General features: G+C 40.2%; 1 protein-coding gene and 1 long non-coding RNA gene across 4 annotated transcripts; one reads left to right on the top strand and one right to left on the bottom strand.

The window, feature by feature from the left end:
- Positions 1-34562: 34562 nt before the first annotated feature.
- On the bottom strand, positions 34563-39465 carry LOC140707379 (uncharacterized). The gene is made up of 2 exons (XR_012087402.2): positions 39287-39465; positions 34563-35293 (listed from the first exon to the last, which is right to left on the bottom strand). It is a non-coding gene; the product is annotated as an uncharacterized LOC140707379 (long non-coding RNA).
- A 3505-nt stretch (positions 39466-42970) lies between these two features.
- On the top strand, positions 42971-124307 carry ADAMTS20 (ADAM metallopeptidase with thrombospondin type 1 motif 20). 3 transcript variants are annotated; one of them, XM_020799464.3, is made up of 39 exons: positions 42971-43193; positions 44191-44537; positions 58147-58312; positions 63929-64188; positions 65793-65876; positions 66716-66840; positions 67425-67465; positions 67745-67850; positions 68968-69114; positions 69472-69613; positions 69806-69910; positions 73593-73738; positions 75135-75316; positions 75418-75554; positions 77881-77998; positions 80485-80580; positions 81035-81201; positions 81303-81432; positions 82100-82226; positions 82612-82822; positions 84217-84381; positions 85633-85797; positions 86930-87052; positions 87163-87270; positions 89325-89489; positions 89728-90018; positions 90123-90284; positions 91211-91387; positions 104140-104307; positions 110049-110222; positions 110796-110966; positions 112693-112893; positions 116580-116709; positions 116795-116889; positions 116987-117081; positions 118846-118979; positions 119939-120030; positions 120946-121050; positions 123504-124307. In XM_020799464.3, the coding sequence occupies exons 1-39, from the start codon at positions 43103-43105 to the stop codon at positions 123591-123593; spliced, it is 5739 nt and encodes a 1912-aa protein (XP_020655123.3). In that variant the 5' UTR covers positions 42971-43102; the 3' UTR covers positions 123594-124307. The 3 variants fall into 3 exon arrangements, with proteins under 3 accessions (XP_020655123.3, XP_072856556.2, XP_072856557.2); XM_073000455.2 differs by having other exon boundaries at positions 43066-43188; XM_073000456.2 differs by having other exon boundaries at positions 43134-43193; positions 67430-67465.
- Positions 124308-256239: the final 131932 nt, after the last annotated feature.

Here is a 256239-nt window from a genome sequence, read left to right as displayed (position 1 = left end):
CCTCGCTTACCGGGCAGCGAAAATGGCTGCCCTATGGAGGATTTTCATTTAAAGGTGAGTCTGAAGCCCACAGGAACACATTGAAGGGGTTTCAGTGCATTCCTATGGGCTTTTTAAAATCGCATAGCGACGAAATCGCTTTGCAGCGATTTTTGCTGCACCAATTATCGTCGCTATGCGAGGCATCACTGTAATATCAGACTTTGAAAAGCATTTTGCCAGGCAGCATGCAAGGCTTAGGCTATAATTTATGAAATACAAGTCTCAAGTACCCCTTGGATATAAAGAACTAGTTTCATAAGGAACTGTGCCCTCAGTAAATAGTGCCCTGAAAATGAGGAAGTGGCCAATCAGACAATCCTGCAGTTTAGTATGGATTGGGAATGGACTGGTTTGCTCCTTTTCCTGGTGCCCACACAATGTACTTGCCATCACAAACCAGCCAACCCCTAATCAGTGTTGCCTACCCACATCTTTTTGGGTCCCTGTCAGGAGCTGCTGTCTTTTTGGTTTGGGTAAGATTGGTTTGGTTCCAGTGTGTGAGATTGCTAAAATCAAACCAAAGCAGGTGGCTGGCTGGCTCCTTGACAAAGCTACCTAATGATCTTGAGAAATGAAAAGTTTCCTGTCAGCTCACCTTTGGTGAACAAAAAAGAGGAAGTTTTGCATTTCTTCTTAGTTGTTGCTAATACATCAGTGATGCTTTGAAAGATGTTTTTTGTTTTTGTTTTTTAAAAAGCTCTGTCAAAATCTCTGTCAAAGCATTGCTGATATGCTGCATTAGCAACAGTTAAAAAGACATGGAGAGGTTTGTCTCCCTTTCCTTCCAAAGGCAAGCAGAATGGAAGCTTCCCATTTCTCAAGTTCATTAAGTGGCTTAAGCAAAGCACAGAGAAGGAGATGTTTTGGTTGCTTTTATTTTTGTTTTCTTTCCCTTTCATGGGAGCATGTTAACAAGGAAACTTGAGGTGTGGTGTAGTCAATCCTTGCTGTGGATGCAAGGATCAGCTCTAATACCATACCACACCTTGAACTGATTATGTTTAGCATGATCAAGGACAAACCTGGCTGAGACAGTTTGAATGCGTTCCAATGGGGAAATACCTCATCATCCAGCAAAGATTGCCCATAGAGAACCGCTGATCAGCTGTTAAAAATCGCTGTCTTCTGGAGCAGGGATCCAGAAAGCACCCATTTTGCAAAGGGAGGGAAGCCATTTTGCAGAACTGGAAAAGTCGTCGTATAGCGAACAAACAGTTCACGAAGCAGGCTCTTAATCAATGTAATGCGGATTTCCTCCATTGGAACCCTCATTTTGCGATCGCAATAGCGATTGCAAAAAAGTCATCGTTTAGCAATTTTGACATCATGCGGGATAAGCGTCTAGCAGGGCACCACTGTAAATAGCTTTTTCTTTTACAGATTGTATCCACCCCAATCACTTGATTCCTGATATCCTTTAAATACCTTTTGATGATAAGTGAAATGGAGACACTTCATATTTCTCTTTCAGAAGAAATTGAATGTTTAGGAACTAAAAAGAACATATTGTCCAGTTCACTCTGTGAAGTGGTGGAGGGCTCAGAAAGGACCCAGTGTTAAGGCTAAACTACACTGATCTCAAAATTAGAAAGTTATAATACTAAAGGCATGCTTTCAGAGTTCTGCGCCTGAGCAATCAGACTTGAGAATGAAGTCCTTGTTTATTCCCATGTGACCAATAACGTAACAAAGCAAGTTTAATAGCAAAAATGCATTTTAGAACAATCAGATGTCTTTTATCACATCAGAGAGCACCACTTCAGAATGTGAGGCTGATCATCTTGTCTAACTCAAATCTTTAGCTGTCTCATGCGGCAAATGGAGATCACACTATGTACAATGTAATGTTGACACTCACATGTTTCCCTGATTTTCAGTTGGTTCATATATGCACATGTATTATTTCAACACCACACCATCAAATCTTTGTGTATGTATACCTCTGCAAATAATGCATGGAATTTCCAGTTGATGTTAAGCAGCAGTCAGCCTTCACACTTAAAAGTCACTCTAGTTGTAGTCAAGCAACTAAAGATTGTTTTTACCAATCAAAGTGTGGCAAAGAACATTTTACCTCATGAAAATGCCTCTATCTAGGAGGCATCCTTAAATTGCATATTTACTGGAAGTAGAGTTTTGACCAACCTGGCCGGGAAATTCTGGGAATTACAGTCCAATAACATCACATTTCCAAGCTGAGAAGAGGCTTTGTAAATAAATACATCTATACAGTGGTACCTCGACTTACGAACATCTCCACTCACAATCATTTCAAGTTATGAACAGCTCTGTTCGCAAAATTTTGCTTTGGCTTGCGAACGGAGCTTCGACTTACGAACAAAAAAACTTTCTTGCCCTTTTTTTGACCTAAGTTCATCTTAGGTCAAAAGAAGACAAAAGAAAATAAATTCTCCCCCTAGTGGTATACAGATTAACTGGCTTTGCATTAGTTCCTATGGGAACTAATGCCTCTACTTGCAAACAGCGCCTCGACATAAGAACGAAAAACAGCCGGTATGGATTAAATGGTTTTCAATGCATTCCTATGGGAAATTTTGCCTCGACTTACAAACTTTTCGATGTATGAACGCCGTTCCAATACAGATTAAGTTTGTAAGTCGAGGTACCACTGTGTATGCACAACTGTGTTGCTTTGCCCTGGGATTCTTGCACAGTCTACTGCCTGCGAAACTATGCATTCCTTCATGATCCACATCTGGTACTATTCCTACTTTGGGTCTGAAAAACATGCTTTCCAGGCCTCTTACCCATTTTACACTGATGCCTTATTTGTCCAGATACAGCTTCAGTCCTTATGAAACCTCCATGGTAGTATTTAGGTTTCAATTTCTGTGGTGTTTCTCATCCACTCTAGAAAATTGGCTACCTCTCCGAAGTGCTTAGCATGGCTTCCATTCATCCCCATAATGTAAACTGGAAATTACATGGGCAGACATAAATAGCAAAACTCTAGCCGCCTAGAGTGGTCGCAAGACCAGATGGGCGGGGTATAAATAAAATAAAATAGTAAAGGTTGCTGACTTTAAGCTGACGGGGTTACCCTTCCTGTAACCAAGCTAATAATATTTGCTTTTTTGCTTTTTACTGGGTCATAAGCCAGACTTCTCCTGCTGCCTCCATAGCTGATTAATACCCTTCAGCCCAGTCAGCTGCAGGGATGAGCAAACAATGAGGAGAGGATATGCATACCTTTTTTTCCTTATCTCTGTTTTTCTGGGGTATTTCACTACTAATTTTATTAGTATCCTATCATTGGAGATTTGAAGGCTATGTGAGCACAATAACTGCTGTATTAGCAAGGATACAGATGCCATCTGTCATCTCTAGAGAAGGGGATATTTGTATTCATGAATAAATATGAACATCCCTGTGCCAGTTGCACCTAATGTGGGTCTAGAGCCTGGGAACTGGCCTGAACCTGTCCAGGTGCCACAAAAGGTCCCGCTTTTCCGGCCAGTGGCAGCAGCAGTTCCACTGTCTCCCTACTCAGCTGGCTACTCAGCAGCATGTGGAGAGACTTGTCCTCCCGCCCCCTCCCTGGAGCAAAGCATGGCGACAGTGCAGCTACTGCCACCATTGGTGGGAAGGGCAAGACCTTTGTGGTGCCAGGACCACCCCATCTCTAGTCATCTCCTTCAGAGTTACCTGTTTCCTCTGAACTTAGGTGTAATCCTTGTAGCAGATGGAGGAAGAGAGTAATTGTTGTTGTAGGTTAGATGGAGGAAGAGAGTAATTGTTGTAGTAGGTTTTTCGGGCTCTTTGGCTGTGTTCTGATGGTTGTTCTTCCTAATGTTTCGCCAGTCTCTGTGGCCGGCATCTTCAGAGGACAGTAGTCAGAACTCTGTCTGTGCTCCCATCAATCACAGTGACAGATCATCTGTCCCCCTTATCACAACAATACACTCACAACAAAAAACACGCTGATCACCATATTCACCCAATCTCCTGAAAAGGACAAAAGCTGATCTCACAGATATAAATACTCAATTATCCTACAAAACTGCACCAGAGCACAGACAGAGTTCTGACTCCTGTCCTCTGAAGATGCCGGCCACAGAGACTGGTGATACGTTAGGAAGAACAACCTTCAGAACATGTCAAACAGCCTGAAAAATCTACGACAACAATTGGATCCCGGCTGTGAAAGCCTTCGATAATACATTGAAGAGAGTAATTATTTCCCCACCAAAACCAATATTTTTTGTGAGCTATGACTGTTTCAATGGAAAGTATTTTGGGGTAGCCGGGTCTGGAACCTCAAAACCCATTAGCTCTACAAAAGACCTGTTCCTGTTGAAGATTAAAACTGCTAAAACTTTTGTTGATGTGAATCAACACAATTGCCTGCATTTTCAGACTGTCTTTGATGATGTGGCTGTAGGGACTGTCATAATGGAGACTGTAATTATTATTTAATATATTTATATTATTTAATATGTGTTTTCATGTTTTTATCCACTACACAATCCAGGTAAAAAATATTTTGTAGCCTTGGGCAAGCTGAACAGTCCCAGGGTACCCCCAGAAAAATGGAATGGTTTATTTCCAAGTTCTCTATACTTAGGAAACCATGGCCCTAAACTGGAATCATCCTGACAGCATGTGATCATTATCATTATATGCAGTGTATCAATCTAAAACAATATTTCAAAGTGAAACTGCCTCTTAACCCAGATACTATAGGCTGAATATGACATTCTTGGCCATATCCACAATTTCTCGGTTGTTATTTCCACTTGCTTATGGAAATGTATCTTGAAAGGATTGCCAGGATGCATTGCCTGTACAGAAATAATGAACATACAAATTAGCCTTAGGATGAAGCAGATGGTGTAAACAGAGAGGGAAAAAACATACCTCTCTCTCAAAGGTCATCATTTTAATAATGCAGCAGTATAATACAGTTTATTTAAATATGCAGCACGGCATACATTGTTGCTATATGCATAACTTGAGTTAAGGAAAAGCATGGCAAATGTTGCAAACATCTTTATCTCCGGTGCTATTATTAGTGAGCAGCTATTTTAAACTGATTTTGTTCCAATGGGTTTCATTTCCAAGTACCACTGTTGATGTATGTTCTGGAGCACGAGTTTCATTCACATTCACATGCACAAACCTCCCCATTTCCTAAAATGTTACCAGCACAAAAATAGGGGGGAAACACACCAAAAAGTATCTCTTGCATGTTTTTTTTTTTATTTCCCTGTAGAAAAATGTTCTTGATTAGATAAGATGCAGGTGTCCCAAAAAGTTTTGAAACTTAATTCCTGAAGCCTAAATCTTTTAGATATTATCTTTTGAAGTAGAGATAATGTACTTTCTCTGGGTTGCTTATATAGATTAAAAATATTTTGAACTAGGCATTTTTGTTCTTAGAACTGTGAAAAGCTTTACTTATCAGGATGCATGAACGTTTCAAAGAACTCTTGCTTCATGTGGCAAACGTATGTTTTTGTTCTAGCTAAAAATAGTAAGAGTGTCCAAGACTTTCATATATGGAAAGAATTCAGCAAATTCTTATGATGCCTGAAAGACTTCCAGGTTTGTTGTGATATAATTTTAATGGATTAGATCTGTTAAAATGCTGAAGTAATTAATCATAATCTAGGAGCAAACAAATCAACATGTAAACCATATTTTGCTTATAGTCAGTTATGAGTCCTTTCTATCCAATTTTGGCAAAATCATCCCTATTTTTAAAAAATGCACGACAATTCAAATTTATTTCTCTCACACAGGCATTCTTGTGTGCATCTTTCACTAATTATGTATTTTTGAATTCTTTAAAAAAAATTAATATATGTATCTCTATGTTTCTTTGTAGGGCAAAAACTGTATCTGGGAATTTAGAGAAAAGAACAAACCAGCTGTGCCCTGATCTGAGTATTATCTAGGAGGTGTAGATGTGGAGGGTTCATTCAAAAACATGGATCACATTGCAATGTATGGCTTTTATTAAAATATATTGTACAGTGCAATATAAGCAAGTGATGCTGATGCACTAAGGGAAGAAATCCTACTTTCACATGTACACTGAGGATCTGAACTAGCATTAAAGAAATCTTGTGCTCATGGTAGAAAGTTCAGTGCAAATTCATTTTGCAGCTCATTGTTGTTATGTGCTGTCAAATCACCTCTGACTTACGGTGTCCCTATGAATCAGTGATCTCTAGAATGTCCTGTCTTCAACAGCCCTGCTCAGCTCTTACAAACTCAAGCCTGTGGTTTAATTTAGGGCAATGTTTCCCAACCTAGGGGTCGTGACTCCTAAGAGGGTTGTAAAGTGTTTTTGGGGTGGGTGGGTGGTGTCGCAGGTCACCTTATATATATTGTAGCCCTTGTCAAATAACTTCTTCCTTGACCCTTCAGAGCAGGATATTGATGTGTGTGTGTGTGTGTGTGTGTGTGTGTGTGTGTGTGTGTGTGTGTGTGTGTGTGTGTGTGTGTGTGTGTGTGTGTGTGTGTGTGTGTGTGTGTGTGTGTGTGTGTGTGTGTGTGTGTGTGTGTGTGTGTGTGTGTGTATTCAGGAAAAACAGGCTCATTGGGGGAGAAAGAAGCCACTACTTTCAGAGAAGGGATGGCAGGGAATATATTTTACAAAAATAAAGAAAAGAAAGGAAAAAAAAGAAATGCCAGCATAAAGATATAATTGTTGCTGTTTCCACAAGGAAAGGATTTCAGTGACGATGTGTCACTTCTGGAGAGCCTAAACAAGGAGAGGAAAATGAAAAAGGACAACAACAACAAACCCAGACATATAACAAACCTCAAGGAGGGGGACAAAAAAATAAACCTCTTCTGCAGCAGGTGCAGGGAAAGTTTCGTGCTGGTTTCTAAGGGGGATCTTTTCTGCATTAAGGTTTGTCCCCTTCTGGGGTACGGCAATGTCCTCCTGCCCCCTGGCCCATCTTTAAAGTCCTTTGCCTTCTCTTCTCCCTATCGTTAACTTCCCTCAGCCTGTTCTCTCCTCAGTTTTGAAGTCATGGCAGTGGAGGCAGTGGCAGGAGCAGCATCGATGGTGCCACCATGTTGGGGAATGATGATGGCCTATTGATGCAAATGGGGCAGGATGTTTTCTCATGGTACAGTGGTTAAACTTGCAGCCAGAACTCTGCTCATAGGCAGCATTCAATGCCAACAGATCTGACAGGTGGCTGGAACTTGACTCAGCTTTTCATCCTTCCAAAGTCGTTAAATTAATACCCAGCTCACCGGGGTGGGGGGCAGTGTGTAGCCTGTATACATTTTTTTAAATGTAAACCACTCAGAGAGTGTTTCAGTCACCATGGGGCTGTATATAAGCAGCAAACCTATTTATTTATTTATTTATTTATTTATTTATTTATTTATTTATTTATTTATTTATTGTTAGTTGGCTGGCTGGCTGGCTGGCTGGCTGACTGACTGGCTGGTTGGTTGGTTTTAAATGGGGGAACCTCTGCTTTAGGGAGTCAATTCATCTCGTATTTGGCCTTCCTTTTTGTGGCAGTACAAAGTATTGTGTATCTGTACAGAAAGCTTTCTTTTTTTTTCATCCATTATTTCTTTTTCTTAAGTTGCATTCTAATTTATCTGTTTTTCCCAAAAACTGAAAGACAACTTTTTGGAGCAGGAAAGACCACAAAATCAGACAAGTAAATGTGGCGTTGAAGCCACAGTAGGCATCAGCATTCCAGAGGTCTGATCCAGAGAAACTCAGCTTCTCTTCTCTCCCCCTTTAATTGTTCTTGTGCTGGCATACCTTATCCAACGGAGTAGTTCAGCTGGCACATTGCCCTGCTGGTTAGTATTTGGCAGAAGTGGCTTACGATGAGTCTTAGTGTTCAACTACATTGGAAAATACTTTGTAACTTGTTCCAGAATTGGCGTGGGTAAATTTGAAGTTTTTTTATGGTCACACAATGTAAAGATCAACACAAATCAAACCATATTTTTTCCTTCCAATCCAGACCCCCCCCCCCAATGCTTTGGGCTTCTTCTTTTCCCCCCCTAACTATTGAGTTTAGCACTAGATCGCCTGATCACTGCTAGATCACCTCCTCACAGACAAAAACAGAGACAAAAGATAAAAATCGATTCAAAATCAAAACAGCTCTGATGAACTTCAACAGACTACAATATTTCCATGGTACGTGTGTGTGTTTGTCCATATATGGAGAACTTCGGAAGGCTGTTCCTTTTCTCTTACTGCTATGCAACCTTTTAAACAGTTCCAGCAACTTGACAGCCATAGATCGGCAGGCCAGTGGTATTAAAGAAGTGAGGGCTGTGGGTTTGGATTGAACTGCATTGGATTGGACTGAGGGGCCCACGTGGACACAGGCACAAAAACAACCCAGGGGCTTTGTGTGGTCACTTAAACTAAATGCAATCGCAAAACAAATTGCACATCAAGTCAATGGAAAACTGGATCACTTCAATTTGGTTTGCCAATGTAGTCACATCCATATTTTCATAAGGCCAATAAAATGTTTGAGTGATAATTGGGCTATTAATTACTTCGTTGGTTAATCTGAAATATGAATGAATCACTTCCCACACCGAAAAGGGCCTCCAAACTTATTTACAAAAGAATAGAACCACAAGGGATGATGAATAAGACATTTGTTAAAACCATTCAAATTGCAAACATATACATCTTGGAACAATGAAACAAATCGATACATGAAATGCAGTCCTGTGTGTTCCCTCTCCCATTGAATGGAGATGGAATTTCCAAGGGCATCCATAGCAATAGAAGTGGCCACATCTTTCAGAAATATGGCAAGAATGTTGGAAGGATGAAATGTGCTTTGTAAGAGCAGGGAAATGGTGCAACAAAAGCCTGAGGTTGTAAGCAACCAAGACTGACCTTTATGCATGCTTTCTCTCCATCTGTAGGGCTAAATCCTGGAGACGTGAACGGGCACACTGTGCTTCATGAACCCTTCCACAAAGCTGTTTATGTTTTAATTGTGCTATTCTACATGTACTGCCAAAGCAGGTAACAATATGTAAATTGTCATTATAATCTCCATTGTCCTCCTCCTCCTCCATACATCTATCAGAAAAGGTAAGAAGAAACTGCGATATAATAAGGACTAGTTAAAACCATTGTATATATACAAAATGATTTCAGTATTTCAGGAAACAAAGTTTTATTAATCTGAAGCCTTAAATATACTTTTTAAAAGTCTTTTATATCCTTGCACATTATACTCTGGCCTTTCCCAACTTGGAATACAACTCCCATCATTCTTGAGCAGTGATCATGCTGCCAGGGGGGTCTTTGGTGGCCTCTGGGGTTAACCTAAAGGTTTTTCTGTTTGGTTTAGTAGTGCAGCACTGAAAAACGCCATCACTGCTGCTATCATACACTTCTGCTGGTCTGTTTGTTCTGTGACACACTATACTCACAGAAGAAAGCAAGAAGCGTATTTACTTACTACTACTATTACTACTACATCAGGTGCTTCCCCCTTCTGGTTTCCTCCTCATGTTCCATGTGAAGTAGAAGGTTTTAATTGGCTTTAAACTGCCAGATTCCCCCCACCCCACCCTGAAATTGAAAAGCACCATAGGTGCAGTGAAACGACAACACATTAACTAGGACTAGTAGTGTGTGGCTTAGATACTGGGGTGTATGTGAAAAGGAATATGGATAAGGACATCCTTAGAGAGTAACATATTTTCTATCTGGAAGAGCCCTGAATGCCACCAGGTTGAGGAAACTAATGTATTAATTTTCATGTTCACATAGAGCATATATTTTAATGTTTATACCGAGAAAGATTCTGCTTGTACTAACACAGAGAGAAAGAATATGGGTGTTCGTTTGTATGTATCTATGTATGGGAAAAATCCTGTTGTATAAAGTTAGGCCAGTGTAAACTGGATCTAATGCTGGAAATAATTAATTAAACCCAATCCAAGGGCAGTGATCCAGTAGCTTCTCTACTGTGATGATGGCGAGAATGTGACAGTGGAGAAGGAAGGGACTAAACGGGAGCTCAGTCCAAATGTTACTGAAAACCGGGTACCTAAAGACAGAACAGGGCTTAAAAAAGCAATAAAACCCAGTTAGTGATTCAGATTTTCCATACAAAGTGTAGCTTGCTTATCTGTTTAACTGTGACTGTAGAATGGAAAGGAAAGTTACATTTTAGGTTAGTACATAAATAGAAGCAAACCTGTTTCTGTTATAGTGAGAATATGCTTAAATGTTCAAGAATAGATTCCTTGACTTTAAAATCTGGGCGGAAAGGCTTCCTTGCCTTTTCCTGTATGATATATAAAAATTCAAATACTGTACAAGTAACAACAAAATTGATATTTTAATATGTTCTACAGTAGCCACTTTTCTATGGCCACCATAGTGGAATCTGTGCATATTCCAAGGTGAGTTCATACTTGACATTGAATCGTAAGTGATGCCTATGATATGGCAAAAGGGGATCTTTTCATCATATTTATGAACTTTTCTTATCAGTTATATTGGGTCCATTTTTATCAATACATTGTTATGGTAGTTAGCAGGGAGTATTCCATTGTGGGAGAATTTCTAAGAAACAGCTATCCCATTATCTGTTTATTTTATTTTTAGGATAAACCTATAAGTGACTTCAAGTCAGACATCTCCCTCCTAAAACTGTACGTCCTTCAGTTATGTTCTTTAAAATGCAGTGCTAATCTCAAGAAAATATCACCATCATGAAACACTCCTCACTCGGCTCATGAAGCACAGATTAGAATGTAGCCATATAAAACTCATCATGTTGCTCCACAATCTTTCTTGCTCTTATTTGAAAAGATCACGTCTAGCGCGAACAAACGCGGGCTTCGGTCTCCTGCTCATTCAGGCCTTGGCCTTTCTCAGGAGACTGCCAAAAAGTTGCCAATTAGTGCTAATTGTAGGGGAGAAGTTTGGGAATTGGATTAAGACCATCAGACTCATTTCCTATCCTGCTGATATGTGGAAATCACTGAAGCTTTTATTCAGGTCACTACCACATTTATAGTACTGCCTCTTTCAAAAATATTGCCTAGTTGTTTAACAGGGCAGTGAAGTCCTCTTACAGTTCAGCTCATTCATTCTAAAGGTCTAAAACATTTTATGAATACCAGTAGTTTCTGTTGGCTGATCTATTTTCTCTTCAACCATGTGCTAGAGGATGTATTTAATATATATCAATAAGTTTTGCTCTTATAGGTATACTTTAATGTGGATTCTTCCCCACCCCCATTAGATGTCTAAGTCTTTAGTGTTTGGGTCAAGTTTCCTTCGTTAGGCTCCATTATAATGTTCCCCTTTGATCTGGAAGATTCCTTGTCTGTGATCAAATATACAATGAGCTGAGAATCATCCTCTTTCATCTCTTGTGAGCAAGATGTGTGAACCATTTATTTAGTTCAACTCTGCTTTGGGGATGAGTATTGTCTTTCCCATTTCATCCTGCTGGGGAGGTTTTTTAGACAAACTAATGCTTTTATATATGTCTACAAAAGATGTTGGTAAAATGTCAGTTCACATTTGTCAACAGCATGCGGGCCAAACTTTCCATCAAGTGACCATTTAAAAATGTCCAGTGGGAGAATGTTGGTAGCTTCTGTTAATTAGCCTAGCAGAAGGTATATGCAATTAAGCTACCCAAAACTACTTTCAGCTCATCTGAAGGTTCTCATTAAACTAAGCCTTACATAAGCAGATAACAAAGATAGCTGAAACTGCACGACACCTTCTGGCTTCATGGCACCATTTGATATGGAACCTATGTCCCAAGTCTTATTTCAGCTGAAAAGTTTCCTAAGCTTAAGTCTTAGCACATTACTAACCCCAAAGCTTGGAAGAGATGGATCTACAACTACAAAATCCCTTAGCCAGCCTAGCCAGCAATGGCAGAGGGATCCTGGGACTTGTAATCCAAACAAGTAATTGCTCAAACTCTTCTAAAATTACAATTTAATACATTACAAAGTGGATTAAAGCCCAAATTGCTATTGTTTAGTTTAGCTTTTACGCATCCAAAGTGCCAGATGCTGGACCCAATCCAGCTCTGATTTCAGGAATCTAATCACTGAACACTTGGTTAAGCCAGATGCATCAAAGGACACAACCAGACACTTCAGTAAGGTAAGGTCTGATAGATGAATTCGCCCTTGAGAAAGGCACTGTGAAACTCAGTCCAGAATTGTTATTCCTTACTAGAGTTGAGGAACTGAATCAGCAGAACTAACATTCTGCAGTCGATTTAATGGATGCATTCCAGCTGGGATTAGCGATTTGATTTAGGCCGAAGTCTATATAAATTGAATATTTCGTCCTTTTTGTAGGTGAAATATTGTTGGATTGGTTTGATTGCCAGAATGCTAGGTTTCAACAGCAAGGGTTTACTTAATGCAAAATGAAGAAGCGGGGCTGCTGGGGGGGGGGAACAAAACAAAATGAAACACACACACACACACACACACACACACACACACACACCATAGTCGGACTGTGTGTCGTGGCAAGACAGTTGTGGCTGCATTGGTTATTACTGCTGCAAGTTGACATTTTTAAAATGGCTACAGAAAGAATGTGTCTGCTTGAATTGGTCAAGGACCAACAAATTTATGGGAACTACCATTTCCCCCTGAAAATAAGACAGGGTCTTATATTAATTTTTGCTCCAAAACTGCATTAGGGCTTATTTTCAGGGGATGTTTTATTTTTTTCATGTACAACAATCTACATTTATTCAAATACAGTCATGTCATCATCTTCTGGTTGCTGCACAATGGTGGAGGGCAGGGTTTCACTTAACTGGGGTTTATTTTGGGGGTAGGGCTTACGAGCATCCTGAAAATTAATATTTGGGCTTATTTTCAGGTTAGGTCTTATTTTCGGGAAAACAGGGTAAGGATGTATAGAAAGAATATGATTGGTCAGGAGATTTGAATCAAATAATTGCAAGACCGTTGGTAACTGTTGGTGGTTGGAAGAGATCTGGTACCTAAAGACAGAGAGCTCAGAACTGGGGCAGAAGAAAACCAAGTCTAAGAGAACTATATTAGAATGTCTGGATTCTGGAGTTGGTAGCTAAATAGAAGACAATGTTTCGAGATCAAAGTGAAGCTTTAAGCCAGGGGTGTCCAACCTTTCACCTTCCCTGGGTCACATTAGAAGATGAAAATTTGGTTTTGGACGCACATAAATTTGGTTTGGGCCGCATGGGGGGGCAGCCCTAGCCATCCTTCACAGCCCTGCTCCAAGCGCGCTTACCAGCAGCTGCGATCTCAGATAACAGAGGCTGCCAGCTTCAACTCTGGTGGCATTATGGGGCCTGGAGGGGGTCCACCTATTGACAGGGATGGCACAATGCAGTCACATAGCCCCCCTTTCCCCTCCCCTCCTGCTCCTTCCTTCCCTCCCCCCCCCCCACCGTTGTGACGTGCCCCAGCTGCATTCTGGCCGCAAGTGCCGGCAGTGTAACTTGAAACTTTGGAATTTCTTTAAAAATAAAAAATTGCACTGGGCCGCATTATGAGCTGACCTGGGCCGCATGCGGCCCTCGGGCCGCAGATTGGACAAGCCTGCTTTAAGCAGTCTTCCAAGACCCACAAAAGGAGATCCAGGTAGGCATCTGACCATCTGGAACTTCAGCAAGTATTCCTTGAAACAGAAGCAGCCAAAAGGCCAGAAGAAACAAAAACTACCACAGGCTGCCAACCACTGGCAGAATGAAAACTGAAACTAAATCAAAGATGCTCCTTTCTTTCCACAACAATTTATGCAGCTTCTCACAGAAGGGAAAGCATGAGTATTGGCCTAAGACCTGTCTACTGAAACATTGGTTGAAATCCCATTGCATAACCTTATGTCCATGCAAGCGGATGACAGCATCAGCCATGGGCTTTTATTGCTCATTTGAAGTTCTCTTTTTCACACCTGCACCTCAGGTTTCAAATCTTTTCAACATCCTCTCTGCCCCGAGGAATAGTTTGGGAGCCTTGGGACGGAGGCAGAGAAGGATTTAATGCCCACAAATTGCTGCTGTTGGTTCTGCAACTGGGATCAAGACTATTGTTGGTGATTTGGGGGCATTAAAATTCTCTCCCATGTCCCGAGGCTCCCAAGATTTCCCTGAGTCAAAAGAGATTCTGGGGGAGTCTCAAAATTTGGGGGCATAGAATAGGAAACTTTTAATGAGTGGTGAAAGCCCATGGCTGATGATACTGTATCATCAGTTTTCACAGGCTTAAATTTATACAATAGTATTTTTGCCATTACATAAGATCTTGTACCATTACGTGTGCAAGCATTTGTGGAAAACACTCCTGGTTGGTTTTCTTTCTTTTTTTTTTGGACTTATATACCGCCCCATAGCGCTACAAGCACTCTCCGGGCGGTTTACAATTTAATTATACAGGCTACACATTGCCCCCCCAGCAAGCTGGGTACTCATTTTACCGACCTCGGAAGGATGGAAGGCTGCCCTGATTCCTACCCTGTTTCCCCAAAAATAAGACCTAACCTGAAAATAAGCCTTAGTATGATTTTTCAGGATGCTCGTAATATAAGCCCTATGTAGCATTCACCCTTATTATGGTAAGTAGTCATGCATATTCATGTTGCAGGCTAATGTTGCTAAGAGGCGGAGCTGAGAGATATGTAATAAAGAGGCGGAGTGAGAATCAGTCAGTCAGTGAGTCAGGAGGGAGATCAGAGTGGAGAGAAAGAGTGTGGTATATGGGAGATCTGAGGTGTGATTAGAGTGAGGAGTGAATAAGAACTGTTCTATCAAATAGAAGGTTGAGATTGATGATAAATAAACCTGTAGCAGTTACCTATGATTAATAATAATCAAATATCTGTAATCAATAAACAAGATTTATTTAAAAGACAGTGGAGTTTGGACCTTTACCTTCATCCTTCCATAATTAATGTTGATTCAGTGATCAACTGGTGGCAACGGGGTAAAAGGAGTATTAGTTTGTCTTCGTGTGCTCTGTGTTTGGAGAGTCAGGCAGGGGCACGAGGGGTGAATGTCACACCCTACTGCCAAAATAAGCCCCAGTGAAGTGAAACCGTGCCCTCCACCATTGTGCAGCAACCGGAAGAAGATGACATGATTGTACAGTATTTGAATAAATGTACATTGTAGTACATGAAAAAAAATATAAAACATTTCCTGAAAATAAGCCCTACTGCGTTTTTGGAGCAAAAATTATTATAAGGCCCTGTCTTATTTTCGTGGAAACACGGTAGAAGCCAGCACCATGCTGTACAATTGTTCCACATAACAATGTTCTAACCATTCAAACTTCAGACATAAAGATGGAAAAGATCTAAAATGTACTCTGCTTCATGTGGCTGCTTAGTGAGGAGGGATGCAACATCTTTAACCATTTGCTATGAGTTCTATGTTTCTGATAAAATGATTCTGATGACAGATAACTCATGACCTTATAGACCTTATATAATTTATATAATTTATTATATAATTAATAGATTAAATTATTCTATCATTCTATAACAATGTTTGAAGGCTTGTGTCTGCTCCTTTCTTTATCGCTTCAATAAGGAAGCATGATAGCTTTTCTGCTGAACATATTAAGATGTTACTATTGCTGCTTTTTCCTTCAGTGCAAAGACAGAAGAAAAGAGAGAAAGCCTTAGCACAAAGGGGATCTGTGTGTGGTTGTGTAGCACACATTGCATCAGACACTTTTGAATTTTCAAATGTTAAGGGTTCTTTGATAATAGTGTACCAGTAAATATCAACCATCAGCTGTAGCATTCCAGTCCTCCACAAACATTTATGAGCACCATTTTTTCCCCTTAACAAATCATGATCTTCTTGGCACTTGAGCAGTTGTACTGTTCTGGGCAAAATAAATATATGCAATAAATGAAATTGCATACACAAAACCTGAAACACAGTGCTCATAAATATTTTACTAACATTTCTTTCTTTCTTTCTTTGTTTATTTCTTATCCTTAAAAAGTTTCAATATTCTACCGACAAGAGATGTAGAACACATTCATCAAAATGGAAATGAAGCCTGCATTTTGATTAACAGAAGAAATGAATACACAAAGGCTTGTTTGCAGCTGTGGAAAAGATGGCTAACAGGTTTGTTCCTGCCAATATCTTTCCATTAGAAAATTACACCACATTCTTTAGCATAATCCCAGTTATATTAGTGCCTACACAACATGGAAATGTTACGGTCTGTCAAACGTTCATCTGAAATAGCAAAGGGTATATAATTCCATTGCATAAAGGGGATAAGAAAGAACCGTGATCTGAAAATATTGGAATTCCATACACAGCTTCTTGAAAAAATGTTGTGACTGTAGATCTGCGGTTTGGATGCATTGGTATGGCAAATGCAGGACCATCTATAAAGTGTTCTCTTTATCAGAGGTACGAGGGTGGCAAAAAGAGCATTTAAAAGGTTCAAAATGTGACAAGGGGCCAGAGATGTTGAGAAAAGGTATGAGTTAGTCCAAAAAAATAACTTTTTTCAAGCTCTGGTTGCACCTAGCAGAGCTCTTGTAAGATTCAAAATGTGCATCAGATAGGCCTAGAGTAAAGGATGTCCTATAATTTGCAAATTTAAAATGTTTTGCACACACAGGCAAGGAGATGACAGAACCATTAATGCCATGCAAAATAACTGGTCACATTCTTTGGAACCTACTGAAGATGCACTGATTCTATTAATGTACACAAGGCACAGAGAAAACAACCCTAAGCAGATGGAATGTCATGAAAGGACACTTTTGCACAATGAGACAAATACTCTAAACCTCAATGAACTTATTGATTTAAATATATGTGATTCTATTGTAATTCTATCAGGTTGTTGGTTAGATGTTAAGGTTTTGTTGTTAACACAAAATGGTTAAGTTTTGTGCTTTATTTTCTTACTGTCTATAACATGAAATTTATGACATTTTAATTATTTTCTTTTCAAATACTTATTGGAATTCATAGGTTTTTTTTAAAAAAAATGCCACAGCTATTTCTTCTTGAAAATAAACTGGCAGGCGTACCTAATGCAATAGATAATAAGGGAATGGTTGTTGTGGGATTTTCGGGCTTCTTGGCCGTGTTCTGAAGGTGGTTCTTCCTAACGTTTCGCCAGTCTCTGTGGCCGGCATCTTCAGAGGACAGCAAACTGTGCTCTGGGTAAGGCTTGAGAGTGGAGTATTTATGGCTGTGAGAAGGCTTGTTTGTGAGAAGGCTATTGTCCTATCAGGAGATGGTTAATTAGTATGTTTTGTTGTGGCTGTGTTGTTTTGATAAGGAGGGGAGATTATCTGTCCCTGCGGTTGATGGGTGTCATTAGCTGGTCTTTTGTGTGTAGTAATCCCCTGACCTTGTGGCTGGGTGGAGTTCGTTGACCTTTTGCACTCTGTGTTTTTGAGAGCTGGGAGCCAGGTTTTGTTGAGTTTCAGACTTTCCTCCTTCCGGTTGAAGTTTTGTTGATGCTTGTGGATTTCAATGGCTTCCCTGTGCAGTCTGACGTAATGATTGCTGGTGTTGTCCAGTCTTTCAGTATTTTGAAATAGAATTTCATGTCCAGTTTGTTTTAGGGCATGTTCAGCTACTGCAGATTTTTCTGGTTGTTTTAGTCTGCAGTGTCTCTCATGTTCTTTGATTCTGGTGTGGATGCTTCATTTTGTGGTTCCAATGTATACCTGGCCACAACTGCAAGGTATCCGGTATACTCCTGCAGTGGTGAGGGGGTCCCTTCTGTCCTTTGCTGACTGTAACATTTGTTGTATTTTTGTGGTGGGCTTGAATACTGTTTGTAAATAGTGTTTTTCCAGAAGTTTCCCCATGCGGTCTGTGACCCCTTGGTCACATTCTCTTTCTCTCCTACATAACATGAGGGGGCTGAGGGTTCAAGAGAAGGAGGTGGGGCCTAAAATCCTATTCAGGAAAGGGCACAAGCAAGGACTCATCCGGCTGGGGATAGCTTGCGGTGGGTCACTGCCTGTTTGCCTACTGGACCATTCTGTGCTGTCCAAAACAGTAAATACCAAACAAAATGTATGAACCTTCAAGGTATCACAAAACTCTCTGCGGCCCCTCCACAACTGTAACAGACTAATATGATTAACCTCCATACCCCCATGTTATTAATACAGTAAACATTCTCTTTAAAAATATATAGGAATATTTGCTCGTTTTCTCCTCTTGCTATATATGCCCCATCTCAGACCTTTAGCCCTAGAAGGTGAATATTTCCATGCCAGATTGGTTCTGTAATACGTTAAAACAAAGTTTGGTTCTGGAATAAGTTAAAACAAAGCAAATGCTTCAGCTGGTGAAATCTGATACAAGACTTGGTTGTGACATGGAGGTTACTTCTAAACCAAAGCCAGTGAACTGACAGTGAATTCAGAAAATAGAAACTGGATTGCAGCAGCTACTACAGACCTATCTAGCCATGTCTGGATTGTGTCTCAAATAACAATTTTGTGTAAACATGATTGTGGGACTGCTATTTCTAGAGTATGGCAACATCTTCTCTTTTTAAAAAAGAGTTATTTTAATGTGTTTCAGTCATACTCTGTTGCAGTCTAAATTGAGTGATGCAGCTGTTGTTTGATTTATCTGTGGAACTATGAACTTTGCTCAGTAAAGAAACCCCCCAAATTGTTAAACAAGTAGAGAGATGCCCATAGGTGCCAAGTGAACTGCTTCTGGCAACCATGTGAATTTCCCTTCCACAGTAAGCAGCAGATGCAAGAATCTTGGTCCAGATGAGGAGAACAATCAAAACAAAGGTGTAAAAGTCCCTTTCCACCATGCCATGGCCCTGTACTAGCTAATTATCAAAACCCCTTTTTCCTCTTTTGTCTTGTTCATCTCCTACTGTAGACTGGATGTCATTATGGGCATCTTGAGTTTGGATAATGACACTAAACAATTGAGGAAGGAGGAGGGCTGCAACAAGATTTACAATGGAATCTTGCTGCAGCTGCCTACATTCTGGGTGTAGAAGAAAGGAACAGGTCATCTGAATGTGTATAAGACCAACAGTGGAGATGGTCTGTCTTTTCTCCATAGCCCCCACTTAGCTATGACACACCCACCACTGCACCTTTGGACTGAAATAGCCAATCATACATGCCAGAAAACTGAAACAAAGTTATGAGAAGCTAATTAGTCTGACCCTAACTTGTCATTTAGCTTTTTAAAACACCGACTGTCCATTTCATCATGGACCCTCCTAAAATTCAAAAGATGGAGGTGTGGTGCCAGTTAGGGAAGCGGTGATCAATCTGTTACAGCATTTGGTTCACCCAGAGTGTTGAAACATTACTTTTTACAACCTCAGAATACTGGGATATTCTTGGAACTGCAGCCCAGAAAGTAACTTTTTCAAGTACTGGCAAGAAGACAGGGACATTCATTAATGATAGCAACTTGTTATATACATCTCACTTCTCCAACAGTGTTTTTTTTACACAACATAAATTTAGTTTGATTTGGGATTGTTTTTAAAATGTTCTCATTTTTATAAAAAGTTTAAAATGATTCCCCAGTCGACCACATGTTATTTTTAAAAAATTCCAAATCAGATATAGATTTATGTTTCTGTACATATGTATATCTCCTTCATGGATTGCTGCCTTGTCGTGGCGAAGGGGCTTGAGTAACTCAGAGAAGCTATGGGCTATGCCGTGCAGGGACACCCAAGATGGACAGGACATAGTGGAGAGTTCCGACTAAACGCAATCCACCTGGAGTAGGAAATGGCAAGCCACTCCAGTATCTTTGCCAAGAACGCCCCATGATCAGAAACAAAAGGCTAAAAGATATGACGCTGGAAGATGGGCCCCTCAGGTCGGAAGGCGTCCAACATGCTACTGAGGAAGAGCGGAGGACAAGTACAAGTAGCTCCAGAGCTAATGAAGTGGTTGGGCCAAAGCCGAAAGGACGCTCAGCTGTGGACGTGCCTGGAAGTGAAAGGAAAATCCAATGCTGCAAAGAAAAATACTGCATAGGAACCTGGAATGTAAGATCTATGAACGTTGGGAAGCTGGAGGTGGTCAAACAGGAGATGGCAAGAATAAACATCGACATCCTGGGCATCAGTGAACTAAAATGGACAGGAATGGGCGAATTCAGCTCAGATGATTATCATATCTACTATTGTGGGCAAGAATCCCGTAGAAGGAATGGAGTAGCCCTCATAGTCAACAAAAGAGTGGGAAAAGCTGTAATGGGATACAATCTCAAAAATGATAGAATGATGTCAATACGAATCCAAGGCAGACCATTCAACATCACAATAATCCAAGTTTATGCACCAACCAGCATTGCTGAGGAGACTGAAATTGAACAATTCTATGAAGATTTACAACACCTTCTAGAACTGACACCAAAGAAAGATGTTCTTCTCATTCTAGGGGACTGGAATGCTAAAGTAGGGAGCCAAGAGATAAAAGGAACAACAGGGAAGTTTGGCCTTGGAGTTCAGAACGAAGCAGGACAAAGGCTAATAGAGTTTTGTCAAGAGAATAAGCTGGTCATCACAAACACTCTTTTCCAACAACACAAGAGGCGACTCTATACATGGAAATCACCAGATGGGCAATATCGAAATCAGATTGATTATATTCTCTGCAGCCAAAGATGGAGAAGCTCTATACAGTCAGCAAAAACAAGACCTGGAGCTGACTGCGGTTCTGATCAGCTTCTCATAGCAAAATTCAAGCTTAAACTGAAGAGATTAGGAAAAACCACTGGGCCACTCAGGTATAATCTAAACCAAATCCCTTATGAATACACAGTGGAAGTAAAGAACAGATTTAAGGAACTAGATTTGGTGGACAGAGTGCCTGAAGAACTTTGGATAGAGGCTCGTAACATTGTCCAGGAGGCAGCAACGAAAACCATCCCAAAGAAAAGGAAATGCAAGAAAGCAAAGTGGCTGTCCAACGAGGCCTTAGAAATAGCAGAGAGGAGAAGGGAAGCAAAATGCAAGGGAGATAGGGAAAGTTACAGAAACTTGAATGCAGACTTCCAAAGAATAGCAAGGAGAGACAAGAGGGCCTTCTTAAATGAACAATGCAAAGAAATAGAGGAAGATAACAGAAAAGGAAAGACCAGAGATCTGTTCAGGAAAATTGGACATATTAGAGGAACATTTTGCGCAAAGATGAACATGATAAAAGACAAAAATGGGAGGGACCTAACAGAAGCAGAAGACGTCAAGAAGAGGTGGCAAGAATACACAGAGGAATTATACCAGAAAGAATTGGATATCCCGGACAACCCAGACAATGTAGTTGCTGACCTTGAGCCAGACATCCTGGAGAGCGAAGTCAAGTGGGCCTTAGAAAGCCTGGCTAACAACAAGGCCAGTGGAGGTGATGGCATTCCAGTTGAACTATTTAAAATCTTGAAAGATGATGCTGTTAAGGTGCTACATTCAATATGCCAGCAAGTTTGGAAAACTCAACAGTGGCCAGAGGACTGGAAAAGATCAGTCTACATCCCAATCCCAAAGAAAGGCAGTGCCAAAGAATGCTCCAACTACCGTACAATTGCACTCATTTCGCACGCTAGCAAGGTTATGCTCAAAATCCTACAAGGTAGGCTTCAGCAGTATGTGGACCGAGAACTCCCAGAAGTACAAGCTGGATTCCAAAGAGGCAGAGGAACTCGAGACCAAATTGCTAACTTGCGCTGGATTATGGAGAAAGCCAGAGAGTTCCAGAAAAATATCTACTTCTGCTTCATTGACTATGCGAAAGCCTTTGACTGTGTGGACCACAGCAAACTATGGCAAGTCCTTAAAGAAATGGGAGTGCCTGACCACTTTATCTGTCTCCTGAGAAACCTATATGTGGGACAGGAAGCAACAGTTAGAACTGGTCATGGAACAACTGAGTGGTTCAAAATTGGGAAAGGAGTACGGCAAGGCTGTATATTGTCCCCCAGCTTATTTAACTTATATGCAGAATACATCATGCGGAAGGCTGGACTGGAAGAAACCCAAGCTGGAATTAAGATTGCCGGAAGAAATATCAACAACCTCCGATATGCAGATGATACCACTCTGATGGCAGAAAGTGAGGAGGAATTAAAGAACCTTGTAATGAGAGTGAAAGAGGAGAGTGCAAAAAACGGTCTGAAACTCAACATCAAAAAAACTAAGATCATGGCCACTGGTCCCATCACCTCCTGGGAAATAGAAGGGGAAGATATGGAGGCAGTGTCAAATTTTATCTTCCTGGGCTCCATGATCACTGCAGATGGAGACAGCAGCCCTGAAATTAAAAGACGCCTTCTTCTTGGGAGGAAAGCGATGACAAATCTTGACAGCATCTTGAAAAGCAGAGACATCACCTTGCCAACAAAAGTCCGAATAGTCAAAGCTATGGTTTTTCCTGTCATGATGTATGGAAGTGAGAGCTGGACCATAAAGAAAGCAGACCGCCAAAGAATTGATGCCTTTGAGTTGTGGTGCTGGAGGAGGCTCTTGAGAGTCCCCTGGACTGCAAGGAGAACAAACCTATCAGTTCTAAAGGAAATCAACCCTGAATGCTCACTTGAGGGACAGATCCTGAAGCTGAGGCTCCAGTACTTTGGCCATCTCATGAGAAGAAAAGAATCCTTGGAAAAAACCTTGATGTTAGGAAGGTGTGATGGCAAGAGGAGAAGGGGACGACCGAGGATGAGATGGCTGGACAGCGTCTGCGAAGCAACCAACATGAACCTGACCCAACTCCGGGAGGCAGTGGAAGACAGGAAGGCCTGGCGTGCTCTGGTCCATGGGGTCACGAAGAGTCGGACACGACTAAACGACTAAACACACATATGTATATATCATTGGGGAAGTGGAATTTATGCAACTAGTTTCTCCCATTTTAGCGGAAGTGTTACCACATATAGAATTACAGCCATCTAATTATCCCATCTCAAATATTGTTGGTATATATTCTGGTCCTTGCTGCATTGCTGGCATACTGTAGTTGTTGATACCTCTGAAGAGTGGCAGAAAAATTCGCTATCAGATCCGGATGCACAAAAACTTACACAAACCTCTGAAGAATGTGGGTTGGCATCCTTAACTCTCTCCTCACTTTCACACCACCTCGGAGTCCTATGAGACATGCCTGGTGCAGTAAGTGTGTGTCACTGTAAGAAAAGATTGAAAATAATGGGCTGACAGTTGACAGGAACTCGGGCAAGGAAGAAATTAATCCTCATGACATGTGCCTCAATCCTTAGGAAGCTGCAGGGAATTGAGGTCTCTTTATTAATCAATGCTGCTTTCCCAAGTACCAATAACACTGGCAGTGCCATATAAAGACTTTGAGCATTCATGTAAATGCTGACTTATTTAGAGACAACAACTGTTGCTATAGGAATCAGCGTTACATTTACCTCACTTTCTTTCAGGTTATTGGTAGAGGAGAAATCTATGCAGGTCAGCTTGCCTAAGGCCAAACCATATGTAAACTTTGGCAAGACGTTTAATTAAAAAAAAAAACCACACAGATGTTACAGGTCCCTTTGAACTGGATCAGATCAATAGTGTGGAACAGGACACTTTTACCTTTCCCCTTCTATCATAAATTCAGCCTCCCTTGCCCAATATTTTCAACGAAAGATGGGTTTACCTTGTCTGCAGAGAGGGATTTCCTCTAATTTTCAGTAACAGTACTGAGGTGAAGTGAGAGTTGATATGATCTGGACTGCAAGGGGGAAGTGTTAAAGAACCCTAGCCCATCCTATGGACCCAATCCGAATAAAACTTCCTTCCGCGTTGGCAATTCATTGCACAGGGTCAAGACAGCTATGGAAGGCTAATGTACATGGCTGATACCATGTCTAGTTTGGGCTAACACTTCTTTTCATATTGTACACTTCACACCTATTTCCATCTGTGGCAGATTGCCCTGCTGCATCCCTATCTTGATGGCGGGTCCCTCACCACTCTTGTCCATGCACTTGTAATCTCAAGATTAGACCACTGTAATGCGCTCTACATGGGGCTACCTTTGAGATTGATGTGGAAGCTTCCGATGGTGCAGAATGCGGCGGCCAGATTTCTCAGTGGGATGAGAAGACATCAGCATATTTCTCCCACTCTGGCTGCCTTGCATTGGCTGCCCATTCATTTCCGCATTGGTTTCAAAGTGTTAATGTTGACATATAAAGCCCTAAACGGTTTAGGACCTTGATACCTAGCGGAACGCCTTCTCCCACCTAAATCTACTCGAATCACTTGATACAGCCAAGAAAGGCAGCTGAGGGGCCTAACGCCGAGGGAGGCCCGGAAAGAAAGAACAAGAAACCGGGCCTTCTCAGCAGTGGCCCCTCAACTTTGGAATAAACTTCCGTCAGAAATTTGCCTGGCACCCTCGCTGGGTGTTTTTAAAAGCCAACTTAAGACCTGGCTCTTTAGGCAGGCCTTTCCTCCAGTCACTACTTGATTTTCTTTTCTATCTTAACTTCCATTTTGCTTTTCCATCTTGAATGCCACTAATATTATTGATTTGAATTGTTGTTTTAATTGTTTGTATGTTGTTTTTCATGTTTTTACTGTAAGCCGCCCAGAGTAGACATAGTCTAGATGGGTGGGATACAAATCAATCAATCAATCAATCAATCAATCAATCAATCAATCAATCAATCAATCAATCAATCAATCAATCAATCAATCAATCAATCAATCAATCAATCAAATAAATAAATAAATAAATAAATAAATAAATAAATAAATAAATGATCATGAGCTTTCCTAATTTTTTTTAAATACACTACTTTTTTGAAGATAATATTAAAATGAACCATTTAAAAACGGATTTATATTGCACTGTACAGATTTTTCTTGGAAAGAGGAAAATGCTGCGAATAACTTATGGGTATTGGATGCTTCTCAGTTATAAAATATAACTTGGTAATATTTATGAGAACCGTTAAGATGAAAGGTGCTAAGAACAGTGAGAAAAACATGTATAGGACAACCCTGACAATTTCCCAGGAAATACTAATTTTCTTCATGACTACAATGAGGTGTAAAAGAAGTGTCAGATATTGTACCTGTAATAATGGTTTGTAGGTGTATGTATACACACATGTATCTGCACACATATTACTCCACCCACTTATCTGTGATGTTAAAAGCTTACAATTATTCCTGAGCACAAGTTTATACAAATACTTGGCATCATCTACATGTGATGTTAGCAAACAGCTAGAATGAAAACGTTCAGTCTCTCCCAAAATAGCTTAATTAGATGTGAGAACTAGGTTAAGCTCTTCTATTAATGCTAGCAGTCACAAAAACAGTGCCCGATTGTTTTCTGATTGAGTTGGGTCTTGCGAGGTGCTGTGCCACTCTCCAAATGTGTATCTAAGTGAACTCAGAGCCCCCAGGACATAGAAGAGTGGGATTAGCTGGATGACATTTGTGGAGGGATGAGTTATGGCTATCCCTGGTCAAAATGTGAGACATGTTGAACTTTGAGAAGGGACAACCTTCTTTCTGATCTTGCCACCATGCCTTTACAGTGCCTTCGCTGGTGAATATATGTATAATGTCTCTTTGCAATATTTTAGGGTGCAAATTTGACAGCACTATCCTATAATGTCTCATCCCATTGAGTTCTATGGGACTTATTCCAAGGAAACAAGAGTATCAGATAGCAAGTTTAATTAGTAAAGACATCAGCTAAAGCTCTAGCTAGTTCATTAGTACCAGATAATTTTAAATGATGTGAAGAAATTTAATCCACAGAGCTATAAATGAAGGTCTTATAACAATGGTATTTGGGTTATCATTTGATCCATAATAATAAAATTATTTGTGTCTCTGTAAAGGTCTCTGTCATAGTCCCAAAGCCATGAAACTGAGACACTTGACACTTGGCAATGAAACTAAGGGGTATCATTGGGTTATTTTGTTTTTCACGGATGAGTTAAATTTTAGTTAGCTGAAATCTTCCTGTAGCCTGCAGTATCATCTCCAGCCACTAGATGGGAGACTTCCCTAAATTCCACAACTGGCACAGACAAATCTGCAATCAAGTCTGGGAGGTTCATTTCTTCAAAGGGCCTCCAGATAGGTGGCAGGTAATTCCTAATATGTTAGAATTTTAAATAGGATTCTGAGAGCTGTAGTCCAGAAGTTTAGGCTTGGTAAGGTTTGTGCAGCTCTGTGTGGTGCTTCTCTGCATTGCCTGAAATTTCCAAATAACTGAAAAGAGAGGGGCAAACATCTCCCCTCTCTTCAATCGTGCGTGTGTGCAGGAGAGTTAACAATTTTGAAGGCTGAGTGAGCACATAGAGGGAAAGAAGAGCCAGTAGAAAAGAAAAGCTGGGGGGGGAGAAAAGTAATGAGGAACAGCGCTTTGATGGGGCAGAGGAATGAGGGTTTTCTAACTCTTGAGAGGTTGGTTACCATGAGTAGGAAGTTATGAAGAAAACAATATCTTCCATAACAAAAAATAAAAGATAAAACTTTTTTTTTAATTCTTGGCACTTCTTATTTCACAGATAAACCCAACATCTGCTTACTGTTAATTGCACTCACACAATCTAGACTTTCTAGAACCACATCACTTTCTTCCAGCCTGGTTCCCTTTCACTAAAATTGAAATAATCACCAGACAAAATAATGACTCCTATGAAAATGATTAATGATAAAGTCCTTGTAGTCTAAAGAAAAACTTGAAATGTACTAAAAGATCTGCGGCCAGTGCGTGATGGGACAGGTCCAATTGTGTGTGGGAGAATCTTGGGCTTATTTTGTTTATTATTTCTGTTTTAATTTATTTTTGCTATGTCTTGTTTAGTTTATATTAGTTGCTATATTATGCTGTTTTTACTCTATTTTTATTTTTGAAACAAATTATTAATTTAATTATCTGATTAATGTGATAATTGATAATTGTTTGTGTCTGTATTATTGTTTAATGTTGAATTTATTTTGTTACTCTTTTTATTATTGTTCACTGTATTAATTCAGTGTATCTTGTCTTTTCTTCTTTCTTGATATGGAGTGGAAGGCCTGTCCCCCCAGCGGGGGGGGGGGTCTAACATCAGTGTGATTACGGGTAGAGGGAGATATGGCATTGGCACAGTGCCTACTCATTTTAGAAGAACAGTGAACAGATGTTTGAAGGCTGTTCACTGTTCTGGCACTGTGACCAATTGTCAGCCTCGAGGAAGACAGATCAGTTGACCCTCCACTCTAAAGCTGATGCTGTTGAACGACAGGTCTGTGTCCAATAAGTCCCAGCTTATTCAGGATCTTATTCTGGAGGAGGACGCAGACTTGGCATGCATAACCGAGACTTGGATGGGTGGGGAAGGAGGTGTTCCTCTGACCCTTGCCTGTCCTCCAGGTTATGCAGTCCAGCACCAGGGTAGACTGGAGGGGCGGGGGTGTTGTAATATGCAACCTGTAACATGTCCTTTCTCTTTAATGAACAAGTTTGGAACGAACCTCATGTGTTCCCTATAGTCAATCACCTTTATAAATGTAGCTTTGTTTCACCCTCAACCCACACACCCTCCCTCTGACGGTGCTAAACTACATGCAAGGCATAACCTTTGAGTTTGCCTATCTTTTGGCGTTACATGGAATGCTGTTGCATATGTTGCTCAATTGTATATGGTATGTATTATAATTTTTCAGATGTTATGTTTATTTCTTAGGGATCCCCGTGTACCTTTTCCTAAGAGGCTTAGTAAAGTATATATTTACAACAACGTATCTCGGTGTCTGGCAACCTCCTTTATTAATTTCTCAACAGGGGGAGTAGCCATTGTGTACCTTAGAGGTTACAAGGCGCTCTTCAGTGGTGAAGCTGGGCTTGGAGGCCCTACACGTGGGGATTGGGGCCAGGGATGGTATTGGGATCTTGCTGGGTTACCGCGCTCTCTGCGACCCAGCCGCCTCCCTACCGGAGCTGGCGGACTTCGTCTCCACGGCACTGTTGGAGTCCCTGAAGCTTCTGGTCTTGGGTGACTTCAATATCCATGCGGAGGCAGAGGTATCCGGTCCAGCTCTTGAGTTCTTGGAAACCATGGCTTCCTTGAACATGTCCCAACATGTTAATGGTCCCACACACATGGGTGGTCATATGCTAGACCTGGGTTTCTCCACTCAGTGCAGCGAGTGTGGTCCGATGGTGACTGACCTTGTGTCAGTCTCCTTGTCATGGTTGGATCACCACCTAACAAAATGTAACCTCACAATGGCACTTCCCCCCCCCACAGGGAGCATGAGCCTATTGTAATGGTCCACCCTCGAAGGTTACTGGATCCATTGAGATTCCAGAATACAATAAGAGGGATTCCAGCTGCTCTGTCTGGCACTCCTGTCGAAGCTCTGGTGGACAGTTGGTTCGCCACTGCCACTAGGGCCGTAGACTTGATCGCTCCTAAACGCCCTCTCAGGAGCAGAGCTCGGCCAGGGTCCTGGTACAATTGGGACCTACGAGCAATGAAGTGAATTAGGAGATGTCTAGAGTGCATCTGGAGGGAGGAACCGATGGGTTATAATAAGATAGCTGTCAGGATCGCAACTAACCGTTACCTGGCTAAGGTAAGGGCTGCCAAACGATCTCACTTCGCTGACCAGATAAGCGAAGCTTCCAACCAGCAGGCAGAACTTTTCCGTATAGTTCGTTATCTATCCGGAATTGGTCTGGGTGATCGGCCTCCCACTAATATCTCACCTGTCCAATTTGCAGCATTTTTAAAATCAAAAGTGGAGACCATCTGCCGCGACCTCTCTCCTTTTTTAAATACAGTGGATCGAGCAGAGATGTCCAGCACTCTGTCTTGCCTGGTAATTCTCGACTTTTTTCAGCCTGTGATGCCAGATTTGGTGGACAAAGCACTTGACCGCTGTCGGGCCACCACCTCCTCCCTTGACCCTTGCCCAGCCTGGCTAATCAAAGCAGCCAGGGCTGTAACAACAGAATGGGCCATGGCAATAATCAATGAGTCTCTCCAGGAGGGCAAGGTTCCCCTTGCCCTCAAGGAGACACTCATTAGCCCCATTAGGAAGAAACCAAATTTGGCAGCGGATGACATTGGAAATTATAGGCCCGTTGCCAATGTTTCCTTCCTTAGCAAAGTAGTGGAGAGGGTGGTGGCAGACCAGCTTCAGACGCTTCTGGACGAAACCAATGCCCTGGATCCATTTCAGTCGGGTTTCAGGCCGCGCTATGGTACGGAAACGGCTATGGTTGCACTGTTGGATGACCTGTTGAGGGAGGCTGAGGGGGGCAATACGTCCTTGTTGGTCCTCCTCGACATCTCTGCGGCCTTTGATACCATCGACCACTGTATCCTCCTGGGGAGGCTCTCTGAGCTGGGAATCGGTGGCCTGGTGCTTGCCTGGCTCTGGTCCTTCTTGGAGGACCGTCCCCAGAGAGTACAGCTTGGCGAGAATGTTTCGGCCTCATGGAGTCTCAATTGTGGGGTTCCGCAGGGGTCGATCATCTCTCCAATGCTGTTTAATATCTATATGAGGCTGCTGGGAGGGGTCATCAGGGGGTGTGGGCCATTGTGCCATCAGTATGCTGATGACACACAGCTCTACATCTCCTTCTCACCGACTTCAGTGGATGCTGTTTTGTCGCTTCAGGGCTGCCTGGAAACTCTACTGAAATGGATGCAGATGAATGGGTTGAGGCTGAACCCGGACAAGACGGAGGTTTGAGGGTGGGTGGTCCCTCCATCGGTGGTCTGGGTGACTCCCTTTCTTTTGGGGGGATTACCCTCACCGCAAAGAAGCGAGGTTCACAGCTTGGGGATACATCTGGACCCGGCGCTTACCATGGAAACCCAGGTGGTGTCCGTGGCCCATTCCACCTATTTTCATCTATGGCGGATTACCCAGCTGCAACCATATCTTGATTGGGGGCCTCACTACTCTTGTCCACGCGCTTGTAATCTCGAGACTAGACCATTGTAATGCACTCTACATGGGGCTGCCTTTGAGATTGATGCAGAAACTTCAAATGGTGCAAAATGCAGCAGCCAGGCTTCTGAGTGGTGCGAGAAAATATCAGCATATCTCCCTCACCCTGGCTGCTTTGCACTGGTTGCCCATTCGTTTCAAAGTGCTAATGATGACGTATAAAGCCCTAAACGGTTTAGGACCTCAATATCTGGCAGATCGCCTTCTCCCACCCAGGTCTACCCAAATCACTCGACAAAGCCAGCAGGGATGGCTGAAGGGCCTAATGCCAAGAGAGGCCCGGAAGGAAAGAACAAGAAACCGGGCCTTCTCGGCAGTGGCCCCTTGGCTATGGAATAGCATCCCTACGGAAATCCATCTGGCTACGTTGCTGGGCGTTTTAAAAGCCATTTTAAAACCTGGCCCTTTAGGCAGGCCTTCCCTCCAGTCAATTAACTCTTTTTCTGTTTCTTTAATTTTCCCCATCTTGGTAATGTATATAGAAATAATTTGTAGGATTTTATTATTTATGTCTATTGTTATCTTTTATCTATGTAAGCCACCCTGAGTAGACTTTGTCTAGGGGGGCGGGGTATAAGTCTAATAAAAGTAAAATAAAGTAAAAGTACTATGATTTTTAAAAAATCAACAAATATAAATATTAAAGAATTCCCTATACTTCACATTCAGGGGAGACACTTAAGATTTTTTTTAAAGCTGTAGTACTATGAAAGCTTGCCACAGAATATGTCCCACTGAACACAGTGGAACTTACGTTTGAGTAAACATGTGGATGTTCAAGGCATTGTTTCAAACTATCCCATCTTCTAAACCTTTGACTTTGCATCATTTCACTTGAATTTCATTACTGCAAGTTTCATGTTGTAATGCAAACATCAGTAGCAAAAATTCTAGTGCCACTATTTTCAAGGAAGCCAACATTTAATTCTAGATTTACTAGTTTTATTAACTACCTGGAGCAGTAAATGTCAGTGGAGGATGCTTCAGAAATGATTTTTGCAATGGCGATTATGCTACTACTATTTGATCCTTTGGCCAATGACCAGACGAATTCTCGTTCCAATAATATATTGCTGTGGGCTAAACCGCAGAAGCCTGTGCTGCAGGGTCAGAAGACCAAGCAGTCGTAAGATCGAATCCACGCGATGGAGTGAGCGCCTGTTGCTTGTCCCAGCTCCCGCCAACCTAGCGGTTCGAAAGCATGCAAATGCAATTAGATAAATAGGGACCACCTCAGTGGGAAGGTAACAGCATTCCGTGTCTAAGTCGCACTGGCCATGTGACCACGGAAGATTGTCTTCGGACAAACGCTGGCTCTATGGCTTGGAAACGGTGATGAGCACCGCCCCCTAGAGTCGAACACGACTGGACAAAAATTGTCAAGGGGAATCTTTACCTTTATTCTGGTAAGTCACTGATTGAGGCAGGAGAGATTGAAGACACCAGATAACTTTCTAGCTTGAAAGGAATTTCGAAGCACAACCAATTACTGTGCTCATTTCATATTTGATAATGATATGGTATTTGATCTGGTAAACAAATGATGCATGTTCCTATACTCAAAATGCTAAGAATCTATTTAAGCTGAAACAAAAGCAGCACTGAAGAAGAACACAAGAAGTTGACATACTGGTCAGTCCAAGTACGGGTCGCTGTCTACTCCACTAACCACTTCTGAGTTCCATTAAAACTATGGTTTGTCTCCAGCCTGGATCATTCTGCACTACCTCTTGCTGTTGGTGCTACAGCTTACTTCTACTTACGAACATCTCCTTTGATTTCCTGTAGCAGCTACAAAATTTAAGAAATCAGATATTGAAGAAAACTTCTTCCCCACAAATATTCCCATAGTAACCAACACAGAGCATTTGCCATAGATTTTCCTGGTCTCCACCTTCTGCGTGCAGCTTCAGTTGCGCCTACATCCATTCTATAGGAAAGGAAACACATTCTTTTTCTTACCAACAATTGAATGGAAAGACTTTGTAGCATTTTCCTGAGTTTTCAATATTTCACGGTATACTGTACTTGGTTTCCTACCTTGGAAATCCATTAAAAGGGCAGGATTTATCCTTCAATCAAGCAACATAAAAATAATGGGAAGAATCCAAGGTGAGGCAAGAGTACACTCCCTCTGGCACAATGTGCAGCGAATCAACTCTCAGATTATAAATCACAAATTTGTGATTTATCTTGAGTTGGAAGGATCCCACTGAAGGGATCAGCAGGAAAGATGTGGGAGCATCATGGACCAAATCTGGGATTGTATTCCCATCCTTTGATTTTAGGGGGCCAGGTAGCGATATTCATTCCTTTTGTGTTTTCTCAGGTAGATTTATCCAACATTTGAAGTGTAACTAAAGACATCCCTTTAAAAAGTAACACTGTTGGGCCTCTTTCACGTTCCTTGGAATTCAAGTTTTTTGCAAATATTTTGCAAAGCTCTCTTAACTCTCTCTTCTTCCAACCCTCCCAAGCAGAGAGCATGCTTGGACTACTGCTGCTGACATGAACTACGAAAGCTTCCTTGCTCTTTCTTCACCTCTGGCTTGCTATCCATTCACCTTATTTGGCAGGGTAGCAGGTCAACAGGTTAAACTGTAACATAAGATGCTCAACTTGGGTCGTCCTGATGGATGGCTTTCCTGGCATGAGACTTGCTGGAAAAGAGCCATGCATTGCCCTTTTAAAAAATTTTCTCTACACACTTTCTCAGAGAGTAATACTTGTATTACTAGAGTAATAGCAATTTTTATCCCAACCTGTGGAATTCACCCCCCTCAGAGATAAACTCTTTCCACTCTCATTGCTTTGAGGTAGGGTGTGTAAAGACACGTGTTTTTCAATTGACCTATGATGCTTTTTAATTTATTGTGATAATTTAAAATGTATTTAGACTTAACTGATTTTAACTGTGTAGTTGACTTTGATTTGCCTTTAATGATACAATTCATGAACTGTCTCTTTTTTTTGTTATTCTTAATGTTTTACAATAATCATACAATGTTTTATGATTATTTACAATGCACCCGACCTTGATCACTACCTAGGAATGGAAAAGCAGGGCAGAAATGTGAACAAAAAAGTGTGTTGTATTTAAGTGTTGAGTATAACTGGTAACAGCACATACTCAAGGTTTTTTGTAACTGGCATAGCTGTCATCTGGTGTGGCAAATTGGTTAAAAAAATTGCAGCTACTGTGCAGGTTCTCATATGATGACTGAGAGCTCCGGAGCTTTATTATAAAGCCAAACAATATAGAGCACTCCCTTAAATGATGTGAATTCATAAATGACTACAGGTGCTGATGAAAAGTTTTTGGCAGGTAAACAAACAAACAAACAAACAAACAAACAGTATGGTATAGGTATTCAAAACCCCATTCTTTCCTCAATTCCTGGCATGGAACATGAGCATTGCACTCAACTTTGAATATGCAACTTCATTTGAACTGGAATTCAAGTCTGTACAAATGTTATATATGGAAACAGATTTGTGTCCACATGTAATGTGGCAGTTTGGGATTCTATAGACAGAGATTAAAGTATATACAGTACAGGTGTTATTTTTTGACACATAGAAGTCAATGTGATTTTGCTAAAACAAACACTCTGAGGACAAAGAGGAAAAGTTTCGATGGAGGATGTACAGACCTCTGCATAGGTATGCTTGATTTAGTCAGGGCTCCAATCCATATAATTGTTTCTGTCTCCTTTATCCTTTTGTTCTGTTTTCTCACTGACACATCTGGTGTTAGCTGGTCTAACCACTTTCACTTTAGTGTGCCTCTGTAAAGACATGAATCCAATGTGCTTTGAAGATACTTCGTTTATATTAACATGAAACCGATTTGATTTTGCTCTCATGCAATATATTTTGAGATGAAAGGCACAACATGCATTACCATATTTCTGATAGTATCTTTTTACTGTGGTTGGAAAATCCCTGCTACCCACCGCTGAACGTTACAAAGCCAGATTGTTCCATACAGGCAACAATGCTTGCTATGTTTTCCAGCTGAAAATTTCAGATGTGTAGTGAGTTCTGTCCTAAAAACTGCCATCTTTTAAATCACAATATTTGGTTTGATGTTAAGGAGCCTAATTTTATACTTTTGTGTACTTTGTAAAGAACTGGTAACATGCAGAAGGTGCTTCCACAATGTCATTTTGCTATACTCAAATGTCACACAGAAATCGTGGGCTAAATTAAGGTTTTCATCCCAACTACACTAGACCCTGCTAGTTGGATAGCTCAGTGGTTTAGGTACCTGGCTGTGGAGCTAGTGGTTGAGATTCAGTTCCCCATTGTGCCGCCTGGGGAAAGAGTCAGCCTGTGTGGCCCTGGACAAGCCGCATAGCCCAAGGTCACTCCCAGAAGGATGGAATGGTAAACCATTTCTGTGTATTCTCTATGTAGAAAACCCTGCAAAGGGTGCCATAAGCCAGAATTGACTTCACAACCTGTAATTATTATTATTTATTAAATTAGAGTTGTAATATCTTTGATAAATCAACAGGTACGTGTGGGTATATAAATCAACACAAGTGACTAATAAATTTTATTGGTGTAAACTTTAATGACTGCAACCTAATTCTTGAGACATACAATTGTCAATGTTGTGCACTTTCTGCTATTAGCATATTCTCCTTCCAGCAAAAGGGTTTCTTCACATCTGCATGCCTGAGCAATCAGACTTGCAAAGTAAGGCCACGTTTACTCCCCAAATGTTTTGCACCATGTCTTTTGTTATTGCCACATTAACACTGTTTTATTAATTCTGATTTTTTTTTCATTACTGTATTTTAGAACTTAAGTTGACCATTGGGTTTGAAAATGTTATTGTTAGTCACATTTAAAACTTTGCTGGACAATCAGATAGAAATCTTTTAAATATAACAAAAATGTATGTGTGCATTTGTATCTTTGGGTGAAAAAGTACTCAAACACTTCTGAGCCAATCTCTACCATCTCATTTACTGTCTGCATGCATCTCATTCATTCATTGCAAATCCAGCTTGGGAAGGACTGAGAGAACAAGTCTGGATGATGTGGTACTGATGATGAGCAAGGAGGAGGAACAAGGAAGGAACCTCCCTGAAGAATATGAGGATGTGAAAACAGTTGGACATCTCCTGGACTATGACAGCACACTCCATTGATGGATCCTTTCATTCCAGAAGCACCACTGGATTGCTTCCAACATAAACAAAGAACACCTGGAGTGTTGGTATTCACATGGCTCACAGATGCTTGTTGCCCAGTCCTTGGATATAAGAAACAGTACAGCCTGCAACACAGACAGGAGAAATTGCAGAAACATCTAAAATATCAATACAAGAACACAGGAAGGTAAGACATGTACTCAGACAGAGAGTAATAGCTGCACATTGTTGGTTCTATTCTTAGCATTCTTAAGGCTGTAAAGTGGGTGCATTACATGATGTGAAGATTTCATTTCTTCGCAAAATATAATACTGTAATTCAGTTTTAGAAAATTATATTTTATGCAGGGGACATCAGCACCAAGTTCATCACTTTAAACTGACATGTTTTATTACAATTAAAATTGTGTGCATGGAATAGCAATAGAACTGGCAAAGATTCTCTAGTTGTTTTCAAACCATCTTGTATACTAAACATACCGTACCATGTCTTTAAGAAATTTTGTTTAACAGAATCAACAGGCAATTTGTTCCACTAGTGAACTTTCATTCTTAAAATGGAATGTCTGTTTCCTTACCATACATAATTTTTTCTTCCTTAATGCAGTTTTCACATTTTATTTCCTCATAAAACATTAGTAATCTATAGACTGTTTAAAGTAAAAATAGAAACCATTACCCATATAGAAAACATGGCTGTTCCTTATAAACAGAATGGGAGAACTTTGGGGGAAAATTACTATATAGGTTAGACTCTGTAGGAATACTGCTGTTGTGAGCAGGAGTTATACTAGGATTATTTGATCCTCTGTTCCCTTCTTTGTAAGAGCTATTTCAGTTACCAAAGTAACAGCTGCAATATGCTCATGACAACTGTACAAAAAAAGAAGAGAGAAAGACTCGTACTTCATGACAGAAATTATAGTCCAAGGTTTCTGCCTCTGTAGTAATGGAATAAACTGTAACTTTTTTTCACCATACCAGTTTGGATGGAGTAAACATCAATGCTTATGCAACTTCTGTGCTTTCTACACGTCTCTGCCCCACAGAGTTTATAGTGACCTACATTTCAGTTTCTTCCTCTGCGTACTTCAAAACTCCCATTGGCAGATATAGCAACTGTACAGTGCTGAAGGAGTTCTAAAAGAGGGTGAAGTGCCATCCTCTGGTAGCTGTTTCTAGTTTGGCATGTATGAATATAGCAACCATTCATTGGCCGGCTTGTGATCCGCTAAAACATAGCCTGGTATTCACTTACATAATGATTGCATGGCATTGCATGTGTTACACTGAAAGCAGGATAGCCAAGTATATTTAAAACAAGGTTGCATACAGTGACATCAGCTTGTCCACTATTTAAGTGTGTGTGATGTTGAGCTTTGATTCTGCCTCCCGTCTCCATTACACCTTCTCTTTAGAAGCAAATGCAGATGATGAGTGCAGATATAAATGGAGACAAAATAGGACAGTTAAGAAACAAGGGCTTGGCTTGCAGCAGCTACACACACTCTTCCAAAAACACACTAAGGATGGCGCATGCTCAATAGCTGCACAATATTGACTGTCACAGAAGAAAATGGGAATCCTTGGCAGATGAAAACTCTCCCCCCCCCCTTCCCCATTACTTCTCAACTCTGAATTCCTGAAGTATCTTTGCTTTAAAGAGAGAGAAAGAAACGAGAGGGAGATAGTTCTTCGAATCCTAATATGTTCAGAAGGTGCATGCTGCTGAGACCATATTTTTATATGGTGGTGGTTGTTTTTAAATTAAACTCATTATTTTTTGAGACATCTGCAAACCTGGGAAATGTTTCAGAGTTTTGAATTTAGGTTAAATTCCTATGGTTGCACAACCAAAGTGTAGATTCACAGAGCAGAATAACTTTCCAAATTCTCCAGAGTAGTGCATCCCCCCTTTTTTTATTAAGGCACTTAGAGTTTCAGTATCTCACTCCAGAACATTTGAATTAGAAAGATTAAATGGTTTCTTTATTTACAATTAAACACATCAGATAGCAAATGGTTGCCTGCAGCAATAGGCCTCGACAGACTAACTGAGAGGGGGGAAATAGAGCAAAAGAGGCAGGGCACCCCCTGAATTCAAAGGCAGGAGGGAATAATCGGAGGGAATAATTGGTTAGGGCTGTTAGTGACTGACAGTCACTCCAGTCTAGAAAGATCCTTCCCAGCCACAGCTACTAAAGGCAGCATGCGAGCTGCAGAAACTACAACAGAAAAGAATGAAGATAGCCATCTATGGCTCTATAAAAACCCTGAATGCATGTGGGGGTGCCATCCCCAAGGTTGCTAAGTCACATGGGTGTTGTAGAGAAAACTCTCCTAGCATCCTGTGGCTGCTTCTGAGGGGAGGAGCTGCCACCATTCTTCCTCTTTCTCATTGTCATAGAGATTTTGCCATAGAGGCCTTTCCTTAGGCCAATCAGAGGGCTTGATTAATTACCTTTCCCCAGATCAACCCTAATAACATGATGTAACCATTGTCCTATCTGAACCCTGTCTACGATCTGTAATGCTGTCTCTACCTGTGACCTTGTAAGGTTAATAAAAGAGCAGTCTCCTGAGGGGCAGGAAGTCAGAAGAAGAAGAAGACTTCTCATTCTGCTTCCTTGATGAGTCGCACACCAGGAGTACTGCTGGCAGACATCCATCTGTGCGTGTGACTGACTTCTTTAATCTATTGCTAAGAGACTCTTTGCTATCGTATTACTGTATCTGGTGATCACCACAAAGCCCATCAGCCTGCTCATTGCCTGAACCCAACAAATGCATACTTTAAATGGCTTAATAACACAAGTCTGGCTTGTATGATCAGTGTCATATTCTAAGGAAAGAAAAATGAAGGCTTCTAAAAATTACAGTACTGAATATTTCTTGAAATTTTATAGCATAATTTGGTAGCATAGCTTTGAAGTATCCCCATTTGAAGGTGATGTGTATGTACGATCAGTAAGTGGAAGGACGGCAGGGAGGAGGCCGGATTAGTCTTCTATAAAAGGAAGTTCCACAACCTGGGAGCAGGTCACTGAATAAGCCACCCCTTGTGTCCTGAACTTATTGGGCCCATGAGGGTAGTGAGACCAAGAAAAGGGCCTCGCACAATGACCTAAAAAATGGGGAAACCTCGTACAGTGGTGCCTTGCTTGACGACGTTAATCTGTTCCAGCGAAATCGCTGTAGAGCGAAATCGTCATCAAGCGGGGAAAAAACCCACTGAAACGCATTAAAAACCGGTTAATGCATTCCAATGGGCTAAATACCTAATTGTCCAGCCAAGATCCTCCATACGGCAGCCATTTTTCGGTGCCTGTACAGCGAAAATTAAGTCCTGAAAACAGTGGGGAGCTATTTTGCACAGCGGGTGGCCATTTTCAAACCCGATGATCAGCTTTTTTCTGATTGTCATAAAGCGAAAAATCAGTTCCTGAAGCAGGGAACCGATCATCGTAAAGCGAATTTTTCCCATTAAAACATCATTTTGCGATTGCAAAAACCTCGTCGTCAAGCAGATTCGTTGTTTAACAACATAATCATTAAGGGGGGCACCACTGTATAGGGAGATTTTCTGATAACCTGATCCCAAGTTGCTTAGGTCACAAACAACCACTTTAAATTGTGCTTAGGGCCAGCAGGTACTGGAATTTCCATTCTGCTTTTAACAGCCTCTTTGACCCACTGAAGTTTCTGAGTCTTGTCTGGATTAAGATTCAGTTTGTTTACTCTCATACAGTTCAAGCAGTACTTCTTTTCAACAAAGTTCTCATCCCAGACTTTTTTTAGGCAGGCTGGAGCCGTGCCTTGTTCTAAGGAGGTGTTCATCCATCCTGATGCTTTTATGAGCCAGGAAGGGAAAGGATCCAGCTTATAATGTAGACCTTAGCTGGAAGTGTGTTACTATTTGAGATTTCTTTCTTATGTTTATTTCTCTTTATAGCAAAAGACTGTATAAGTGAAGAAATATTAGCACAAAACCAGAAATAAGGAGGTATGCAAGGAGGACAATCAAGGTATAGCCAGAGAGTTACAACTATTTTTATCCCAAGGACTGTTTGTTCTAATAAAATGGTATGGTGGATGTAAAGAAAATATACTGTATATACCTGAAGTTGTTAATTTTTATGATTTTTCTTTCAGATAACCATTTCCCAGTGCTATTGAGGGGACTGAGTTGTAGGCTAAGAGACTGAGCAGCAGGATACAATGGCGTCTTTGTAAGATGCAGGGGAATTTTAAGCAATAATCTTGAAGACATTCAATTCAGTATACATCACTACTGAAAAGGTCTAAAATTCTGCTGCAATGAAAGGAAAGGGGGAAGTATGAATAAGCACAGATTATTGCCTTTTCATTTATAGCCTTTTGAAGAGATTAGCACACATACATCATTCCATATATTTCAACCAAACAACATATGTAGATGGATTAATTTAACTGTTGTTTCAATCATTTTTTTCAGCAGTGATCATGCTTGTATATATTTCATGAAGCAGAAAGCATTTCATTACCGGGATTTATATTTTCAGGACATGTAACTTGAGAGATACATGTTAATTTTATCACATAATCCAGTGGTAATCCACTTCAGTATACAAAGCCATTAATGTTTTTCTCTTACTTCCTACTAGAATCATAAATGCCCAGTGGATATCTCATTCCTACAGTGAATGAGAGAATAAGGAGCAAAAATACATATGCATTTATTTTATGGTGGCAGTCAAAAGCTTTTTTCTTTTTTTACATGGAGGAGAGAGAAAAGAGTAGGCTCATTGAGAAGGCCTCATGGTCTCTCACTCCATAGCAAGATGGCAGCATATTTGAATTATTTCCTCTAGTTCTGCTCTATATTTTCTCCACTATGTGAAGAATAGTGCTCACAAATCTGTCATCAAAAGTACAGTAGCAATATGTGAAACAGAGCATCTAAGCCACCAGCACAACATTTTAAAAATCCTTCCATTAAGACTACCTAGTCCAGTGGTGGCAAACCTTTTTTGGCTCGCATGCCCAAACTGGGGGGGGGGGGGGGAACCAGGGGGTGAGGCGGAACCAGAAGTGGTGGCGGAAGGGGGAATCCCGGGCCCAGAGGTGCCTCAAGGCCCCACTCCGGATCTGCCACCAGCGACAGCTGCTCCAGAGCCTGACCAGCCGGCTGTCTGGGCACCAGGACTGCAGTTGCAGGTGCCTGCTCAGGTTTGGCTGCAGGGAGAAAGGGGGGGGGGAGTAGCAACCCAGCGACTTATGCCTTGCGTGCCAGCAGTGGCACACATGCCATTGGTTCGCCATCGCTGACCTAGTCCAATAGTTTCGGCAAACTGGTAAGACACTTTTCTATTTCAAAAGCTACTCAAAGCAGACTAGACTCCATGTGTTTGTGTGTGTATATGAAGAAGAATATTTGGAGTACCCATTTTGTGTACTGGAGATGAACATTTCTAGTATTTTATTGCTATCAGATTACATTTTACTTTTGTATATCGACTTTGTTTCCCTCTCTATACTATGCATCTTTAACTGATTTTTACATAACATACTTTGAAGCTGCTTTTGTGGTGAAAAGTGATGTAGAAATTTCACAAATGAATGACTGAATAATATCCCACTTTTGTAGGCCAGAATCCTATTAGATACTCACCCTGGCATAGCTCTAATTGTACCAATTGTGGCAGTGAATTGCTGCTAATTAATGTGTTGCCATTCATATTTGTCACGTGACATGGAATGTGAGTTACTAATTAGCAGCAATTCACTGTTGTGATTTATGTAATTACACTTACAACAAGTGGAAATCCCTACTAAAATTTTGTCTCTGGTGTTCTCTAGATTTTAATACATTTCATTGACTTAAATCCCCCATCACACAAAGATATGATTGCTGGCACAATTAGACCTTCTTCATTTTTTTTCTCCTGCATTTCAAACTTCCAAGCACTGGACATGTGCTCTGAGTTTTCCATATCTTTAGAGGAAGTTTACAGATCATAACTTGGAGGTAGAGGAGTTCTTCACTCTCAATTCTGCTGTTCAGTCAGCAGAATAACCCTGATGAATCCCCCTTGTTCATTTTATTTCTCTTTTTGATAATACTTTGGGGAATATAAATTTGTGAAAGATGGAATAGATAGAAAATAAATCATGAGCTGCATTCAATAACTATGTATAGCTACAAGACAATGTATCATTTTAAATCTCCCAACATTTTTGTCTCTTGGGTTTTTTTGTTTTAATTTTATTTTCTGTGTCTGTGTCTAATATGCTTACGCAGACTAATATGGGCTACTTCTTTGAAAGCAACAAATTATTTAAGTTAATTCAATTGAAAAGTGGCATATCTCAGCTGACACAGAATGAAACAAACGTTTTGTCTGCAGTGCCTTGTCTGTAATGGCTCGTTCATTCACATACGGCCTGGTCCAATCCCACTGTTAGAGGACCATGCATGTGTGAACAGATCCAGAGAGAAGTACAGTATGTGTAAAATACTGTACTGTTAAAATTCTAAAATACTAACAAGTGCTTCTTTTTGTTGTTTTTATTATTTATTACTGTTAGTATGACCTAACACGATAATTTAGAAGTGCTAATTGTCAGTTAGAGAAAAACCTAGCTTCCAGCCCTGAAACTCATGGTATCATCACAGTTCTGAGAATTTACTGAAGAAATAACTAGCCTTAGTGCAAGGTACCTCATGTCATTCAAAGATAAGTGATAGCTGAATGGTATTATGCAGATTAACAGTGCCAGGCATTAAAAATTAGAGAAGCCTTTAAAATAAACCAATCAGGTAACAACCCTGTGTCCTTCCCTCTGTTTGGGGGGGGGAGAACTATACCGTCCCTATTAACATCTTGCCTTAGAGACACTTGGGAGGACAACTGCTGGTTGTGAGTCAGTAAGCCATGCAGCCAGAGAGCATCTGATGCGCTTGAACTAAGGCCGCAGCACCTTGAGAGTTTAAAACCCACGGAGACATCCTGGCACACTTCTGCTCAGAAATTCCAGGGAGTCTGCGGTGCACAGAAAGTCCCTTCCTTGGGGAGTTTTAGTACCTGCCTTCCCAGATAGGGAAACGGGATTTAATTTAATTTAAGGACTGGGATTTAATTTAACTTTTCATATGCTGGATAGCTCAGTGGCTTAGGCATCGCCAGATGTTGGGAGTTCGATTCCCCACTGTGCCTCCTTGACAAGGGCTGGACTCGACCTTCGGTGGATCCCTTTCGGCTCTGCAGTTCTAGGATTATCATCAACACTCTTATTATTTTCCTCTCCAAACCTCTTTAACTCGGCATGAAAAGGGATCTGAGAACGGGTCCGTTTCCACTACGTTTGCCTTTGGGAAGAAAAAGTCGCCGGCCTCTTGCGACCCCTTCTTTTTTTCCCTCGCCTTCCCCTTCCAAGGAGTGCCGAGTGCGTGTGCGATGAGCGAGCGAGCGAGCGAGCCCGTCGCGTCCAAGGCTCCTCCAATCAGGGGTGAAGTCCCTGCCCCAAGGGGGCGGGCAGATGCTTTGATGTCGGGGGGTCCCCGCGGTGGCCGCCGAGTCCGCGAAGCTGGCACCTTTTCCTTCTCGGGCCGGCAAGAGGAGCGGCGGGGAAGGGCAGCGCGCAGACCGGGGCGCCGAGCCGGCACTTTGGGCGAACAAGTCAAGGGGGGAGCGGGGAGGAGGAGGAGGAGGAGGCGAGGAAGGAGGCGGAGGAGCTGGAGGCGGACGCCGCCGCGAGCGCAGGCAGGGGCGAACGAGGGTGGGCGCCGCAGGAACATGAACGAGCCCCACACTCCCGAGGCGGCCCAGCTGACGGGCGGCTCTCGCCGCTGAGCCGCCGCCGACAGCCGGAGCCGCGTTGGCGCTGAGAAGGGACAGTACGGCGGCGGCGGTGAAAGGGGCGCGCGTTACCCTCCCGAAGGAAGCGCCGGGACCATGTGGGTTCCCGAGCGCCTAGCGGGGCTGCTGTGTTTCCTCGTCCTGCTCGTCTCCATGACGCGGGAAGTCCGCCTGCACCCCAAGTACGGTAAGAGAGAGCCCCGAGTGGAAGTGTGCGTGTGTGTGTGGGCGCGCGCGCACACGCACGGGTGGCCGCCTCTTTCCTGGCGTAAAAAGCCGCTCCAGTCGCCTCCGCGGTTTCCCCGCGACTGCGAGCTTTTCTAAGAAGCCCGGGCATTTGGCGCGGGCAAAGAAGCCCGGCCGGAGGGGAGCGCGCGTGCGCTGTGGGCGGGAGCTCTGCACGTGCGGGAAAGAGAGAAGCGCGCCCAGGCCAGGGACGCTCTTGTCGAGCCTGTTCGGGTCTTCGACAGAGAGGGTGCCTTTGGACACTCTCGCCGCCCAGAGTGCAGCCCGGTTCTCCCAAACATGGTTATTATTAGAAGCAGCTTCCTCGTCTGAAAAGTGTGGGCCAAATAACGAAACAGCTTTATTTTTCTGGCTTTTTTTTTTTTTTTGTATTTTTAAATTGTAGGCAAATATATCCTAGGGATGGAAGATAACCCACCTTATACCAGAAGCCCAGCCAGCCCTTCCAGTAGATAGAGTGCAGAAAACTGCCTTAACAGTGCCTCTCTCAAACCTGGGCCCCCAGAAGTTCTTGGACTGCAACTCCCAGAAATCTTGGCCTGCACAGCAAGTGGTGAGAGCTTCTGGGAGTTGCAGTCCAAGAACATCTGAACACCTCAGTTTGAGAGCTATTGAGCTAGTAGATTTTGAGAGACAGGAATGATAGTGCCTCTTCCTGAGTCCCGAACTATTTCTGTACTTATTTCTGTAACTGGGTTCACGGATGAAATATATTTTGTGTCATTAATGGAATGTATATGATTATAATTATTTGGGGATGAGCATGAACAGCTGTGGTCTACGCATCTGAGTGGTGGCTGAAAGAGGCAATATGTGAGTTTATAAGTACTTTTAGATAAGCATAGTGTGGTGTTCTGGTTTTCCAGGAAAAATTGCTTAAGCTACTTTCCTTGACTTTGTTGGATGTTCATCTGTGTTCCTTTGCTGGTTTCTTGCAGAGGCTTTGATGAAGCACCTGTCGTCATATGAGATAGTGACACCTACGAGAGTGAATGAATTTGGAGAAGCTTTTCCTCACACTCACTACTTCAAAAGGAGGAAAAGGAGTATGGAAGCAGTAATGGAATCAATTCCTTTCAGGACTCATTACCGCCTCAGTGCCTACGGACAGGTTTTCCAGCTGAATTTGAGTGCTGATACAAGTTTCATTGCTCCTCACTACATCGAGGTGCATCTGGGGGCCACAGAGAAGCAGCCCACCACAGATTTGCATCACTGCTTCTATCGTGGACATGTCAATGCACAGGAGGCATATGCGGCAGTCTTCAGTCTCTGCGGTGGCCTGGTAAGCAACACTGCATTTAGGATCTGTTTTTATCCTTTCTCTGTGGTTCTGTGACACAAATTTATATAAAACAAATGCTTTGTAATCTTTTCTCCTTCAAGAGAATACAGAGAAACAGATCAGTAATATTCTGCCCATGGAAATAGAGATCACCCACTCAGTGGTCTTTCCATCTGTTCTTTCCTTCTTTTTCTTTATCTCTTTACCTCTTTTGTGTTCTGCCTCTTTAATTACCTTTCCTCTAAGCTTGAAGTTGGGAGGAACTTCCAAGCTTGAACACAAGGGACATTTTCCTCATTCGGAATGACCTCTAACTCATTGCCTTGCTTATGTTCAAAGCGTTATGAAAGTAAAGAAGCTGTGTTTGATCCCATTGAAAACCCGTGAAGTCCAGCATTGTATTCCTGTAATTATTAACAAGCTGTCTGTAGAAAGCCCGGAAAGAGGATTTGAAAGCAGTATCATCCTCAAGAAGCTAGTACTCAGAAGCAGAATTTGGAAAAATAGATTTTGCGAACTCTGTTCAGAGGCTGCCTCCTGGAGGTAATTTGTAACTGTTATGACTTGTAGCCATTGCTAATTGTATTCCCCATGGATTTGTCTAATCCTCTTTCAAAGCTGTCAGAATTGGATGCTATCACTGTATTTTGTAGTAGTGAATTTCATGTGCTGAGTGAAGTATTCTTTTCCTTTTGTCTTAATTGCTTCTTTGTCTCACAGTTCATCTTGCTCCTGACATTATAATGCTGAAGAGAGACAGGTAGAAGTGCATGAGCATTATATATGATGGGTCACTGTGTTTCAGGTTTAGTTGGTTGTGGATACTTGGAAAATATTGCTATCCATAGTGGACAAATAACAACTTAAAAAGCTGTTTCATATTTTTTTAAAGATGGACAACTGAGGCTGAAAAGTGATTCATCCAACTCCATGCAGTAAAAAAGCCTCAAGTATCATGGGCTATCTCCTGATTCAGTTATTTACTATATATAAATGGAGGTATTGGTGGACCATTTCTGAGTTCTTTATACCTCAAAAACATGGCAGGGTGTGTGTGTGTCTCCATAAGTTGGAATCAGTTTTATAGCTTAGAGTCCTATTACCTTATTATCTAGGATTGTAGTATGTGAACACATTTTACAGCCAGCCAGTGCAAATGATGACCCTCTCAAATACTGTATTTGTGAGTTTACTAACAGGGGACTGTATTAACAAAATGAATAACATCTCGTATATGTTAGGTTTTGGCCAAACATAAACTACTCAGTTCTTTTAATTTTCAGTCTTTCAATTTTCACTTTTCTAGCTAGATTTCTGTCCAGATATGCTTTTAATAATGTCAGTTAATTTAAAGTTCTGTGGAAGTAACTTTATTTGAGTAGTGTGAAACCAACAATGCTAAATTTAGAAGCCTGAAAAGAATTACGGTACTGTTAGCCTGAGAAGTCTTTCTAGAAGCCTTTAAAGGGCACACCTATTATACTGTTTAGCGATTATACACTTTACCAGGTGTTGGATAAATTGTACTGTTCGGTGGACCATTTGTGTCAGCGCATGTGTTACTAATACAGCCCAGTTTTACTGGTTGCATTGCTTGACTTAATTTCTCTGGATCTAGTATTATCTTGCTTGGATATCGTTAGTCTAGTTACTACAGCAAAAACCCACTACTTTACATTAAGAGAGTATTTATAGTTGTTGTGGGTTTTTTGGGCTCTCTGGCCTTGTTCTGAAGGTTGTTCTTCCTGACGTTTCGCCAGTCTCTGTGGCCGGCATCTTCAGAGGACTGGAGTAGGAACTCTGTCCATGCTTTGTTGGTGTTTGTTGGATAGTATTTATAGCTGTGGGAACTGCTTTTGTCTTTTTTCAGGAGATAGGGTGATCAGCATGTTTTTGTTGTGATGGGGGGGAGAGGGAGAGATTATCTGTCACTGTGATTGATGGGTGTCATTAGCTGGTCTTTTTTGTGCAATGATCTCTGGCCCTTGTGGCTGGGTAAGAGTATTTATTACATTGAAGTTTATTGAATGTTAAGGGAAGAATCAGATTTAGCAGCTTCCTTCTGTACTGTTGGACCTGTGTATCTATGTTGCAAGGCAGCCTTCGGTCACAGGAAGGTGCCTGAGAGGGGCAGGTTGGTAGCAGGAAACTACCACACATGCACCAGCATGAATGGAAAAAGGACGGGGAATATGGAACAGGTGATGTTTGGCTTGCATCTCATGTAAGTTGTTAAAATAATTGGTATTTGAATTTAAAAACTATTTTCTGAAATCCATTTGAATATTTTATTAAAGGTAACATTTTAATTTTCGTTTATATTCTGAAATCTTGTGAAGATTGTATCTCAGTGATTTATGATGCATATGCTGATAATGCATAAATGAGTAAGTATTTCTCATGTGTAGACTATTTCTGGTTCAAAAGGCATCAAGATGCACAGTCTGCAACCTTGTACAGTATATTTTGAAGGCTTCCACATCTTGAGGATATATCACTTTGGTTTGTTTTCCTGAGAATTAATGTAGTCCTCTTTCTCAAAATTAGTTAAGCATCCTAGATGCAGAGATGTAAGACTAGTCTGTTCATCATAGTTTCTGTTTCTCTGCTCCATTATAATAATGCTTGTGGTGCTACTGGATGTTTATTTCTCCTCTCTTTCTGTTGAGCAGTAGACCATAGCAAACCTGGGTTTGCTGCAGTCTACTACATGCAGCACTTGTTACAAGGGAATTGGCAGCATCTACCTATTTGTAATCTCTCTTTTGTGTCTCTGGACATGGGAGCTAAGAAATGAGAGGGAGAGGCATTTAACAGTTTTTTATGGTCTCTGTCCATGGTACCCATAGCTGTGCATTTGCCACTGCTTCACAAGACAGTGAAAACTCACTTTCATGATAAGGGTTGGGCACATACACCGCCATCAGATTCAGAATGCAAAAGTCGCCCTTGGTACCTCAAGCTTTCATTTTGGGAGACTGAGCACTGCTACTGCCTGTGCTGGTAGTCTTGAACCCATCTACAAGGATGAATACAACTTATTTTGCTTATTTTCTTCAAACAAGGACAAGCCCTTGTGAAATCTCTGCTGTCGCAGGGGAAGGGAACAGGATCACCAAACCAGTTATTTGTTTGGATAATAATACTTAGGAAATGCCCAGAAGCACATCCTGAGAGGTCTTGGGGTGCTTCACCAAACTCATCAGTGGTTTGAGGTGTGTCATATTCCAGGAAGTTGCCAGAAGTAGGGATTGGGCTTTCATGTCTGAATTTAAGACCTAAAACATGAAAGAGGCTGTCTTTCATGCAATTTGTATTCTTTTGGTGATTGCTGAAACAGGAATGAATTGTGTTTCCAGAAAAGGGTAAGCAAAGAGGGTTTTTTTTGTTTCTTTTCCATTCTTTTCTTCATGTAACGTGTTGCTGTCCCTTTGTCTGTCAAATTTCATGAGAAATTTTTCATCCAATAACATTTTAAGGGCTGTCATCAGCTCAGCGTTTGCATGGAGCAGGAATTGTGAATCTGTAAAATGGCTTCAGTTGTTCCTTGTGGGATTTCTGTGCACCGAGCTCCTGATGGCCCCCATCTTGGATTGCTGTCTTCCAGCTTGCCTCCTGTGCCTCCATACTTTGCCTTTTTCCCCACAATTTTTTGGGGGGATTCCCCCTATTATTTTGGATAATCTCAAGGAGCATCCTTCCTTGGAGTTTTTTGTTTGTTTTAATTCCTTGTTTTTATTTCCCTCAATTTCTTTGGATATACCCTCACTTGGTACTTACTTTTCTTGTATTACTTTTACTGCCTGTCTGTTGCTGCATATTGAAGTCAAAGAAGAGGAGACAGCATGTGGTAGAGGGGAGAGAAATATCCCTATATTCTAGTAGCTTTGATTTGGAAGACTTCGATTGTATTCTTTTCATTTATTTGCTTGCTTGCTTTTCTTTATTGTTGGGAGAATGGGCTGTGTGTAGTTTTTTGTTTTTGTTTTTGCTATTTTTCCCCTATGTGTTTGCTTTCCTTTACTGATTTTTAAAATTAAATTAATTTACTATGCATTCATTCTGTTATAGGCATTTATTTTGTTTTGTTTTTTGGGGGGAACTAAGATAAATAGGTACCATCTCGGTGGGAAGGTAAAATGGCATTCCCTAGTCACGCTGGCCATGTGACAATGGAAACTGTCTTTGGACAAGCGCTGGCTCTATGGCTTGAAAAACGGGATGAGCACCGCTCCCTAGAGTTGGACACGACTAGACTAAAAATGTCAAGGGGAACCTTTACCTTTATATTGTTATTTGGGGGGATGGATGCTGGGCTGTTTTGGTGGTTTGTGGACAGGAGGGCCTGGCGTGCTCTGGTCCATGGGGTCACAAAGAGTCGGACATGACTAAACGACTAACAACAACAAAAATTGTTGTTTGGGCACAGCTGTGATAATTGATGAGGAATTGATGGTGATGAATGGGATAATATGAAGTAGTTCTTTCTCATGAACTATTGCTTACTTTTGGAGTAGATTGGTTCTCTGTTGCCTTGCTTTTCCTATTTTGGAGGAAAGGGGTTTTAAGGGTTTTGTAATATCAGAAAACACAAATGGGAAAACCTGATTGGGAAACTGAAAGATCTTTCATATAAAACTAAAGGAGTGATAAACAAAAAATACAAACATGAAAGAGCTCCCCCCCCGAAAGAACCCAAATTGAAAGAAATATAGAACATTTTCACTGTGCCCATATCTAGTTGGAGATGCTTAGCACTGCATCATGAGAGATAGTAAGATGCTCTTGGGAGTGTCCTATGGCCTTTTTGCCCATCAAGTGAGGAATTTACAGACAGGGGAGGAAAGCGAAAATCCTTCTACCTTTTATCCATTGTCTCACTTCCTGTGAGTTCTTCATGAGTATCTATTTGTCTGTAACTGATTTTCACAAATCCTTTTCATTTTTGTACAGCCAGTGAGAAAGCATGTAACCTTATGTTTTCAAAGTTATCTGAATTTAGGATCAGTATTACCTTTGACTGAGAAATAATGTTGCTTCATACTGAACATGCTCTGAACATGTGCAGTCTTTCTGCTGCCTTCTTGCTCTCTGTGTATTTAGATTTTACCACCTACTTGTGATTGCCCAGTGAAATTAAAGTTAGCTGCAAATATCATTTGTGCAAAATGAGATTATGAGAGCACCAAAACAAGATTTGAATTACATTGAAATGATCTCAAAATACAGGCAGCCAAATTATCAAGTACTGTTGTCTTTAAAACAGTGCATCTAAGTTGTAAAAACACTAGGAGAAATATCAGTAGTTATATATTAAAACTTTTTGTTTGAAAAAAAAACTAATTGCAAGGGAAAAATTATGTGTCAAATGGAACTAACATTCTAATATTTTCCCCATTGCTGCTTGCACTAAACCAAAAGCAAATGAATTAGAAGAAGCTGCTTTGATCTGTTAGAACAGTGAAGTCATCTGATTTCACATATTTTGAGTTGGGCTGCAGTTGATCAGTGCTGAAAATGTCAGAGGAAATGAAAACAGATGACTTAGAAAGAAGTGTACAAGAAGATTACAAATGAAAATTTAAGATATGCTTCAGACGTGCATACATTCTGCTTTAAAATACTGTAATCAGATTTTAAAAACTAAGACTACTAGCTATTTTAGTACAGCTCATCAAAGCTCTGTATCAATTAAAGCACTCTGGAATAGTAGAGCTCATATTAGTGGCAATACTGAAAATCTTGGTACAGTATCTTGCCTGCTCAGTTAGATATCTGCATATCTGCATGTACAGTACAGTACAGCACATGGAAAACGTGGCCACACTGTTCAGGGATTTTGGGAGTTATATTGCAAAAAAAAGTTGCTTTCTATCCATTGTTGTTGTTTTTTAGTTGTTGAGTTATGTCCAACTCTTCGTGACCCCATGGACCACAGCATGCCAGGCCCTCCTGTCTTCCACTGCCTCCCCAGAGTTGGATCAAATTCATGTTGGCAACTTCAATGACACCAACAATCTTGTCCTGTCGTCTCCTTCTCCTCTTGCCTTCACATTTTCCCAACATGAGGGTGTTTTCCAGGGAGTCTTTTCTTCTCATGAGAATGCCAAAGTATTGGAACCTTAGCTTCAGGATCTATCCTTCCAGTGAGCACTCATGGTTGATTTCCTTCAGAACAGATAGGTTTGTGTGGGGGTGCCATTCCCAAGGTTGCTAAAGTGTTGGCTTAATCTGTAGTAGAGGGCAAACCCTCCTGGATGATGTCACAGCTGCTTCTGAGGGGCATGACTGCCCACCATTCTTCTTTCTCATAGGTGCTAGAGAGCTTGCTTAAGAGCCTTTCCTTAGGCCAATTATAATGGCATGATGTAACCATTGTCCTATCTGAACTCTGTAACCTATCTGTATACTGTCCACTATCTGTGAGCTTGTAAGGTTAATAAAAGCACAGTCCACCTGAGGGCAGGGCAGAATTCATTCGGAACCCATTTGGTGTTACTCTGCCTCTTCTACTAGCAGCCCACCAGGAGCACTGCTGACAGACATCCCTGTGTGTGTGGCTGACTTCTTTAACCTCTATTTCTAAGAGACTCTTTGCTATCCTAATTATCTGGTGGTCACCACAAAGCCCATAAGCCTGCTAAGTTCGTGACGCCAACAGGTTTGATCTCCTTGCAGTCCGGGGGACTCTCAAGAGTCTCCTCTAGCACCACAATTCAAAAGCACCAATTCTTTGGCAGTTAGCCTTCTTTATGGTCCAGCTCTCACTTCCATACATAGCTACTGGAAAAACCATATGACTATGCGGGCCTTTGTCGACAAAGCGATGTCTCTGCTTTTTAAGATGTTGTCTAGGTTTGTCATCGCTTTCCTCCCAAGAAGTAGGCGTCTTTTAATTTTGTGGCTCCTGTCACCATCTGCAGTGATCAGGGAGCCCAGGAAGGTAAAATCTGTCACTGCCTCCATATCTTCCCCTTCTATTTGCCAGGAGGTGATGGGACCAGTGGCCATGATCTTAGTTTTTTTTATGTTGAGCTTCAGACCATTTTTTTGCGCTCTCTTTCACCCTCGTTAAGAGGTTCTTTAATTCCTCCTCTTTCTTCCATCACAGTGGTATCATCTGCATATCTGAGGTTGTTGATATTTCTTCCAGCAATCTTAATTCCAGTTTGGGATTCCTCCAGTCCGGCCTTTCGCATGATGTATTCTGCATAAAAGTTAAATAAGCAGGGAGACAATATTCAGCGTTGTCGTACTCCTTTCCCAATTTTGAACCGATCATTTGTTCCAAATCTAGTTCTAACTGTTGCTTCCTGTCCCACATATAGATTTCTCAGGAAATAGATAAGGTGTTCAGGCACTCCCATTTCTTTAAGGACTTGCCATAGTTTACTGTGGTCCATATAGTCAAAGGCTTTTGCGTAGTCAATAAAGCAGAAGTAGATATTTTTCTGGAACTCTCTGGCTTTTTCCACAATCTAGCGCATGTTAGCAATTTGTTCTCTAGTTCCTCTGCCCCTGTGAAATCCAGTTTGTACTTCTAGGAATTCTCGGTCCACATACTGCTGAAACCTACCTTTTAGGATTTTGAGCATAACCTTGCTAGCGTGTGAAATGAGTGCAACTGTACGGTAGTTGGAGCATTCTTTGACACTGCCCTTCTTTGGGATTGGGATGTAGACCGATCTTTTCCAATCCTCTGGCCATTGCTGAGTTTTCCAAACTTGTTGGCATATTGAGTGTAGCACCTTAACAGCATCTTTTAAGATTTTAAATAGTTCAATGGAATGCCATCACCTCTACTGGCCTTGTTGTTAGCCATGCTTTCTAAGGCCCACTTGACTTTACTCTCCAGGATGTCTTGCTCAAAGTCAGCAACTACATTGTCTGGGTTGTCCGGGATATCCAATTCTTTCTGGTATAATTCCTCTGTGTATTCTTGCCACCTCTTCTTGATGTCTTCTGCTTCTATGAGGTCCCTACCATTTTTGTCCTTTATCATGTCCATCTTAGCACAAAAGGTTCTCCAATTTTCTTGAAAAGATCTCTGGTTTTTCCCTTTCTATTATTTTCCTCTATTTCTCTGTACTCTTCATTTAAGAAGGCCCTCTTGTCTCTCCTTGCTATTCTTTGGAAGTCTGCATTCAATTTTCTGTAACTTTCTCTATCTCCTTTGCATTTTGTTTCCCTTCTCTTCTCTGCTATTTGTAAGGCCTTGTTGGGAAGGCACTTTTTTCTTGCATTTCCTTTTCTTTGGGATGGTTTTTGTTGCTGCTTCCTGTACAATGTTACGAGCCTCTGTCCAAAGTTCTTCAGGCACTCTGTCCACCAAATCGAGTTCCTTAAATCTGTTCTTTACTTCCACTGTGCATTCCTAAGGGATTTGGTTTAGATTATACCTGACTAGCCCCGTGGTTTTTCCTACTCTCTTCAGTTTAAGCCTGAATTTTTTGCTGACTGTATAGAGCTTCTCCATCTTTGGCTGCAGAGAATATAATCAATATGATTTCGGTATTGCCCATCTGGTGATTTCCATGTGTAGAGTCACCTCTAGTGTTGTTGGAAAAGAGTGTTTGTGATGACCAGCTTGTTCTCTTGACAAAACTCTATTAGCCTTTGCCCTGCTTTATTTTGAACTCCCAACGGCAAACTTACTTGTTGTTCCTTTTCCTTCTCTGAATTTCTCTGAATTACTTCTATCCATTAGGGAATACTTATTCATGTGCATGAATAATATTCCTCAATATTCAGGTACTGTAAATGTGTACTAATAGGCCAGTTGTTTATGTACTAAGATTTGTTTCAGATAGGATAAAATTTCCATATGGAAAGTACTTCACCCTAAGATGTGTGGATATTCATAAGGGCAAATAGCAATTTCTTCCATCAAAGTATTTATCGTGTATGAAATTTGTTTTAGTACAAAGGAAATGTAAGAGGACTCCTTGATTAGTACAGTACTTCTAAAATGGGCTAGTAAGCGCTTCTTGAGAAAACAAAGTATGTGACACAACTAGAAGTTCTTCCTGAAGTTATGATATAGCCATGCAGTACATTGTAGTACTTTCTGAGGTAAGGATTACAGCAATCTTAAAGGAACAATGGGGAACAACTGATATTTTTACCCATAGGTTTCAAAATGCTAAACAAAAACTGGGGCTAGAAACAGTGAAATCTGAATATAAAATGTGATTATTTTCAGGCAGGTATAATTTATAAATCATTCTAGAGATGCAAACATATTTTTCTAAGGTTTTTTTTCCCTAACTTTCACTTCATTGGTCAATTTTAGCTTCCTACAGACCTGAACAACCAGGTCTACTAAGTATTTTACTGGCTGCAGATGGATCAAAGTGGACTCTCAAATATAGACCAGTCAAGAATATACAGTAAGAAGTAAAACATAGAGTGCTTGTAGCGCTATGGGGCGGTATATAAGTCCAATAAATAAATAAATAAATTATTATTTAACTCAGTTGTTAACCAAGTTGATTAAGAAATGCAGAATAGAAGACACCAGTAAGCAATGTGTAGGATTTTTTTTTCCAGTATTCTATAATGCAACTTTATTTAGACTTTGTTCCAAGGCAAGCTTTATTGGAGAAAGAGAGAGAGAAGTCCTATTCCCCAATGTAGCTGCTACAGAAGCAAAAAGCCTCTTTGGAATGTTACTCTTGACAGATTCAAGAATGCTGATACATCATCTGTCTGTAATTAGAATAATTTTGTGGCCAGATATTACCTCGTTTCTCCATAGGTCCAGATGTTATGGATGTTGTTCTGCTATGTATAGTTAAGATAGATAAAGTCCATTCCTAAGCATTTGATCTTTTTATACTGATCAGTCCTAATTCTCATTAGAATTAATTAATGATTCTCACTTGCTGAAGGAATGATTGTTCAATAGAACATTCATTATTATGGGGTCAAATGAGCTAAAATGACTGTAGGATCACCTCCATTGCCATTACTACTGTAGCTATTAATCATTTAGTACTGATTTTTTAGTAATTAAAAACTTCCTCCTCCTGTCCCATTGATGTTCTGACTGCCATGTAATCTCTTTTCATCATGTGGAAGCTATGGGAGCCACAGGAGAGAAGAAAATGTTAACTGCCACTGAATGATGTTACTGACGGAGATGATTTTTGGTAATTGAAGATTTCTGTCCTGCAGTTTCCATTGTAGAGGATTACACAGAAGTTGGCAAAACCAAGGAACAGATAGAGGAAGTTTTTGAATACTAATAATTGCACCCACATGGCAGGATGGATTTGGTTTAAATCAAATTGATTTAAAATATGATTTAAATGTTTTTTAAAAATGATTTTTCATAAATTTTTCTTATTTAAATTTTGTTTTGTTTTTGTCTGTTCTTGTTAACATTATGACTTATAGCTGCATCAGTCATCAAGGTGCCTGACTCCTGGCATTCTCCTACCATCAGATACTAGTGATGTTCATCTTTGAGAGAGAATTATACTTTACATAAGTGACCAAGTATTTATTTATGTATCAATGCATGGAAGAGGATTCTTCTAATTTTTTCTAAAATTGTGTTTAATCATTTATTATCAAAGAGGATACTGTTGATCAATGGAATCAGTAGCAATTTCAATTCAGAATCGATTTTTACCTTCCTGACTTCTTGAAACCTTTCTATGTCTGTATTCGACATTTCTGAGTCTGCAGTGGAATGTCATATTTCTGTATCTGTCAACTGGAATTGCATAATTTAGCTGCTGAAGACCTAATAATGTTGTACACGATTATAGGGAAGTGACCATGTCTGTAGATAATTTATGATGTTAATAATTGTTCGGTTGTGGCCCAGAAAGACTCAGTTACTCATGGTTATTACATGGATCCCTATGTACTATAACATGCCTTATGGCCTGTGCTTATTTTGCACCCCAGTAACTGAAAAGGTTTACTATGTATTACTGCACAGATAGTATGAATCTGGTACTTTTAAAAAAGAGTATGTGATTTATTTATTTTTTGGAGAAGTTGGCTAATGGTTGCCCTGTTCGTTTCTTGACAGTGTTTAAATTTTCAAGGACTTATGGGTAAGCTCAGTGGTTTGGATATCTGATTGCAGAGCCAGAGGTTATGAGTTTTATTCCCCACTGTGTGTCCATGACGGGCTGGACATGATGGTCCATAGAGTTCCTTCCAGCTCTGCAGTTTAAGATTGTTGTTGTTGAATCTTTGGATATTGTTTACATTTTCTAGTTATAACACTCTTGAAATACTGAAGATATTGGATGGCCAATACTAGCATATATCTCTTCAGAATGAAGCCATCTCTGTTGGTGTATTCATTTGTTTCTGAAATATCTTCTTCATGCATTCATTTTCCATTTCTTGCCTGGAGGTAAAGTAATATATTGTCACTGGCTGAATTTTTGTTTGGCTCTGTAGGTTTTCTCCTCTGCAGTCCTGATCAGAGACCACGAGACATTGTTCAAATCTCCCTTTAGCTTACTTTGGCAAAATATTTATTATTAGTCAGCCATATGACACTCTTATCTGGGGCTTGTTACACAATGGCTGATGATTCCCCAAGAACCATCTTTCAATTACCAGTACTTACATCTGCCCCTGGAGGCTGAACTCTGCCAAAATGCATAGCAGCCTACTATGGATACTTTTCTGGAGTTTGTTTCACATAAATTGCAGAATTAAAAAATGTCGCTGTTATATTCTGCAGTTTTCCAGGTTTTTGGAGAAAGTAAATCTGTAAGCAAAGTACCTACTGAAGTCACTGTAGAACTTACTTCTGAGTTAACCTGAATGGGCAGGCTGTAAAATGATAATGGGTTCTACAAAGAGGTCATGCAGAACATCAGAACGATAGGTTTGATTGAAGGTATATCAGTATGCCAAATAATACATTAATGCACAGATTTTAAAAATACTAGTACCATCACCTGAATGAGTTTATAACTACTAGGATAAGAGAAGGTGTGAAACATCATCCTTTGCTGCCTCCCAGAGAAGAAAATCTGTCCTCTAAAGCTGGTATTTACATTGCCACCAAAGATAGTACAGTGATGCCCCACAAGACGATGTTAATTCATGCTACTGAAATCACTGTCTTGTGAAAACTTCATCTTGCGAAAAGCGTTTCCCCATTGGAATGCATTGAAACCCATTTAATGTGTTCCAATGAGGAAAAATCATCATCATCCAGCGAAAATCGCCCATAGGGAAGCCGCTTTGCGAAGCGCCGATCAGCTGATTTAAATCGCTGTCTTGCGAAAAATAGGCCTGAAAACACCCGTTTTGTGAAGATCGCCCCTAGGGAAGCCATTTTGCAAAGCTGACTATCAGCTGTAAAAATTGTTGTCTTGCGAAAAAACGGTCCGCGAAGCACGGACCAAATCATCATCCAGCGAAATTCCCCCATAGGAATCACTGTTTTGCAAAGCAAAATGGCGGTCACAAAACCTCCTTGTCATGCAGATTCGTTGTTTTATATATTGTAAGGGGTGCAGGGAAATTGGTTCATATTTTCACATGTGGTGGCCATGTAGTAAATGATTTATAGAGAAACTGGTGAAATAACAATTCAGTAGATTATTTTATATCAGTCATTGGGCTTTGTCTCATTGTTTCATAATTAAAATTCAAGTTTGCTGCCTAAATGTCTTGTGATTACACATAGTCAGTTAGAATGGCAATCGCCTTGCAATTGTCTAACTGATCACTGTCAACTTAGTAGGCTAATACTGTATTTGGCAAACTGCACTAGTGGAGCAGGTGCATTCACTTAATGGAATTAAACTTCTCATTTTGATGAAATGTCAGACCCATTTATCAATTATATAAGCACTAATGCTCATGTGCCATTCCCCCTAAGTGTTCATGTAGGTTTCTTGTAAAATTTGTTCAACCTGCTTTATCTGAATTTTGATTACCTTGCTCCATTAGTGGCTTTTGTGGATGGTAGATACAACTGTTAGCCCCTTGTACATTTAGTGAAATGTTCAAGTCACATACTTAGATGTTAATGGATTGCTCGCCAGAGTGTTCTTTTAGTCCAAACCTGTGACATTTTCTGTCTTAGAGTGTGACCCACCTCTAGAGAATGAAGCAGACAAATGGGAGTTGGTAAAGTAAGTAGACTCTCAGAAGTAGGAAGTGTTGTTTTATTTGAGCTATAGCTCCCAGAATATCCTAGTCAAAATGGTCCATTGGATATTCTGGGAGCTATAATCTGAAAGAGTTAGTTTTGTATCTGATATCCCTGCACAGCTGGATTTAAGGAGGGTCTGGCCAGTAGCCCTGCAAGGAGACTTGTCCTCTCTTCCCCTGCCTGGAGTGGCTAGCTGAGCGGGAGGAGAGTGGTGTTCCGGGAGCGATTGGAAAGATGAATGAGGCTGCCGCTGGTTGCTTGAGTGGATGGTCCAGCCCCAGGGGTTGGACCTTTGTTAAGTTCAGCAGTGCAGGGATATTTGTGTACGAATATGAATACCTCCATCTCTAATCTTAATCCACCAGAATGTACTTCTTTTAATAATCTCGTTCTGGCCTAGTGTTTGGGTTCCCTTTCAATGAAGCTTCCCTCTTGCTCAGTTTTAGTGAACATCTTTCTTGCTTTCAGATGGGCACATTTAGATCCCGTGATGGTGAATATTTTTTGGAACCTTTGGTAATGGCAGATGAAGATGAATATGAAGATGATCATAACAAACCACATCTTATATACAGACATGAAGAATTTGTGAGAGATCCTGATCAGAATTCCTATAAACCTTGTGAAACTTCAGGTATGGCTACGCTTTGAACAGTTAGTGATTCATGGTACATTAATTCCTGTACTAGAAATAGAACAGTGTTAAAAATAATGTTTTAGCATTTTTCTCTGGTGATGTTAGTATTTTTTGTCGAAGTTTGCTTGTGTTTAACACAGGATGTATGTTAGTGATATGGAGCAAAATGCTACAACTGATAGTTGAAAACAGAGAGTGCTTCTTTGCTACAAAGTCTCATTGATTGTTCACATCTTTAATTAATATTCTTTTTGGCGAAGAATCTTGAATTTTGAATGTCAGTGATACACTGTGACTTCTTTGTTAAACAGTTCCACAATTTTACTCACAATCTGTATTTCCTTGGTTTACCATGGGAGAAGGAATTATAATTAAATGTCTATGTCCAAACTGTTGATATTTCCTTAGTGTCTTTTCTGATGTAAGTTGATCTGCTAGTGGTGCCATCATCTGGGAGAAGCTAATTACTAAAACACAGCTGCTTTGGTCTGATTCTTCCATAGATTTGCTAGAACAGTGTAATACAGCAGAAGTGGACAACTTTAGTAGGTCTGAGGACCAAATTTCTGCTCTAGAAAGTCTGGGGACCATCAAATAGAGTAGGAGGAAAAGCCCACCAGAATTGTCTACAATCATGATCCATTCCAGTTTCAAAAAATGAAATGTGGATGGTAGTCCAGTAAACACTGCAGCTATTCACTGCAGCCCATCTCAAAGGTGGATTTCTGCTCCTAGAGGCTTCCAGGAGTGTTGTTGTATCATTTTTTAAAAAATAGGGCAGGGAACTCTGCTGTTACCAAGGGCCACATAAACAGCACCAGAGAAGCACTTTGCTCAAAGATATTGCTGTCCAAAAACTATACCCATCAAAAAGTTGTGTTTCATGTAGATTATCAAAACAGAAAGGGTGTACCGATTTCACTGTATAAAACAATCTGAACCTTATCTTTCCATATGTCTGTAGTAATTGTTTCCAATTACCATCTGTTCTACCTGCATAGACAATAAGAGTCGCTACCAAACATTCAGAAATTTGGCAAACATCTTTCATCTGTAGGTGCTTTAAAAGTTCCTTTTGAAACGCTGCAGTATCATTGGTATGCTGTTCTTACAGTTGGAGTAGAGCTTGCTTTTTATTTTGCATTGTCCGTCATAGAACATGTATGGAGAATACCAAGCAGAGCTTGGTTGCAGAACAAGGTTGGAAAGTTAATGGTTGGCTTTTGAAATTTAATTGGAAGATGTGAGCTGGCAGTTTCTTCCTTCATTTTCATCTCATAGTGTGTGGCTTCTTTTCATTAAGAAGGCTTTGCAGTCTGGAGGTGTGTGTTGACTCTTGGCTGTTCAAGCATCAGATAAAGCCAAAATACTTTTTCCCATGTTTGTTTTGCTAGAGAACAGTGTCCATTATTTCCCAGGAATGGCACAAGCAATTCCCAGTCATTCCTGTGTTGTGGAATCTAGTGTGATTCTTAATTAGATGACCTGACACTGCATTTAAAAAATGGACATCATCTTGAGGAGCAATAATAATTGTTTATATGAGTGGTAACAGCAGAAGTGACAAACCATTTTTCTTGTTTCACATATGCTACAGTCTCTCTCTGAAAATAAGACAGGGTCTTATGTTAATTTTTGCTCCGAAAAACACATTAGGGCTTATTTTCGGGGGATGTTTTAATTTTTTCATGTACAACAATCTACATTTATTCAAATACAGTCATGCCATCTTCTTCTGGTTGCTGCACAATGGTGGAGGGCAGGGTTTCAATTAAGTGGGGCTTATTTTGGGGGTAGGGCTTATATTACGAGCATCTTGAAAAAATCATACCAGGGCTTATTTTTAGATTATTTTAGGGGAAACAGGGTAGTTGGCCACCATTTCTTTTAATTAGACTGAATATATTTTTGAGAGGGGTATTACTGCCAAGTGCGCTGCATAAGGCTTGCATACAGAATGAGAATATTCAGAAAAGTGTGAACGATGCAGAATGCAGCTAGTTGTTTCCTTGGAAGTATTTTGAGGAGAGTGTGAAGCAAGAGGGAGAGAGAGAGGAAGGCAGCTTGCTTTGGGGGGGGGGTGTTAGTCTTCGCTTTTGAATTTTCAGCCATTTTTTATGTGCAGGATTATTTCATTAAAAGGTCTCCATAAGTCTCAATTGACTTGACGACACATGATGATGATTTACCTCAAAAAGGGTAGTGCAATTTCACCATTCAGTATTCTTTTTAAAAAAATGATTTTAGTTTATATATAGTCTATATGGTTAAGAAGTGAACACACCATTGTCAAGAAGACAGTGTTTCTTGCCTAAATCAAGTTGTTAGGCCCAAATCCTGTAGATCAGTCAGTCAGAATCCAATTGAATATGTATGTTATTTCAATTTATATTGTGCTATTTCTGGGGAAAATACCCAAGTTCTACTAAATACACAAATGTATTTAAGATAAAATTGAGGCCCTTTATACAAAATTCAGAGACCTACATTAACTTTTATTTAACTGCATATTCTATTTCCAATTCAGAATGTGTGCTTCCCTAGTGGGAAGTGTTCTGGGTATTGGTAAATCAACTCCTCCATAAGATTAAATGATTCATATGGGCTTACTTTTTTACTTAGTTTAGCATAGTAACTCTCAGCTAGAGTAGGCCCATTTGAATCAATGAAACTTATGGAAGAGATGACTCACTAAATCCCAATTGATTCAGTGGGCCTACTCTAGTGTGATTTACTACACAATTTAGCCAATATCTAAATGCAGTATCGATCCAATATGATTTCTCAATATTCTTTAATGTTAGTTATTCTCAAAGTCTGACTACTGATAAGAAGAGAGGTAATTAATTTAAAAATAAAGACTTGTTTTTCATTGTGTGGGGGTGGTAGTTACAAAAGAACTTAGAAATGAATAAGTTGTTTCATTCCTTGTGTTAGAGCAGTTGTGATATGCTTGAACTCCATATTATGCATCTGAACAGACATGCTTCACTGAGTTTTTTGGAAGCTGTGACATCTTTGTGAATATTCCAGCTGACATTGCATAGAACTGATGTAATGATATATTCAATCTCATGGCTTTCTCCCACTCCCCTTGAGGTGTTACTCCTTGCTACCTCCCTTGAAAACATCTGCTTCCCTGTCCTTTACTGCCTCCTGGTGTCCACTCAGTAGTGTAACTATAATTTTGGTCAAATTGTATAAGTAGTCAAAATCCATAATGGACTTTGAGAATAAAGTTGTCCATACATTAAAAAACAAAAACCAGCATGTGTATTTCAATACATATTGAGAGAAGACTTCACTTTTATAGTTTGCGTTCTTTTAGATGATATTATTTTTGCTCTTTACAAGTTAAGGAATAAGTACAAAGTGCTAAAGCACTGGAGCACTAGAGACACGTGTGTAATGGTTTCAGGGAAGATAATGTAATACCATGTCAGGCTAAGATTATCATTGCAGGAGAGTACAGTGGTGTTCTTGTGCAGCACAGCAGATCAACATTCTATGAGGCAATTCTGAAAATGGGTGCAGCCTAAACAAAAAATTATAACTTTGAAACTGGACTTTGGATCAGCACTAAATTTGGCACAGATGTAGCAGACAGTCTTCTCTTGGTCTGTGCCAAATTTTCAGTTAATGATTTTTTTAAAAGTAAGATTGCTTCCTCCTAAAGAAACAAGGAACCTTACATGTCCCCAGATTTAAAACAGATCAAATAAATTGAAAAAGCAGATATTACATATCTTGAAAGAGAAAAGTTGATCCTATGTGCTTTTCTTTAAAATCCAGACTGTAGGGGCTGAAATTGTTGCAGCTTTGCAGCCCAGAAATCTAAATGTTTGAAGGGCAATGAAAGGTCACAGAAACAGACAGAGTTTCTTTGAGGAATCAAAATCACACACACTCAAGCTTGCTTTAAAGAAAGGAATGGAATGACAGTCCTCCAGAAAGGGGGACATTTTGCCATGTATCTCCAGAGAATTAACATACATTTTGTATTCAATACATTTGAATACATTTGTATTCAAAGTTTTGTTGCATTACAAAAACACAGAGCAGTTTCTCCCAGCCCCGGTTTCAGTAAACATTTTCTCAGGATTTCTGAGGCACAAGTCTTCAGTTAATTGACTCTCAGGAGGAGAACTTTTTAACTCCTTCCAAACCAAACAGGCATTGGTACTGGGAAAGGGGTTCTTTGTCTGGTTGTAAAAATATTTTTAAAGAATAGAGAGCCAGTATTCAGAAGCTCACTCATTTAACCTACAAAATTACTGTTATTTGCTTTGTGGCTGGGGCCTGCCCAGAGTAACCATTAGGTTAGATGGTTGGTATAAACATCAAATACATAAATGTTAGCAGAGCTTTGGTGCCTATATCCTGTCAAAGTTTTAACCGTTCTACCTATCTTGCTGCTAGACAAATCACTTCGGATGTATGACAGCTATATGAGTTAATGACTTCCAAAATGTATATCATTAACAGTTCTGCTCAGATCTTACAAACTAACAGCATCTCATGTTAGGCTGTTCTCTCTTTCTACTGCCCCCCTCCCAGCAATATCGTCTTTTCTATAATGTCTGCTCAAGTCTTGCAGTTCTGACTCCAGTCCTCTGAAGATGCTGGCCACAGAGACTGGCAAAATGCTAGGAAAAACATCCTTCAGAACACGGCCAAAGAGTCCGAAAAACCCACAACAACCATCAGATCCCTGCTGTGAAAGGCTTTGAAAAAGCTATGGCTTCATTTATTCAGAGGAGCTGCCTCATATTTTCTGCCTTTCTGTCGGCTGTGGTACCTGTAAGGCTCTCCTCCAATATGACATTTTAAAGTAGATTTTTGTCCCTGTCTTTCTTGACTGCTTTCTTTCATATAGTATGGATGATTTTGACTTTGGTTTCCAGTGCCAATCTTTGCTAATTCTAACCTCTCCCTTTTAAAATATTTTTGAAGGCAAGGATACATCTTTTGGAAAACATGTACCCAATACTTTTGAAGAGCTTTTGTTGCTTTACTGAAAATATGTCCTTGCAATCTAAGTGGCCATTTTTTTAAATAAACAAATACATAAATAGTATATGGGACTCCCCAGAGTTCTAGGCCTCCACAAAACATGGCAGAATTTCCACCCACACCTCCTAAAAGGCACACAAGGGCTGTATGTATGGCTACATGTTGCCCATCTGTGATCATTCTGTAAATTTTCTTCCAATGAGAAAATTCAATTAGAACAAGAACCACCTGATTCCTCAACAGTAGAGATGGGGATATGCCATTAACTCTACTCAACAGCACAAATCAGTTGGAGAACAAGAACTACATTTGTGCTGTGCTCATGCTTCAGTTGGCAGCAAAGATAAGAACCTCTGTTAAGAATTTTGAGTTATGCTGCTAAGGAACTTTCCCTCCTTTTCTTTAAGATAAATTATAAAGGGTACTGGGGAAGGTACTGTATTTTCTTAGAGTGCATTCAGCAACACGTGACTTCTCCAAGACAAACTGCTTCCTACACAATTCTACAAATTCTATGTTGAGTTCAAAAAAAAAAATGTGTTAAGGGTTAGGGTGTCTTGTAGTATGTATGTGTGATGTCATATTCATTCTCTTTTGCAGAAGAGCCAAAGAAAAGCACTTTATTCTTTCCATATGAAGAAAGCCTGGTGAAAAAATTAAATGTTGTTGAAGAGCATACCGTTCTAGAATATGCTTCTAAAAACCTGTCTGTAGAAAATGATGTAAACAATTCACATTCCCGAAGAAAACGTTTCCTTTCCTATCCAAGATATGTAGAGGTGATGGTGACAGCTGATGCCAGAATGGTTCAGCACCATGGACGGAACTTGCAGCATTATGTGTTAACGTTAATGTCAATAGTAAGTACACCTGCATTATAGCAGAATCCAAAATTTATTTGCATTTCAAGGGCATTAACCCTGTCAGTCTGGAACAGTCACTATGCAGCCCAAATAATTGTTCCAGGGTACCTGTTATTGTTTTAAGCAATTTTGTATCATTCAGACTGCATCTGCCAGAATTATGACCAAGATCTGAAAAACTAGTTTTGGGAGCTTGAGGGACTTCAGGCATATGTTGTTGTTTTTTTACCCTTCAAAATGGCAACTTCTACTCCTTTGTGGGCAGAGGACAGAGATGTGCATCAGAATGTTGCATTGTATCTTGAAACCTGGGAATGAGTATGAGAATTATCCACCCCACTCTTCTTCAAGCAAGGAGAAGAGTAGATAATTATTCTGATGTGGTACCTTGTGGTGGTGACCTTTGCAAGTCATAGGACTGAGTAGAAATGGAACAGAACAGAGCATGGGAAAATATTGGGGTATTCTGGGAGTTGTGGTCAAAAACAACTCTTCCAAGTGAGACTTGTGCCAGTGTTCTGTCCTTATACTGCCAGCTTTGCTTAACATTTATTCAACACCGTTCTAGTTTGGGCTGACAAGAATTTTACTAGCTTTTGAGGAATAATTCAGGGCAAATTATGTGTGTTTCTTGTGCTTTCACAGGGGAAAATGCTTTAGAAATTCAGGGAGGAGAATGCTGATCCATGTATGTTTATATATGCTATGAATGTGTGCTGTGCCAGATCTTGTCCTACAAATCTCTTAGCCACAGATTAGGCTAGTGGACAACCAGTTTGTATATTGAGCACTTGCTGAATATACAGCTCCCATGCTGGCTTTAGATACCTACCCATGTTCAAAGATTTGTTATTGATATATAAAGAGCTAAATACCTGGTAAACAGACAGATTTCCCCTCCTGTGTATTCCTGGTTTTGAAGTAATTTGTTGGATCCCACAGTTGATTCAAATCTCTTAACCTCCAGAAAGCAATATTTATTTGAGAATTTTTAGTCTTATGTTATTTGTAGTACTTAACAGCATAATGGGCAAAATCCTGTTGGTGTAGTTAAAACTGGCATAAACCAGATGTGGGCACCAGATATAATTAATTAATTTAAATTAATTGAAACCTTTCTATCTCTCCCATTGAGGTCCCAAGGCTCCATGGGACTTCCGTTTGGAGATTTGAGACCAGGGAGCAATGACAAAGCTTTAAAAGTTAAAAAAAAACAAACCCATAGAATTTCTGCCCATGGTTGCAGTTCCAGTGGTGATAATCCAGCAGTGATTTTGGTGCTTAAAGGCCCCTCCCAGCCAGACTCCCAAAGGCAAAAGGGAGCCCTGAGAAGTCCCAGAACTTCAAACGGAGGGAGGGGGTAATAATTCCTATTAATTTAAATTGATTATTTCTGACACCTACTGTGTATCTGGTTTACACTGGCATAACTATGCCAGCAAGATTTTGCTCACTATATTTATATCAGTACAGCAGGACAGCATTTGCAATGTAAGTGGATTAAAAATATAAAATTATATGAATCTGCATTATTTTATATCTTTCCATTAGGAGTAAAGGCAATATATAACAGCTTATTAACATGTTGGCTTTTTTTAAAGGTTGCTACAATTTACAAAGATGCAAGTATAGGAAATCAAATAAATATCGTGATTGTAAAATTAATTGTAGTTCACAGTGAACAGGTAAGAAATAACATACAGTTCAATGAGTAAAAATAGCTTGTTACAATATTAGGTTTTGACATGTAATTTAAAATGTTAATACTTTTGAAATCTAACAATGTTAGTTAAAAAATTTAAGCAAATATTCTTTCAGAAGTTATACACAAATGTGACCTGAGCAAGCTGCTCTCATTTAGGTTTTATACATAGTCCAGTACTGAACCACAGCTGAGTTTTTATTCCAGTAAGTATGGGCTGGATTCATAGTTTCATTTTCTGTGACAGAAGAAGCCTAGAGGTGGACTCCTGTTCATATCTGTAAGTTTATAAATAGCACTTACTAAGTAGCAAAAGCAAAAAATAGTGCTTCAAGCACTCTCTGGACAGTTTACAAGTTAATTATGCAGGCTACACATTGCCCCCCCCCCCAGCAAGCTGGGTACTCATTTTACCAACCTCAGAAGGATAGAAGGCTGAGTCATCCTTGAGCCCCAGGTCGTGAGCACAGTTTTGGCTGCAGTACAGTGGTTTAACCACTGTCCCACAAGGTCTCCTAGTACAAAGATAGGGTTACAGCTGTTTTCCTAAAATATTTTGTATATACATTTTAAGTCTAAAAGGTTGGCTTGGCTGTTTAAATTGTGATATAGCTGTTCACCCTGATTGAAGTTACTGTTTTCATTAATAGTTAATGGAGGCTGTGTTTGATTCTTATAGTCATCCAGGTTTTGTGGTAATCTACTGGCTCAGAATTCCTCAGTTATAAACTTTTCGAAAGGGTTAACCATGCTGTAGGTATAATATGTGTACAAGATTATTGCTTTTGCCTTGTCTATTTTGTCTTCACAACTTATGTACAGGATGGACCAGCTATCAGTTTTAATGCAGCTACAACTCTTCGCAATTTCTGTATATGGCAACAAACACAAAACATTCTGGATGATACTCATCCTTCACATCATGATACTGCTGTTCTTATCACTAGGTACAGTATGGGAAATAATGAAGCAGCATTTGTCCTTATTATTCAGTATTTTTGGGTATATAAAAATGCTATGGGGTTATATCCAGTTACCTGAATATTTGCATAAACTATAGTTTATGTGGCCAGACATAACAGTAAGTTAGGGTGAAGAAGAACAAGGGAATTTTTAAATGAGAGAAGGAGAGTTTGAAAGGAATACATGATTCTGTTATCACTTTGTTTTCTTGATGTTAGTTTGAAGCAATTAATATTACACCTGTATCCGGTATAGGAACATGCTAGTTTTGGTGATGGTTTTAAATAGTTTTAGTTTTAGTGATGGTTTTAAATAGATATGTTTTACGATCACAGTTCATCATCCTGATCCCAAGGCAAAGGACAACTTATGCTAAGCAAATGGGGCAACATTTTGCACTTGACTTTTAGAAAACCTGACATTTCCAAGACCTAAACAGAGTGAAGTTCAGCTGATGAAAGGATTTTGATTATGATTATGGCAGCATATTAGGCATAAGTGTCTAGAGTGTTTTTAAATCTTATTTTTAAACAGTAATATGTTGATAGAAAACTTTTGTTTCTTTAAGGGAAGATATCTGCAGAGCTAGAGAAAAATGTGATACCTTAGGTAAGTTGAAGTAGAAATATTGTGTTGCAGATTGTGTGCACATAAGAAGTGAATACTGAATTGTAATTTCACAATGAATATTTTAAGGCACAATGGGAGGAAATCATATAATTTATCTTGATTTATAAAACTTCCAGGACTAAGCTTCTGGAGATAAACATTTAGATATGTTTTATAATAAATATTTGGAGCGCATTTCTAGGCCTGTATTAGTTTGACTAGACAACATTACTGGCATATAATATTTTTCAGATTTAGATAATGAATTCAATTTTCTAGGTTTAGCTGAATTGGGTACAATGTGTGATCCACTGCGTAGCTGTTCTATTAGTGAAGAAAATGGATTAAGTGCTGCTTTTACAATAGCGCATGAACTCGGGCATGTGTAAGTATGTCTTTTCTACAACACAAATCTTCATACTTGCTTTACATAGGGTAACAACAGCAGTTTTCGCACTGCTATCCATTCTTACTTTTGGTGAAAACATGCTTTTCCAAGCAAGAGCTGTACTTCCACATTAATACCTAGCATTTATATGGCTACTTTGAATGTTCAGACTACAGTAGCATGTTGAATTCTTACAGCAGCCCTGTATTATGAAAAGTAGGTGAGAAACTAAGTGTAGAGTAGATTAAAACTGCAGAATAGCTTGAATATGAATGAGCTCATCCATATCCTAGCTCAATCTGTTGGGGTTAAACTATGTATGATATCATACATATCTTGTGCAGGTAAACTTTTTTCTCTGAAGCAAGCATGCGGGGCTCTGTTTTGAAAAAAAAATATTCCTTCTTCCATCAAACAAATTTACTAGGACAAAAATCAGGGTTGGGAGGTTTAGAATGTCCCAATGTGCACATGACGTGCCTGATGCTACATGCTTCCCTCTCTTCTAATAATAATAATTGTGTGCTATCAAGTTAATTCTGATTTATGGTGACCCTTCTCAGGTTTTCTAGATAGAGAGTACTCAGAAGCGGTTTGCCATTCCCTTCTTCTGAGGACACCCTGGGACCGGGCAGCTTCTTCAAGGCCACACAGGCTGGCTCTTCTGAGATGCACAGTGGGGGATTGAACTCATAAGCTCTGGCTGCACTCACTGAGCTATCCAGCCAGCTGCCCTCTCTTCAGTTTAAAATAATCTAGAGGAAAATAGGCATATTTTGAAATTAATTAAAGTATGAATCTTCTATAATAGCCAAGAGTTACAACTTCCCTTCATTTTTTTTTTTACTCTCACCCCAGAAACTATTTGTGTTGAGATATTTTTCTTGATATTCTGGCACCATGGTTACATAAAGCATTAGCTTAGATTCTGAAATAGTTTAGATGCTAATTCCATTTTATACTTTGGTTCAGTGTAATGTGTCATAGACAAGTTCTAGAAATAAACCGCAAATGTCTACATATTATCCAAATGCCTTTGTAGCAATTTGCATATCAGTTTAATTTTGTTAATAGAAGGAAGTAAAATAAAACTTATTGCATTTTTTCCTATTAGGTTTAATGTTCCTCATGACGATAGTTTTAAATGTAAAGAGGTTGGAATGAAACATCAGTATCATGTAATGGCCCCTACTTTAAACTACCATTCACATCCATGGACATGGTCAAAATGCAGTCAGAAATATATTACTGAATTTTTAGAGTAAGTATGATTTAGCAGTTTCCTGAAACAATGAATATTTATCTAATTTGATTTTTATGCCATTTATTTTTTAAAAGCTATTTTTATGTGCATGCATGAGATCAAGTTTTATACAAACTTGATGTTTGACATATTCATTGTAAAATAGTATTTCAGGATATGACTATTCAGTTTGAAATATGCGTATAGTTTTCGTCAGGTATAATCTGTACATTAACGAAAGTGCAGTGGACTCCACTGATCACTCTGTAGGATGTTGTGTCAGATGAACTCATTCCAAAATCTATTTGCAAAATTAGTTCAGTTGAAAAGCAAGGTATCTTATAAGAGAATTCTGTTTGTTGAAATGTGTTACAGCACTGGTTATGGGGAATGCCTACTAGATATACCAAATGGAAAAATCTATGATTTTCAGTCTCAGTTGCCTGGTTCCCTGTATGATGTAAACAAACAATGCGAACTTATGTTTGGTCCTGGGTCACAAATATGCCCTTACATGGTAAGTTATTTAAGATTGTTAATATTAGTGAGGCCTCGAGTGACAAGCACCTCAAAAACATGGTCCTTGTTTTGTGTTTTCCTGATGTTAATTGAAAACTAAGCCTGTGCTTCAGTGTGGCATATTGCCCCTGTATTTGGATGACAAATTGTTGTTATTCACGTGACAAGGAAGATTCTGTTTGTTTGACAGAAACAATGCAAACGTTTATGGTGCACAAGTGCAGAAGGCATTCACAAAGGTTGCCGTACACAGCACATGCCGCTGGCTGATGGTACAGAATGTGGCCATGGAATGGTAAGCTTTCACATTTCTTTTTATCACTGTCCAAAGTTTTGTTGGCATCATAATTAATTGCTTAACTTCACTACAGGGACATAACACTATCTCACATCTATCATTCATGTCCAAAAGCTGGGGTAAAGAGGTGCAGCACTTGTATGGGTGCACATGCTCTTGTGCACATGCACAAATGGCAGTGCAGCACTTGTGCGGGCGTGTGCACACACGCACATGGGCAGATGGTGGTGCTTGTGCAGGTGTGCACGTTCCTGTGTGCAGGCGCAAATGGCAGCACAGCACTCGCATGGGTGTGTTGGAGTGTGCGTGCATGCGCAAATCAGCTGTGCAGGGGTGAGTGCGTGCAAGGGGGTGGGAGGTCTGTCTCTGCAGCCCGGTCTGGCTCAGGCCATGGACTGGCACCGGGCCGCGGACCGGGGATTGGGGACCTCTGATCTAGAGGACAGGTTTTTGGCTGAACCCATCAAGGGGCAGTTTCATTCCTGTATCTCTGTTGTGGACCAGTCATATCTAGAAACCAATTGTTAATTTAGAAAATATTGATCTTCTTGTACTCTGAGGCACTTGAGTGTATGCCTTCTACAGCTGGTTTTAAAGCCTGGACAGGTTCCTACAGCTGCATTCTCCTTGCAGCGAGAACAAATGACAGCAGGTGATTTATGACAAGAAATTACTGTGGGAAATGTATATGCACATTAGTTAGAGTAGTAAACACTTTATAAGGTATTTTATTGTGAAGTTAATTTTAAAAAATGCGTAATGGGTACTTGCTTCAGTAATTCCCACAGCAAATGGCAGTATTAAGTTGACAGTGATGGTAGCTAAGGAAAAAGTGGTTTTTCCCCTTATTCCTTTCCTTAATTGTTTGGGCTCTCCTTTGCATTCATGATTTCTACAGATTATTAATTTTCCATACATATCTTCTTAAGTGTAAAATTAAATAAATTATCTATAGGTTGAAGGAAGTACTTCAGGAGAACATCAGGCATAGGTCTGGTACATACTTTTTCTGCAGTGACTTCATCTTGTTTTTCTGTTGGATTGCTCTACAGTAATAAAAAACTGATACATATTTATTGAATAAGCTATTAAATCCCATATGTGAACATGCATTGTTCCAGTTGTGTGTAAAAAATTGTCATGTACTGCTGTGTTTATGTATAACTTCAGATACTTCGGAAAACCTCTTTTAATGCAAATGTAAAACTTTCCTCTCCTCTTTTTATTTCAAAATTCACCCTCATGTGTTATGACATAGAAACTTTTTTCTATGTCTGTTTTTCATTGAGAGAAATTACATATATTTGGTTGTTATTTGTTCTATACTTGCTACCAGATTCTGACTATGAAGTCTGTTTATTAAAAGAAATCCAGTGTGCCACTGTCAATGGTACAAATGGTGTTGTGTAGTTCTGCCGTTTGCGAACAGAATGACATTACCAGCAGTGGTAGATTACAGCTAATTAAATAGTCCCTGCTTTAGTTTCAGGGTGCATGTGTCTGATGTAAATGAGATGTTGTTTGCAGCCCAAAAATCAAAGCAGGGACTCTTTAATTAGCAACAAGCTGCCACTGTCAGGAACTTCCGTCCTTCCACAACCGGATCCTGGCCATTATTTCCATAGATAGGGATGAGTCTGCCAACTAGTGCTTGCAAATTACATCAAATATGGGAGCCAGTGTGGTGAAGTGGCTAGAGATTTGGTTTGGTTCCCACAGAAGAATGTTCACGGAAAGGTGTATTTACTTTATTCCCTTTGTGTGTTCCTCTAAACAAGCATGTAAGGGGAGCAATTCCATTTCAATGATCATTTCTGCTTTTAAAGAGTACGTACTTTTAACTTGCCTTTAAAATCAGAGTTCTTTTGCCACTTGAGGGTTGACAGACAGGATATAAATGTAATAAATAAGCATACAAATAAATACATCAGAGATGGGCGATATAGGAATGGCTTTGCCCTTCATCTAATTCTCTTACTGAGTTTCTTTGGCTCCAGTTATCCCTGAGCCTTCTAGAAAGTGAAGGTGGTGAAACAGAGAGAAAGGCCTCTTCTGGTGATATTAACACCTGAGCCTGCTCATATTGGCAAATATGGCATTTGAATAGGTTGGACCCAGGCTATTTAACCAGCACTTTGAATTGTGCCTGGAAACTGATTGGCAGGTGTCTCTCTTTATGCTCATTGTTCTTAGCTTTAAATATTGTCTTTTAATAATGTAAACCTCTATTGTATATTGATTGTTTTCAGCTTTAAATATTGTTTTTCAATGTTGTAAGCTACTTTGAGTCCTTTTCAAGGAGAAAAGCAAGGTAAAAATATTTTAAATAAATAAATAAATCGAAGCTTTGAGGCTTCTGTGTGAGTAATTGGGAAAACTGGCTGTAAAGGTGTGAGCTAGTGGGTCCGCAGAACAAAAGGACAAATAACTCATTCAGTTGACCTTCTGTTAAAGAGGACTCCAAGGAAAGACTGAGAGGGAACTTACATCTCTAAGCTCCTCTTTTATCAAATGGAATATTAAATGCCTGCTTGCTTCCTTCCCCAGAATCATGACAATTAAAGCTGTGAGAAAGGAAGAGGGGAGGAAGGTGCGTTAAGATGTTGATTACAACAGGCCTGGAATAGTTTATTTAATGTATAAAAGGGATTAGAAAAACAGATTACATAGCCTAGCCTATCTCTAAGGAGAAAGTGCTTTGCTCATTTACTATTTATTTGCTGCTCTTTGAAGCCATGCTAGGAAGGATATACTTTATGCATGTCCCAGATCTATGCTACTGTTCTGCTAAGGTGCATTAGGTAGTCTAGTTTAGCTTTTGTTGTTTTCTGGTGTGTTTCTCTTGAATGGCCTTAAGACTGTCTCTGTATTTTGCTCCAGTATTCTGGGAAGCTTTTTTGTAACTTTTTGTAATGTGTTCCTTTTGTCCTCTTACTCCCCCCCCTTTTTTTTTAAATAAAATAAAAATATATTTTCAAACAGCTGTCTGGATGTTTGGTTTAAAGGGTTTGTGGTACTAAAACCAGGTCTTGCCTTGACCAAGCTACCATAACCTTCAGGGTTAGTCTGGCTGTGGTGGCAGCTGTACCCTTCCAAGGGAGACATCCTGCCTCTCAGTGCCTAGTGAATTTTTGTTTTAACTCCCTGGAAGCACTGCCCAGTCTGAATGGATGGTAGTGTGTGGAAGTGATATAATTCCAGTCAAGGTCCATAGTCTTCACCATATCTGACTCCTCCCTGGGTTCACCCATGCCAGGATGAGCAAGGGTATAGTGTGACAAATTGGCTGTAGTGAGGACCTTGACTATGGTCACAGAAAGTATGATCAAGAAAACCAGGACACTTTTACTGCCAGCTGTTCTGATGTCCTGTATGAAAGCTGCTAAGAATAGCTTTCTTTATTCTGGATTGCTGAACATTTTCATTTGACACATAAATGAAAGACTGAGCCCATATTAAAAACTTCGTACCACATTGGAACCATCTTTCCAGGTTCTTGAATTGGTAGTAGTATGTGGAACATAAAAACATCAGATATTTTTTTCACTTACCCAATAATCTCAACATGGATTTAATGTTCCTTCATATCAGGTCCAGTTTCTGCTTTTGGCTATCAGATCCTGTGTCTACATAATTATTTTTTAAGTTGTGGTTCTGTTGTGTTTTGTTTGTTGACCAGCATTGCCGCCATGGGATATGTGTAAACAAAGAAATAGAAAAGCTTCCTGTGGATGGAGAATGGGGATCCTGGGGACCTTACAGTCCATGTAGCAGAACCTGCGGAGGTGGTATCAAAAGTGCAACCAGACTGTGTAATCGACCTGAGTATGCATTTATAATTTTATTTTAAATATTTGTACAATTAAATTATTTTTATTTAGCAACTTACTTAAAAGAAATGGTAAATTCAGAGTACTTTCTGCTAACAGTAAAAATATCTATAAAATGGTTTCCATTAAGTTCATTTATGTGTCATTATATGTTTGAAATGCTTTATGCACCTAGAGACACTTGCAAATTGCTGTAGATTAGCGGTTCCCAACCTTGGGTAACACAGGTGTTCTTGGACTGTAGTTTTCAAGAGCCTTCATTACCAGCTGTGCTAGCTGGGGTTTCTGGGAATTGCAATCCAAGAACATCTGGGTTACTCAAGTTTGGGAACCACTGCTCTAGATGAATGGCTGCCTAAAGTTTTTTGAAAGCCTCTTAACGAAATCTGAGACTATTTTATAGTTCAGAACTAGATCTGTGGGGGTGCCCTCTATAGACTCTGATAGACTTCCCACAAAGAACTTCTAGGAAGCACTGGGGCAGTTTCCTTTTTATACAGGAAGTAGGCCTAAGATAGCCTAGACTAGATAGGGCTTGTTTCAAGGGAGTGAAATGTACGTATGTGTATGTGTCTATAGGTATGTCACTGTGAGCAATTCTGCCTGGAGAATTCTGGGAGTTGGAATCCATAACACACACACACACCCCGGCACACACTTAATGTCTGTATTTAAAGTATACTTATTTTCCATAAGAACTTCTGGATAGGTCATTGGTTTAGGCATCTGGCTGTGGATTCAAAGCTCAAAAGCAAAGCGTGCTGCTTATATACCACCCCATAGTGCTTCAAGCACTCTCTGGGCAGTTTACAAGTTAATTATGCAGGTTACACATTGCCCCCCCTAGCAAGCTGGGTACTCATTTTACTGACCTCAGAAGGATAGAAGGCTGAGTCAACCTTGAGCCGGCTACCTGGGATTTGAACCCCAGGTTGTGAGCACAGTTTTGGCTGCAGTACAGCCGTTTAACCACTGTGCCACGAGGCTGGGAGTTTGATTCTCCACTGTGCCTCCTTGATAGGGGCTGGATTCAATGATCCATAGGGTCCCTTCCAACCCTGCAGTTCTATGACGGTGCTGCTGCTGATCTTCTAGTGGCTTAAATGCCTTTGCACAAACTATTGTTTGATTGAATATTGTCGATTCTGTTTTGTTATGTGACCCCTTGTAAGCTAATCTGAAAATTTTTAATTGAAAGTTTTAACTGAAGAGGTTTAAAATTAATGAAAATGCCATCAGAGTGAACTAGATCTTAAAAGGATATTTATTGTGTTTGGACTGAAATCTATTATTGAAATTAAAGCATTAAGATAGCTTAAGAAGGATTGCTTTTAATAGGAATGTCTGAATGTCTATTTTTAAGGTGTTTGAAATGCAATTTTTTTTTAAAGGCCAAAACATGGAGGAAAATACTGTGTGGGTCGCAGGATGAGGTTTCGATCATGTAACACTGATTCATGTCCAAAAGGGAGAAAAGATTTTCGAGAACAGCAGTGCTCTGAGTTTGATGGAAAACATTTCAACATCAATGGACTAACATCTACTGTACGCTGGATTCCAAAATATAGTGGCAGTATGTCATCAAATACTTTAGTTAATTAATAGATATTTCTTTTCATAAAGTTTTTCACAAGTGATAAAATAATACTTGGCTTTTTTTTTTTGCCCCAACAGTTGCTATGAAGGATCACTGTAAGCTTTTTTGTCGAGTTTCTGGCACAACATCCTACTATCAGCTGAAAGACAGAGTTATTGATGGCACTCCGTGTGGACCAGATACTCATGATCTGTGTGTTCAAGGTTTATGCAGGGTAATTAACTTCAAAATTGTGATTTTATGTGAAATGATCAGCACAAATGATGTTGAGACGTGCCTGTTAATGTTTTCTGCAGTGACTACTGGAACAGTCTAATGCATGAGTCAATTCACATTAGCATGGATTCTCATTGGCATGTTATTCTTATAATGGTGTAATACCAAGTCACATGTGAAAAATTATTAACCATTGCACTGCTCATGGGAGCAGTAGCCACAAGTTAGACCAAAATACCTTATTTTCTGATGTTATTGCAGGAGGTAACTATGGTTAATAAAAGTGCCAGTGTAGATTTAATGGTAATTATTGTTTGTCATCGACAAGAGCAGTTGCCAGGCAGGGTTGACAGTATTGTTCTAGATCCTGGGTTCCCAACCTTGGGTTCCCAGATGTTTTTGAACTAAAACTCCTGGAAGCCTTTAACACTAGCTGTGCTGTCCAGGATTTCTGGGAATTGTAGTCCAGGAGCATCTGGGGACCAAAGGCTGAGAACCACTGGTCTAGATGGATGCTTTCTGTGTTCTATGAAGAAAGGAAAGGAAATGTGTGAACATTCTGCCTCTGCCCCAGTCACTAAATGTATGACGTGGTGCACCTAGTATAATGATTTGGTAGTATTATGTCTACACCAAACCTTCTGTGAATCAGTTCTTAACAGGTGACTAAATTGGATGTAAGGTGATAAAGGAACTCTCCCACCTTCTGTCAGTTGAGTTTAGAAATGAGTTAAGCTACTTCAATAAAAAAAATTAGGAAGCTAATTTTTTGGCTAATTGTTAAGCAAACCAGCATTTATCCCCATGTCTGCAACTTGCTCAGCTTCCCCCACAGCCTTGTTTTGTACTCTTCTACCCAGCTTGATATCTTCAGTGGCAATTTGGTAGTGGCAACCACACAGGCAGAGAAAGAGCAGAGGGGCAGATGTCTCCCTCTTCTTGAATAACAAGTTCCCTGCATAGCAGTTCTGAGTGGTAAATGATGAAAAAGTTATCTCCCCTCGCCCCTTCTCCCAGAGCTTCTGCAATAACAGTAGCATTTGTGGAGGCTACATTTTCCAAGGGGTGATTGTAGTCTTATACAGTATTTTGCTAAACAGTGTGTGAGGTATTGGCAAGGCAAGCCCTTTACAGCTTGTCATAGCACTAAAGTGAATGCAGTAAGTGGGATAGGAGAGAAGATGGAATTTCTGTGAATGTGTTTGATAGGAACTGAGTAATGGGATACAGGAGGATTTGGAGGGGAAGAACTGAGTTATATTGTTTATCTTATGGTTAAGGTAAACATTATAGCCAATAAAACTTATGCTTCTGCCTTAGAAGCAACAGCAGTGTTTGGAACTAAGTTATGAAAATGTGAAGATTTATAAGTGACATGCTTAGGGCTAGAATATAAGAGATTCAAGGGCAAAAACAAAATTGTAATACCAACAATTTGTATCATTGTAGTCAATGATATGTGTATTACTTAGGACTAAAAATATTTAAACATCCTGTAAATTCAGTAGGGAATTAAGCAGAAAAAAAGTAACTGATGAAACACATCTTTGTATTTCTAAAGTTACAGATGTATTAGGAGCTGCAGGTTTTTGAACTGTGCTCAGTAGTTTTTGAAGGAAAGTTAAGAAAGGCTAGTAACTTAAATTAATAATTTTTGCCTGTTACCTTATACACGCTTACTCTTACTGATTTTTTTTGTCCATGATCGGACTAAAACACTAGGGCCTAAATCCTGTTTGTATTTGCTTTAAATCTTAAATTGAGATGTTTTTCTCCTCCTTTCCCCCTTCAGCCCTCCATTGTGATGAAAAATGTGCTCTGGAGGGTGTTCTAGTCTTTTAAAGCAGTGGTCCCCAACCTTGGGCCTCCATATGTTTTTGGACTTCAACTCCCAGAAATCCTGGCCAGCAGAGGTGGTGAAGGCTTCTGGGAGTTGTGGTCCAAGAACATCTGGAGACCCGAGGTTGGGGATCACTGCTTTAGACCACATTTTTAGGAGACACAGATGAGGCTACTGGACAGAGAGGTTTTTGACCCTTTAAATTCTGCTTGCAGAAGCAGTGTCCAGCAATAAGTGTACCTTGTTGGGTCCTATCCTTCAACTGCAGTTCTGATTCGGAATTCTCATTAAGTTCGAAATCTGTTTTTATATGCTAGCATTGCTCTCTTTATTACAGCATGATGCCAAATCCACTATTGTTAAGTGAATGAAACATATTCTGTCAGTTAACATGAGATGGGAGGAAAGTAGATTATAAATGATTATAAATACTATGAATAATAAACAAATATGGATATAAATACGTTTTAACTTGTCTCTGTAGCAAGCTGGCTGTGATCATGTATTGAATTCTAAGGCAAGAATAGATAAATGTGGCATCTGTGGTGGTGATAATTCTTCGTGTAGGACTCTCGCTGGTACTTTCAACAGTGCTCACTATGGTATGTTTCATCATACATGTATATATATCTGTGTGTATGATTATTAATCAGACCAATCTCAGGGTGATTCAAAATAATATTTATTTATTTATTTGATTTATACCCCGCCCATCTGGCCTGTAAGACCACTCTAGGCGGCTATATATTCAGCTTGATTAAAAATGTATGAGAGAGAAAAAAATACTGTTTGTACAGCTCAGTTCATGAACATGTAAACCTTCAGAGAAAATGTATGCAAATGTGTGTAAAATTGCTCACATTTTTTTACATGAGTAGGTTCTTAGGATGCAGTTTTGATTCCTAAGCATTGACAAAAAATAATTTAAAAAGAGGGAGAGAGAGGTGAAAAAAAGACATTATTGTAGCTCTTCCAAGACTAACAGATTTATTTCAGTGGCTACTTCTCTGGAAATTAGTTAAATCATTGTTACTGTATTCTTTAAGCTGCTCCACACAAACACTTTGTTGTAGTCTGTCAAGTACAGGCTGATTTTCCAAAATTCTTTGATGTACTTTAGTAACTAATGCATGTTTGCAGTATAAACTCTAGTGCCTGTCCCTTTTAAAAATCTGGGTTGAATATAAGACATTTCTTGGTCCATTCAGGATGAAAACCTTTGTTGCAGCACCTTGAGCATCACTGCTTGCATGGGAAATTAGAGCAAAGGCTATATATTTACTGCACTCCTTGGCATCTTTTTTCTTGGGGATTGGAATGTATATTGAATATTCCCAGTCTGTGGACCATTGTTTTGTTTTCCATGTTTCTTCGCCTATTCTTGTTAGGATTTTGACATATTCTCTTTCTGCCATGTACAGTACTCCTGGAATTTATTTCTTCCAAGTGTTTCAAGAGTACCTTTCACCTCTTCTAAAACTGCAAGTTCTTCATCTCTTGAAAACAATCTATCACCCTGGTATCTTTTTTGTGTTGTTCTTCAGTATATTGTTTCCAGTCTCCCTTTATTTTATCCTTGTCAAATAATATATTTTCCTCTGTTGGTCTTTCAACATCTCTAATCAAGGTTTACATTCCCCTTTGATTTCATGGATCTTATGGAAGAGATATCTTTCCCCTCTCTTGTTGTTCTGTTCTCCTTTCTTTGCATATAAATAATTGTAGTAGTTCCCTTTTCCACTATGTGATAGTTACTGAAATGTTTTCTTCAGGATTCTGAGTCTGTTTCTGTCACTTTTACTTTTGCTTCTCATCTGTTCTTAACAATTTTCTTCCACCATCCTTATAGGCTTTTCTTTTTTCTTTCTTTTTTTTTTTACTACAGGAATAATATTTTCAATTCTTCCTTCATAATATATCTGGTTCTTTTGGTTCATAGTTAGTTGAGTTTTGTAATGTGATAATTTGGTTTTAAATTTATTGGAAATGATATTTAATTGTTTTTAAAGCTTTATTATAATTTTTGATACTAATAATATGTGGTCAGTACCGTAATCTATTCTTGGTCTTTTTTTTAAGTAAGAGAACACAGCTTCTCCATTTGTTGTTTCCAATTATGCAGTGTATTTCATTTCTGTATTGGCCTTCTGGTGAGGCCTGTGTATGCAATCATCTGTTGCATTGCCTGAAGCATGTATTTGCAATAAACAGATTGCTGACTTCATAGAATTCTATGAATTCTGCTTTGTTTTTGACTTCTAGGCCAAATTTTCCAACAGTGTTTGGTTCTGCTTTGTTTATTACTGATTCATTTCAGTCACTTATGGTTATCACCTGTGATCCGTTTCCTCCTGGATGCTTGCATAAAAGCTTTTGCTTTCTTCTTCAGCATCTGTAGTTCAGCATAGATTTGGATGATGGATATATTTATATGCTTGTCAAGAAATTGAATTGACACCATTTGGTCAGGATTTGCATTATAGCCCCTAACTGCATGTGCTCTATCTTTGAGTCAATCCTTTTCTTCTGATTTTGTCATTTCCAGAGTAAAACACTTTGTAATTGTTGGACTGAAAATATCCTAATCTTATTGACTTAATTCCTTTATTGACTATCTCAGTAACAATGGTTCAGATCAGTGGTTGCCATTTCATGTCTTTCCTCCAGAGAGTAGGCTGAGATTTAGCATAAGCTTCCTGCTGGAGGGCAAGGACAGGCCACTGATTTTTTATTCCAAGTTCCCTCTTTTCTTCTGAAGCCTGCCACCAATGTTTCTTAGGCTGCCCCTGAAAATTAAAGAGCTTTGAGAATAACATAGGGATATGATATTACGAGCTACAGATGGAAGAAACATTAGAGAAAATCACTGTTTCATCCTCTCCCCTCACACCAATGCCAGCAGAAATTTAATAGATTAGGTAGCATATATAGTGAATTAGTGGCTTGTTGTTGTTGTTGTTCCTTGGCCGTTGTTATCTAATTGTACACTTTATTTTTACATAAAACAGACTGGGTCAGTTTCACATCAGATGTGTTACTTGCAAATAATATGTTTTGTAGAACTAATTTGTATGTAATTATATTTCAGGCTATAATATTGTAGTAAAAATTCCTGTAGGAGCAACAAACCTTGATATACATCAGTACAGTTATTCAGGGAGACCAGAAGATGACAATTATCTTGGTAAGCATTTCTAATTTCTAACTGTTGGCAAAGGAACCACTATATTTAGTGGCTTACATGTTGGTTTCACTAAAGTGTGTATGATTTGCCTGATACTTTGATGACATGGCTTCCATTGAAATCCTATTTATCAGATTCACATGTATTTATGAGCTTCACTCCTATATTGTTTTTCAAATTACAACAATCAGTAACAGATATAAGACTCAGTTATGGAAAAATCAGACACAGATTCAAAAATCAGAATCAAAGTTGCAGCATACACTGTACATAAGATCAACATAGACATTAAAAGTTTAAGAGGCAAGATGGCAGAATAGAAATAAACACTGAAAAGTGCAACACATTATTCAGATGTAAATTCCAGAAAAGCCTGCGTAAAAAAGCCATGTCTTCTATTTAGGTATGAAATAAAAACACAGTGATGAGGGTTGCCTCTGTTATCTTTTTCTAGCATTATCTGATACTCAAGGAAATTTTTTCCTCAATGGAAATTTTGTTGTAAGCCTATCTAAAAAAGAAATCAGTATGTATGGAATGAATTTTGAGTACAGTGGTTCGAATAACACCGTGGAGCGTATAAACAGTACTGGGCGTCTTGAAGAGGACATTCTCTTACAGGTGAATTTTTAATATTTAATTAATAGAAAGCATTTGTATGTTTTATGTGCAAGAAGTGAGGAAAATTCATTGAAAAACAGTTTTTTGAAATCCTTGTTTAGGTGTTGTGTGTAGGAAATTTGTACAGTCCTGATGTTCGGTATTCCTTTAATATCCCTGTAGAAGAAGGGAATGATCTCTTTACGTGGGACCCATATGGGCTTTGGCAAGACTGCAACAAAATGTGTCAAGGTATTCCCATATTTTTACATTACTCTTTTCTTTTTTAAGGTGGTTCAGCGTTCACACCAGACATTTCTTTCAGCTTGCTGTGGTGTGACTGACTGTGTGTGTATGACTGAAGCATAGTAATGGATTTAACTTTAAATTTAATTGAATGGGTTGATCATTAAAACCATCATCAGATTTAATTATCATTTTCCCCCAGATTAATTATTTTCTATTACAATTAAGACATTAGTAGAAATTGTTTCTAACTCTCTGTTTCAAAACAAGGAAGAAAAGATTCATCCATTTATAAAAAGCCCATGTAAGAAAAGTCAATTTAATATACCACCGTTTTCTTATGGGCAAAACAACATTGAGAATTTCTACAGCGTTTTATAAAATATTTTAGAATGTATTGAAATATACTTGGGGATCCTTTGGAGATGCTAGACCACCTCCATTAATGACCCCCTTGGCTAGTGTCACTCTGCAGGGTGAAGTGAATCCAGTGTCTTTGAAACTTCCCCCTGCACTTTATCAGTGTCAACTATATGAAGCACGCAGGGCAAAGAAGAAGAGGGGAATTAAAGTATTCCTGGCAAATGGTTGGCGTGATGCAGCTACCTTTTTAAAATCAGAATCAAAGTAGTGTCCTATTCTTAATGTCCTGTTTCAAATTATCCTACTTAAGGACTTCGCAGAAGGAGGGTGACATGCATACGAAGGAGTAGTCACTTGGTGGTGTCTGACCAAAGATGTGCGCATGTAACACCTCCCACAGCTGTTACAGAACAATGCAATGCGGACTGTGAATTAAGGTAAAAATAAAAAAATTTGTCACAATTAGGCTGTTTTACAACTGTACTAAGTTGGTGAGTGTACATCACAAAATAGTATGCATAGATTAGGATGTATTTAACACATTTAATCAAATTGTTGCATAGTTTGGAATTCTTTTTACAATTTCAAAATAGTTTATGGTGCATTTTTTAGGAGTCCATTTTATTGGTTACATTTGGAATCTTAATTTTTCTTGCCTGTGGTTCTAAAATGTTGGTGTTTCCTGAATTGTATCATTAATAGCCAACAGATACACATCATGTTTGTTTAGATGTTCCATATAATATTTGGATAAATTTGAAATATAGGTTACCTTTACACATTAAAACATATTTAGTTTTATATAATAGTTTATACTTATAGGTGGCATAACTTTGGCAAAAGTGAATGCTCATCTCCATGTGGTCCAGGGTATCGGTCTTTAGACATCCGCTGTATGAAGTACTCTGTTTCAAAGGGACTGAGTGTACCAGTGGATGATAAATACTGTGCTGATCAGCAGAAACCACCAATGCGAGAAGCCTGTCATGGAGATTGTCTTCAAACTAGTTGGCATTACACAGGATGGTCAGAGGTATTCATTTTCAGTATTGTACTTTAATTATTTTTGCATTAAAGTAGGTGATTTTGTCTAGTAAATTGCTAAAAGTCAAGTGGCAAGACATTTTGGAGGTCACTCATTCATAAGGTCACCGTAAGTTGGAAGTGGCTTAAAGGAACATAATGATGACTAGTATTTGTATGCCATTGGGTCATTTCCAACCTATGGTGATCCTATGAATGACTGCATTCCAAAAGGCCCTGTCAGATCTCACAGACTCAAAGTCATGGCTTCCTGTATTGAGACAATCCATTTCATGCTTGATTTCCCTCTTCCTGCTGCTTTCAACTTTTCCTAGCATTATTGACTTTTCTAGTTCATTTTTTCATGTCAGCTTTTCTCACTGTCCGGATTTCATATCTGTACATAGAAATTGGAATACCATAGTGCCACCTCACCTTGGCCTTGATCTCTAGTAATACATCCACTGACTAGAACAGACCGTAGAATCAGTAGGACTTAGGTCAGCTCCATTGATTCAGTGTGGCTACTCTTTGTTAGAATTTATTTCAGCCATCTATTTGGCTTCTTCACATACAATAAGGAGAAGGGGTGTCATCCCTCATTTTATGCAGCAAGAGACTTTGACAGGCTGTAATATATTGATGTAGCCCTGAGTCATTTACACATATCTTCCTTAATCTTCAGCTGGCTGGATAGCTTAGTGCAGTGGCGCTGAATCTTTTTGGGCTCGCGTGCTCAAACTGAAAAAAACAAACCAACCAAACAAAACCACACACCAGCAGGTGGCGTGCTGCAACGGAAACAGAAGTGGCCGGGGCGGAACCGGAAGTGGTGGCGGAAGGGGGAATCCCGGACACAGAGGTGCCTTGAGACCCCACTCTGGATCCGCCACCAGCGACAGCTGTTCCGGATTTGCCTGCCGAAATGGCAGCACTGTGGCTGCAGCCGCCTCTCAGGTTTGGCTGCGTTTGGGGTGGGGGGGAGCAGCAATCTGCAACTTATGCCTCGTGTATCTGCAGAATGGGCTCTGTGTACCAGCTGTGGCACGTGTGCCATAGGTTCGCCATCACTGGCTTAGTGGTTTAGGTATCTGGCTACAGAGCCAGAGGTTGAGATTTCGATTCCCCACTGTGTCTTCTGTGAGTAGAGCCAGCCTGTATAGTCATGGGCAAGCTGCACTGATCCAGGGTGTCCCCAGAAGAAAGGAATGGTAAACCACTTCTGAGTATTCTATACCTGGTAAACCCTGAAAAGGGTCACCATAAGTCAGTATTGACTTGATGGCACATTATTATTACTATTAGTATTCCCTAATCTGCAATGATTTTTTTATAATGATCTTTCTCCCTCTCTCCATCCCTCCTTGACTTGTCTTTTTGTGGTTGCTTTTCTCAATGAATCAGTGTTCTAGGAGTTGTGGACGAGGTACAAGAATCAGAGAAGCTTTTTGTATGAACAATTTTGGCCGTCACCTTGCAGACAGAGAATGCAACGAACTACCAAAGATTATTACTCAAAACTGCAACGAGTTTCTATGCCCCCACTGGATTGTTGGTGATTGGAGTGAGGTAATGCATTCCTTTATGATGGAATAAAATTTAAGTTTGTACAAGAACTCTTTGTTGGGTTTGGCTGTATCCTGAACTGAATTGGCATAGTTTGGGTCAATTTATATGAGATCTGTATAGAAGCAGAATAGTCAAATTTAGTTCTGGGGCAGAAGCAAAATGGTCTAATATAATTTGGCAGTTTTAATGTCTCAAAATCAGTGGGGAGAAACCAGTCTTCCCACTCTAGGGAGATTTAATGTAAACACAAAAAAGTAGCATGACTGAGAGGGGAGCTTGTTGACTACTCCAATGTGCAATCTGAGGCAACAGTTTCCCCATCACTTTCTAGTTATTGTGCTTGCACAGAAGAATTGAGTATATGCAAGATGGTGCTGTGATTAGGAGGGGAAGAATGGAAGCTGAATTTTGTTCACTGGTAGCTCTAATGTGTAATCTGAGACAAGAATTTCATCATTAGCCTCCAGTCACAGTGCATGTCTGTAGTATATCTAGATTTCCTGTATATTATTACAAAAACATGGCAGTTTTGGTTTTCTAATGCAAAACAACAGGAAGCTGGCAATCTGAATTTACAGATTGATTTAGATCTGGATCACAAAGAATTCTCCAGACCAAACTGGGGGACCTATGTGCAGTCCCAATTTACACAGTGGTTCTTGTCTAGCCAAATGTGCTATCAGGAAAGACAGTATCAGGCATCCATCAACAATCAAGATGTTGTTCATTTACATTTATACTTAGAGACTTTCATAATGCATGGCAGAGAAGATCACATGGCTCAAGGTAACCAGTATTTGGTACTTCAGCCTGAGTTCTTTATTCAAGAAATCATTGAAACAAATTGAGCATCTGTACATAGACACTGTACTGTGCAGAGAAGTACCTTACGGAAAATATATAAATTTGCCTTATAACTCCATCTCTTATTCTCAAGTTACTTGGTTTCTTTCACTGTACTCTCTCCAGTTTTGTCTTCCCCAGTTTTTTTTCTGCCTTCAATCAGGGAAGAAATAAGCCCTTCCTCTATTTTATGCATAGCTCATCAGATCACACTTGTACAGTTTTCTTGATTCCTTTCTATACATTTTATAATTATGTGAGTCTTTTGGAGGTGGGGGTACAAACCTGGTTACAAAAAGTACAATCTCTTTACCCTTGTGAAAGGAAGTGGTGTAATAAAATTGCACCAGACTTATCAGAACGTAATGCTAAAATGCATTTGCCATATTTAATCTTCTGAACATGCAGTGTTCTGTGACATGTGGGAAGGGAACAAAGCATCGACAAATATGGTGTCAACTAAATGACGACCAACTAGAAGATGCTTTCTGCAATCCAAACTTGTTACCAGAATCTGTGGGCGAATGTGAACTTAATGAATGTGCAGCTTGGCAAGTGGGACCCTGGGGAGAAGTGAGTACACAGAAATTCTCTCATAATATTATTTCATGGTTATTTGCTAGCATCCACTTCAGGTAGTTCCTCTGAAGATGGATAGAGAGAGAGAGAGAGAGAGAGAGAGAGAGAGAGAGAGAGATTGTTTGGAGAAAGCTTTGTTGAAATAAGATTGCAAAAGACCAGAACAAAGACTTTGAAGAAATGATGATGTATGACAAATAGTCAGTGCAGATGCTACCACAAGTCATAAAATAAAGACCAGGGCATTATAATTTTGATCAAAACATTGATAAAATATACAACCAGCCATTTCAAGGTAGTAAATAAAAGGAAGATTTAGCAGAATGCACAAATAACAAGTGAAAGAGCAGATTTCCCTTCCAATGTTCAAAGATATAGCACCCTACAAAATTCTTTAAAAATCATAGAGTGTTGAAGACATGACTGAGAATGCATTACAACTAATTTGGGAAGAAAGACTGATGGCAGATGAGTCTGTCCAGTATAAAAAGAATGAGTATGATTGGGATGAAATCAAGGCTCGTGAGAGCCTGAATGTGGGAGATAGAAGCTGCCAATTTGTACTGAGATAAGGAGCCAGTGTTGAAATTGAAGAAAGGAGTGGTTATTCCAGTGGTTGAACTGGATGAATTTGACATTATATTTCTTACTGGCTACCTGTATTGATAGTGGAAGTATAATTTGTGTTGGAAATGTATTTATTTATTTAAAATATTTTTACTTCACTTTACTGCTAAAAAGCACTAAGGTGGCTTATAATATTAAATGATAACAATATTAAAAGCTAAAAAGAATAAGTCATTACAAAATCAATTTTAAAGAAACAATATAATATTTAAAAAATGTAAGTAAAGAGAGAAAACAACAGAAATGTATTAGTCCCATTTTAAGAATCCCCTTAGACAGCCAATCACTAAAAGAAAGCCTACCTGAAGATAAAGGTCTTTGCCTGCTTTCAGAAAGACAGGAAAAATGGGGCCAGCCTGGCCTCCTGACGGAGGGAGTTCCAAAGTCTGGGAGCAAAGACAGAGAAGGCCTTCTCTCATGTACCAAATGCATCTGTGAAGGTGGGGGTGCAAATGCAAAATCTAAAATGTTTTATTTGTGTGGAATTGTTTGCATTTAGTGTTCTGTGACATGTGGGCATGGATACCATGTGCGTGCAGTAAAATGTATTTCTGGCATTTACGGAGTTATTATGGAGAATGACAGAGAATGCAGTGTTGCTACACGTCCAAGAGACAGCCAGGTAAGTAAGATAAGAAACAATGTTTAATTTGAACTTGTTTAAAGTGAACTTCTTTTTGTTCTTCCCACATTAATAATGTGTAGGACCTAAAAACGTTATTTTCCTTTAAGGAATGTGAGATGCCCTCTTGTCCAGAGATGATAAAAATATGGCCAACATCCCTTCCTGCCATCCTAACTGACAGTGTGGCTCAGTGGAGATACGGATCATGGACTCCAGTGAGTAATCTTGCAAGAAGGATAGTAATCTATTTCATAGCTGAATAGTAAAACAACCCCAGTTTTTTATCAGTTTTACTTGGACATATTGTGTGTCCATTTTTTTCTTTACTCCTTAAAATAAAATGAGGTAAAGTAGTTGGTTTTAAGAACATTCTTGATCAGAAAGTCTTCTCCATTCTCTTCTTCACCAGATAATTTAGGCATTCTTTTCTTTATCTTTTTTCTTTTCTTTTTTTCTTCTTCTTCTGGCATTGAATCACTGAATTATCCCAAGTTTCCAAATAATTTATTTTACATAATAAAATCACTTCAGTTTCGTATTTCCTTCGATCAAGTGATGGATCAATGGGTTCAGGGAGTTACATTCTAACCAATTAGCCACAGTATCCTATTGATTCTGATGTGGTGATGAGTAGGAAATATGCCTGGCCTTGATACCTCCCAACACTCTAGTCTGACCCAACTAAACAGTGCTTTCAGGGAGTTCAAAAAACTCCACAATGTTAGGTGCTTAAGACCCATACCAACCCTGCAAGGTAGAACTGCCAGTACACCCACAGAAATAAATATTTATTTATTTATTTATTTATTTATTTATTTATTTATTTATTTATTTATTTATTTATTTATTTAACTTATATGCCACCCACTCTACCCAAAGGTCTCTAGGCGGCTTACAACAATTAAAATTCAATTAAAATACAATAAAAGTTAAAATGCAGATTCCCAGTAGCTGGCCAATGCAAAACCAGTTTTTAAGTACCATAAACCCTCTTAACCAAGAATCCAGACAATTGAACTGAGAAAATTTTTTATATTTATTAAAGATAATGAAAAGGTGAAAAAAATGTTCAAGGTTTCAAAAAGATATCAACAGTATTTTGAGCAATCAATCAGAGTATAACGCAAGAGCAATACAGATCACACACACAACAGAAAATAAGAATGCTATCAAAAATACCTTACTTAAACTAAGTGTAGCATCAGTATAGTTTGGGAGTATGCAGAGTGCATCCCTCCCAACAGCATAACATGACAGTTATTGAGCATAGCATTTCCTGAGAGATAATTAAGCCAACTAAAGTAACTTCTGAACTTATTTTTATACCTTTTTCTTCACCTGGATTTTTCGAGATGGTCTGCCAGTCAGGCTTCAAGTTCCTTCTATTGTTCACAAAGACACAGCTGAAGTCATTTTCCAGTTAGCACAGGACCAGGGAACGAGCCAATCCAGCATCCATTCTTTTGTAGGCAACTTTCTCCCAGCCAGACATTCATAGGCACTGAGGAAAGCCTAATTTTCTTTCAGAAAGGTCCCCAATCCATATTTCCCTAATTTCACAGTTTCTTCACCGATCATGTTTGTCATAAAATGCTGCTTCTTTCTGAATTTCTCTAATGTGCATTGGGACTTCTATCATGTGGTCATAGGTTGCCTGCACTCCCCCCCCAGTTATTCTTGCTGCAAAATTCAGTCTGAATTTGCAAAATATCAAAGAAAAAGAAGTGACCAAAAAGAATCAGTCCCAAAATGGATAGCAAGATGAAGTAATAGCCTGTCTTGATCTGTGACTGTTGCCACACCCAACTGTATTCGAGTAAGATGACCGCTTATATCAAGTAGCCCTCATTCCTGCCCTTCCTAAAAGAAATGACACGAGAATGGTGGGGGCTGGGGGCCACAAGAAAGGCTGCCACTACACAGAGGCAGTGTTGGCTTTATAGAATAACTGTTTGTCCATAGGTGTCTAGTGTGGTGTAGTGGGTAGAGTGATAGACGAGGATTCACAGGACATGAGTTTGAATCCTCACCTGACTGTGGAAACCTAAACGACGTGGTGTAAAACTACTCATTAAATATCTCACTTAGCTTGAAAACCTTATGAGGGTCACTGTAAGTTAGATATATCTTGACAGGACCTAACAAAAATATGTCCATAGTCAAATAGTAGGTGGCCAGTTAATCACCATGATGGCAAAAGCTATATCCCTATGTATAGACTTCATGAATATGTGTGGAACTGTATGATTTTGGTTGTTCATCTTTGCAGTGTTCTGTATCATGTGGGAGAGGAAACCATGCCCGCTATGTAAGCTGCCGGGATGGGCATGGCAGAGCAGTGGAAGAATCGCTTTGCACACATTTACCCAGACCAGAAGAACTTTCAAGCTGCTTTATTCCATGTGGTGTTTGGCAAGCAGGAAGTTGGTCACCTGTAAATATTATGTTTTTTTATTATGTTTTTATTTGCTCTTATTTTATTAAAACCCAAATGTACACCTAGGGTGAACACCTGCTTACTGTGTTTAACTTCTGAAGAGGCATGCATGGAACAATTTATCCATTATTTCTCACACATAGAGTTAATTGTAATTTTTAAAAATAGTTATCATTGGTTATCCTTTTTTCCTGTTTTGTTGTGTCACATAAATGTTGGGTTAATTTTTGGTCAGTGCACAGTTACATGTGGTAATGGAATAGTAACAAGGCAAGTTGTCTGTGTCAACCACCATCAACAAATTGATGAGAATTACTGTGATCCCGAAGGCCACCCTGCAAAAGAACAAGAATGTAGCATGCCATCTTGTCAGCCTGTTAACCACCATATTCCGGAGATCTATGAACACCCAAGGCATCAGGATTATCCTCCAATATACAAGGTCCATCACTCACATGATACTGTAAATTCAAGGAACTACCACTCTCCTCAAGGGAACCAGTGGAGAACAGGGCCATGGGGAGCAGTAAGTAAATAATTAGCTTTTGATTCTGTCTATAGTTTTGAAAAATATTACTGGGACTTTGTTTCTCTTGAACATTTCTGTATATGTCTGTTGTCTTGCCCTAGTGCTCAAGTACTTGCTCTAGTGGATTTCACCGCCGGGTTGTGGTATGCCAAGATGAGGATGGGCAAAATGCCAGTTACTGTGATGAGAGACTGAGGCCACCGGACTTGAGCCACTGTGATTCTGGTCCCTGTCCAAGATGGAACTACGGGAATTGGGGAGAAGTAAGATCACTTCTGGGGGGGGGGGGGGATCTAAAAACCAACTACCTTAATAATGCATTCAGGAAAGCTGAACAAACTAATATATGTTTATTTGTGTATGTATTTATTGCCTTTTAGCTCACTATCAAGCAGCTTGAAAGCTGCATTGTAATTCCAACACCATTCATTGCCCGTTAAATCCATGTAACATCTAAACAGAGGGAGTCCTAAATGTCCATTGAATCAAACATGACAAACTTTTAGATGGGCATGTATATATTGTCCGTAGGGTTTTCATCTGGTGTAGGTGTAACTTGTGCAATAGGATTTGGGCCACAGTTCCGTTGTTGAGTGAAACAGCCAATAACAATAGCATTCCTTGCCTTCCTGATTGGGAGTGATAGGATTTGTACTCCAGTAGATCTAGAGGTTTCCGGGTACCATCTTATGTTGGATATCTGTATTTTTTTTACCTTGTTGTCCGGAGGGGAAAATAAAACAAGTTTCTGTTGTTTTGAAACACTGTTTGATATTTTCATGCATGGAACTGCAGAAGCTGTCCTGTGCTCTGATGAAGTGCATGTTGTATATTGGTTTCATGCAGCCAGCACCTAATCAGCTCACCATGACAGATTCTATGGTTGAAGCTCCTCTTACATGTAAACATTGAACAGGATACTGACCACTGTGGGTGCTTTTGTTGGCTCTTTGAACCTAATGTGGTAAATTTATTTTTATGCTACTTCTGGATAACTGGTCATTGAAGGTATTTATTTGTTGGATGGGTGGGAAAATAAGTTTGTTAGTTCTGCGTGGTAAGACTAACTCCAGGCAAGCAGCACAGAGCAGTCTGGAAGATAAATAAGATATGGTTTTTTAAATAATAACAAAATGGGTTCGTTCTGATGCAGAAACATGAGTGAAAATGATTTATGTTTTATTTACAGTGTTCTCAAACATGTGGCAGTGGAAAAAAGACACGATTAGTGATCTGTCAGCTTCCCAATGGCCAAGTGTTGAATGATCAAAACTGTGAAATAGTAGAAAAACCACCTAATACAGCACAATGTAATACACATTCATGTCCTGGTGAAGTTTCATGGCATCGTGGACCATGGAAATCGGTACGATAGTATTCACTATCATTTTTATATTGTTTTATTTCTTCTCCACTTTACATTATTTCTTTATAAACACCTAGAAAGCAGTTATGCTTAGTTACAAGAAGAAAGGCTTCTACATTTTGGTTTATATATTCCAGTCCATCTGACATTGCAGCCCTGCAGTTGCAGACATTATTCAATACTGGAAGTAGCTCTACAGTGCCCATTTTTCCACTTCCTTCAGTAAGAACAGAATGTATACAATTTGTAGAAAATTAAGTATTTTGTATTTAAGAAAGAAAAATTCCATTTTTATTCATCATCTTGGTTTGTTAGTGACTACCTTCCTTGTTCCTAAGCTGGCCTTGAAGACAAAGAATCTATTTAATTTTTTTTAAAATCAGTTTAATTTTTCATGATGATACATATTTATTTTTGTATATATGAAAAAATGCATACTTTGAAATCTTGTATATAGGTCACTGCCATGTACGTACTTGCCCTCTACTATGCCATCCCCACAGTGTGCCATATGTTTTGGACACAATGTTGTCTTTTTATATGAAATGTATGTGCAGTTATGACAACTGGCCTATTTATACCTGGCCTGGTTTGTCCAAACCATGCTTCTTGTTGTAAGCACAAGGGATTCACATATTTTTCTTCTCCTCTTGTGTGTTTTGGGAAAAGATTTAAAGCTTCCAGTACTGCTCTCTGTGAACCAATATCCCAGAGGAAAGAGGAAACTGATTTCTACAAAGACAGTAAAAGAATCCTAATGCTAACCGTTAGTTCCAATTAGAGTAGGCCCATTGATTGAATCAAAAGAATTAAGAGTTGACTTGCACATTCCTGTTGATTCAATGGGTGTACTCTAGCTCAGAATAAAAATTGGATTTAAGCCAGAACTTTAAATTATTTCCTCTTGTGCATTAAATGTGGGGGGAGGAAGCTCAAAAGCCCAAGACTCATATTGGCTCCTATTGTTTGACTGGTTATACAAAAAGAAATACAGTCATTGCCATTAATGTTTTGTCAGTTGCCTTTTCTAAATGTTGGAAATGATTTAGCCAGAGTTAAGTGAATTTGTGCCCCGTTATTTAAGTTAGAAAGTGAAATAAGTGGGACATTAAAGCAATGCATATTGTCATGTTTCTGTAACTAAAATTTTAAAGTGAAATTCTTAGTGTAACTACAATAATCCTATTGTTTTGCAAACAAAATTTCATAACACATTTTATGTAGTTCAACAGATCCTTTGCTGGAAGTCCCTAATGTATTAAGAATGCTTTTGCAGGCAAACCAATTTAGTGCTTTCTTGTTAAACAAGTCAGTGTTTTATGAAGTGAATATTACTCATTTCAGTTATTTTTCGTGTTGCTAAAATTCATGTTATAAACTATATTTTATATACTGCTATTCATTTTTAATAAGTAGTAAAACAGTTTTGTGGGCCAAATTGAATTTTCAATCAAAGTATGATGGACATTTAAGTCCTAAATATTTTTACTTAATTTGCAATACATACCTGTGCTTCATTAATTTTAATTTCCACTGGCTTTAAGGGGAAATTTAAACTTGTTGAAGCTGTGCTGTGGAAACCATTTTCAGCTGTGGCTGGATCATAACTGCCCAATATTTATTTTTTTTCTTGATCATTGCCTGAAACTGTAGATTATGGTCTTTCTTACTAATGTTGTTTCAGCTAAAGGTACCAAGTTCATAAAGAAGCATAGTTCAGCTCTTAACAAAAAAAAGAAGGAAATTGGTTTGAGTGAAAATTGAGAGTATATTACAGAATGTTCACTACTCTGGTCTTCATTTCATTAGAATATTTACATTTACTTTTGTCATAATTTGTACTGCAAAACAATCTCTTGTAAATTTATATAAGCAGCTGACTTTGTGAAACTTGATTGAGCATTATGTTGGTTGGATCCAGAGCAGAGTTTGGAATGTTTTGTGGGAAAGGTAACATACGTTACATCTTGGTCATTTATTTCTTCTGTTTGTTCTTTTCTTGTTACTGTTCATTAGTGAGAAATTATTTATTGACACCATTCTCAGTGTTGTGTTTCATAATTTTGACCAAACAAATCTTCTAAAAGTTGGTAACTTTCCAATCCCTCTCAAAAATAATGTTTTTCAAATAAATGTTTCTCATTATGCCAAAGAATATACCATTCCTTTTTCTATCATTAAGATGTTTAAAGGTTGTCCTTCATTAAACTAAACAAAAAAGGTAGTAGTGAGTAATGTTGCTGCTTCTAATACCCTGTTTCCCTGAAAATAAGACCTAGTATGATTTTTCAGGATGCTCATAATATAAGCCCCACCCCAAAAATAAGCCCCAGTTAAGTGAAACCCTGCCCTCCACCATTGTGCAGCATCCAGAAGATGATAAGATGACTGTATTTAAATAAATGTAGATTGTTGTACATGAAAAAAAACCCTAAAAATAAGCCCTAATGCGTTTTAGGAGCAAAAATTACTGTATATACAGTACTCGAGTATAAGTCTAGTTTTTCAGGACTTTTTTTTTTTTTTTGCTGAAAAAGTACCCTCTCGGCTTATACTTGAGTCAGTGTCAAAATTACATGTTCTCAGCTGCAGTGCGGGTGTTCTCCAGACCCCCCCTCATCTACGGACACCTGCAGCCTCTGTGGGTGGTCTGATTACCCGGGTTAAGTGCACTGCATTTCTGTTTCCAGGACACTCCCATCCTCCTCCTTCTGCATATTCTGTGTACCCACGTTTCTCCTCCATCCTCTGTCTTCCTCCATCTTGTTACACAGCAGTAGAGCAGTAGATAAGCTCAGCATCCAGTATGAGTCCTCCCTGCACAGGCAGTGAAGTGTGTCTCTCAGCTCAGAAGGGCAGTATCTTCAAAAGCATTTAACCTACTGATGCCTCAATTAATGTACAGTGGTGCCCCGCATAGCGATGATAATCCGTTCTGGAAAAATTGTCGCTATATGGATTTGTCGCTATGCGGGGGGGGGAAGCCCATAGGAATGCATTAAAACCCGTTTAATGCTTTCCTATGGGCAAAAAACTCACCGTTATGCGAAAATCCTCCATACAGCCGCCATTTTTGCTGCCCGGTAAGTGAGGAATCGGCGCGAAAACACAGCAGGCGGCCATTTTTTAACCTGGTGGCCATTTTGGAACCGCCGATGAGCTGTTCTAAAAACATTGCTATGCGAAAATCGGTAAGCGAAACAGCTTACTGGTCATCGCAAAGTGATGTTTTACCATTAAAGACATCGCAATGCGATCGCAAAAACGTACAGTGGGGGCTTGACTTGAGAACTTAATCCGTATTGGAAGGCGGTTCTCAAGTCAAAAAGTCTGTAAGTCAAGTCTCCATTGACCTACAGTGCATTGAAAACCGATTAATCCCGTAACAGGCTGTTTTTGTTCCATTTTGGGTTTTTTCTGGTCTGTAAGTCAAATCTCAGTCTGCAAGTCAAACCTAAATTTTGCGGCCAGAGAAGTCTGTAACTCAAAAAGTCTGTAAGTCAAGGGTCCACTGTAGTTGCTATGCGGATTTGTCGTTAAACGAGGCACCCGTTAAGCGAGGCACCACTGTAATTTTATTGGTATCTATTTTTATTTTTGAAATTTACCAGTAGCTGCTGCATTTTCCACCCTTGGCTTATACTCAAGTCAATATGTTTTCCCAGTTTTTTGTGGTAAAATTGGGTGCCTCGGCTTATATTCTGGTCGGCTTATACTCAAGTATATACAGTAATATAAGACCTTATCTTGTTTTCGGGGAAACACGGTATGTTACTTCCCAGCTCTAATCCATTGCAAATTAATTTTAGGCCCTTTAAAATCAACAGGAAACTACCGTAATCACATCAGTTGGTTTCAATAGGATCTGATTGCAGCTAGCTTGTACCTGTTCCAGTATAGCTTATGTATTTCAGTTAAGTGTGATCTGAATAATTGACTTTATCCAGCATTTCTCAAAGGCCTTTTATTTTTTGTGCCAAGACACACTTGTTTCTATATCTCAACCCCTTTCACCATCATGTTAAGGGCATCATTTTTTGTTTACTTCAGTAAGGACAAAGGTTAGATCAACTGTAAATAAGTAAAATAATATTTATTTGATCCATGTTAATGTAAACGTAGAATTTTTTGTTATGGAAGAATCTGAATTCTATGTTGTCTAAAAGTGTTTTTATTTTTGATAGTCTTTTATATTAAAAGGAAAGTCAAGATCATGGCTTGCAAAACCAACTACAGTCATATACCTCTGCCTCTGCTGCTGCATTCTGCCAAACATCAGGATACCTCACAACTAGTATTTGTTCAATGGTTTGTTTACTAACTTCAATCTTGCTACCTGCTGATAGTTTAAAAAACAACTTCAGGAGAAAACAACCACCTGTCAGTGCCTTGTTTTATAATTCATGCAATGGAATTGACAGAACCGATCATATGAAACTCAGTCCAGCACAATTATGTTGACAACATAAAGATTTCTAAAAACTACCAGACATATTTATTATTTTATTTGTATTAAATTCACAATGATGTGTCCATGTTGATCTTGCATTTCCCTGTAATTAACAAAATAAACAATTAATAATGTATGTCTGATAATTTAATTCCGTTATATGGATGTTATTTCCTGTCTGTGTGAAATAATTGCTATTTGATTTCTTTGTTTGATACATATTTTTCTGGCTTCACAGTTGTGGCTATGTTTCTAATCACATGTGCTTTTATTAATGCATCCTTTGTTCAGAATTAACTATTGATGTGGAAGTTTTTCTAATTAACTTCAGATGACACTGTGTATGGCAATAAATGTTCTACTATTTTTGGTGCCATTGTTTTCATAGGGGTTAATTGTCACAATAATTAAGTAATTAAAGATTTAAATACTGTTTGTCATGGCCTTCATGTGTGGACTTAATATTTGTTAACTAAAACATATTCTAGAAAGTCACTTGACAGTGAACTTTAAATAAATATTCTGCTAGGAGAATAACTCCTTAACTCCTAAAATCTTATGGCAGTTTTAATTCTTTAGCCGCTACTTAGTAGTTTCTGTTATGACTGAATAATGTTTTATGCCAAAAATAGCTTTTCTGCTAAATAAATGAATTTAGGATGTCTTACATATGCCAAATTTGGGGGGGAAACCTGCTGGACATAGTAGCACGTACTTCTGAGCCACTGTCCATGGGACTGCAGTAGCTTTCTTGAGGTTGCCCTATTAGGCATGATTGATCAGTTTACTTAACAGATGTGGAGTTAAGAGGCCTGCTTTAAGATTATTTGCATGCTGTATATTAATAACAATGAAAATAGGTACACTTTACAACTTTACACCTAATATTTTAAGACATTTTAGCTGCCTGGAGTGGTCGCAAGGCCAGATAGGCGGGGTACTAAATAAATAAATAAATAAATAAATAAATAAATAAATAAATAAATAAAATGTACAACTGTTTTAAAGTACTAAAACAAACAGCAAATATTGCTGGTAATATTGCGGGTTAAATATGCAAACAGACTGCAGTATACTATTTTCTTTCATTATAAAGATAAGAGAATTGTTGCCCAATTTTTGTTGGACACCCCCAATGATGTGTTACAATTGTTACTGGGTTCCACTGTTTTTTCTGCCAAGGCCTTAATATAACGTGAAACAACAAGGCTTGATGTTTTTGTAGGTTTTCTGGGCTGTTTGGCCATGTTCTGGAGCAGGCTTGTCCAACCTGCGGCCCGAGGGCTGCATGCGGCCCAGGTTGGCTCATAATGCGGCCCAGTGCAATTTTTTATTTTTAAAGAAATTCCAAAGTTTCAAGTTACACTGCCGGCACTTGCGGCCAGAATGCGTCTGGGGCACGTGACAATGGTGGGGGAGGGGAGAGAGGGAAGGAGCAGGAGGGGAGGGGAGGGGAGGGGAGAGGGGGGCTGCGTGACTGCATTGTGCCATCCCCGTCAATAGGTGGACCCCCTCCCGGCCCCATAAAGCTACCGGAGTCAAAGCTGGCAGCCTCTGCTGTCTGAGATTGCAGCTGCCGGTAAGCGCGCTTGGAGAGGGGCTGCAGAGGATGGCTAGGGCTGCCCCCCCATGCAGCCCAAACCAAATTTATGTGCGGCCCAAACCAAATTTTCACCTTCTAATGTGGCCCAGGGAAGGTGAAAGGTTGGACACCGCTGTTCTAGAGGTTTTTCTTCCTGACATTTCGCTAGTCTCTGTGGCTGGCATCTTTGGAGACTGGCAAAACATTAGGAAGAAAAATCTCCAGAACACGGCCAAACAGCCCGGAAAACCTACCACAACCATTGGATCCCAGCCGTGAAAGACTTCAAGAATACAACAAAGTTTGAGTTGTGGGGCTTTGTTTTTGCAACATTTTCCCCCAGATATTCTAACTTGTTTCAGTAAAATGAAGACATAATAAAAACGTGTGTACCAGTCAGTTCAAGTTTATTGTATTAGCTAAAAGCCGTCTAAAAACGTGTGTACAAAATCAGGTTAGTGGAATACTTTTGAGCTGTTGAAACAGAACAAGATTTTAAGCCAGTGTTTTGTACAGTTTTTAAAAAATTGTTACAACATGAAAGCACCAGATGGGAATTGTGTACATTTGGTGGGCAGACACAATAAGATTCCATAGCTGAACTCTGTGTCTTGTATTTTTTCAAGTACTTTGCAGAATGTGATCCTAAAGAAATTGCTATATTTTACATTGGACAGTTCTCCATCTAATGAAACCTGAGTGTATGTATGCCATACAATAAGCATGCATTATATGAAAACATAGTTGAGCAGCAGAGTGAAGAACAAAGCTATCACTAATTATTAGATATGGTGGCTATCTCCTGTTTATTTTACCTCTTGCGATCTCTAGGTTCAGAGGCAATGTGCCTCTGAATACCAGCTGCTAGGGAAGTTAAGTAGCAGGGCGTTCTCGCCCTCATGTCATGTTCATGGGCTTCCCAAAGACTAGCTCATTGATATCTGTGGGAGACAGGTGCTGAAATTGATTGGTCATTGCTGTAGTCCACCAGGACTTTTGTCATGTTCTGAAATATTACATTTCTTCCTTAGTAGTATATTTTCAGTTGAAAATAGAAACCCACTGTTTGTTTCATCACTACCACCCTCATGAGTAAAGCATCTCACTTTTACATATTACTCCTTCCCACATGGGAAGTCTGTGACCCATCACTTTTCCCATGTCATGGCCAACAATTATGTAACCAATGCTGTCGGTATCCTGACAATTTTATATTTTTTTGTCTTGAAAATGTTGCATTTGTGTGTAAAATGTCAGAGCATCACTCATCCTGTTTGGCACCTTCATAAAGATTCTCTAAGCCCAATGGCAAAGCAAAGAGATGAAGAGGATGGTACAAAAAAAGAGGGGCAGCAATAAGGGTTAAGGGTAGGAGAAATCTTATGTTACATTTCACAAGTTTAGCAATCTCAGTCTCTGCCAGTACAGTTTAGTGACTGCATAAAAACTTAAGAGTTCAAGGTTCTACAGTCACATGTGTTTTGTTGCCTCTGGGTCTAAACATTAACACCCATAGTGTATTTGTTTGGTTGCCAATAATAGTGGCCCAACAGCTGCATTTGAGTGATCTCTATTGCATCTTATTATTTAAAAGGGAAGAGGATTTAGAAGACGCACCCCAGTTACTAGAGAAATACACAGACTTTGAACAATCCTAATCCATTCCAGCTTTGCCCTTTGATGTGTTAATTTTTAAAAAAAGAATCAGCCATATGGGAGAAATTAGTGTAGTCCAGTTGAGAAAAATTATTGGGTTTTATAAATAAGAGAGTATTCAGTTTCAGTGTAGTCCCTATATTTAGTGCTTTAAAACTGAGAATGTTTGCTGTGTTTCCTCCACTGCATATATTTTCTATCAATTTTAAAAAAATAGATTAATTAGAGGTACAATCATATGCACATTAACCTGTAAACCGTGTTTGCTTCTGGGTATGCTTGCAAAGAAATTCAAATTTTCTGAAATAATATAATTACAATACATTCCAGAACAACTTGGAGGCTAACTTCTCCATGTCCACTTTTTTGCTTAGTCCCTTTAAAACAGAAAAATATTAATGACATTTCGGCGCCAGGTCAAAATCTTCCTGTTCCAGAAGGCTTTTAATTGAAATAACATCAACTGTGGGTCCTGATGGCAATTTCAATTGTATTTTAATCATTTTATCTTTTATTGTATTTTAATTGAATTTTAATTGTTGTAAGCCGCCCAGAGACCTTTGGGTAGTGTGGGTGGCATATAAGTTAAATAAAATAAAATAAAATATAAATAAATAAATATTTTCAAGGTACCGTCTCAGGATAGATCACTAGAAGGAACTGGAGAACATTGTATTGCATTTTTCTGTTATGTGCGCTCATACCACTTATTATTCATGGCAACTCTTATGAATTAGATACTCAGTGTGGTATACAGGGTTCAGTGACATCTAGGACTGGAGACCAGAGTTTGAATATCTGCTCAGTCATGGAAAATCACTGGGGGAATAGAACGGGTAAAACCGTGCCTTAAATATCTCACTTTGAAAGCCCTGTTGAAAAGCCACTTTGAGTGACCTCCAGAAAGTCCTGTCATTAACAAACGTCTGTTACAAACATTTCTTTGCATCACAGCAATTCTTTTCTCATGATATAACCGAAGTATTTTGCTAGGGAGTGCTATTAAGAGGATTCCTACTGTAAATAATGCACAATGTTGAACTTATTACTGTGGGTGAAGCAAAAATAACATATATCCGACCAACCAGATGAAAGAATAACAAGAAATTCCTTTAAAAAAAACAACACCCAACACTTTGGTCACTTTACAATGGCCTGAGAATTGACACATACACCTACTGTTATGCAGAAAGCATAATTTGCTGTGTATATTGATGAGGCCAGCTTCCTCTTGGGCCAAAGGAGTTTGTACTCTTGCTTCTCACATAGCTGTTGTAAGTGGTGAAACAAAGACAAAAGCGTCTACGGAGGGAGAATCTAATCTAACCTTTTACATAGCTGTAAAAACATGTTAAAATACTTCAACGTAAGCATTTCTTTCAAAATACTGAAGAAGATTGATTTGCATTGCATTCACAATAATTGTGGACACTTGAAAGGTAAGGATTTAATGAGAAACTATATAATGAGAGCTTTTTTTAAAAAAAAAAGTGGCCCTTTTGAAAAATGCAGGAAGACTTCTGAACACAGAACTGAACAGTTTTCTTTTAATACTTAATAAATGGAATTAAGTGAGAGTAATGTAAACCTGATCCAATATCTCAGTGAGTTAGGTATGAGCCAGAGGCTGGGAGTTCACTTTGTGGAGAAGAGCCAGCCTGTGTGGCCTTGGGCAAGCTGCATCAGTCCCAGAAGAAAGAACTGAATATTCTATACTTGGAAAACCCTGAAAAGGGCCACCATAAGCCCTTGCTCCTCATTTTCTGTCTTTCAGATTATTTCCAGCCAATCTAAAATGAACCTGAGCCAGAAGGTGGGAAACAAGGGTCACCCACCATTATCTAAAATTTCACTATAGCGGTACAATTGTAGACACTACTCAAGTCCCATTAATTTGAATAAAATCCTATCATGAATTACATTAGTTTATCGTCAGTGTTTTTTTTTTTAAGTCTTAGGGTTTTTTCCTAGTGTAATTAAAAAGCTCTCAAGAGTTATTTTTTATAATAAAAATCAGCAATAATACCAGTTGTGTACACTAAATTATTTCTTAATTCCAAGCATGATTCAGACATTCAGCCTGGGTTGGGCAAGCTGCATAGTCTACAGGGTGCCACCAGAAGAAGAGGCTGGTAAGCCACTTCTGAGTATTCTATGCCTGGAAAAGCCCTTACTTGATGGCATATCATGATTATGATTATTATGATATTGTACTATTAAAAGTACAATTTAAGGAAAGAACAGAGCATCATTCTTACCTTTCAGTGCTCTCTTCTTTGGTAAATACAGTTCTGAAATGGGAGACCTTGACAAGAGAACGAAGTCACTGTCGGAAGAGTAATAATGCATGTTGGGCAAATGAAAACTGTTAAGGAAGAAGTATGCACACCTAGACAGTGAGACTGGATTTCTTTTCATCTTAGTCTTTCAGATAGGGGGAAAAATGATAAAGCCTGTCTTATAGTTTGTTTTCAAAGAAAGAAAGAAAAAAGCAAGCTTCTAGAAGATAATAGAGAATACATGTTGTGTGTTTTTTCAAACACCTGCCTAACCTTCCATTTAAGTGCCACCATTTATCACTTTCTGTTTACAGTGTAAAGACTTTAATGTAGAGCTTACCACTGGGATGCTTTGATATGTAATCCTTCTAAAGCTGGTCTTTGAAATGCCTTTGTAATGATAAGGTTTGCAAAAGTGGCAGGTTCTCCGTCTTATCTTACTCAAGGGCTTAGATAAAAGAGAAGAATACTTTGCAAGGGATGTTTTATACCCTTATGACAGAACCTGTTTCTTCATTATAAGTCAAACAATGCAAAGGCTCTGGGGTTTGAAAGTTTTGCATAAGAAAACAATTGCATGTGTCCTAACCACATTGTTTGGGAAGTAAGTCATTTTGTTTTCAGTGGGACTGTATGCAGGCTTCCTTTTACATTCTATATGTTTATTCCATTGAAATGTAGGATAATTCCCAGTAAATATGATCAAGGCATGTGACCGTACTGGTCTAAATGGAAGAGCAGCTTCAGAAAGATTTCCAACGGCTAAAAATGAGAACTGTACTAATCGTTATACTCAGGAAAAACAAATTCTTTAAAAGCAGATTTTGCCCCCAAAATACAATTACAAGAGAACAGAAATTACTACCCAAGGCCACCTTGTGATTTGAGGAGGATCCTGGGCAAACCATCATCTAGCGGAATCCTCCTTCACTAATGAGCTCTAGCAGACAACAACATTCTGAGCATCAATCAGCTGCTTATTCTGGACAAAATTTTCTTCCCATAATGGACTATATGCTGACCCAAGAAGGGTGGCACAATATTAAAAACACTCTAGAAGGACTCTAATTCCTCCACAGACTACTCATCATCATCACACCGTGTGCTTTCAGAAAACACTTTTTTGCTATCTTTTTCTGTCCTTCTCGCATGTTGCTTTCAATACATCGCTTTATATAAGAATTGGCGTGGGGAAATCTATTCAAGTCCTTCTCAAAGGCTACTTCTTTAGTAAAGCTCATCCTGATATACTGGGGCTTTAGGGGTCTCACTCCATCATGGTAGTGTTCCTCTCTCTGTCCTCTGATCTTGTAACTAACTCAAGTAATATATGGGATGTAAGTGAGACCAAATGAAAAGAGAGAAGAAGAAGAGGAAGAATGTTAGTACTGGGATCAGGGAATCACAGGAAAGGACAGTCCATTGTCCAGATAGCAGGAAGTCCAAAACTAGGATCATTTTCTTTACGAGTTTAGCGGAGCTACTACTAATCCCGGTATCTGCATAGTGATACTTGAAGCAACTAAAGTTGCATTTTGGATTCTTGTCACAGAAGAAGCAGAGCAAATGTTGAAACAATAATCATATTCATCATCATAATAAAAGAAAATATTATGGTCTGTCCCCCTGCTCTGAGATTATCTCTAGTTTCAGAAGTATATTAAAGTGGATGAAACCACAATTTGGCAAAAATGATGAGCCAGTTCTCCTGCCTTTCTGGAAAAGGAGGTCAGATAATACAGACATTGGCTGATTAAGGGTGTCATGGTAAGTAATGTCAGGCAATAACAAAACCAAAATGAAAAGACAATAACATTTTGGCATCTTAAAGACTAACAGCTATATTTTAACGTGAGCTGTCACTTCTTCAGACATGAGAGTGGGGCTGCTTGGTAAATATTTATACAGTTAAGCATGGCCCCAAAAAGAGAGAAGGTTCCCTGGGCACAAGTAGTTGATGATGTGGCATTTCTCACTTGGCAATGATATTCAATGATTATTGGCTTAATCTCAGGCTATAGATAACAAAGGGGAACAGCATGGCAATGGGTATCACAATGTCTGATGGGATTTGTGAGGTGGTACTGGGTAGTTAGTAAGGAAATATAGCTGGGAATTTCATCAGACACAACATTTTATATTTGATAATGGCTTCTGAATCCTTGTCTATATTGAATCCATTGACATGGTTGTACTGAGTCCTTTGTGTTTTGGCTTTCATTGACTTAATTGGCTTATAATGAATCCATTGAAATGTCTTATATTGAGTTCGTAGAATCTTGGCTATATTGAGGGATTACAGCAGATGCAACATTTTATAGTTGATAATGTCCTAAGAATCCTTGGTTTATATTGAGTCCATTGAGACAGGTTCTAAATATATGTATATATTTTATCTTAGCTATCTCTCTCTGTGTCTCTGGACTCTTGTTCTGTAATTTTTTTTCTCCAGAATGGTAAGTAATGTCTTCTTCCATTTTAAAATCAGTTTTTAAAGCAGAAGCTGTACAACACATGAAGAATAGAACTAGCAATCACGGACCACAATAACAAAATAAAACTGTAGAATGTCCTTCTCTGAGGACTAAGCAAAAAGTACAGTCATTGCCATTTTGAATGTCTAGAGTCATCTGGCTACACACAGCTGGAAAAAACAGGGTGTTATTCAGTAGGGCTTACTCCTTAGTAGATGTATAAAATGGTAATCTAAATGGTTACTATCCAGCATAAGAGTAATGGAAGCCAAAATATTAAGGCATATTTATTGCTATTATATTTTTCACAGTGCTCTGTGTCCTGTGGGAAAGGTTTAAAGGAACGTGAAATATACTGCATTGACAGTGTCCAAATCAAACTTGGAGAGAACCAGTGCGTACATTTAAAGAAACCTCGGTCCCACAAAGCTTGCAGAGCTTCCAGATGTCCTGAATGGAAGGCCAACAGGTGGAATAAGGTATTTCTGCCTTGCTTTCTCATGTAGTGGTACAGGTTTTACAAAATGGTAGTGAATGGACAGTTTGAGGGATGGGGAGGGGTTAATTAAAGAGTAAGCTTGGAACACAAGGAAGATGACATTTTTACAGGACTCTTTTCAATGTACATATGTTGATGCAATATAAATAAATTCTAGAAACATGTACTGTACTTGTTTTTTCACAGTTTGCTGAAGTTTGTTTGTTTTCTCTTCTGAGAAAAGAAAATATAGCTTTATGGTAGAGCACATGTTTTGCAGGGGGAAAGTCCCTGATCTAATTGTTGACACTTTGAGGTAGGCATGGAAAAGTGTCCCTCTAGAGTCCTGGAGAGCAGCTGCCAGTTATTGTTGCATAGAGGTGTTGTTATAAAACAGGTGAAGAAAGCTAAGAGAGAAGAACTGAGAAAATACATCTCAGAAAATACATACTGAGATGTAGTTTCTCAGTTCTAGAACAGCACAAAAGTAGAGGAGATATTAGTCACACAACTAAATATTGCAGGCATAGCTTTCAAACCTTGGAAATATATATTAAAAAATATATTATATTTTTAAGCATCTCTCTCTCTCTCTCTTTCTCCCTCTTCCCTTCCAGCAGCACATTAATTATTTGCATTATTTGTTGGCTGTGAACAATAAGTAAATTAACCTTTGAAAAGGTTATTACCTTTTGTTTGTTTGTAGAAGGTGGAAAAGGCTTCTCAAAATTCCTTCTGTATGCTATCAGTCATCCATTGACTTGATGTTACAGGCATGACTTTGCATTCTCACTACCATATTAAATTTAACCCTTTGTTCACTTAAAGGAACAAATCCTGACACTCCCCCCCCCCCAATTTTTAGAGAGGTAGAGAAGCAAATGTGCCCCTCCAAAGGTCCAGAGATTGCTGTGTGTGAATGACGTTTCAGACTTCTGGACATTGGCCACCCCTGGAGTAAGCTCTGGCTACAGAACAGAATGGAATGTACATCTTAGCAAACATATTAATTCTCTCTCTCTCTCTCTCTCTCTCTCTCTCTCTCTCTCTCTAATATTTATATGCTACCTTTTTCCTAAAAATGATCCATGCACGGAATTGCATGATAATTCTTTCATCAAAAGCATCACCAAACTCCTCTTGGGTGGGGTCCACTTTCAAAATGGAAATGGTACTATTGGCAGTGACAGTTTGCCACTGATTAAAGGGTTCCTTTTGTGATTTTGAAGACATGTGTGGCTTCACTGCATTGTGTGCAAGCCCTTCACATCCCAAAATGGCTGAAGGAAACTTTTAATCAGTGGCCATTTGTTGCTGCTAATGACTTCATTCCCATTGCACAGAGAAATCTGCACAACAGGATCTCTGAGAATTTTTAATGCTCAATTTTAGCCAGATCAGACTTCCCCAGTACCCTCGAGGTAAGCTTAAATATAGCTTCCATAATAATGAGTGTGGGCTTTTGATTTTTGCCTTTTAAAATTGCACAGTGCTTTTATCACAAGATACTTTACTAAAACAGCAGAACTGTGAAATCAGATATATTCACTTTGAACATTTTTAAAAAACACTGTAAATCTGGATTACACAATGTGAGTCCCAAGAATATGAGCGCAATGAAGCAGCCATAGGAGGTACCCTTCACCGCATGCATGATGTGATAGTCTGCAGAAGTCATTAGACAAGCTACAGCAGTACAAGGCTTTTTGAATTTGATTGTTTTCAAGGTGTTTGCAGAGTGACAGCTTTATCAGAGAATCATAGAATAACTGAGTTGGAAGGGGCCTGTAAGGCCATTGAGTCCAACCCCTTGCTCAATGCAGGAATCCAAACTAAAGAAGATCTGACAGATGGTTGTCCAATTATAATCTCTATATAATTTTCCCAGGTATTGATGTCAGGCTGACTGGTCTATAATTTCCAGGGTTTTTTCCCCCTTTTTTACCCTTTGATTATTGGGACAACATTAGCCCTTCTCCAATCATCTGGCATTTCACCCATCCTCCATGATTTCAAGAAAATTATAATAGACAGTGCTCCTGAGAGTTCTTCAGCCAGTTCATTCAATACACATTTATTTATTTATTTATTTATTTATTTATTTATTTATTTATTTATTTATTTATTTATTTATTTATTTATTTATTTGATTTTTATCCCACCTATCTGGACCAACGGTCCACTCTGGATGCAGTTCTTTGGATGCAGTTAAAATGCAGATCTACTCTACTCATATCTCCTGTCAATCCCATTTTAGTCTTTGTTGAGGTAGACTGAAAATATTCTTCTTCAGGACTATTACAATGTGAGTAAGTTGAAAGTAAATTATGTGTCATGACATCAGTTCCAATTTATGGGGAGAAAACAACCCGCAGGATTTTCTGGGATGCACAAGTGCTGTATCAGTTTATCCTTCTGGTGCTCTGGGACTGTGCAGCTTGACCAAAGCCACAGATTTAAACATTCTGTATATGGGTAATCTCAGCTGACTCTTCTCCCTGGAAGCACAGTAAGGATTGCTGACCCTTGAATCTGCTCCCGGATGTACCTGCTCAGTGAGTTGTAGCAGCACAAGTAAATAAGTTTCCTGTAAAAAAAAAAAAAACACCTATGTTTTTGGTAATAAGGGCACAAAAATTACATTTCAAAAGTAATGCGAGAAGTGTCAATAATCTTAATCCTTTTTGGCATGGTAAGTAATGTTTTCTAGCTACTTTCCTAGTTAATGTTTTTTAAAAATCTGTGTTTTGAGCAGAATTGGTTGCATTTTATTTCATTCTCTTATCCACAATCTGCTAACAAATATGATGTTAACAGTATGGAGTGTGTGTGCATGGCGGGTTTATTATAGGTTACAAAGCTAAGTATTTTTATAAAGTCATTTCCTAAAGTACGCGCCAAAGATAGGTTCCCAAATCATTTTACAGCACCACTTTTCATTACACCACATTTTCTGTGTCAATCTAGTTCTGGAGTCAGAGTGATATGTCTGTCTTATATCAACATGATGGAGATGACTGCAAAGCAAAACATATAAAAGAGATCTGTTTTCCTTTCATGCTTACATCATCAAGTTAAAAGTTAAGGTACAAATGAGTCTGGAGAATAGATGCCTCAGCTTTACATCTGTGATTTTCAAACAAGGTTTATAGTAACAAGTTGTAGTATGTGCTTTTATTTCGCTCTCCTATATGATCATATAGAAGATCATATATTCTTTCTTTTTAGAAGGCACATGTTTTAGGAAATGTGCCATGAGGAATTACATTAAAAAGCTCCAGAAGGCAGCCTGGCTTTGGAAAAAAGAAACCAAGATGGAGGGAATGGGTGGAGGGAAAAGCAGTTGAACATGATGTAGTCATTTCTGAGGTCTGGAAAACGTTGGCAATAGGAAAATGAAACTGCTTGAAAGGATCTGTCCTCTGATCTGTATATGCTGATTCTACAGAGCGAGTTCACAACTGCAAGCTGTCATGGCTTTCAGCCCAGATACATTCCCCCAGCCATGTATTTTTATTTCTAAATTCCAAAACTCCAGGAATGAAGCCCCTCATGAGCTTCCACACATGCGTAATGAGTTTTGTAGGTCAAACACTGCACATGCCTTTCTTTAACTATAGTAAGTCTTTCTGTGCATATTTATAAAACACACCCTTTACATCCACTCTTAACTATAACCCAGCCCTCCAGAAACTTAGTAAATATTGTTAGACATCTACAACCCATTTATCTGAATGCTGTGGGGTACAAGTGTTACCCAGGGCATTATTGTGATACATGGTTTGTGTGTGTGTGTATGTGTATACACACAGACACACAAACACACACACACACACACAGATGGGAATTTATTCATTTATTTCAATTAAACATACATAGCTTGCCCTATATCATAGGATCTCAGGGTGGGTTACCAATCTATGTGAAGCAATTTTAAAACATAAGATATTTAAAACAATTTAAAATCAGATGACACAAAATTAAAACATTCAAACATTGCATTAACACCAATGCGGGCTACATTGGCTCTAATAAATAAGTACATCTTGACTTGGTGTCAAAATGATGATAATGTCCATGGCAGTCAATTCTCCAAGGGTAGAGCATTCCACAATTGAGGTGCTATGACAGAAAAAGCACTCTTGCTACAGTATTTATTTATTTTATTTATTTATTTATTTTATTTATATCCCGCCTATCTGGTCAAGCGAGGACCACTCTAGGCGGCTAACAACCTTAAAATACAGTAAACAATGTAAATAAACAGTATTAACTCTCCTCACAAATTTCTGTTCCTCCATTGGATTTCTAGCGTTTCACCTTAAAGGTGTGTCTGTTACACCTGAGACTCATCCCATTTCACAGTTTTCTCCCTCAGAAGTTTCACTTATACTTTGTTCATTGTAAGTCTTCAGACTTCAACTCCTACATGGAGACAGAAGGCTAAGCTCCGATTTACTGAATAATGCATGTACTGTATATATATATAAAAAAATGCTTCGCAAAAAAGGGGGGTTTTGGACACTAATTTAAGTAGCAAAGTCAGACCTGCTGGACAGGTTTGCTTACTTAAGGTGGGGTAGGCAGTAGATGGCCTAAAGGCTGCATATGGACCTCCACAGCACAACCATGGTACAGGAATGTGTGGATGTGGCCCCTGAACTTATGAAAGTTGCCCACTGGTCCTTCTGTTGCTCAGACACCAGACACAGAACGACTGTTTGAAAGAAAACCTGTGATCATCTACTTCTTCTGATTCCAGTAAATGAGTATTCATAGGCCTCACTGTTAATGTTTATAAAGATATTTAGATTAGATTATCATCATCTTAGCTGCAGAGCTGGAAGGGACCCTATGGATCACAGAGTCCAGTGCCTGTCAAGGAGGCACAGTGGGGAATTGGGCTCCTAACCTCTGGGTCTCCAGCTAGATCCCTAACCACTGAGCTACCCAGCAGTTCTAACCTTGCCTCATGGTTACATTTCCAAGATGTATGCTATAGCACCTTAATGATCCCCCACCATACAAAATGGTGGGATTTCTTCCAAAATATATACCTTAGCAATCAACCGTGCAAATTAGGCTTGTATTTACACAGTCACAAAACAAAGCACATTAAAGGCAAGAGGCATAAATGCTACAGCAAACAGACATTGTTCACCACTTGAGGTATCACTGCTTCTAATAGCATGTTAAATGCATTGCCTGGTTTCACTGTTGGGATGAAATGTGCACATAACCTCTTCAATGAAAAAAAATCATTTTATTTATATTAACTCCTCCTGCCCAAGTTGCTACACTGCAGCAGCAGTCTCATTAGGCGCCGGATGCACATGACCAGCCACACAACTGGCACCTGTAGCTTCTGCAGTTAGATTTCCATGTGGAGGTATTGAACTGGATGCCAGTCAGTGATAATATCTCTGTAAAACAAGGGGGCTGCAATGTGAGCCCATTGTGAATCAACCTAACGTCTGAGCTGCGTCAGTTGCTTTCTTTGTTGTTTTAAGATCCAGTTCTTCACTCACTAACCTGTGAGAGAGCTTCATCAAATTCAAAAAATGCTTACGTCTCAGTAGGTATCCTTCGGCTTGCAGTATTAGTGAGCATTCAACTGCACAATTCTGTGGTTGTCTACTCAGACATTTGTTGAGTTCCCTGAAACTTTTTCCTAGGTAAGAGTGTATGAGACTGCAGCCTAAGATTTTCTCCTTGATGTGTGTGTGTTTGTGTGCATTGCAGTGCTCTGTGACTTGTGGAGAAGGAATTCAGCAACGGGATGTTTACTGTAGATTAAGAGGCAGTGGTCGAGTTAATGAAGACATGTGTAATCATCTTACCCGACCACCTAGTAAGAGGCTCTGTGAACTGGTTGCCTGTGAATGGTATCAGTGGTTGACCGATGAGCTGCAAGATGTAAGTATACCCTTGGTTTTGGTTGAGATTATATAAACCAGATGAAAATATGAGTAGGTTCTATTTAAAAGGGTACAAATGTCATTTAAATCATTCCATCCTTACAAGTTAAGCAGTATTGCATTTTGTTTTGCTGGGTTTTCCTTAGTAAACATGAATGTCATGGGGATACCAAATAGAACAGAAAGTGGTTTTGCATCGTATTTTCATATTCCTCTGTATCTTACTTAGCCTTTTGAAAAATAAATGTACTAGCTTTCCTCAGTGAAGAAATGCTCAAACTCCTAATTCAGAAACAATTTGAACAGCTTTCCATCAGGATAGAGATGCAACATAATATCTAGATCATCTCCTTGAAATCCATGGATTATTCTGTGTTTACCCACTAACAGTTTTAATAGATCAAAAAGATACATGCAGGCTGAATCAGAATAAGTGGGTTCAGGATTCCAACTGAATGCTTTGGAGTTTGAAGTGGTCATGTTGTGGTTGACCTTTCTTATAAACATGGCTTCGGAAATGTAACTGTTGCCCCTAATGGAAAAGAACTTGCTTTGTTCTTGTCATCTTCAGTGTTCATCATCTTGTCAAATAAAGGAAGCAAACCAAAAAGTGACATGTGTGGATGGAAGTGGGAACCAAGTGAATGAAAATCTCTGTGATCCTTCCACAAAACCTTCATCCAGCAGAAAATGCAGGATGGCTCCCTGTAAATATATTGTGATTACAGTTGACTCATCACAGGTAGATGTTTCCATTTAAAACCAAGCTTTTTATTTTACTCTTTGAAAGGATGTAAATGTTTGCATGTTTCATTCTTGCAGATGAGTATGAAAAGTTTCAATAGTTTATTTTTCGCTGCTGGGAAAGATTACAAGAGTTTTTGAGGGTTTATGGAAATCTGGGGGATTCTGAGGTTTTAGCAGAAGTTATTTTTATGCAAAACCTTTTTCCTGTATTTTGTGAAAAATTCTTGTAGTTTTGGGGGGAAACCTTGTATTTTGTACAGAACAGAAGCACCCAGTTTGTGCAAACCCACTTGTTTGGTTGCTGTTGAAGATGATGATGAACCACTGCTCATAGGCAGTAGTGAAAATGTTTGACAATTTTTTTCAGTAGAATTTCACAGGGTATCAAGATACCCATTTTCATTGAGGATGAGCAAACTAAGGATGAACAAACTTATAAGCATTTGTTATTTATTGGTAGAGCAAATATCTCCACCAGATATGCCAGATAAAATTGTCAGTAAAAACAGTCTTAAATTATTTCAGCCTGAATCAGAGAGCCAGTGTTGGCTTCAGTGTTGGTTTTTTAAACAGTTTCAATGGTCACATGGTCAACACGACTAGACGTGGAACACTGTTACCTTCCCACCATGGTGGTACCTAATTATCTACTTGCATCTTTGCATGCTTTCAAACTGCTGGGTTGGCAGGAGCTGGGACAAGCGACGGGAGCTCATTCTGTCATGTGGATTCGATCTTACAACTGCTGATCTTCTGATCTTGCAGCACAGAGACTTCTGCGGTTTAACCCGCAGTGCCACCACACCACCACGCTTTGATTAGTTGTTCATTAATTCAATGTATTTGCGAAGGCTTTCACAGCCGGGATCTAATGGTTGTTGTGGGTTTTTCGGGCTCTTTGGCCGTGTTCTGAAGGTTGTTCTTCCTAACATTTTGCCAGTCTCTGTGGTCGGCATCTTCAGAGGACAGCACTCTGTGCTCTGGTGTAGTTGGCTTGGGAGTGGAGTATTTATGGCTGTGAGATGGGCTTTTGTTTTTTTCTGTAGATGGGTGATTAGTGTGTCTTGTTGTGATAAGAAGGAGAGATTATCTGTCACTGTGGTTGATGTATGTCATTAGCTGGTCTTTTGTGTGTAGTGATCCCCGGTCCTTGTGGCTGGGTAGAGTTCATTGACCTTTTGCACACTGTATTTTTGAGAGCTGTGAGCCAAGTTTTGTTGAGTTTCAAACTTTCCTCTTTTTTGTTGAAGTCAACAAACTCTACCCAGCCACAAGGACTGGGTAGGACACAAGGACAGAGACTGGCAAAACGTTAGGAAGAACAACCTTCAGAACACAGCCAAAGAGCCTGAAAAAACCCACAACAACCATGTTCATTAATTCATTTGTTCCTTGCAGAGTGCAGACTATTGACAGACATTAGTCTTGATCACTTTTGCTTAGTGGCATTTTTCTATTAAAATCTTGATGGATCCCCACAGTACAATAGTCAGAATTTCCCACATGAGAACGTATTATTGTGTTACTGTACCTCTGCACCTTCGTGCTGTTCTGTGAAAATATTCCCCTGAAGTGTTGGTTTTCACTGGAATCCTGTGCTTGGGGTGTTGCACAATGAGAGTAGAATGCACTTCTTATGCATAATATGCCCAGGACATGACTGGCAGTATCCTAAAGATTCACATTTATGTGTGTTTTGTGACTATCGTTTATCATTTTAGTGTCCAGCTGGTTGTACTCTGGACTATCAACAGAAGATCACATACTGTGTTGAAGTCCACCACACCTGGAATAGCCATGCCTATAGCCTTCAACCAGTAATACACCAAGATTGCCCAACAGAACAGTCACAGTTGACTCATAAATGCAACATTAAAGCGTGTTTACATGGTGCTGCTTGGAAAGTGGGACAGTGGAGTAAGGTGAGTGACAGACAAAGTTTATGAAGTGAGTGAGTCTAGAAATGAATCATACCATCATCTGAGATTTGCTTTTATGAACTAGAATTCTGTTTGTCCAGATTTCTTACAAAAACAACCATAGTGTGAAGAGTTTGACTTCTATGGAGCCTTCACAAGGAATATTGGGATTTCCTGGTGCAACAGCAAGGGGCACAATTGAAATAAATCACTATTGAAATAAATCAGGTGATGGATCCGAGTTTTTGAATTCAGTTTAAAGTCATGTGCTCATTATGTCGTTTTGGGGTCAGCATGTGTATCCTCTTGGGAAAACATTTAATCCATTTTCTAAATTTATTTTTCCCACCTTACTATTTATATTTTAATGTGAGCTTTCATGGGCAAGTCCACTTCCTCAGACATAATAAGAGAGATTGATTGTTAGCCGCCTAGAGTGGTCCTGACCCGACCAGATAGGCGGGATATAAATAAATAAATAAATAAATAAATAAATAAATAAATAAATAAATAAATAAATAAATAAATAAATAAATAAATAAATAAATAAATAAATAGGTTTAGGTTTCAGATCCTCTTTTATAAATGTTGCTACCCCTCTCTCTTTTTCTTTGTTGTCTGATGCAGTGGAGAGCCTTCCTAATTTTGGCATTTCCAAATATTTCACGTCTTTTTTAAAAAATATGGGTTTCTTATATGCATGTAATGTCCAAATTCAGTTTCTTAAGTTGATGATATATTGTATTCGCGAAGGCTTTCAAGGCCGGGATCTGATGGTTGTTGTGGGTTTTTCGGGCTCTTTGGCCGTGTTCTGAAGGTTGTTCTTCCTAACGTTTCAGCAGTCTCTGTGGCTGGCATCTTCAGAGGACAGCATTCTGTAATTCTGTAATGCCAGAGCACAGAGTGCTGTCCTCTGAAGATGCCAGCCACAGAGACTGGCAAAACATTAGGAAGAACAACCTTCAGAACACGGCCAAAGAGCCCAAAAAACCCACAACAACCATGATGATATATTTGTCCCGTTTTCCAGGTGTATTCAATCTATTTACGTTAATATAGATTAGTTTCAGCTGATTTTTAGACATTTCCTGCTTGCTTACTACCTCCGTAGTCCTCCCTCTTCCTTGTAGATCTGGTCTGAATCTGTACTACTTCTTTAGATTTTTTTGCCTCTTTGGTTTCCTTCTCCTCATCCTTCTCCTCTTCTTCCTCCTCCTCCTTGGATTCTTCTTTGCTTTCCTGGGGAAAAGCTGCTAATTTCCTGCCTTCTGTTGTATCTTTCCTTTGAAATTCTTCCTCTTTTCTTTTCTTCTCCTTTCTTCCTCCATATCTAACCAGGAAAGCCTTCACTTTATGTGCAGTGTTTATATATTGCTGCTGACGTTGATAGTGGAATTGCACACCTTCTGGGACGATCCATCTATAGCTGATCTGCTTTTTCATCAAGAATTATGTTAGTTGTTTATAATCTACCCTTTTATTTCTGACTCTCCAGGGAATATCCTTCAATATTTTTTAATCTTGACCTTTCCAAACCAGCTGTTTCTCTTTTAAATTTGCCAAAATTTGATTTCTAAAAGAGCTCCTTAAAAATTCTACATGAATCTCTTTCAGTTTACAGTTGTTTCTTGTATAATTAATTGAGATTCTCCATGCATTGTCCAGATTCTGTTGTATTTCTTCAGGAGCCAATCCTACAATAGGAATGAGTAATTGTGTTATAATTTCTCTTACATCTTCTTCCCGTTCCTCTTCTATGTTTTGAAAGTGTAGTATATATGATGCCTTTTCGGTCTGTGGATAAGTCAAAGTTCTTTCCTGCTGTATTATTTTTGAATCTTGCTCCCATTCATTGCGTTCCAATTCAGCCAGCCTATTTTCTTGCGTATTAACTTGCTTTGTTAGCTTCAAGATGGTTTTCCTTATCTTTATCCCTATAAGTGTCACAAAACTCTATTAGTAATATTAGCTCCTTTAAATATAATCAGTTTCACAGGTTTAACAGATTTCGTACTCCCAACTTTGATATATATTCCAATATATCAGAGTAAACAAAAGAACTTGCTATAATCTAAATCTCCAGCAGATGGTGGTATTACCTCCTTAATATCTAAAGTTCAGAACTCCCAAATCAGTAAAACAAAATCAGGCACAGTCCAGCAGTTCACCACCATAAATTTCCAGTTATATAGTTCTGAGGAGTGGTGGGGGGGGGGAGAGTTAATTTGTAATCCAATTTTGTATTCTCAAGTCCACGACATTTGTAATCCACAAATTGGTATAACAACAAGCCAACGTGCCAAAGTAAACAAGAGAAGGGAAAAAAACCACAAATTTGTAATCCACAGTTTATGTTTCCATCTGGCTGTAAACTCCCCAAACTTCTTGATCAGATATGTAGTCCACGTTTGTAATCTACAAATTAATATGGCAGCAAGTCAAGTACCAAAGTACCAAAATAAACAAGAAAGAAAAATAAAAGCAAAATTGTAATCCACAGTCTGTGTTTCGGTTCTGGCTGTAACTCCCAGAGCTTTTTGGCCAAATGTTATGTAGCAAGTAACATAAAGCTTATTTCTACTCTCTCTCCCTCAGCTGTAACTGTGACTTGGCACTGTTTGAAAGATATGGTACAGTTATGCAGTTCTATACTCTTAAAGATATGAGTTTCGGTACTTCCCAGTTCCAAGATAAACCACCAACTTCAGAAAAGGAGAGCCTGGCTTTATTTGTTTCACTCAGATAATAATAGCAAAAACAATTTTCCTTATATCCGCAAAAGGCTCAGAGAGGGGAAGACAGATTACTCTTAATTGTTTTTCTCTCTTTTTCTTACTTTCAGAGTCTAATCACTCCCAGTCTTAACCTTTAACTATGAAAAACTGTAGATATATATACCCTCAAAGCAGAGTGTTTAGATTCTGAAAGTGAGAAAAAGAGACATACACACAGTGTGTGTGTGAAACTTACCAGATACATTTTCACTTGATCAGCATTTTTAGGCTTGTAAAGGAGGGATACACACACAGGGGTTGAAGAAGGGCAGGGAGCAAGGTTTTCACATATCACAAAGTGGTACGGATTTCACAAGTGATTTAAAATCACAGCCAAGTAAAATACCTCACTTTCCAACCAAAGGGTATGCTTTCCAGCTCTCCCTTTAAAAAACCTGCTTCCATGTGCTTTGTGTAGTCACCTTTTTAAAAAGTAATTTCAAAAATGCTAAACTCAATTCAAATACAGGTTTTTTTTCTGCATGCAGAATCAGATATTTCTAACAGAGATTTTCACCTGCATATAAGGGCAATGTTTGTGCAAGGAGGACCATACCCCTTTAGGCTGCCCTGTTACATTGCCTTAACTGCAATCCTCACAATATTTGGAAGAGAACTTGCCTTTCCCAGGAGTAGTAGAGCATTGCAACCAACTGTGTCATAATGCAAAGAGTTTTATGAAGCTTTGGTGTTGAATGGGCAATCAAGCATCACTAGCTTATAAAAGACATGCTCCTCATTTGTAGATATGGACTGTTTAGGTGCAGGATGGTTATGGGAACTGCCATGATGAGGACCTTTAATTCCATATTGATTTACTACACTGCTGAGCGATTATGTGTTTCAGTGGGCTTTATGCCTTGCCTGAGAATTCCAGCCATGATCATTTCAGCTAATCTGGTGATCTTTGTTTAGTGCTCAGTGCCATGTGGAATGGGAATAACAGAAAGAAGAGTGGAATGCATGGCCGAAAATGGCTCATTCAGTGATTTGTGTCCTTCCCATTTGAAACCTGTAGCTAGACGGAAGTGCCGTGCAAAAGACTGTAAGTAATCAGCCACTATAATACTGAGGTATACTTAGGAATGCTTCATTCATTGAAATGATGTAACTTTTTTGTTGTTTTTAAGGTGAGATAATAACCAGCTGCAAAGAAATGCAGATTGTAAAAAAGATTCGGAAGGATGGTGAATATTTGCTTAACATTAAAGGGAAAATGATAAAGGTACTCTTACTTATATTTTTAGCTAAGGGAGAAGGGTATAAAACTAGCATTTCCTTACCTAAAGTAATCCTAAACTTCCGTCATCTTTATTTTGTAGATCCATTGCTCAGACATGTGGCTGGAAAATCCCAAAGAATATTTAACATTGTCTAAAGGGGAAGCCGATAATTTTTCAGAAGTATATGGATACCGGTACTGTGCTTTTAGAACTTAAAACATTTTAAATATATAAATGTTGTTTATTGGTAGATATAATCATGTGATCATTCCAGCGTTATGTGCCCAGTTTTAAAGGAAATATCAGTTCTGAATTAGCATCAGAGACTCTAGGAAGAGAATGTTAGGTCTGTTTATTTATTCATTTTAGAAATGAATTAGCAAGGTGGCCTTTCGTAGGGGAAACAGAAGGGAAAGGACTAGAGAGGGCACAAATATTTGTTGGGCGGTTACATTTCCCCACCTTCCCTAGCTGGTTCCCCTACTCATCAGTTGGTGTGTGCTTCTCTCCTCCTCCTCTTCTTCACCAGTTCAGCCAGTCTCTAGCAAGAGCATGGGCGTCCCTGCCCCACTTCCTTGGCTGATTGCCCACTTAGACAAGGAGGCGGGACAGGCAAGCCCGTGTTCCTGCTGGGGACTTGTTGAATAGCCAAAGAGGTAGAGGAGAGGAGGGCACTCCAACTGGTGAGTGGGGGCATAGTCTGGGGAGGTAGGGAAAGGCGGGAGGTGTGTCATGTGTATGAACCGGCACGAACCTCCGAGTTGACGTTTATGTCCATCTCTAGGAAGGAATACTAAACTTGTCATCTGGCTCCCTATCTGCTATGACAAGCTACATGTTACACTACTCATGATTCTTAAGCAGTGTGATTAAATTGGTCACTGATGGGAGAAACATGATAGACTCCCAATCTGGAATGTGCTTCCGCTGCCAGTAAAGCCTCCACAACAACTTCCTACATCAAATTGTTCCTCCTCAGCTTCTGCTTGGCCCCACCAAAATTTTTTGAGTATGTTGCTCTCTGCAAGAATGAACAGCTGTGAGGAAAGGGGTTTCAGCTGGTGTAGGGCTCTGTGCTAAATTAAGAGCAAATCTGGATTGGGGCCACATGATTTATGTTTTCTCCAGAACCGCATACTTTTAGGTACCCTTGTTTTTTAAAGTATGACTAATGTAACTTGTGGTTTGGCCTTTTCCCAGTCCTTAAGGCGAAACCAGCATTACAAAGATTGCTTCTGAATTCCACCTTAGCTGGAATCTGGCAAAGAACATTGGAGCTGAAATATTTTCAGAGAGAGATTCCAGCCCACTGTGGTCCTGCTGTGATCACTTGTAGCGTGAACGTCCGCCAGGTAGTGATGCTGGAGGCTCAGGACATGTCGAGACATCTCCTAGAGCACTTTGGGAATGCCCACCCCAAATGATCTAACAAATCTGCCTTGATTGTACTGTATATGATATACATATACTGATTTGAACAGTATATGCTGGGGAAACTCCGAGAACAGCTGTAACTCACATCCTCGGCCTGGGCAGAGGCAAAAAATCCAGCAATTCATCTGAACCCAGTTGCATAGAATTCATGGCAGCTTCCATAATGCCCATGGCAATTTTGGCAAAGCTCCACCACATCCACATGGTGTGGAAATGTTCGGTTTGGACCTTTCCTAAGCACTCCATGGCCATTGGCTCTCCTCGCTGAACAGTATCCAGCCAAAGTTTAATAAGTTTAAACTCAAGTTTATTTTTAATGGAGAATTAGGGACTTGTTTCTACCTCTTTTCTGAAAATCAACAGAACTTTGAGATGCTTAAACTGGATGGATTTTACAATACAATCTATAACACAAGCTAATTGAACTGTTTTTAGTCTTTTCAGGTGTATAATATGGAAATGTATCGTGACATAATGTGTTACTTAATATACTAAAATAAAAGCTGAGGGCTGTTTGTTTGCAGGCTGCAGAATCCATATGAATGTCCCTTCAACGGAACTAGACGTCAAGACTGCATGTGCAGAAATGATTACCCGGCAGCTGGCTACACCATATTCAGAAAAATAAAAATTGAACTTAGTTCTTTGGAAATTACCAGTGAGTCCATATAAAGTATTATTGTGGGTTTCATGAGGTGCTGTGTTTTACTATGATTGTTGACTCCTACAAATGCAATTTGCATACCTTATACTGACATTTTGAAGGAAAATTGTTTTTCCATTCTGTTCTGTTATTGCAAAGTAATACTTTGAAGATAATGGGAATGAATAAGAAAAATTGTCCTCAGGGTTTATTTTACAAAATGTTTTTCTCATGCACATATCCTGTGTATATGTATCTAGGGTTCCACATGCATGTATAACTTTATCATAACAATACATGTTATGACATTGTGTGTCATATTACAGCCATGGTTAACTTGTGGATCAGGCAAGGAGGCACTCTTATGAGTTTGGTGGTAAGATTAAGGCCAAACTCAGTGTGATAATAAATATCAATGCATAGTTCTCCAGTCTCTGGAGCAGTTTAGGAACAGCAACCACAGTTTCTCTGGGTGCAGCAAGAAGATGGGAGAAACAAAGCCTCCCATTGGCTCCAGTACTGTGATCATTCCCTTGAAAATCATACGGCACTCAGCAGTTAAGCCGGAACCGTTCCTTCCTCTGCTGCAGATTCCATGGAGTTCTCACATGTGCAGTAATGACTCTTTTTAAAAAGGCTTCCTGTTGAAGTAAATGGGAGGCCAGTTCAATCCTCCCCTGAATGCCATGTATGTGTTTTTAAGGAAGCTGCTGTACCAGATGCAGGGCAACAGCCGATGGGGTTATCCTTGGGGCCACATAAAGCCTATAGCTGGAATTCCTCCCCCCCCCTCCATTCTTTGAGAAAGAGAGAAGCCCACAGATAGGACATTTCTGTGCATATTTATTATCTCCCTTCAGAGAACGGAGGCTATCTCTGCCCGCATAGTTTTGTATTGCTCTCACTACTGTCCATGTGAGCGCGAATGGAACTTGCTTTGCTTTCAGTAACAGAATTTCACTTTTGCTCACTAGCTACCGACTTCCGCTTTGCCCACACCATATTTGGAAAGCCGGTTCCGTTCGCCACAGCTGGAGACTGCTATAGTGCTGCAAGATGCCCCCAGGTACATAGGTTTCCTTTGTCCAACATATGCAGGTACAAGTATGGTAGTACTTGAACAGCGAAATGACCTCCTCTTCTTCTTCCCTCTTCATTTCCCTTTCTTCTACAAGTTGATTTGAGCGGCATTTGTTTAAATGCTTGATAACTTCCGGGACTGCAAAGCTCTCAGATTTCGCCTGGCATTTAGATTTGTGCCAGAGAGTGTAGTCAGAGCTTGGGAAAAATTACTTTTTGTAGACTTTTTGTATCAGTATCCCCCAGCCAGCATGACAGCTTTGTAAATCTCTCAGTTATTACGTGGGAATCACCCCAGTGTCTGGGAGGAATCCGTTCACACATTAAGAATTAGTTTTCATTTTCCTATTTCATCATCCTCTTTCCTGAAACCCTGCTTTCTTTTTCTCACCTGCTCTTTCATTTTTCTTGCCTTGACCTCTTTCTGGGTTTTCTGCCTGCTGTTTCCAAAACAGCACTGCCCTCTTGTGATCTTGCCGCTTCCCTTCAGCAGCTCTCCTTTATGTGTATATATATATATCTATATGTGCATGTGTGCGCTAAGCTACATGTTACTCTTAACAAAAATGTGGTCCTTGTCCACAATCTGAAGGCAGGTGTGAGAGATACCTTTATTGTGTGTCACTAATGTCCATATGCAAATACTGGCACAGCAGAACTGATCTAGTTTGCGATTGTGGGGTGGGGGCAACATTTTCCAGCTCCCTTATCCAATGCTAGGGTTCCTATCCAGATGCAGATCAAGTCTCCCCCACACCCCTGCACTTGCTTTTCAGTCAAGAAAAAAAAGTAATGAACAGTTTGGCAAGATAAGTGTAGTGTGCCCGTATCTAGTAGGGGCAATAATTGTCAACTATGATCTCAAGTTGATCTGCATCCTTTGCTTTCCTCCATTTTACAGGGGCAGTTCGGTATCAATTTGGCAGGCACTGGACTGAAGCTGTCCACTACTGCAAAGTGGATTGCTCAGGGAAATTATGCCACTGTTCAGATACATAAATCTCGCGTGAGTTATATTTCAAGAAATTACTTAATGTTCATTGCTTTGTTTGTTCCACTGAGATGATCCTTCCTAAGGAAATGTCAGTCAAGAACAAAGAAGTGGAAAGTGTCAGGCACTAAAGAGGTTTCATTTCAGATTACTTATATGCATAATAATGAAGAATGTTAACAAATGAAGATTAGAAGGAACAAATATTTAAGGCAATGGGAGAGAGACTTGGAGCTCTCTGGAAGGTCTGACACAGGAAGAGACAATGGCTGAATCCTATTTCCAATATGCACTTGTATAAGGCATAGCATTCTAAGTCTCAGCAGGAAATTGGCACTTCTTAATGAGGTGCTCATTGTGTTCCTGGGTGCATATCTCATCCTGCATTGAGGCATGACCCCAGGAAAGAAACCAGTGCATTAATGAATGGCAGTTTGCTGTCAAGACTTAGCCAATGCTTCCTAACCTTGGGCATCCAGATGTTCTTGGACTACAACTCCCAGAAATCCTGGCCAACACGGATAGTAGTGAAGGCTTCTGGGAGTTTTAGTCCAAGAACATCCGAGCACCTAGGGTTGGAAACCATTATGCTAAGCAGAGAGAGAGAGACATAGACATAGAGAGAGACAGAGAGAAGGGTTTATGAGAAAAGGAAAAGAAAAAGAAAATGGTAGCAAAAGGAGAGTGAAAAAAAATACACATTTTTATTCTATCGTCTATAGACCACTGGCCTCCGTCTTGCCAACCACTGGCATGTAACCTGAAACAGATTACCCCTAAGGGAGTTTGTCCCTCAACAGAAGAAACCTTGCTCATCCTGATAGAGGAAATATAACTGGTTTCTCCCAACCCCCTTGCCTTTACTTGCTAGACTTCCTGTGTCACTGAGGATATAGTTTTATTGTGCATTGCTCTGTAGTATGTCTTTTATGAAGGGCAATGTAACATTATTTTTTTAATTAGCTGTTTGAATTAATTTCTGTCATTTTTGTTAAATTCATTAACACTATGTATTGCAACATTATGCTTCATTAGTCCATTATGATGGACTAACTTTCTTTAAAAAAGAAATAAATTTAGAAACTTATAAAGGAATAGAGAATATACAGTATATATACAGATAAGTGTCTGTGTATATATAAATATATACATTGGTGCCTCGCAAGACGATGTTAATCCATTCTGCGAAAAACGTCTTGTGAAAGCATCGTCTTGGAATGCACTGAAATCTAATTAATGCATTCCAGTGGGAAAATTGTCATTTTGCAAAAATCGTCCATAGAAAACATTGTCTTGCGAAACGCGGTTCCCCATTGGAATGCATTGAAATCTACTAAATGCGTTCCAATGGGGAAAAATCGTAGTCTTGCAAAAAATCGTCTATAGAAAACTTCGTCTTGCGAAGCGTAACAGCGATCGCAAAAACTAATCGTCTTGCGGATTAATCGTCCTGCGACACAATCGTCTTGCAAGGCACCACTGTACATATAGGTATATAACAAACCCAGCCTGAGAAGTAAATCATGCTTGTGGCAGCATAACCCTGAAATTCATAGAGTGGACTTATAGTCCAGATAGGCGGGATATAAATTAAATAATTAAATAAATAAATAAATAAATAAATAAATAAATAAATAAATAAATAAATAAATAAATAAATAAATAAATAAATAAATAAATAAATAAATAAATAAATAGATTTCTAACAAGGTCAGATAGCCACAGGTATTTCCTTTCTGCCTTAGGCTCATTTGGGGCTACTTACCTTCACTGAAGATAAATACACGAGCATATCTGAATGGTGAAGTTATCATGAACATATTACATTCATTTTCATTCTTAGATAAAACTGTGATGGACCAAACACTTGGTTGAGTCTGAGGTTCAAACCACATGCTAAGGCAATATGTATTTTCAGCTGTTACAGTTATTTCTCTATGCACACAATTCCTCCAGAGCACAATCAGACTTCTAAATGAAGTCTGTATTTACCATGTGATGACCAGTCATAAAAGAAACATTGTCACAAGGCAATCCCATACCAGGACATTTCAGAGGGTTCTGTTTCTAGTGTCATACTACCTATATGTACAACTTGTCTCTAGGAAAAGAGTGGGTGGGACACAAAGACCCTTTAAGATGCCCAAGGTTTTTTTATTTTTGCTTTTTGTTTTGTTTTTAGCTTTTGTTATGTCACAGCAACTGATTTTCAAAATCTCACCTGTTTTAAAAATGAAATGCCATTTTTACATGGACAGATATTTGAGAAACATGAGCCAAAACCTTCCTGAGCTTATTAGAATTGTTTTTGATTCTAAAATAGCAGCAGCAAAAACAACAATGACAAAATAGTAGTCGTAGTCAGCAAGCATTCAGAGCAATGTATGCTGTCTTATTCTATTTTGATCCTTTTGCATATGTTTGTATATATGTGGCTTTTCAATAAGAGATTTTTAAATTCTTTTCAGGATGATACTAAAATATATGGAAGATGTGGAGGATTCTGTGGGAAATGTATTCCTAATGGAAACACTGGTCTCCAGCTTCAATTACAGTAAAAGATGGAGAGAGAGAGAGTGAATAAGAGAGAAGAAAAGTCTTTAAGGATGACATTGGAGGTGCTGTTATATCAATTCCATAAAGTCTATTTACTTAGAATTCCTCCTCCTCTTTTGGTGCTAATACAAAAGGGATTCAAATCAATTGCGCCAACATTTGTTGAAAGGGAAACATGCACATAAACTGCCATTGTCAATCCTTAGGTTTTTATAGAGATACTTACTGGGACCCTAAGAAGTGAGTAAAAGGAAACTGGCAAAAAGGGACTTTCTCTAGTTGACCTTCCTGTTGCGGCCATTTGCAAACCCTGAAAAAATTCTCCAGAGGGTTGAGGGTACAGGTGTGTGGCTGCAATGGAAAGGAACAAAATTACTGCTTATTGGTGGAAGCAGCTTGCAAATCCAGTGGTTTTCACCCAAAGTTGTTTCTGGCCAACTCAATGGTATAGGAGGTCCAGGTAGCTACATGTTTCAAAAAAATACCAGTTGGGCCAGAAGGATCACACAGGCACCATTTTGCACTGCTCCCAGCAAAACCCACTCTGTGAGATTTCAGTAGCTTCTAGAGCACACTTTTAAGACTGGTTTACACATTAAAAAGCAAGATGTAAATCTAGGTTAAGGTTTGACCTATCAGGATCTCCAGTCCTAACATTGGTAGTTCATGGCTTGCCTTATCTCTGACTCAAAGTCCTACACATTAAAAGGAGAAAGGGGGGAAAAAAAGAATCTAAGCCAGGGACCTCAGTAGCCTCAGCCTCCCCCCTCCAATCCTGTTCTCCACAGTGGGAAGTTTTGGAGGGGAATGAATGCCACTCACCTTGGCACTTGAATGAGTCCCAAACTCAGGACTCAGCTAGGCTCTCAAATTATCTACTGTGCGTCCTCAGCTACCCTCCCCTCCTTGTCTTCCCCAAGTAGGGAGCCAAATGAGGGGAGCAAAGTCAGGGAGAGAAGCTCCATACAGTGCTTTGGCAAAACAGCCAGTGACATGGGGGATATGTGTCCACTCCTCTAATGTCATCTGGCCAATACAGCTGCAGACGGTGACAAAGAATCTGGCCATCTTCCTCTGACCGGTTTCACAGTGTGGTTGTAAAGAAGGAACATGACAAACATGTTTACAAGCATCACATATAAAACATACTTCTCAGAGAGCCATGAATGCTGTAAGCTCCCTAGTGTCCACCCCACAATGACAGCATCTGCAGTGGATGTATGTATAGGAATAAGGTCTTGGTGGCAAGTTCCATTCCCCTCCATCCCCTGTACAAGCTCATGGCAACCGTTTGTATTGTCTCTGTGTGCCAATGAGCTGTGCATATGGAAACCCTTTATGGGAAGCTGGGGATTTTATGAAATGCACAAACTTTAACTGTATGGATATACGTGCATGGGAATCATACAGAAGATCAAATGTTTGCATGGAGACCCATGGCTAGGATATGCTCTTGTGATCTGCTCCCCTGCTACGTACATTCACTACATGCATAATCATTGTGTGAATGTGACTCCTGTTGTGTAGCTTTGGTGCTAGCAAGCTGCATTTGTACAAGGTGACATCTCTGCCCCATAGACCTTGGTTAAAACAAACTTTGAACTGGCTTTTTGTAAATCTGAATGAGACCATTAAGTTAACATCCTTAAGAGTGTATCTACACTATGTAGTTACAGCAGTTTGATATTCTTTTAACTGCCTTGGCTCCCTCTTGTGGAATCCAAGGAACTGTAGTTTGATATAATTTGACTTAGAAAACTGGTTGAAGTTCAGAAGCTTATTAAAGTTATCTAGCGGAAATGTCTACATTTGACAAGTCTCAGAATTCTGTAGGATAGAGCAACAGTGGTTAATGTGGCATCATGTTGCAGTAACTTTATAATGTAGATATATTCTTACACTGAAAGAAACAAGATTCCACCCTTGCTAGCGTATCTTGATCAGCTGCATTGGACAGTAACAAAGGAAAGAGAATGGCAAGCATACAATATATAACAGCACAGCCATAAACATAAACAACAAAGAGTCTTGTGGCCCTTAAAGATAAAGAAATGTATTTTAAAAATAGCTTTTGTAGACTCTAGCACATAAAAATTCAGTGCAGTAGTAAGTATATGAGTCTTCATGGTGTCACATGACTCTTATGGCTTTGAAATCTTAAGCATGTATTCTTAGATTTCTATCCCGCTGTGTTCATGGCCTAAATCCAATTGGCTGTTTCAACTAGAACAAACTCATTGAACCAGTTGCTGAATAATGAGCCAACTCTAATGTAAATATAATACATTTAGGAGCTATAGTCTGATTGGGACTGACAATTGGATTTAGATCAAAGATATTTGTGATGCGATCAGATGGGGATTTGTCCTGTGGTTTGGTCCAGTTTGAGGATGGGCTGGTTTGTTTCTTTCCCTGGTGACCACGTGATGTATAAGCAATCATGAACCAGCCCATCCCTGATCCATGCCTACCTGCACCTTTTTCAGTCCCTATCAGAAGCTATTGTCTTTTTTGGTGCGGGTAAGATTGCTCCATTTAGGTTTGGTTCCAGCATGTGTGATCACTGGGATTGCACCAAAGCAGATAGCTTAAGCTGTCACTTTGTCTAAGCTGTTTCACAATGCTGGGAAATTGAAGACTTCCTCCCCCCCCCCACCATGCAGGAGGAGAGAGAAGATGCAAAGGCTTTTTGTTTCTTTTCTTTAAGCCCTTGTAAGGCAATGCTGAATTGATTGCTCAGTCAGCCTATTCAGCACCGTGCCACTTAGAAGTAATTAAATAAATCTGAAAGCTTTCTCTCTCACCCCCATGGAGGAGAGAGGACAAAGAAAGGTTTCTTTTTTCTCCTCCCCCCTTTTCCCTAAAGAGCAAAAGGGCCAAATAGGGCCACCTGAAGTGTGTTTTGGTTTCCTGCCTGAAACCATCTAGCACTTGCATATGGATGGAAATATTGCCCCAAATGACATACCATACCTCAGAGCCAAGCTGTTTGGAATGACCTAGCACAATCCAACCCAGGACTATTTGACCATCTGGTCCCACCCTCATTCTCTACCAATTTTGCTTGAGATTGCATCCTTCAGCTGCTGTCGACTTTGTAAATCCCAGAGCTATGTGAATGGCACATAGTGAGTGATACAGTAGATTTAACTTCTTTACTGTTCCCTTTGTGGATTTCTTTTTTTAAAATTATGGTTGTTGGTGCTCAACTCAAATAAAAACAGCAACTCGGCTTCAAAGAATCCTCTTGAAACATTCTTTATGAAGTTAACTTTCATTCTGGGTACAAGGTAATAATAGAATTCATATCACATTGGCATCTAATATTAGGGATCCTACCTCTCATCCAAATGTATATTACAGTATTTGATTGGACATTAATCTGTGTTTATGACCATTTCCCCAAATACTTAACACATGGATGTTGGCAGTCAGGTGTTCATGTCATGCCACTGTTGGTTCCTTGAAGTCTTTTACAAGTAACTCAGCAGAAAATAGAAGGAAGCTTGCCGAGTTCAATGAGAGCCAGTTGAGATCTCCAGGACTCCCAGTGACCTAGCAGAGATATACAGTATTGTTGTTACAAGAAGAACCTTGGAGCAATGACATTTGGTTTTAACTCGGTTTACCTAACCAATTAGAATACACTACAGTAACCCATGATTTCTTTTCCAGCTTTTATGCACTAATGACAGGAAGTGATAATGCATGATGCAGAGGTTTGTGTAAATTTCTTGTAATTGGAACCCATCCATTCACATTACATCAGAACTCTCTTGATTTTATTAGGGCAGAGCTGGCAACTTACAGAACTTGTGTTAAGTTGCCCAGTGACCTTTTATGTGCTCTCCCTACTAAAAGAAACAAACAAAAAAATCCTCTTGCGTCCTCTAGAGATTGTAGGGAATAATTTTGTCAGGTTCTCCCTCCCCACCCCCATCCTTTTACGAGCTGTTTCCTGGCCCAGGAAAGGCCTCCCCCTCACCCGAAAAAAAGTGGAAGTGGCCAGAAAGCGGTCCAAAAACTGATAAATTCCTCCACATACCTTCGTTATGTAAGTTTTGTTTCACTTTGTTTTGTGAGCTGGGAGGCATGTGCTGCAGTTTGGCGAGAACTGATCTGTGTGCTTTCCTTTATATGTGCAACATAGCTTCCTCCTCAGAAATGTACGGGAATTCTGGTGTGGACAGAAGCTCAGTTTCCATATCAGAAATTCCACAGCATCCTGGTTAAAACATAGATTCATTCCCCCACGCAAATGATCAGTTATAGTTTGAGCAGTGTGGTACTGATTGAAATTGTAAGTTAGGATCACAAAAAATCAGAATGCAAATATTACATAAAAATTTAAAAAACAGAGTAAGTTCTCAGGTATTTAACACATATTGTGTAGTAAATGTTATAGTTTATTTTCTTTGTGATACCTACTGTTCAAACCAAATACCAGTATACAGTTCTTATTCCATTCACGCCAATGGCAAAAATTCCACTGATCTTAGTAGATCTGTGCTGCACCCTAAACTATTAAACCAAATACATATATTAACTGTTAGCAATATATTGGTAGATAAAATGGCAGCTAAACTAATGTCACCCACAAGTATATTTAAATTATAGGCTTGTTGATATAATTTTGAGCAGATGCCTTTTAGCTATTTACTATTATTTTAACTATTTTGTGACCTCTGTATCAGAAAAGTATTTTTGCACTATGTGCCTTATACTTGTTGTAAACATGGAAACTGCAACATTTTCCCCTAGGAATGTTTACATTTACAATATATATCTTATAAATTATAAAAACATATCTGTATAATAAATGTGCCATATGATCATTGACTAAATCTTTTGAGGTGCTTGTCTGTGGAAGCAAAACACACTGAAAAGGATTATAGTCACATTATAAGACAGAGCAATATCTGAAGGCTGAAAAATATGCACTTACAGGTAACTATATATACTTGCAGTCTACCATATTTTTCCGTGTATAAGACACCCCATGTATAAGACACCCCTACTTTTCTAAGCCAAAATTAAGAAATCTAAGTGGGGTTTAGCAAGCGTAGGGGGAAAGGAATCAAAGCACTGCAGGATTGCTTTGATCCCTGCTTTACCCTTCACTTGTTTATGTTCTCTCCTCAGCTTACTTCTGTGTATAAGACGACCGTCAATGTGGTTCAATCTAGTGAGAGAACATAACCACTAGTGCTAGAGAGCTGGTCCTGCTCCCTCACTACAGTGAAAATCAATCTGCTCTGTCTTGCTTTGAGGATATTTCCTCAGAGTCAGACACTGTGTGGAAGGTAGCCTGACAGTCTGTGTTTACCAACTGATGGCAGCCACAAGGGATGGCAGTAACAATAGAGGTTTGGTTGTGGGGTGCTGTATTGGCAGTGATGGGGTGGGGGAATTGCTATAGTTGGCCCTTTCAGCACTTTGACAAGGGGCACAAACTCTCACTCACTCCACTCTGAGACATGGGCAGAAGCACCCTCTGAAAAAGGAGGAGAAAGTGATGTCTGTACAAAATACTGTAAACATTTTAAAGAAAAATCTGGAAGTACTGTCATTTATTTTCAGTAGTAGATTCCCCTCTAGATTTTAGTGCCCTCCTAATTGGGTGCCCTGGAGCAAAGCCTCTTCACCTTAGTTATGGCCCTGGTGGGGAAACAGCAGTGGGTTCCTCCTGCCACAGGTGGCAAGAGAGTTTACATCAGCCCTGTGGTTTTTCTTACTCTCACCATCAACCAACTACATGCCAAGATGTGACTTTGCTTCCTCAGAGTTTAATCAGTGGCTTGCACAAAACTGGACTCAAAGCCAGATTAACCACTGTTGAAATGGAGAAAATATGCCAGGTCCTCAGTGGCTGGAGGCCACCTCCACTCTGTGTGTGTACGTGTGTGTGTGCGTGCGTGCACATGTGTGTGCATGCTTAACCTTGACAGTTACATCTGCATCGAGGGTTAGCTCTAAAAGATGGAATTGGGAGAAGGGGGAGAAGAAAGGGAAGGTCAGCTTCTCTGTCAACGTAAATCAGAGCTGCCAGAACTGAAGAAAATGGAAATACACTTATCCTGTTTTAGAAGATTTGACTCAAGGGATTCATATTTCTGTGCAAGTATGTAATTCTGTTAGACAAGTTCTTCTTCAGACTGAGATGTTAAGATAATCAACATAAGATCGTAGGGTACAGTACGAAAGAAGATACTGTTCCAGCTATGTGGGAACTGAGATAAAGGGGAGTAAGAACTGTTTGCATCGAATTCAGGGCTCACTGATACAAATGTACGCACTTTGTCTAGTTCAGTTTTTTTCCAGTCTGGCACGTTCCAAACTGATTACATTGCAGTTCCCCTAATCCCTAGGAAACATGTTGATGGGATGTGTAGTCCATCACAGCTAGAGTGTGCCAAATTGGAGAGGGTAGTCCAGATCTTCATCATAACACTGTAATTTATTGACTGTAGCATATCTTCTCTGAATCTGAGTAATGTGATGTTTTGGAGCATATCAGATTACAATGTAGATTTTTGAGATGAAAATCCTGCTGGGTGCTCACTGAACATCTCTTCAGAAACCTGCTATAAAGAAGCGTCCTGCACTTTGTGAACTGATTTTGAAAACATATCTGGTTTTGAATTTATGTGCTATGGTTAACCTTATCGATTGAGAACAAGTGCTCTTGCAATTGAAAATATACTTAACTACTGGATAAAAAAACGTAACATCTCAGTGTCATTATGTCCTTTCAAGGCAAAGCATTTTATGCTTTCAGAACAACTCACTTTTAGCATTGAAATGTATAAAGCAACATATTATTTGGGTTGTAATTCCTTTATTTGATAATATTAAGGGATTTGGATGCTTTTCAGTTTATGACAAGGTCTGGGCCCTGCCTGCCTGTTCACTGAACTTCTGTTCATAAACCTTTTATGCAGCCCTGCATTTTGGAACCCTGGAAAGCCACTGCTCGTTGGTGCCACAAGTTCTATGCTAGATGCACCAAAGGTCTGGCTCTGTATGCAGCAGCTTCCTGGAGAGTTGTATTTGTCTAGGAATAGATTATGTCTCTTTATGTAAGGGATGTGGTGGCACTGCGGGTTAAACTGCAGAAGCCTCTCTGCTGCAAGGTCAGAAGACCAGCAGTCATAAGATCGAATCCACGTGATGGAGTGAGCTACTTGTCCCAGCTCCTGCCAACTTAGCAGTTCAAAAGCATACAAATGCAAGTAGATAAATAGGTACCACCATGGTGGGAAGGTAACGGTGTTCCGTGTCTAGTCGTGCTGGCCACGTGACCACGGAAACTGTCTTTGGACAAATGCTGGCTCTACGGCTTGGAGATGGAGATACGCACCGCATCCTAGAATCGGACACGACTTGACTAAATGTCAAGGGGAACCTTTATCTTTACCCCTTTAAGCTCAGTTTCATAGGTTTGTTTATTGATTTTGTTTATTCTGGCTGTAGGAGAAGATTCTGTGCTCTATATTAAGATGAGTTTCTTCTCAAATTCAGTTACGGCAGATATTTCTTTGAATATGCTTTGCTAAAGAAAAATGCTGTAGCACAGGCAAGCATCAGAAATTTCATTTATGTTTGTATCTATCCTGAAAACATCAAAAAGCAGCTGTGCATTCATTTAAGTGTCTCATGGTTAATTCCCCTTTGCACCCGAGAAACCTATGCTGCTGTTTTTAAAGAACACTTACTGCAGATTATGTCCATTATAGTATGATCTGAGGTTTATGTTAATTATTATTGTTATTATAATTCCCAACCCCTCCTTTTGCCAGAGAGGACAACAAAAATAAAACACGCTTAGGCTTGTAATTAATTAAACCTGTCTTACAACAGTGTTGGTTTCTGGGAAGTTTGTGTGTGTGTGTGTGTGTGTGTGTTGCAAATTAGGATGGGTTGAGACCAATGTTCCTCTAATTTTCCATGAGTACTGAACAGAAACTCCCACTCCACATACACAAAGTTCCAGCCGTGTTTGGCACCCTATCAGTGGCAACACTAGCTGACGGTGCAATACAGTGTTGTGCAGTGTTGTGCAGCTGCGCAGCCACACAGCTGCACAGCTTAGAGGGAACATTAGCTGACCCTTGACTCAAAACCTACCATTTGTTAATGAATACACATGCCTCCTCATTTTAAGTCAGCAAATTAAGTAAACATATATTTTTCACAATTATGGTGGAGGGGCAGTTTGCTCTATTACCCTGAATTGGATTTCCTGATGCACAAAATTGCCATAGGCATACCTTACTGTAATGGAATATTAGGGTGAAGTGAATAATTTTGCAATCTTGCAGTCTCCACAGGTAGAACACTCAATGGAACAAAGTTGTCTAAAATTATTTTTCCATCATGGACTTATTGGCAGCCATTCTTGCAGGAAGTTAGATTTTACAAATTGTCCAAAGTCTGGCACCTGTGCAATGTATAGCATTAAGTATTCCCCTGACTAGCTCCACATATATCTTTCAGTCCATTTCCAGTTTAGTATAAATGTCATTGGACTGTAGGAGGAATAAATGGTCATTTGTAGATATTCCAGTTTAAGAGTCCTGAAGATTTAATATATGAAGAAAGAAAGTTGAACACATCAGACATTTCGTAAGCTTGGAGGGATATGAAATCTTTTTTACACAAAGAAATGATTCAGACTGTAATTGCATGGTCTAAAAGTGACATGCATACTTACCAAACCAAGAAGAAATTTTATCCCTTTTATCTCTTAACAATTTAGCAACATGAATTTACATTAGCATGAAAATGGTTTTATCGTTGGTCATCCACAGAAAATAGAACAACCTGAGATATCTCTAGCATACATGAAATATAAAAACCATGGTTTGTGAAGAAAACAAATTTACAGCACAAGGTTAGATGTGTGTACTTAGAAGTAAGTCCTATTAAGTGCAATGGAATTTACAGATAAGTGAGCATAGGATTGCACCTTTAAAGGTAAAGTTGCAATCCTTTATATATTTACCAAGTATGTCCCTCTCATTTCAACAAGTGTATTCCTACTGAGTAAATGTGCATAGAATTGTGCATAACACAGGGGTGGTAAAACTGAAGTCCTCTAAAGGTTGGTCACATCTTCACTGATCCTTTGCCAAGATTCTGCACAGGCGTCTCCTGCTATGATTGGGACAAAATTGCCAGCAATGACAGAGCACAGAGTGGGTATCTTTCATGAGTTCTGTGGAAAGAGGATACTGAAAGAAACCTAGAAGGATCATCAGTTGATACGGTAGTGAGCTACTGAACATGTGATCTTATATGAACCTTATTTCCAGCAACAATGGTTATCTGTGCCCTGCATGTCTGAGTTTACCTGAAACAGGTATTGGAAATGGGATAAAAGAAGTAGTAGGAGACTATTCCATGTAATACATTAGTCTGACCACTTAGTGACAGCATTCCTACATGGGAAATTCTAGTTCTCAATCAATGCCGAATAACAGAAAAAGTTGTAGACTACAGACAAGCTGCTGGACAGAATGGCAATGCTCCTGCTTTCGTAGAAAAAATTGGCTCAATTTGATACTTTGTTTGAATTCCTCTCTGTCTCTCTCCAGTACTCCCACAGCACTGCTCATCTACAAGGATGAACGGGGACAGAAAACTAGAAACTGCAAATACATAATAAAAGTTAATTGCATTTTATGTGATAAAAGTTCAAAGTAAAAATATTTTTAGGTTTGTTGTGCAGAAGCCTTTTATCTTTGATAAATGACCCAGTAGATTTGAGATACTCTGTAAATATCTGACAGAACAATTACTAAATCTGTAAAAGCATTGTAGTACAACACAAGAAAGAGTGGAGGGGCTAGCAAATTGGAAATGTAGCCAAGATAAGTAATAGCTTAGCAGCATTGAAAGAAAGAAAGAAAGAAAGAAAGAAAGAAAGAAAGAAAGAAAGAAAGAAAGAAAGAAAGGAAGGAAGGAAGGAAGGAAGGAAGAAAGGAAGAAAGAAAGAAATTCTACCACTACTTAGACCTACTTCCAGTTAGAAAAGGATTTTTGTTTCTTTTGGACTGCAACTCTCTGAACTTGCCAAGAGTTCCCCCCAACAAAGTCCTGGTAGCTAAGCCCCAAAACAATAGTTTGAGGAGGAGCTTTTCTCACCTCCGTGGGGCTCTTTATTGCTGCTATGCTTGTATGTCTCCTGTCTCTGGCCAGAATTCTGCTAGAAACATTCTGCATAGACCAGCAATCACACAAGCAGTGTGCACAATCTTGCTATCTGCCTATTGTGTGCAGAGACATGCCTGAGTCGCACACTTAGTCATGCACAGTCATGTTTGGGTACAGGAGACAGTCGGGAAAATGTGAAAACCACTTGTGTGGTTGCCCTTACATGCACAATATCCACAACTGGATTTTGACTTTTGTGCAGGGGAAGCAATAGCGACACAATCTACATTTCAGCAGCAGATGTTTTGATTATGACAAGGGAATGGTCACTTTCACATCACTTTCTTCCTCTTCTTGTTAGGTTGAGATAGTAGGACCCAAAGAGGGTAGAGATAATGTAACAATTTTGAGTTCCGTGGGACTCTTTGTTTACTTTGATATCTATTGATAAACCCTTCAAAACCCTCAATTTCACAATTGAGTTTCTTCTTATTCACAGTTATGTAGCCAACATGAGCAATTATAAGAACAACAAAATGCTACAATTTGTGCACCCAAGACTTCTGCACCGGCACCAATACAGAAGTTGCTTGTAGAATTGCAAAGTTCAACTGTCCTTTTGAATCCAAATTCAGATAAAACTCCAAGACATCTTTCTCAACTGGCTTGGGTGTCCATAACATAGAAGAATCAACTCCACATTCACAATCTTCAGAACCCTAGATGAAGTTGACAAGAGCTTTATCAGTCTAAGGAGCAACAACAGTTCCAGCCTCTTCAGCTCTTTCTGATTCAAATCTCTTACAGCCTTGCTCTTAGTCCAGTTCCTTTGGGTTGAACCTATATTTCATAGGGGTTACACTAAATGTTTTTTAAAATCCTCATAAATGAATAGTTGTCCAGTATTATTTGGCCCTTGAATTTTCTACAGCATGGCTTCCCCCATGGGGAAACTGGTGGGCTTGCACTACCTTTGGGATTCCCCTACTTTGGGATGGCCCTACTTTGGATTCACCACCACCGGTGTCAGACCTGGCCAGTAATAGCCCTCTGGACTCATGGAGATTCTCACTGTCAGTTTAAAGATCCTGGTATCTTAGCAACAGCAGGAAATGCAGCAAGGTGTCCAAATGGGAAGAAGCATTTCACCTGTTCTGCAGAATATCTTGCTTACTGTTCTTTGTCAGCTGCTCTAAGGATTTAAAGGCAGATAAAAGTCTTTCTCTGTGATAACGCACAGCTGTTTCAAGCTATCAGTTAGCCCGGAGCAGGCTCATTCTGATCAGTGATGTCAGAAGAAGCAGCCCAGTCCCCCAAAGGAGACACAAAAACACATAGGTTTCTTATGATCAAATCGGAAGATAAGTTCTATGAATTTAGCTAATCAACTTGAAAGTTACAATGGATCCTTCAGATCTTGGTTTGGACTTGGGAATGATTATTTACTCACAGCTCACATGGTTATACTGGGACTCAGAAGATCCTTTTTCTAACTTCTAGGAGTCATTAATTTGACTGAGGACTCAATGGAGCTGGATGGAGGAGTTAACCTAAGCCAATTAAAACTTTTTTTTTCATATCCCTAACTCATCTACATGCATCCAGTGTGTAGTTAGGCCTTGACAATCTTTTCATTACACATGCCCATTTTTTTTCTGTTACAAAATTAAAGCATAAAACAAAAGAAGCTTGTGCTGGTCTGTAAGAAGAATTCCAAAACCCATAGCCCTTTAGTAAGACTGACAAAATATCTGGTAAATTGCAAGCACATTTTTGAGACACCACACAAAATTTTGTGAATTTTGTAAATTTAAGGACTGTTGATGTTCTCTTTCCATTGTGAATGCTTTGTTTCTGCTGTATAGATTCTACTGGATAGACTAGTTACAATATTATGGAAGCCATAGCATTCTTCCTGGCAGAATCTTAAAGCAGAGGAAATTTGTGGCTTTGCATGATTTAAAGTGGCGCCCACTCCTTTTTGTATTAATTCCAAGAAATGTTTTATTAACAGAGACAAAAAACTGCATCTGAATCCAAATTTGTATATCACACAACTTTCTTGTCTGAATCCTTTGGCTTTGAGTGTAGCACAAGTAGTTGGTGCCAAGCATTCATAAACAGAGCTGATTAATGCAGTGCTGACTTCTAGGGCTAGGAGGATTTGGCAGGTTGGGAGAAAGCACATGGAAGAGGACTGCATTCATTGGAAATCATTTCAACTGCCCAAGGATGATAAGATGCCTTTTACAAGAACACACTTCCATTGTTTTGAGGTCTGCAGCTCTTTCAGCTGTATATATGCCTGTTCCAGATCATGGCTACTGTAAGAAGGGAAGAAAGCTAGAAGCATCCATGAAACATGGATTTATCACAGGAATTTGCTAAGAATCTCCTGGATTAAGATGAGAACCAACAAAGAAATACTAAAGCAAATAAATAGCAGCCAAGAAATAAAAAAACACAGCAGAAGAATTTTGGAACTGGAGATTTGGGTGCAGCACAACTTTGTTGTTTATAGAGGTATCACATTTATGGACAGAATAACTTGATGATATCAATCTTAGAAGGAGAGGAACAACAACAAAAAGAATCCATATACATATATATTCTGAGTGGTTTATTTACCAGTCTAGGATGCTTTGTTAAAATGCACAACATATGATACAGGGTCATTGAGCTGACTCTCCTGAAATGTCTGTGAGCTAAACTATTAAAAACATGTACATAGAAAGGAACTCTTAGATCTTAAAAGAATGAGAACAGAAAGGGAGATTTAATTATCCCAGTACTTTCACAGAGTAAAACTTCAATCCTGTTCATATCTGCATAGGCCAATATGCTGCATTGGGTAGAATGACAGACTAGGAGTCCGAATGCCCACCTGGCTATGGCAATGGTAAAACTACTCCTTAAACATCTCTTGCACTTTGAAAACTATATTAAGCTCACCCTATGTTAGATGTTACCTGAGACAGAAGAACAGGATCAATTAAAATGAATGATCCGTTAGAGCAGTGGTCTACAACCTTCGGCCTCCAGATGTTCTTGGACTAGAACTCGCAGAAGCCTTCAGCACCTTCTGCTGGCCAGGATTTCTGGGAGTTGGAAGTCCAAGAACATCTGCAAGCTCAAGGTTGTGGATCACTGCTTTAGAGGAGACGTGTAAGATTGCACTGGAAGCTGCAAAACTTTTTCCAACTTAATAGGAATTTAGTTACTGTCTTCAATGGAGTCAAGGCTACCCTTGTATCCTAGAATTCTAGATGCCTTTGTTGTTGATGACGATGGCAATGGTTTGTTTCTTTAATAAATAGGTACCAAGGCTTAGGCTCTTCAGTGGGGTGGTCTATAAGCAGCACACTTTGCTTTGCTTTCTCAAAGTTATAACATTTCTTTTAATTCCTGACAGCATGGGGCTGATATTGCTGGTCCCAGGGTGCTTCAATCAATCAGTACTGTTGTGAGTGACGTGAGAGAGACTTCCCACCACCCCCGCGTGCACTCATCCCCATGCTGCCCATTTGCACCTGCGCAAGTTTGCACCTGCGCATGTGCTCTGCCATTCTCACATGAGCGCCGTGCTGCCATTTGCACATGCACATGGGTGCATGCGCTTGTTTGTGCATGCGCGTGAGTGCGGGGGTGCCCCACGTTCCCCAGCAGGTCCGCAGAATGGAAAAGGTTGGGGAACGCTGGTCTAGATGTTATTTGAGCTAACATCCTTTCTGACTGAGGCTAGTTAATTATAACTTATTGGATCAGCATGAGGAAATAGCCACTGTATTGCAACGGCAGGGACACTGAGCCAAACTCTAAGATTCATTAATTTTATTCATTAATTCTATTTCTTTATTGTTTCTTTGTTTAATTTATTTATAAATAACATTTTTATCTCACCTTTCTGTTTAAAAAGGACTCAAGGCAGCTTACATAAAGACAGTAATTAAAGCTAACAACAAATATGCAAAAGCTTGAAAGGATCAAACAAATACAATGCTAGCAAATGATAAACAAAAGCAATGCCAAAACACATTCAAAACAGTAAGGTACAACAATCCATTTTAAACCACTACTCAGAAAGCCAGCGCCTAAGGGGAAGCTTGTATAAAGAGAAAGGTCTTTGCCTGCCACAGCCTGGTCTCTTGTGGGAGCATCAATAGAGAAGGCCCTCTCCCATGTCCACACCAAATGCAGCTGTGAAGGTGATGGGACAAGAGAAAGGCCTCTCCTGATAATCTTAAAGAAGCAGATTCATAAATGGACATGCAGTCCTTGAGATAGCTTAGACCCAAGGCAGTTAGAAACAGCACTTCGAATTGCATGCAGAAATTGATTGGCAGCTGGTGTAACAGGGGTTGGTTGTCCCTGTGACCACTCCCAGTTAGCAATATGACTGCTGCATTTTGGACCTGATGAAGTCTCCTGACACTCTCCATAGAAAAGGAAAAAAATAGATCATCTACTACAAACAAATACAAAAATATGTCGAAATCTTTACAATGTGGTATCAGAATAAGCTAGACTGGTTCATATAGAACAAGAAAATGATCATGGTGAAATAAATATGGCAGAACCTGAGAAACTTAGTTTTTGAACTACGCATTTCATACCCCCCCCCCAAAAAATTAGGCATTGTTTTCCACTGGAAACCAAGGCCCATCACCTGGAGTAAGCTGGAAGACTGTGGGAGTTGTAGTCCCCAAAAGTGACTATTCCCAGCTTGCAGGAGACAGCTATCAAAATTGTTGCTGTTACGCTTCCCATCAGATATAGTCTGAAAGCGAACATGCCCTGCAGGAAACATTAGTGACGCCAGGGGATGTAGTTAGATTTGTTTGAGAAGTTGTCTCAAAGTTTATTGATAACAATGGAAAGAAAAGCTAGTTACTGGCCTAGAACTCAGTCCCTAAAGTACCTGCAGTGGAAGCTGTTAGATCTCAATTGTCAATTTTACATAAAACACAACCTCGACTATAATCCCAGCCAGAGTAAGCACAGGAGTATGATAACTCACACGCTGTGGATCAGATGGCAGCTACCTAACAGCTATTCCAAATGGAAATGAGGTGGGGTGTAGCTGATACCTAGACAAATGGGCGTACATGGCTAATAAGTAAATTTCTGCATCAGTTTTGCATATCCAGTTGATACAAACATTCTTGGGTTAAATAAACTGTGGTTAGCTTCATGGTGCAGTAAAGTACAGGTGATACAGAATTGTATACTGACTTACTCGAAGTCCTAGAGTTAACTATACTGCAGGGTTCTTGCCTCTAATTTCAACACACTGAGGATTTAGGGTTACCAGGTCTCTGAATCCTGTCTGACGTCTCAGTGAATTGCTGTGCTTCTCTGGGTCTCCAAGTGGGGAAACACATTTTAGGATGAACAGTTCTGATAAAAGAGAATGTCTGTCTTGTATTTGTGTGGAGGATTTCACCTAGTGGTTCCCAACCTCGGTTTCCAGATGTTCTTGGACTAAAACTCTCGAAAGCCTCAGCTAGTAGCTGTGCTAGCCAGGATTTCTAGGAGTTGCAGTCCAAGAACATCTGGGGATCCAAGGCTGGCAACAACTGCTTAAAACCAAGAGTACTCTCCCTGCTGGTGTTGGAGCTCATTGGCAAATGTGTTCTTATATGTGTTGGCCTAAATGGCATGATAGGTCCAAGTGAATACACATCCACCATCTTGATCCCCAGTCTCCTCCCCTCACTCTAGCTTTGGCATGCTAACACCAGGCACATCATGGCACTTGGAGTCAAGCAAAGAGTAGAAGACCAGCACCATGATTCATGACCCTTCTTGTTGCAGGAACTGTGGTCTGGCAGCAAAAAGCCTAGCGGAGAAAAATCTTTTTCCTGATCCTCTGCATAAGGACCCACTATGTGATATTACAAGGATCCACCTATGGATCTGTTTTAATCTGGACACCTCAGAAAATGATACACTACTCACCAGGTAACTCTGCTAAGGACTTCCTTTCCTGGACTTATGTCTTCTGGCAGAAGATCAGAGCCTGGTTCCTTCTAGTTTCATTAACTATTCTTTTGTTCATAACCGTATTTTATCTGAAAGCCATGCTCAGGGCACACCATAGACCTTTTCTGGATGAAAGAAGAATTAATGCCATGCCTGCATCTTCTCTGGGCTGTTTGGAATAACATGGAACAGTTTTTCCAGAGTTATCATCCATTTACCACATTGTGAAAATCCAGTGGTATGTAGCACTTGGACGCCAACAGAAAGAGGAGAGAAAATCAGACTTCCTCTTTTAACAAGGATAAGATTTTCACAAAGTTAAAAAGAAAATATTTTTTAAAAAGGCACTCATGAATTCAATGGGTCTTAAGCACATACAACCAGGATCATAACACAAACCAGGAGGTAGACAAGTTTGGCCCTCTGCTATCATTGTTTAGCTGGATAGGATGCAAGAACTGAGCAAAAGGGCCCAGGTGACCATCACTCATCTATTACTTTGTCTTGCACTGTTACAATAACCTTGTGGAAGGTACTCCTGGCAAAACACCTTTCCCATAGTTGTAACATTTTGAAAGGACCCACAAGTATCCCCGGAAGGGAGGAATGTCACCTTCCAGATATTGTTGGGTTGCCACTCCCATCAGCCCTAGCCAGGAAAACTGATGGTTAGGGATGCTGGAAGTTGTAATCCAGCATCTGTAGAACCACACATCCCCCCCCCATTGTAAGAGGTAGAAATAAGCTCCAGATCTCTCCCCCCGCAGCCCTTGCCCATGATTCCACTGTCTCTCTAGAAACAACATTTGTTATTTGCCTGGAAGAGACTCTTCTCTCTCTCACACACATACACACACACACACACACACACACACACACACACACACAAAGACATCCGCTCTAGGGTTGTCTGATGGTCCTTAGAACCCAAGGGCATGTCTGTATGTCTGTCTCTCTCTAGTTATTCTGCAGAATGATTAATGTAAAAAATAAAAATAGATGTTTGTTAATTAAAAACAATTATAGTACTCACTGTCTGCATGGTTGACTTAGCCCTGCCAGGCCCATTGTCAAGGACGAAAACCACAGGCTAGAAGCAACGGTTTATCATCAAATGAGTATGAGTGAGTCAGCCACCTCAATCTATAAATACGAGTGTAGAAACATGTTAGGAAATCTCCAGGAAATATGGCTGTGGTGATCCTCTTTAGACATGTTCTTCTTTAGACATGTTCTCATCAGTTTCCTTCAGCTTCAGGCCTGTGATGCAACCAGTTTTATTACACTAGTGTCAGCGGAATGATTAGGAGCCTCCCATTAAACTGTAAAAGTGTACTTTCAGTCTGAATTTATTATACAATAATATTTGAATCAATGATGCAAGCTCCTGGAGGGGTTCCAGGCTTCCAAGGTGGAATGGCAAGAATCCAAGAATCCAAGAATCTATTGGATCAACTGACGGATCATCAATTTCACAATCCAGCCACAGGTAATAGGATTCACTGAATCCAGCTGTGTCTGTAAATACACATAGTTTTGAGAAGAGGCACAGCACTCTGTAGGAAAGATGTGGTACTTAACATTGAATGCAATAACTGATCAATAAAAAAAATCATAAAATTAGTAACAAAGAATAATCTCTTTTTGAAGTGTACCTATTGCCCAATCAAAGTTTGGTATTCCTGACTGGAATGGAATTCTGGAGATCTAATAATACACTTCCAAATTCAGTGATGTACCTCCATATCCAACAACAGCAGAATCATGACTACAGTATCTCTGCCCTCTTTCATTGTTCCTGCAGCACTCCTTGCACCCAAAAAATTGCCTCAGAACAACCCTACTGTCTAAGAGCAGGATTTTCTGTGCATTGTGGTGGACTACAGCAGTGGTCCCCAACCTTGGGCCTCCAGATGTTCTTGGACTACAACTCCCAGAAGCTTTCACCACCTCTGCTGGCCAGGATTTCTGGGCGTTGAAGTCCAAAAACAACTGGAGGCCCATAGTTGGGGACTACTGGACTACAGGATAGAGGAAGATTGCCCAATCTGATAAGGTATAGGAGCCACCATAGTTACCCTATGTTGCAGAGCTTTGAATTTTTGGTTACATTTCTCTAGCTACTCAGCAGAAGTGCAGGCATTCACAGAGCAGAATAGATTCAACCTTCCCAGATTAATCCATCCCTTTTTATCAATAACTGACACGTCCAGCCTCAATAACTCCTTCTGAGACATTAGTAGGAGAAAGAATAAAAAGGTTACATTACTTATCATTGAACAGATCAAACAGCGTATGGAACAAACAAAACTGCTTTCAACAACAAGCTTCACGAAACTCATTGACTGCTTCCAACAGACAAGAGAAATAGGGAAAAGACACTGAGCAGAGAGGTGGGGCTCTTTAAATTCAGAGGCAGGGAAGGAAGATTGGTTAGTGCTAGATAGATTGACAGTTACCCAGCAACATCTAAAAGCAGCATGTGAGGTTCCAAAAAACCCCAGCACCCTTTTTGCATCCTGGCTGTAGTTTCCACTCCTGACAGAAATTTGGCATTTGGTCTTACAACACTGATTGAAATTTGCAAATCTTATGAAGGGGAAGGTATGCAGGGAGATATGTGTTCCTTCTTTGAAAAATTAGTTGGAACTAGAGTAGTGAGTCATGAGTGCTTGTTAGGAAGAGACGTGACAATACACAAATTAACTATGATTATTCTACCTTACATTTTCTTAGCTTGAAGGATCCAGAAAGCAGCTGCACCTTGAATCTCTTTCCTGCACTCACCTAGTGCTAATAAATACCACATCTCCTGAGAACCAACACCAGATATGGCTAGCTCTCTACAGTGATGCCTTGACTTATGAACTTAATCCATTCCGGAATTGTGTATTATACTGTATTATACTATTTTTCTTGGTGGCTGCTATTGTAGCTAATATTGCAGAGAATTGTTTGGGTGAGTCAGATTGACAAATTCCGGTGTAACCAAATCCAGCCAGGTTCTCAGCCTAAAGTTCACAAGGAATGATGGACATCCTGTTAAATGAAAATATTCCTTCCCATATAAAAAGTATTTGGTGGATGAGAATACAAAGTTTTGACGGTATGTTTCTGACTGTGCATGGGAAATATTAACATTCTGGCTGGGTACCACTCTGCACTGTTTACAATGGATTTTTCTAGCAGTGAACATAAAAGTAGTCTCGACTGAGAAATCTTAGATTGGCCAGTACTTCAGCAAGGCCAATGTTCATTCACTGTGAAGCTGCCTTGTTCAGAACAGCTTGTGCCCTCATATCTCTCAACAACATACCCCCTCCCCAGTATGTCAAGACAACTCCATATGTTTTACAGAATATACTTTGAAGAACCTGATGTACTACTGATTATCATATGCCTGCAGAGGCCCCTATCTTCAACAGCACAGACACTTTCAAGATTCATGAAGCCCCTGTGATTACAGTCGGGAAAAGCGGCTCAGCTCAGTATGTACAGGGTTTCAATGATTGATTTACTTGAACTGGAGATGTGATGTTGCCTGTAGAATTCTGGGAATTGAAAGCCAACCCTGCCCCCCAAATCTCCACCCTTTAAAATTGAATGATTTAAATCGAAAGCGAATGTGCTGCTTCTGTATCAAGCTAAGGGAATTTGTTCTGATTTTTGAGTACCAAGATGGTGTTATGGTTAGAATGCTGGACAGGGACTTGGAAGAACCAGTTTTGAATCCCTATTGAGACATTAAACTCATTAGGTGAACGTCATCCAGACACTCTCAGCCTGACCTACATTACAGTGTTCTTATTGTGAGGATAAAGTGGGGAGGAGGATAGCCTTCTAAACTGACTTGAGATCATGAGAAGAAAGCTGAGATATAGAGACAACAAATGAATGATAAGTACATGATATTTTTCCTTGTTCTATATGATCTCTGAGCTGACTGCATGGCTCAATGGTTCAAGCAACTGGCTGCGGAGCCAGAAACTGGGAGTTCAATTCCCCATTGAAGAGCCATCCTGTGTGGTCTTGGGCAAGCTGCATAGTTCCAGGGCATCTTCAGAAAAAGGGAATGGTACACTTCTCTACATGGAAAACTCTGAAAAGGGTCACCATAAGTCAGAATTGACATGGTGGCACATCACCATCACCATTGTATAATCCCTAAATGAGTGGTTCTCAAACTGGGATCCCCAGATGTTCTTGGACCACAACTCCCAGAAGCCTTCATCATGAGCTGTGCTGGCCAGGATTTCTGGGAGTTGTAGTCCAAGAACATCTGGGGACCTCAGTTTGAGAACCACTGCCCTAAACCTTCCCTACTCATATGCTGCCTTATCATCTGCCTTCTCATTGCCTGACTTTTCTTCTACTACCTCTGTCTTCCCCTTATATCCCCCTCAATCTATCCTGCAATGATTTGAACACAGAATTTTAGTGCCATGTCTTGCCATTTGAACCTGCTCATTTGGAGGGAAACAAAATAAAAGATGTGTGTGTGTTTAGTCGTTTAGTCGTGTCCGACTCTTCGTGACCCCATGGACCAGAGCACGCCAGGCCCTCCTGTCTTCTACTGCCTCCCGGAGTTGTGTCAGGTTCATGTTGGTTGCTTCGCAGACACTGTCCAGCCATCTCATCCTCGGTCATCCCCTTCTCCTCTTGCCGTCACACCTTCCTAACATCAGGGTTTTTTCCAAGGACTCTTTTCTTCTCATGAGATGGCCAAAGTACTGGAGCCTCAGTAATGTATCTTGAAAGTATCTTTTGGAAAGGGTAACTGGCCAGGAGTCAGATAAGAAGGTGAAGGAAATCTTCAGAGTGTTGTACTGTAGTTGTGAACTATATTGTGGAAGCTCTTTTTTAAGACATTCTAATGGCTATTGAAAACATGGGGAACTGTAGTGGAAATAAAGTGTTGGGTTGTCTTTTGTAGAAAGTTAATAATAATAAATAAGGAAGTGAAGGGCTGCTTGTTATTTTTAATGACTTTGCTTTCCCGCAGATTGCTTGTATTTCCATCCCTTTGCATTCTGCTTTACTTTCATTCATTACAGCACATTGCATTGCTCTAAAGAATGCTGGCTTTGTTCTCAATCGCTGAATTTACTGAGAAGCCCACCGTCCTGGCTGTGACACAGGGCTTCTGTGCCAAGGTGATGATTCAACGAAGAACCCAAGACATCATTTACTGAACAGCAACAGAATAGCAGAGCAGCCCGGGTGGGAGTTCTTTATGGGAAAAAGAGAGGTGTGAACCAAAGCTATGCAATGCCGCAGGGAGAACCATCCTTGGCTGGACAAAGTGACACAGATCATTTAATGCCTTCTTAGCACAAGCGTTGCTGCCAACAGCCGGCTAATGAAGAGGAACACACCAGCTCCTCTCAAGTAATCAGTGTTTTTGTTAACTCACAAGATGAGTTGAAGCTTTGGAATGAGAAGCACTAGTTGATGTGCTTTTTAATAGCATGGCACTCAGGATAAGGGAATGGCGCTATTAAGTTAGGTAGGCAGGGTCCAAAGAGCTACTTTGTTGTGCTCAAGGACATGTGGGCACATAACACCGTCATTTTCTTTTTGCTCTGTACTTCGGTGTATACCACACCTTTCTCCTGGTACAGCATCCAAGGAAGCTCACAACATGAGCAAAAACAGATTACAGCTTAAAATACACAGCTACATAAATAGGTCATTTATTGGTCCCTGTACCAGGAGAAAGGTAGGATATAAACAAAACTGCACAGATGAAAACTAACTGGCTGGATACATCAGTATCTGACTGCAGAGCCAGAGGCTGGGAGTTCAATTCCCCCACTGTGCATCTCCAGAAGAGCCAGCCTGCACGGCTTTGGGCAAGCTGCACAGTCCCAAAGTGCCCTCCAGAAGAAGGGAACGGTGAACCACTTCTGAGTATTCTCTACCTGTAAAAACCCTGAAAAGGGTCATAATAAGTCCGAATTGACTTGACAGCACATGATGAAGATGATGATTAAATAAGACATTATATGGAAACATAAGCACCAAATAGAAATAATTTAAAAATCATATACAAGCAGAACAGGAAAAGAAAGAGAATACAGACCATTTAAAAATCCTTCTTCAACAACCAGTGATTGCCCAGAGGCTTGTCCAAATCAAAACGTGTCTGCCTTTCACATCAAGAAAGGGGCCAATTTAGCTTCACTTGGCAGAGAATTCCATAGCTTAGGAGCAGGAGAGAAGGCCCTAGTTAAACACAATCCTGGAAAAAGCATTGCATGTGGTTTGGTGTTGTTGAACCAAATCCTATTACAGTAGTTTCTATATCCTCTGAAATGTATCTCTCCAGTGTCAGGGCTCTTACATCACTGTTCCTACAGTGGAAATTGGGGAAAGAGGAATATTGGTGGGTGATGCAAATATTTTCCATATCTGTTGTCCAACATGTTCTATATATTCTTAAATCATTTTCACAATTTATCTAAGGACATAATTTTAGAATTATAGAAGGAAAGGATTCAATACATTTGTCCCATCAGACCTTTTTATTATTCTTCATCTTAAACATTGAAACTCAGTGGCCTCTTGAGTTCAACCAAAAAAAATATTCCTCACTAAAGCAGAAAAATTGCATAGATTAGAACATTACATCTGAGAATACTGAAATATGCATGGCTCATCAGCAGATTTCAAATCAAATTAAACCTGATAAACTATACGTGTTTCAAAAATATAAAAATGTATTCATAACAATATTTCCCAATGTTCAAGAAAGTAAAATCAGGCACTCAAACAGTCCTTTGATACTGCTTATATATAAATAAACAAAGTTAACGCATAGTATATATATTACATACAAACCTAAGCATACATATCCTTCTTTGGAAGCCACAATATATTATTAAGTGAAGGATATACCTCTTGCTACCTCTTCTATTCAGATTTTATATGCCATGTAAGACTTAATAGCATCAGGAAAATCAACACCACTCCCCTTAACCAATTTGAATAGAACTGGTGATCAAACTTTTGGTCACTTTTTTCAGAAAATCCATCACTAAGGCAAGTCTCTTGTGTTGGTGGCAGTGTTTTCAAAGTTATGCAAAGATGGTAACCAATACCATTTTTGTTGTGTAAGTGGTTGCACAAGCACTTGTAGTATTGCATCTGGTTATATAAGTGGTTGCACAACTTACGCAGCAATGAAAATCAGTGGCAACTGGACTAATGGTGATTTTCACCCTAGTAGCATTATGTTGGATTTGGGCCTAAATCAGGATCTTAAATATATCATTAGAAGCCATGTTTCATTTTTATTTATTGGCTTATTTAATTATCACCACTTGCAAGTTTCACTGTGATCTCAGCATACAGGAGGAAAACCTTACCTTGTTCTGATGTAACAGCTCTTGAAAACCTCCATCCCATCCCAGCTATGAAACTTAGAAAAATGCTCTCTAATGAACATTTTCAGAATTGAGATTTATAGTTAAATTGTGGGAGAATCTTGTTGGGAATGTAGTTGGGAAGGAATGGTTAAACTCTCGTATCCCAAAATAGTCCAGGTTCAACAAAATTTTTATTTTACCACATTGGCTTTTAAAAAAATAAACAAACACCTAGATGTGATTTCTAATTATGTCTAGCATCATGTTTCCTATAGTACCAAGTATAACATTTTGCTATTTTGAGGATACACAAAGAAGCTGATAACACATGGTTCAATATAGGAATATAAGCAATGCTAAAACACTGACCATATAACAAAAATCAGCTGTGTTGTAGTCTACACCACTATTTCAAATTCTTCACAATTAATCTTTAATTTTTTTTTACCACTGACTTATATAAAACTGTAGACTAAACAGAGATCTTACAAGGCAAAGCCAGATAGCTTTAATTTGTTCCATCTAGCAAGCTCTATTTTGATTTCTTTTTAAATAGGGAGATATAATCATATAATTAGGCCGTCATGCTAGACATGTCTAAGTAATTGAATTGTTTCCAACTTTAATTCCTGCTGCACAGACACCTGCCATTTCATATTAGCAGATATATTTATAATTATTATTGCTAATAATTCTTGCTAGAAACTATTTAACACGTCCCAACAGTTGACCACAGAGTTTCTGTAGCCAGGGTCAGATTAAGACATGCTGATGCCATGGGTACTCTACATGTTGCTGTACTCCAACTCCCATGAGCCCTAGCCGGCAAAGCCAATGGGGAAGGATGATAGGAGTTGCACTTCAACAATATGTGGGCAGAACCTTCTCCAGCCCAGCCCCAAATGATGGGTTCAGCTAGTTTGATTCAGGTTTATTTATTTAAAATATTTTTACTCCACCTTTCTCCTTGAAAAAGGACCCAAAGCAGCTTACAAACAATGAAAGACAATATTTAATGTAGAAAACCATGAGTATACAAATGATACATCATTAAAAGATAATATTTAAAATGACAAACAATGAATAAGGGGGAATCTCACAATATTAACAGGCAACATTAAGGCAAAGGCCAGTAAGTATACAAAAAAGTCACTCTGAGAAATGAAAAACACAAACATGGAAAACACAAGTAGAACTGAAAATCCAGTCAAAGCAGTGATTCATAACAATATATTTAAAATCACACACAGGTAGCTGGTTTATTGAGGGAAAGCTTGTCTGAAAAGAAAGGTCTTTGCCTGCTTGTGGAAGGATAGCACAGATGGGGTCTGAGAGCAGAAACAAAGGAGGCTCTCTCCTGTGTCCCCAGCAGACACACCTGTGAAGATGGCAGGACCAAGAAAAAGGCCTCTCCCTGGCCAGCTCATAATGGGAGGTACGGTCTTTGAGATAGGTTGGACCCAAGTTGGAAGCTTCCAGTGGCAGTTAAATGTCTGTCATTCACATGGAAAATTTAATTACCAGGGCAATTTTTTTGGCAAGGGTCCACACTGCACCTCAGATTGCTACAAATCCCACCAAGATCACAGGTCAGCCACCCTCCTCTGGCATTAATAGTGCTGTCTTCCCTGGCTCTTTAAATAGCAAGCAACTTAATGCCAAAATGCTATAACAGCTTGTGAAACTGGAGTGTTGATCTGACGTAGTGCTGTACAGTACTGGAAAAACATAAGAATTGTTCAGAGGAGAAAGAAGAGGTGTTTATTTGAGGGAGACGCTTATAGTATACTGCATATCCCTCTTTCCATTGCTATGTGCCATTACAGTGGGAACATCCCTCTCAAGTCTCCTCCAAACAAGTTTTTAAGTTTTGCTTTTCCAGTATAGCACTATGTCAGATAAGCACTGCAGTTTCACAGGTTACTATAGCAATGCAGTACTATTTCACTTATCTTTTTTTTTAACAAGACAACCCACCATCAACTTCACCCTATGACATATTTGTCACTTCCCTTTGGGTTGATATAAGCAGTTACACATGCCAGAAACTGAAAGAAAGCAATGCGAATGGAGTTGTTTGACCCTGCCAAAGGAGCAGAAAGCACTAACATCCTTGAAAAGCAAAAGTCTAGGCTCACTTGCAATTAGATGTATGCCATGTAGTTGATAGAAAATGCACTGAATTTAACTGTGACAACTCCAGCACAACCCATAGGGTAAACTGCATTGCAGTAACATCCTATGTCAAGTTCATGTATTCTCATAATATTACCCTCTCTTTATGTATATTAAATTGTCAGATTTTTGTTGCATTATTTAAAAATTAAAAATCTCATGATCTGAGGCACTAAGATGCATCTTCCTTCACTTATGAATATATCAGAGCCTGCAATCCTGAAAGAAAGAAAAAGGCCCATTTATTTCATCTCACTTAGATGTGCCAGCTCTCCTTCAGTGCCAAAGGTTTTTGGATTATGCTCTGGAGTTGCATAAAGGATGTATTTAGTTGCAAAGTGGTATGTTTCAGTTGGTATAGCAACCAGGTGTAAGCATGTTTGCTCAGGAAATATGTGAATTTGAAAATGGTAAACCCACTATGTTAAATCTGTATATACAGTTTAAATGATTTAAGTCATATTTTTTGTAAATCAGCTCATCATCGTGCTGGTTGTATAACCTATATCTAATATGATTAAAAACAATCCTGAAAATGTTTCAGAGTTCACATTGCAATTTCTTACTTCAGTTTTTCTGTTCTTTTCCCAGCTATGTAAGTGTGCTAAGATATTGGGGGTGAGCGGGTGGGTCTGTTAAGCTTTACACACAAGCTGCTTTTGTAAACCCCATCAATTTCTGAAGTGGTTTCCTTTGAAGAGCAGAAGTCTGCACCTCTTTTTACCAAATGTTCCTCACTTGTTAGAGTCTCAATATGTTTTGCTGCCTAAGACAAAGGACAATATGGCTACCCTTCCCAAACAACAGACCACTCAACTGACAATTAACTCGAACATTGTTAAGGTTACTGTGTTTTCCACCATCCCCAAGGCAGGAGGAAGTGGAAAAGAAAGGGGAACCTTCTCACAGAGCTTGCCTCAGTGCAAGTGAAGGAGCAACAAAAGCAGGCACCGGGATATATCATGAAATTAATAAAGATTACAAGGTAATAATTGTTAGGGGCATGGTGGCGTTGTGGGTTAAACCGCAGAAGCCTCTGTGCTGCAAGATCAGAAGACCAGCAGTCATAAGATCGAATCCACGCGACAGAGTGAACTCCTGTCGCTTGTCCCGGCTCCTGCCAACCTAGCAGTTTGAAAGTATGTAAATGTGAGTAGATAAATAGGTGCTACCATGATGGGAAGGTAACAGCATTCTGTGTGTCTTGTCACGCTGGCCATGAGACCACAGAAACGCTCTACGGACAAATGGTGGCTCTACGGCTTGGAGACGGGGATGAATACCGCGCCCTAAAGTTGGACACAACTGGACTAAATGTCAAGGGGAACCTTTACCTATAAGGTAATAATTGTACAATTGGCTGTTTAAATAATGTTTTTTTGGTATTTTGGGGAAAAAAAGCCTCCATTGAATTTATTTATTTTTTTAATGACTGTTTCTTGGCCGGTTCACTAAGAGACATTTATTGGGAGCTATTGTAATAAAATTGTATTGATTGCGGGTTTATTTCGGAACAATTCAAATGAAACATTCAATACGTCCTCCTCTGTCCTCTTTTTTGTCTTTCTGTGTCCTCCTTTTGGTACCCATGTATCTGGCAACCCTACTTCCACCTGAGCCAGTTGCTTCCTTTTACCTAATAAAAGGCTTGGCCCCGAGTCACAAGCAGGTTTTACATCCCAACTGAATAACCTGAGCCCCCCAAATCTATGCCCATCAGCTATCAGCTGGTCAGTGGGTAATTCCTGCTATTATTCTTAAAATAATGTTTTAAAGGTAAACAGAAAGATTTTCACCTGGCCGACTTGAGCTCCCTTAATTCGAGGCCCCTTCTGATGTAAGGGAACAGCAACTCTACTTCTCTTTCTGTGAGGTACCTGGATGTCAGCAACAATACAAGGATTTTGTCACTGGGCTAATTCATTAGATTTCCTGGGAACCATGACAGTCTTCTGCTAGGCTGGGATGGGGTCTGCTTCCCACTAAGATGCTATTCTGGCCCTACCATTATGCAGAATTGGTTCATAATATCGGGTGTTGTGAACAGGCAGCAATTATTACATGTCATAATTTTTGTTATTGTACTTCAACTGACAGGAACAGAAGTTTCTTGTGGGATGTTCTGCCTCATCTGCCAAAATAACTTGGCTGGCATTAGATAATATCACTTTGCTTGTGGAAATGGTGGGGGCGCTGCCTCAGGCAGCAAAATATCTTGGGTGAACCCTGTTGCCATGGTGAAAAGTCTCAGTGTGGGCTTAAACAGTAACTATATTTTGCTGAAGCATGCAAGTGAAGCCTCCCATTGTAGGAAAAGGCAGAACTTGGGAAGTTCCTTTAAAAACAAACAAACTATAGCTTTCAAAAGCCTCTAGCCAGCTGTTCCACTGGCCACACTGATGCAGGGACTTTGGGAGTTCTAGTCCAAGGAAGGAAGGAAGGAAGGAAATTTCCATGACTCTAGGATTAATTTTATTGGAATGTGATTTGCATAATTAATACAGAACTAGTATAGAATATTGCCTAAATGTCTCCTCACTGCAAACATCCTGATTAAGAGTGTTGGTTACATTATTAAAATAAATCAGGAGATGAACTGGGTTTTTTAAAAAAAATTCGGTTTAAAGTCATGTGAAAGTCACCTGGTTTTTGGGTCAGTATGTGAATCCTCCAGGGCAGGGGTCTGCTGCCAGTCTGTGGGCTTTGCAGGACCAGGCTGTGGAGACAGATTCCCCCCTGCACGCACGCATTGTGGGTGTGGTGCACTCGCGTGTATGCATGGGTGAACGGGTGGATTCGTGGATGGGCGTGGCATGGTCACAGGTGAGTGTGGTGTGCTCATGCGCATGCATGCCCACTCACCTGCAAGTGCACCACACCCATCCACAAGCGCCCCCTCAGCCGCGCATGCACACAAGCATGCCACGCCCATCTGCAACTGTGCCACACCCACCCGTAAATGTGCCAAGACCACCCACTCCACTATCGCAACCAGTCTGAGGTTCTGAAAAGGTTGGGGACCACTGTTCTAGGGAAAACTTTTAATTCATTTTTAAACTGTGTTGTATACTGGTTGAGTGTGTTACATGGGCTTTTAGAATTGTTATATCTGAGACTTTTTCCTATGCCCACCCTCATTGGCTATCTTACAGATTCACTAGCTGCTGTGGTGTTATTGTTAACATTTTTCCCTTGCAATTTGGCATACCGTATTTTTCCATGTTTAATACTATACTTATGTCTGTATCTCTTGTACAGAATGACACATACAAAAAATTAAAACAGACACAGGCAGTCCAACACATGAACAGGGAAACAAACAGAGACACTTACACAAAGGAGGTAGAGAAGGAGAGGGAGCAAAGGGAGGTCCAGGACTGAAACTGACCAGAGACATTAACTAGTCTTGTGAAGAAGAGAGACAGGTAGCCTGGGCTGAAACTGACCAGAGACATTTTGACTAGATTGGCACTTCTAGACTTGTGAAGGATGGAAACACACATGCATACACATAGGTGGTGGAGAAGGACAGGGATTACAGAAGGCACACCAGTGAGTGGCAAACCCCATATACACAATTTACACTGACAGATACAGTCACATATGCCAAAATGAATGAAAATAAATAGATTTCATTACCAATTTAAAATAAACAACCTTCCCACAGCAAAATAAAATACATTTCTTTCCAACCAAAAATATGCTTCCCAGGCAAAAAACAAACAACCCACCAAAAAAACACACAAAACAACCCTGCACTTCCATGTGTGTCATGTAATCAACTTTAAAAAAATGATTTCAAGCATGCTAAACCTAATTCTAATATAGGTTTTTTATATGTAACCATGCTCTCCAATAAAAAGAACACATGTACATTTCACATCAAAACCATACATATATTTACCCATAAAGCATGCATTTTGCAAACATCCAGAAGATGATAGTGCTGCCACAATAATAACAGAGGTGATCCACTGTCAAAAGGTGGGTCACTGTTTCATTTTATTTGTTTATTTAATAACCTATATTTCTCCCAACAAAGGGATGCAAGGTGGCTTACAAATCATTGATTGAAATCCTGTTGCCTAGCATAGTAAGTAAAATCAGTGGGGATTTGGTGAGTCAAGTCTTCTGTAAATTCCAGTTATTCAAATTGGCCTACTCTAGTTGCAACTGTCTATACTAAACAACATACACAACACAGTAACAACCACTTTTTAGAAGCCCAGTACTTAAACAGCCAAAAATACAGTAAATAAACATATTTTTAAATAATTATACATATTACGAACTTAAACTACTGAATAAAAACATATAATGGAATTTAAAATAACATTTGAAAAGTTCAGAAAAATGCCTCCTCCATTGAAACTGCTTCCTTAGCCACCATTTATTTACTAATGGCACTCCGCAAAGTCCCAGAGCTGCCTGGGTGGGGACTCTTTGCCCATCCACGTGAAGAGTGACAGGCAGGGGGCTTGTAACAGGACAGGCAGACCTGGCTCAATGCAAATTTTAAAATGAGTCTCGTGGCTTGTGCTGTTCTCTTCCATGCCTGATGAGTGACCCGCTCTCCCACCCAGCCTAAGAATGAGAGTACAGTGGTGCCTCGACTTATGAACTTAATTGGTTCAGAAAGTTAGTCACAACTTGAAATGGTTGTAAATCAAAGCACCATTTTCCATTGGAATGCACTGAAATGCAATTAATCCATTCTGGCCAAAGAAAAAAACCACACACACACCCCAAAGAAATCACTGCAAGACCAGTCGGAAACACAATTAATCCCTTCCAGCCGAAGGGGGGGGGGAAGAAAAGCAATCAACTGCACAAGACCCATTGCAAATGCAAACAAGACAAAGGAAAAAGCAATCAAGCAGATTATGCACGTTCGGAAATTGGGGGGGGGATTAAAAAGCAAACAAACTCCCCAAGACCCATCAGAAATTGGGAAAATCCAAAAAGCAAGGAAACCCCCCAAGACCCATCGGAAATGGGGGAAAAACCCCAACAAACAAACAGCCCCCCCAAGACCCGTCACAGCACAGAAACAGAACCCCCCAGCTCAAAACCATGCTGCAAAAACACCGAGAACAGTTTTTAAAAAGCAGAAAGCAACACCTTACCTTACCAGGCAGTCTGAAGCCTGCCTGCGAACACACACACACATTCTCAGAAGCAGACGGAGGCAGTCCCAAGCCTCCAACAACGGCACACACTCTCTAGCTGCTGGGGCGAAAGAGCTACAAAGAAGCAGCTTCGTCGCCACCTACAGTTAGAAATTTGAATGTCCCCACCATTTTCCCCTGCCTTTTTCTGTTCGTAAGTGGAAGCTCTGGTCGCAAGTAGAAGCAAAATTTTGCAGCCGGAGCTGGTCGTAACTCGAAATGGTCATAAGTTGGGGTGTTCATAAGTCGAGGCACCACTGTAGCTGGTCGCTTTAGGGCCAAATGGGAATTTTTGAGCTGCACCGAATTGGCTCTAGGCCGCAGGTGGTTTTTTGCCCATCACATCCTTATTCCCAGGGATCACATGGGAGCTAAATAGGTCACTGGCAGTAGAGTCATGACAGTGGGTAGTGCTAAATAGGGTAGGTTCAGGTGAGTTCCAGGGTGGGCACCCAGAGGGTGCAAGGGATCCCTCCTCTTAGAATTGCATTCACAGAGGGGATGCTGGGGGGAGAGAAAACAGGGAGATTGCAGGGGACTCTGGGCACTTGGAGACTCGTCTAGAGGGTGCCCCTGGGTACTCCAGGTGAATAGCCGAGAGGGTGCTGGACAGTTCAACAGCACCCTCTCGGGGTAGGAACTCCCAGGGGCAAAGGTCTGGGAGGTTGGTCAAAAATGAGGAGGGTTCCAGACCTGTTAGCATTACGGCTGGCCCCCTTGTAAAAAGGGTAGTTAAAAGTTAAATACTTAATAAAGTTGTGGCCCTAGTTTTAACCCATATTACTGTGTCTCGTCTCATTATTTCGGGTTGGGTGGGCAAAAGCCTACCTTAAAAGAAAAACCTGCGCCTGCTTACCAAAGGAGAGCAGGGAGGGCGTTCCACAGCCTGGGAACAGCCACCAAAAGCCACTATTTGCATTTTGGAGCATCAGGTTCCTGAGCTTTCTCTTAGCACTATACAGTGCCCAAAATATTCTTATTACAGTGATTCCAGAATGGCTGTCTTGTAAGAAAAAGACTATTAATATTGATGAACATTTATCTAGGAAATCACAGTTCTTAATAGCACAGGGGAATCATTTTTGTAATCCCCTTTCCAGGAAATAGTGAATCTCATTTATGACTATGCTGAGGATTGGCGAGAGGGGACTCACTTTTTCTTTAAATGAATAACTGATTAGGCATGATTTTTATGATCAAAGACATACTAAAGGATGTGCATCTTTTTCTATATGGATAAAAGAGTAATGGGACGAACAGTTGCAGATGAATACTGCTATTCTCCACATACTGTATGAATCTACATTTTTTATTTTTAGTCACACACTATTGAAATCAGGCACCCTTGATTTATTTCAATCTGAAGGCAGGCTAGAATTAATTTTTTTTAACTGTTCATTTTTCTAAGAAAATACATTTTGACTCTGTTCTGTCTTTGGGGAAATGATGTTGCCACTATTTTTGTTTTCTTTGAGTGTCAGACTAGTGGGGGCAGTCATGTATTTCGTTAACACAGCTGGTCTTCAACTACCTAATGCAAGAGTACAGAAGCAACACTGAGTTCAGTGGAAAGCTCTCAAGAGCAGTCAGAACAACAACAACATTAACATTGCCACTCCACCTGTAGGTTTCCATGGTTGAGGAGGGATTTAAACCCGAGATACCTGAATCCTAGTCCAGCTATCTCTCTACTACACCACATTGGCTCCACACCCAAAATATTATTTCTATATTATATACTTCTCTATACATTAAGTTCTTCAACACTGGCCCTCATCATCATCACCATCTTAGAACTGCAGGGCTGGAAGGGATCCTAGGGATCACTGGTTTCAGCTCCAGTCAAGGAAGCACAGTGGGGAATTGAACTTCCAAACTCTGGCTCTGCAGCCAGACACCTAAACTACTGAGCTATCAAGCAGTTCATGTGGGTGTCAAATAAACTGCCAAAGAAAGAGATTTCTTTAGGGTGGAGTTCCAGTTTTTAATGTTCCTTAGAAAGATTTTTTTAACTTTCTATTTTATTGTCCGTTTCTTACCAGGCAAATATCCCATATTTCCCCATATGTTCAATGTATTTTTTAAAAAAAACCATGCTTAGATTATACTCAAATTAAGTGTCAATTGTTTTGTTAGTTTTAAAATCACCATCAGAATGTGAATGAAAGGTAATATACAGTAAAAATACTTATTGTTAAATAACACCAAATACTTTCTTCTTCCCGAGCTGGAAATTTGGTTAGTGGAATGACTTGCAAAAAACACTGCTGTGAGTGAAAAATAGCATGGGAGCTATCAGTACAGTTTTATCTGAGAGAGGAAGGATTTGTAATTTCCAGCCATGCAAACAGCCTTCCCACATGCCTATGTTTTGACAGGACTGAGCAATTTCTTGGCCCTCATCCACCACCCTATTATCGCTTCTCTGCCTTTTGGTTAAGATCAAGTGTAGTGTAGTAACTCTAGAAATGGGACCAACATTTATGCAGCCTCACCTGGTTCAGACAACACAAGGATTATGAGCATTATGAATTTCGTTGTATGATATACTGTGTATATACTTACAATGACAATAAATTATATTATTATATTATTATCAACATTCTGACAGTATTTCTCTTCAGACATTCTAATGATATTACCCAGTGGCATTATTTGGATATTCAAAAGCTTAAAAGACCATAATAGGTATGCAAGATAAATTCAGGCGGGCTCCTTGGGTCAGATCACACATTACAGCCAAAGTTTATTTCCTCCTCTTGAACACAGATCTTTCAATGTTTTTGTGCCTAATAAATCAAACATGCTAATAAAGCTCTTGGTTCACCAATTTCAAAATGAAAGCAAACTAATTTGCCAAATACATATTGAGGCAAGCTCCTGCTAGCACAGACAACATTTTCCTCTTAAGAGTGCACTGCTACTAGATACAGAATCAGAGTGCTATCATAAGAGGTCTTCAAACTCAGCTATGGAGAAGTGTTCATTCATTGGCTTTTGATTTTGCTATGAATGACAGAAAGAGACCATACCCATACCATTGGGCAGAGTGAAAGAATCATTTGAGGCAGCAGATCCGGGGATGAGGGGAGTGACAATGAGACGACGACGACGACGACGACGACAACGACAACGACGACGACGACGACGACGACAACAACAACAACAACAACAACAACAACAACAACAACAACAACAACAACAACAACACATAAGCTGCCATTTATGCCCAATGCCAGCCTGCTGTTCTCAACGGCAGTGGGACAAATTGTCCTCTCACTAGTGCTGAATGAAGACTCGGCTACTTGTTCAGTTGGCTACTATATATAGGATGGTCTCAGGAAATAAAATATCTTGGATTGGCTGTTAGAGAGACTCTATACTGTGAGCATCAGATATCTTCTTCAACCAAGTTTCTGAGGTTTACTGTGCATTCTGACACACCTCTGAACATATAGTTTGTAACAGTAAAACTCCTAACTCAAAGATGTGTGGCTGTATGGAGTTAGGAACAAGCCGAAGCCTCTTCTGCTGGCAGAAATCCCCTTTCCTGCTTGGCAAAAGAACCAAGAAAAGGAAAGCAAAACAAGGTCAGAGAAAGGACAGTGCTGAGTTATGCCAGATCCAAACCACCTCCAGCCTGGGGACGAGACAAATGTGCCAGCACAAAGTCAGGCCAGTGTGAGATTAGCCCTTATATTTTCCAACATCCTTCATATGGATTTAGCCCAATTTCAATTTTAGCCATCTTGGCTAATTAGGGATTCCCCCCAGATTGGATAGAAGAACTTGGAAAAAGTAATGCACAAGAATAACTGAATTGCAGAAGGAATTCAGTGCCATGAAATGAGCCCTACTCCCTTTAACGGGTTCTATTTCCCAAGAGCATGTGCCCAGCACAAATTTCATAAATATTTCAAGAGAAAAACATATTTTGGAAAAGACCAGGTGCAGATGTGTGTTAGCTTTCTTAGGTAGGAAGCAATTATAGACCTTACAGTAAAAAAGAGAGAGAAAATGGCAAATTTGCTTTATCTATCTATCTATCTATCTATCTATCTATCTATCTATCTATCTATCTATCTATCTATCTATCTATCTATCTATCTATCTATCTATCTGTCTGTCTGTCTGTCTGTCTGTCTGTCTGTCTGTCTGTCTGTCTGTCTATTTATTTATTTATACCCCGCCCCTCTAGACTATGTCTACTCGGGGCGGCTTACAACATAAAAATCAATATATAATATATATATATTTCTAACTTATCCCACTGTTGTGAATTTCCAACATATAGCTCTGACTTGGAGGCTACTGCACTGCATTCGTGATGAACAGAAATGATTCAGAAGGCGTTATATGGTTAGGCTGGATGGCTCTTATGGAATTCCTCAGTTAATTCTTTCCGCACCACTCCCCCAGCAAAATCCAGTTGGGTGCAATTTGGAAAAAGGAAGGCCAGACACCTGCGTGCTCCCTAAGGCTGGGGGCTGAGCTGGTAATAGCAATTAACATTTTACGTCAAGGAGAGTGGTGGGACCTGAGGGTCAGGGCGTGGGGGTCACAAGTCTAATCTTGAAGTGAGAAGAAAAAAGTTGATGCAAAAATTTGTACATGTATACCAACAGGTTTTCCATTTAGAAAAATCAGAAGTAGGACCCTGCAACATAAACATTGCAGTCTATTTTAATTTTCTAAAGGAATGTTCACCTTCTGGATGCTAGCCAGCATACTGACCTCCAGAATATCATAACCTGGCCATTCACTTCTATATTTCTTTTTCAGCTGACATTCAATAAATTTGATTATTGGAAGTCACTGAGATATTCTTGATCAAACTAGGTAAGACACTGAGCTTGTAATTAGAAGCTGGTAGTACTGTTTTCCCTTTGGGCATTGGGGAAATGCCTCTTGCTAATTTTTCCTTTTCCTGCAGACTTTGGGTCTGCCTCACTATGCTGTGTACCTTCTCTCTCTTGCCCAACAGGCCATGATTGCCAACTCCACCATGCTTCGATTCCTAATAACACCATGTATCCACAACCATGGGATTTCTTCTCAATTGTGAGGAATGCTACACCACAGTGGGCACTCCAATTTTTTCTCAAGTGTTGCTAGATTTTAGTATTAAGGATTTTAGTATTTAGGATTATAGTATTTCGTTTTTCAAATATACTGCACACCTCACATTTGTAATTCTCTTTAGAACTCCAGACAAAATCCTGTTTTGAACTGTGTCATACAAGCTACACCTGCTGCTAAAAAGCCATCTTCTTGACCAGCCTTTCCTGACAGGGGCCATATGGCCCCATGGGGACCCCTGGCACATTTGAAGACTAGAAACAATTCTTCACACACCACTTATAAGGTTTGTTATGCAACTTACACAATCCTGATTCAGCCTATATTCCTTTCATATTAGGTTTATGACCATGGCCAAAAATAAAAAAAGTTGAGAATGGCTGTTCTAGACAACTATTATTAAAAGCGCAGGAGTCTTGTCCTCTCTTTTTAGTGTGGCCATCACACTTGTGACTGATGTCTACATCAATGAGATGTAGACTACATTGTGATGTGTCTATTGCGTCTATACTAATGCAGATCCCATGGAGGTTTCCTGTCTTTCTTGTATACCCTAAGTGAACTGGCCGTTCTTGCTTAGGATCCCATAGCCAGGATGTAGAACAAAGGATGAAACAGTGAGCCCACTTTCATGTGTGAGAAGCCCTTAGAATAGTAGAAATTAGAGAAGATCACTCAGAAAGGAAAACATTTGCAGGGCAATTATCATTTCCATTGAAACAAAGCTAAGGTGTATTGTAACAGCAGGAGGTCATCCTTTTGTAACAATTCCCTTCCCTTCTCTTCTTTCTTTTGAATGGTTTTATGAGGATTGGGTGCAGCTGTGCCTCATCAAGCCTCTTACCAGTCTTTATAGGGGACTTGATTAGTTAGAGCTTGCTTCAGTTGCTGCTTATGGGGAGCCTAACTCTGCTCATTTTTTGTGATCCCTCTCTACAGGTCAGAAAATTTGAAACATTTATATTCAGTCACATAGTTTCCACTGGGTGATGAGATTTATTTTTTGTGATTCAGAGTGAATCATCAGTCTCTTGCATCTCCCTATAATATGATTTCTGTTTTGATCCTCTAAGTTATAGAGTAATGCAAACAGGTATGGCATGGTTTAACATTGCCCAACAAAGTTATTGCTTTGCCAGTGCGGATGCCCAACAAAAAAGTCCCTTGATCTCAATAAAAGCAGGCCAAGCTGAGCAAGTAGCAATTGAAATACATTTATCTGAAATCTGCCTGTAAATAACCTGGAGAGAATCCTTGAAAGGATGGGAGATTTATGAGGTAATTCTCCAGGGCTCACAGGGCTGGCTCTACTATTGGAGAAAGCAAGGCACCTCCCTTTACTGGAAAAGTCTGAGAGGAAACCACCACAGTAAATTACTGTAGGATAGAGGGTTATGCACCCAGTTCTCAGGCTGCCAGCTAAGGAGTCTGTTAACAGTTCAAGAAACTGTTAAGCTTCTACTGCTCTCTGGACAGGGAGACAAATCTGAGAGCAAGCAGTGCTGGAGGAGAAGATCATTTGTTTTGTGTGAGAGAGGCCACTTTGAAGTCTAGGCACCCATTTTCAGTTGACACAAAGGTTGTGCGTGATCGCCACAGGACCTACCATCCCACTTGTAGCAAAGCACAGAATGGAACCCCGACAACAGGAATTGTGAGCCTTCTTATTGCACAAGCCCTGGCAGACAGGACACAGGAAATTGGTCCCTTCTCTCTTCTGTGACATTGCAATGGTCCAATCCTTGATCTAAGTTTTTGGCCCTCAAATCTCAGGGAATATAATGCTGGTGACTGGGAATCCTTAATGTGTATGACATGAAGTTCCATGGTCCCTAAGTCAGCCTCTTGCCCTCAGGTTAAGTGAAGGATGCTGCTTGATTGCCAATCTGTTTGGCTTCTGTACATAAAATGGAGAAGGTACCATCTGGTCCATTGCCTCAAGCACCAATCTCCATGAGATTCAGACTTGAAAATGTTACTTTTTTTACAGAGCAGTTTATTAAGGGCAGACTGAGATTGCTTAAGCCCAGTATTTTCTGCCCACCTTGCCATTTAGTCCTCATATTGCCATCCATACTGTTGGTATATAGATGATAATTCCTTTGGGGGCACTCATGAGCTATTATAACTCTGTGTGTTGGGAGAAAGGCAGCCTATAAAACAAACAAAGTCCTGTCTAAATAAGAGGACTGCCATAATATCCCTTTTCTCTGTGTTTGTATCATTGTCATGTCCAGACAGATGTTCCCATTCAAATAAGCCATCTGTAATATATGAAGGTTAAGAATAGTGAGACCTGGCATACAAAAAGATTCTTGTGAGAGATGAAATGCTCTAATTGCCATTAAGAAAGCATTCACCCACCTAATGATGTATCTTCACCACCTTGACACAAGGCCCCCATGCACGCGATAGCCTGATGGCATTTGCCCAATTCTTTCTGCATTCGCTTTGCTGCTGAACATCAAAGTTTGGAAGGAAAATATGTTTGATAATGCAAATACCTTTTGAAATGATGAGCCATTGTGTGGACTCCTATAGAGTCACAAACATGTTTGCTTTAACTGACGCATTGTAGGATTTGTAGCATGATCAAAAGATGAAAACAGCCCAGATTAATGACTCCTCTCAGTCCATGTTCTGACAACCCCCTTTTCAAAGCACCCATATTACCCACTTAAAAAATGGCAGCCTGCCAGCATTTGACATGCTGCTACTGTTTTTGACATGCCAGATGGTACTAAAAATTCAAAATATTTTCTATAACAGCTGTATCTTTGACAACAAAATGAATATGGACAGAAAATTCTGCGGCTCTACGCAGGCCGCACTGGACAGATTCCTTGGCTTAAGGCCTAATGTAACAAGGCATTTCAGAGTTAAAAAATAGATTTGATCAGCTCAGCACTGAGTGTCAATCATATGTCCATGTCTGGTTTACAAAACCAGATGCAAAGCGCGGTGCCTTTTTAGTTCAGCAGCTGCTCTGATAAGGCTGTAAAATATACCTTCCCCTAGAGTGACAATAAATGTTTTAACACTTTTTTGCAATCAGCGCTTTCCTAAAGCTCATCCATTTCTTGCCCCAGGCACTGTCTTTGGTGACATAAATCTTGCAAACGTATCTGACAAAAAAAAAAACACCTACAGTACTCTTAAAAGTCTGGGAAATACAATTTACTATGTTTAATTTGCTATGCAACAATCCAGCAGCCTGGATATTTTGACTCTTCTTATGGGGGACGAGCACCTGCACTTCCATATTTACCACTGCAGCACTGATCAAGGGAGACCGCTGTTTGCTTCTCAGTATGCATTTAGTCATAGCTAGTAGTACCAGACACTCTTCCTTTCCACTTCTCATGCTAGAGGCTTCCTAAAGGATTATGAGGCTAATCCTCCTTGCCACATTCAATAACATAGAAACAGGAGTATTTGCAAACTGAAAGAAACAAGCAAAAAACAAACATGAAACCAAAACAAAAATATCACCCGTTAGGCCAATAATGTATTGTTTTGTATGCATTTCCTTAAATGCATTCATCAGTGCTGGTGCAAGCTCTCCTGTTACCTGAGGCAGGAAGAGAATTACCACCATCACTGCCCTCAACTCTGGAGCCAGAATCTCAGTTTCCATCAGGAAGGGCAGCAGGGGTGGCAGTGCCTTCTTTCTTCTCATCACCTCTCCACCTCCATAGCATAACTGTTAGAGGAGGGTACAAATCTCAGAATTCTCCAAAAATTACCCAAAAAGAATACTCAGAGTTCCAGCCTGCAGACATGCATCTGTACACAACCTGTATTTTACTCACCTGGAACAAGGCCTATCTTCCAGGCTCCTTGGCTATCTCAGGTCTATTAACTTGGGAAAAAAAAACACTTGTCCTAGTGCTTCCTGAGAGGTCTAAACCTTTCTGGGAAGTATAGTTTGTTGGAGCAGACCTCAGAGCCCAACAGGAAGCAGGACTACAGATCCCACGAAGACCTAGGTCTCTCAGGAAGCACTGGGGCAGATTACTTTTTCAACTTTTAACAATAGTAGGCTCAACATTAATCCAGAATTCTTTAGGAAGAACCATTGGAAAAGTGCAGGAAAAATTAATGAAGAACAAATATTTGTGTACTGTAACTGTCACAAATGTCTACCCCAGAAATATTGGTGCTTGAAATAGAGAAAGAAATGAATGGTGCCCCTCCACAAATCAAGGTACATTATCATCTCAAACCAGCCAAATTATTTTGATCTATGAGGTAGAGTATCCCACAATAATCTCTCTTCATCTCTGGTACTAAAATTATAAGGACACATTACATATGCGCTAATTCTGTACCCATTCATGACAATAAAAACTGTTACCTGAGGTTGTTGTCTTACTCTGCGTAATGGGACAGTCAGCCCTGTGTGTTGCTTTGCTTGAAATAACAAGATGGAGTTTGTGTACAGGAAACTAAGGAGCCATTAACTCATGTGACTGAGTAAAAAGTGGCATTTCATGACATGGATGTGACAGGAAGAGTATCATGTTGCTGATTCTCAGTTTCACCCTTGTCCTCAGGACTCCAGAAATCCATATATAACCAGCAACAAATTGACTAATTACCCTAATTACACTTGGTAATGTTTAAGATAATATTAAAAACCCTTTGGACAGGATGTACCTGGCCATAAAGTTACATGACTGGATTACCAAGAAATGCATGCAATAGTTTAGGATAAGCTGATGACAATAAATTGCACTGAGGTTTGGTAAGACAAGTCTAGACATGTGCATAACTTTCTTGTTGCTCTCTTTGATCTTTGCAGATGACATTCTTTCCCAGTAAAAGAGTGAAGTGGTGTTACTTAAAAGCCTTCAACAGGATTAAGCTGTGATATCTGGTTTTGGGTCTGGATGGAGGTGTTCAAAGAATATGTGCTACCTGGGAACTGATGTTCCTGGATGTGTGGGTGTGTGCTTAGGCTAAAAGATAAGTGTAAACTACAGTCATTCTGTGTCCTCCCAGAATAAGAAGACATATAATCAAGCCAGTGTTCTGTTCTTGTTTAGTTGTTAAGTCATGTTTCAGGATCTGTCCTTCCAGTGAGCACTCAGGGTTGATTTCCTTCAAAATGGATAGGTTTGTTCTCCTTGCAGTCCAGGGGACTCTCCAGCACCACAATTCAAAAGCCTCAATTCTTCAGGCGTCTGCCTTCTTTATGGTCCAGCTCTCACTTTCACACATTGCTACTGGAAAAGCCATAGCTTTGATTATGCAGACCTTTGCTGGCAAGTTCATGTCCCTGCTTTTTCAGATGTTGTCTAGGTTTTTCATTGCTTTCCTCCCAAGAAGCAGGTATCTTTTACTTTCATGGCTGCTGTCACCACCTGCAGTGATCATAGAGCCAAAGAAGGTAAAATCTGTCACTGCCTCCATATCTTCCGCTTCTATTTCCCAGGAGGTGATGGGACCAGTGGCCATGATCTTAGTTTTTTTTTAAGTTGAGCTTCAAACCATTTTTTGCACTCTCCAATTTCACCCTCTTTTTTTTAACATTTTTTATTAATTTTCCAATCTATCTACATTGTTTGTGCTTATCAGATATCGTGTTACATACTTGCTTACAATTATTTGTTTTTTACATCTCAGTGTCTTCTCGATTATCCCCCCCAAATTCCGACCGTCTTTCAAACCATTCATATACAGATTTTAGTATATAATATAGCTACTATCATAATATTACTCTCATATTATATAAAGTTCTCAAGATCTTCTAATAACATTCTTATTGAAAGTGGTTCCAAATCCATGACCCAGCTTTATATCTAGTTTAGTTTGCCTAAAATAAAAAGTCACCATATTACATCTTTACTCTGATTCGGGGTCCCTTATTTCAATTTAGTTCTCCTTTTAATATATAGAATATACCCTTTTACAGATCCAAATGATAAATATAAACATGTTTCCAATATTAAGGGGCCCTTCCTTGTTTTCCCTTTTTTCATCTTTCTAGGTAATTCCCTCTCTGGTTCCTCTTTTTTCATTCCCTGCTATATCTCTAAACATGCTGTCATCTTTCATGTCCTCTAAAACCAATTTGTAGATCTGATTTATGTCCATTTTTTGTACTGGTCGATCTTCAATGAGTCTTCCAGGCTTTTTTTGGTTAATTTTGCTGTTTTTTTCCCTTTGTCTTCCCTTGGTACTCTCCTCTGGTCCAAGACTGATGTTTCTCTTAGATTAACTTTCTCAAGCTGATGCTTGGTTTGGCATACATAATCTGTGATACTCCCATTTCCTTCTTCGTTGTTTTCAGTTGCTTGTGGACTATAGTCCTTCTGATGTTGATTGGATAATTTTGCCTCTTCATAATGAGATGTCACGATCGTTAATATTTGTTGAAGCATAAATTTTACTTCATTCCAAAATTGTCCTTGTTGTGCCATTCTGTTTCTGCTGCCTAGATGCTTATAAACAGATATTCCAAATTTCCAGAGTCATTTCAGGAGTTCCGCTTTGGCTATGTAGAGTTGAACCAAATTCGACCCAAGGAACAGTTTTTGAAAAGTCCACTTTAGGGTTAATTCCGGCCAAATGCAAAGAGAAGCTCATGAGGAGATAAACAGTTTTTCAGCCTTAAGCAACAACAGAATGTCCAAGGCCACCTCTTCTGGGAATTATTCCAAACACTTTAGATAGACAAAACAATGTCCACACTTAATTTGCAGGAAGTTCTCTTAAGCTTATAACGCCAGGTTGTAAATATTCTTAAAGTGTAATTTTAAAAAGTTACTTTCTTCAGCTATCCCTCTCACCAGATTTTCTGCCGCTTTAAAAAGTTACTGAGATAAGATAGCAATTCTTTTTTTCCATATATAGGGGTACGTAGGCAATTAGTTGCAAAAGAGTTCTCACCCGATGGAAAAACAGTGATGCCAGGTGCTGTTCCTTGCTTCTCTCAAACGGCTGCCAGCGACTTGGAAGCTTGCTGAAGCTGCTTATTTCTGCCCATTGGCTGATTAGGGAGTTTCCTGGATCGAACCGGGGTGGCCGCCCCCCCCCCCCCCGTGATCAACAGGCTTTCTCCCCAGGTTCACCACCCCTCCAGGGTGGTTCCGACACCTTGCGGTGTCCCAAAACGGGTCAGAATTCAGCCCAGGGGACAGAGCTCTGTCCTCCTGCTGCTGTCTCGTCGCGACGTCAAGCCGGAAATTCCCTCTTTCACCGTCTTGAAGAGGTTCTTTAATTCCTCCTCACTTTCTGCAATCAGAGTGGTATCATCTGCATATTGGAGGTTGTTGATATTTCTTCCAGCAATCTTAATTCTGGATTGAGATTCATCCAGTCCAGCCTTTCTCATGATGTAGTCTGCATATAAGTTTAATAAGCAGGGGGACAATATACAGCCTTGTCGTACTCCTTTCCCAATTTTGAACCAATCAGTTGTTCTATATCCAGTTCTAACTTTTGCTTCCTAACCCACATATAGATTTCTCAGGAGACAGATAAGGTGATCAGGCACCCCCATTTCTTTAAGAACTTCCCATAATTTGCTGTGGTCCACACAGTCAAAGGCTTTTGCATAGTCAATGAAGCAGAAGTAGATGTTCTTCTGGAACTCTCTGGCTTTCTCCATATTCAGCGCAAGTTAGCAATTTGGTCTCTAGTTCCTCTGCCCCTTCGGAATCCAGCTTGTACTTCTGGTGTTCTAGGTGTTCTAGGGATCAATAAAATTGACCACTGCCAGGAAAGAAGAACCAGGCCTGGTCCAATACATTTTGCTGCCCGAAACAGAACAGCAAATGGCATTTCCTATTTATAAAGTGCACATTATCCAAGTTATCTAGGTACATAAGGTACACACTTTTATTGTTACAACATCGAGCCATATAAATAAAACAAAATTAAATGCAGAGCTTCAAGTACTGACATATACTACAAAAAGCCAAGTCAAATAAGCAAAAGACAATAAAACTACAAATATGACAATGTAAGACAAATGTCTAAGTTTGGCTATCTATTCTGGCTATTATGGCATGCCGCCCAAAATTTCGCTACCAGTTCTGTAGCAATCTGATTTTGATCAATTAACAATTGGTTACAGTAGTCCGAGTCTGACTTGCTTATCACGTCTTTTAAGAGAGGTGTAATACTGTATATTTTCCTGTTATGCCTGTTACATCTGAGCATCATATGCTCAATGGATTCTATCTCACCAGATCCACAAGGGCAGAGTCTCTGTTCCCTCGGGATGTTCTTAAACCTGCCTTCCAGGACTGCTGAGGGAAAGGCCTCACATCTAGCCAGAGTAAAGGCTTTCCTAAACTTATATGTCTCAAGCTGTGATAAATAGGCCATGGGGAGCAAGCGATATTTGTGCGTGTCCATCGCTCTAAAGTTGGGGCATCTACCGAGATCTATCTGTCTTTCCATGTCCATTATTCTCTGTTTAAGGGCTGATTTTGCTTCATCCCATTGCATACTCAGTATTGTTTGTGAAGAGAAGCCCATAACTTGCAATTTGTTTAGGACCACTTTCAACCACTTCGATTGAAAATTGTCCTCTAGAAGTAAATGGGTTAATCCCTGTGATTGATAATTTATTTTAAGCCAGTACTGAAGGGAGGCTAGTGTAATTTTGGCTACCATTCTTAGTGAGCCTGTCTCTAAACGAATTTGTGCATTTGGTACGCATCTTGGTACTTCAAGAATTGCTCTAATGAATTTAGTCTGAACCCGCTCTATCGGGTCAAAGCAGCTAGATGGAGGCCCTATAAAGGTGACGTAAAGCATCCGGTTGACCACCTTTGCCTGAAAGAGTTTTTGGGCTGCTGGAATATATCGACCCCCTTTTGAGTAGTAGAACCTTAAGATGGCATTTGCTGTTTTTTCCCCTTGGGTAGCTGCCTATTGTATATGAGTCTTTCTGTCCCCAGTGGATTGAAGGGCCATACCTAGATATTTAAAACAGGAAACCTGTTTGAGAGATTGCCCATTTATCATCCAAGACCTTTGGTCTTCTACCAAAGGCCATAATTTTTGTCTTTTGATAATTTATTTCTAATTCCTTCATTTTGCAGAAGTCTGCAAATTTCTTAAGGGCTCTCTTTAGGCCGATTGGAGTTCTTGCTAGAAGCACAGCATCGTCCGCATAAAGAAGGATAGAAATATGTCTTTGATGTAATTTTGGAGGGTGGAGACTAGGAGAGTTCAGGTATTCTACTATGTCATTTACGTATAAATTAAACAGAGAGGGGGCCAGTAGGCAGCCCCGTCTTACTCCTCTATAGGTGTTAATTGGTTCTGTTAAATTTCCTTTCCTGTTGAGCCTAACCTGGAGGTTGGTGTTGTCATGTAGCACACGCAACAATAGAAGTAATCGTTTATTTATTGAGGTGGCTTCTAAACTGGCCCATAGTTGCTGTCTCGAGATCGAAGGTCAAAGGCTGCTTTCAGATCGACAAATGCAGCATATAATGAGGTTTGACCCTTTGACGCATATTTCTCTATAAGGTGTTGGATAATGAGACAATGGTCCATAGTGGATCTACCCTCTCTAAAACCAGCTTGCTCTGCACCTATTTTATTTTCTTCAACCAACCAGGTCTCAAGTTTATCCATAAGGTGGAAAAAGCCATCAGTACCTCATCCAGTAATAGGTAACCATTTTCTCACTATGTTGCTTGATGTCGAATCAAGACATGCTGAAACTATGCAAGGTTTAAGTGGCCCTGTATGTTAAAACAAACCAAGGTATTCAAAGGCCCCTTGTGATCTGAGGCCTACTTACTTTATCCATAAATGTACCTGTCTTGGCCAAATTAGAAGATCAACACTGGGCAGAGCACAATGGCTCTCCAGAAATGCAATTTTGGATAAGCAAGCTTCCTCAGGATTTACATGTGCATCACCAATAGCAAAACACTCCTTGCCACAACAAAGCTGCACCACTGCTCACAGTGGGATGTACTTCTAAATAACTTCACGGGGCTGCACAAGACAAATGCAGTTGCGCCACATGACACTTTGACGCTACAGCTGACTGAGCAGCACAGCTAATCTTTCTGGAATATGTATTTTCCCCGTATGACGTGACAATTTCTATGCTGTAATATGCTGATGGGTGTTCTACAAAGGAAGCTATAAAAGTAATGCTAATTATAACACACTAGGGGAAGATTTGCTACAGGGTAATTTTGAACAAGCTCCAAGGAAGGTTGCCCCCCTTTCCGTTTGAAGTACTTCCCATTTCTATATACTTTCTGGGAGTATTTTTTCTAAACACTAGATTTCTTTTGTAAGTACCTTATTACTCCCCATCTTTCTCAGAGTTCTTTTTATTCATCTTGTGATGCTTTTGAAAATTCAGGCCACAATCTGTTGGTTAGTCTCTGGATTCCTAACTGGTGTTATATAATTCCTTTCTTCCAGGATGATCTCACTGTCATCTTGCAGCTTTAAGGTGTAACAACAATAAATGCAATAAGTAATGGGTCAGGTTTTTTTTTCCCCATCAGGAAAACTCAAAAGCAGCCATATATGTATATAATACCATCAAGCAATGGCAATTGCTTAGGTGTTTCCCTAGTTACAGTAGGCACTCCTCTGCATGCCTGATTGTTTAGTGATTGTGGAATTAAGTGCATGTCTAGTCACGTGCCCCATCATGCAAAGGGAGTCTGCAGAAGGATGAAAACCACGACACAAATGTCCTTCTATGTGCAATTATGGTCAAAGTGGCTAGCAGCACAGAAATGAAAAATGACAGAGCTAATGGCCTAAATCCAAAGCCAGACCTTTAAGGCAATGGGACCTTCTTCTTCTCCCCTTCCCTGACCATTAGACTCATCTATTCTGCCCCAAAACTAGTTTTAGTGGGTTTCTCAGCTGACTGGTGCTGGTGCTTAGATTTAATGGGAGTAGCTAGGTAAGTGGAATCAACCCCCTCCCAATTTTTCTGATGGAAGCATGTTGTTGAATCCTGGCCAGTATCCAAAACAATTGTAATAGACTAGTACAGTAACTGAGGGACGTGGTGGCGCAGCAGGTTAAACTGCAGAAGCCTCTGTGCTGCAAGGTCAGAAGACCAGCAGTTGTAAGATCGAATCCACATGACGGAGTGAGCTCCCGTCGCTTGTCCCAGATCCTGCCAACTGAGCAGTTCAAAAGCATGTAAAAATACGAGTAGATAAATAGGTACCACCTTAGTGGGAAGGTAACAGTGTTCCGTGTCTAGTCACGCTGGCCACGTGATCATAAAACTGTCTTCGGACAAGCGCTGGTTCTATGGCTTGGAAATGGGGATGAGCACCGCATCCTAGAGTCAGACGTGACTGGACTAAATGGGGAAACTTTACCTTAAGTACAGTAACTAAATCAATAGTCAGTTCAAAATATTGGTTCAGAATCTGCCTGCAAAGTTTTCCTTCATGGTCCGGCTCTTTACCAGCACTGGTGGTTGTATAGTGATAGAGCTGTAGAGGTAGGTATTTTCTTAAAAGTTCTTGTATGTTGTCTCCATAAATGTACTGGATACCACAATTCCTTGATTAGGTGTAGATGACAGCACTGTAGCAGGGTGCGCCCCCATCTTTCATCACCTAGAAGACCATGTACATGGCAAACTGCATGAGCAAATAAACAGCAGTCTTGCTTCTTTCCCATCATATTGATATTGACTCTATGGATAGGATCTTCCCCTTGACATTTTTTATCCAGTCGTGTCCGACTCTAGGGGGCGGTGCTCATCCCATTTTCAAGCCGTAGAGCCAGTGCTTTTCCGAAGACAGTTTCCATTGTCACGTGACCAGCGTGTCTAGGGAACACCATTTTTACCTTCCCACTGAGGTGGTGCCTATTTATCTACTCGCATTTACATGCTTTTGAACTGCTAGGTTGGCAAGGAGCTGGGACAAAGCAATGGGAGCTCTACTCCGTCGCGTGGATTTGATCTTACGACTGCTGGTCTTCTGACCCTGCAGCACAGGCTTCTGTGGTTTAGCCTGCAGCGCCACCACGTCCCCATATAGGATCTTAGGCTCATAGAATCATAGAATAATTGAGCTGTAAAGGACCTATGAAGTCTCCTTATAGAGGACCAACACCCCTGCTTAAGGCAGGAATCCAAATCGAAGCAGATCTGACAGATGGTTTCTCCTGAATGCCTCCAGCATTGGTGTGCTCACTGCCTCCCATGGTAATTGGTTCCATTGCTGTACTGCTCTAACATGTCAAGAATTTTTTCCTGCTATTCAGCCTAAATCTGGCTCCCCATCTCTTGAGCTCATTGTTATGTGGCCTGTACTCTAGGATGATTGAGAACAGATCCTGCCCCTCCTCCCTAATGACTGCCTGGATGATTTAAATGTCCCTTCCCGGCCCCCCCCCCAGCTATATGGCAAGCTTGCTCTCCCCCAAACATTTTTGTCTGTCCCTCTTTCTTTCTTTTGACCAGAGTCAAAATAATTTGTGAGTCAGAGACTTATTCTGTTGCCACTGTAGGTTTCCAAAACTTCAAATGGCCTCCTCCTAGATTTTCCTCTCAGGACAATGGACAAATACAGTTCCAGTGCCTCCAGTACTATTGTGCAGAAGATCCTTTCCCTAAAGCTCTCTAATGGGGAAAGCTTAGAAATCTCTTTAAATTACACCATATTATTGTTTTGGCTTATATACCACCCCATAGTGTGCAGCTGGAGCATTATCTGAGTGGTTTACATTATGGGAGGTTTTGCAAGCTCAGAGCCTGGACTTTTGGTTTAATTTCAAGGGAAGAAAACAAAACAAAAACAGAAGTTTATTGCAAATATCAAAAGGTGACCATTTTGTTTTCTAATCCATTTTTAATAAGAATTTACAAAAATTATCAAATGCCTTCATATTTGGGATAGAAAATGCTTGTTTAAAAAACAACTGTCAGAAAAAGTAAAACTTGTCTATCTCGGTCCAGGGATTTGATTGTGCTTTAAAGTCTTAATATTCAACCAAGTCAATGTTGAAGGAGAGTTACCATCTCAATTTTCTTCTGAGAGGCTATTCATCTTTCATACCATTGTGGCAAGCAGTTACAACATGGTTCCCTCCACACTAAGAACGGCTTACCTCCTGAATTTGACCAGTGCAAATAGAGGACCGTTTAGTTTTAAGACATCAAAATTTGCAAATGTCTTCCTTTGTGAAATGGGAAAAAATAATTGGAAGAAGGAAGCAAAACAGGCATGTTTCCCAATCTTTAACTGCAATTTGAACAGTAAAGCCTAAAATGCTACGTAGAGAGTGCTGCTTCAACTGCAATAGAATAAATGGCTTCTTCAAGAAAACCAAGCCTAAGCAACTGGAAAACACAGTAACTATGACCATAGACAATTACTAAAATGGCTTACTTTGCATTGCACCAGAGACTGCCATTATCTTCTTAGTGGAGATAACATGCAAATAGAAAGCCAAATCTTTCCTGGATCTATATTGATCAAGTCACCCAAGGTCTTTCATCTTAGCTGAGTAATTCCTCCCCTTGCCCTGGAGACAGATGCTCCCATCCTTTATGTGTCTTTGTTCTGGGTGCGCCTTTTGCCTTTCGTCATGACATTTATCTTATCAGGCAGGCAGTGGTGTAAGCGATGGCTTAAGAGTGCAATCAGCTGAGCACCAGCTTAGCACAACTCTCATCCATGTCAAAGTGGCTTGTGATGGATCAGCACTTTGTGGTTTAGACTTTACTTGTTTGCCCCTCTATGATATTTAACATTTTGAGGTCCACTAGTTGCAGCCAAGTGCAGTAGAGCGATGGCAGGAATATGCCAAATTATGCTTGGTCCAAGAGTTTGTCATTCCAACAAACTGAGTTTATAGCCTCTTTGCACAAATATGAACTTTTGGTTTACTCTTCCTAAGCTTTTCGTTTGTTTTTGTTTCAGGAGAGGTGGTGTTCTTTTGTTGTGATGCATAAACAACCGGAAGTCAGAAACTCTTGCCAATTGACTGCCTATCATCTCAAAATCAACAATATGTTTGTTTGTTTATTCATCTATATACCACCTCATTTATGCAATATACTGTTCTGGGCAGTTTAAAGCAATAAAAACACAATGATCACTCATATTAAAATAAAAACACACAGAGAATAGGAATAAACTCAAAGAGGCGATCTGTCCGCTCCATATCTTTGATGAAAAATACTGGCAATACCAAATTTCATAATACCTTCTCTAAGATTTAAAACATGATGACCTTTGGAAGGTTACATTATAACCAGTTGTAAGCACATATAGGGATAGAGTCCTCAGTTCCAAGCCCCACCAGGGATAGCAATAGCTCATCGCTTTCTCCATCTTGGTTTTTAAAGGTTGAAGTTGGGGGTGGGGGGCAGACCAAACCCCCTATCCAGATACAGTGCCTCTCAGTAGTTCATACCAGATATGCATGTGTTAGAAACTGTCTTTCAAATTTGGGACATGACCTGAAATATATATATATATAATTGAAGGACAAATGCTTGCCAGATATTTCACAATAATATGGACAAGAAACCCGTCCACTTTCAGGAGCAATTGTTCTCAGAATTATCTATGTCAGCACCTTCACAGATTTATTACCTCTTTTTATCAGGTGAATTATAAAAATCCTAGCCCTGTAACAAGATGAGGAGGAAATCCCCCAGTACTATTTTTGCTGCTGTTTATGCTTGGTCAGATAATTTCATATGGTAGGAAACCACATTATGGTTGTTAAGTTAATGGAGATGAACCATGTTATTTAATGCAGCTGCACCTCTCATAGGCATGATCTCTCAGTCCTTTGTGAAAGGCTCATGTGGATAATAATAATAAATTGCTCCATTTCTGGTTAAAGAGTTATTAATATGGCTGAGGAAAGACTCCATGGACAGCCATCATTTATTAATTCAAGCTAAAGCCCTCAAACACGATACAGTATTATTATGACTGATAACCAGAATAAAAAAATATGTTTGAAGGATCATTATAATGAAGCAAAATAATTTGTTGTATTAAGATAGTACATTTGGCAGATTTTTAAAAAGATACTTGACCAATTTTGTAAACAAGTGTTTTAATAAGTGCAGTCAAATCATGATGAAGTATTTAATTTATTAGAATGATGGAATTTTTTTAAAGCACGTGATAATCAGCTAAGCCATACTTCCCGTTGTAGGTAGCAAAATCTGTATCTTGTTGTTTACTTACTTATACAATATTAAAACACAATTAAATAAGTGATCATAATAAAAAAGCAGAAAATTAAAACAATTCATAATGCTATAAAATATAAGAGAATAAGAAAAAGTATAAGTATTAAAAAGTGTGAAACAGTAATAAGAAAGTACAAACATTTTATCCTGTTAAAGCACTTCAAGGTCATGAGGCAAATGTCCCCACATAAATGTCTTGAAAGTTTCAGTCTTTAGAGTTTGAGTTCATATACACCCGTGAGGAAAGTTAGAAAAGGTCTTTTTTGGAACTACAGCTTGTAGCAAACCCCAATCAGCATGGCCACCATGGTGGCTGAGGGATCTTGGAAGTTTAATCCAAAAGGAGAATTATTCCAAGATCTGCACCTGAGAAAGAGTGCCTTGGAGCTCTGGAACTACTTGTCCTCTGCTCTTCCTCAGTAGCATGTGGGATGCCTTCTTACCTGAGGAGCCCATCTTCCAGTGTCACATTTTTTAGCCTTTTGTTTCTGTTCATGGGGTATTTTCAGCAAAGATACTGGAGCAGCTTGCCAATTCCTGCTCCAGGTGGATTTCGTTTAGTCGGAACTCTCCACTATGACCTGTCCGTCTTGGATGTCCCTGCACGGCATAGCCCATAACTTCTCTGAGTTACTCAAGCCCCTTCACCACGACAAGGCAGTAATCCATGAAGGGAAAGAATAGCTTAAACATGGGCAAATCCTGGTGAATAAGTTTAGTTTGGAATATCTTTTTGTTAGGAAATGCAAGTCATGTTGTTAGCTGCCCAGAGACCTTTGGGTAGTGTGGGTGGCATATAAGTAAAATAAATAAACAAACAAACAAATAAATAAACAAATAAATAAATAAATAAATAAATAAATAAATAAATGAACTAATGAACGAATGAACAAACAAACAAACAAACAAACAAATGTGTAGTCAGGAAAGATAGCTAGTTGGGCAGCACCATGCTACAGGATCATGTGGAATATAGTTAAAGAGGAAGAACCACTGACACATGGGATTGGCATTCCTTCACCCATTAAAAAAGAATTATGTGATTTAAAGGTCAAACGAGACATTAATGAGAATGTACATTCCCGATAATAAATCCATTTCCTCTCCTTGATTGGATTGCTCAGCAGTTGGATCTGCAAATTAAGCCCCTGTTTACCTTCCACTGACCAACCACAAAACAGAGCTTACCAGATATATGTAGGAGAAGGAAAGCATGTGCTACAACAAAAATACACTTTTTACCACTTGGGAAGCATATCTCTGCAAAATAATAATAAGTATAATCCTCCAGTGTGGTCTTCACTATCTTTGTATGAGGCAACAGCTTGAGTTTGGAAAGACACACAGGCACAGAAAGGCTCTCTATTGAGATGCTGGCTTTCGTGCTAGAAGTTTGGCATAGGAACAGTGAATTGCTGGCCTCCTTTATGCTGAACCTGCATATTTGTAAATAAACGCAAGTACTACTAAAGCCTCCAGGGATCTCCTCCCTAAAGAAATGCCATGCCCCTGGAACTGGAGAAGCAGAATGAGTATGATTATTGGTTGCTTTCCCTTCATAAAGCACCATTCAGTCCTCTGCAGGAAAATGTCCAAAATAATATGTTTAGCATAAGACTGAAAGTTAAATGGACAGATGGTTTTAGAACGGTATGCTATAGTCTGTCTGGAGTTTTAATATAAAACTATTTATTGCAAAAGACCTTGGAGTGCTGTGTTCTGGGATGATGACTTTAACAGCAGTCCAGATGAGAAGAGGAGGAGGAGGAAATTAGCTTATCTGAAGCTGTTTTACTGACTCTAAAATGTTGTCACATCTGCCTATCAAGCATATGAAAGCACTTTACACTTTGGAACCAGTGTTCGCCATACATTTGATATCTTTCTCACGAAAGCAAAAACAACAGCTCTTTGAAAACCGAGAAAAGGGAAAAGAATACAGTATTTTTAAAATGGAAACTATATGAAAAAAGGATGTGATCTTGGAAATTGCATACTTATTTCACATTTAACAGGGTACAGCAATGGTACATCATTTAGTACTCAGATCCATTAAAGGTACCACAGAGTTATATAAAGTGCTATGTAGAAAATGCCTGATTTACTGATAGTTATTAAATTGCTGACAACAGACAAAATTGTTGTTTCACACTGGAACAAGACTATTGCTATTTCCTGATCTGTTTGGTTTTCTATGGTTTGGGCAGTCTTATTATTTAAAAAATGGACATTACACAGAAGTAAGTCAAGGAGGTGACAATCCTTTTTCCATGTGAAGTGGAAGGACAGCTTGTACTGACATTTATGTGGAAACAGCGTAAGTTTTTATTGTTTCTGTCTTGTCATATTTTTGAATGAATATTTTCAGGATAGTATCCATCCCCTTACTCTTTGTTTTTGTTGGTTTAAATTTACACATCATGACCTAAATCCAATTGTTTGTATCCAGTTGGATTTTCTGAATCGGTACAAACAGAGACAGTGGTATACATAAGCAACAGGGAGAGAGCTCACTTGAAATGCTTTGGAATGATGGGACTTGAGCAGAGCAATCTAATCAAGCCTGAAAGTTCACAGAGTTGCTCTGAAAAAGTCCCTCTACCCATGCAGAGTCTCAGCATGTTCTTTAGATGGTTCTTTCTCGTAGTACCACTTGGGCAAGCCCAGTACAATCCCTCAAGCTTTTTTCACCATTCAGACTGCAGAGCCAGAGAAGCACAGGCAATCGGCTTATGTATGCTTCCCCAGTAAAACAGGTTGCCAATGGGAAAAGAGTCTTAGATACCCTTACATTTTGCCTTGCTGATTCGTATAGCACAGAAACATAGTGGAAGAGGGACAAACTAAAATAGACCACACCAGCTATGTAATCCTATCTTGGGCCACCTCCTTATTATACCACCTAATGCAGTGGAGTTTATTAGTCAGGGTGCTCAATCCCATCCATGTGAGTGGGGGTGGCAGGTTTGCCTCTGACCCCATATTGGAGTAATCTAGAGATGACTGCATAGCTAGAAAACCATCTTTATCTGGACAGATTCAAGTTGTTCCAAATAAACAATAGGCACCACCAACTCCTGGGGATGGGCTGAATTATTCTAACATCACATAGGTGACATTTTTAGAGTGATCCCAACCGTTCCAGCAGGAGGCTACTGTGTAGCCAGCCTGTACGTTTCACCGATTCAATGGCTGAAATCCAGTAATAAGTCACAACTAGTGCAGACTTACTGAATCAGTGGGGATCTAGTGAATCCACTCCTCAATACGTTCAATGGGCCTGCTCTACTATACTTTATTATAGGATTCAGTTAATGGGTACGCTCTAGTTGGTGCTAAAAATAGGATTTGGGCCTATGTACTGTATTAGACAAATGATATGTTCAGTGCTATTACTACTGCTAGTCTTCTTCTTTTTTAAAAAAGCAAAGAAGCAAACAGAGTCATCCACAGTTTTCTTTGGAGGGAGGCAGGCTCACCATGCATACAATTTCGCATCCAGTGTACCTCTTGTCCATAAGGGACATGTCACTGAAAAGCAATGACATGTCCTTAAACCAGTCTTACTGGGAATTAAAATTTTGGAGCTTGCACTTGCATCCCGAGGCAGGGTTTTCTTATCATTTTGGTTACATGTTACTGGCAATGCATGACCAGAAACAGGTGATTCAGATGCCCCCCCTTTTTTTTAATAACTGGGAGCAGCAAACTCTTAACTCTGGTGTGTCATGTGTATGTGCCAATTAAGTCAGCAGTAAAAACCCAGACTCTAGCGGGGGGGGGCAGAGATGGGCCCAAACCACCATGAAGCACAAACTGGTTCATTTTCCCAGTGGTTTATGGTGGTTCGTGGTGAGCCACAAACCATAACGAACTGCCAGTTTTCTGGTTCATGCCCATTTCTACTGTGGTCGAGGAAGATAATCTCAATTTTTTAAAATAAGTCTATATTACTTTATCTCACCACTTAACTCTTCTTTGAGTCTAGTATATTCCTTTATTTTAAAATAATGCAAGTTTAGTGTAGTATAAAATTTTCCACAATGCCAAAGCAATGCTTTTTTAAAAAACTGCTGGATAGCTCAGTGGCTGAAGGATCTGGCTGTGGAGCCAGAAGTCGGGAGTTCAATTCTCCACTGTGCCTCCTCGACTTGGGCTGGGCTTGATGATCCATAGGGTCCCTTCCAGCTCTGCAGATCTAAGATTATTATTAGACTATTATAATGCTGACATATTTCCAAGATTGTTCTCACTCACAGAAGAAAAGACTACAGTCTCTTAGCAGTTTTCCGTGACCAGCCCCCCAATGGGCACACTAAGAAGTGGGAAAGTGCTTCTAAAACTTACATGATTTTGCATATACAAGTGTAAATCCTTGTCCATGGCACATCCTCCTGTGGGCTTCTAGAATACTGTCTACAGATGGTCCTGTCCATTAGAAACCACTCTTAGCCAAATACTACTACAGTGGGGTCTTGACTTGAGAACTTAATCCGTATTGGAAGGTGGTTCTCAAGTCAAAAAGTCTGTAAGTCAAGTCTCCATTGACCTACAGTGCATTGAAAACCGATTAATCCTGTAACAGGCCGTTTTTGTTCCATTTTGGTTTTTTTCTGGTCTGTAAGTCAAATCTCAGTCTGCAAGTCAAACCTAAATTTTGCGGCCAGAGAAGTCTGTAACTCAAAAAGTCTGTAAGTCAAGCCGTCTGTAAGTCAAGGGTCCATTGTATACAAAAACAGTTTCTTAGTAACAAAAATATTGTGCATTACACATTTGACCTTGCCTTTCACCCTAAATCTAATGTGTCATGTTTAATTTAACTAAAAAGCTAAACAAACAAGTATGTCTAGCGATCCCTTACCTTCAGAGAACTGGCCAAATCTTTCAGATTTACCCTCCCAAAAAGTTACATGCTGTTGTACAAACAGCAGAAGCTGGCTTATTTTTTGTAGAGGAAAGAAAAGAAAGCGCTGACACACATTTTTTGAAACATGTGCAAGGCAGCTGTTTGTTCTAATAGAAGATATAATTACAGTCCCATGGATGGTTAAGAGTGGCTTGTCATATGCTCTCCAGGGCTCCCCCCCCCCCCAAGTTTGGTCCTGTCCACCACACAGTGTGACACACATGTGTATCCTTCTGCATAAGACTCCAGTGAAGAGTGATTCCTTGGTCACTATTCACTGCTTCTAGAAACTAGAAGTGCCTCTCAGTGTGAGAGAGAATGTGTTATTGTGGAGGGGAAATGAGAGGGAAAATGAGACAAACCCCCGCTCCATTACAGGCAAACACTAATTGGAAACTTTTGCTGAATCAGTACCTGAATGTCAGGCCCAAGGTCAGACCTGGACTTCATGAATTGCACACAAAATCTGTTCTCATTGCTTGGGCAAATTCTTGTTTCCTGTCTCCCCTCATTTCCCCTGCTCATGTTTTTATAGGATGTTTTAGTCTGCTCTAGGAACTCTCCCTTGTTTTTTTTTTTCTTTGCTCTCAGAAAAGCAGCCTTCTCTTTTCAGTTACTCCAGCTGTGGTGTTTAATTACATCTCACCCCACCGGCGATTTGTTTGTCTGGGGTATGTGTGTGTGTACGAGTATTGGACATAACAGAGACAGGGAGAATCTGCCATTTGGGTGGATTTATTCTCTCTCTCTCTCTCTCTCTCTCTCTCTCTCTCTCTCTCTCTCTCTCTCTCTCTGTGTGTGTGTGTGTGTGTGTGTGTGTGTGTGTGTGTGTGTGTGTGTGTGTGAGAGAGAGAGAGAGAGAGAGAGAGAGAGGTCTCCCTGACATCCACCCTTCTTTGTCTCTCTGAAGTTTCTGCTTCTGTGTTTAGTTTATGGCCTGTTGCTAAGGTGAATTTCCCAAGTTGGGAAGTGCCTATATAGCTTTGCTAATGTCTGGCATGTGCTGCTTAGCTTTGCCTTTACGACAAAGTTTAGCAGGAAATACCCTATTAAGATGTTATCATGTTTTCAGCGGAGGCCTAGCGAGTGCAATAAGGACATTAAAAGGGATTTTGCCTTCCTACCTCATCCTCCCATAAGGATTTAACAATCTATGCTCTTTTTTATTGCTATGTCACTAACCATGCTGCATTAAGGATGTTTTGCAGCTTTCTGATATGAGATGGTTGTCTGACCCTGGAAGGGAATTGTTATTCACTTCCATACTGGATTATTTAAACCACACTTATTGTTATGTCTGGAGCTCTCCATATCTGGGATTGAAGACAAATGTGTTGCACAAAACTACGGAATACAAGCAACTGAATAGCTCATTTTGCTGGTGTTAATGTTGTTCAGAGCTTAACCAACCCATAACTTGAACAAGTTATTGTTTTGGACTGTAAACCTGAGAATCTCTCAGCCAGTATGATACCCTGGTTGGTGGAATCTGAGAGCTGTAGTCCAAAAAAAGAGGAACTTTTCCAGGTCTTTTGCGATCTTCAGTATGTTCTAATATGTCCTGCATTTAATGCAAGCTTCCTGTTACAGAAACACTGGCAACATTTTTTTAAAAAAATTCAAAATGCTCAAATGAAACCAATCCAAAACATCTCCAACTTAAACAAGGAAAAGCAGGAGAAGATCCCAGGAAGATGTTGCTCTGTGAATCATTTTTGGGTCAGATTTAGACTAATGTGTTTTTTTTTTTCATTTTATACTGTTATCCCTTTGGGCATACACATTTTTCAATGCTGCATATCGAACACAACACACGTGTAGATATATCGTCTAATTGACAAATTGAAAAACAAAAGCAAAATGAACCAAACAAACCCACAAGCGAAAGTCAAATGTAGACTGAGGCCAGTTGATAAACAGGCAATCTTTCCCTCAAAATGGTGCACATCTTCTAGACAGCAACTCATCTAGTACGACCAATGTTGCCTCTAATTTTCAGCCCCGCTGGATGGTCCTCCACCTCTCTCTCGCACAACTTCACCCCTGTATGCACGCATGACCCCCACCCCCACCCCCGTATGCAGCATTCCGTGGTGACTGGAATCAAAGGACTTGAACACAATCACTCCATGGAGGAGGAAGAGAGCTGTGTGAAGGGAGGCGGAGTTGTGTGAACTCGCACGCATTCCCAGCTTAAAGGCATCCTTGAGTGAAACCCATAGTCTTTTAATATGTCCCAGACAATTTTGCAGAGCTGTTATTAAAGAATGTGGAAGAGACGGGAATTCGGAGAAAAGATTCCCAAATCAAAAGAAAAATAAATTGACTGTTGCTTGATGCAGCCTTCATTCTTGGGGGGGGGGGGTGTGCTCTAATTTTTCAGTGTTATATCTGCTGAATGGGACTAATAAGGCTTATGTCCAGGCAACTGGATGCATTTAGTACAGCCAGAAACTTCAAAGGCAGTAACGAAATTATTGTCCGCTGAGTCATTTTCTTAAGTAAGTTCAGAACTTCTGCCATCCTTATGGCCATGCAGTATAAGAGTGTTTTCTGCTGAAATCTCTCTAACCAGAGTTCCTCAACAGAAAAATTTCTTCATTCATTTGGACAGACATCTGAGAGCAAACACCATCTGGTGACAGGGACTCAGCAGTACATGGACTCAGCCCATTCCTGAGAGTGGAAATGGCTACAGCTTCTATCAGTTCAAAGTGTCTGACAGGCAAAGGGTTAGAAGAGGGGTCAGGCACATGTGGCCCTCCAGATGTTTTTGGACCATAACTCTTGTAATTCCTCACTCTTGGCCTGCTGTCTCCCATTGGTGGGAATGGCAGCTTGAAGACAAAAACTTCAAAGACTTGCACAGGAGCCAGCGAATTAAGGACTGAGGAGATAGATTAGAACCTTTATATTGGCTAAAGTTGATGTACAGCCCTTAGTTCCATCCTTTTATAAAGGCAGCCATAATCCTCATGCACAACAAGGTGGCTTTCGAGCCAAGCAAAAGATCAATCTCTTTAGATAGTTCCCTTTTAGTGCTTGTTATGCTACACACACCTAACTGTAGGTGTAGTGGATCGTCGGTGTAGTGGTGGGCCTAGGAAGTGAATAATGTCTCCTTCAGTTCCAGAGATTGTTGCAGATTCATCAGAAAATATGGTTGTTGGGCTATTTGTAATACAGTGCAATAGATTTGCTGCCCATCACAGCCCATCTTGGTGGGTGAAGACTCTTAGGCAGGAACACCAACAACCTGGAAGAAACATGAGAACGAGGAGGGCAAAGGGTAGCTACACCAAAGTACTGTATTTTTCTGTTTATAAGATGACTCAAAGTACAAGACGACCTCCCCCTTTTCTAAACCCAAATTAGAAGAAGCAGGGATCAAAGGGCTCCCTTTTTGCTAAGCCCCGTGCTTAGCAGCTGTCAAAATGGCTGCTGCTTTTCCTTGTCTTTTGAGAAGGCACAGAGCTTAGCAAAAAAAAAAAAAAAAAAGGGGGGGGAGCAATGCCTCCCCTTCCTTTTTGCTAAAGGCCTCTGTGCGCACATCCTTGCCTTTTGAGAAGGTATGGAGCTTAACGAAAAGGAATGAAGCAACGCGTCCCCTTCCTTTTTGCTAAGCCCCATACCTTCGCAAAAGGCAGTGGTAAAGAGCTCCCTTCTATGTATAAAATGACCCTCATTTTTTCGTGGTAGCGCTGTGGGCTAAACCGCAGAAGCCTGTGCTGCAGGGTCAGAAGACCAGCAGTCGTAAGATCGATTCCATGTGACGGAGTGAGCTCCCATCGCTTTGTCCAAGCTCCTTGCCAACCTAGCAGTTCAAAAGCATGAAAATGTGAGTAGATAAATAGATACCACCTTGGTGGGAAGGTAAAATGGTGTTCCTTAGTCACGCTGGCCACGTGGCAATGGAAACTGTCTTCAGACAAGCGCTAGCTCTATGGCTTGAAAATGGGATGAGCACCGCCCCCTGGAGTCAGACATGACTGGACTAAAAATGTTAATGTCAATTTAAGGAAGAAGTGTCATTTTATACATGGAAGAATATGGTAGTTGTCATTCTGGACACTCTACTAACCAGCCTGTGAATCAATGAGTGAAGAGGACTCACTTAGCTGCTACTGCCCCTGAGGCCTGAGGAAATCGCTAAATACCTGTAGGTAAAGTGGGGTCAGATAGAAGTAAAAGGATTGCACAGACCTCTCACCCTGAAACATGCATATGGCAGATACCTCTGTGATACCATTCATTAAGAAATCCTGTCTAGACCCAGATGATTGTAATCATTATAGCCTAGGTCAGGACTAGGCCAAGACATTTTCTTGCCTGAGGCAAAAGACAGGATAATATCCTTCTCCATCTGATACACAGAAGTGGACCAGACCACCAGTCAGATCTTACTTCACGCAAGCAGGCTAATTTGGGAATGGTATCTGGCTGCGGAGTCAGGGTTGGGAGTTCAATTTCCCACTGTGCCTTCTTGACAGGAACTGGACTTAATCATCCATACATATAAGTATTCCTATTGCTGCATAGAGAATGCACAACTAAAAAAAATGTAGGAATATTTGATTATTCAACAAACATACAATTAATTATTGGTGAAGACTTGAATTGTGGGACTCGCTGTCAAGTCAGACTTAAGTCGCGCCAGTGACTCGACTCAGGGTTCCCCCCCCCCCATTGGCTTGGACTCAACTCAAACTTGGAACTCACCCACCCACCCCCTTTTTTCTGGGGGAGAAACTTGTTTTTAATAGGGATTCAGACTTGGAGCTTGGTAATTGGTACCAAAAACTTGGACTTTGGACTCAGACACAAAGACTTGAAAACATCTGTGATTCCTTCTAGATTATTATCGTACGTTATTATAATGTCTGGCCCCAATGATGCCCATTGTCAAAGTATTAAAGAGAGCGGCACAAATTTTTTTTTTTAAAAAAAAAATAACCTGGCAACTGAAGGTACACTAACGTTACAAATGGGGTCAGTAGGCACTGTCCCACTTTGCATCTATGTGGACCTATTATATTTTGGCAGTAATAGTTCTTCAAGCCTAGTAGACACTTCAGATGACAGATATCTGTAGAGAAAATAAAATTATCTTTATCTAGTGAAAAGAAGGAAGGAAGGAAGGAAGGAAGGAAGGAAGGAAGGAAGGAAGGAAGGAAGGAAGGAAGGAAGGAAGGAAGGAAGGAAGGAAGGAAGGAAGGAAGGAAGGAAGGAAGGAAGGAAGGAAGGAAGGAAGGAAACAATTGATAAATTAATGGGATTGAAAGAAATTTGAAATCAAAGGACAGAATGCTTATATTTTGATATATATATTTTGATCATTCATATTTCTTTGTCATCTGTATTGGTTAATTTGCAATGATGTTAGTTTATTGAATTTCATTTGAGACACAGAGAAAAACTGAGCAAGTACATTTTCCATATATATATATATTCTGCTTTGTAGCACTTTGGAACTGAACACAAGAAAAATTATCCAGAGGGCAAATACAATTTATTAGGAACAATATTCAGTTTTTCTGCTGGAGAGAATTATGTGGATTTCATTCAAAAGCAATAGCCAATTGAGAAGAAAAACGAGCAGCCTCATAATTCAAAGCTTTATCATATGCTGAAGGATGTAAAACGCACTGGAAGATTATTCAAGGAGGTGTAAAATGTTTGGAAATGGATGAAATGCAATCAGATTAGGAGGTATACTTCTCTGTTCAATAACACTGGGGGTAGGGACACCAGGCCCCAATTTAGTTCAAATCCATATGTAATTCTTATACCCCTCAAAATTTAAGTACAAAGCATAAACAGTTAATTAACACACACACCTCTCCACCCAGCATCAGCTTCCCAGCTGCCACATGGAGCTGCCACACCAGGAGAGGGGGCCAACCAACAACAGGGAAAGTCTGAGACCTACCTCTCTCAGGCCACTTCCTGGAGACTAATAGCAAAATTGATTGATTGATTGGGGAAAATCTGTGTATAACCTAAACCATGCTGCTCAGACCCATGCAGTACAAGAGAGAAATGTATGCAGATATGTATTCCTGTAGATACAAGATGCACTGCTAGAAAAATGTAGGAATATTTCATTATTCAACATGCATAGAAATATTAAATGAAGATACATTTTATCATTGGCATTATAATATATTAGATTATCTAACTATAGTATTAGCCTCAAAATTCCCTCATTGTGCAACTAATGTTTAGAAGCTTACTCGAGACTTGTATTGACACATTGTACTAGTGTATCTGTATTGAATGATTCTAGTGATCATAAAGGAAATTGTATACAGTATTCTTGTATACAGTGTTCCAAAAAAGTTCGCAATGCTTGAAAGCCGATGTAAGTAGTGAGCCATAATCTCAGATTAATTCTGTGAAATTTCATAAGAAAGCTGTGAGGCTGGGAAATTAGGAGCTCTGTATTATTGTGTATGTTTGTTTGTATGTATGCCTATCTAACCATTTATTTTTCATCTCTCTTTCTTCCTTCAGAATTAGCTCCTATTTGAGCAGTTTATCATTTTATTTATTAAAATCTTTATATTGTTGTTCCAGTTATTCTGAGCACTTTTCAAAAAAAAAAAAATACAAAGATATTTGGACAGTCAAGGTAATAACTAACATCTATCAACCATAAAATGTTAACAGGCTTTGAAACAGATCTGTAGTCAAAAACCTTCCTAAGGCATAGAAAAAGCTCCTGTGAAAAGACAGCAAAAAGAAGTCTTCAAGGAGAAGATTATTCCAATGTTGAAGGACAACTACTGCAAAAGTTTTAGACATTGCATTGTGTATGACCAAGACAAACCAGACAGGAAAGCCTCCTATCTAAACCTGAACTGCAGAATAGTAATAGTTAGTCCCAAAAGATATTGAAGACCATAAAAGTGAAGCTGGCTACTGTAGCATGGAACAGGTTGTACCCATGCATATTTTACAGTGCCCTTGGAAGTTGTGCAGCACCTTCTTCGCTGTCTGCAAGGGCAAGCCCAAAGATCTGATTCATCTGGATGTGGGGGAAATCTCCTCTGGAAGAGTATTCATTTTAATAAGTTTTTAGTTAGTTAGTTAGTTAATTTATATTCTGCCTTTTTCCCAATAAAGGGACACAAGTGGTTCTTAAGAAGCAAAGACAGGTTAAAGAAGACCCCTGGAATTTTCAGTTGATCTGACATAGTGATAATAATGGTTTATTTTCAGCAGCTGCAGGGGAGACAAACCCAGATCATTAACTACAATATAATTACATGTCATCAAGCCAATTTCAACTTATTGTGACCCTTCCTAGTGTTTTTTTAAAAGAAATTAGCATATTCAGAAATTCCTTTCTTCTGGGAGTGCCCTGGCACTGTGAAGCTTGCCCAAGGCTACATAAGCTGGCTCTTTTCACAGGACACACTCTAGGGAATTCAGCTTCCAATGCCTGCCATTGCAAAATGACTGGTCCTGACCCTGGTTCATAGTTTAGATAGAGCTGTACTGAAAAAAATGTGGTAGCTAGTCCTCTGGATGCTGGGTGCAGCTTCTGTAAGTTGTAGTTCAAAATGCAACTGTTCGCAAGCTGTGCCTCAGCACCATCCTGATTCAATGTGTGATATGGAGCTTTGACGGGAGGTTTAACAGAAGTTAATTATATATTACCATGCTTTAGCATCTTATCAAAGTGTTGACTGTGAAATTGAAAAATACAGGTATCAAAACCAAGCGCCAATAAGATTCCCCTCTCAGTTGGTTTCCAGCAATGAATTTTATCAGATGCTACAGCATTCTGAGAGCTGGCATTGCTCGAGAAATGTGAGGGAGACGCTGAAACTGGGTCACAGATAATGCTCCTGATCAGAGAGGCTTCAGAGAATTAAAAACACAAAGAAAAAGAAAAGAAGAAAGGGATTTGCTATCTTAGCATTATTCATGATTTCTTTCTAGTTTAAACACAACTCAGTGGGTACGCTATCACTATCTCTCAGCATTTAAAGAAAAATAATCTCTATATATGTTCACTTACAGAACAACTGTTTTATCTTTCAGTGCATGCTTTTGCCTACCATTAAGTGAAGTGTGATCATGTACAGGTACCTATTCCGAAGATGACACTTACGTAAACTTGCTGAATGCCAGGAATGAAAGAGAGTGCTAGGGGGTGCCTCCAATTCTGTATTCCATTTTCCCTTACAGTGTGCTGGGTACAGCTGCTGTGGCATTACCTCCCTAATTTCATCATAGTTCCATTTATTCAGAAATCCCATCTGAGGTCCCCCATTCTCCCAATCTATTTGCATGTTTGTTTGTTGATTTTTTTAAATACTGCCCAATTAGTGTGACGCACTACTCTGGCTGTTTAACAATGCAAATAATATAATATGACAATAACAAAGGAATTACCATGGTACCTCGACTTGCGAACTTAATCCGTAATGGAATGGTGTTTGCAAGGCGAAAAGTTTGTAGGTCGAGGCACAATTTCCCATAGGAATGCACTGAAAACCGGTTAATGCATTCCGGGGAAAGAAAAAAATACCAACAACAACAACAACAACAAAAACACACACACACACACTGCAAGTCCCACGCTGGGACTGCAAAAAACAAAAAACAAAAAACAAACAAATCCAAAAATAAACATTGGAGCAAGTCCCACGCTGGGACTGCAAAAAAAAAATCACCAAAAAACAAAACAACACAAAAACATACCCCCCCAAACTAAACCTACCCTCCAAATTCCACCCAGATCAACCTTTTTAAAAGAAAAAAAAGCAGCACTTACCAGTCTGAAGCCTCCTGGGAGTTCCCCACCACTGCGATCGCTGCCGCCATGACCACCACTGCTGTGAGACTTGAGCCTGGCTGGGGTGCTTCAGCCGCTCTCCCCTGGCCGCGGCGGAGGCCGTGGTCGCCTAGCACTGGGAGACTTGAGCTGGCTGGGTTTTGGCCACTTGCCTCCCAGCTCACCTCCCGCTTGCTTCGCGCCACCCTCTATGGGCCCATGGTGGCAAGTTCAAATGAACTTCAAATGGTGGAGGGCAGCGAGGAGTGAGCGGGAGGGAAGCGGCCGAAAAATCCCAGCCAGCTCAAGCCTCCCAGTGCTAGGCGACCACGGCCTCCGATCACGGTGGCAGTGGACCACTGGGAGTTCTCCCAGGGCTTCCCCACCGCCATCAGAGATCTCCTGGGGGTATCCTGTCACCACGATTGGCCCCTTGGATAATAAGCATGTATTTATCTTCTGAGCTTTACCTAGACCAGGGGTCTCAAACATGCGTCCCGGAGGCCACTTGTGGCCTCCCGGACAATAGTTTGTGGTCCCCGCCTTGCCTGCCCCCCCGAAACGCCCACGCATCCTCTGCTGTCAAGAGTAAAAAAGTGAAGAAGGAGCCGGAGGGGGTCGTGGCTGGCGACAAGGGCTCATGTGCCCTTTCTCCTCCTCCTCCTCGGAGCCCCAGCCAGGCTAAGAAAACTCCTGGATGGCTTCCTTGGGCTCCTGCTCCACTTGGCAGAAAGTCTGATGCGGCCCAGCCTCACCCTGACTCTGCCTCCAGCGACCCCCAGGTAAATTGAGTTTGAAACCCCTGACTCTTGCTTGTTAAGACTAGCCTCTCCTTTTCTCCATTACCGAGCTCTAGTCTCATCTCACTGCAATACATTCCTAGTTAGACAAGCTGTCGCGGCATTTACACTTTCGGTGTACACAAGGCATATTCTATTCCTTTTTAGACAACAGCTCTTAACCTCTGAAATATAGTGATTAATGCTGGAAAGTTACAGGCTTCATCCACCACTGTATGCCTATTTAGGGACAGCATTCCACCCTGAACATACATGATCACAATGGGAGATTACAGTGGATTTCCAGGTACGACTAAGGAGGAACCCTGCCTGAAACCTTAGAGAGATGATACCAGTCAGAATTGTCTTTATTGGGCTCGACGAATCAATATTCTGACACAGTATAACACAGCTTTAGCCACATGCTTATAACTTGAGTTCAATCCTGACAAATTCAGGTAGCCAGCTCAAGATTGACTCAACCTTCCATCCTTCCAAGGTCAATAAAATAAATACCCAGCTTGCTGGGGAGCAAGGTATTGTTTGTATAGCTATGTTGCAAACTACCCAGGGATTTATTTATTTATTTATTTATTTATTGGACTTCTACCCTGCCCATCTAGACCAAAGGTCTACTCTACACAGATTGTCTGTGAAGCTTTTTTGTTGTTGTTATTTTGGACTACAAAACCCAGAGTCCCCCAGCATGGCCAGTTGGCATGACTCAACTTCCAGATACCCAGAGAGCGCTTTAGCGCTATGGGGCAGTATTGAGGTGAGAACAATAACAACATGCAGTGCTCCCCATACTGGGAACCTTGAACAACTGAGATGGTAGGTTGTGCAGTTTCCTGCTTGCATGTGAATGGCAGAATGAAATCTGATGCCCTTTGTCATTCCTGTTTCATTGCATGTATGGAGGCAATGAGTAACAAGGCCTTTGTGCCTTCTAAATACAGAATTGGCCAGATTTTATATTAATCAGGTTTGGGCTTGGATGTTTTTCTTTTTTCTTTTTCACTTATTCAATTCTGCATATTTTCCTTATTAGACTGTTATCATTCCTCTGAAATGTTCCCAGGAAAAAACACACTGCTGCTGATCCAACGATTATCTCTTTCTACTTATTCCTTGTTTTCCTAGAGTTTGGGATTTGTGGTGGGGAGGAATAAAATAAAAATACTATGCCTTTGTTGGCCAACTCCACCTACATCATATTCAGCTTCAATGATTCATTTCAGATGTTCCTCCTGCTTAAATTCTCACCAGTATTTGCTTCCACTGTTCCCCATATGTCATCAGGTTATTTTGAAATCATCTGCCCTCTAGATTAGGCAGCAGGATCAACCAGGTTTTCTATGCAGGCATGGTCGGCTCAGGGCGGAAATGCATCACCACTACCATCATCATGTTTTATTTATAAAGCATCTAAAATTATTAGGCCTTGTGGAATAGAAAAAGACATGCCTACCGGCTTATGCTTCGAAAATGAACCAGGATGAAAGCTCAGAAAATCTGGTAGCTTTCTTTTTATTTTGGACTACAAAACCCAGATTCCCTCAGCATGGCTAATGCACATGCTTGTTTGAGAGTTCTGGGAATTTTAAAAAGTACCAGAAAGGAATTTGTCCTAACTCTGATGGACAGAACAGGAAGGCAAAATAGTGAGGCACGCAAAAAGAAATGTGGAAAAATCAATTCTGAAATAAAGTTCATAGGAGAAAGTGCCATGAAGAAAGAGAATAAATAGAGTTACTGTGAGTAATAAAAGGAAGAGGAAAGATCAATATTGACATGGAAAGAATCCAGAGAGCACAGAACACCAAGAGCAAGTAGCCAGGAGGTCTAAATTAGGCTGGGGAGACCCAGGGAATGAAAAGGCACATTGTAAGAAGTGAAAGGAGGGAGACAAGAAGGCGCAAGATCATGAGGGGCCTTGCAAGCAAGAAGAACTCGGTGACTAATTTATGCAAGAGGAAGAAGCCTGTTAGCAGAGAAAAGTGTAAGGGGTAAATGATTGGGGAACAGGAAAAGAAGGCTGCATTAGAACTGATAATTTAAATAAAAGGATGCATGTAATGATGGGAATTAAAGATGAGCAGATTTGTGCTTTTTTGGACTACAACTTCCAGAAGCCCCAGGCAGAATTCCCCACTGACAGCTGTATTCATTCATTTAAAACAGCAGCGTGACACAGTAGTTCAACTACAGTATTGCAGTCAGGCCGCTGCTCACAACTGGGGTTCGATCTCAAAGGGGTTCAGGTAACCAGCTCAAGAATGAGTCAGCCTTCCATTTTTCCAAGGTTGGTAAAATGAGTGCTCCACTCGCAGGGGGTCAAAGTGTTCCTTGCATAATTATGTTGTAAACCATCCAGAGAATATTCTAAACACTGTGGGGGTGGTGATATATACTGTAAGTCAAAACAACAACAACAACAACACAATGTTTTGCAAGCAAAACATTGACAGAATATCTGCCATATTCATAGTACACACTCTTATTTCCTGCATGTAAGTACCTCTGCTCGGGCACGAGGTGTGAATATTATTTATTTATTTATTTATTTATTTATTTATTTATTTATTTATTTATTTATTTGATTTATATACTACCCATCTGGCAGCCAAGGCCACTCTGGGAGGTCTACAACAAATGATAAAAAACAACAGAGTAACAAAATAGCAAATAGTGACATTAATACATAGGGGTGAAAATCAAAAAACCATAAAGTGAAGTGAGGATAAAATTATAATACAGTAAATACAATTAAAGCACAGAAGAAAATAAAAACATGGAGCAAGGCAGTATGATAGAAGTTATATTATTGGACACTATTGTATCAGAGTATAGTTTGTTCAGAGAAGGCCTGTCTAAATAGCCAGGTTTTTAGTAGCTTTTTGAAAATGCCCACTGAAGGGCCCAGGCGGACTTCAGGCAGAAGAGTTCCATAATTGTAGCACTACCGCCGAAAAAGCCCGATTTCTAGCGGTTGTTTTCCGGGCCTCTCTCGGGGTCAGAACTCTCAGCCGCCCTGAGATAACATGACAGGTTTAAATTGCATTGTAATCTGTGTTTTTGTAAACCTTGACTCAAATGCTCTGTTTGCTTTTGGTCAAAGAAAACAAAGAAAATGAAAAAGAGTCAATCTAGAGTAGCCATTCTCAGGTGGCCTCCTGAGGAGCCCTGGCGCATTGGAAGAGGGCCACAGACTGGAAACAATTCTTCACACCCCACCTTATAAGGTTCATTATGCGACTTAAACAATCCTGTTTGACCCATATTTCTTTCATATTGTGTTTATGGCCATAACCAAAAAGAGGTTGTGAATGGCTGTCCTACAGTACCAGTTTTGGAAGTTATTTAGCTTGCAGTAATTCTGAAAGTGGCAGAGGCAGGTAATAAATAGCTCTTTGACCAGGAAGGTAAGCAAGGTTTGATTGAACAGACATTGTTTCATAAACTGAATGCTGTACTTTAAATACCATAAACATTGGTGACATAATTTTTCAGGCTCTGTCTTTCTGAGAAATAAACTTTTGTTATTAAATGGGCCCACCCCCACAAGTCATGACCTACAGTAGGGCCTCCATATCTGCTGGGGATTGGTTTCAAGCACCCCACTGATACTGAAAATTATGGATAATAGAGAACTCTCTCTCCTTCTCTCTGTTTCTCTCTCTATATATAATGGTAAAAAGGAAAAAAAAACAAGATTTTTTTAAGTATGCACTACCAGAGCTGGTCAGTAGAAGGGACCAGACACCATGATATATATTCTTCATGACATTCATAGCATGGACTCTGGTTCCATCCAGTGGTCTGTTCTGGTAATACATGTGAAAATGTTTTTTTCTGGATTTTAAAAATATATATTTTTAATATTTTCAGACCGTGGATAAGTGAAACCATGGATATTGATCCCACAGATACAAGGGTCCTAGTGTACTTTTATTTTTGCAAAGAGGATTTGTTGTTGTTTAGTCGTTAAGTTGTGTCCAGCTCTTTTTGACCCTATGGACCAGAGCATGCCAGGCCTTCCTGCCTTCCACTGCCTTTGGGAGTTGGGTCAAATTCATGTTGGTAGCTTCGATGACACTGTCTAACCATCTCATCCTCTGTCATCCGCTCTTGCCCTTGCACTTTCCTAACATCAGGGTCTTTTCCAGGGAGTCTTCTCTTCTCATGAGATCACTAAAGTATTAGAGCCTCAGCTTCAGGATCTGTCCTTCCAGTGAGCACTCAGGGTTGATTTCCTTCAAAATGGATAAGTTTGTTCTCTTTGCAGTCCAGGGGACTCTCAAGAGCCTTCTCCAGCACCACAATTCAAAAGCATCAATTCTTCGGCAGTCAGCCTTCTTTATGGTTCAGCTCCCACTTCCATTGAGGATAACTGGATGTAAAAAGCCAGTTTCCTAGGTGAGTGGGATTAGTCCCATTTTTTTTTGATGCTTGTGTAACCTAGTGCATGATTGCAACTTGCATTTGCAGTAAAATCAACAAGAATAAAATGTAGTCCCATTTTGAAATGGTAACAAATAATAATGGCTAACACCATACATGTAGGAATTTTATAAATGTTGCAATATTCAAAGGTAAACCCTCCAACCAGTCATTATAGCAAAAGGACAAGATATTCTGCTAAAACAGAGCTGAAATGGGAAATTAGCTTCCTCAGAAAAGGAAAAAGCATCTGGCTTTTGCAGTCACGATGATTCCTAAATCATGTTTTCTGCAGCACAATCAGTCCAAATGAATTAGTTATCAACCCACATATCTCATTTCTTTAGGTGGATATGGCCATGGAGGGGATGATGATGATGATGATAAAAAAACACCGGGCAGTCAAAATTATGAAAACATTTACTGGTATTATATAACAGATACAAATTTTAACCAAAAACCTAAGCATCTGTTAAATATCGGCACTGTATGTATGCTGTTCTTAATATTGCCGTTTTTTGTAGCACTATGATGGTGTGATTTTTGAGATCTACAACTGCTTATACAGTAGTACCTCAGTTTACGAATGCCTCAGTTAACGTAATTTTCAATTTATGAAAAGAAATCCATTTAAAATAATGCCTCAGTTTACAGGTTTTTGTTATGCAGTATGAAGGAAGTTTCCCCAGGATGCATTGTGCCTAGAGGTTTATAACACCACCCCGTTCCTATGGCAAACCCCATTTCGCCTTATTAATTTTTCACATTACATAATGTTCCGTCTAACACAGGTACTACGGTAGTACTGTGTGAAATTTCTTGATATCGTTCCCAAAGCCCCAATGACAGCGGCGACCACTGAAGTGTATTTCTTCCAGAGGGAAGAGGTTTTGATTGCCAGGTCTCTGTACTTTGTTCCCATTCTTTATTTTGAACTCTGGCATGCCCTGGAATTGCAATGTCAATGATCCGGACTGTTGCCATGACTCTGCTTCCAGATATCCTGCGGTAAATGTCGGGAATTAGACATGGTGTGTGTGTAGGATTTTGTTTTAGTTCATTCCCTGCTTCACCCCCAAATTCATGCATTTCTTCTAGAGATTGGCATGAAACAGAAAAATGGTGGTTCAGAACATAAATGTTCTGAATTTGAAAAACAAACAAACAACCTCATGCCTGGTGGAGGAGAAACTAACCTCATGCCCCCTCTGTCCCCTTCCGACCCCCTCATCATCTCCCTACCTGGTCCTGCTGTCTCTTTCTCCTCCTTTTCCATTGTTGTTTGACTGCAACCAGAAGCAAATGGGTGGCCCTGATCCAGCGCTGTGTGGCCCCGATTCAATGCTGTGCATTCATGCAGCCACAAAGCTTACAGAGAACCTTGGTCCCAGGTGATTGCCCTGTCAACTGATAGGCAGGCACAGGCGCAAAGACAGCAGATGCCACTCCTGGAAGGGAGATCATTTTTGAAATTATATATGGGAGAAAACCATACCAATAACAGATTTTTCTATCCAGGCCCCAAACTTAGAGTGCTCTACTGTTGAAGTCTGAATTTTAATCCATGTGTATTTAACCATGTTAGGGCTGAATTAGGGTAACTACCTTTTTTCCCTGAAATACTTCCTCTCTCTCTCTCTCTCTCTCTCTCTCTCTCTCTCTCTATCTCTTAGTACCAACAGGTTATATTCCTCTCCCCATGGAGATTCAGCTGAGTTTATGGTGTTTATGCTTGGATAAGGGATTGGTGGGTGATATTTGTTTCCAGAGGTATCAGAGGATTGTCGATGGGATTATGGAACTTGTGGACTACAAAGTCAAGGTCCAATCTCTAGAGAGAGAGAAAAACTACAACTAAACATGGCTGTGCTACTCAGTGAACTCTGTTCTATAGATATGATTTAAATCGGCAATTGAGAGCCAGTGTTATATAGTGAATTGTATGTCAAATTAGAACTCCAGAAACCTGGCTGCACATCCCTACTCAGTCATGGAGACTAGAGATGGGCACAGACTGGACCATGAACCAGAAAACTTAACAAATTGGTCTGGGTCATGGTTTATTTCTCAAAATCAGTTCAGGGATCCAAATTTGCTGAAACAAAAAGATGGCTAAACTTCTTTCCCTCAGTGCATTATTTTGTTTGGCAAAAGGGGAAAGATGGGAGCGAGTGCAGAGGCAGAAGGCCAGCTCCAGGAAGGGATGCCAGGCCCACTGCCTCTGTGGATGGTGGTAGTAGCTGTGGAGGAGGAGGAGGAGGAGGAAGAGGAGGAGGAGGAGGAGATAGGACCTGGTTAGGAGACAACAGGGGCAGTGGGAAGGGGGCAGCCAGGTGGCAAAAGGCAGGAGCAGGTAGAGTCTGCCCTCCCCCCCCCCGGCATAAAATGAAAAACCAACTGCAGATGAGTTCAGTTTTCTGGGGTTTGTGGCAGTTTGTGATTAATCATGAACCGGCTTGATTCGTTGATTTTCTGGTTTGTGCCCATCAATGGGGACTATGGGAGAGGAGCCCTGGTAAACTTCTTCTTGAAATCTCACATGTCTTGAAAATCTCATGAAGGTCAAAAGCAACTTGATAGCACATAACAACAACTAATGATTGTTTTACTTATTTAACATTTTGTAGTTTAATATGTGAATTTGACTTACAGTGACCCTTTTCAGGTTTTTCCGGATAGAGAATATTCAGGAGTGGTTTCCCATTCCCTTCTTCTGGGGGTGCTGTGGGACTCTGCAGCTTGTGCATGACTACACAGGCTGGTTCTTTTACCAGGAGGCACAGTGGGGGAATTGAACTCCCAAACTCTAGCTCCAAAGCCAGATACCTAAATCACTAAGCTATCCAGCCAACATCTTATATAATGGTTATTTATTTATTTGTGTTGCATAGTACTTTGAGATATTGTTCAATAGGGCAAGCAGTACGGAAATATGTTTCATTATGTTAATGTTAGTATTAAAACTACAAATAATATGCTTTGGTTGAAATCTTGTGCTGTTATGCAAATAGCATAACTTTTGGAAGCAAACTGGCACAAGTTAAGAAATTTCTGCAGATATCATCTGTTGCATACTAAGCTGCATGAGTCAGTGTGCAACAGATAATTCCTGTGATGATTTCTTAACTTATGGCAATTTGCATTTGAAAGTTATGCCCTTTGCATACCTATGCAAGAGGATTTCAGCCTTTTAAGTTTCTCATATCCTCTTTCCTTAACAACATTTGAATCCAGGGTCAGATGGAATGGAATGGATTCATAATGGTGAAGAGGAATTAAAAATAACTAGATTAGATCATAAATAGAAAACTCTGTTCTAAATGCCCTGGAACAGTATGACTCAAGAGAATGCCTTCTGTGATCTCATAATCATATTTTGTTACCCGAAGAAAAGTATTCCTGGAGCAGCAGTGAGTATTCTGGGAATTCAAAGTCCTCTCAGTGTTTTTTTTTTTAAAATCACTCATGTACAAACGCTTTCCAGCTACAGGAAAGTCAGAAGATAAAACAATTTTACAACATGAAGTAGAAGCAGGACCCTTCATGGATTTACTTATGCTCTCCATACTTAGTTGATTTTTGAAGTCCATTGCCAAAATATTTACATGGGCTTTATCCATACCAAATAGACAAAAACAAAATGTTACAGCATTATGGGTTATAGTGTTACAAAGGTGCATTGCTATTTTTAAAAAAATCATTTTAGAAAACCTTTTTGACTCACTGCTATTAACCAGCTTGATAAAATGTCGGAAATAATACCTTCCATCATTTTCTAATTTAATACATTACAACATTCCGGGGGCATAGGACTTAAACACTCTTTTATTGAAACTGCATTCTAAAATTATTTTATTCTTTCAAAAATAGCTGGAAAAGCACCATCTTGTGCGAAGGCTGTGTTGAACAATGACAGAAGCCAGCTGTCCAGGAAGTTGTTCCTCATGTCAAAACCACAGATACTTTTAAAAGGTGGAAAGGCAGTGGTGTGGATATGACTTAATGAGACTTACATGGTGTAAAAAGGACAATGTATTCTACTGGTGTAGCAACTCAACTGCAGTTTTACTGGTAGCTTATGGGTCAAATGTTTTATTAATAAAGATGTCACCAAAACTTGTAACTGTTTGCTTCACATGCGGAATTAGTTAGTTTTGTAATTCCCAAAAGTTTAATGAACCTTGATCTCAATCTAATGAACTGAAAATGTCTATTTTCTGTCCCTTTGGAGTTTATACACTAAGCATTCAGGCTTTGCCTTTTATCTGTGATTCCATTTGGTTGCTATAATCATGGCTGTCTGGCAAGCATTGAACATTTGTGTGTGCCATGTCAATGTTGAATTCAAGTAGGAGAAGTTCACTCACTGTTATTTATTAACCATCTGTTTGGAAGTATCCTAGGCTATAATGCATGCATGTATGAGGGCCAGGCTCAATTTTTGTACATGAGATATGTACAACAAACTTCCAATTTATAAGAAAAAAATTGGGGGCAGGGAGAGGTATAAATAGCTACTGTATTCCATGGAAGACTGAGGAAAGAGTTGATTATTTTATTTATTTATGTATTATATTTATATCCCGCCCATCTAGTCATTCGACGACTCTGGGCAGCGTACATCGTACAAAATAAACAGTTAAAATAACATCAGTGTCAAGAATAAAAAGTCATTGAAGATGGAAAAACAAGAAGATAGATCAAATAGTGCCTGGAAGGAAGGCCTGCCTGAATAGCCAGGTTTTTAATTGGCTTTTAAAAATACACAGAGAAGGGGCCATACGGATCTCTGAAGGTAGTTTATTCCATAACTGTGGAGTGACTGCCGAGAAGGCCCAGTTTCTTCTTTTTATCCTTCTGGGCCTCTCTCGGCGTTAGGCTCCTCAGTTGCACCTCCTGACTAGATTGAGTGATACGGGTAGATTTTGGTGGGAGAAGGCGTTCCGTCAGATAGCAAGATCCTAAACCATTTAGGGCTTTGTATGTAATCATTAAAACTTTGACATCAACACGGAAGCGCGCGGGCAGCCAATGCAATGCGGCCAGAGTCAGAGAGATATGATGGTGTTTTCTCACCCCACTAAGAAGTCTGGCCGCTGCATTCTGCACCATTTGAAGCTTCCACATCAGTCCCAAAGGTAGTCCCATGTAGAGTGCATCACAGTGGTCTAATCTCAAGATTACAAGTGCATGCACTAAAGTGGTGAGTGCCCCAACATCAAGATAGGGACGCAGCTGGGCAATCTGCCAAAGGTGGAAATAGGCAAATCGGACCACTGACACCACCTGGGTTTCTATGGTGAGTGCCGGGTCCACTCTTTGCGGTGAGAGTCACCACCCCAAATGAGAGGGAGCTTCCCAAACCGCTCATGGTGGGGCCACCCACCCTCAGTACCTCTGTCTTGTCTGGGTTCAGCCTCAACCCATTTTCCTGCAGAACGGCATCTACTGTAGTTGGTGAAAAGGAGATGTAGAGCTGTGTGTCATCAGCATACTGATGGCACAATGCCCCACATCCCCTGATGACCCCCCATAGGCTTCATATAGATATTAAACAGCATTGGGGAGATTATCGAGCCTTGTGGGACCCCACAATTGAGGCTGCACAGGGCCGAGACCCTCTTCCCAAGCTGTACTCTCTGAGTACGGTCCTCCAAAAAGGATTGGAGCCAAGCAAACACCAAACCACCAATTCTCAACTCAGAGAGGCTCCTCAGGAGGATACCGTGGTCGATGGTATCAAAGGCAGCTGAGATATCAAGGAGGACCAACAGGGACATTTTTCCCCTGTGGGCCTCCCTCAATAGGTCATCATACAGGGCGACCAATGCCGTTTCTGTACCATGTCGCTGCCTGAATCCCGAATGAAATGGATCCAGGGCATTTGTTTCATCCAAGTCCACGTGAAGCTGGTCGACCACCACCCTCTCCACCACTTTGCTAATGAAAGAAACATTGGCAATGGGCCTGTAAGTGCCAATATTGTCTGCTGCCAAATTTAGTTTCCTTCTTATGGACCTAATGAATGTCTCCTTAAGGGTGGGGGGAACCGTGCCCTCAAGGAAAGACCCATTAATTAATGCTGTTGCCCATTCTGTTGTTATAGGCCTGGCTGCTTTGATTAGCCAGGCTGGGCAAGGGTCAAGGGATGAGGTGATGGCATGACAGAGATCAAATGCCTTGTCCACAATCTCTTGTGTCACTGGCTGAAAACGATAAATTCTCACCGGGCAAGGCAGAGCGCTGGACATCTTTGCATGACTCACTGTGCCCAAAAAAGTAGAAAGTTCCTGACAGATGGCCTCCACTTTAGATTTTTAAAATGCTGCAAATTGGTCTGGTGAGATACTAGGGGGAGGCCCATCACCTAGACCAATTCCGGATAGGTCGTGAACTATGCGGAAAATCTCCGCCTGCTGATTGGAAGCTTCGCTTATCCAGTCAGCGAAGTGTGCTCGCCTAGCAGCCTTTACCTTAGCAAGGTGAAGGTTAGTTGCGACCCTAACAGCTGCTCAATTCTGAACCATCAGGTCTCTTTTCCATTTGCACCCTAGCCTTCTCCTAGTTTGCTTTATCGCTCTCAGGTCCTGGTTAAACCAGGATGCAGGCTGAGCTCTGCACTGGAGAGGGCGTTTTGGAGTGATCATGTCTACAGCCCTGGTGGCAGCAGTAAACCATGCATCGACCAGAGCCTCGACAGAAGCACCAGTCAGGTCACCTGAAATCCCTCTCATGGCATCCTAGAATCCTATGGAATCCAGTAGCCTTCGAGGGCAGACCATAGAAATAGGTCCATGCTCCCTGCGAGGAGGGAGAGCCATTGTGAGGTTACATTTTATTAGGTGGTGATCTGATCATGAAAATGGTACTGACACAAGGTCAGCCACCATCAAACCACGCTTGCTCCAATTGGTGGAAAAAAACAGGTCTAGCATATGACCACCCACGTGTGTGGGGCCGTTGACATGTTGGGACATGTTCAAGGAAGCCATGGTTTCCAAGAACTCAAGATCTGGACCGGAAGTCTCCACCTCCGCATGGATGTTGAAGTCCCCCAAGACCAAAAGCCTTGGGGACTCCAACAGTGCCGCAGAGACAAAGTCCGCCAGCTTTGGTAAGGAAATGGCTGGGTCACGGGAAGCGTGGTAACCCAGCAAGATCCCAATACCATCCCTGGCCCCAACTGACACGTGGAGAGCCTCCAGACCCGTCTTTACCACTGTGGAGCACCTAGTAACCTCTAGAGTGTTTTTATGTACAATGGCTACTCCCCCCTGCCCCTCCAGTCTGCCCTGATACTGGAGAGCATAACGGGGTGGACAGGCCAGTGTCAGGGGTGGACCCCCCCTCCCCAGCTATCCATGTTTCTGTTATGCACACCAGGTCTGCATTCTCCTCCAGAATAAGATCATAAATAATCTGGCATTTATTAGATATAGACCTGGCATTCAACAGCACCAGTTTCAGAGTGGAGAGTGAGCTGGTCTGACTACCTCGATATTGTCGGTTGGCCACAGACCCAGAACAGTGAACAGGCTTAAACATGTGTTCACCATTCTTCTAACATGGGTAGGGGCTGTGCCAGCGCCATATCTCCTTCTACCCATAATCACTGAGATATTCAATGGCCCCTCACTGGGAGGGCAAGCTTTCCACTCCATATCAAAAGAAAGAAAAACTCAAAGAGAACCCTAAATTAATACAAACAAATTATACAGTGATAACAGATTAATTAACATAGGAAAATTACTATTAACTAAATATCTACCATTAAACAGCAATTAATTTAAAGTGCAAATTATACAAAGGATGAAAGAAGAATAAGAAAAGGACGAGCAACACAGTAAATTGAAACATAAAATAACACAGAGAATAAAACAAAAATAAAATAAAATATATAAAAATAAACCCACAATTATTATTCCCCTCATGTAGTCCTGTTCTGCCTTACTTTGTCTAGGACTCTGATGTTATTAAGTGGGTGTTATTAGAGTCATAAGGGTGCAGTTCTCACAGGCGAGGTATGTTTCAAAGGTTTCAGCAGTTAGCAAAGGAAGCAACAGTAGCACAAACATTAAAGCTGGGAAAGGCATTACTGTTGCCATTTGCGCCACGGTGACTTCAATCCATCATGTGACTTGAGGAGTCCAGCTTGCCCGCAAACTTCTTTTCGAGTTCTTTCTTGAGCTGCTGATACTTGGGACTATATCCTCAGGCCCCACAATAAACCACTTTGATTTTGATAGCCATGGTGCCAGTTATGTGTTCCCGCCACCCAGCTGCAGGAGCAAAATGAAACATACTTTTAAAAAAGATCATTTTGTAGCTAGTGCCTCCAAAGAACTGTAGATCTTGAAAAAAGAATTACAGACACTTCCTAAATATTATAGAGAGTACATTCCAAACACATAGCCCTAAGCTTAAATTGGTGCTATTTTCAGCTCTGATTGGCACCCCCTTAGTTCTGCTTGGTGCCCCCATCAGTCAGTCCCTAAGGCCAGCCTAACCTCTGTGCCTGAGGCTGGCATATTTCAGAGAGGTCAAATTTTTGTGTCAATAAAAAGGTTTCTTCCCCTTTTGGGGAACAAAATTGGCTTGAAGCAAGTCTGAATGGAATTGGTGGGACCATCACATGCCCCTCAGAAGTCTTCCCAAAGTTGCCTGTAGACTGCTCTTCAGGGTTTTACACCTGCATCTTCCCCAACCCTGCTTGGAAATGTCAGCAATGAGCCTGATACCTTTCGTGTGCAAAACAAGGGATGGGTTACCAAGTTACAGTCCTTCTCATTAAGATTAGTAAGTATACAGTACTTAGAGAACAAGGGTTTTAGACCCCATTTTGTCAAGCTCCTTCGAGACAGACATTCCAGACAGAAGTACACAAGCTTCTTCGATGGCCATATAATGAGAGAGTAGCTGTGAAACGTACAGCTTCTTCTCATCTGAGACTCCAGCCTTGTAGGAGAGAATGTCATTTGCTAGGCCTTTCTATCTTTCATTGCATTTTTAGACTTGAAGGAAGGTAGGAGGATGCACATGGAAATCATATATAACCACTAGGGTTGCCAGGTCAGCTCCATCCCAGCCTCTTGAGATTTGTGTGCTAATTCTAAAACCAGGGAGTAGGCCCTTATGATGTCACAGGTGTGGGATCATGTGTAACCATAGCAAAGTAATATGTGTATATGTGTTTCCAGACTTGTGCAACAAAAAAGCTCACAAAATGGAGCAGTGGTGTTCCACTCCTTGTCTTGTTCCAAATGCCCCCAATGCATGTACCCAGAAACTCTTTCTTCTGTCCCTCCCCTCATTCCTGCCTTTTGGCACACTAACATTGCACAGATGCAACACATATACAATTTCTTTCACACTGAACCAGTGAGAATAGGTGTCAACTGGGTGCCAGGATTTTAAAGCAATTTCTCACCAAAAAAATCCATTTTTTTTCCTTTGTCACAGCCATGTTCTTGCAGCTATACAACTGACAATGGGCTATCTAGTAACTTTAAAGGATGGAGGTATGTTTCAAGATCATTGGTTGGCTGAGAACACAAGTAGAATTCAACACTATGTGCGGTTGATCAGATGAGCATATACCTTGCTATTTGGTTCACCCTATTTTCCAGTGACCACACTGTGTTTTAAGTAAGAAATGGGTCTTTCATTTCACCCCTTTCGTGAGCTGTTTCACTCCTTTCTGGCACAGTGGTAGGAGTGCACTTTATTTGGTCTGATTGGAAGTGCTCCTGATTGTCCTGTTCTGCAGTCTGTGTAGTTACTTAAATCACTCCCAAATAGAGCTGAGTGCTGCTTTCTCTTCAGCGACAATCGTATGTCATATGCACTGCAGGAAAGCAGATAAGCTTCTTCTTCTATTTGACTCACAATGTTTAAAAAACATTTTCCTGAGTGACACAGTGCTATATCAGATATAAGGGATCATCCATGCTAGGTTGATGTATTGCTATAGTGCTCTGCCACTTACTAAATTAAACAAGAAAGGGAAGTTGCTGTGGCCTTTGGAATGATAGCTGTGACAAAAGGCAGGGGAAGGTGTATCAATAATCGAAATATAGAGAAAATAGGTTGATCTGAAGTGCCTTCTATATCGTTCTCATGAGATCTGTGTGAACAGCAGGTTCACTCAAGTGCAAGATAAAATACACCACACCAAATACAAAAGCCTTTTAAATGTGACCTGGATCACCCTAGATTCCCTTCATTTAGTCTATATATATATATATATATATATATATATATATATATATATATATATATATATATATATATATATATATATATATATATATATATATATATATATATATATATATATATATATATATATATATATATATATATATATATATATATATATATATATATATATATATATATATATATATATATATATATATATATATATATATATATATATATATATATATATATATATATATATATATATATATATATATATGGCTCTAAGTCAGGCTTGTCCAACCTGCGGCCCGTGGGCTGCATGCAGCCCAGGTCGGCTCGTAATGTGGCCCAGTGCAATTTGTTATTTTTAAAGAAATTCTAAAGTTTCAAGTTACACTGCTGGCGCTTGTGGCCAGGGCACGTCACAATGGTGGGGGGGGGAGAGGGAAGGAAGGAAGGAGTGGGAGGGGAGGGGAAAGGGGGGCTGCGTGACTGCATTGCACCATCCCCGTCAATAGGTAGACCCCCCTCCCGGCCCCATAAAGCCACCGGAGTCGAAGCTGGCAGCCTCTGCTATCTGAGATTGTAGCTGCCAGTAAGCGTGCTTGGAGCAGGGCTGTGGAGGATTGCTAGGGCTGCCCCCCCCCATGCGGACCAAACCAAATTTATGTGTGGCCCAAACCAAATTTTCATCTTCTAATGTGGCCCAGGGAAGGTAAAAGGTTGGACACCCCTGCTGTAAGTAATATTTTAACAAATAAATATATTATGATTCATGACTTAATTTAATGACTACATCTAGAGAATTCTTGTTTACATAATTTTAATCCCAGCTTCAGTTTTCCTGGCAAGAAAGGGAGGTCATGATGTGATCATGTACTCCTTTATTTTCGTCTGCCAAAACAGGATGGTGGATGTAAATATAAAGTACATCCTCTGCTTGATTAGGCACTATGCAAATGTTACCTAACTGTTCACTTTTGTTCCAGCTGGCTTTGGCATTCATGTAATTGAACTGCATATTTGGTTACTGCCGTTTTTCTTAATTTTGTTTTGGCCAGCATAATAAAAAACGGGGAGTGTGTATCAAGGTAGGAAATATCACATATCCAAAAGTAGCAGCCGTCCTTTTGTAGAAACAAACCAACGCTAAAGACTCAAATACTTGCAATTCTGGGTATTTTCTCAAAGGATTTTATACTCTGTTCTTCACAAGAGACCAGTGATGTACTTCCATATTTATATCCATTACAGTACTTAAATTAGGACCCTACTTCCCCTGTTGGAGACTTCTGAGCAGCCAAAAAGCTGCTCTGGAAGATTTTTGAACAGTCTGTAGCAGGGTTTTCGGCTGCTTTGTGTGTGTGTTTTTGTGTGTGCATGTGTGCGTGTACATGTGTGTATGTGCGCGCGCATGTGTGAGAAAGTCACTAGCAAAGGCCTTTCTCTCAATCCCACCACCTCCACAGAAGTGTTTGGTGGGTACATGGGAGAAGGCCTTCTCTGTTGCTGCTCAAAGACTCTGGAACTCCCTCCCACATGAGGCCAGGGTAGCCCCAGCTCTGCTTCCTTGCAAGCAGACAAAGACCATTTTCTTCAGCAAGGTTTCCCTGGGTGACTGGCTGCCTGAGTGGGTTTTTTAAAATGGATTGTTGTACCCTACTGCATGGGATGTGCTTTGCTGTTGCTTTTGTTTTTTAGTATAGTGTTTATTTGCTCCTTTTTAGTATTTGTATGCTCACTGTTGATAACTTTAAATACTGTTTTTTAATGATGTAAGCCTCCTTGGGTCCTTTTTAAGGAGAAAGACAGGGTAAATAATAAATAACAAAATAGGATCAACGATTAGGGTGGACGTACTAGGATCCAGAATATATTGGATCTTGTTCTATATTATTTCAAATATTGTTGCTCTTTAAAGTTCACCTTTAAACATATATTTGTGCTTCACATTTTAAGAAATGAATAAATAGCCTTTTAATAGATATTGGTAAGAATCTTATTAGTGGTTCACACTCACAAAAGTGAAATAATTTGTTAAGAAAACATTGGTTGCATTCCTGGGTTCACGCCTAACTACATGATTACAAATGTGTCCACGGATGCAACCAGTTCCTCAATAAAAGCAATAATTTGCCCTTGCAATGTATATTGTTTCTTCAGGCAAGGAAAAATTACCAATAGAATTCTGGTGAAAATGATATTAATACAATTTGCAAATAGCTGGAGGGAAACTGTTACAACTGGTTTTTTTTTTCACCCTTAAGAACCAATTTACCTCTCTTATTTTGTCTGCTGTACAGGCTTTTGGGGTCTTTCATTTCCCACAAAATGGCTTGAGAATTCATCTTTAAATGCCCATAATGCTCCCCTATACATTGGCTGGACGTTGCAGGCCAAAAAGATGATGGGCCACAATGTTTTTCAGGAATCTTTGCTCACCATGACTTCTCTTTGACATACTCCTAATAAGCATGTGAGGAATATCATAGTGTTTGACAGCACAGTGTCAAAAGCACCTTAGATTAAAGCCTGAGTTGAAATAAGACTCAGAGCCTGAAGTGTTTAGAATATTTGTTCAGACTATTTGTTTAACTGAAACTCTAAAATATTTTCAACTTAATTACATTTTCTAGGATAAATGAATTTTCCTCACTGGATCAAATTCGTGGCAAAGAACATTTGTGAAATCCAATAAAGACTAATAGATTGTATTCATAATGAAGAAAAAAACGACAGCAAAGAATAAATCATATGCTTATAACTTTTCAAAGGATTTCAGCTTGCAGGACAGGGTAAAAATACAGGTTTCCTCCTAAGCAATGTTCCTTTGCCCACCTAGTTCTGCTCTTCCATATGCATGTGCCATTCTGGGATTGTCTTTTGGGACAAAACAGCTAGGTTTATATGTCTTCCTCTGCAAATCATATGTCAGGCTATAATGAAACCCAGATTTGATAAAAATCCAAGTTTTTCAATTGTCTCACAAAGTTTTCTCAGTCACTTGGCAGTCTCTTTTATATGTGGGATTTGTTCACATATTTTACATATCTATCTAAACGTTTCATATTCAGGCATTTTAAATTTCACATTCCTATGTTTGTTTTCAGAGTTCTTAAAGGCTCCAGAGGCACAACATTAAATGGAGTGAGGAAGATTTGCAAACTTGATAATTTATTTATTTGTCCAGTACACGCACAATACACACCTTAATCCAAAGACCTGTGTGCACTCAGAGGTATGCACCAAATCTAGAACTGATGTATTCATTTTAAAGATAAGGTCGAATCTGCAAAATCCAGCCATGCACCTGGTAGTGGGGTGGCGTTAAGCAATCAATGGCTGATACAGGTGCTTATCATATATCCTCACTCTGTGTTGATGTGCAGACTTAGAATGAGTTGCACAGCTCACTCTGAGCAAGTCTCGCCTTCTGATTATTTATTTTATTTATTCATTTGATTTATATACCATCCATCTGGTAGCCAAGGCCACTCTTGGCTTTTTACAACAAATAACAAAAAACAACAGAGTAACAAAATAGCAAATAGCAACATTAATACTGTACATCGGGGTCAAAATCAAAAATCATAAAATGACGTGAGGGTAAAATTATAATACAATAAATACAATTAAAAGCGTAGAAGAAAATAAAAACATGCAGCATGGCAGTATGATAGAAGTTACATTATTGGACATTATTGTATCGGAGTATAATTTGTTCGGGGAAGGCCTGTCTAAATAGCCAGGTTTTTAGTAGCTTTTTGAATGTGTGCAATGAAGGGGCCAGGCGGACTTCAGGTGGAAGAGAGTTCCATAACTGTGGCGCTACCACCGAGAAGGCCCGATTCCTAGTGGTTGTTTTCCAGGCCTCTCTCAGGGTCAGAACTCTCAGCTACCTGTGATGATCTTATAGGATGGGCAGACCTAACTGGAAGAGGAGCTCAGCCAGATATCAAGGTCTCAAACCATTTAAGGCCTTATAGGTTAGCACCATCACTTTAAAACTGGTACGGAAGTGAACAGGTAGCCAGTGTAAGGCAGCCAGGGTGGGGGAGATATATTAGTTTTTTCTGACCCTACTCACAAGTCTGGCTGCCGCATTCTGGATCTGTTGCAGTCTTTGCAGCAGTCCCAAGGGCAGCCCCACATAGAGGACATTACAGCAGTCTAATATCAAGATTAACAGTGCATGGACCAGAGTGGTGAGGGACCTGGTGTCAAGGTAGGGATGTAGCTGGGCAATCCGCTTTAGGTGGAAATAAGAGGATTGGACCACAGACGCTATCTGATATATCATTGATAGTGATGGGTCCAAAAGCATGCCCAGGCTATGAACCTCATCCTTCATGGAAAAACTCCCCCCCCTCAAAAGATAGGGAGGCACCCAGACCACATACACTAGGGGCCCCCACCTGCAGGATTTCCATCTTGTCTGGGTTCAGCCTGAGTGGTGAACCCCTGTGTTCTTCCTAAGCAGCTCAGAAGGATCAGGCTTTCAACCTGGATGGATTTTTCTGGACAGAAAGAAAGACTACAACAGTTTTTGGTGCTTTTAAATTTTGGTTGAGCAATAGGTTCTGTTAGATCCAACCTTTCATCCTGATTTCTTGCTTTCTCTTAAAGTCCTGCCTCCTAGGTTGTCCCTCAATTCTAGCTTGTTCAGACTCTGACTTGCTCTTCACTGCTATCCCTGCCTTGTCTTTCACTTTTGGCTTTCTCTTCAGTCCTGAGTATTGGCTTTGTACCATGGTTTCTGTCTGTGGCTCCCAGCCTATCTCAAATTCTGTCTTGGATCAGTAATAGCTGTTCCACCACTGGTTGAGAAAAGCTAACACGGGGCTCTTCTCCTAAACCTGCAATGGAAATTGTATTATAACTCCCAACACCCCTACTGGAAAAAACACCTGTTACCCCTCTCATTGCTCTAGGCTGTCCTATAAAAAAGGGGTAGTGACCATGGTAACTACGAAGGATGAATGTCTTCATTTGGCAACTCTACTGGGTCTATTCTTAGATCAATAATGCCACTGAAGAGGACCTTCCTCAAAAAGGGAATGAAATAGGGATGGGCAAAGTGTAGCCCTCTACACGCTGTAGATCACTGGTTCTTAACCTTGGGTTACTCAGGAGTTTTGGACTGCAACTCCCAGAAGCCTTCACCACCAGCTATCCTGACTGGGGTTTCTGGGAGTTGCAGTTCAAAAGCATCCGAGTAACAAAGGTTAAGAACCAATGCTGTAGATTATAGCCCTCCCTAAAAGACTTATGCTGTAAAAAATAAATTCCTGGTAGAATATGCCGCATGGTGTGTACTTAAGATCACAGCAACAAATGCATGGCATCTGGTATACTTCCAAGGTCATATACACCAAACTGCTGCTGTTCCATCTGTATGCTTTTCCAGGATTGCAGTTCAGTCCTCACTGAAATGGCCAGAAATTGCACAGCAGCAGTACCTGGGGAATCTGCACTTTTGGTGAACTGCTGCACATCTGAAAGAACAGGGATTCCTTTTCTATGATGTAGAGGAACAACCAACCAAGTCCACAACCAGGGTTTATTTTTGCAAGCATGTATCATAATCTACTGTTTGAAGATACTGTAGGTCATCAATTATTTCTAATCAGGTGAAAATGTGTTCTGCAGAGCAATTACCATGGGGTGGCTAGCTTTAAACTAAAATCAAAGCTCCTGTTACTGAATACACTAAATATGAGATTAATTGTGCTCAAGGGACAGATGGAAACAATTGTATGGGGGTGGCACAGGGCACGCCTCAACTGAAATTACAATACGGCTTTTTGTTTCAAAGGTTTCAAGATTTGTTTAGGCCTCCTTATACACACAAAGGATAAACCACCAACCTGCCATTAATCATATTGCCCAACACCTTTCTGAAAAATTTCCGTCACCAAAATAATGGAAAAGTAGCCATCCCGATCAATAATCCTCTAACAGGATGGCCGTTAATGTAACTGAAGTGATATGGAGCCAGCCTGATTAAGTATGACATACAGTCCATTGGCATGAGTTTCGGGAGAAAGGAAGTTAATGTGGCCACTTGGCCACAGGCCTGCAAGCTCATTACTCTCAGAGGAATTTCAGATGGAAAATAATAAGAGCTCTCAACCTGTCGGGTGAATGAAGTGCATAAACATATGTTTCAATTTAAGACCAAACAGTCCTTGTGGGCTGAAGCCTGAAAGGTTTAAACTGATATACAGATGCCTAAAGCGAAGCTTGATGCCAAAGGCTATGGTTCTGAAACCCACTTATTCAGCATTGTGGCCCTTCCGTTCCATTATGGTCTGTGCCAGGATCATGGACTAAGTGCAACTTTAGCCTTTGGAAGAGCATCCTAAATTGGCTTCAGGTGTTTTGCTCGACATCCCACATATGCCTAACATATGCCCATGTGCTTCGCTGGATGTCTGAAGGAGCACTTAACCCCTTGCAGGGTTGATCTCAGCAGCGATACAGTCCTAGCTTTTGAAGTCAGAAGCAGTGCAAGCGGGGAGTGAGCCTGATTGTGTATGTTTCAGTGGAGCTGCGTGCATTTGAATTTGCACAGCCCCAAATATTCCATTCAAGTGATACGTGCTTCTGTATGAGGGTTTTAAAATTGGTGCTCTTGGTCTGGTTATCCTGTATTATCTCATTCACTTTCCAATGGAATGCAGATTTTTTTCCAGTATGTGCTATACTGAAATCCACTGATTATAACAGTATCAGCCTTAAAGGATCCTAAGGTTGGAAGATAATCCTTGCCTCTTACACCATTCACTTCTTTTTGATAGGTATGCATAGCTTGATTTTCACTTAGACACGTTAACATTTCACAGCCCTCCCTGATTTCTGCTATTTCCTTCCAACAGAAATTATCAGAAACTCTCCATCAAGAGCAAACTGAGCTATACTAGTTCAGCATCATGACTGTGTGTCTGTGAAACAGTCCTTACAAAATAGACCAAATCAGGCAGGAATTGAGCCCTTACAAGTCAGGCATCAACACCAAAAGAGAGAACCTATAGGAAACCAGTCAAACCAAGAGGCAAGCCTTTGTATACCAAGAGGCCAAAAACCTGTTGGTACAGTGCCTGTTTATACCACTAGGTCAGACAGCCCTCTCCCTAGTTCTCTTGGGTCAAGTGTGCTTTCTCTTCCAAGGGATTGGCCTTTTTAACTTTGCAGTACGTAAACAACCAATGAGGAATAGTGTCAGCCATGGACTCAGGAGACTTGGGTTTCAAATCCCCAACTGGCCCTGGAAACTTGTGAGGTAATGGAAGTGGTAAACCAATCCTTTAACATCTCACATACCTGAAAAACTCTAAGATGAAAGTGATTTGGTGGGACATAGTAACAATGTACATAAGCAAGTCACACACCCCGCCCCCAAGATGGGACATTTATACAACCTTTATTTGTTGTGCCCTGCTTTTTGTCACTAATGCATGGGATTTACCTAGATTTAGTGGGACTTACTAAGAGTCACATCCAAATTGGCACAGCAACATGAAGTATTTCTGAATGAAGTAAGAACATGACAAATCCTTTTTCATTTTCAATAAGTGTTGGTACATACTAATATAAAAATAACACTGTTGCTATACGAGATTATTCACAACAAGGCATAGAATATGTGATGTATTATAAAACAGACAATTGTCAGGTTGATGTTTTATATCATCTCTCTGGGATAATGTTCAAAACGTCAGGAGGGTGCAGGAGTCAGGACAGCTGTATGTTATACAAATGTCTTGGGAAAATATATACCCAATGAAGATCTTAATGCAGCACTCTATATGTGAAGGCACATAAATGGTTTCTGAGGAACATTTTATTTATATGTATAGGTATAGGTTTTATTTCTATCATGTCTTTTGTCCTCTGAGCTGAAGATGGCCTATCGGGTGCTTCTCCTCTTCACAACTGTGTAAGGTAAGGCAGGATGCAGGAGTGTGACTAGGCCAATATTACACATTTTAACATGAGCAAGATACATTCTGTCAGTCTGAAGATTTTCACTTTTGAAATTGGGACCTAACTAAATAGTCAGTTTTGATGTAATTACAATGACAAACACATCCATTGTGTACATATACATGGTTTTTGTTGGAGTTTTTACAACCTCACATGCTGTAGTTTGAGTGATTGGATGGGTGTTCCTTTTCCCTCTCTTTAGTTTGTTGAAGCAGTTTATTAGTTTGCTATTGATATGCTTGCGACTGTTCGTAACAAAACGTTTTTATTCTTTCTCCTAAAAAAGTTAGGAGAATTATTGAGATCTTAAGTGCCAGTTAAGGAGAATGGGGTAAACTATGTGGGGAACTTCTACCTATTCTCTTCTGGGAGTCTCTGTACTTCTACTGCATAGCAAAAGGTATTTTAACCAAAATTCAAAATTCTGCACCTGTTTCTTTTTTACAGCACTAATGTGGGGATCACTTCCATAGTAGAACAGAACGAAAAGACTCCTGGAACACATTCCTGTCAGAGGAAGACTCTGTTAAAGAAAAGGAACCTTTGGATCCAACTTCTAATTTTCCAGCAAATGTTGGCAACCTAAATTTATCATCTATCTCTCATTTCAGTCTTTGTGGTTTCAGCATGGGCTATCTTAGATTTCTATAGCATACTGCAAGTTGCATATCTCAGGGAAGGAATGTCTGGTGTACTCAGTGCTGGAAGGAGCAAAAAAACAGGTTTGCTCACTAATGTGACAGAACTCAGGGCTAGGCTAATTAGGAATCTGGAGGAATAAGTTGTGTTGTGTTGTAGTGAAGAAGAAGATGCTGAAATGGAGGACCATGTCACAGTGATCTGTTTTCTGAAACCGTGCTTCATATTAGCAGGATTGTATGCAACCACCACCACCACCACCACAACAACAACAACCACCACAACCACCACAACCAACAACCCACAACAACCACAACCACCCACAACCCACAACCCCCCACAACCCACAACAACCCACAACCAACAACAACCAACAACAACAATGGTGGTGGTGGTGGTGGTGATGATGATGACATTTCAGCCTCATTAATATTGCTTTCACAGGCGACCAGGAATCGAAGTGGGAATTTGCAACAATGTGTTGCTGTGAAATAATCATTCCCTTTTGTCTGGGTAACTATGCAACAAGATTTTTACTTGCAATTTTTGTCAACTTCTGCAAACTTTGGGATTTTCCCACCTCTGCTACATTTATGAATGGATGATGCATTCTAGCTACAGAAGGAGCCAGATTCAAATAATCAGTTTCGCTTTGTGTGTGTGTGTGTGTGTGTGTGTGTGTGTGTGTGTGTGTGTGTGTGTGTGTGTGTGTGTGTGAGAGAGAGAGAGAGAGAGAGAGAGAGAGAGAGATTTGTAACATCATACACTGTGCTACTTTTATCACACACAGCTCTATTTGTTTTAAAATATACATTTAACATAGACTAGTGAATACCAATTCCAATATATTATATTCACATTATTTTCAGGTGAAATACATGCAGGGAAGTTATATCAGAACTAATTACATCCTTGCAGTTCTTCTACACCAGTTGTTCCCACACTTGGGGGCCAGATGTTCTTAGACTGCAACTGCCAGAAGTTCTCAGCACTAGCTACACAGGCTAGGGCTTCATCCAGTTGACGTTCAAAACATCTAAGGTCCCAACTTTGGGAACATCTGATCTTGGCCATTGTTAGGGTCCCCTATAGCTTTGGCACTGAAGTCACTGAGACTTTGATAATGTTTATAAGTGTACTCCTATGCATACTCTCATCTCTCTGAGGCTTATTTTCGTGTGGACACCTTTGTTCAGATTGCATCCATTAGCATTATTTTTAGAATGCATGAAGGTGCCTCAGAATTATTACATTTCACAGGAATATTCCAGAAGGACAAGGAGTTCTAGATATGTGTGTTTTACTGAAGGGTGGTCAGCAGAGGTTAGAAGAACTAGAGAAGAGGCAGCTTTTTAGTTGGAAGAGGATTAAACATTTTCTTTCCAAATATATGGTTGTTGAAAGTTTAGGGCTTATTCTCTGGTGGCCAATCAACAAACCAAAGCTAACTCATTTGCAACTTCCAAAACTGAGAAACATTACTCCAAGGTGGACAAATTTATTTAAGCTCCTAAGGGTTTGTCGCTTCTAATTATAGTAAGCACCACTGTAATGTATTTTTAATCCACTGTAGTGGGAAGGGATAAAAACCTTTGTTCAATATATAATTGCTGTACAATTTACTGAATACTGGTTTGCATCCAAACCTGAGCACAAAGACACTCAGGGGCTCCATGTACTTATGCAGGATTTATTTTTCTCAGCAAAAGATCACTGGAAATCTATAGGATTTCTGTTTTCTTTATTTTCATATGCTCACATTTAGGGTGAGCATAAGGTTTCCTAGCATGAAGGCCGCAGCCACATGCTGGCGGAAATTCACAGCAACTATTGTCACCCTACACACCACAAGTCCCGCTGTGGTTTTAAAATGTTTCCAATAAATACTTAAAAAAAACACACCATATTAGGACTTCTGGCCAGCCAGTGCTCGGAGGCTCCCTGGCTACTGACAGAGCTGGGATAAAGGCATCATAGTCCTTGCCTTTTTGCATGTGGCAAAAGCAGAGCCATTGGAGATGAGAACAGTATTGCCAGCTGGCCAGTGCTGGGTGGTTTCCTGGCTATCTTGGTGGTGGCCAGACAGCAACAATGCTCTTGGCTGAGTCAGGGGCACATGGAAAGCTGGCAAGGGCTCTTGCACTATTGCTGCAACCCTGAAGCTATCAGTAGAACCTTCCTGGTGGGCCAGCAGCTACTCTGTGTCTTACTTTAACGTAAGAAAACATTTTAAAAGAGTACGCGTGTTTCCAGAAGTTCTATCATCCAGCATAAAATGCAGAGCCAAGAATTACAGCACCTATGAAATTATCATTGGATTTATTTACTATAGGTAAAGGTAAAGTTTCCCCTTGACATTTTTAGTCCAGTCGTGTTCGACTCTAGGGGGCGGCACTCATCCCGCTTTAAAAGCCATAGAGCCAGCGCTTGTCCGAAGACAGTTTCCATTGTCACTGGCCAGTGTGACTAGGGAACGCCGTTTTACCTTCCCACCGAGATGGTACCTATTTATCTACTTGCATTTACATGCTTTCAAACTGCTAGGGTGGCACGGAGCTGGGACAAAGCAATGGGAGGTCACTCCATTGCGTGGATTCAATCTTATCACTGCTGGTCTTCTGACCTTGCAGCACAGGCTTCTGCGGTCTAGCCCACAGTGCCACCACTTTTATTTACTATAACCAATACATTGAAATAAACATTTTCCCAGGCTGCTTTGAGGCCAATTACTCTCCTTTGTGCCAGGAATTAGAAATATGAATGAAAATAAAATCTGGATCTTGATCAGATGAAAATGATAATGCCTTATTATTGTAAAACGAGAATGTTTAGAAACACCATAATGCAGCTGTCATTCAGATTAAACTGAAGCATGATGACCTGCCAGCCTGTAAGGATTACCTTCGGGTGATCCCAGACAAAAGAGAATTGGTAGGATGCCATTGACTGAATTTTTAAATGCTGTGTATTTTCCATCAGGGCAATTGCATATGCAAAATGTTATGTAACACCATTAATTTTATTTTCTGTTGTGTCAGAAAATTAATATGTCTCCAACTTGAAATGCCAAATACATTATGCCAAATACACTGCACAAACCTTTTCGTGTCTTTTTCATGAAGTAAAATAACCCTTCCTTAGCAGGAGGGAGACATATTATATTATTTTATTCTTCCAATAAAGGCAAAACATTCTTTAGCGAGAGCTGCTACTACATAATCATCACAGTCTGCTTTGAATTCTTAACTGGTTAAGATCTATGCATATGCTGTGACTCCAGTCAAGCACAGAAATATTCAGGAATGTGTTTGTAGGCAGATCTTAAGGTTGCCATCCTCCCCCCCCCCACACCACTACAGTTTTCTATCTTTTATAGCTGCAGAGATAGCTGCCATGTGTGTTGCCTGTTGAGCTATTGGAAACCAGCAAAAAATGAGATACAAGCAGAATTTGAAAAAATGTACTTTTTTGAAAATATCTTCCAGAATCCTCTTACCGAGAACTGGGGAGCTGTAATCTGAAAAAATAACTTTTCAAAGTTCTGAAGACAGTACAGTATATAGGAAACTGCATAATCTGAATTACCTTGGGGCAGATTTTTGATTGACTGGTTGCATTGGATGATTTCATCCAACATACACCCTGACTATGGATTTAGGAGTAAAATTTTAAGCACCTGCTGTGGAAGATCTATCATCATTGGCCTCTAAGACTGACCAAGACTTGTGGGGAATGAAGCTACTACATCTTCCTAAAAGAGCTGGTTATGAGTGGAGGGGCCAAATGTTGTGTTCATCTAAGACTTCCAAGACAGTGGCAACTGACAGAGGTGCTGGCACCATGTAGTCATGCTAACCATCACTAAATAGAACCATAGCTATACTTTGAAATGTTTCTTGTTAACAATTATTTCCCACTGCAGACAATTAGATCAATAAAAGTTTATTCCAAAAGTCACTTTGAGGTTATACTCTAAGCAAGAATCATAGTTTATGGAAAGAGATGGGGCACATGATATAAATTAAGATGAAATATATCAATGAGAATATATATGTATATAAATTTATATTCCCAATGGTGGTAGGTTACACTGTATATGTGAGTTGTGATTCTCTTTGTCATTTATATTTCTGTTATATTTTGTTATATTAAAAATAATTTAAAAAGAGAAGTTAAAAAGCCATCTTTCTGAAGCATTTACACACAACTGGAAGATAAACCCATGATTTACTTGTGAATTCCCATAGGACCTCAACAAAACTCCAACACAGTTTTGAGAACAGCAGTTTACTGTATAAAAACAATTTCTCCTGTTCTGTTGGTTTTATTTGTGGAAAGTGGTACTGAAGTTGATGAAACAGCAGTTTGTCACACCCCAACTGAACCATGTTTGTCTGTCTGTCAGGAGTTAGCACTAGTACATAATACTGAAGTTGAGGCTGATGTTTTATTATATACCAGAGCCATATGAAGTCTTACACAGACATTGCCAGTTTTCTTTTTATATCATGTTTCTGTAGCATTGCTGTAGCAGCACTCCAATAAAGTACTAATCTGATACAGATATATTATAGCTTTTAGCAAAAAAAGAAATATTTGAGTAGAAGTCAAATCTTCAAAGAGATAGTCCCCTTCCAAGTGTATTCCACTCCCAGAACAATTCAGCATGTGGACATTTTTGGCAAAAAAGAAAAGGGAAAAAGGAAAAGGTTTAAACTAACAAAAACAGAGAGAATGTCATATTTAAATAATCATGTAAAATGTACTGTTTGATATGGACAGCTCAGCTATTGTGTATAGTTACTAAGTGTGTCTGCTCTCTTTTGCCCAAATTCTGTTGCATTATTCTCTATATAATTTTGACATTGTGCATTTTTGTCTCTAAGAACTCCTTTTAGCTTTTCTTCTATAATTACTTTCATTCTTGCTGTTTTCTTCTAAACTATGTAGCAAACCTAAATTTTTAGTTTTTAGAAAAGTGTCAAATATAATTTGAAAATCATCATTACAAATGTTGTCTTCTCCTTTTAACCTCATTATTTTCACTCTTAATATTTTATGAATGTCTGATTATATCCAGTCAGTTGGAAATGCTGCCTGCTTACTCTCTTCTTCATGGCATTTGCACTGTTCTAATTTACTAGATCATGGCCACTGGTCCCATCACCTCCTGGCAAATAGAAGGGGAAGATATGGAGGCAGTGACAGATTTCACTTTCTTGGGCTCCATGATCACAGCAGATGGTGACAGCAGCCCCAAAATTAAAAGACGCCTGCTTCTTGGGAGGAAAGTGATGACAAACCTCAATAGCATCTTAAAAAGCAGAGACATCACCTTGCCAACAAAAGTCCAAATAGTCAAAGCTATGGTTCTTCATCGTGGTCTTCTGTGAATGCACACAAAGGGTTAATACCAGCGCCAGCGTCGGGCCTCTCGGAACATTCTCTAGCTGCAAGAGAAAAGTAACAATGTTTAGGACTACCCCTACTGCGCACGCCCAGCCTAACCGTCCCTCAGTTCCATTTTTCCGCCTAGCGGTTTGGAGCCTCTCGTCTTAGCTGCGTCTATTTGCGACCTAATTTGATTCCTTGGTTTTGACCTCGCTTAGCTCACGGACTACCCTAGCGCTTCTCCCTTCAACTAGACGACTCGGTTTATTCTATTCTCTGGCTTTACTCGGACTGATTACGGACTGCTCTGCCTTCTCCCTTAAACTAGTCGTTTCGGTTTTTCTTACTGCCCTATGTCCCCTTCCGGGCCATTCAGCAGGTGTGTGGTGTGCGACCGCAAGATTCCCCACCAGGACGGCCACGATACTTGTCTGTATTGTCTGGGGGAATCGCACAACTCCAAAACTTGCCCACACTGCAAAGCTTTCACTAAAGCCGCTCTTAAGGCTCGCCAGCAGCGCCTTAAACTCCATCTGTGGGAGTCAACGTTGTCTTCCACGGCGCCCTCGGAGGGGGAAATGGCTTCCACTTCTCGAGCAGCTCCTGTTCAATCGGTTGTCTCCAAAGTTTCGAAAATGTCAAAAAAATCCGCGTCGTCGAAATCGGCCGCCCCTGCTTCGAATCCCGAGCCCCCGGCTCCAAAAGCTAAACCGTCGAAGACATCTAAAGCCAAGGCAGCCGCCCAGCTTAAAATGACATCCATTCGACTTTCTCCGAGCTCGGGCTCGATACCATCACCGATTCTCGAGGAGTTGTCGAGACGCTTCGAGGCCTCGTCCGATGCACCCGCTCCTCCTCCGGTTCGACGCACTGAAGCTGTGCCACCATCGGGAATGTCTTCCCCGACGCCGAGCCAGTTAGTTGGTGTCGCTACTGGTCTCACTTCTGCCCCACATAGCCCATTTCCTGCGGGTCAGGGGTCGCCTCCCGTGTCGATCTTGTCCGTGCACTCGGACTCGAGATCTCCTCGAGACAAGGTGCCTCGTTCACCTGTGCGTTCGAGGTCGAAATCTCCTCGAGGCAAGCGGTCCCGCACGGAGAAGCATCGCTCCCCGAGTCGGTCCCCTTCCTCCGGCCGCTCGAGGTCGAAGTCTCCTCGACGGAAACGGTCGAAGAAGAGGCATCGGGCTTCCACCCAGTCCGACTCTTCCCATCGTTCGGACTCGAAATCTTCTAAGCGCAAACGCTCTAGGAAGAAGCGCCGCTCCCATCGGCGTCGTAGCAAACATCAACGTCGATCCTCTTCTTCCTGCTCGGCGGACTCCGACCGCCCTAAGCATCGTAAGCGCCATCAACGTCGACGTGAGCGCTCGAGGTCCCTTTCCTCGTCTTCGACGTCCGCATCTCGAGACCGGTACCATAAGAAGATCCGGTACATATACCTGTCTTCTTCCTCGGCGTCGAACCGTCCTCGACGTCGACGCCGAGCTATTCGAGTCGGAGAACAGCCTCCTTCGCTACCTGTTGCCCCTCCACCGCAACCGGTCCCTTCCACCTCGGCGCCAACTGCGGTCCCGACTCGCCCCCCGACAGCGCCGGTCGACATCGAGAAACCCCCTCCAAAAAAGAAGAGGGATGTCTTCTCCTCGGATCCAGATGAGGTGTCCACGGAACAGTCTTCTGACTCTGATCAGGAACAACCCCCACCCCTGCCACCGCACGATTTACCTCCGGGTGATGTGGTGCTCTCGGATACGGGTGATCCTCACGCCTCTTCTCCATCTGAGGATTTTTCTTCCTACTCTCAGATGATGTCCAGACTTGCCAAGACTCTGAAACTGGACTTGAATCTCCCTTCGCCTCCGGGTGAGGACTTGTTCTTCGGGGACATCAAGAAGGACAGTACCGCTCCCCCTAGCATAGCCTTTGTGCCTGTAGTTATGGAGGCCATTAAGGAGTTCTGGGCCCAGCCTGCGACTACACCTAATGTCCCTCGCCGCACAGAACACTTCTACAAGATTCATGGGGCCGACACTCACTTCTTACTCAAGCATCCGATTCCGAACTCACTCATTGTTGAAACGAGCTGTTCAAGGCCATCGGCCAAGGCTCACGTCACCCCCGTTGACAAGGAGGGTAAGAAACTGGAAATCATCGGCAGGAAAATCTACTCCCTTGTCACCTTGTTACTTCGAGTCATAAATTATCAGACTGTTCTAGGGGCTTATCACAAACAGTTATGGCTTAAGCTTTTGCCAGGACTGAAATTGATACCTGAAGACACCCGGCAAGCTTTCCTAAACTCATATGAGGAAGCTCAGACGGTATCCAAGTATGAACGTCTTTCCATCAGGCATGCAGCAGAGATCTCTGCTAGAGTTCTCATGTCTGCCATCTCTATCCGACGCCACGCTTGGCTCCGTTCTGCAGACATAATGGAGGACGTCAAGTCAAAAGTTGAGAGCCTCCCCTTTGACGCTACCGGGCTGTTCAACGAAAAGACCGACTCCCATTTGGAAGACCTTCACAAGGCCAAGAGGACTGCCAAGTCCTACTCTGTTCAAACTCAATCTAGACAGCGACGACCCCAATGGCGTAAATCTTATGGTCAATATCAGCCCTCTCAACAGTACCGTCCTTACAAGCACTTACCTCAGCAACGCTCTGGCCAGTCCTCTTCTTCTGTCCAGGGCTACCAGGGATACCGGCCTCATCCGTCTCATCGCCGCCAATCCTTTAAACCACCTGGAAGGAAACAAAAACAGTATCTTTGACTTTCGGCCCCCCATTTTTACCCATTCACCACCTACCACCCGTCTTCAGCCGTTTCTTCACAACTGGTCTGCCATCACAAACGACACTTGGGCTCTAAAAATTATTCAGCACGGTTACCAGCTGGAGTTTATAAGATCTCCTCCGCTAGGTTTCATAAATCATTCTCCATTCGACTCCTCGCTCGAGGAAGAAATATCATCCCTCTTGCAAAAAGAGGCCATCTATACAGTACCACCCCGCGACATACAACGCGGTTTTTACTCCCGCTATTTTGCTGTCTCAAAAAGAGGAGGAGGCATAAGGCCCATCCTCGATCTAAGACTCCTAAACACTTACCTGCGACCCAGACGGTTTCGAATGCTCACTTTAGAGTCCATCATGCACCTGCTGAAGAAAAACAACTGGTTCGTCCTCATAGATCTAAAGGACGCATACTTTCACGTCACTATCCATCCCGACCACCGCAAGTTTCTTCGGTTCATCTTTCAGGGCACAATCTACGAATTCCAGGCCCTGCCATTCGGCCTGTCCACAGCTCCCCGGACCTTCACCAAGGTCATGGCCCCAGTGGCAGCTTACCTTCGTCTCAGGGGCATCCACGTTTACCCTTACCTGGACGATTGGCTCGTGGTCTCCACCTCACGAAGACAAGCCCTGAAAGATACAAAATTCATCCTGTATCTTCTCTCCAATCTCGGTCTCACTGTCAACAGACAGAAGTCTCAACTCATCCCCTCCAAAACAGTACAATACATAGGGGTCTGCTTAGACGCTGTAAAGGGTCGAGCATTTCTTCCCCCAGAGAGGATACACAAGATTCAACGAGCCATCAGGAAATTTCACCCTCGTGCTCGGGTGACAGCCCATCACGCCCAACACCTTCTCGGCCTGATGTCTTCTACAACACCGGCGCTCGCTCATGCTCGTCTCAAGCTCCGGTCGCTCCAATCATGGTTCCTCACCCTTTTCGACCCTATGATGGACAGCCAGAGGAAGCACCTTCGTGTCACCCCGGAGCTAGCCAGACAGCTCCAGTGGTGGATGTACACACCCCACCTCACGGTTGGCCGGCCCTTTCGTCCACTCCGTCTTACCGTTCAGGTCACAACGGACGCCAGTCCATCCGGCTGGGGGGCGCACTGCGGCCATCACACCATTCATGCCCTCTGGACCCCACGGGAAACCATGCTCCACATCAATCACCTGGAGCTACTCGCAGTTATCAAGGCCTTCAGGTCCTTCCTTCCTCTGCTACAGGGCCGCGGAGTTCAGCTGGTGACGGACAACACTACCACAATGCACTATGTCAACAAGCAGGGAGGAACCCGCTCTCACTCACTCCTGTACCTTTCCATCCTCCTCTGGGAGTGGTGCTACCGTCATCATATCTACCCGGTAGCCATCCATGTAGCCACAGAGGACAACACAGTTGCGGACACTCTGAGCAGGCTTCAACATCAGACACACGAATGGGAACTGAACTTTCGGGTCTTCCACGACCTTTGCTACCAATGGGGGACCCCAGTGCTGGACGTGTTCGCATCCCCTCACAATGCGAAATGTCCCCGGTACGCGTCTCGAGCAGGTCTCGGCCTACATTCGCTCGGCGACGCATTCATGATTCCATGGAACCAGGGTCTCTTGTACATATTTCCACCGATTCCGTTGATACAGAGGTCCCTGATCAAGCTCCAACGTTCAATGACTCCGGCCATTTTCATTGCACCCTTTTGGCCTCGCCAAGTGTGGTTCCCCACCCTAGTCAGCATGGCTGTGGACTCCATGACCCTTCCGTTGTGGCCGGACCTGCTGACCCAGGAAGCAGGCAAAGTCCTTCACCCCGACCTCGACACGCTCCATCTGACGGCGTGGAGGATCGTCCCGAAATCCAAGAGGTTTTGACTAACGCCGTCAAGCCCTCCACGTCTCGCTTGTATACCTACAAGTGGAAAAGTTTTTTGAAATTTACCCAGCAGAGGGGTCTTGTCCCCTCCCCTGTATCTCTTTCTACGCTTCTACAGTATCTCCGTTACCTGTTTGATTTCCACCTGTCTATATCTACTATCAAGGTGTACCTTGCTGCGGTTGTCTTCTTCCAACCCAGAGCTTCTCCCTCTTCACGGCTCTTCTCTCACCCTACCGTCAGGATGTTCTTGAGGGGTCTCTCTAACCTCCGACCTCCCGTTCGTCCACCACTCCCACAGTGGTCCCTTCACTTGGTTCTACATGCTCTTTCCAGGCCTCCATTTGAACCTATGGCTACCTGTGACCTCAAAATGCTTTCTTTAAAAACGCTGTTCCTGGTGGCTATCACGTCTGCTCGCCGAGCTAGTGAGTTGGCAGCTCTCCGTTATGACCAACCCTTCCTTCAATTCTTTAAGGACAAGGTTATGCTTTACCTGGACATCTCTTTTCTCCCGAAGGTGGTCTCCGACTTCCATGTGAATCAACCACTAATTCTACCAACCTTGTTTCCGTCTCCGACTACTGATGTTGAACGCATGCTCCACATGCTCGATGTTCGCCGGTCCTTAGCTTTTTATGTCTCCAGGACCAAGGACTTCCGCCTGGCCAATAGACTGTTTCTCTGTTACTTTGGCCCAAAGAAGGGCTGTCCGGCCTCGCCGTCCACACTCTCTAGGTGGCTCGTATCTACCATCGCCCTTGCCTACGAGCTCCACCACAGAGATCCTCCAGAAGGACTTAAAGCCCACTCCACCAGGGCTGTTGCCTCATCGACTGCCTTACTCCGTGGCGTCGACCTGCCCGACATCTGCCGGTCCGCTACCTGGTCCAATGCCTCTACCTTCATAACCCACTACAGATTGGACATGAGGGCAAGAGAGGAAACCAGATTCGGGAGGGCAGTGTTAGCATCGGCTCTTCAGTGACAGCCCACCATCCGGTTAGTAAGCGTGCTAATCACCCTTTGTGTGCATTCACAGAAGACCACGATGAAGAAAGAAAGGTTACTTACCTGTAACGATGGTTCTTCAAGTGGTCATTCTGTGAATTCACACAATCCCGCCCGGCCTCCCCTCTGTCTGTCTGTCACTGGCATCTCTATGACTCGAGGGCCTATGGCGGACAAAATGGAACTGAGGGACGGTTAGGCTGGGCGTGCGCAGTAGGGGTAGTCCTAAACATTGTTACTTTTCTCTTGCAGCTAGAGAATGTTCCGAGAGGCCCGACGCTGGCGCTGGTATTAACCCTTTGTGTGAATTCACAGAATGACCACTTGAAGAACCATCGTTACAGGTAAGTAACCTTTCTTTTTTTCCTGTAGTGATGTACAGAAGTGAGAGCTCGACCATAAAGAAAGCTGACCACCGAAGAATTGATGCTTTTGAATTGTGGTGCTGGAGGAGGCTCTTGAGAGTCCCCTGGACTGCAAGGAGAACAAACCTATCCACTTTGAAGGAAATCAACCCTGAGTGCTCACTGGAAGGACAGATCCTGAAGCTGAGGCTCCAATACTTTGGCCATCTCATGAGAAGAGAAGAATCCCTGGAAAAGACCCTGATGTTGGGAAAGTGTGAAGGCAAGAGGAGAAGGGGACGACAGAGGACGAGATGGTTGGACAGTGTCATCGAAGCGACCAACATGAATTTGACCCAACTCCGGGAGGCAGTGGAAGACAGGAAGGCCTGGCATGCTGTGGTGCATGGGGTCACGAAGAGTCGGACACGACTAAATGACAGTACGATTAGAAGATTAAACAAGTATGGTTTGTCTGGAAAGGTTGCCAAGAGAAAGCCTTTTCTCTCTAAAAGTAACATGGCACCATGACTTAGGTTTGCAAAGTTGCATCTGGACAAGCTACAAGGCTTCTGGTACAAAGTCTTTTGGACAGATGAGACCAAAGTAGAAATATTTTGGACCATTCTTCTGATGCAGAGCGCCCATTCTGATGCAGAGCGCCACATTTGCTAAAAATTAAACAGCATATCAGCACGAACACCTCATGCCAAATGTCAAGCACAGTGGTGGAGAGGTGATGATTTAGGCTTGTTTTGGAGCCACAAGACTTGAACACCTTGGAGGTACTGAGAAGACCATGAACTCCTCTTTATACCAAACTATTCTAGAGTCAAATGTGAGGTTGTATGTCCAACAGCTAAAGCTTGGCTGAAACTGGGTCATGCAACAGGACAATGATCCCAAGCACATCAGCAAATCTAAAATGGAATGGCTGAAAAAGAAAAGACTCAAGGTGTTGCAATGGCCCAGTCAAAGTCCAGACTTCAACCAGACTGAAATGCCTTGGCGGGATCTTAAAAGAGTTGTACATAAACATATCCCTGCAAACCTCAATGAACTGAAGCAACATTATAAAGAAGAATGGGCCAAAATTCCTCCACAATGATGTGGCAGACTGATAAAGTCATACAGAAAACAATTACTTCAGGTTATTGCTGCTAAAGGTGGATTCTACAAGCTATTGAATCATAAGGTGTAAGTTTTACACACATGTCTTCTCCATTTTGGCTTTATTTTTTAAAAATAAATCAAGATACAGTGTGATATGTCATGTGTTGTTGTTCATCTGAGGTTGTATTTATCTAATTTTCAGACCCGCTAAAGACTGGATGATTTTTGTAATGTCTTAATACATAAAATCATAGAATTCAAAGAAGGTATACTTTCTTTTCCACCTGACTGTTATCTCCATGTCACATCTACTGGAGCAAAACCAACATCGTCCATGTCACTTTAAATACTAATAATTTCATTATGCCACTACCATATTTTACCCTGCTTTGTGTGGATACTTTGGTTTATTATATTTCGGTGGTCAGTTCCCAAGGCAGCATTGCTTTTTGTGTACTGTTTTCAGGCAGCTTGGTGAAACAAACCTCAGCTGCCTGTAAGTACACTAGGTTTTCCCCCAAATGGCAACAATTTCCTAGGAAATGGAACAGAATAAGTCAGTATATCTTATAAATTTATGACCTTGTCAATCAAATTGTCAATGGCTTATGTAATTGGCTGACTACATGGAAAGTGGAAGGTTTATTTTTTGCCAAAAAGGAAGGAAGGAAGGAAGGAAGGAAGGAAGGAAGGAAGGAAGGAAGGAAGGAAGGAAGGAAGGAAGGAAGGAAGGAAGGAAGGAAGGAAGAAAGAAAGAAAGAAAGAAAGAAAAAGGATGGAAAATGACTGCATGTTTTGCACTATTTTTCAGCTTCTGGGTGTTCTGGAGGTTTAGATTTTTTTTAAAAAAACATTTTAGCCTGGGAAGCTGGACATTGGGGAAGTTGGGGAACTTTAGAAAGCATGAAAGTTACTTTTAAAGAATATTCTAAGGCATTTTTAGAGGCAGAGATGTTTCATGTTTTCTGCTATTTTCTTGTTGTTGATCTTATTATGTGCCGTCAAGTGAGCCTCAGCTTACAGTGAAGCCATGAGTCTCCAAAATGTCCTGTCCTCAGCAGTCCTGCTCAACTCTTGTAAGCTCGAGCCTGTGGCTTTCTTTAGGGAGTAAAACCACCTTGTACATGGTCTCCATCTTTTCCTGGTGCCTTCCACCTTTGCCAGCATTATTGTCTTTTCTAGAGAATCCAGTCTTCTTATGATGTGCCTGAAGTAGGACAGCCTCAGTTTCAACTAGAGATAGGGGTATTCATATACAAATATGAATATCCCCCACAGGTGCAGATAACAAGGGTCCAGCCACCTGGGGCCAGACCGACCACTCACCAATCCAATGCTACTGTGGGTGCCTTCGAATCGTTTCAGAGCTCGCGGTGGATTAGCAACTCCTGACAGAAGGCAGGATGACGAGCCTCTCTGCCAGGTCAAAGAGTGGCTAATCCATCGCGAGCTCCGGAGTGACAGGAAGGCAACACAGAGCCCACAGCAGTGGCGGATGGTGAGTAGTCGGTCTGGCCCCAGGTCAGACCCTCGTTGTCTGCACCTGTGGGGGGGGGATATTTTCATTCATATACAAATATGAATACCCCCATCTCTAGTTTCAACATTTTTGCCTCCAGAGATCATTCAGGTTCAATTTGATGTAGGATTGACTTGTTCATCTTTTTGGCAATGCAGGGTATCCACAAAGCTCTCCGCCAGCATCACCATTCAAATGAAACCATTTTTCCCTAGGAGCTTTCATAACTGTCCACTATCACATTTTCTTACTGTTTAAAATTAAAAAAAAAAACAACTAGAAAAGAGACAGAAAAAAGTCCAAAACAGAAAATATAGCTTTAAAAACCTTTTAGAACTTTTTAAAACTCCTAATAGCCTAGCACCACGCAAACAACACAAAAATACATAATGCCCCTTACCAATTCTATGATTCCACTAAAGAGGGAGGGGAGGAAAGTTATTTCTTCAAATCATAATGAGAATGGGTTACTTTTTCAAAACTCTGTCATGAGTAATGGGGGAAAAACAACTTCTAAAAGCTAACTTTACTAGATAATGCTAGTACTGTATTTTACACACCAACACAGACTGTTGTTTCCTCTTACACTGATCCCCCCTCCCTCCGTGGATATCTAGTCAAGGTATCTTAGAGCTTAGCCCTTCTTGGATCCAAAATATATTTGAGATACCCCTATAGTTGGTGGGATGAGATTACAGTATATTGATGTGCCATTAAGAATCTAAGTACTATTCTGCCTTCTTGGCAATTGCTAGTTCTTTCATCCCTAATAGACTTATAACAAGAATGCATTAATGCCAATCATTCAGCATGTAATTCCCCATTGAAGACAGACAGATCTGAGCTGCTCTGTGAAGTCAACTTATAATTCATTTCTTTTATAATGAAAATGTGTGTGTTATTTATTTTCTGGACTGAAAGTGGATTAAACATTTCCATGACTTCCACAGAAGTTGAGAACAATTTTTTTCAGCAACGTATTAAGTGAGATGACAGAAGAAGAAAAGCTGTAGTGGATCCCACTTTTCAGAATTACTCTGCTTGTTGAGAGGATGCGGGGGGGGGGGGGACTTGAATCTTGAAATTGGTTTAGCAGTTAGATCAGCCGCTGTGAGTTATAACATCCCTTAGAGCATTTTCACTTCCATTCATCAGAAAGCACAGTATATAGCTCTCCACAATCCCATATGGCACCACAAATGTAGTTGAGTTAAACGTTCTAGCAGCCTCAAGATCAATGATATGGTCCCTGATGGAGGTCTGAAAGAGATCTTTCATTCTTTATGCCAAGAGAAAGAACAGCAGTGAAACACCCAAGCAAATGTCAACTATTTTTCATGGTAGCAAACAAAGGAAGAAATGATAGGCTTTCAAATGGCACTCTAAATCTGCTCACTGAAATGGCCATCTCAGTTTGCCTAAGGCTAGGATTGGTCTTGCATAGGTGTGACTTTAGTTAACCTCACAGGTCTCTATGTTTGTTTCAGGTTAAAATAAAAACTCTGTGTATATTAGTTGGGCATTTTGAGAAATTCTTACTGTCAAGTGTACTTTTTTTTATTTTTCCTTAAAATTTGACTTGGGACAATTTTGTTTTATGCTCACCTCAGTTGAGACTACCTTGCAATGCACTGGGATCCTGGTCAGTAAGTGGGAAATGAAACCAATGTGGAGGATATATCAGGGATCTCCTACCAACTCTGCTCACACTGAAGAAGCTACTTGGATAAGCAGTGAAACATTTCAACCTAACAAGAAAGAAGTCCAGTTGTCATGACTCATCTTCCAGATAACCTCACCTGGATGACAGAAAATCTTCATAGATATAAGGACAACAATATTTCTTTTCTCTCTTTCATGTGTCCCCCAACAATGGAACAAGTGATAAAGTAACTTGATAAAGTCGGAAGAAACTCACACTTTGGGTGTTTTGTTTTATTTCAACTATTGCACTATATAACACATTTACAAATATAATAGGATGCAGATATGACAGATGTAATAAACATACTTATCAATATCATGGAGAAGAATTAAAATGATTTGTGTCCAGGCTTTATCAAAATATAATGAGTCATTTGTGTTTGTGAATACACAGCAATTTAGAATGTGATACCAAAAGCCATCACCTTATGCTACAATTTGGACCAAGGTTCTTACTAAAAGTGCAAGAGGATTATTAAGGAAAGGGATCCAAGGAGAGGTCAAGATAATTCATCAGGTATGTATGACTATGATAAAATGATGAAAATAATAGTTATCAACTACTAGTGAAGGGAAGAAAAGAATCAATTGTTGAAATCCTGTTGTTCAGCCTGGTAAGTTACATTAGAGTAGTCCCACTGAATAATTAGGGTTAGTCAACTCCTTCAGTCACAAGAATCAGCCTATTTGAATCAATGGAACTTAGAAATTAACTCACCAAAACCCCACTAATCCGATGTGCCTACTCTAGTGTGACTTATTTACTAAGCAACAAGGTGCAGCCGGAATGATTCAGTTCTGAAATATTACATTTAGGTTAATTATTATGTTAAAAATCCTAGTGACAGGAATATGTGAGCAATAAAAGAAGCTTTTTCAAAAGAACTACTAGAATTGCTCATATGTTTGTGTTATGTGTTATAAAGGTGTCCCTGACTTAAGCAGCCCTAATAGGGTTTTCAAGGTATGTGAGATATTTAAGGAGTGGTTTTACTGGTGCTATTTCCAGTGAGTTTCTACAGCCAAAAAGGAATTTGAACCCAGGTTTCCCAAGTGCTAATCCATCACTCAGTCCACTACATCACAACTGATGATAACCCGTGTTTAAAGTGAAAAAGGAGTTGAATACCCAACACTAGAAGCAAATACAAGAGTCACATTACTGGAAAATGTACTACATATAAGGAATGGACTTAATAAAATCATAATCTGCAGTGGTCCAAGCTTGAGTTGCGTTCCCTACAATGGAATCAGTGAAGCTCACTCGCAAACACAATAAAGTGTTTAAGTAAAATGGCCTGAAATAATTTGGGTTTACATTAGAAAGCCTTCCAAATATTATCCAACCTTTCTGGCAGCTCATTGGACATTAAAGAAAAGTCACAGAAGCAGTACCAGTCTTGCCATTAGCTGGCGTGAGGCAGTAACCTTAGACAGTGAAGCCCCCCCCCCATGGCCTCCACTATAGCCACTATAGAGTAACACTTTCTAAGAGGAGGGAGGACAAGACAGAAGAGAATAGCAATGGCACCAACAACCTGTTGTGATTCGAAATAATGCGAGCCCACTCCCATGCCAACTGCTAGCCTGTTCTCTGCTTCCAAGAAGATTTATCTCCTGTGTACCCACTGTTGAGCAGATTAGTGCTGGAAATATTTGGGGACCACAGCAATCTAGCTACTCCTCAGCTGTTTCTAGCACTGAATAGCTGTGCAGATGGGCAAGACATGATGGTATTTTTGTAGGCATCCTTCAGTGCCAAGAGACTATGGTAACGTGCTCTGAATAGAGGTCTTGGAACAGGGTCTAGAGTGGCTGAGAAGGCCAATATGAAAGTGACAGTCCCTTCCACACTGGATGAAAAGGCAATATGATGGTATCCTACCACACCAGGAAAAGGAGAGAGGGAGAGGAGTCAGTGTCAAGTCAGAATTTCTCTGTTAGGGAAGGCTATTTGTCTATCTGACATGCTCTAGTAGCTAGATGACCAGGTGTACTATTTTATTTCATGGCAAACTCTACCGCATTGACCATGTAACCTTTGCTTGGCAACATATCCTGCAGTTTTGCTTTGACTATCTAAAATGGCATTGTGTACGTAATGGATGTAAGAGTTTGATGGTATAACTCTGACACTTCTTAACCACTTTGGGTTCCAGAAAGTTCTAAATGACTAGGCAAGAATCACTATGTGAAACAATTAAATAACTGAAATAATTAAAGGAGACTCATGAAAAAGATAAAGAATCAATGGTGGGCATATGGAGCTCATGACAGGTGGAAAAGTCATCCCAAAACTGGAGGGAAGTTGTGCCGCCTCTTCCTGCTTTCAGTGAAACAATAAATATTCATGAAGTGCATGGAGCATCTCTTGATTTTCAGTCTTCACAAAGAGAAAGTAGACTCTACAGAAGGATAGGTAAATTTTCCTACTCCTTTTTTCATCCCCCTGGTGGTAGGCTCCATTCATTTTTCTATTCATTAACTTTTATTTTTTAGTATTCAGCTGTTTAAGATGTCTCGGTTTTTTTTTTAGTATTTTGACCAGGGATGTATGGGTAGAAATTAAAAGGAGAATCATGTCCTGTATAGGTGACTAGCGGCACAGTTTGTTTTGACCTGAAAATTCAAGAGTCCACAATTTGAGAGTCCATATAAAAAGTTCCCTCCTGCCAACCTAACGGTTCAAAAGCATGCAAATGTGAGTAGATAAATAGGGACCACCTCGGTGGGAAGGTAACAGCGTTCCGTGTCTAAGTCGCACTGGCCATGTGACAACAGAAGATTGTCTTCGGACAAATGCTGGGTCTATGGCTTAGAAACGGGGATGAGCACCACCCCCTAGAGTCAAACACGATTGGACAAAAATTGTCAAGGGGAACCTTTACCTTTACCTTACAAAAAGTTCTAGAGCAGTGGTTCCCAACCTAATGTCCCCAGATGTCCTTGCATTACAATTCCAAGAAGCCTTTACCATTAATTGTGCTGACCAAGATTTCTGGGAGTTGTTGTCCAATAACATTTGGGGACCCAAAATTGGGAACCACTGCCCTAAAGCCACATCATTACAGTAGCTATCGCTTCTATAACTGCTACCATTGCATTAGCTATCCTAGAGTGCCAGTGCTCAATCTTTCAATTCTGTCCTTTACAGCATAATTTCCACCATTTTCCAGCTATCAGAAACTATGCAACAATCTTCTTTTACTAACAAGTGACAGTGATTACATTTCTGCATTAATATGTGTGGTCTGTTTTCACTCCATGTAAATTAGTTGCAGAGTCAACCTGCAAGATATTTCTGAATAATTCCTTCAGCATAACGACAACTGCACATCTGTCCATGGGAAAACATTCAATCTTTCCTAATTAATTGGCATTAAAGAAATCATTTATGCAAATCATATTATTTTTTAAATGACAACTACAGTTTGTTTCATGCCAACAAATAAAAAAAATGCATGCAAAATCTGAAAAGCAAAATTAATTCAACATATGTTACACATATTCCATATCATTCCTTCTGCGTCTCTTCTGTCATGCTCCCACAAATCACTGGATTGATCTCCCTGGGACCTAAACTGGGCAAGGAATGACTCTAATTGCATCTAAAATCCTATATTAAAACTGGTTCTTTCAAAATCTACTAGGAGAAGCCATGCTGGGGAGAACTTTTAACCCAAGGACTGAAAGGCTATGGCAAAAAAGAAAAGATTATGAGAAGTTTATGGAAGGTCAACAGGAAATTTTCTCAGCATTTCTTCCCATTCTGCCTTGTGGTTTACCAGTTTTTTAAAATATAAATATGTGGTTGACTGCCTCTCTTTGCATAAACTGTGAAGTATGTTAACAGGAACATGGGTAGATGGCTTTAATTAATGATTAAGCGCTGACTCATACATTTGTTTGGTCTAGTGTGTGAGAATCTATAGTTTCAGCCTAAATCTTGTGGGACAAGTCATTAACCAGATTGTTGTCTGCAGAATGGAAATATTAATGTGTGTGTGCGCGCACACATGTGTGTGCATGTGTGTGCATGTGTGTGTGTGTGCACATGCATGTGTGTGTGTGTGTGTGAGAGAGAGAGAAAACATGCACTTCATAATATCAAACTTGCATGTAGAAAAATCATTGTAAAATAATGAAAAGCAGTGCTTCAGTTAACTGAAAATTTAACTAGTGATGCCAGTTAGAAGTGGGCAGCAAGTATGAAACTTGCTAAGACTGGATAGCCAATTTGTTTTCCTCTTTTCTCTTTTCCTAACTCAATTTATTCACAGTCTTTCTTTATTCGTATCAGAGTGTTGTACAATTCAAAATGTGAATCACACAGAAGAACATATGGATTGTTGTCAGGTTGGAATGCACATAACATTAATCAGATCCCTTTACATTTTAATGGGCATGGAATCTTTTAATTTTAACTTTTGTTTTTTATTATTATTTCAGCTGGCCAGGAAACTAATTCTAGTGGGTAGGTTCCTCCCTTTCCTACTACAAAGAAAAAAAGGATGAAGATTTTTAGAACTTGGTGGGATTTTCCTACCATTATTTCTAAGTAAATGTTAACTTTTGTTGCTAAGATGTAAATGAAAATTTCTTTATTAAGAGGTAAGATAAATAAATCACCCAGTTAGTTCCTATAACAAACTGAATTGCCACTTGGATAACCCGAGTAACTGAAATCTGCCTTACCTGGAGGAATAGTCTCTTGGATTCAGATTTGTTAATGCCTCGCAGCAGTGCTGCAGTCCATTATGCCAGGAAGGACCTGCATGTATGCTTGAATGCTAAATAAGTGCATTAACCACAGAGCTGCCTTCTGCATCCTAAATATTATTTTGCACCAAGTGCTCTGCCCATAAAAGGGAACGTTTATTGGGAAGGGGGGAGACTCCCAGAATCCTACAGATAGCATGTTCTCACACTTAATCTTAATTCTTAGTAATAATCATGTGCTGTCAATTCTGATTTATGGTGACCCTTTCTAGGGTTTTCCAGAGAGATAATACTCAGAAGTGGTTTACCATTTCCTTCTTCCAGGAGTGCCCTGGGATTGTGCAGCTTGCCCAAGGTCGCACAAGAAGCACACTGGGGAACCAAATTCCCAACCTCCTAACCAATGAACTCTCCAGCCAGCTATTTCCCCCCTACATTTCCTATTGATATCCCACTCTGCCCTACTTTACTTGTGCAGGATATTTGTATACATGTTATGCAATTTATCTGAACCCTTTGAATAAGTTCTTCTGCAACATGATCAGGAAAAACGGGGATTGGTTTTGTTAGGAGAATTGCTTGCCACTACAATCTTGAATCTTGGCACTGATCTTCCTTAGAAAAGGCTACTATATTGATTGATTGATTGATTGATTGATTGATTGATTGATTGATTGATTGATTGATTTGATTTGATTTGATTTGATTTGATTTGATTTGATTTGATTTGATGTGATTTGATTTGATTTGATTTGATTTGATTTGTACCCCGCCTATCTGGACCAATGGACCACTCTAGGCGGCTTCCAACATAAAATTTAAACAATAAACACAGTAAATACATAAAATACAAAACAGATATAATAAAAATAAAAATAGGAAAAATAATAATAAGAAAATCTTATTAGAAAGAAAAGAAAACCTCTGATATGAACCCCACTCTTCGCGGCCAAGGTGACCCCCCAAACGTGAGAGAGTCACCCAAGCCACCTACCATGGGGGCACCCACCCTCAGAACTTCCGTCTTGTCTGGGTTCAGCCTCAACCCGTTCTCCTGCATCCATTTCAGTACAGCCCCCAGGCAGCGCTGAAGGGACAGGACAGCATCACCTGAAGTTGGTGAAAAGGAGATGTAGAGCTGGGTGTCATCAGCATATTGATGGCACGAAGCCCCACACCCCCTGATGATCCCACCCAGTGGCCTCATATAGATGTTAAATAGCATTGGGGAGATGATCAACCCCTGTGGGACCCCACAATTGAGGCTCCATGGGGCCAAAACACTCTCCCTAAGCTGCACTCTCTGGGGACGGTCCCCCAAGAAGGAGTGGAGCCAGGCCAATGCAAGGCCACCGATACCCAACTCGGAGAGCCTCCCCAGGAGGATACCATGGTCGACGGTATCAAAGGCCACTGTGATGTCAAGGAGGATCAGCAGAGACACTTTGACCCTGTCGGCCTCCCTCAACAGGTCATCGTACAGGGCGATCAATGCCGTCTCTGTACCATGGCGCGGCCTGAAGCCCGACTGAAATGGGTCCAGGGCGTCTGTTTTGTCCAGGTGAGCTTGGAGCTGATCAGCCACCACCCTCTTGACCACTTTGCTCATGAAAGAAACATTGGCAACAGGCCTATAATTGCCAATTTCATCTGCTGCCAAACTAGGTTTCTTTCTTATGAGCCTAATGAGTGTCTCCTACAGGGCAGATGGAAATCTGCCCTCAAGGAAAGACCCATTTATTATTGCAGTGGCCCACTCTGTTGTTATCCACCTGGCTGCTTTGATTAGCCAGGCCAGGCAAGGGTCTAGGGAGGGGGAGGTGACTCAACAGCGATCAAGGACCCCGGTCACAGAGTCAGGCGTTACAGGCTGAAAAGAGTCGAAGGTCACCAGGCAAGATGGATGCTGGACATCTCTACTCGACTCACTACATTTAAAAAAGGAGAGAGCTCCCGGCAGATGGCCTCCACTTTAGATTTAAAAAAGGCTGCAATCTGGTCAAGTAAAAAACTAGGGGGAGGCCTATCATCTGAACCAGTTCCAGATAGGTCGCACACTATACGGAATAACTCCGTCTATAGATATGACTCAAAGGACAGCACATTGGAAAATGTGCTCTCCTTTGGGTAGTGGAATGCCCTTGTAAGATACATGGAGGAGCAACAGACATCAAGTCTTCCCTACACATATAGTTTTGTTGTGAAAGGAGTAGGGAGGACATGGCTATTTAATGTTTAATGGTAAAGGCTGCGTCACAGAAAAGGCAAAGGTAAGGGAAGTAATGAGGCCGCTAGCCAGAGACTGTTTAGTGTTCAAAGTGGAGAAGGAATGGCAGCAGTAATGGAAAGCTGGAAAACCAGAGTTATACCTTTGCTTTCCCCCCAAATCAGTGGGACGTACAGCAGCAATCTTTAGCATCAAGGTAAGCTGAAAAAGGAGATAAGCAAAAGAGACTCTTCCTGCTCCTAGCTAGGCTTTATTGAATAGAATTCACTTAGTAGATAGGCAGAAGATGAACACTCAAAACTGGGGATTCAGATTAAGCCCATGCTTCTTGATCACAGCAGGAGCCCTTTCTGTAATCATCAAGGGTTTAAGCATGACTTTCGAGACAACAGCCGGAAGCTCCAAAACTCACTTAGGCCAAAGGTTAACTAACAAAACAATAAATGCCTGAGAAGTTTGGGAAATCTGTGGAGGGCTCGTGATGCTCACCCACGTTTAGGAGAAGCAAGGAAGTTACAGCCTTTGATTTAAAAGGCTTGTAAAAGAGTAGGTAGCACTGGAATTTCCAGATCTTCCCACCTCTGAATATTCTTTTCTTCTGAACCAAAACAAGAAGGTAGTTCCATGCTTTAGTTTTGTTTCAAATCTTGAAAACTCAGGATTTGACAATCAATTAGTATAGAATACATGGTTGCTTTGCTTTGATTAGACTAGGTATGGAAGGAGACTTGTTATTAAAGTTGAGAAGGTCCCATACCAGTGAACAGAAGGTATAGACACATGTTTGTTTCAGAAAAGGCTTTGGTGGCAACTGTCAAGTATTCTTGTTTGCCTGATACCATCAGCTTGCCTTATTTTTCATTTTTAGGTGAGCTGCTCTTGATACATAAAATGGTGATCAGATGGTGATGAAATTGTGCTCTCTCGGAACATAGTAACATAACCCATCCAGCACCTTGGCTTACACGAGCTTTTTACCCTGATTGAGTCTGTCTTTGCATAAAATTTTGCATTCATTATTTTTATATGCCTGATAACTCTTACGTAGGTGCTCAGGCAGAGCTTACACCCTAGAGCTACAGTCCAAAGGTAGCACAAGTGATTCAGTTCCTGTAAGACTGTTTGATAGCAGTTCTACTCTGATTCAGCACAAAGACAGATGCACAGAGGAGCTGTGGCCCAGAGCAAAGCAAGTGAGATCTAAGACTGTTAAGCTCTTATCTTTTCCTTTCACTGTCGAATGGTGAATAAATGATCTGACCTCATTTTAAAGAAGATAACAGTTCTGACTGTAGCCCAGCAAGACCTCAGAGGTTACTGATGAAAACAAACTACAGGGAAGAAGATTATTCTCAAGGTTACCCACAGTATTTTCCGGTTTACAGAGTTCATTGGGATTCAGTGCTGTCTCTAACATATAAATGATAAGCCACATGGAAAGAGGTATCAGTGCTATTTTTTAAAAAAGAAAAGCTGTAGATTCGTTGTGAATAATAATACTGAACAGATATGTACTAACACAGATTTGGCCACAATCAATCCTTTTTAATGTATATATGAATGTGATGGAGCTAACCTGGGGCTGGCCCTCTTGTTATATAGAGAAAGGTACCCACTTCAGGTGGAAGGGACATGATGGCACTGCGGGTTAAACTGCAGAAACCTCTGTGCTATAAGGTCTGTAGATCTTCAGCTGTAAGATCGAATCCACGTGACGGAGTGAGTGCCCATCACTTGTCCCAGCTCCTGCCAACCTAACGGTTCGAAACCATGCAAAATGCGAATAGATAAATACAGACCACCTCGGTGGGAAGGTAACAGCGTTCCGTGTCTAAGTCGCACTGGCCATGTGACCATGGAAGATTGTCTTTGGACAAAACGCTGGCTCTATGGCTTGGAAACGGGGATGAGCACCGCCCCCTGGAGTCGAACACGATTGGACAAAAATTGTCAAGGGAAACCTTTACCTTTACCTTACCCACTTCAGGTGGCAAAGCAATGAATTGTTCCCCTCCATGACCACATGGATGGCTCCTGCTGTCACTCCAGAGAACTGTTACTCAATGAAACATTTCTGGATGCAGACCTCTGTAAGTGTTTTCCTTTCTTCATCTTGAGTGAATCACAAAGCAAATATTGCAGAGGATGAAAAGAATGAGGGGAAGGGCTGGCAGCAGCAGACATAGGGAGAAGGAGAAGGGTGAGCAGCAAAACAGGGAAGGAAGGTAAGTAGCAGTAGGGAGAGGAGAAGAGCAAGGATGAGAACAAGAGAAGGGTGTGCAGAAGCTTGCTTCAGGCAGTGGGAAAAAGACAATATTTAAAGCTAAGAACAATAAGTATAAAGAGGCATCTTACATCATAAAAGGCAATATTAAAGCTAAGAACAATAACTATACAAATATTTAAAAGAAGGGGGGAAAACAAATGTCACTTGTGTATTCCATTTTTGGAATACTTGTGTATTCCGTTTTTGGAAAACCCAAAAATGGAATACACAAGTGTGACGGACAGGTCAGTAACCACTCCTGTCCATCACAATGGAACCCTGATTTAACAACCAATGGGAGAACAGAAGAGGCGGAACTAAGAAAATATAAGAAGAATGGAAAACAGTTAAAGATCAGTTAGAGTTGGAGTTAGGAGTTAGAAGTTAGAGTTAGGGACTTTAGTTAGGGATATCAGTTTGAGAGAAGCAGTTTAGGCAGTTAGGACCAGCCTTGTGTTAGAGAACGGTAATAAGAGAGATAGAGAATAAGACAAGAAAAGTACAAATCTTGTATGGTTTATGGTTATGATTGGAAAGAGTTAGAAATGAAAAGAAATGAATAAATACCTTGATTAAAATAATTCCACCTAAGCAAATATAAATGTTACTAAAGCACAATTTATTAAATGAATAAAATAAGACCATCCATGATTTACTTTACATGATTTACTTATAAACACATAAATAAACATTGTTATATTGGAGAACTGTGATTTAAGAGTCATATTTGATAGAGTGAGGAATAAATCCTCTGCTGGCAGTGGAAAGGGGTTGAAAAGTAAATGTTACACCCGAAAGTGAACCTGGGTTGTGTGGAAGAATAAAAGGGGGGATTGGGTGTGTGTGACAAGAAGTAGTAATAAAAATCATGTTAAAGCAGTGATGCATAACAATCCATCTAAAAATCATGCACAGGTAGCTAGTTGCTGAGGGAAAGCTTGCCTGAAGAGAAAGGTCATTGCCTGCTTGTGCAAAGATAGTAAAGATGGGGTCAGTTTGGCCTCCTGTGGGAGCAATGATAGAGAAGGCATCCAGTTTAGTTCTACTTTGAGGGAGGAGATGTTTAGCAGAAGTAATGTTGATGGTGTTTGCCATTTCCCCATTTCAGATATCAACCAAGGATTCCACAGAACCAGGCAACCACAGAATCCTCTGGATCCATCAACCTTCTGGAGAGGATTGCTGTAGTTTGACCCTCCACCCCTGCAAAGTCTCTGAGTTCGAGTGAGTCCAAATCACACCAGAGAATGGGTTGTCCATGACAATGGAACTACAAAAAGTTCCTCTACACTCAGGTCACCGACACTATGCTGCTAAGAAGACCAGGTCTAAAGTGTGGCTTGCAGAACTGGGGGCCGTGGGGGAGGGAGGGCGGTGGTAGCGAGATACTGTTTGGGACAGATCCATGGATTTCATGGAAATCTTGAAGTCCTGAGACACCTCTGACAGAGCTGCCTTAGCATGAATGTTAAAGTCATAATAAGCCGAGGGGATTCCAGAACCACCCCGATACCAGCTCAGTTAGCACTGGAAGAGACGTTGTCATGCCATGGGGTTGATGGTACACCAAGAGAATATCTATTTTGTCCAGGGCTTCTACTTTCAGAAACATACATTCAAACCCAGGGAACTGGAGAATGTGGCATCTGGTGAAAGGGATGGAATCACAATAAACCGCTGCTACTTCACCTCCCCGCCCCCCTGGCCTTGCCTGCCATCACACAGAGGACCCTGGTGGGTAAAGCTGAGATTAACACCACCAGCCTCACCCAACAAAGTCTCTATAATGCAAGTGAGTATTTTCAACCCAGGAGTCCGGTCACCAAGGCTACCCAAACAAATTTGGGGACAGTTTAGGAGCAACCAATACCCTTCTTCTGCACCCATGATAATCTTCTCCCATTAAAATCATAAACACAAAGAAGTACTGGGGCTAAAACCGCATCTGAAAGCCACATACTACTTCTCACTGTGCAATAATAAAGTTTTTGCCTTTGGGTGGAAATGGCACTAAATGCTGAATATAAACTTACAAGGCTGACCAATTTATAGTGGCCTCCAGGAGAACAGAAAGAAATCCGTCTCTAATATCCAGTGTGGTTTTTGGCATATGGATTTGCATTAATACTTTCTGTTTCTCACTCATGGCTTATCATGTCATCCGGATTGTACTAGATCATCTAGTTTTCACCATCTGTTTTTAAGCAGGAAGTACACATGGATTTAGAAAGAGCGGCAGATGAAAAATATTCATCAGTAATTATTTGTTCCTTTCTTTCAAGAGCCATGCAAAACAAACATTAGCCAATCTTCTGTGTTGTTCAAGCAAGGTGATCTAAGATCTCAGTGGCTTTGCGAGTTCTGTCTACACTTTATCAATTCTGCATTATCAGTTGAATCAAACATTCACAAAGATCTGGGCCTGTTAAGCAAGCAACTTAACAGGCCCAGATCAAAATATCCTGTTGCCTGAGGCAAAGGAGAAGATTCCACTCTCCCCTGCACCTCTTTCTGTTAATTCTACAATATGTACAAAAGCAAATCAGACGGTCACTTGAATCTTCAGTTTCAACACCAGTGATGTGTGAGGATGCCGTGGTAGCTTACAAGTGCAGGGTAGGTCCTGTGATGCAAACATTATGTATCCCACAGCACTTATCACCAGAAGCTGCTGCCTCACACTGCCTAATGGTAGGACTGGCTCTGAAACATCCCTGTGTACATTCAACATGTGGATTGTTTGCTGCCAACAATTTGCCTTGCCATTTTGCCATATTTCTGTTGAAGAAGGACCAAACAGCAGCCATTTTAGAACACAGCTTGGCTTTTCTAATGTTATTTATATGCTGTCTTTCTACCCCATATGGTATACAAGGAGATTCACAATGAGTTACCATTAGAAACACCATAAAAACCATATTTTTTTAAAAAAAACAAACAGCTAAATTCAATAAATACAGCATTCCTAAAAGGCCCGCTTATGGCTTAAGAGCCTGTTGGAAAATGAAAGTGTTTGCCTGACAACAGAGGGGCAAGTGGGAGGGGGAGGGAACCAATCCGGCTTCCACCCTTGCCTGTTTGGCCTGCACTTTGAGGCAACTAGAATAATAAATCTTGGCTGTGATAAGAAAAAGGGCCATTCTTCTTTGTAAAATTTTGCTATGGAGTTTAAAAAAAAACCTAATTCATTTTACATACCTGGGTGTTTTTTAAATTCCAGTTTGAAAGTCACAAAACATTTGTATACCTTTTAGATTTTTAACACAAGACAGTTAATACAAGACTCTAGAGACCTTTTGGAAAATAAAATCTTTAAATCTGGTGGCATATGTGATACACCCTTACTGGTTGTGTACTGTATATTACATTGTACTGTGTGTATATCAAATAGCAGAAGATAAATTTTGAAGCAAATGTTTATCTCTCTTGAGCAACCCGGAGCTTGAAACTGATGTCTAGGGAATTATCTGCAGGGTATAATTATTACCCTTTGGCTTCTTTGGGAGTCTTTTAAAATGAGCTTGTGCTGCATAAATGGCCCTGATTTGCAGTACAGTATGTCTTCCTTATGGTGGATAACATAACAGAAATCTGTAAATAAGAAAATATGCGACTAAGGAGGAAGAGTCGATGGAGAGGACCCCAGTGAGCGAGCTATCACACCTCTCTCTAAAAACAAACACCCTCCCCACTTCAGCAGCTGTGATAGATTGGGGCAAATCATTGATAATGTGAACATGAGGAACCCCTAGAAAAAAACCCTAAAAAACCTTCTTATGGAGGAGAAAGACCAAAGAGAGAGAAAAGCCACCTCTTATTAGAAGAAACCACTGAGAAGAAAAGTGGAGGTCTATTTCCCCTTTATCCAAAACTCAAGAAAAGGGAAGTCAAACTGTAGATCCACAAAGGTGGTCAGGAGAAAAGAAGTTTAGAAATGTAGAATTTACCAAGTGGGGTTGTGAAAGACACATGTGTTGTGGAACGTCTTGTTTAGCATATCTAAAACCTACTTATGAAAAAGAAAAATGTTGGGGCACCAGACGTTGAAAAGAAGTGTAAAACAGTAACATTCAAAGAAATACAACTGAAACTATTATTTGGAAAAAAAATCTTTTATTTATATTGGAATTACTTAGCCAGGTATCTGTGCTTAAAAGTTGAACTATTTGCTAAATGTTGGAGTTACTTAATGTTACTAAAGTTCCAGGGTGTGAATGTTTACATGGATTTGGGCAAAGAAATTAATATGGCAGCAAGAGGGAATTCACAATGACATGCTGTAAAAAAAGCTTACAGAACAGAATCCTGTTTGTGTAAATTAAAAAATTCAAGCTGGAAAAAGTTGGGTTCATTATATAAGCCTTTCCAAAATCCTCCAGCCATCTGGACACTGGATTATGGGAACTGGAGTTCAAACAGACAATTTACTCTGCTCCATGAAAGGCACAAGACAGAAATAACGGAATGTGCAGTACATTCAAATCACATTCCCTTTGATAAATTATAGTTTCTCTAGGCCAGCATTTTCTTGTACTGAAGAAGTTTGTTATACAGTTAAAGGCTTTCCAAATGATAATTTACTTGTATCCAACCAAACTGGCAAATTTTAAAACAGGAAATCGCAGTCTGAAGAGAGAGGAACAGAAATTTTCACACATTTTCCCTTCAAGCCAAGAATTTATAACAGCCATATTCCTGTGTTTTTACATTTGGCTTCTTCAAAGATGCAAGTCATAATCCATGTTAGTAATATTATTTTGACACATGACTTTATTCATGAATAGTAGATTTTTGATGAATAAAGCAAGAGTTTATGAAAAGTTCCCAGAATGTGTGGATCAGAATAATGCTACTAACACTTGGATTATGACCTGCGTCTTTGAAGATGATAAACATAAAAACACAGATCAGTCCTTTTGTGACATTTCGTTTTATTACAGTTAGGCTTGTATAAATAGCATTCCAGTGAATGCCTTGAAGATTTTGAATCCAAAAGTGCTTAGAAGCATTATACACCAAAATAAATGAAATAATGGGGAACTTCTATACCTATATGTTCCCTTCTCCCTACATTATGGTTTGTGTACCCACACTAGGGACATAACTCATCACTTCATCTTTATATGTGAGAATTTTAAGTTTTCTCCAGCTAGACAGGATTATACAATTTTTGTGATTTTGCATGTTGACAAAAAAAATGCACAAAAATTGTACATATGCCACCTCCTCAAAAAAACCTTGTGCTTGAGGCAAAAAGTCCCCTCGCATATTGCCCAGGCAACCTTGTATTCTGTTCAGGAGATCTTTTTTTTTGCATTGAATACAAAATTTTTAATTTAAATACTTGTTTGTGTGTTTGCAAAAGGACACTTTTTTCTTAATGCTGCTGCTGACAAAAAATAATAATCTTTTCACTCTCATAAAAGCGTGAAAAAATCTTGCAACAATTGACTGTTTTTTCATAAGATGTGTCAACATGTTGAGTCATCTTTTTTCACTGAGAATGAGAAAACGTGAAATTATTTGTTACATCCTTAACCCACACATGCAGATTGTTTGTGATGCAATGCTAATAAACCAAGTGAAGAGGAGAAAAAAGTCTTTTAAGACAAGGTAGAAAAGCAGTGTTGATCTAAATATGAATCAGTTACAGAAAAAAAGGGATTTAAGTATAAATCTAAATTTCAGATTAAGGAAGCTGACATTTTCCTACAGACCATCTGTTGCTACGCATAAATTGGCCCTCTATTAGAGGTATTTTCCTCTATTGAAGTTTTTTGTGTTCTAGGACTAAATCTTGGCACCAAGACAGCTGTAGGCCTCATCCATGGTGACAACTTTATACTTTTTATGTGGCTGAACATAGACCACAAATGGTAAAACCTTATGATGGGCTCTATTGATTTTAGGGTATACTGATTTTTAGCAATCCTGCATAGAGGAAATCTTTACAATATGGTATGTTTATGTTAGGGATACCCAGTGTGGTGTAATGGACAGAGTGATGGATTAGGAATAGGATCAGGTGGCCTGGGTTCAAATCCCCACTCAGTCATGAAAGTTCACTGGGGGTGTGAAACTGGTAAAAGGTAAAGGTTCATTTGACATTTTCAGTCCAGTCATGTCCGACTTTAGGGGGCGGTGCTCACCCTGCTTTTCAAGCCATAGAACCAGCACCTGTCCGAAGACAGTTTTCCGTTGTCACGTGGCCAGTGTGACTAGGGAACGCCGTTTTACCTTCCCACTGAGATGGTACCTATTTATCTACTCGCATTTACATGCTTTCGAACTGCTAGGTTGGCGAGGAGCTGGGACAAAGCGACGGGAGCGCACTCCCTCGCGTGGATTCGATCTTACGACTGCTGGTATTCTGACCCTGCAGCACAGGCTTCTGCGGTTTAGCCTGGAAAGCTCTTTTAGGGTCACTATAAGTCGTGTTCTGATTGATGGCACAAAACATAGCATATTCATGTTATTTAGAGATTTAGAGGTCATCATTGGACCTTTCCCTTTCAGCTGAACCCATGAGAGAAGAGAGATAGAAAAAAGTTTGAACAGCTTCCTTATGAGAGTCATAGTCTAAAAAAATAAAAATAAGAACCCTTTCCAAGTAGAAAAATAGAGCAGGTGCTGGATCATTGGTGTAGTACTTGCACAGACTCCATGACCCCATATTCATCTAGAGTTGACCTGAGTTTTTCGAACTGACACAGACTTGTAAATGTCAACTAAAGCAGCTCTCCCTTCACAATGTAACAGTCTAGCCCGACACTTAGAAAAAGCAAGAATGATGTCCAAGTATGGCCAGGGGGAAATTGTCATTTCTCATCATAGGAAAGCAGCGGGGGGGAAAAGCAACTTCGGCAGTTATAGATCCCTAAAGTACCCATCAGTCTTTCACTTTTAAAAACCCAACATGATTAAAGGAGGGGACATTGTTTTGTAGGTGGCACAAATTCTTTGTTTATTTGATCATATATTGGCCTTTGAATGGCAAGCTGATGAGCACTTTCCACATGGAAAGCAAAATAGACAAGCTCCACCTTCTCGTTTGGAGGGGCAGCACAAAAAGAAGTAAGAGTCACTTATGCCGGCATGTTTGCTTAAACAAAGGATCCAATTTGAATTGGATTCCTGCCTTGAGCAGGTAGTTGGACCCGATGGCCTTATAGGCTCCTTCCAACTCAATTATTTTATGGTTCTCTGATTTTGGGAGCACAAAAACTATGCTTGATTGGTGGTGGGAGGAAGATGGTGAGATTTTGTAGTTGTTCTTTGACATTGTGGTCTGGGAGGGGGAAGAAAAGGAAAAATGTGTAATTGTATACCATTGCAAGTGGCCATGGCGAGTTAGGACATCTAAATTACTGTCTCCAGGCTCTGTCACATATCTGCCATAAATGCCCCATGTTTTGAATTGGAAACAAACAGGGCATTTTGGAGATCACTCATTCTTAGGGTCGCCATAAGTCAGAGGCAAGTAGATGGCATGTAACAACATCTATATCTCTATATAGATGTATATATATTCACCCACAAGGACAGCAAATGCTCTTTTTATATAAAGACCATGGAGTTAGGGGCTCTTCCAGCTCTGCAGTTCTAAGATGATGATGATGATGATGATGATGATGATGATGATGATGATGATAATGAAAAGAAAACCGCTCATGGAGCCTCAAGAGCAGGTTTGTTGAGTTACCATAAGAACAGGATGGCTACAAACTCATTGGTTTTTAAAGATAAAACCAAATTTCTACACATTTAAAGTAGACGTCATTATTTCACTTCCCAGTTAATCTAAAAGCTGTGGTTGCAGGTGCTATAGTGGCAGTCCTTTACTCATTCATTTGGAAACAAGGCATAAGATTATTTAGAGCTGCACTGTTGTTATCTCTAGCATTAGCAAAATACTGATTCCAAAATACATGAAGTATCAGCTCATAACGTGATTTAAATCAATAGTTTAAATTGACCTTTCTTCCTTGCTGATTTTAATCATAATTTAAATGGCCTTGTTTAAAATCAATCCGCTATGCTTCGGAACTTCAGTCTTAGTGTAAAAGCTTCATTTGTACTTCATCAAAGATTACGATCTGATCTAGATGAGACTCAAGCTAAGAATAAAGCACTTACCCATGTAAACATTCTATGTCGTTCCTGTCTCATTTAAATTTTCCTGCTGCATGTGCCAGACTTTCCCTCCCGACTTATTTATTATACTGATGTCAAACTGGCTGAGGTTTATACTTTGAGCACATGTGTTGGTGATTGGTGAGAAAGCCCCATGTCACTGAAAAGCAGTTGGGTAATGTTATCAGAATGTTATATGAAAAGGGTAATGCTTGAGATTTCGCAAATCCAATTGCCCTTATAATAGTCTGGAGAAAGTTACCAATGGAACAAAAAAGTTGTGATGATTAATATAACTTACTGACTGTAGCCAGATGTAACACTGACCTCATACTAAAACTACAAAAATGCCAGATAATAAGAACAGGTGGCTGGCTATCATTCTCTCATGCATCCAAATAATGTGCCATGGATAGAAAAAGTGCACAGGCATCTTTCTGCTCAACTCCAGTCTAAATATTTACTCAAAGATGCTGTACACCCTGCTGCCCCCACCTAGAGCAGAGTCAGTGGGTAATGTATCCACTGACTCCAGACAGTCTTTTCCACCAATAATTGGGTTTATTGATACAGTGGAATGGCGTGCAATGAAGTCAGGATTAGAGACAGGCAGGAACCTTAACAACAGTGGTTTGTGATGTTTGTGGTTAGCCACGCACCATGAACCACCATGTATTGACTGGAAAAATGTATCAGCTCATGGACGGGTTTCCGGTTTGTGCCTGGGGAGGGGAGGCTACCTGCTCCTATCATGCTGCCACTGTTGCATCACAGCTGCTCACCTTCTGCCCCTGTTGTTGTGATGCCGATGCAACAGGAGCAGTGACATCAGGGCTTCCCTTCCAGGAACCCAGGCACTGCCTTCTGCACATCCTCCGGACACCCAGGAAGGAGCCTGGACACTGCCTCTGCTGCCACTGCCACCACCACCACTGCTGCCACTGCTGCTGCATGCTAGCACCAAAGGGGAAGTATATAACTCAAATAAAGTGATCAAATAAATAAATAGATGAAACTTTACATTACATCGGCATGAACAGGACTTTGCCCATTGTATTTTTTTTGACTGTATTTTCTAAAATCCCTAACTAGCATGGGTCCTGGGCAGTTGGATTTGTGAAATCTTGAGCAATTACCCTTTTCATATACTGTTCTGGAAATATTACCCAACTGCTTTTCAATGACGTTTTCACCAATCACCAATATACATACTTGAAGCATAAACTTCAGCAAGTTTGGCATCAGCACAATAGACCAGTCGGGAGGAAAAGCAGCAGATGGAGACGTTGAGTGGGAATTCCGGTAACCACAGCCTCCCCAACTCCAAGCAGCTGCTCCAAACTTTGCCCTGCTGCTTGTTTTGTTTGGGATGGAAACAAGTACATCTCCTACTTTCCATCTTAATACATTATAGCATCTCAAGTTAGGTGCCCATGAGTCTTGAAGTTTTAGAGAGAGATACTGGATATGTCCGGTCATTGTTTCCTGCATTCTAAAAGTCCTAATTTTCCCATGTAATCCTGTATTTGTCATTGAGTTCAATGGACTTTACTCCCTAGTATTGAAGTGCAGGATTTCAGTTGATTTTTCTGTCTGGAGTGCAGCAGGATACTACTGATGAATTAAAAACTTCATGGTTCACTCAGTCACATAACTAGTTCAAGTACCGTAATGGTTAAAATGAAGTACAAGTGTGAGAGGTATTTAAATCAAGGTTACAAAAAAAAACCCTCAAAAATGTATGCAGGCACAGAGAGTAGAATCTTTCCTTGAATATCAGGAAGTGTGCATGTTACTAACATGCCCTCTTTTGCTGAATGAATCGACCTATCACTCAAGGTAGAGACTAAGTTTAATTGCACTAACCTTTTAAAGTGCCAACCAGCAGGAGATTATAATTGTTCTGGTTGCTGAAACTCTCTTACAAAGTTTTGCCATCAGCCCACTAAGAGCATAATTTGGCAATTTGTTGCTGTCACTCCTATACTACAGCCAGAATAATGAAAGAGTGTGGCCTAAATCTGATTATTATACTCAGACAGACCCACAGAATCAATGGAAATTTTTTAAGTCAACATTTAAGTAGGTGGTGATTAACAACTGAATTTAGGAGCCTCGTACAACACAGCACTGTAATGTGTTGCTGTTGTATCAGATAAATAGATTAGCATGAATATAAAAGGACTTGCAGTGCTTGCGATCCTGTTGGTGTTTGCATAAGGTCTGTATACTTTGCCACAGCTAACTGATGAGATGTCGGCTGTACCTCAGCTCTACAATTAGGTCTCTGTGACCAAGCATGTGACTATGATGCCTTCTGGCATTTCCTGGCCATGATTAGCCATGACAAGTTAGACAGACCTAATATGAACTCCAGTAGGATTCTGGACCTCGGTAATGAAGTGTAATTTGTAGACAACTGTGAATTAATTAATCATACATCACATTACATGTTACATATTGCACACATTCCATACACTTCTACACCATATCTAGAGTACATTCTGCAACTGAAATCCTGATCAGTGTTAAAGATGCCAGAAGACTCCTTGCTGTTTTGCAGAAATAGGTGGGGGAAGTATATAAAAATACAGTTTTTAAATACCTACTTTAGTCCAAGAATTTGGACACACACACTGGGATTTTCCACTTTAAAAAGTTTTTTTTCACTTTCAAACACAATTTGCAATAGGCCACATGGAAAGAAATCTCCTATAGAACTATGGAAGCAGTTGAATAATTCTGAATAGCTGGTTAAATTCTTTGCAAAAATCTTATCTTCAAAAACTTTTTGTAGGAGAACACAATGGTGATTATTATCTAGATAGCAGAAGACACATTTACAATCTATGCTCCACATTACTTTGTGTTTTGAGATGAGCTGTGTGTAATGAGATCTTTAATACATAGAATAATTATCCCAAGAGGCTCGAATGTCCAGAAAAATGTGCATTCTGCTAGCTTAATTCAACATCTTACTATATTTTGTACGTAATTCAGGTGATGACTTGCCTTCAGGTTTTAGACACTAAAATAGTGACGGTTTTCTTTAGATCATTTGCCAGTTTCAGTGTTGATGGTTCAATTTCCAGTGCCCACGGGCCCCATAATTAATGCTATGTCAATCTGGTGGGAATTTTCTCTGCCAACAAGTCTCTAATGTGACCAGACAACTCAATGTTTGTTAATAGTTCACAAAAGAACCCCTAAGGATGCCAAAATTACTCCTGAATATTTAAAGACTACAAAGTAAACCTTTAATCCTGAACACACTATGTCTTTCAGAAGCTCTATTGTTTTTCCTTTTTTTTGTTAGAAGAATCGAATGTTGTTGTTTTTAAAGCAAGTTTTTTTTTCCAAAAAATTAAATTGGCAGAATATCTGAGCTGAGATGTTCACTCTGTGCTATATCTGTTTTCACCAGGCTGTTATAGGGAATATCATTTGTTAATGGCTGCAGGAATTTGATAATGTTACACTGCTCAAGTGTGCAGAAAAACTGAAATAGATTTTTAGGGACAAAACCAAAAAGAGATTTGTTTCTGTCCATTTCTCATTTCATTTCTGTTTTATTATTATTCATAGTTTCAGGACTGGCCTGCTGTATATGTAACTATTTCCCCTCAAAAGAAATAAACAAATCCATATTACTCATAGGAGGCACAAGTTGCCTGCTTTTGTTATGTGACAGGCACAATGGAAGAAAGCTGCACAAGCTTATTCTTCCATTAAAATTATAAGACTAGCCAAAAGCACACCTATTATGTAAATGTGCTGGTATTATTTATTCACTGCATATTTTTCTGCTTAATATTTTCCAGCATTGTTAAGATCTTTGAGATCTAGTAGACGAAACTGCTGATGAGTTACATTTCCAGATCAAGCTGGTATGAGGGTCCTTTAATGTGACGCCAGTTATGTAACTGACATGTTGTTTTCCCACTGTACTCATGCAGTATGCTCATTTTCTTGCTTAGTCACCCTCCATTTTTGTCTCTGGAGAACTGGCAGTAGCTAAGAATGTGTAATCCATTAAGCTCTTCTGCATGCCAAATTCAAATCCAATTTCAAAAAAGTTTAATCAGGAGGGGGGGAAGCTTAGAAAACACTTCAGGTCCAGGTTTACTCTCCTTTGTCCAAAAACAATTTCCTGATCAAGGTACTAGTGAGTGTGATTTGTATTCTTCTTATTTAGTTTTACTTCTGAAAAAACTTCTGAAAACCGCATCATGAATGTTATAAAAATGCAGGACAGGAGACCACATATTTTAACTTAAAAAATAAAACAATCCTAGAGATTATTAGAACATAGGTCTTTCTCCATTTTAGTCATATGCTTCCAAGTATTGTTTAGAACAGTGGTTCCTAAACGTGGGACCTAGATATTCCTGATTAAACTCCCAGAAGCCTTAGCCAGCATGACTTATGGTCAAGGTTTCTGGGACTTGTAGTTGAAGAACAGCTGAAGCCTCAAATCTGGGAACTTGTTAGATCTCTCAGCTGACAAGAGAGAGAGAGCGAGAGAGCTGCGTAGTCCTTGCACATGATCCAAAAGCAAAGGTAGGTGATACCTCCATTAGACCACCAAAAATAACAAATGAATGCTAGTGTTTGGCCTGTATGAGCCTTCATAGGGCTGGGCACCACTTATCTGTAGATGGTGCAGAAAAAAATACAAAAGGTATAAAGATCATGGCTAGATGTCTATGCCAGTTTACACTTGCTTTTGGATTGTGGGAGAAAGTGTGTCACGGCATGCTTTTGTCATGTTGCATTTTGCACTTGGCTACAGATACAAAATGCATGCACAATACATCAGTTATGATAAATTATGTAGGCATGGATAAATTCCTGCTTTTACATAGAAATTATAATTAGTTAAGGAACCAACTTTCCACTTCCATGTATTAAAAGTTGTAGAGGAAACAATGTGTGCAATTTCATGAATGTAGAAAGCCTATGTTTCATAATCAGGTATCAAAATGTATTTTAAGGAGAAGGGCACGGTAGAAATATTTTAAATAAATAAAGCCATTGCATGTATGTGCAAAGCATCTATCAATTAACAATGAATACCCACAAGTGAATCCAATAAGCTTATGCTGAAACCCCTCAACCTGATCTATGTCTGAATGAAGGCCACATATGGTAGACTGGCACTGCTTATCTATAGATGGTGTAGAAAAAATACAAAAGGTCCAAAAAACCATGGGTTTACCCTGGCTTTTGAATTGAGGGGGAAAGTGTGTCCTTCTACCTTGTAAGAGACATTCTGAGTAGACCCACTCCTTGTCTGAGTTTACATGGTAATTTCAGTCTAGTCCCTCTATAGTGCCTCAGGAGCTTGAATGTGTTAAAAAGATCTTGGGCTTTATTGGGGGTTCAGTTGTTACATAATTCTCCTTTGGTGCTGGCAGCTCAGTCTAACAAGTTTGAGGAGACTGTGTTTCCTCTTTCCTCTGCTGTTGTTTTAATGTGCTGTCAAGTTGCCTCCAAGTTATGGTGACCCTAGGAATGAGTGATCTCCAAATTTTCTGTCCTCAACACCCCTGCTCAACTCCTGTAGACTCAAGGCTGTAACTTCCTTGATGGATATATTTTATCTTTCTCTTTTCCTGCTGCCTTTAGCTTTTCCTAGTGTTATTGTCTTTTCCAGAGAGTCTTGTCTTCTTATAATGGGCCCAAAGTAGGACAGCCTCAATTTTGCTATTTTTGCCTCCAGAGGCAGTTCAGGCTTGATTTACTCTGGGTCCCACTTGTCTCTGGCAGTCCAGGGTATCTGCAAAACTTTCTCCAGCACTATATTTCAAATGAATCATTTTTTCCCTCTCAACCTTCTTCAATGTTCAGCTTTCACACCTGTACATAGCAGTAGGGAATATAATAGTATGAATTAGCATGGACCTGATTTGCAAATGCATATTCTTATACTTGATTAACTTCATTATCTTTTCTAATTCCTTCATTGCTGCCCTTCCGAGTCTCAGACTTCTGATTTCTTGGCAGCAGTCTCAGTTTGGACTGATGATTAAACCAAGGTATAAAAAATTTTCACTATTTCAATTTCTTCATTGTCAGCACTAAAGTTATATAATTCCTCTGTAGTTATGATTCTTTCCATTTTAATTTTCAGCTGTAGTCTTGCTTTGGCACTTTCTTCTTTCACTTTTCTCAGAACTCGTTTCACATCACTGCTGCTTTCTGCCAGTAAGATTGTGTCATTACATAGCTTAAATTAATTTTCACTCTTCCCTCATCTGAATCTTGTGTGGTATATTTTGTATGATATATATACTGTATACAGGTAAGGGCATAAAATGCACCTTTGTCTGACACCTTTGCTTGTAGGAAACTATTCTATCCCTTATATTCTATCTCTCATATTCTGTCCTAACAATAGCTCCTTGTCCAAAATACAAGTTAATACATCAGGATAATCAAGTGCAGGGGACACACACATTTCTTTCAGAACAACTTGTAGTTTCTCATGATTTACATGGTCAAAGGCTTTGCTGTAGTCTATAAAGCACAGACAGATTTTCTGAAAATCTTCAGTCTGCTCCAGTAACCAGCAATGATCTAGAGTGCCTCTTCCTTTTCAGAATCCAGATTGAACATCAGACATTTCTCAGTGAATTTAAAAGCCTTTGTTACAACACTTTGAGCATCACTTTGGTTGCATAGTCCTATATAGTAGTCTATTCTTTGGCATCTCCTTTCTTGGGATTGGAATGTGTATTGAACAATTCCAATCTGTGGGCCATTGTTTTGTTTCCCATATTTGTTGGCATATTCTTGTTAGGATTTTGACAAATTCAGTCTCTTTGGCTTGAAATAGGTCTACTGGTATTCTATCTACCCCTGGTGATTTACTAAGCTTCTTTAGAAACATTTTAACCCCATGAATGACAGGTGGGAAATGAAAGATCTGTAGGTTATTGTATTTTCTAGGGGCAACCAAAGGATCGGGATTATTATTATGAATTTCGTTAATTTATTTGAGTTGCACAATAAAAATACAGAAAGCCAAAATTGGAATTCGTTATAAGTCTCCCAAAAGATCCACCCCTTTCATCATAACCAGGTCTATGCATAAAATATCACTCTGAGGCCAATTTCAAATAGAAAAAGAAAAATACACATCAGTGTTTCCTCAAAAATAAGGCCTAACCTGAAAATAAGCCCTAGTATGATTTTTTTTAGGATGCTCATAATATAAGCCCTATCCCCAAAATAAGCCCTAGTTAAGTGAAACCCCACCTTCCACCACTGTGCAACAACCAGAAGAAGATAGTATGACTGTATTTGAATAAATGTAGATTGTTGTACATGAAAACAAAATCTTCTGAAAATAAGCCCTAATACATTTTTGAGCAAAAATTAATATAAGACCTTGTCTTATTTTTGAGGAAACATGGTAGCTTCCTCATACATTGAAAGATTAAAGAAGAAAAGAAACAAGCATAGTAAGAGATGGATGGGTTACTGTATTTCTCTGTTCAAAAAGCAACTGAATAGCAAAGACAATAAACATGCTGATGGGGGTGAGAGGAGGGGCAATAGCATGAGGCCTGTCTCAAAACCTAAATGTTGGAAAAAGAACTTTGTTAATTGGTTAATGTTGAAAGATAGCCCAATGAAAATTCCTCCCAAATGCACCTACTGCTAAACAGCATGCAAGAATGTTAACTCTCCAATACTTTTCACTACTTTGGAATTTCACAAATGCTCCTGATTCTGTTTATCCATCCTTAAAACCTATTTTATTTTATTTTATTTTGGAATCCAGGTCAGTTCCCCCTCATTTATAAATCCACTTATGGATATAGGATATAGTATCATTAACAGATTACTTACTTCATTTTTGCTAATGGGCAATGGATCCACCCCAGTGGAGATCTTCCACATCATCTGCTCCTGATCTCTTCATCTGAAGGATGACCATGAAGCTGCCACTCCCATCATCCTCTTCTTGCACCACTGCTCTCCACAGACAGGTCTTAAACTAGTCATTTTGTGCCAGTTTTGCTTATAGAAGCATGAAGCTACCTTATACAGAATCAGGCCATTGGGTCATCAGTATTGGCAACTCCAGTTGGCAGCTGTTCACCTAGATTTGGGGCAGGACTTTTTTCTGGCCCTACTTGGAATTCGCTGCTGTTTTCAGGTGGTCTCCCACAAAGCAAACCAACCCTGCTTAACAGAATAAGATATGAGTAGGCATACTGAGGGTAATATGGTGTCTTCCTAAAATATGTGGTTATAGGACTCAATGTGGCATTTCTATAGTCTCCCATCCTGGAAATGGCAGTTCTAGATTTGCTTGTTATAATTTTTCAAGTATAATCTGGAGCCCTACCTTGACAAGGCCTGGATGCTCCTTCCCTTCCCTTCAAATAGCAGCTGCATATGATTTCTTGGCTAAATAGCAGGAAAGTATTCCCGGGTACAGCTTCTATTGTCACTGTAGTACTGCAGTAGAAGAGTGTGTGTCTCCAAAAATGTCTTTGTTATGCAACAATTCAAAGTATAGGGATCTTTCCTCTGTGGTTTACTTATTCTTCTTTGGCATATGATCCTTTTGGACATAGGAATGAGTGAGAACCCCCATGTTATCAATATGTAAGATGGCAAGTGGACACAATGACCACCATGCTCAAGGAACTTAGAAATGAGGCTTATGTCAAAAAAGCAGGCCATGTGAGCTAGTGGGATGGCATTTGAAGACACTATAGCCCATTATATCTTCCTCTAGGCAGTGATCACCCAGAGGCCATTTTAAATTATATGTTTTCCTGACAATTACTTACTGACAGCAATGTGATTATGTCTGCTTGAAAGGCAAGCAGTTAAACCCCTGGGCTTGTTTCTTAGAGCTTAAGGGATGGTGCTGTGCAGGGAACTTAGCCTTCGGCATCATTTATTTAAGTGTAGTATGAAAAGTAAAATAACAACAAAAGTAAAAGTAAAATTACATACCAGTTTTGAAAACCTAAATGTACTGTTTACGTGTTTCAAATCAAAGTAATAACTTTGTAATAGGCTTCCGTTTTTGCCTGAATAAATGTTTGCAGAAGCAATTCCTATTACATAGATTTCAAAACTTTGCCATATCTCTATAAAATACATTTCTGAATAACTTCTTTTTAGAAGAATTTATAGCACAAAGCATGATTATATTATAGGTTTATAATTTTTGTCATCTTTTCTTATAGACTGGAATAATTTTATCACAGGAAATTTTGATATTGAAGAGATAATCATTTGGAACACAACATTTCTCTTGATCATATCTTCAAAAATATGGAATATTGCACAGCTAGGAAAAGTTACTCTTTTTTTAAAATTACAATTCTGTAAATTCATTGGCCAGTCTGGGAATTAGAGCCCCCCCCCAAGAAAGAAAGAAAGAAAGAAAGAAAGAAAGAAAGAAAGAAAGAAAGAAAGAAAGAAAGAAAGAAAGAAAGAAAGAAAGAAAGAAAGAAAGAAAGAAAGAAAGAAAGAAAGAAAACATATTTCAAGTTCTGGAACATGTAGCTCTGTTATATCTTTCCACAGGCATAAGATGTGTTTTGAATGCTGATCAGTGTCCCATTTTTACTTTTCCAAACTACAGCTTTTAAAAGAAAGGATGGGGTTGTAAATAAACAAAAAATATTTAGTAGTAAATAAATAGCAACTGCATTTTAAGATGCCTCCCACCCCCTTCAATTGATGGGAATGAACATAAATTCCTGACTCTTGACTTCTAAGGAAATGTTCAAAAAACCTGTAATTTGAGGTAAGGGGTTTGAATGTGCACAGATGCATTCTCTGAAATACAGCTTTTGATCTTCTGTGGGCTATGTTATTATTTGCACATGTTTACACCATCATCACTATATCCAATAGAAGGAAACCATAAGATTTTAAATATCAGCCAAAAGAAGATCGAGCATGACTTTTTCTATATATATATTCTGTAGACCAGGAATGGGGAAGCTTTCAGCCATCCAGATGCTGCTAGACCGAAACTGGTTAGAACTGATGAGAATTGCAGTTTTAGAAGGCCACATGTTCCGTCTCCCCACTAGAGTCAATCTGATAATGGTTCCATGAAGTGATATTCTGTAAAGTCCTTGAAATAATTCACTGCTGCTTTAGAGCACAGCACACTATATGACATAAAAACATTTGCATAAAGAACACTAATAGAACTTGACAGGATGATGAACCAGGCTTTGGTTATGTTTTTGATCTCAGAATGTTTTTCTGCATCTGTGAAATATTCTTGCAGTGACGGACCACTCAGAGGGAAGAGGGGCCTATCATATCAGCACTTGTCTAGCTAAACTGGCCCTCTTTGGGCATTCTGTATCCTTAAGGGCTACCTGCCAGAGGAAGGAGAGAGTGTGCTTGCCCTGCACCACTGTTGGGAGGAAGGAGATTGTAGCCCTATTCTATCATTATCAATCACTTGTTAACATACTTAGAGAAAAGCAACATGCCGCCTCCCTCATCTGCTGTTGGTTTTTCCAAGCAGAGAGTAATGTGTCTGAAGAAGAGAAACTCATGTTTATTTGCAAGCCCTATACATGAAGAAGGACCCACATTTTCTAGGGTTCTTGCTTGCCTCTAGAGCCAACAAGTGAGCTGGACTTTGCCCTCTTCAGACATATTACTCTCCATGTGGAAAAGGGAAGTATGGAA

The sequence above is a fragment of the Pogona vitticeps genome, chromosome 5 (assembly GCF_051106095.1).
Source record: "Pogona vitticeps strain Pit_001003342236 chromosome 5, PviZW2.1, whole genome shotgun sequence".
Lineage (NCBI taxonomy): Eukaryota > Metazoa > Chordata > Lepidosauria > Squamata > Agamidae > Pogona > Pogona vitticeps.
The sequence above is the reverse complement of the archived record's forward strand: the minus strand, read 5'-3'. Positions and strand labels throughout refer to the sequence as shown.

What these genes read in the sequence shown, in the direction of transcription:
- ADAMTS20 (XM_020799464.3), top strand. Translation starts at nt 43,103, where the DNA reads ATGTGGGTTCCCGAGCGCCTAGCGGGGCTGCTGTGTTTCCTCGTCCTG. An exon ending in CTGCAACAAAATGTGTCAAG is followed by an intron (nt 81,433 to 82,099) that starts GTATTCCCATAT and finishes ATCCTACTTAAG; the next exon opens with GACTTCGCAGAAGGAGGGTG. An exon ending in TGACCGATGAGCTGCAAGAT is followed by an intron (nt 110,223 to 110,795) that starts GTAAGTATACCC and finishes TGTCATCTTCAG; the next exon opens with TGTTCATCATCTTGTCAAAT.